Below are 230,533 nucleotides of genomic sequence, written 5' to 3' on the forward strand. Positions count from 1 at the left end.
TAATCTCTGGATTGCTGCCTGTGCCATGCACCAGTGAGGGTAAGAATAGGTTGATTTGGCAGATGAATGTGTGGCTGAGGAGTTGGTGCAGGGGGCAGGGTTTCAGATTTGTTGATTATTGGGATCTCTTCTGGGGAAGGTATGACCTGTACAAAAGGGACGGGTTACACCTGAACTGGAGGGAGACCAATATTCTTGCGGGCAGGTTTGCTAGAACTGTTGGGGAGAGTTTAAACTAGTTTGGCAGGGGGATGGAAACCAGAGTGATAGGTCAGAGGTTGGTGCATTTAGTGTACAAGTAGATGCAGAGTGTAGAAAGACTGAGAAAGGATAGGCATTTGAAAGGTCAAAACTACAGTCAGTTGGATGGGCTGAAGTGTGTCTAATGCGAGAAGTATCAGGAACAAGGCTGGTGAACTTAGAGGGTGGGTAAGTACATGGAATCTTGATGTGGCCATTACAGAGACTTGGCTGTCACAAGGGCAGGAATGGCTGCTGGATATTCTGGGGTTTAGATGTTTCAAAAGGCGCAGGGATGGAGGTAAAAGAGGTGGGGGAGTATCTTTGCTGATCAGGGACAGTGTCACAGCTGTAGAAAGGGAGGACGTCCTGGAGGGAACATCTACTGAGTCAGTGTGGGTGGAAGTCAGAAACAGGAAGGGAGCGATCACTCTATTGGGAATATTCTACAGACCCCCCCCCCCCCAATAGCAGCAGAGACACTGAGGAGCAGATTGGGAGGCAGATTTTGTGCAAAAATAACAGGGTTATTGTCATGGGTGATTTCAACTTCCCCAATATTGATTAGTAAAGGGGCTAGATGGGGCAGAGTTTGTTAGGTGTGTCCAGGAAGGATTCTTGACACAGTATGTGGACAGGCCGACTAGAGGAGAGGCCATTCTGGACCTGGTACTAGGCAATGAGTCTGATCAGGTTTCAGATCTCTCAGTGGGAGAGCATTTTGGGAGCAGTGACCTTGACCTTTACCATAGTCTTGGAGAGGGATAGGAACAGATGATATGGGAAAGTATTTAATTGGGGGAGGGGGATTTATGATGCCATTAGGCAGGAACTTGGAAGCGTAAATTGGGAACAGATGTTCTTGGGGAAGTGCACAACAGAAATGTGGAGATTGTTTAGGGAGTACTTGAATGGGGTTCTGGATAGGTTTGTCCCATTGAGGTAAGGTAAGGATGGTAGAGTGAAGGAACAGTGGTTGACAAGAGATGTAGAACATCTTGTCAAGAGAAAGAAAGAAGCTTACCTAAGGTTTAGAAAGCAAGGATCAGACAGGGCCCTGGAGAGTTACAAGGTAGCCAGGAGTGAGCTTAAGAATGGACTTGGGAGAGCTAGAAGGGGGCATGAGAAGGCCATGATGAGTAGGATTAAGGAAAACCCCAAGGCATTCTACACATATGTGAAGTGTAGGGGGATGACAAGTGAGGGTAGGACCAATCAGGAATAAAAGAGGAAACATATGCCTGGAGTTGGAAGAGGTAGTGGAGGTCCTTAATGAATACTCTGCTTCAGTATTCACCAGTGAGAGAGACCTTGACGTTTGTGAGGACGGCGTACAACAGGCTGATATGCTAGGGCATGTTGATGTGAAGAAAGGGGATGTGCTAGAACTTTTGAAAACCATTCGGATAGGTAAGTCACCAGGGCCAGACGGGATATATCCAAGGTTCTTACAAGAAGCGAGGGAAGAGATTGCTGCGTCTTTGGTGATGATCTTTGCATCCTCACTGGCCACAGGAGTAGTGCCAGATGTTTGGAGAGTGGCAAATGTTGTTCCTTTGTTCAAGAAAGGTGGTAGGGACAACTCTGGGAATTACAGGCCAGTGAGTCTTACTTCAGTGGTGGGCAAATTACTGGAGAAGATTCTTAGAGACAGGATTTATGGGCATTTAGAGAAGCACAGGCTGATTAGGGACAGTCAGCATAGCTTCGTGAGGGGCAGGTTGTGCCTCACGAGCCTGACTGAATTCTTTGAGGGTGTGACAAAGCACATTGATGAAGGTAGAGCAGTGGATGTAGTGTACATGGATTTTAGTAAGGTGTTTGATAAGGTTCCTTAGGGAAAGCTCATTTAGAAAGTCAGGAGGCATGGGATCCAGGGAAACTTGGCTGTGTGGATTCAGAATTGTCTTGCCCATAGAGTGTGGAGGTAGATGGAGCATATTCTGCCTGGAGGTAGGTGACCAGTGGTGTTCTGCAGGGATCTGTTCTGGGACCCCTGCTCTCTGTGATTTTTATAAATGACTTGGAGGAGGATGTGGAAGGGTGGGTTAGTAAGTTTGCAGTTGACACGAAGGTTGGTGGTGGTGTGGATAGTGTAGAAGGTTGCTGTAGATTACAACAGGATATTGATAGGATGCAGAGCTGGGCTGAGAAGTGGCAGATGGAGTTCAACCTGGAAAAGTGGGAAGTGATACACTTTGGAAGATCAAATTTGACTGCAGAACACAAGGTTAATGGCAGGACTCTTAGCAGTGTGGAGGAACAGAGGGATCTTGAGGTCCATGTCCATAGATTCCTCAAGGTTGCCACACAGGTTGATAGGGTTGTTAAGAAGGCATATTGGCCTTCATTAGTTGGGGTATTGAGTTCAAGAGCTGCCAGGTAATGTTGCAGCTCTATAAAACTCTGATTAGACCACACTTTGGAGTATTGTGTTCAGTTCTGGTCACCTCATTATAGGAAGGATGTGGAAGCTTTAGAGAGGGTGCAGGGGAGATTTACCAGGATGCTGCCTGGATTGGAGAGCATGTCTTATGAGGATAGTTAGAGCAACCTAGGGCTTTTCTCGTTGGAGTGAAGGAGGATGAGAGGTGACTTGCTAGAGGTGTACAAGATGATAAAAGGCATAGATTGAGTGGACAGTCAGAGACTTTTTCCCTGGGCGAAAGTGGCTCACAGGAGGGGGTATAATTTTAAGGTGATTGGAGGAAGGTATAAGGGGGATGACAGGGGTAAGTTTGTTTTACACAGAGTGGTGGGTGCGTGGAATACACTGCCAGCAGAGGTGGTGGAGGCAGATACATTAGGGATATTTAAGAGACTCTTAGATAGCCACATGAATGATAGAGAAATGGAGGGCTACGTGGGAGGGAAGGGTTAGATAGATTTCAGAGCAGGATAAAATGTTGGCACAACATCGTGAGCCGAAGGGTCTGTACTGTGCTGTAATGTTCTATGTTCTTAAAAACAAATTTTACCATTCTTTCATCTAGCCTTTCATTATGTAAAAATGAAGAGTGAGAGGGGCAAACAAATTGGAAGAGGAAATGCAAGGGTGACGGAAAGGTAGAAAATGAGTGGACAGAAGAGGCTAAGCACACCACATGGCATAAAAGCACTTTCTGTTCTGATCAAAGAGAATAAGGCATATGCACAAAATGTCATTTGGGCCCCAAACTCGCTCCACCATTCAATACGATTGTGGCTGATCCAACCTTCCTCGTCCACCTTCCAATGACATCTTTATAACTCTTAGTTTCCTTTCTGATTTAAAATCTCAGACCAGAAAGGCTAAGACACTTTATCTGCATATGCTACCTGACCTGCCGAGTATTTCCAGTATTTTTTTTGTATTTATTTCAGATTTCCAATTTCTGTACTACTTAATTCTAGAAGAACCTCATTCTCGCAGATTGGTAACATTTTACATTACATGCACTTTCAGTTTTGTTCATTTGGTATTTGTTGAATTGAGCAAAACTGAAATATCTTTATTTGTTCGCGAAACGTTGCTATATTTTGAAATTTAAACTGAGCGCAATTTCAGTTTTGTGACGGGTAAGTTTGACCTGAATGGAGTTCCGTCCTTCTCGGGGGACCCGGCGCCTACACCGTTGCTGAGGTAGCGAGCGGGAGCCGGCGACACACAAGTGGGGGGGGGGTTGGCGGCCGATTAATGATCCGGAATGGAAATAGGAACTGAAATCAGCCGCAAGATCAGGGTAAGTGCCGCCTGAGCCGGGCTGCGGGCGGGGAGAATAGGGCTTGTATTTGGCGACCGTAGGCCCAGGTCTCGCTTGTGTCAATGGTGCCTCTGTCGGGAGGCTGGTGACCGGAGCGGCCCCGAGGCCCGTCCGGACCCCGCTCTCGCCGTGCCGAGCGGTGCGTTAGGTTAGGTGGCGGCGGCTTCGTTCGCAGCCAGGAGCTAACGCGGTCGCCATTGCCTCCTGCGAGAAAGTTTTTACACTGGCTGGGGGGCTTGCTGTCAATTCCGGGGTCATCTTCGCGACGGGCTGGGCAGCTTCAGCCACTGATGGGTCTCTAATCGCCCAGATATAATAGTATTGGGGGTGGGTGGGGTGGGGATACGGCGGAAGGCCTTTTCCAATTTAACCCTAAATAGTTCGTTACTAAAATTGTTCTGCACAAGTAATGTCTTGTTTCTGCTGAGAGTTTCAAAGATTATGGGTTTTTTTTGTTTACACCTTTTCAGTCTGCCACTGTTTCCATGATTTGGTGTGGGGAGCAGATCACCGGCAACAGCACTGTGGCAAATGCCAGGATTTATACATTGGCCGAGGAGCTTGGTTTGTGAGCCTGCTATGCAAAAATAAAAGAAACTCATCTTAGTCACATTTGAGCACTTTCCAACAAACTTTTCACTCAAATTTCACTTTTATTCTATCGCCCCCACCCAAAAAAAACATTTCAGCTGAATTCAGCATTGTATTTATATAGGGATTGTAACAAGGCAAATTTTCCCAAGGTATGATGAAAATTATCAAGTGTGACTGGGGGTAAAATAACATAGAAATTAACCAACTGGACAAGCAACTGCAGTTCAGGATCATTGTTCCAGTGGCATGAGTTCAACCATGGGAAGCAAGTAACTAAATCGTGAATTAAGAAAAAAATAACTCTAGTTCATGAGTAGAAAGCTCTCTATTAAAAGATTTCATTTTGCAATTTTCATCTGTTTTTCCTATCCCATTAACCCAATTTGTTTTCATAATTCTATGCCATTATACTTGAGGCTTAGATTTCCCCATCTATTTTATTGATCTTTTTTCATCATTGTGCCTTCCTTCCATCTTCTGGTTTGCGTAGCTCCCTGTTGATTTATTTGTACTTTGTAAACTGCTGCTTGACTTCTACAAATATTAGTTTATGGTGTTTGCTTCTTCCAAGATCAGTACTACTACTTATTCTTTACAGTAACAGCTGAATGAAGAAATTAGTTGCATAAGCTATAATTTTAATGACTTGATTAGTAAATGTAAAGGTATTGTGGTAACTTGGGGGTGTAGTTAAAAGGAGCAGAATTAGTGAAAACAGACATTCCTCTGACTAGAGTAAAGAATGGAGTGAGCTGCCCTGGAGTTCTGTTATTTTTGTTGACTATAGGTGGTACTGTTTTGATTTTGTAAATGAGACATTTAGCAAAATAGTAATTGAGCAGGATAGTAACTGACATCAGGAAAGCATACACACAAATGGACAGACATGTGGAAGATGCAATTTAATGTAGATAAGTGTGGCAGCATTGAACTTTGAGAGAAGTAATGTGAATAATCTAAATGGCAATCCCAGTGGTTCGAGATCCAGCTCACTAGATGATGTTTGCCACACTCACTTCCGACTCACTGGGGCTCTGGTTCCCACAGCCCCTTATGACTCATTAGGGCTCTAATTCCCGCACACCCAGTTAACACGTTCACTGGAAAATTAATTATAATAGTGTTAAAAAAAATGAATAAGTATATTTCGTATCGAATGAAAAACATCCTTAAAAAAATGAATAAGAAGTATATTTCGTATCAAATGAAAAACATCCAGTAGTCAACGAAAATCTAGTCTGACATGCACGTACAGGATTACGGATTTTTACTGTACTTGTCTTTGTGGTCATTGAACACAGAAACAAGAAAGTCATACCAAACCACAAATTGTTGCTTAGACTTCAATTAGACAATAGTTTACAGTAATAGACACTACAATTTAGGAAGGATGTCAAGGTCTTAGCGAATGAACAACAGAAGTTTTCCAAATGATACCAGGTGTAAGGAAGTTTAGTTATGTTGAAAGAATGGAGAAGTTGGGATTGTTCTCCTTGGAGCAGAGGCATTTAAGATTAAACATTTTCATAATTTTGAATACATCTTATGATAAGCCAAGTATGAATACATCTTATGATATTGAGAAACTGTTTCTCTGGCAGGTCAGTTGGTAACCATGGATCATAGTTTAAAAATAAATATGTTAATAATTGGAAAAAGGGAGAAATTATTTAGAGCATTGTTATGATCTGGGACATACTTCCTGAAACCTTGGTGGAATCGGATTCTATAGGCACCTTCAAGTGACGGTTGGATGTGCATTTGAACAGACTAATTTCCAGGGTTAACAGTGGGGATGGGAGGAGTGGAGGAGATCAGAATCAGGTTTGTTATCACTGACTTATATGTATGAAATTTGTTGTTTTGTAGCAACAGTACAGTGCAAAGACATAAAATTACTATAAATTACAAAATAAATAAATAGTGCAAAAAAAAGAATAACGAGGTAGTGTTCATGGGTTCAGGGACCATTCAGAAATCTGATGGCGGAGGGGAAGAAGCTGTTCCTAAAACACTAAGTGTGGGTCTTCAGGCTCCTGTACCTCCTCCTCAATGGTAGTAACGAGCAGAGGGTGTGTCCCAAATGGTGAGGGTCCTTAGTGATAGATGCTGTCTTCTTGAGGCACTGCCTCTTGAAGATGTCCTTGATGTTGGGGAGGGTTGTGCCTGTGATGGAGCTGGCTGAGTCTACCACCCTCTGCAGCCTCTTGCAATCCTGTGCATTGAAGCCTCCATACCAGGCTGTGATGCAATCAGTCAAGATGCTCTCCATATATCTATAGAAATTTGCAAGAGTCTTTGGTGACATACCAAACCACCTCAAACTCTTAACAAAGTAGAGGTGCTGGCATGCCTTCTTCAATGTGTTGGGCCCAGGATAGATCCTCTGAGATGTTGATGCCCTGGAACTTGAAGCTGCTCGCCCTTTCCACTGCTGACCACTCACTGGGTACTGGTGTGTGTTCTCCTGACTTCCCCTTCCTGAAGTCCACAATCAATTCCTTGGTCTTGCTGATGTTGCTAAGTGGGAAGCAATGGTATTGGGACATAGACGGGTAATTCCTTCAAAGAGTCAGTGTGGGTTGTATAATCTGATTGATAATATTTTTCAGGAAGTGATATAAAAATGGACCTTGCTTCTTTCTGAGCTGTACAGTTCTGTCATCTCCTAAGTAGATGTACCGTGTCAGTAAAGGAAGCATCCTTCTTCCCCTTATCAAAGTGAAAATGTTTGCTACCCATCCACAGGTTAGAAATGATGAGAGTTGAGGAATGAGACATTTTAAGTAACATGTTATTACATTTTGTTTTCTGTGCGGTATCTCATCCACCAACAAAACTACTATATTAGGAAAGATTCAAATATCTTTACTATGTTTGAATTTGAGATCTATCTGCAAATTAATTGCTGAGTACTACTCTGTTTAACAGCAAAAATGTTTAGGGTAACAAACAATCTGCTGGAAAAACTCAGTGGGTCAAGCAGCATCTGTGGGGAGAGGAATTGTCAATGTTTCGGTTCAAAACCCTGCATCAGGACTGAGAGTGGATAGGGAAGAGTATAAAGAGTAGGGGGAGGGATGAAACAGGGGCCAGGAGGAGATTGGTGGACCGAGGAGGAGTGAAGGATGATGGACAGATGGAGCCAGGTGGGGGAGAGACAGGCAGGTGGATGATAGGTGGAAGCAGACCAAAAGAAAAAAAGAGGGCAGATGGAGCCAGTAGGAGGTGGGGAGGGTGAAGGTGGAGACAGCTCGGAGTGTGATAAGTGGGAACACAAAGGCTACTAGTGCTGGGATCTGATAAGGAAGTTGATAATGGGAACCATTTGGGGAAAGTTGGAACCAGATAGAGGAGGGGATTCAGTGGGTGAAACGTGAGGGTAGTACATGGATGGAACAAGGAGGGAGACAAAAATGGGTGATGGGGGGGCTGAAGTGGGGGTATGGGAAAGGGGACAAAAATGGGAGTACTGGAGGGGATCGGAAGGAGAGGGGGGAGGGAAACATAGGAGCTAAGGCTTACCTGAAATTGGAAAATTCAGTATTCATGCCATTGGGTTGTAGATGACCCAGGCAGAATATGAGGGGTTGTTCCTCTGGTTTGCTTTGCATCTCACCCTGCCAGTGGAGAAGGCTGAGGGTGGGCAGGTTGGCGTGGGAGTACAAAGGACCCATCTTAGATATGGAAAAAATCAAATTGGTTTTATTAAGAAGAATTGATTTCAAACATTATTAAAATACATTTTAAGGAAAGAAAACTGTTTCCTCCTAATCTCTTGTTTGAGAATCCCTATACATTCGGATGGAAATACCTTGCAGCAGCTCAGCCTGGAGTAGGAACACAGTGTTTGATTCCTTCATGCAACTTCCAGTGATGAAACAGTGTAACAGATATGCCAGTTTCTGCCATTTACTTCATCCTGGACACATGGATCTGTTTAAATTCTGGATATTTTACTTCAGATTGGCTGAATGTCAGTTGTTCTCCACCAAGCCATTAAGCTACAGCCAATGCAATTTGGTTCAATCGTAAGTGTTGTACTGGACCAGCAGAGATGAATCTGCAATGTGCTGCTCACTTTCAAGAATGTAATAAAGATCCATTAGACTTGCATCAATCTCATGTAAAATAATGGAATTAATTGTTAGGAATAAACAGCTGCCAATAAGAACAAAGTAAGCAGCACTGAACATGAGTTGTGCCTGGTCAGCCTCTGATTTCTGTGAACAAAAGCCCCATCACTGAACTTTAGACATATTGTATTATATCTAGAATTCCATATTTAGCAATTCCATTCAGAAGCCTATCACTCAACACAGAACTGTAAGGATACTGGGTAGGAATGTGTAGAAAACTGCCTGAGATAAGTGATATGTACCTGCTGAAGAATTTTTATTGGAGCAAGGCATGATATGAAGCTACGTGTTCTACACTCCAACTAAAATAATGTCTTCTCCTATTCAGCGTATCAAAATCCTCAATTAAAAAAAAATAAACTTGGGTCACCTCCTCTAAATGGATTCACAAGCATACTGTAAAGAAATAAGGAAAGTTGGCTTCTGTGGATCCTAATGAGGAATGGGAAGGCTTGTCTAGGGACATTTATACTTCCATTCAGAAAGGGCAGTAAGGGGATTAAAGAAAAAAAAAACGCTGTTGCAGAATTTACAGAAGACATAACTTTTGGTACTTCACCGTTAATGCTTAGCCAGGGAGGGTGTGGAAATTATAGATGGCAATAGAGGATCAGTGCAAGATTATAAATATTGTGCAGTTATTCATTTCTCCATATACACGGGTAAGTTTCAGTTTTAGTTATCTATTCAGCCAGATCCAAAATTTTACCTACCTAGAAAAAACTAATTCCATTAACTTGTCAATTTTTACTCATTCATAGCCATGGCAATAACTGCAATTACTAATATAAAAGAGTACACCTTGATTGAATTATGAATACACCGTTGAACAAATATTATACACATACAACTGATTGAGTAGCTACCCTGTTTAGAATTTGCCTCCCTTGGGCCCAAAGGATTCTAGCACAAAATTTGGAAAGGGTGTAATTTGATTAGCAAATATGAAGGCATGCACTTCATCTGTCCTAACTTTCATGATTTCTTACTAACTTTATTGAGTTTTTTGAGGAAGTGACGAAGGTGATTGATCAAGGTAGAGCTGCGGATGTTGTCCATGTGGAATTTATTGAGGTGTTTGACGAGGTCCTTCATGGGAGGCTCATCCAGAAGATTAAGGTGCATGTGATCCATGGTGAATTGGCTGTTTGGATTCAGAATTGGCTTACCTATAGAAGACAGAGGGTAGTGGTCGATGGGACTTATTCTGGATGGAGGTCTGTGACTAGTGGTGTTCCACAGGGATCTGCACTGGGACCTCTGCTGTTTGTGATATATATAAATGACCTGGATGAAAGCATAGATGGGTGGGCTAGTAAGTTTGCAGACGATATGAAGATTGATGTTGGTGTGGATGGTGTAGAAGACTGCCAAAGAATACAGCGGGTTTAAGCTCCATTGCAGATGTGGGCAGAGAAATGGCAGATGGAGTTTAACCCAGCCAAATGTGAGGTGTTGCACTTTGGGAGATCAAATGTAAAGGGACAGTACACTTTTAATGGCAAGACCTTAACAGTGTTGATGTGCAGCGGGATCTTGGGGTCCAAGTCCATAATTGCCTGAAAGTGGCTACACAGGTTGATAAGGTGGTAAGCAAGTTGTATGGCATGCTTGCCTTTATTAGTTGAGGAGTTGAGTTCAAGAGTTGGGAAGTTATGTTGCAGCTTTATAAAACTCTGGCTAGGCTGCCTTTGGAGTATTGCATTTAGCTCTGGTCACCCCATTACAGGATGGATGTGGAGGCTTTGGAGAGGGTGCAGAAGTTGTTACCAGGATACTGCCTGGATTAGAGGGCATGTGCTATAAGGAGAGGTTGAACAAACTTGATTTGTTTTCTCTGGAGTGGCAGAGGCTGAAGGGAGGTTTCTAAGATGAGAGGCATAGAGAGACAGCCGGAATAGTTTGAATAATGGTTCATTGGATATTCTTGGAACACTTGGTTACTGAGGTTTCTTTGTGCTTTTTCTGTCTAGTACAAAATTTGGACAACTATGACAAAATTCCTATTTAAATGCTATAACTAAATTTCTGGTGATGATTGTGCTGAAGGAGTACATATATTTTTTTTGTTTCAGAACTAGCTTGGCTTCTTATCCAAATCCTATCCTGTGAAAAGCCACTGCTAACATGGTAGTAGAATTTTTAAAGCCAGTGTTATCTAATGAAAATTAATGAAACTGCAGATGCTGGAAATCTGAAATATATGACAGGCAACTAGAAGCTTTGGGTTGCTCCTGTGGATAGAATGCAGCTGCTCTGCAAAGTAGTCATCTAGTCTTTGTTTAGTTTCTTTGATGTAGGGGAAACCACGTTGTGAGCAAATGAGTTCCACCTAGAAGGACTCTTCGGTCACAAGATGGTGGGAGGGGATAATGAAAGAGCAGATGTTGCACATCCTACAATTGCACAAGAGCAGCATTTAATCTCCTGGGTGATTGACAGTATATATAAGAAATTGAGTTATTGAGGCCAGAAAAGATGTTCAGGAGTAATCCAGCATTTTCTGGATTTCCATGCGTAACTGCACATGTGCAGATGTCAGGGGTTGCTGTTAGTTTTATGGTGTAATGACAGTGAACACACTTAGGTTCCATGTCATAATCTCAAATTCTGGGCCAATGTTGTAGATCCAGTTCAATATAACATCAAAAGTTTTAATTTATTTTTAAAATTTGCATGTTCTCTTGCTTTATTTTGGTTCTACAAACTTGATACATACAAATTATTGCAAAACTTGACATATGTTTGTTGGATTTGAAGCTACTGCAGTATATATGGAAATGGAAGCATTAATCCACAAAATTTTGAAAAGTTGATGGACAGTTTTGTTAAAATTGCTGGCTTTTCAAAGATGTTCATCGGGTAAATAGCTCTAAGTGTTTCAAGGTTTCACTTTTTGTTGGGGGGAGGGTCACATTTGATGTCACTTTGTTTTTTGTTCTGTTCTCTAGGAGTTGAAATCCTATAGAGTTGTTTGTTTATGGGTAGTTTTCTATTATATGGCAGCACAATGGAGTCAAATAAAAACAGAATGCTGGAAATATACAGCAGATCAGGCAGCATGTGTGGACAGAGAAATAGAGTTAACACTTCAGGTCAGTGACCCTTCAACAGGTCAGCTCTGATGAAAGGTTGTGGACCGGGTACATTAAATCGGTTTCTCTCTTCACAGATCTGCCTGATCTGCTGCATATTTCCAGCATTTTCTGTTTTTACATAGAACATAGATCAGTACAGCACAGTACAGGCCTTTCAGCCCACGATGTTGTGCCGACTTACAGAAACCTACTCCATGATCAATCTAATCCTTCCCTCTTACACAGCACATAACTGTCCATTTTTCTTACATCCATGTGTCTATCTAAGAGTCTCTTAAATGTCCCTATTGTATCAGCCTCTACCACCACCCCCAGCAGTGCGTTCCAGGCACCCACCACTCCCTGTGTAAACAAAAAACCTACCTCTGACATCTCCCCTAAACTTTCCTTCTCTGACAAACTGATGTCCTCTGGTATTGGCCATTGCTGCCCTGGGGGAAAAAGTACTGACTGTCCACTCCATCTCTCCCCCTCATAATCTAATACACCTCTATCAAGTCGCCTCTCATCCTGTGTCACTCCAAAGAGAAAAGCCCTAGCTCGCTCAACCTTTCCCCATAGACATGTTCTCTAATCCAGGCAGCATCCTGTTAAATCTCCTCTGCACCCTATCTAAAGCTTCCAAGTACTGAACAGAATACTTACACTTAGTGGTCCAACCAGCGTTTTATAGAGCTGTAACATTACCTTGCAGCTCTGAACTCAATCCCCCTAATGAAGGCCAGCACACCATATGCCTTCTTAACAACCCTATCAACTTGTTGCAGCAACTTTGAGGGATCTATGACTTCAAGATCCCTCTGTTCCTCTGCACTGCTAAGAATCCTGCCATTAACCTTGTACTACGCCTTCAAGTTTGTTCTTCCAAAGTGTATCACTTCACACTTTTCTGGATTGAACTCTGCCACTCCTCCGCCCGACTCTCTATCCTGTCTATATCCCATTGTAAGCTACGACGACCTTCTACACTATCCACAACACCTCCAACCTTCGTGTCATCTGCAAACCCATACTAACCCATCTCTCTGCTTCCTCATCCAAGTCATTTATAAAAATCACAAAGAGCAAGGGTCCCAGAACAGATCCCTGGAGAACACCACTAGTCACTGACCTCCAGGCAGAATACTCTCCATCTACTACAACCCTCTGCCTTCTGTGGGCAAGCCAATTCTGAATCCATGCAGCCAAGTCTCCATTGATCCCGTGCCTCATGACATTCTGGATGAGCTTACCATAGGGAACTTTGTCAAATGCCTGACTAAAGTCTATAAAAACCACATCCACCGCTCTACCTTCATCAATTTGTTTTGTCACCTCCTCGAAAAAACTCAATTAGCCTCATGAGGTACAACCTGCCCCTCACAAAGCCATGCTAACTATCCCTAATAAGATTATGCTTCTCCAAATGCTCATAAATCCTCTCTCTAAGAATCCTCTCCAGTAGCTTGTCCACTACTGACATAAGACTCACCGGTCTATAATTCCCAGGATTATCCCTATTACAAATTTTATTTCCAGCAGCTTCATTTTTATTGTTACTTTTTGATTACTATTGAGCAATAACTTTTCATGGTAGGTCTTGCAGTTACACGGTATTATTTCTTTTTCCTTTAACTACTTTACAAAATTGTAGTTTTTGCATGAATGAATTTGGGTATTATTATGACAAATAAATAGTTTCTATGGGAGATTAATACAGTCATAAAACAGGCCATTTGGCCCAACTGGTACATGCCAACCAAGGTGCCTATCCAACCGTCCTATTATTATAGTTATTGTTATAGCTGGTTGTTATTGTACCTTCCTCAACCACTTCCTCTGGCAGCTCATTCCATATACAGTATGTACCACCCTCTGTGTGTATAAAAAAAAATCCCCTCTCACATTAAGCCTATGTCCTCTAGTTCTTGATTCCCCAAGCCTTGGAAAAAGACTGCATTCACCCTATCTATGCCCCTCATGATTTTATCTCTTTCTAGAAATGATGCATTAAGTACTGGCTGTCTAGGATTAATTTTCAACAACTTGCTTTTAAATAACACTTTAATTAAGAAGCTCCACCAAGCATTTAATTGAGAAGGTGAATATCCAGGTGAGAGAGATGGGTTTTATGAGATTTTTTGTAAGAAGGGAGTTAAGTGGCGAAGCAAATGGGAAGCGGGTGTTTGATCAGAAGACCAAAATGGTGAAGGCATAGTTACCAACTTGGGATCATTCTGTTGGCATGGCTTAATGCTAAGCTTCAAAGGTTGTGTCTTCACATTTTCTTGCAACTTTTTGCTTCCTATTGTTGACAGTGGTCCTCCTCTAAATCCCAAAAATGCATACATTTGTCACTTAACACTTCAAAGACTTTCCCAAAACTCATCTCTTCAGCTATTGGAGTGCTGTTTTTAAACTTAAGTTGAAGCAGCAGAATGCTTGAATGAGTGTCAATGTTTTAAGTTGGCCTAAAACTTTGTTGTATTTCTGCAGGCCATGCAGGAATTTCTTAAGAAATTAAATTCTCAAGAAATTAATTTCTCCAAGAGTTTGGATTTTACATAGTACGAGATCCTTGGCAAAGGGAGGTCAGCGTAAAATTGTAAGAGTGTTCCAGAATAGAGCATATATTACACACAGTTTCAATTGCCTGAATTTCTAAAAACAGAAGTTCTTAAAAACTATGTGTGAAATTTTGACACAGTTTTCTAAAAAAAATTCTAAGTTTTCCTGAATGATGTCCATAAGAACGTAGACAAAAGTAATCATTTATTTGCCACTTTTCCTGGATATGTTTGTTCCAATTCCCTCACCCAGCACTTAACTCTGCATGACAGACTGAGTCCTTGAAGGTACTGCATAAGTACAAGATGTATACTTTAAAATCTGATTAATAGATACAATGTTTTGTTTGTAATGTTATGTAAACTTCTGGTATTTGATCTGCTTAAATATATTTAACTTATATTTTCAGACTGCTATTAAGGGAAAACTGCAAGAGCTTGGGGCTTATGCAGGTAAGCTTTTAATTATAGTTCATATCGTAACTATTAGTTTCAATGCACGTTCTCTGAAAAGGTAGGACTCTGCACAGTTTTGGAGAAAAACTCCAATTGGACATGAAAAGTTCCATATTTTTCTGAATTTACAATTCAGTTCCCTGACTATGATCATATGTTGCTGATGGAAAGGATGGAATATTTTAACTGGAAATTTGCACTGTGGAATACTTTGGCCTGTGACTCCTTAGAATATTTTGATGCTAGAATATTTGACATGTTTCTGTGAAGCTGCAGATTAAGAGAGAAAAATCGGGATTAACCTTTTATTGGTCAATGTAGACACAGTGGGCCAAATGATGTTTATGCTGTACTGAAAATTCTGTGATTCTGCTGAATTTGGTGCCAGAACAGGAATATCACTGAATCCCTACAGCACTTTGTGAGGGCAGGGTGAACTGCTGGAAGTTGTGTTTTACACAGATACCAGTGAAGGAGGGAATTTGTGTGTCACTGGCAAGGCCAGCATTTATTGCCCATCCCTGATTGCCCTTGAGAAGGTGGTAATGAGCCTCTTTCAACTATGCAGTTCATCAGGCGAAGATACTTCTGCAATATTACTAACATTAATTCAGCTGGGAACTGATGATGTTCGAGAGCGACATAGATTTTAGTTTTATTCATCTGATAGTTAATCCAATATTCTTTCCATCCCTTGACACTTCCAGGTAATGTGAAGGCCAAAACCCTCTTGAGATGGCTCCCGCTGTTTATCATTTTTAATAAATGTTTATTTATAGGAAGTGGGCCCTAAAATTTTCTATTATCATGATGGTCTTCAAGGAGGTAGTGGTAAACTCCCAACTTGAACTAGTTGGTGTCGTAAAGATTTTTCCATTGTCGTAGTAAATAGAAAGTTCCATAATTTAGACCCAAAGGCAATATAGAAATGGTGATGTATTTCTAAGTCGGGATTTGAAGGAGAACTCACAGGATTTGGTGATGGTACCTGCTGCGCCTGTCCTTGTTGGTAGAAGTTGTGGTTCATGACAAGTTGTAGGAGCAGCCACAGCAAGTATCTAGAGTACTTTTGTGAACAGTACATAAAGAAACCACAGTTTCAGTGTTCCAGTGAAAGGAATGGATTTTTAGGGCAGTGGATGGAATGGAAATAAAATAGGCCGCTTTATCCCATATAGTGTTAAGCTTCTTGAATACTATTGGAGCTGTACTTATCCAGGCAAGTGGAGAGTATTCTATCAAACTCCTGACTTAAGCAATGCAGATGGTGGAAAGGTATTTGGATATCCTCTTGATGAACTGATTAGTTACTTGCCAAACCAGTGCTCATTATCTGAAGCCAGAGTATTAATATGGCTGGTCAATTTGAGTTTCAGATAAATATTAACCCCTGCAGGATGCTGATGGTGTAGGGCTTAGTGACTGTAATGCCATTGAGTGTTAAGGGTAAGTGGTTAGGCTTTCTCTTGTTGGAGATGGTCATTGCCGAGCGCTTTGATGGCACAAATGTTAATTTCCACTAATTGGGTCATGATTGAACATTGTCAAGGTAATGCTGAATGCGGGAGTAGACTCCTTCATTTTCTGAAGAGCTCTAAATGGAATGGAATTAATCATTGCATTATCATAAGCAACCATCCTCGCTTTCTTCCTTAAGATGGAAGGAAAGTCATTGATGGAGATGATATTTGGGTGTCAGAGGCTGCGGAACTCGGTGATGTCCTTGGGTTCAGATCACTGACCATAACTATCTTCCTTTGTGTGAGAAATGGCTGCATCCATTGGAGTGCTTATGATGCCCATTCACCAAAGCTCCTTGATGATTATGGGCATTCTCCTTACGGATCAATTATAATCACTCTCATCTTGGCTATAGATTTCTGCTCTTGGGGCCTTGATGGACTGAGGCTATGAGTGGTTCTGGCAAAACCCAAACTGGGCATCGGTGAGCAGATTAGTGATGAACTGGTGTTGTTTGATAGCCGTGTCGATAAGACCTTTCATCACTTTGCTGATTGAGAATAGACTGATTGATTGGACAGTAATTGGCTGGGTTGGATTTATCCTGCTTTTTGTGAGCAGGGCTCTCCTGGGCAATTTTCAAATTGTCAAATAGATGCCAGTGTTATAACTACTGAAAAGTTTGGCTGGTAGTTAAGCTAGATCTGAAGTGCAGATCTGAAGTGCTACATTTGGGCTGTTGTCTGGTCCTGTGGTTTTTACTCTGTTTGGTGCTGTCAGCTGTTGATATCATGTGGAGTGAATCAAATAGTTTGCAAGCTAAAATTGGGGGATCTCTGGGGGAAGTCTAGATGGATAACCCATTCTGGCTAAATATGGTTGAGAATGTTTTAGCCTTGTCTCTCTCACTTGTGCTGGATCCCACCATTGTTAAGATTGGGAATATTCTTCGAGATGCCTCTTCATCCTTTAACTGTGTAGTGGCTTTCCCAGGTTGGTACATTCATTTTAGGTAATCCTGGTGCTGTTGCAAGCTGGCCTTTGTGCTTTCCTTGTTGAACTAGGGTTGATCAGCTGACTAAATTGTAATGGTAGAGTGAGGGATATGCTGGACATTGAGCAAACTGATACTGTTACACTGCCATTGGGCCATGTTTTCAGTTGCCAGATCCGTTTTGACTCTGTTTTTAGCACCTTGGTAGTTCCACACAACAGGATGTGACCGTGCACAGGAACATGTAGAATGGAATTTCTTTGAGTGTATGAATACAGTTTTGTCTGTACAATTTTTCTTTAACTTTGTGATTCTAATGTGCAGACTGTTTCTCTTCCCATCTGTAGATGAAGAGCTCCCAGATTACATCATGGTTATGGTAGCCAATAAAAAGAGTCAAGAGCAAATGGCAGAAGATCTTGCTCTCTTTCTGGGAAGCAATACTCTCAAATTTACTGTATGGTAAGTTTTCCTTTAATGTTATAATTAAACTTTAGTTTCTTTTCTGTTCCGTTAGATTTGTTTTATATATTTTAATGCTTGTGCTTTAAAATACAGGCAACCCCAACATTATGGCTGTTCAGATAACAGAAGTTTGTCCTTACAGAATTCATAAATCACTACTCAAAAATTGAGATATGAAATAAATTTACAGAATTCCTGTGGAAAAATTTTTTTAAAACTTTACTATTTTTTTCAACTTGCATTTCTTGATGCATGCGCAGATGATGAGGCTTCGCATTATGGATAATTGGGATAGGACCATTTTCGAGGAATGCAACCCCTCCATAACACTGGGGTCACTTTATAGAACATGCATAAGCAGTACTATTAGCAGTCAGTGTTTAAAACTTTAAAGCGTAGAACTTATTTTAATCACTTTCTGGTTAAATATTCAGGGTTCCAAGGATGGATCTAGGATATCTCAAAGGCATGTTCTTTTGAAAACCCAACCAATTTTTCATTTTAAAATGTAATCTGTAGCAAGTCTGTCTCCAGTTTGGGGTCTTCACAGCACAAAACATGATAATTTAATAGATTAGATCTATGATGCAAGCTGTTCTTCTGTTACCTTATTCTGGACCACTTGGAATTACTTTTCCCCATCAATCCTGACTTTCCATTGAACATTCTATTCTGCTATAACCATTTACACACATCCTCTGGATCTCAGTATTTTTCCTAATTTTTCTCATTGCTCTCCTTAGTCTTGCCCCATCATGCTTCTGTCATTTCCTGTCTTATCCGAGCGAAAAGACAACTTTTTATTTTACCCTGACCCTTTTCCCTGTCACTGTTACATGTTTTGATTCTCATAAAAGTTCAATGACCTGAAATCATAACCCTACCATTTATCGCATGCATCTTTGGAAACTGATCTGTTAGATGATTATGTCATTTTATTGAGATTTGCAGCAAATGCAAAAGTTTGCTTTTCTTTTCCCTGAATGAATTAGTTCATTTTCTGTAAAGTCTGTGATTTGAGACGATCAATTGATTGGGATGGCAGGAATCTTGAATCAGATTTATTATCACTGACGTGATGTGAAATTTGTTGTTTTGCAGCAGCAGTATAGTGCAAAGACATAAAAATCTATAAGTTACAAAAATAAGTAACTAGTGCAAAAAAGGAATAATGAGGTAATGTTCATGGGTTCAAGGAACATTCAGAAATCTGATGACAGAGAGGAAGAAGCTGTTCCTGAATTGTTGAGTATGGGTCTTCAGGTTCCATCCGGGACATACCCGCTTCTCATTACTACCTCCTCGCTGATGGTAGTAATGAGAAGAGGCCATGTCCCGGAAGGTGAGGGTCCTGAATGATGGATGCTGTCTTCTTAAGGCACCGCCTCTTGAAGAAGTCCTCGATGGTGGGGAGGTTTGTGCCCATGATGGAGCTGGCTGACTCTATAAACCCTCTGCAGCCTCTTGCGATCCTTGCAATGGAGCCTCCATACCAGGCTGTGATGCAACCAGTCAGAATGCTCTCCACTGTACATCTAGAGTGAAAATAAGAGCAGGAGTACATCATTCAACCCAGAGCTCATTTCACCATGTAGTTTGATTACAGCAGAACTCTGTCAATTTCCCTGTGCAGTAAAACTATGCAGATAAAATGTGCACAATATAAATTTTAATGTGATCTGAAGATGGGTGCGAGGTGATAAAGTTTGGCTGGAATATAATTGTAATTTGTAAAGTAAGGAAAGAAGAGGTAAGTTTTTTTTGCACAGGGTAGTTGATATCTGGAACATGCTGCTAGAAGAGATGGTGAAATCAGACACAAGTGCTATGTTTAAGAGATATTTAGACAGACACTTAAATAGGCAAGGCATAGAAGGATGCTGCCCTGATGCAGACAAATGGGATTAGTGTAGATGGGCAAGGAGGTCAGCATGGATGTGCTTGGCCAAAGGGCCTGTTTTCTGTGCTATACAACTCTATGAATCCAAAAACTTTCATTGTTGGAGACATATTTTGCAAAACACCACGGATGCTTGTCATATTGTGATTATGCAAGATCCCTAAGTCCTTGAAGAATTTGATGCTTGTGCATTATGTAGACATCTTACTTTTACTCAAAGTATGTAAAATGAAATGCATGTTTAAACTTAAAGCCTTGCAGTATTCCAGGAACTTAATGTACTGCTTTTACTTAGGCTGCATGGTGTCCTTGACAAGCTACGCTCTGTAACAGTTGGTAAGTATATCCAGATCACTTTTACTCAAAACTTAAATTCTGCACATTGATTTCAACACAAATGCCACTGTTTTCAAATTAAAATTAAATGTTAAAACAACCAGAAATTACTGGAAATCATATTTATATGTTGCATCATCAGAAATGATTTTATTTTTTATGAGTTGCAGAACCCACCACTGTAAAGCAACAGCCAAACCACACAGATTGTAATCTATTTCCTTCAGAGAAGAGTCGAGCAGCTGTCAGTGGAAGCACTGATCAAAGTAGTGAAGATGTTCGTATTCTAGCTGTGTCCAGCACGCATTCTGAAAAAAATGATTCTCGAGTTACTACCAGCTCACTGCAAGAGCAGACAATACCCAGTATCAGGTAAGAGTGCCATTTAAAATTCTGTGGTGAATATATAGCTCACAGATGACGAGATAATAGTAGGAAAAATTGAATGGGCTGATATCACTTGAAAATGTACTCAAAAAAAAAAGGACTCTGGTAAAGGCTTGCTCAGCTAAATCCTCTGCAAGCACTGCGCTCAATTTATAGCGTGGCTGATGTGTTACATATTCAAAAGTACTGTAGCTATACTCCGTAAATCTAACTGACTTAAAATTCCAATTTGTTTCATCGGTTTCCTTAAGTGTGGTAATCTCACCCTTTTTTTGGATCTGATATCCTGCAATAGTTGAAAAGAAATGGATTAGTTATGATCCCTCAAAATTCCCATAGATTCTGGAATAGTTCCAGCAGATAGGAAGCTAGTAAACGTAACAATGGTATTTCAGATAACCAGTCAGCCTGATATCATTGTTGGAAAATTGCTGAAAACCATCATTAAGGACGTGGTAGCAGGGTACTTAAGCCTTAATAAAGCATGATTTTATGAAGGGAGAACCATGATTCAGGTTTTCTGAGGATGTAATTAGAAAGGTAGATAAGTGGAAACCAATAGATGTTATATATCTGGATTATCAAAAGGCATTTGATAACCCACCACATGGAAAATTGTTCCAGAAAATAAGAGCCTATAGTGTTAGGATGATATATTAACATGGTACAGGACCTAAACAAGCAGTTAGAAAAGCAAATATTGGCCTTTATTGCAAAGTTAAGGAAAAGTAAAGAAATTTGCTGAGATTGTTAGAGGGCTTTGATGAGACTACATTCAGAATTTTCTGTGCAATTTTGGTTTCTGTACCTGAGGGAAGTTATACAGGTTCTGCAGTCTGCAATACAAAGATTTACAGATTGAGTCCTGGGATGAAGGAGCTGATCTATGAAGAGTGTTTGAGGAAAATGGAGTTTTAAAAAATGAGGTGCTCAGTGAAACGTGCAAGACTTTGAGAATTATTGAAAGAGTAAATGATGAAAGTTTAGTCTCTGGAGAGTTTAGACCTAGAGTGCATAGTCTAAGGTTAAAGGCTACTTTGGACTGAGTTGAGAAGAAATTTCTTGAAGAATTGAAATGTGGATGCTCAATTGTTGAGTCTGTTCAAAGCTCGGATTGATTGATTACTGGATGCTAGGAGAATGAGAGGGAATGTGATCTGGAAATAAAATGGCCTTGAGGAATAGCGTCAGTATTATTGAATGGCTAATGCCTGTTATTTCTTCTGTTCTTGTGATCTTATTTGTCAGTAACTATCAAAAGGTAATTCAGATGTTTCCCAAGAAGTGAAACCTTGTATTAATCTGAAATTGTGATGGTGACTTGAGAAGATAGTTCATGATAGATGTCGATTTTCACCTAGCTAATCCTGAGAGTGAGTGTTTGACAGTTTAAAGGTGAATTATCTGGACTGCGTTCTCTAATAAATGGAACCAAAATGTTAGTGTTTTTCAATTTCACAAGCAATATCATAATTTCCGTTGTCAGAATTATTTTCTGAAAGGTCAACTTGTATTGGTTAATTTTGTACTCCATGCAAGTCACCACCCCATAATCAGCAAGATTTCATTTGTTTTGATTGCTGCTCTTGTCTTTTCCCAAATAGTATAGTTGAATTTTTCAGTTTTTTTTCCTGGTTTCTCCAATCCTGGATCCAAAGTTTAATACTGTAATGCCTTGAAAATAGAAAAAAAAGTTTAATTATACAATTTTAAGAATTCTGACTTCAAAGATGAGTTAATAAAACTACCTCAATGTTCAGCCAGATGAATTAAGTTTTTCTTTGTTGTGTAACGCAGATTTAATTAAGAAGCTTGTACATAAAATTCTGTAAGAGTGCCTCTGATGCTTTCCTCAACCACTTTTACCTTATTTACATACAGAACAACTTTGGAGAGGAGTTCATCTCAGTTAACGTCAGCAGTGAAGCCTATGACAGAACCAGTCTCCTCTGAAGCAGTAATAGACATTAAACCTGAACCAGATGATCTTATAGATGGGGACCTTAACATTTTGCAGGAACTTCCATCATCTTCTAAGAAGAAGCCTGTGGTGACAGTTTCGTATAATGTATCTTGTCCTTCATTTGATACCTTTGGGCCAGAAGAAAATGTTTCACAAGTGTACAAGGCAACTGAAACTAGCACTCAGCCTGTAAGGATGGCTCAGAATAATGTGCAGCCATGTAATTTAGGAGAAGGCACCTTGCATGGCTACAGACTATTAGAAAATACTGGCAATGTTTACAGATCATATGAAAGCACCTTGCAAGCTTACAACAGATTATCGGAAAGTGGAATACAGGTTTACAGGTCATCAAAGTCTAACTCTGAGCGATCAAGTAGAGATGTGAGTAGAAATTAATAACCATGAATGCTTGAATAGATTTAGTTTGTTGAAACCTCTGCACATATTTTCTACAATAATGTTGCCTGTCTCATGCAAATCCACTTTATTTATTATCCCTAGGACTCCATGTCGCTTTGCAATTATTTTCAGCCTAGTAGTAACTTTACTAAAATTGCACCTTTGACTGGATCTCTTTTCCATTTGTTCACTATATATTGTCAGCATCTTCAGTATGGTATGTCTTTTGCTGTCCATCCATTTCTTCCTTTATGCATTTTCTATGGATGGGTTTTCTCCCCCATCAGCTGTATAAACTGCTTCTTATCTTTGAATATCCCATTTTTAATACTAACTTCTCCTAATAGTGTAGCGGTTAGCATAACGCTATTACAACATCAGCGACCTGGGTTTGATTCCGGGCAGTGTCTGTAAGGAGTTTGTACGTTCTCCCCGTGTCTGCATGGGTTTCCTTTGGATGCTCCGGTTTCCTCCCACATTCCAAAGATGTATGGGTTAGGAAGCTGGGCATGCTATGTTGGCGCCGGAAGCGTGGCGACACTTGTGGGCTGCGTCCAGAACACTCTATGCAAAAAAGATGCATTTCACTGTGTGTTTTGATGTACACGTGACTAATAAAGATGTCTTGTCTTATACTCCAACTTATAACATTAATTCTTTCTTAGAAACCCAAATTCTTATAGTCGCATGCTTCCGTCCAGTCTAAGTACTTTCAAACCTAATCAACCATTTAGTTTCTCCTCATTGTTACTATTCATCTGAAATACTGGGTCCCCCTCCAACTTCTTAGTATTTCTGCATCCACAAATTTTCCTCCACATTTTCTTCCTCCACTTTACCAATTCTGCATTCCCTCCTAATTCCTTAAAATCCAATCAATATATTTTGTAGCTTGAACAATGCAATAAAATATTAAATGTTATATTATTCCATCCTTCATGAACATCTTTCATTGATATTGTCTGTTTCTAGTTGCTTTGGAGATGTATATTTGCACAATTCATATTAATCGTGAAATTCCATTTCTAACCAGATACCTGACAGGATAAGAAAGTTGCAGATTTTACTGCTATTGTACAAGAACATTGTTTTCAGTGATAAATTATTAAAAGGCCCCACTGAAGTAATGAAAGCTATTTAGGTTGATTACATACAGACTGAAGAGTTATATACTGGACAAGGATTTTTGCTTTTTTGTGTGTCATAGGATGAAAGTTCCAAGAAGAGAAAGACGTCAATCATTAGTTCAGTCATTAAGGTAAACAAGACCAGTGATGGCGAAGATGACGATGATGACTTTGGCACAAGAACAGGAAGTCTTTCCAGTAGTATTTCTGTTCCAGCAAAACCTGAAAGAAGGTACGGAAAGCATAAAAAATTATATGCATGCATTCGAACTTTCAGGATTTCCTTTGCAATATGCAGATGGCATTTTTTTTCCATTTGAAATTGTTATAGTTTGTGCAATTGAAGTTGCAGCATCTGTAATTTATTTTCCTTTTCTGATGTGATTACTACCTGTAATTTTGATTTCGTGTACACTAAAAAAAAGTTCATTTTTAACTACAGTGCTACAGTTTTTTGAACATTATTTTCTTGTGCTGCAGAGCAACTTTATATTTTTGAAACTGGGGAAGCTTGATCTTCATTCCACAGTACATTCTGAATAGGGATTCATTCTGGTTTGGAAGTAATAACTGGGCTATGTAGTTACTTTGCAATTCTAGTTATTAAATTGAGAGAACACAAGGTAAAGTCCAATAAGATGTTGAAAATATGAATACAAAAAATAATTCTGGAAGCATTCAGCAAGCCAAACAGTACCTGTAGAGAAAGTAAGATAATTAATGGCCCTGAATTCATTAGTCAGTACTGTAAGATAAAATTTACTTGAGTTCAAAATCTACAAGAAGTGAGTCAGGAGTGTGAAGGAATATGCTCTACTTGCTATTCCAACAACACAGAAGATGCTTGACCATCCAGAATAAAGCTTCCCACTTGATTTACACCACGTATATTACTCTAAATTTTCACTGTGGCTGCAGTCTGAGCCATGTAGAAATAGCACCACCCACACCCATGACCTATATCTTTACCTTTTAAGGATGTGATTGCACTGGAGTTGGTGCAGAGGAGATTCACCAGAATATTGCCTGTGATGAAGCATCTCAATTATAAAGAGAGACCGGATAGACTGAGTTTGTTTCCCTTGGGGCGGAGTCAGCTGAGTGGGTACCTGATAGAGGTATACAAAATTATGTGGGCACAGATAAGGTGGATAGGAGGAAACCTTTCCCCATAGCAGAGGAATCTAAAACTAGAGGGCATAGCTTTAGGGAAAGGGGTAAGAGGTTTAGAGCGGATCTGGGAAAGAAATTTTACACCCAAAGGGTGATTGGAAACTCGAGCTCTGCATGAGAGGGTGATGGACGTAGAGATTCTCACAACACTTAAGAAGTATCTAGATGAGCAGTTGAATTGCCAGGTCGTAGAAGGCTAAGGACCAAGTGCTGGAAAATGGGATTAGAATAGATATTGCTTGACGGTTGGTTTGGACATGGTGAGCTGAAGGGCCTGTTTCAGTGTTGTATGACTCTGTCTTTGAGAAGGACAAAGACAACAGCTGCAGGTTTCTTCAGGTGATCTAGAACTATGCTGTGCCCAATTTTTTGTGAAAAATTGAAGCATGTGTATTGCTGATGTTTTGCACAGTGGTAGTGAAGTTCTGTTTAAAAAAAAAAATCCGAAAAGTGGTCCATATTAATAATAGCAGTGTGTTCTGATGTAGAATTAACATAAATTAGTTGTGTTTAAGTTTTCTTGTAAACAAAAATGGTTCTGAAGTTCCAAAAAATTCCAGGGCTTTTAAGATGTAACCCTATAGCACAACTGGAAGACATACAACTGAGTACTGCTTAAAAAGGAACAGAACATGAGGGAGGAGGATTGAGAGAATAATGAAGACAAAAATAAATAGAATGACTTTACAGAATGTCAGGCAATTTCCCGTCATAATCATATTTCCAGAAAATAATCAGCTTTTCATACAATTTTTTTAAGCCTGTAGCATGTTAGAAAATCTATATTAGGTCTTAAGGTTTTTCCCAAAGCTACTTCCCATGAGGCATAAATGATTGTTATTTTCTTTCATGTTACCAGAATTCATGAAAATAGCTTGTATGTTATTCATGTTATTTTGTAGAACTGCTTAAAGATCACATTGCATTTCCAACTTTTAAGGGCTCTGTCTGCCATCTCATGTTGACCTGGTATAGTTTCTGTACCCCTGGGAAACAGATTTTTTAACAGGCTATGCTTTTTAGCATGTTATCAACACATATATAATAAAAATAAGAGAAATGTATTCAGAGCCAGTTTGTTTTTCAGGCCTACTTTGCCACCTTCTAAACAGGCCAATAAGAATCTAATACTAAAAGCAATCACAGAGGCCCAGAAATCTGTAAGCAAGACCACAAGTTACCCTGCAGGTAAAGTGTTGTTTAATGAATGTATGTAATCAGGCTGATTTTTGATTTTGTGCTGTTTGACATGGTTATAGTAAACATCTATAATTGATAAATATTAGCACTGGGAATTTGGGATTTGTTGTTGGTTTTTAATTGGTCTTAAAAATCCTCTCCAGGCACCTTTTCTTTAAGGTTTTCCAAAAGCATTTGTTGATTTCACTTTTACTTATGCATTCCTTATCAGGCACCAAAATTAAGGCCCACTTCCAGATTTCCAATATTTTAAAAGCAAGACTTGGTAACACCCGAGTGGCTGATTCCTGATTTAATCTGTATTTACTTTGACAACCTAGTGCTCTAATGGTTTGGCCGCTCATATGGGCAGCACAGTGCTGGAGTAGTTGGTGCTGCTGCCTCTCAGCTCCAGGTACCTGGATTTGATCCTGACTTTTGAATGCATGGAGTTTGCTGTTCTCCCCTTGACCTTGTAGGATTCCACCAGCTGGTTAAGTTTATTCCCATATCCCAAAGATATTCTGATAGGTTAATTAGCTGCTGTAAATGAGCTATTAATACAGATAAGTGGCAAAATAAAGCAGAATTAATGGGTATCCAAGAGAGAGAAACTTTCAGAGATACATGGAAATAAGGAGGGAGGTTTTTTTCTGTATGTACCTGGCAGGTGGTATTGGCAGCGTCCTGTGTTGTAATCAATAAGTAGCTATTATTTTTTTAAAGGAATGGAACAAACTTGTCTAAATGAATTTATATTGTTATGTTTGAATTTTTTTGTTCCAATCTAGATACTTTGCATTAAAAGCCAAGTGTTTCATCAAAACAAAACATTCTATTTTAGTTTCATTTCCATTTTCAACACTTTGTTAATTATTGCTTGTTTTTATTGTAAAACTGAAGAAATGTAACTTGAAACTTCATTCATGTTTTCTGCCTGGCTTCTCAGGGAGTTAAACTAAAATTGTACGGAAGTATGGATGAAGTTATTTGAAGAGTAAAAAAAAAATTAATTGCAAGTTTTCCTTTTGTACAGTTGTTTCACAGAAACAGACGGTACCTGTGGCTCCTAGAACTCGGGCTGTACGTGAAAGCAGTGAAATTGAAGTGATTAATCCGGTGGACAAATCACAACAACATGGCTTACAATTACAGATCAATGCAGCTGAACAACCAGTACAGAAGTATTACTGTAAGGACCAAAATTACCTTAATGAAAACAAATCAACATCAAAGGAATACTATAATAATGACCTTTACTGGAAGTTGATCTATATTTTTTGGGAGGGTAAAGTTGTGATTAAGGTTTTCTGTTCTTCATTTTGTCTTTTAAAACATACATTTTCTTTTATGTTAATTTCTTATTTTCTTGCATCACACCTCCCCCCAGCTTCCTCTCAGTGTACTGTTCATTACAGCATTATAGTTTCTTAGGATCCTGCATCCCTCTCAGTCTAATAACAATCTTCACTCTTTGCCCATACAGGCCATTTACATTGATAATAGGTTACACCCTATCTTTAGCAGCGGGATTACTCTTGCTTTATAGAGCCCTATCCCAAAATTAATTTTCCTCACTTCCACTTATCCAAAACTTTTCATTTTAAATTTAATCTGTAAATCCTTCCCTTTTTCCTTCTCTTACTGAATTCACTATTTTTCTTTTGGGAGGGAACTTGCAGGAGGTGGCATATTTCCATGTGTGCTCTGCCCTTGTCTGATTTGCCAATAGATGTTGCAGGTTTGGGAGGTACTGTTAAACTTAACCTAGACAAGTAATTACAGTGTATTTTTGTAGATGGCATACATTGTTTCAATGGTGTGCAATGGTGCATGGTGTAGATGGGGTACCAATCAAGTGCACTACTTGGTTCTGAGTGGTATTGGGCTTCTTGAGTATTGTTTGAGCTGCACTCATCCAGGAAAGTGAAGAGTATTCCAGTATTCACTCCTGACCTATGCCTTGTGAATGGTATAAAGGCTTAGGGGTGTTGGGAAGTGAGTCATTCGCAGCAGGATACCAACCTGTCAATTTAGTCTTGTTGTATTTTTGCATCTACTCTTGTTTTTATGTGGCTGGTCCAGTTAACTTTCTGATCATTGGTAACCTGTAGGATAGTGATTGTGGAGCACTTGGTGATGGTTATGCCATTGAATGCTTTGGGTATGTGGTTAGATTCCCTCGTGTTGGATCTGATTATTACTTGCCACCTACCAGCCCGTGCCCAAATGTTGCCTTGGTCAACATGCATGCAGACACAGACTGCTTCATTTTCTGAGAAGTTGGAAAGGGAATTGAACATTGTAATTATCAGTGATTGTTCTTGTTTTTCTCAGGATGGTAGGATATCATTGATGAAGCAAATGGTGATTGTTGCCTTATTGATGCTGCCTTAGAGAGCTCCTGAAACAATGCCCTGGGGCTGGGTGATTGACCTTCATTCCAAGCATTTTCCATCCATTGGGATGTTTTCTCCTTGATACCCATTGATACCACAGTCGGTTAAATGCTGCCTTGTTGTCGAGAGAAGTGACTTTTGGAATTCAGCTCTTTGGTCCTTGTTTGGATCAATGCTGGACCAATGAGGTCCAGAGATGAGTGGTTATAGAGTCATAGAGCAATACAGCACAGATACAGGCCCTTTGGCCCAATGAGTCCATGCCGACCATGGTGCCCACCCGCCTAATCCCAATTTCCTGTGTTTGGCCTATATCTTTCTAAACCCCACCCCTTCATGTACCTATCCAAGTGCTTCTTAAATGATACTATTGTACTTGCCTCAACCATTTCCTCTGGCAGCTCATTCCATATACTCACCACCCTCTGCGTAGAAAAAGTTGCCTCTCAAGTCCCTTTTAAATCTCGCCCCTTTCACCCTAAATCTATGCCCCCTAGTTTTGGACTCCCCTACCCTGGGGAAAAGACTGCTACAATTCACCTTATCTATGCCCCTCATGATTTTATAAAACTCTAAAGGTCACCCCTCCTTCTCCTACGCTCAGAGGAATAAAGACCTAGCCAGGCCAACCTCTCCCCATAACTCAGGCCCTCTACTCCTGGCAACATCCTTGTAAATCTTTTCTGGAGTGGTTCTGGAGAAACCCAAAGAGAGCTCATTGAAAGGGTTATTAGTGAGTCAGAACCATTGATAGCAGTGTTGAGGATACCTTCCATCACTTCATTGATTGAGAATAGACTGGTTGGTAACTAGATTTGTCCTCCTTTCTTAGTACACCTGGGCAACTTTCCACAATGTTAGGTAGATAACTTCGCACTTGTGGCAGAACATGCTTATGCTGAATCACTTCTGTAGTCAAGTTTAGTGTAATTTTTGTTTTTAAAAACGTTGCATCCTTTTAACCCTGGATCACGTAAAAATAAGCCTCAAATAATTGCATCGTATCATCATATTAGCAGTTTTCAGTCATTGCGCATTTGTTTGAGGGCATGAGTACCTTTTGCCCCATTGGTTCATTTACAGCCAACCGGACAAGAATATTTGAAGCCTGTTTTTGCATAAAGCATTAAATCTTAAAGTTGGGGTGGAGAATGCATCCTATAAATGTTACTCATAGGTGCTGCAGTGTATTGCTTCACCTCGTGTTCTGCAGTGCCTCCCAAATGGATGATTTTATGTTAACCATTGTAAAATATAACCTTTTATGGTTTCTTTAGTGCAACCAATAGAAGCAAAACCCGGTGGTGATACAAGATCATTTATCTTAAAGAAGCCTGTATTGGAAGGAGTGGAATCCCAGCTTCAAGGAAAAGCTGCAGTTTACGTGGAAGCTTTGTCAGCAGAACAAGATCGTACAGTGCAGACCAAGTGAGTAGCTCCTTCATGCAGTAGAAGATTTAATACTTTCTCTGTGAGATTGCATGTTAATTGTGTTTATTTAGTTATTTGATTACATTCCATAATTGTAGTACTCCTTATGTGTTCTATGACTTAAATGTTTATCTGTAGAATCTGATCAAGGTAGTATCCTAGGCTATTGCTCCCTGCTTTTCCTACATCACTTTGCATTTGAAGTCTCTGCTTTCTGACCCAGCTGTCAGACCAGAACCAGCCAAAGTTCAAGATTACTATTCCATTTTTTGATATGGCACAAGGGTGGAAGGGATGGATGAAAGGGAAATTCCAAGCCTGCACAGGATTGCTCTTACTTTTGTGATCTCATTAATATCTTAATCACAATTTACACCTTTACTTAATTAAGATTATTTTAACCTAACTTCCAGCAGTAACAGAATTATAGAATGCTGCGCTTCAGCAACAAGGAATTCTATCAACAGAAAATTGTCAGTGGCTCAGCTAAGTTAATTTTAAATATAAATCTTGACTATTATTTCTACCCATTGTTAAGCATTCAACAGTTTGGGTCATAATGTTCCCAGCAAAATAAAGGCAACAAGCACTTGGGGACACAACCACTTGCAAGTTCCCTTCTAAGATGCACACTAAGCTAACTTGGATGTACTTTCATCATTCCTTTATGCTCTTCTCCATATAGATTTCATTGTTTAAACAAGGTGTTTTGCTTTCATCTCCCAAGGGCATTTGGGGAAGCGCAATAAAGCATATAAAGTGGCTACTTTCCGTAAGTCTAAAGTCACTGAGCAGCGACTTGGGTAGCTATTAAAATATCTTTACAGTAATTTCTGGGTTTTTGGAAAATATAGTTGGATTCTTTAAACCTTTTATTGTTCTGCTTATATTGAGTAATGCTTATCCTGTTCTCACATTGCTTGCAGAATGTAAAATTAAAAGAGGCTTAATATTATTAATTACTGTTTTTATATTTCCCTAACAGAGATCAAATTGACTCTGAGGAATCGAGTCCTAAATTTATTGTGACACTGGATGGCATTCCAAGTCCTCCTGGATCTATTTCAGAACAAGATGAGGAGACTGAGCCAGTAGAGCAAGGGGGTCTTTTACAAGAGGCTGGAAGGAAATACAGATTATCAATACAGTCTGTTGCACAGACATTGATTGAATCTGATGGTAATTGTCTAAGTTGGTATTTTTAGAGTTGATAATTGCACATGAAAAAATCCAGATTTAAGGAAAAATTATTCAGCTAATGAAGCACATTTTGTGAATTCCCTGTTTATACTGATTTATTTTTCTTCCCTTTACATCCTTGGGGGAAATAAACAGTGCTGTTTGTGTTTCTATCTTTTCAGTTGTTATTCTTCACTAAACTAATCCTGGGGTAGAGGGTTTGCTGAACACGGAGGATGTTTCCCTTGGCTGAGCGATCTATAACCAAGGTTCATAGTCTCAGAATAAGAGCTAGTTTATTTTGGACAGAGATGAGAAGAAATATCTTCACAGAGAGGGCAGTGAATCTTTGGAATTCTCCCCATGGAGGTCTGTGGAGTTGTTATTCAAAACAGATTGATGGTTCCTGGATGTGAAAGAAATGGAGGATTATGGGGATAGTGCAGAAAAATGCATTGAGATAGCAGATCATTCATGATCTTAATGAAGATTTGAAGGGCGAAATGGCCTACTGGTCCTTCTATTTCTGTTCTTATGATCTTGTTCCTTGTTGTAAGTTGATGCTGATCTTCAGAGAGAATTTGATCTATGCAAAAAGATGCAAGCAAATAAGTGAGAAGCAAAATTGTGAATGAGATTGAATTTGTGGTGGAGGGGAGGAGGCCAGCCGAGAAAACATATGTTTAATTGAATCTTGTGATGGTAAAGCATGGACATGGGTTTCAGCAGCAGAGGTCAAAGTAAACAATGTTCTGAATGGATTAGAAATGTGATATGGCTGTATTATTTTATTTGAGAGAACTCAAAGTCGAGTTTATCGTCATATGCACAAGTACATGTATGCACAGGTGCAATGAAAAACTTACTTGCAGCAGCATCATATAAGCAGTATTCACAAGAAAAACATGAACATAAATTATACACAATTTTTACAAGAAAACACAATTAGAACAAAAAATCAAGTCCATTTTAGTGCAAATTGGCTTTAGTATTGCTAAACTGTAATAATTAGGGTTTTGCTGGTTGGTTCAAGAACCGAATGGTTGAAGGGAAGTAGCTGTTCTTGAACCTGGTGGTGTGGGACTTAAGGCTTCTGTACCTCCTGCCCGATGGTAGCTTCGAAAAGATGGCATGACGCAGATGGTGGGGTTTTGATAATAGATGTTGCCTTCTTAAGGCAGTGCCTCCTGTAGATACTACCAGTGGTGGGGAGGGATGTGCCATGATGTATTGGGCAGAGTCCACTACTCTCTGCAGCTTCTTGCGTTCCTGCACATTCATATTGCTGTACCAGACCGTGATGCAACCAGTTAGGATACTTTCAACAGTACATCTGTGGAAGTTTGTCAGTGTTCGATGACAAGCTGAACCTCCTTAACCTCCTAAGAAAGTAAGATGCTAGCACGCTTTCCTTATAATTGTATCTACGTGCTGGGCCCAGACAGGTCATTCGATATGTTAACACCCAGGAATTTAAAGCTGCTGACTCTCTCCACTGCTGATCCTCCTCCCCCCACCCCAAATGTAGATTGGAGCATGTTCGCCCTCCTTCCCCTTCCTGAAGTCAACAATCAGTTCTTTCAAAATTTCCTAGATTCTGGAAAAGATTGAAAGGTAGCAGATGCAACACCACTATACAAGAAAAGAGGAAGAGAAAAAATATTGAATTACTATTGCTTGTTGATAAAATGCTGGATCCATTATCCACGAAGTGTAATAAGACATTTAGAAAATCAAAATGTGATTGAGCATAATAGTTTTTTTTTGGTATAATCAGCAGGATAGATGAGGAAACCAGTGAATGTAATGTATTCATATGCAGCCTCATATGCAACCCGAGAGTAACGTGCAGTTTTGGTCCATGCCTAAGTAAGAGTATATATTCCCTAGAGTTGGTGTGCGTATATTCACTAGATTGATTTCCTGAGATAACAGGAATGTTCCCTGAGATGCAGCTGAGTAGAATTGATGTCTCCTTGTTGGAGTATAGAAGATTGGGACACTATCTTTTTGATAGACAATTCTTTCTAATGATTCACAGGTTAATGCTGAAAGGCCATTTCCTCTGGAGAGTCTTGAACTAGAATCAGGATAATGGGCCTAATGTGAAATTTGTTTACTCAGAAGATTGTAAATATTTGGAATTATATATCCCAGAGGGCATGATTGTTCAATAATTGATTATATTCAAGTGAATTTTAGGGCATAATGGGAAACAAGAGAAGGGACTTTGGCAAGAAAGTGAATGGAGTAGATGATTTCATTGAATGGAGGAGTAGTCTCAAGGGATTCTGATACAAGAACATAAGAAATGGAAGTAGTAGGCCAAATTTGTTATGCTCTTATATCAAAATCCCATCTGCAGTTAAATTGGATTCTGGTTTAGTTCAGTTCAAGACAGTGGTGAGAAACTCAGATGGAAGTGACACAGTTAAGGAGTTTGTGCTGGACATTGAAGGTGATGTATTCTGTCTTCCCAATATTTAGTTATAGACTTACCTGGGGGTGGATTTTGGAAAGGTATACTAACTGGATGGAGATAATAGAGAGAGAGGGCTGGGCTTTGTCAGTACATTAGAAGAGTCTGACCACATAAAGTTGCAGATGTGGGTGATAGAAGAAGCATTGCTGGCGATGTTTTGTCGCTGATTAGCAAAGTAATAGTGGAATTGAGTGAAGGGCATCCCACTTCTACCTAATGGAGTTAATAGTTCTAGGAGAGTGGTGTGGTTATCCTTTTTAAATGCTGCAGAGATGAAGGAGGATATAATTCATCTGTGAATTGTTGTTAGGCCTACTTATGGTCCTGTGGTACGGACCATGTAGATGGAGTAATTTATGCAAGGAGTTGCGACAAAATTTGATATGGATGTCAGATGATGTGTTCAAAATCCTTCTGAAGAAAGAGAAGCTGGAGAGGGCATAATCATTTACAAGAAATCAACTATTGACTGTGCATGGTCTTGGAGTGGTGCTGTGGTTACTGAGAATGAGATCTGGCCTACCAGATTGAGTTTGGTGAGAGCATGAAGGGCAAGGTATCAGTGAGTGTGAGTTGTTGATTCAGTGCTAAAACAACTAGGATTTAGGGTTATATTATGGAGAAGTAGCTTAGATTTTAATTGTGAGATTCTTGCACTTTTTGGAGTAAACAAAGAGCCAGAGTTTATTTTTGCACTTGCTGGTTTGTTGGTTGTTTTGGCAGAAGGTGTAAGGTGTTGTAGTCTGATTGGATCTGGTGTTGGATGGCCCTACTTGTTACATGCCAGAGTTGTTCATTCTAGTCCAGAGGTAACATCCAAGATGAAAGACAAGTTGTGTTAACTTTTTAAATATTGAATTTAGTTTGGATCATTAAAATATATTTATGCTAATTTGTTTATTTAATGACCTTTTTTAAATGTTTAGCTAAGAAATTAATGAATGTAAATTGACAGAATTTAAACCATTTTTAATTTTAAAAAAACTAGCATTGGATCACCTAGCCATTTAACTTAGAACATATATCAAATCTTTTTCCAATATTAGAAGAAGAGATTGATGATGGCAGCTTTCAAGCAAAACGACAGAAACTTCTAGAGAGATGCAAGTACTGGCCTGCCTGTAAAAATGGCGATGATTGTATGTATCATCATCCTGTAGCTTCGTGCAAGTGAGTACCTTTAAGAAGTCCAAAGTATTTATCATTGATATTTGGTGGCAGCCATGATAGCTCTCTTGAACAATACAATGCATTTTCATAACCTTTGCACATGTATTAAATATAAGTTAAAAATCAACATTGCATTAGTGATAACCTACATTTATGTTTACTGAGAACTATAAATTTTAAAGGGCAAATCTAATGCTTCACGGGTTTCATTTTGGTTTGGTTAACAGAACAATTTTCAAAACATCCTTTAACTAAAAGGTCCAGATAAATAGCAGTATATTTAACTGTATAAATAATGCTTAAATATGGTGCAGTTCATAGTTATATACTATAGGCTAATCTGGAAAATAAAAATTGGAATGAAGAGGAATTCTTGGGGACAATTTGATGTGGACTTAAATTTAACATTACTAGAGTGTTGCTTACTCAGAAATCTGCAAGATTCTTGGGCTGAGAAAGTAAATATCTCAAATTAGGCAACTGATTGGAATCTACTGTATTATTTGTTAAGACAGTAGTGGTGGCTAAATAATGTAAAATAGTCACAGCCACCTACTTCTAAGAGAAGCTGTTCATCAGAAAAGTAATTCACTATGACATAATATGACTCTGATCATTTGTGTGGGCACCCAAAGCTGTTGTAGTAATTGAAGTTAGTTAACTGTTGCATCATTCATATGAATTGTTTTTCTATGTGACAAATTTTACATTCTTATAGAAGCAGTGGAGCAACCAAGTTACCCCATATATATGTTGATAATATTATGGTGATATATGTAATCGTGATAAATTAATTAGTGTATGTCCAATTATAGATGGAAAAGTTCAACACACCCAAATGTAACTAGTTATCAAGGAAAATGTTTGGCGAGTTTTAATTATAGTAGGTACAATCTTTGCACATAGCCTTTATAAACACATCTTTAGAGATATTGATAACCTCACCAATTATAGCAGTCATCCTATTTAAAGCTATAACATCTCTACAGTAAATCCAAGTGTTAGGAAATTTTCAGAACTCAGCAAAGTGACCACAACATTGATAAGGAAAGTGGAATGTGAAAGTAATCTAAAAACAAAAATGGATTATAAAAATTTCTGCAAATTCTGAAAAATAAAAGATTACCAAAATTTAAGGTCGGTCTTCAACAGATTGAGACAGGAGAAATTATAATGAAAAACAAGGAAATGTTTTTTCTGATTTCATGGAAGAAGACAAAAAATCTTCTGAAAATAGTGGAGAACAATGGATCCAGAGTGAACAGGGAACTGAGGAAAAAAATCAGCATTCAAATGTATTAGAAAGATTACTGAAAACTGCCAGAGGTCAGCCATTTAGGACTGAAATGAGAAGAAAGTTTTTCACTTTAAGGGTAGTGAATTTTTGGAATGCTCTATCCAAGAGGACTCGGGAAACCCAGTCATTTTGGTATATTCACTTAAGGAGTATGGGGTTAGGACAAGGAAGGGGCACTGAGATGAAAGATTTTATTGAATGGCAGAGTAGGTGTGAGGGGATGAATGGCCTCCTTTTATTTCTTAGGAGGAAGGCATGGATTTTTTTCCTTCAGCACCAGAAAAAATGGTGCAGATAGGAGTAGAGGCCAACCCTACTTATTCTCTAGTAGATTGGTTTATTATTGCCACATGTACCAAGGTATAGCGAAAAACTTGTCTTGTATACCATTCATACAGATCAATTCATTACAACAGTACATTGAGGTAGTACAAGATAAAACAATACAGAGTGCAGAATAAAGTGCTACAGTTACAGAGAAAGCGCAGTTCAATAAGGTGCAAGATAGATTGTGAGGACGACTGAAAAGGGAAGACTGGCTGAGTGCAGTTCTGTCCAGATGAATGATACTGGCCTGTTATTGGAGGTGGATGGCATGGCTAACTATGTAAGTGGAAGGTCTTGTTGCAATTATACTGGGCCTGGGGGAGATTAGATCTGGAATATTGTGTGTAGTTTTGATCTCTTCACTCAAATAAGAATGTACTCTTGGAGGTGGAGTAATGTAAATTCATAAGATTAATTGAGGGGTTTGTCCTTTGAGAATAATTAAGAGAAAGGATAAATCTACTCTTTCTAGAGTTTATAAAATGAGAGCTGATTTCATTGAAATGAAAGGTTCTGAGTAGTGTTGACTAGATAGATGCTGAGAAGATAATGCCTCTAGAACTTTGGTGGGGGATGGGGTGGTGTATAGTTTCAGGATAAATGGTCGGCTGGGTCAAAACTGAGACATTTCTTCACCTAGAGATTATGTTAAACTTTGGGATTTTTCTCCCTCTAATTGTGGTGTTTTGGGTTAATGACCTTTCTTCTGAACCTTCAGAAAGTTGACAAAGTCTGAAGTGTAATCATTTTTCTCCACAGATGCTACCTAATCTGCTGTGTATTTCTAGCATTTCATACCCTATTTCAAATTCCAAAAACCATGAGCTGATTTCTCTTGCATCATTTAGTAATTCTGATTCCTCTATCCCAGCAGAGAATTTGTAACCTGCCAAAACTTTGTGTATGCAAATCAAATTGAGTAGTGTAATTACAAAGAACTAGCTTTTTGGATGCCAGTCTCCTTGGTTCCAAATGTAATGATCACAGTTTTAAAAATATAAGCAATGTATTTGTATGAATGTTGGCATTTTTGTTTATATTGTAAAACTTCGTTAAATTCCCATTTTGAGTTTTTTCCCCCAAGAATGTAAACTTTGCGATTTGTGTGGAAGTTCATTATGATATTTCTGTATTAAAGTTCTCTATCTTTGCCTTAGAACCTTTCCAAAGTGTAAATACGGGGACAAGTGCCTATTTATCCATCCAAATTGCAAATATGATTCCAAGTGTACTAGACCAGATTGTCCATACACACATGCAAGCAGACGAACTGCTGTAGTGCCAAAACAGCCAGGTTTGTATAGTACAATGCTGATTCATGAATGTAAAATTAATTATGAATACTTGAGTTTGTTACCAACAGGTAATTTTTCAGGGAAGAAGTGTTGAAAATATTTTCTGTACTATAACTGCTGAAATCAAAAAGATTCATAATGAGAAGTTAAATTACCAAACTAGTACTGTAGAACCTTGAATTGGAAAAATATAAAACAGTACAAATCACACCAGAGAATTTAAATTCTGTTAGTAATCTGAAATTTGATTTTAAAAAACTGTGACCATGAAACTGCTAGATTGTCATGAATACCTATTTGGTGCAGTTATAAGTCACCTTGAGTATTTTTAATCTGCATTGATTGGCGTGCACCAAAAGTGTTGTCCACAGTCAGATGCAGAGTGCAACTGTATCTGTACCACCCCACAGAGTGGTAAATCTTATTGCTTTCTGTAACAGCATTTCCTCCTTACATGGTGCTGAATATTGGATGGTTGTGCTGTTAACCAGCATACTTCTCATGCTCCCTTCTCGCTCTCCTAAGTCCATTCTTAAACTCCCTTCTGGCTCCCTTATAACTCTCCGGAGCCCTGTCTGATGTATGCTTTCTAAACTTTGGGTAGCTTCTTTCTTCCTCTTGACAAGATATTCTACATCTCTTGTCAACCACAGTTCCTTCACTCCACCATCCTTGCCCTGCTTCAATGGGACAAACCTATCCACAACCCCATGCAAGTACTCCCTAAACAACCTTCACATTTCCATTGTGCACTTCCCCAAGAACATCTGTTCCCAATTTATGCTCCCAAGTTCCTGCCTAATAGTATCATAATTCCCCCTTCCCCAGTTAAATACTTTCCCATATCGTCTGCTCCTATCCCTCTCCAAGGCTATGGTAAAGGTCAAGGAGTTATGGTCAGTATCTCCAAAATGCTCTCCTACTGAGAGATCTGAAACCTGATCAGGCTCATTGCTTAGTACCAAGTCCAGAATGGCCTCTCCTTGAGTCGGTCTGTCCACATTACTGTGTCAGGAATCCTTCCTAGACACATCTAACAAACTCTGCCCCATCCATCCCCTTTACACTAAGCAGGTGCCAATCAAAACCTCTCCAGTAATTTGCCCATCACTTTGCCCCATAGACATTTAAAGGACTTGTATCTGACCGATCTTTTGCACTTTTGTGCCTTCTAATAAACAAGGGGCAAATCTATAAGGTATGTGATACCTCCCACTACTTACTATGGCTGTCCACACTATGAAGAAACTTTTTGGTTTCACAAAATATTTGAAAGGAAGAGTTTGGTAACTTGAAGTTTAAGGACTGCTGTAAAGGTTGCTCTACAGCTGATACCAAATGATGGAACATGCCTGATGCATGTCTTGGCCATTCAGTACCTCAAAATTAGATCAGGCTATTCGGCACCTTGTCCCACTTTCTAAAATTAGTCCCTTCTGTGACTAGACCCCAATTAGCATATCAGGAGTAGGCTCTAATCGGAAATTGGCATCTCCCCTGGGCTAGTGACCAGCAGACTCTAGTGTTTGAGAACTATGGAGTACGTTTTTGGAACAGCCTGCCCAAATCCCTTCGAGGAAATTGTTGGTCTGCAAGTGTAGTTATACCAGTATTGTGATGGTAACTGGACAGTTGCGTGTCTCCCCACTTGCTGCCCACCGCCCCCTGTGGGCTGGGGGAATGTAATGCTGTTAATGCTGCTTTACATAGATAGTCTGCATTCTAGTTTTGGCTAGGGTTACGGAATTTGTAAAGGGAAGACTTGGTGCAGCAGCATAAGACATTGTCCAGGGCAGGTGTACTGGGGAAAATCACTTGCTTTGGTATTAACTCATTTTTGTAAAAAACATCAATTGATCTTAAATCTTAAACTTATTTCATAGCTCCTGTGACAAGCCCAGGAAGTTCTTTATGTCGATTCTTTCCAGACTGCAAAAAAGTGGAGTGCCCTTTTATCCATCCAAAGGTATACAGTATCATTTGAAAGAATCAGTTTATTGAAATTAGTGTATTTTGTCCAAGCGATGACTTTCCCCTCTGTTTTTCTCAGCCATGTCGATTCAGTACACACTGTAAGAGAGCTGATTGCACATTCTACCATCCTACAATTACATTACCTCCACGCCATGCTCTAAAATGGACCAGATCTCAACAAAATAGGTAATATAGCATTACAAAATAAGAACTTTATTAATCATTTGAAATCTCAAAAGTGGTTAAATTGTAAATATTAAAGGCTAATCTTCTCCCATTGTCTATGTTTAATCACAATGTAAATAATTCAGTTTTGTAAGATTATAAGCTACTAATCATTATATCTGAGACACCTTTACTTTCTTTTTCAGCGAATGATCAGTTTGGATCGTGCAGAATCCCATATTGTGGATGAGGTTGCAACTATTTAATGTAGCATTTTACAAATTTGTATTGTCCCTCTTCCAATATTCTTTAACACTGAATATCAAACATTTTAAAAGTAATTTTCTCCAAACATGAACGGACTAGAATTTTTTTGTGCATAATTTGGATACAGACATGGCATTTCTCAACAATTGGTTTTGTAAGGTGCATTGTGTAACTTGTATTTTGTGCTCTTAGAGACAGTATTTTAAATTCAGTGGAAAATTAAAGAAAATCACTTTGATGTAAGGTCATTTTTGTTGAGAATAAGTTTACAGTAAAGAGAAGTTTGTTTAATGAATCAGTTACTTGTTTTGGTTTTTGCACTGGCTGTCCTTCAGATCATTTTCTCATGACCACAATTTTTTTTGCTGTTTACTATATTTTTGTTTGTATTTTATGTGTTATGTCCATTTTAAGATCATGATTTTACAATGAGTATATATTTCTATTACCATTCTGCTGTAATGCACAATAGGGCACAGCATAGCCCTAGGAGTTGTAGTTTATTGTGGGGAAATTCAAAAAAAAGTTGTGTTAAAGGTATTCCTCTCCTGGTTTGTCCCATGAGAATTTGCTGGGGAACTTCTGGAAAATACTAAAACAAAGGTAATTGAGAAAATGTAATACTTGATGTTTTACTTTCATTGGATTTTCAATCCCTTTTCTAAAAATGTTCAACTTTGGAATTACTTGGTGCTTCAAAAACTAATAGTAAATTCAGTAGCAAACTTAAATGTTTTGCAAGTTTAAGTTTTAAATCAGAAGAAACCTTATGGTGTGGAAATATTGGCATGTTTTATTGTGAATAAACGCACATTGGTTTGTCTTTTAGGATACCACTTGGAATCTTGATTATCAGTATGAATTATTTTGTGGTTATTGTTGGTGTAAATCATTCTCAACAGGGGTTGTATAGTTTATTTAAAAGCTATCTTCCTGTAAACTACAAAATTTAGGAGATAGAATTTATTATTTGTATTAATGAGTTTGTCACCTAACAGAATACTGGTCAAAGATTAAATTTATCTTGTCAGTAACTCCTTAAATGGTTTAAAAAAAAGCACATCCCAATAATATTATCTGTAAGTATCTATTTGGTACATATATCTGAAGTATAACATAATGTAATAAGTGATGTGTTACCATATCTTGTTAGTTTTACTAAGCATAATCCATTTTGAATCAGTACCAATTAATAGACATTCCCTAGGAAAGGATTTTTCACACTCGGCCTTGCAACACAGTAATCCATGCTGAGGAAGTTGATAGATTTTTTTTTTATGTAGGAGTTTAACACACTTTACCAGAATTCCATTAATCTGAATCCTTTTTTTCCCAAAACAAAATCATAAATAGCAGTTTCTTTAGATTTTAAGTAACTGAATTTATCAGGAATGTTGGATAAGTAGAAAAGCTATAACAGAAATTGAGAAATACTGCTGTTTATAGACTATACAGTGCAAAGTATTCAAGTTACAATAATGCAGCTTGGTGGATTAGTATGTTCTGCATATTTTGTAGTAAATTGTGATTAGCACCAGTGTAAGCACTGGAACAAAGATGATTCATTTTGGTAGAATTGCTATCATTTGACAATCCACTTAAAAATCCTTTTGTATGGACTTAAATCATGACTAAATAAACTATTTGGAGTTAAATTAATTACATGTATTTAATTTTGTTTAAGGGTGTAATTTACATGAAGTTATCATTCACAGAAATTGTTTGACTGAAGTAAAATTAAAGAAAAATCAGTATTTAGTGATTCTATTTGAAAAACAGAAGTACACTGTATATCAACCCAGGTTGTAAGTCAAAGCATTACACATTTACTATATCTCAAAAAGCTACATTTTATTTTTATATACATCAATGGAAAAATTATAATCTGCAGAATCACAAATTTGACACCTGAAAAGTCAAAGATACAAGTTAAAAATTAAACTTATTACACTGAACCAAGTGTATTGTTCAGGTAGCCACAGTGATTGGTACAATAGTGCATAGTATGCTTTGGCATGCTTGCTTCAGCTTTTTTTCCCCCCAATTCAACTTTTACATTCAAGATGAAGCCCATCAGATACTATATAGTTTTATTGAGAACACTCACCAGCATTGAAAATTTTTTAAAAGCATAGATTTACTATAAATGTCCTAAGGCTGCTTACCAAATCAGCTACAGCACAAGATTGAAGATATTAAGTCTGTGTTACATTTAGCAGTGTACTTGCAATATTCACTTTTAGTGTATTGATAGAACTCAATTAACCATTTTCATGGCATTGCCACATGATTGTTTAGAAATTCTGTCCTTGACAACAGGACCATAGATGTAAAATGGTCAAAGTAATTTGTAAGTCAGCATTAAAGTTAGAATACAAGCTATGCCTAAAATTCAAGATGTGATTTGAACACTGTGCAGTAGAAAATCTGATAAAATGCCTTAAAACAAAAATAGCTTAAAATCATTTACCAAACTGCCGTCCTAATTTAGCTTGCAGATAAGTGTTAGCTGCCTTTTTTTTAGATATAACCTTGAGCTCTTCATGGTATGTTTCCATTGAACTGAATTTCTCAACTCTTCGCTCGTAATCCAGGCTCTGCTTCATGGCCATTTGTGTAGTTTTGATTAATCACTATTTTCATAGACACTTCCAGACAAACACACTTGAATCAGAGGGGAGAGAAAAGAAAGTGTTATTTATTGAATTGTAAATCCTGGAAATGAAATTTTGCTGCTTAAACAAGTGGAAATAAATTTTTTTGTTTATTGCCAACATATACCAATATAGAATAAAGAACTTAGTAGTCATAAAATTTGGAATCATACCTGCAATCCTGTCCTCCAGCACTGACAATGTATCTGTCTCCACTTGTGAACTTTATGTTGGTGATCTGGGTAGAGTGACCCAGATACTTTTTGTGTTTTGCCTGAGTGTGTAAAAAAAAAGGTCTGTAATAAATGTAATCATGAATTGAATAGGCAAGTCTGAAGGTGCTCAAGAGAAGCAGGCAAGTTGAGTCAGATGATTTTTTGATGGAAAGGCTAATGTATGAGAAGTTTGGGGCTTATATAAAATCCTAAGATTGTGAAAGATAATGCATTTGTGGCTGCATATATGGAGTCTGTGGTGGATACAAAATGATTTTCTAATCCCATCCCACCACCATGATTGCTAAAGCAGGTTTTTAAGGTTAATGTGTTTAATGTGTAGCAAGTTTAAGTTTCTAATTGTAGGAAACCTGGTGGTGTGGTAATAACTTTTTTTAATTGTTGAAAGAATACTTTTTGTAATGGAAATATCCTCAGTAGGGGTTGCATATAGAGTAGGGAGCCAAGGATATACATTGAAGGTAACGATACAGTGGTCGAAAGAACCCAGTGCTATGGATCCTTCTGTGGAATTAAATAGGGAGACTATGCAAAGGAAATGCCTATGCTGGATGTTAGAAAAGGCTTTGTAATTGGGTGATATGGTTGACTACAGGAAAAGCTGTAGAGAATATTATTGAATTAGGACAGTTATGCTCACATTGAAGTGCATGGAAACTTGATTGGTATGTTCAAATACAGTTGTGGAGAGGATGAATATACATTTATGTTATACATTTGGAGAAAAATTAAATTTGAAAATGGGCATGGTTTCAAAGCAAAAGAAATGGTAAATTGGTTTATTATTGTCACATGTACTGAGGTACAGTGAAAAACTTGTTTTGCATACTGTTCATATAGATCAATTCATTATGACAGTGCATTGCGGTAGTATAAGGTAAAACAATATAGAATGCAGAATAAAGTGTTATAGTTACAGAGAAAGTGCAGTGCAGGTAGACAATAAGGTGCAAGGTCATAATGAGGTAGATTGCGAGGTCAAGAGTCCATCTTATTGTACTAGGGAACCGTTCAATAGTCTTATAACAGCAAGATAGAAGCTGTCTCTGAGCCTGCTGGTACATGCTTTCAGGCATTTGTATAGGAACTGATGTGTTTCTCAGTAAAGCCCATTACAACCAATGAACTACTTTGACTGTGATGCAGGGAACATAGCAGGTACTTATACAAAGATCTTAAATTTTTTTTTACTGATGTTGATTGAGAGATTAATTATCCCTTATGTCCTAGCCAATACTTTAAGGAAAACATTCATAAAATGTACACTGAGTTATCAGATATAGTATCTAACTGTTTGAGACATAACTCTGCCAATATGCTTACACTTGTCTTGGTGTGATACCTAGACAGGAACCAAATTTATGGATAACTGGAGCTTTAATAAAAACAGTCATGGTTGAACTACGATGCAAACATCATGGAAAAAAGATTTTTTTTAATGCCAATAAACCACAAAAATTATGGGACAAAGCAATTTAAATTCAGTGTCCCATTCTTCAAGAATGAGTTCAAAATGAACATGTGGAAAATTTTCTAAGTGTTATCTCCCACAAATTTGTACTGATCAGAAATGATAATTTTTAGCCATTATAAGTGATATGGATTCTGGATTTTCATGTTGCAATTCCTATTTAAACTTTATTTTCATCATTTGTTAATACCTACATGTCCATTTAAATTCTTATACACCTATTAAACTATTTGGTTCATGTCAATGTCAGTTATTAAACGAAACAACTAATAATGTTCCACTTGTAGGTTCACCAGTTTACAAAAGTAGGAATGTGCACAAGTATTGCATTTCAATTGGTTGGACCTAGTTTCTTGAAAATACCATATGGCACACGAACTTACACTTCCTATTCAATTTCTGAAGCAATCAGCTGCCACTGTCTCTTTTTTTGTCCATTGTTGCTTTATAGAATAGTTAATCTAATTACCCCTCACCCCTACTAATCTTGAAATCCTGGTCACTTTTTGTAGAACTTATGATTTTTGCATTTAGATAAGACAATTAACACAGAATTAATTAAGTTTAGGTGGGGGAAAATCTGCAACTAGAAAATATTTTCAAGATTAACTCTCTTGATCAGGTAGGAAGTGACTTACAAATTTCTCTGTGCAGGGAAAGTCAAAGAGTTTCACCATTCCAAAATCATCTCCTGTTACAATGTTGAGTCCAGAGTGAGAGACACAGGCACAATTGACATCAGCTTTATCGAGGTTTCGAGACCAAATTCCAATGACTTCATCACCTAGGATACTACAGGAATGAAAACTTGTAAATTGCAAATAAATCTCCACTTGGTGCTCATTGAGCTTTAATATTTCTTGCCATATTGGTTCTAAATTTGAATCAGTCATTGGATTTCTCATACTGCTGGAAGCATTAGACATGTAAATTGCATAGATTAACAATGTCAGATAGGAAAAGGACAACAAATTCTAAGTGAAAAGTCCATGGGAATTATCAGGAAAGATAAGGAATGTCGTGGTAACAAGGAACTTGCATAGCTCAAGTCTACAATGTAACAGGAGCATGGTTGAGATAGTTATTAAATAGTACAGATTTCAGAAACACTTATGCATAAGAAATGTACAGATTATTTCTTGAAAGTGCAACTAGAAAGTGGAATTGGAGATCACTTTTGGAAGGTACATTGAAAAATAATCAAGGATTTTATTCAGAGTATCTGGGCAGCATTAGGGTAACAGAAATATTGTTTAAAATACAGTTGATTGATGTGATGGAGGAGTTGGGCTACTAAGATTGGAACTTCAGTAGCAAATGGACTTCTCTCAGTGACTTTATTATTTGAAACTGATAACGTATAAAGGCTCATTTCACCCACAATGTGGATGTAGGAGCTGAAATGGGCTTTGTCAAATTTTCTTAAATCTTAAGCCACAAATGTACTGCTGCTCTCAAATAAATGTTACTTTGAACTCTAATGAATTAAGGTTCAAACTGAAGGGAAAAAAAAAGTTCACCTGGTCCAAGTAGCCCAAGTTATTCTGTCAATCCGAGATTGTTCTGTAACTTGTTTTCCTAAAGGCACCTCATACACCAGTCTTTTATAAGATCCAGTAGAAACCTGGAAAATTAATAATTGTCCTTGATACCCAGCACATAGCTGCATAAATACATCAACTTATATAATTGAATTCTTAATAACAGCAAGCTTCTTTGATTGGTTAACTATTACAAAATTACTCAGTACATACTCTATAGAATAAGGATAATCCAGTTTACATAAATATCACTATTATTAAGGGAAACACCATTATTGGGATTTATAACAGGTTTTTAATTTTTAAAAAAGCATTAATATAATCCAGGATAACGTGTAATTAAAGTGCTTTAAAAGAAGTTTTCAATTCTGCTGAATATATTGGTTTACAGGATTTCAGCATGTTATAATATGCTATGGTCAAGATATACAGTTTATAATCAGTACCTGGATATAATTGCTGTCTGCTGAGAAGTCAATCTGGATAACAAAGCTGCCAATGTCTTTGCAATAGCTGATTCGATTTAATGCTGGTCCTAATCTTAGGTCATAAAAGTCTATGACATTTTCACATGTCCCCACAGCCAAATATTGAGAGCTTGGGCTGAACCTAAACAAGAGATATTAGTAATCAAAATAAATTCATGAAGATATAGTGCAGATAAACTTTTTTTCCAAATGTCTAAGATGACTCATTTTAAATATTTATTCAAATCTTTGAAACCATTAGCAGGTTTATGGTTGACCAGTTCACTGATCTGCCACTTATGGAGAGATGTTTGCATCTTCATCCATATACATTTCTAAAAGATAGATGTGTGGCACGTTATTGCAACATTTCTTATATGTGATTACACACTCTCATGATATCAATATTTTATAAATATATACAGAGACCATCTTCTACAAACCATTAATGCATAATTTTCATAAAATTCAGATGCATAAAAACTAGTTAATGTATTTCCAGGATGTAGTAAAACTCTGATAATCTGGTATTCAACTGTCCAGAAATTCCAATAGTTTGGCATGTGGTTCATCAGGTTCTGTTCCAACACTTTTTTAAACTCGGCAAGTCCCCACTCCCTCACTCACTCTAAAACACATTGGAACCCCATTTCCTGTGTTACTGGAAGAATTATTATACTACTGTGTAATAGCTGAAAAATGAAAAGTGTATTGATGTATTAATAGAAGTAATATCCAATAGTTGAGAAAATCTTCCAGTCTGTCACCAAAGTCCCGAGGGTGTCAGATGATCAGAGTTGTACTGTATAGCATTAAATCCTTTCTAATATTACAACAATGCTTAGGAATGTCCAGAACTCATGAAAGGCATTGCACAAATACAATTTTCTTAATGAAGTTTTAACTTTAATATTTCAACTTGTAGTGATCAATATTCTTTAGTGTATCTATTTGCTTACTTGATATCTTGAATGGCAGATCTTCTGTCTCGTTTCTTGCCCCAGATTGTTAGTGATGTTACCACAAGAATAATGAACTCGCCATTTTTCATACCAATTGCTACCATTTCTCCCTCTGGACTGTAGGCAACTGTTTGAGCAGGATGACCCAAGTTTACTTTATTCAGCATCTTCTGTTACATAATTAAAAATGAGGACAACTTAGGGTTTAAAATGCATGTTAGAACGTTAATTATTTACTACTGGTGTTATGTATTACAATACAAACCTTTTCACTGGAGAGGGAGAGTAATTTTCTTTTAGAGCCAAGTAATTATTAAATAACAAAGCCAGTTTGCACGAAAGGGATGGTTTTAGTTTGCTAATCCCTTAGAATATCTCATCCCGTTCAATTTGACACTGTCTAGATTCTTTGTTGTTGCCTTTTGGATTTTTTGACTGGAAGTTGTACTTTCAATGGAAAGTAAACCAAATTCAAACAACTTTTAGTCAGAACGTTATAGTGTGACCAAGGTCCCTGGTTTTAAATCTTTTTTTTCAAGGTAAAGCTAGAAAATGATATCCTGACTTGTGGTTGAAGTTTCGGGTGAGCGAACACCTCATTGATTTCTGACTCCTGCAATAAATAATTTGTAGGGTGATGATTTGGTGAAGCAAGATTACAGAATTCCGCACAACTAAATAATTGACAAAATCACTTTTAAAACCCCTCATTTGCTGTTGCATTTTAATTATTCACTTGCCTTTTCAGTAATGTCCCATAATCTAACAGTCCCATCTTCAGCTGCAGACAGAAAGATATCTTTAATAGGGTGAGTTGAAAGACCCCAGATTGGTCCATCCATGTGATTGTTAATTAAAATGTTGCATGCAGCATTCTTCTCACCAACCTCGATGATCTCTGCATTTCTCGTTCCAACCAGAATTTTTCCCTGTTAATAAAATAAGCTTTAAAAAAATTTCACCACTCATCTCTGAACTGATTTATTACTGGATACTGAAGAAACATCTCAGTACTAATCTTTATATATATTTGAACATTGGATAATAATAACATTAAAATATTGAAGATTTCAAAAAATAAATCCAAAGTTGTTAATTTTTCTTCAATGTAAAGGTGCTGCTTTCTTATGTAAGAAAATTAGAATAAAATCCATCTTACTTTGCAGCCATTGTAGCCAAGAACCTCAATACTGCTAATGCTGGCAAGACTAAAGTGATCAACTATTTCAAGCTATCCTTAGATGGGGCTTGTGAATACTGTAATCTTTGTGATGAGAATTCCCCTTGGGAAATTCAGGACGACGATCCAGTGAAGGAGAAGGAATAATGGTATGCCCAAGCCAAGGTAGCATGCAACTCGTAGCCTGTCTGGACCTGATTGCATCAGCTCCTCACTTAACTCTATTCGGGATGTGTTAGTACATAGGTTTTATTCTCTTCATCAGTAGCATTGGTTTGGTGGTGATTTGGAAGGGTTTAATTTTATACCTTAGCAGACCACTATTGTGATTTGGAGTTTATGACATTCCCACAACATCGCCACTCTCACCTTTTCTGGCAGTAGAGTTTATACGGTTAGGTAGGAACACATATTCCTTCAGCATTGGTCTAGATGACCCCCATGTTACTTATGTGAAGTTCAAAACCACCTACAATATCCATCCTCCCAAACCAAAGACAAACCTGATGTTCACTCCTTATTAAAAGGATGACTTCAGGTCTCCTCTTCCTCTTGAAGAGGAAACTTGGGCTTTCATTCTATTCAGTTGAAGTTATCCTTCCCTAGACCTCCACCAAGACCAACCTTGGCTTGCCCCTTTCTCATCTTCACATCCAATTTGTAGACATCATCTCAATTAAGAATAAAGTTGGGACTAATTATTCCTACTTCCTGTGAGCAGTTACACACCTCATCCACTAAGAGGCAAATCCCCCACACTCTGCTCAACTGCTGAAAATTAATGAACCTGAGTGGCATTAAAATTAAGAACCCACTGAACACCCAGCTAGAAACCCTTCTGCCCTTCCCATCAGCATCGAAAAGAAAAGCACTCTCACAGAAGGGGAATTGGCCCCTGGCTGGAAAGCAGATGTTAATCTCACTGAGGGGAAATTAGGCTGTTGCTCAGTCCAACCCAACTCCTCCTGACACACTCCTGCACTCTATTCTTCCTCAACAAAAGTAATACTTTAGTGGGCAACTGTGAATCTTAATTAAGCATGCGGACATCACCAACAAGCTAGTGTTTATCATTGGTCCTGAATTGCTCCCAAGCTGAGTGGCCGCCCAAGTAATTTTAAGGAGCAGCGAAGAATGAAATCACAGACTCTGGAATCACATAGATCAGGCTGGGTAACGATGCTTGTTTAAGGACATTACTGAGCCTAATGAATTTTTACAACAGTTTCATAGTCACCATTTACTGGTACTAGCATTTTAATTTCAAATCAAATTTCTTTAAATTACCAGCAACCGTACTGGGAATTGAATTCAACTCTGTGGATGAACAGTCCAGGCCTTTGTTAGTCCAGTAACTGTATCACACTTGTACCACATGTAGTTAATTGGACCTTTACCTGAACCTCACAGCAGAATTGGTTTTGCCCTGTGACATGCTGGAATGATGAGTCTGTAATGTTGTGCTGAGGGTTTCAGGGCATCCAGGACCCTAGTGAAGGATGGGATTGGATCAAGAATATCTCCATAACCAATAAAATTTAAAGATTAACAAAGAAACAGGACCAATGGAAAAGGGCAGGATAAGAACCATTTCGGTACTGAAAGATAATTCAAAAAGGAAATCCACTTGATTTAAGAAAAAAGGGAAAAGCAAGAAAACAAATACCGAAATTAACACAAGGCATTTTAAATTTTATAAAACTAAAAGCACCAATGCTCAAATTTTTCACCTGTGCCCTAAGGCATAGTACTTGCCTTTTACTCAGTGCCTCCCTCTCACCGTGTAGTTGCACATGTGTCCTTCCAGTTTTCTCAAGCTAATTAATGCTAACGTGAAAGATATTTTTTGGCAGCTGGATGTACCTTGCATCTGCAGACTGAACGCACAATGTCCATCGTCTGGCCGGTTTCCAGTCTGAAAGCACGGCATCGCTTCAATTCTTGATCCCACAGCTTCACTGCTCCACCTTCCTTAGAGCTGATAAAACAAAATCACTGTCTGCAAATCATGAAGATCAGCCTTTTCTGACTATGGTTTAGGGGTTAGGCAATAACATTGTCTTCCTTTGGTGATTTTAATGGAAGAATGGAAATGTTTAATGTCACTGGAAGTACAAAACAAAGCTATTATTCCTCACTCTTAGACTAAAGAGCAGCAGTGTATTGCAAATGTACATTTTTACTCACGGTCTTTCTTTGCCTCCTGTTACTATCAGGCCATCTCGTAATGTTGTATACATTGTAAACACAGGTCCATTATGTGCCTTGGCTACAATTCGGATTAAAAGATGTTCCCTCCAAACATAAACATCTCCGCTGATGGTACCTGTAAATGTCAAGTTATTCTGCAAAAAGAAAATCCGAGTTTAAAGTGGTCACTAAAAGAAATGCATCTTTTTAACAACAAAGCATTTTCAATCAGGGTTTTAGCACCTTGTAAGCAATTAATCATTATGCAAAGGTTTATTTTTGGTATACCTTGTCCTTTTAAATTGGTAGAAAAATTGGTTATGCAAGGGGGGACTGAATTTTGATAGGGAATAATTTAATTAAATTCTCCATATATGGACCTCTTTTAATGTATGTAATGCAGAATTGTGTGGATTATAATGAAGGCAGTACAGAATGTGTATAAAAACTGGCCTTTTTTAATGTTTCAAGCTCTGAAATGAAGAGAATAATGGTTATAGTACTCACCAAGTTGGGCACATCTGTGGAGAATTAAACTTAACTTTAGGTCAATCACCTTTTGTCATTTTTAAAGTAAACAGAAGCAAAGAAAGGGAGAGATAAGGGAAAATTTGTGATGGGGTGGGAGGCTGGCATTCAATGATGCCAAATGACAAAAAGGAATGGTAGTGCGACAAGCAGTGAAAGATGAGCCTTGAAGAGATGCATCTGGGACAAGAGTAGAAATTGTTTAACTCAGAGCTGAATCTCAGAGATTGTACTGTGCCCAGCCAACCAACGAGGAGCTGGTCCTCAAGTTTATATTCAGCTATAATTCATATTGTAGGAGTTCAGGGACATAGAGGTCAGGGTGAGAGTAGATTGAACACCCCTCTTCTTTCCTCCTGTTCTTCCATTGTCTGTTTTATGTCTAACTTACTTAACTGTTTATCTCTCCGCTGATGTTACCGGACCTGCTTAGTACTTTCAGCATCTTGTTTTTATTTCAGATTTCCACCATATGCAGTTTTTTGCTTTTGAGCTTAAAACGGGTTTGAGTTCTTCAAGTGCAACAGCAGGTTCAGCATTGTGTGTTCAGGTGCACTTATATTGTACTTAAAATACGTGACACTTTTATTTAAACATCTAGAAATGCACTGATTTAAGAAGGAACATAATTAAAAGCTTCTCATTTAATAACAGCATGTCCGTGTGAAATACACAAAATTGCTCCAGATTTCCAACATCTTGTGTCTTCAGTGTGAAATACCCATGCTAAAGAAATCAATTTGCTTCCCCCCCCCCCCCGCATTAGAAACATAGGCAACACACAAGTTCCAAACGAGTCAAGATAACTATGACATATAGACAAAAATGTTCTGATTATATTGCTCAATAGTTATTTTAAGAAACAAAATTTACTCTTTCAACCTACCACAAAAGCATGAGCAGATCTCAAAACTTTTGTATATTTGGTTTGAATCAACTTAAAAAGCAGCAAAATAATTTCTAATAATTATCCACAAACCATGCAATTCAACATTTTATTGAAAGGTACTTACAGCTCCAAAAGCTACAGCAAGCATTGTTTGCATTCTGGCATCTTCAATTGAATTTAAGTTGCCTTTTTTGCTCAGTAAAGCTTTACCAGCAATGGTCCAAAACCGAACATGCTTCACACCCACTGACACAAACTGGGTGTCTGAATCTGGCCTGAATTCTGCAACAAAAATTCTCTTGGTGTGACCACTTCTACTGGCAACTTTGGTACCTTGTGGAGCAAAAACAGGTTAAGAAATTTTTATCCTATCATGTTTATGTAACCTTAGAAATATTTCTTGTAGCATAACTTCTGTAAGTTCAAACAAAGTTACTAGGAAATGCATTGCCAGTGGGTAACATTAAATGCGGTATGTACTCAAGTTTAATTACTGATCCATTAAACATGTTTTTCATCTCACCTTCTTGCCATCTCCAGACGGTGATGGTATATTGAGAGTCCAGTCCAACTGAGAGGAGGAGTTTGCCTGTGGCACTAAAACTGACACAGCAAACACCTTTTGAATGGTAACAGCGCAGCACGGAGAATGTTTGTTTGGTTGTGGCATCCCAGACATGAATCAATGGGGCAGTACCTGTGGAAAGAATGCTATAATTAGCTATAAAATCAACAAGATGAAGTTATTATTACTAACATTAGGCCCGCATCATAGTAAGACACCCTTAAGAGTACAATTATTAAACAATCCTAACTTCCACATGTTGGATGTTGAACCGTGCAATAGTGGAGTGAAACCCCCAGGTAGATTTGGCAGAGTGAAAATAATCTGCTATTTCAGCAACATTTAATCACTACTGCATTTAATAAGAACCAGCATACCCTTAAAATCAACAAAAATTTACAGCAATTTTCCTAAAATAAAGATGATGACCTTTAAAATTTTGATTTTTTTTTAACATTCCTTATGATGTCAAATTAGATGCTTGGACATTTATCTATATTGAATACTACTAAAATGGTTCAACATGTGTAATCATGAAGGGAACTTGCCCGAACAATAGCCACACAATATATGCTTCCCTTTTTCTCATGGTTTTATCCTCAAATATTTATGCATTCTGTTAAATCTAAAATCTTAAACTACTGCTCCTGTACTTGTGTATTAGGGCTCCAATATTTGCATTATTTCTAAGTGACAAATCTTCCCCCCTCCCACCCCACCTCCCTGCACCCCGGTCACGATATAGTGCTTAGAAGTGAAGCTGACATAGGAGTATTCTACTACTTCTGTTTCTGAATTATCAATTTAACTAGAAGAACCACATCTGCTGAAATCCAGTGACTGTTAAATCCATGTGTCTCAGAAAACAGGAATAATGTGTAAATTTTATGTTTGATGTAAAACAAAACTCCAGGTGGAGGCTAGAGGAATAGCAGGAAAGAGGGGATCCCAGCCTTCAACATCAGTAGCTTCATTACAACTTGCAAAAACAGGACAATCTACTTTTCAATAAAAACAAAATGCCAGAAACACTCAGCAGGCCAAACACATAGAAAGTGTTTTAAATCAGAACTGGCCAGTTCTGCTGTACGTCATCCATCTGTAATCTTGGCTCAGTTTCTCTCTCTCCATCAACAAGGCCTGACCTTCTGAGCATTACCTACAATTCAGCATTTTGCAGGTTTTACACTCCTTTTCTTCGTGGTCTCTCCCTCTCTCTCTAAATGTTCTTGTTAACCTATCAACCTGATGACTTCTACAGCTTATGCCCATTCTATCAGAGATAGTCCCTTTGTCCTATCCGTCCCATCCTCACCCTCTCTCCAACTTAAAACCAACTTGTTCTCTCTTTCCCAGTTCTGTAGGGTTTTTAGACTGAAGCATTAACTGTTTCTCTTTCCAATAGATGTCACTTGATCTGCTGAGTGTTTCCAGCATTTTCTGTTTTTATTTCAGATTTCCAGCATCCACAGATTTTTGATTTTAATTAACCTACTCTTAAAGGCATTGCAAATAATTATTTGCTTCACATGGTAACAACTTCTCTGCACTTGGTTCAGCAACATTCCCTTCAACATCACACCCCATTACCTTTACCAGCTGGAAGGACAAGCATGGGAACACCACCATTTAGAAGTTGCCCTTCAAGCTGCACACCATCCTGACTTGGAAATATATCGCTGTTCCTTCACTGTCACTGGGTCAAAATCCTGGAACTCTCTTACTAATGGCATTGTGGGTATACGCACACCTCAAGGACTGCAGCGGTTCATGAAGGCAGTTCATCGCCACCTTCTCAAGGGCAACTAGGGATGGGCAATTAAATGCTGGCTCAGCCCACATTCCTTGAATGAATACAAATTTTGCCCCACCCCAACCCTACCTCCGAGTTTTCTGGCTCAGTTGATCTCCCCGATTCAGAGCAGATTGAAATATAATGTCACATAAAACAGATAAAACAGTATTACACAAGGGTTCCATTATAAAACTTCTTCCATGTGTCTACTTTTTGTTATTTTGTCAATATAAGCATTTACTGGTAGTTTTGGAATGTAATAAATTAATTCCAGACATCAGATGGAACAAATTGCATTTATATCGCACATTTAATGTATGAAGTCATCCTAAGTATTTTGCTAAAGGTAACAATGTTTTTAAGTTTGATTCAGTTCTGCTTTCTTGTTATACTGCTTTTAATAGACACTTAACTGACAAATCAGCATGGCATTCTAGTGACTGATATCATACTTCCCATTTATTCAACTACTTAATGTAATTATATTGTTTTGTTTTGGTATCAGTTTGATACCCATGATTCAGCTAAATTGCAATGATATAAAAATATTTTATAATGTTTTTATTTTTGCAAATGTGGATTATTTTTACTCTTGTAACTGTTCCTCAATATAAACTGTAAAGTAGCTGAAGTTTACATTCAATAAGAAAAACATCAGTCCCAAAGATGCTAATGAAATTGTGATTAGCCTTGAGAGTGAGGTGTAACACTCAGAGAATGAAGTTGTTTTTGAAATGCAACGTGAAACTCAACTGCAATTTCTAATCGATTAATCATAGTGTGCTTGTAGCCTTTAGCTTTGGGCAACCTTCAACTTTAGACATTGGGGAACAATTTTTAAGCTGGCAATCTGTTATTTCGTTCAAGGGAAAGGAAGCGTGTAGGCCAAATATTTTAGATTTCTTACCTGCTTTGTCAGCAGAATCACCTTTTAGTTATATCACAGCCAAAGCCAGAAACAAAATGCAATACAAAAACAAAACAAACATCACAATAATACAATGGGCATAAGTACTGGTAAATATACAACAGCATACTTTTACTGCTGCATCTGGTGAAATGTAATATTTAGTGTTGCTATTTCTGGATATATATCAGTACTTACAAGTCGATTAAATAAAACCAAGAATAAAGACAGTGAAATGTTTACAATCTACAGCTGTCAATTCCACACACATGCAGTGAATAAATGCTTCTTCTTGCTGGACATGCCAACATATTCATCTTTATTTGATATGTTAATAACAAACAATTTCTAAGGTGAGCATTTACAAAATGGCTTAACATTTTGAAATGAAGAGTGTATTGGAAATAGGTCATTAGGGAGTACAGCAGAGGTAGGGGAGGGAAATTAAACAAATATTTTAAATCCATATCCCAGTGGAACATTTCTATCCAGGCTTTGTATTTGACTGTGTTATACAATTGAAAGTTTCATTGCCAACTCTACTAAATGGATGATATTGTTACACATTTCAGCAAATAACTAGCCATTTACTTATATAATAGGCAAACATGCAGTTAATTTTACTGTGAAATGAATAAAACAGAAGGCTTTATAGCCAATTAATAAATATTCAGAAAACATATGTATGATCTGGCACTAGAGGCTCCTGCTGAACAATCTTTTCATCTTTTCCACCCAAAGCTGCGGGCATTCAATGCCTAAAGACCAGGCTAATTCTGCTTTGTCTTCTCTGAAAAGCTTAAAGGAATCTTGTTATAATTTAGGACCAAGTTGATGCAATAAATGGGAATGTAGGAATGTAGTTTGATTCAATTGGCTGATTTTAGAGATGTTATTGCAAATGAAGCTTGAAGGAAGAAATAAAAGTCAAAATTGTATTTGAGCTTGGGGTAAAATTTTCTCCATTTACTAGTTGAAATGAAATCAAAATCCTTCAAAAATAAGTTTAAAAGTTTGGTACAAATGAATCAACCTGGACTTATATTATTCTTGCTCAATGATTTTAAATAAAATAGTTAAAAAGAGATGGGAATTCCATCCTTCTCAATAAATCCTCGGTCTGGAGAAGCATGTTAAAGCTAGATTATTTTTTTTGCAAGGCCTGCCATAGCAAAGTTCTATTTTACAGAAGGCTCAAGGCATTCATTGCAATGGACAGGGTTGCGCATTGAATAGGTCCATTCCTCCACAACCCCTGCCAATGCTCCACAAGGATCGGTGCTGGGACCCTTGCTATTTGTAATATATGTAAATGATTTGGATGGAGAAGTGGGTGACATGATCAGCAAGTTCACAGATGACATTAAGTTTGGTGGAATTGTTGACAACTAGTCTCTAGTCCTAGGCTACAGGGGTCCATGTCTTGGTGAAATGAGGTAAGAAATGGCAGAGGGAGTTTAATACTGATAAATGTTGGGTGATGCATTTTGGGAGCACTAATTAGGCTAGGACATACATCATATATGATAGGGTCCTAGGGAGTATTGTGGAACAGAGGGACCTTGGTGTGCAAGTCCAAAGATCTTTGAAGATGGCAGCACAAGTAGACGTGGTTAAGAAAGCATATGGGATGCTGGCCTTCATTAGGTCATCGAATACAAGAGCAGGGATGTTATGCTCCAACTTTATAAAGCATTGGTCAGACCTCAGCTGGAGTACTCTCCCCAGTTCTGGTCACCACTATTTTATACTAACATCAATCCCCTTGAACAATACCACAAACATAGATTGGATTAATGTGAGTATAAAACCCTCCCAATTGCTCCTCTTCAAATCATGGCATAAGATATTCTCCACTCACCTGAGCAAAATGCTTGTTTTATTATCTCAAAAGAGAGATGTCATTTGCTTCAGTAATGCAATAAAATATTAGATTAAATGATGATTGAAACCATGAACTTCTAGCTTACTGGGTTTACTGGAAAATTTATTGTAACATCTTTAAAAAAAAAGTGAATTAAAAGTGTGTTGGCGTATTTACAGGAATAACCTACAGGAGTCTGGAAAATCTGCCAGTCCAAAATCACTAAAGTCCTGAGCATGCTGGACTATCAGACCTTTAACGTATATCTCCTATTGCAAAATCCAAATATCCTCAATGCAGCTTGCCCTTTTACCTATTCATGTTATCAGCAAACCTGGATACCTTACACTCTGCCCTCTCCTCCAAGATCATTGATATAATTGAGGGGCAAGAACTGACCCTTGGGGCACTTCATTAGATAAGACATTTCCGGGCAGAAAAAGATCCATCATTAATACAGTTCCCCCAATAGTGGGAGCTCTTGCACACCAGCCTTTTATGTGATACCTTGTCAGATCCTTTCTAAAAATTCATAAACACGATACCTACAGATTCCCCTTTACTGACTCTGCTTGCAATATTCTCAAATAACGTTAACGAATTTGCCAAATACAATTTTCCTTCCATAAAACCACGTTGACTTGGTTTGATTCCAACAACAAATGCTAAGCTAAATGGTCCATTTGTTACTCAGTTACAGATTTTTTGTCTCCCTCCCTTCTTGAACAAGGGCATTACATTTGCGGTTTTCCAACTGCTGGTACCCTCCCAGAACTTGATGCATTTTGAAAAACTTCAACTAATGGCTCTATTATTACTGTAGCCACTTCCTTCAGAACCCAAGGGTACAAGCCAAGTTTATGTAAACTGTTATCATACTGTGATACCCTTGTTAAGGAAGGGAGGGAGACAACAAATTGGTAACTGTAGGCCATTTAGTCTATAATCGAGGAAGAGCAGCTAGTCATTTAGAGAAGCCTAATGCAATCAAACCAGGTCAATGTCATTTTCTGGAAGGAAAATCATATTTAATAGATGTCATTTCCAAGGATAATATCCTTCTTAATTTTTAATGAATTATTTTGTGCACTGCTAGTAAAACAAAGTTTAGTACTGCACTCTTATGCAAAATGTGCCATGTTCTGTGAAATGTTTTCTTTCGAAAAAATATTACTATTTTGGATGCTGATTAATAAAATGAGAACAGAATCTAATGTTTTGGCAAATATCATTGCACCCAGCAAAACAAGCCATGGGAAGAGATAGGTACTGATAAATTTATTCTATTACTTTAGTACATACCTACTTGTCCTGTTGCAATTATCTTTTGAAATTTGGGATGCTGGTTAACAGTTAGGCACAGGATGTCATCCGTATGTTCAAGATAGAAAGACTGAATACCTAAAGTAAATTTCAAGTAAAAGAATTCATAGTTAATTAAAATATTTCTCAAAATGCAAAACAAAATAGAGAAAAACTTCAACTCAAACGTTTTTTGTACGATTTTGGTCAAGCTCGCATTCCAAAGTAAAGCCTCTCCACTATTGCCTTTCCATCCACCACCAAATTACTGGAGCCGAACAGCAACAAAGCTGTAAACAGTTTTGTGACAACATTTTGAGAGGTAAAAAGATGTCAAGTTTTAAGTTGCTGAGATATCAATGTGGTATTCCTGCCTTGATACCTGAACTTGCTGTAAGCAAACCTGCCCTTGATACCCTTCATCTCCACTTCATGCTGACTTCAAAACTGGCACTCTGTATCGAGGATTCTTTGTAGTGACTGACACCATGAAACATAACTGGGCTGTTGCCAGTTGTTACAAGATTTACTAAAGCTGTACCACAGCTACCTCTGTGCACTCATTCTGATGTCTCTTCCCTGCAAAGAGAAACAACCATTCCCCACTTCAGCTCAATGTTTTTGAACAATATTTTCAGCACCATGGTCCCACTGCCCTAGGAAGTCCACGGCAGTGGCCTTTGGGACACTTCTTCATTCATGCTGGGTTTAGGGTACATGCCTTCATTAACACACCATTAGGATTTTGAGGAGATTTGGTATGTCGCCAAAGAATCTTGCAAGTTTCTACGGTGGAGAGCATTCTGACTGGTTGCATCACCGCCTGGTATGGAGGCTCCAATGTGCAGGATCGAAAGAGGCTGCAGAGGGTTGTAGACTCAGCCAGCTCCATCACAGGCACAACCCTCCCCGCCATCGAGGACATCTTCAAGAGGCGGTGACTCAAGAAGGCAGCATCCATCATTAATGACCCTCACCACCAGGGACATGACCTCTTAATGTTACTACCATCAGGGAGGTGGTACAGGAACCTGAAGACCCACACTCAATGATTCAAGAACAGCTTCTTCCCCTCTGCCATCAGATTTCTGAATGGTCCATTATTCCTCTTTTGCACTATTTATCTTTGTAACTTATAGTAATTTTTATGTCTTGCACTGTACTGCTGCCACAAAACCACAAATTTCACAACATATGTCAGTGATAATAATAAACCTGACCTGACATCAGTTCTAGGTTACTCAGGTTTCTATGGGTCCATCTGGGACATCCACTTTGCCCACCAAGATTGAACCATGGGGCAGACCATGAGCCTGGAATTACCAGCTGCCTGCTCTTGGATCACGCTGTTCTTCCAGTGTGTTCCAGGTGCAGTGTTCTGCTGGGAGGAGGCCAACTCCCAGTTTCTCATTAAGGCCAAGATAAATCAGCTTTATTTCATTGAACAGTGGAGCAGACTTGTGGGGCCACCTGGCCTATTCCTCTGTTTTCCTAGAATGTCCTTTACAGCTGGTGAGACCCTACTCCCAACCAGATCCACTGTCTTTGACATTACAAATGTTCAAAAACACCCTGGGAAGCATCAGAAAATTAAAAAAAAAATTAATATTAATACACTACAAAGCATAGACTTAAAAGCAATTAAACAATTAAACTAACTAACCAAATTAAAAGATCTATTTATTGTTCTTGTGACAGACTTTTCTCCCTATTGGTTTCAGTGGGGCTGCTTATCCAGGCTCAGTGGGCAGATTTCCCAAGACAAGAGGTGGGAAATATTTGGAAGTCTGCACTATCCAACTGGATTCCACAGGGAGCTTACCACCACAGTGGCTCCTATAGCACAGGTAGAAGATAGCACTGCAGGCTGAAGCCAGCAAAAGATCTGGACTTCAAGATTTCTACGAAGAATGATGTGGAGGCAGAAGATTCTCGCCCCACCCCATCCATGGAGTGCATGTCAGGAACTCCTCAGCATGGACATTAAATGTTGCTGAAGGACACAGAAATACACTGGACAATTCCCACTGCTTAGAGCGGGCACCTTGGTTTAATGCGTTTTGTCCGTACTATTCTGTATTGTGGCAAAATGGGACCCATGTGCTTCAGACTCTGGCAATATTTACAACCCACCAGACAGTCAGTATAAGATTGACAAAACTCAGGTAATAAATCCCAAACACTGAGCAGCTTTCCTGAGAAGTTAACCAAAGAGTAAAGGAGCAATTATTGCATAGTGTTGATTTTCAAACAGTCATTAGACATTTGAGACTTAATGACAGGCAATCACGACTGAATGAGATACAGATAGCTGCTAAACTGCCTAAAATGTCCAATGCACTTAATATAATTTATATCAGACCTCTGTGATGGCCATCTATGACAACAACACTTGCTATCTGTGACAACTATGTTGTCTTCACTGGTGCCAAGGATATTTTAGGTCATTATCTCTGTGGAATGAAATTTTCCTATAGTGTGCTGGAAATCCTCTGATTAAAATGGTAGCACAACATTTCTTAAAAGACTAATCCCAAGTTATAACCCCCAATCAAATTCAATTTATATGAATTATTGATAATCTTCTAATAAATGATTCATCCTTTTAAAAATGCCAAATGTAACTGCTCAATATTTTTGTTTAAAAATTAAACAACAAAAATGTATTTCAAGAAGAAAATTATTCTACCTGTGGCAATGTTGTGGACAATTCCAACTGATGCCGTGTGATAAATGATATCAATACCATCATTTAAATAATGCACATTGTTTCTGCAATCATTACCACGATATCCAAATGCCAACACCAGTGTGAGGTCCTGCCAAATAGAAAAAAGTTACCAGAAAACGCTACCTGGATAAATTAAGGAAAGAAATTCAGAAACTTTGTACGTCTCAGTGTCTCATCAACACTTTTCTGAGAAGCTGAGCATCAACAGATACACAGACAGAGTTGGTCAAGTAATACTAAATGATGCAGGTTAGCTCCACACACATTGTCTGGATGTCCTACTAACAGTTGCCTTAATTTGTGGATGGGAATGGGAAAGGGAAACCACATTTAATTCCCAAGAAAAAAGCAAAAAATTGCAGATACTGAAAATCTGAAAGCTAGCAACACTCAGCAGTTCAGGCAGCATCTATTGAGTGAGAACCAGAGTTAATATTTCAGGTAAATAAACTTTCCTTCAAACTGGGAAAAAATGGAAAACATGTATGTTCTAAATGGTGGTGGGGGGGGGGGGGGGCGACCCCCTCCCACAGGCATTATGCACTTTACTTGCTTTCGTTTTGCTATTAAAAAGGTCAAATTATCAATTGACCTGTTCTCTCATTTAAAACATGGTATTAAGGGCCAATTTAATTAGCTTAAAAAATAACAAACACATCTCACTGCATAGATAAAGATAATGGATTTTCTTTGATGGTAAATCAAGAACAACATGGTGGGAATCGTCTTAAGCTTTAGGACCAAAATCAGGACAATCCTGCTCCCATTCACCCACCTCCACTCCTGACCCCCCCCCCCCCCTCTCTCATGTTCATGTACACATTCACACTCACTCTTACTGAATTTGCCCTTTTGCATCTGATGGCATTTTTCTGGTGGTGCATTTCTATGATTGGGGTGGTCATATCGGCACTCCCTGCCCAGGCCCCTCCTGATGACTGCTTTTCTTGTAGTACTTTGCCCCTCTGCCTTATCTCAACACAGAGTCAGATGTGTTCTCCCCAGATTCTCGCAATTCTCCAACCTCTTCAATGCAAACTTTATTTTTGTCTGAACAGATCCCAGTCACCAGCAACATCACTTGTTTCTCCTCCAAATCTCCTATAATTTATACCATCTAACCATGTTCAGAACATTGGAAGAACATGAATAATGTTTCTCCAAAATTCTCAGGATTTAGGAGGTGTAAAAATACAGATTAACTATTCACTTAAAAAAAATTCAGTCACATACCTCGATGGGTTTCTTTCTCTTCCCAACATTGTTTGTTTGTAGTTTCTCAGGCTGAGGCAGAGCCCTACTAACAGGTGGTCTGAAACAAAGAACTGTGAATAAGAAAAGCCCATCTGTCACCCATTCCAGACTTAAAAAAAATTTAACCTGTATACCAGCAACCAAATGCACTTAACTTTTTCTTCAATTGTAGATAACTGAAGGCTTGAGTTTTCATTGCAAAATTAAAATTGCACTGGAGATATGGAAACATAATTTTGTGATATGCACATTTAAAAACCTTCTGATCTTATTTTTAGATCTACAAGTTAAGTCTTTCTGTAATGGAATTGTCGTCATCCAAGAGAAATCACGAAAACGTAAGAACGTTACAGGTTCAAGGCTTTCCCTTTAAGCACTCCACATCCACATGGACACAATAAAGTTACACTGAGAAGGCCAAATAGAAATTATCTTCATTTTGTTAATAAAGTTGTAACTTACTATTTTTTCTTACTCAAGAGTGAAACTACATCACTCACTTCCTCAAGCACCTAATTTACTATATTTAGTTTTTTATTCAATCAAAGAAATGCAGCACCGGAGAGGGTGCAGAGGAGATTTGCCAGGATGTTGCCTGGGATGGAGCATTTTAGTTATGAGGAGACTGGAGAGGCCAGGTATGTTTCCCTGGAGCAGAGGAGGTTAAGAGGGGACGTGATTGAGGTATATAAAATTATGTGTAGTGTACACTTCAGGAATCTTTTCCCCTTATTGGAGGTGAATAAAACTGGAGAGGATAGATTTAGGCTAACGGGTAAGAGATTTAGAGGGGATCTGAGAGGAGCCTTCTTCACCCAGAGAGTGGCGAGTACCTGGAATGCACTGTCAGACAGAATGGTGGAAGCAGAGTCACTGACAGCATTTAAGAGGTGTCTAGATGAGCATTTGAATCACCTAGGCATAGAAGGCTACAGGGCAGGTGCTAGAATCTGAGATTAATATGAATGGCTGCCCACTGGTCAGTGTGGACATGGTGGGCTGAATGGTCTGCATCCATGTTGTATGGCTCTATGATAATCTATGCTCTATTCACAAAGTAGAGTTGAACAAAAAGGGAAAAACCTGAAACGAGTTTTGCAAGGAGATATTTGAGTATAGCCTAACATAATGCAAACCATGTAACTTTTGTTTTAATTACAGCAAGCCACTTATTGGTTAAGAAAATCATTCTGATGCTGGAATCAATATGAATAATATCATCTGCAAGAATATTTTCCTAATTTGAAGGAATTACAAAAACACAAAGGAATCAAACTTCGCATTACTTTCCCCGGAATTGCAATGTAGACAAATTCAGCTGGAAGAACTATTCCAATCTTCTTCAGCTATTGCAATGTAAATCTATCAATCAGTGCAATTAATTTAGTTAAGATGTACGCCTTCAGATGGTACTTCAGGCAATGTTACAGTTATGTACTGTTAATTGATTTCTGCAAACTCTTAAAAAAATAGTTTACTCCCATCTTGGTACTCACCCATTCATTCATGTCATGACCAATATGGAAAATGGTCAAATGAAAATTCAGGTAGTTAAAATCGATTATCCAATGTGTACAGGAAATGATATTATTGAATGCACAACATGCTTTTTAAAAAAATATCTTGTGCAATTTATCCCTTTGGATGCCTTGAGTACATAGACTGCTGCCAGGCCACTCTCTCAATTACTAATTAAACCATCCCACAAAATAATTACAGAAACTTGCATAGCAAAGCTGCAACTTTACAGTGCTAATGTTTAATTGTCCTGAATCGGAGCTCAACTTTGAACAAAATGCTAAAAAAATAGCGTACTGCAACTACTTTCAGAAACATTTAGCAGGAGGGACTTCATTAAGTTGCATGTTAATAATGCGGGATCCTAGGCGCTTGCTAAGAACTTACAAACATAGTTTGGGCTAGCCTAATGTACTCCCCAGCATGAACTTGTAGCCCACAGCCATCTCCTTTCTTCATGGATAGCCCTGTGCGTAGACAGGCCCTGTGTGTTTGTTGGGGATGGGTGGAATACAAGCCTCACCCACAAAAAACTGGAAAAAATTGGCTTGTTTCATTTCAACTGTTCCCTGCTGTTGAAATCAATAACAAAGTAGCCCATGTGCCAGATCCAATGTAGTGCTGCATGTTTGTGCAGTTTCCCCACTGTAAGGGGTGGGGAACTGCTGTAATTTTAGGCTCCTTTGCTGGACCCTATGAAGAACCTTTGGAAGTGGTGAACCATTGCCTACAACTTCAGGACTGCTGTTCATGTGGAAATTCCAAAGCTTTTAAGTAGGGAAATGTTGATAGATACATGGATAATCACTGGTATTTCCCCAAAATATACTGGCCAATGTGTTTGGTTTACGATTTAAACTGATGTGATGAGTTTTGCTTAAAATAATATGACTAGGAATGCAAAGCTGTTAGTTTGCCTAATAAAGACTCCCCAGCATGAACGTGTTGCCCACAGCCAGCTCCTTTCTAGTCAAATACAATCCCAGATTTCATGCCATTAATTAGTAGAGAATTATTTAAATGATGTACATTGGGCATGTCTGAATTATTTAAATTTTTAATATTTTCATTATGTCTTTCATTAAATTAAACTAAAATGCAAATCATATTTGTCATTTATAAAGCTAGATATCAAAGTAAATACACAAAACAAATAATGAATAAAATATGTAATTACCTTGAACCCCTTGACAGCACAGCAGCAGCCAAAAATAAATGCAATATATTATTAAATGATGTCATCAAAATGTAATTAGAAATTCCTATTTAGAGCTGCCATAACAGATAGAAATCTACCGATTCAGGAACAAACCGTTTAGCTTTAAATGTGAAACTAAAGAGTTTTTGCCACTGTCCTGAGAATTCACTGACAGCCACTGAAAGTGGCGGCAGTGACTGGAGGGTTTTCCCTTTGGAATCTTTGGGATTGGAGTCAACAGAAATTAAATAGTGCAGCACAAGGTCACAATTATATGTAAATCAGGTATCGAACGCCAAGAGAATATACCCATCTTAAAATTTCTGAACATATGCAAGCCGAGTTAAAATTAATATTAGATCTATAATAACAAGTGTTAAAAGAAAGGTAAAAAATGGACAGGCCATAACTTCAGTACTTCATAAAGAACATCCCTGGGAGTAGTTAGACAAATATTTTTAAGTTTTCAGTTTTCTCCTCAAGGCATAGTCACTTCCCACTGATTTCACAAACAGTGGTAATTCTCTAACCCCTGCTCAAGGGAGTCCATTGACAAATAGAAATCTATTTGATCATGGAAGAAATCGGGCCCCTGCTCAAGCTTATTTTCCACTGACATCTGGCAAAATTTACTTTTCAGAAAGAGGTGCATTAAATGTGGATACAGTTGCTTTTTCTCCTCATGTCTGATGGCCACACAACTAATTAAAGTTGTCCAATTTATAACTAATATGTTTATAGTGATTCCTACAGAGAATATTAGGTTTCCAGCACATCTCCTTTCGTAAATAAAAATATTGTATTAATAAGTTAATAGGGAATGGGTGAAACATGCAGCAAATTATATTTGCTTACAACAGCTTTTAATGATAAAAGATCACAAAAATCAAATATATATTATAGTCAAATTTAAGGGAAATTGATTGTAGACTGTCATTTAATAGTAGGAATAAGTGTCCAAATTCAGTTTGGATTGCTAGAAAGAAAGTTTCAAAAATTGCAGGTGCAGATATTTTCAATAAAGCTAGGCTTGAGTCATGCTTTGATACTTCAGTGATGCACTTAAATACTTCATGGGCTGGTCAGTATACAAGAATAGTGGTTGGAACAGCGTCAGATTGATAATTGCTTTGGAGCCAGGTTTATTTTGCAGTCATGCAAGAGCTTTCCATTGAAATGGTTCTTGCCTGAAAGCCTTCTGGAGCTAATTCTGCCTATTTTTCCACAGCCACTATTTCAATGGAAAAATATATTTAATCAGTTGATTTGAGAAGCCTCAGCAATGAAAACATGAAATCCACATCCTGTTGATATGGATTTAATGGTTCAAGTACAGTTGTTTAATAAAACTATTTAATTTTAAAGCAAATAAAAATAAACTGGCGATTGTGCCCTGCTTTAGGAATGCTTACCTGACTATTCCCTGCCTTCAGAGAAAGCAAGACACACAGAAAAAGGGAATGAGCAAGAATTAGCAGAAAAGTTTGAAAATAGACTATGTGGAATTTTCAGCTTTTGTTATGAGATGAGGAACATAAATACTTTGTGGGCATAATAAATATATTTGCATTTATGTAAAGCGTTTCATATCAAAATGTCTCAAAGTGCTTTACACAAATTATTTTCTCCTACTGAATATGTAATACAATTTTGTAGTACAAAGAAAACCATTCTAGAAAAGGTTGCATTTTTATTGCTGTATTCAGATAGGTTAATTAAGAATATTTATTTTGCCAGATCTTGTGTTTTCTAAACCCAGTACAAAGTTACATATACTGTATAACAAAATCATGGAGCAGCCTACTCTCCAAAATAGAACAGTGAACCAATTTTGCTGGCTTTACAGTAACAGTTTTCAAAGTCCCAAAAGTCCAAGGGATACTACAGCATTATTAAAAACATTCAGTGCAACAAAAGATACTGTTTCTGAACTCAAACTTTATTTACAAAACAAAAATCAAGGTGACCATTTCTGCTTTGGGCACAGTCAGCAAACTAGGCACAAATTGGGCCCCAAAAAGCACAAACTTTAAAAAGAAAAATTTTCCTTTAAGTCTCAATTGTATATTGTCAAACAAAGTCTGATGCGACTTCTCTCTCGATTGAAACTCATTTATAAATCAGTGGAGTTGGGCAGTGTTATAAAACTTAAGTACATTAAAAACATTCCTTGATATACTTAACAGGGGCAAACTGTATAGTTTTATGAACAACACTAAAAATGCTCATCACAAAACAGTCAGCATTTTCAATGTATCCAGTCCATCACTTGTGAGTAACCCAAATGTAAATAATAGAAGGTGGCTCCAAAAAACTATACAGTACCATTTGCTAGGATGTTATTGTATTAAGAACAGGGGATAAAACAAGTAGCCATACAATTGTGACAAGAAAAGATCATGCTCAAAACAACCTGTGCCTTGCATCACTTTCCACTGGAACTCCATAGCTGCATGAACCTTTTGGAACTAGACAGCTCCAAATGGTCTGGAGGCATTGCTTCTGTGGCAAATCACAAAGGACAGGGTCTTGAGCAACAACTAGTCCTCAAGTAGTGGATGCTGTGGTTGTGCCCCTGGATTTTACTGATAACGTGCTGCTAAAAGGCTTTTTCCTTGCTTTCTAAATGTTTCCATTGATTGGAGGATTTAGAAACAGTTTACTTATAGTTCAAAGAAATTAAATAATTGATTTTTAGAATACTTTTTAAAAACTTTTACCTCATAAAAGTATAAATATTAATTGAAAGGAAAAACAAACAAACTGCTTAGTCTCATTTACAGTTTTAATGAAGATCAGTGAGCCTATTCAAATGAATTGGGTCATGCTTGATGTGCCAAGCTACGGGTATTGTGAAACTGAGGGGCCAGATACAAAGCGTATCTGGTCCCACAGCTAAATACAATCAGAAGCTGCCAATGGGCTGAGTCAAGTTCAGGAGAAGAGTGAGAGAAGAGATGCAAAAGACCAAAACAAGGTGATATGTGTTCTGCAGCTAGATGGTGGTTCTCTATAGAACCATTGGCTAAAAATCGGATTATAGATTAAAGTATGTGAAGGATGGGAAGGAAATTGTATACCAACTCATTATTGGTACGTTGCAATAATATCTTGCAGAAAAGGTTTGTAATGTGAGCTGGACCAGTTTCTTGACATTAAGGAAGGAGAGATGAATGTTATGGGCAAGTAAAGTAGTTTTGCTGTTTTGGACAGCATTGCTGCTGGTTCAAGATTTGTATTCAACAATGTATGGAGATAACATCTTGACCAGCAACTGTATGGTAATGCAAGGTGAGGCAAGATAGTAAAAAATGAAATTGCAACTGTTGACAATTTGACAGCATTGATTGAACTGGTAAAGCAATTATTTAAACAAAAATAAAACATACAACAAAATAATTTAAAATTGCCGAGTTTCTAGGGTGAAACTAACTTGTGGAAGAAATATATTTGGTTTATTGAGCATAGGGAAATAGACTGATCTCTGGATCTTAAGGGCAACAAGGGATAAAGGGATAGTGCAGGAAAATGGTGTTGAGGTAGAATATTGATGATGATTTTAATGAAGAGCTCAAAGGGCTAGGTGGACAACTCCAGCTCCTAATCCTTGAGTTAATTTCTGAAATGATGGGTGGAAATTGGTTTCATTTAGTCACAGATGAAATGGAGAATGAATCAGATAATGACTGGGCAAAAACGTAAAAGGAGGCATGTAGAAATAAAGTGGCAAGTATATTTTAAACTCTGCACACTTAATATATGGCAATGAAGTTAGTCATGTTATGAGAAGCAATTGCAATGTTAATTGCAACATCCTAATTTGTAAAGCACCTTTAAGGTAATAACATAACTTGATGCTTCAAAGAAACATTAGAAGACAGCATTTGACACCAGGTCTCATAGGGAGATTTTAGGGCAGATTACCACAAGCATTTTCAAATAAGTACTTTTAATAAGCCTCAGAGTAGGATAAAGGTGGTGAGCTTTATGGAGGGAATTCCAGAGTTGGTAGCTGAGGGCGTGACCATCACTGAGTCTCAGTTGCAGCTGAGGGCACAGCCACCAATGGAATAACCAATTAGAAGAATGATGTGAAAAGAAAAGAACTCCCCTCAAACTAGAGGTATTTCCTTTAAATGTGAGAGACTAATAGTTAATTACAGATGTATGTTTTAGGAAATACCATTATATCATCCAAATCTTACTAAAACCAAGGCGGCTCAGGTGAACCCACTCAAGAAAGCTGAATTGTGTATAGAAACTTGAAATAAGAATGGAAAACAACATTCCATGGTACACATTAGCCCGAGATAAATATATAACCATAAAGCTACATTGAATCAGATTCTCTTGGTCAAAGGAAAATCTGTATGCAATGTCTTGTGTAATCCTTTTTTCTCTGAATAAAAGAAAATTACAGTTTTAGTTAGGCTAACAGAAATCTTCTCCTGAAGTTTGAATGAAAATTTATTGGTATCTTGCAAAAATGCACTGCACTAGAGTCTTCCAAAAGCATAAACAAACTAACTAGAAAAACTAGGATTTATTCAGATAATGCAGCAACTCAATTTTCTATTAGACGTGAGGTACCTTTCTTCTAGGGAAGGCTCTTTCTGTTGTAGATGAGGCTTGATTCCAGACATTGGTCGAAGACTTGTTGCAAAGGCCCTAATGGTGTAATTAATTTCATTTTCCCGGGCAACATCACTATCATAACCTACGAGGATAACATAGACAGAGACTGTACATTAATTATTATGACAACCCATATGTAATATTAAAGGAATTTAAGCTGGGGGAAAAAGTTCATTAGAAAATGTTAACTTGCCAAGAAAAATGTTATTTTATCATTGGATGAATCACTGACTGTAATGATGTATAATAACTAGTATATTTAATCTTTTCTGACATTGAAAAACTCTAGAATTTGAAAAAAAAGATTCACCATTTTAACATTTCAGAATCTGGGTCTTCTGATCCAGTTTAAGCCTTGAAAAGCATCATAATACATTTCACAGAGGGTGGGTCGGGGATAGTTATTCTAAGCACATCCAAAAAAGACCATATATAGTGGGTCAAGGGCACTTTGTGTACCTTAGTACTATTGAGCTCCATAACCTGATCGGTACGTGTTCCTTACATCCCTGCACACTAATCCTGTACATACTGAAGCACAAACATTGAAGGTGACACCAATTGAAATGATAGCAAGTGGTTGTTTATTGTTGACCCATATTTCATAATCAAATCATGGAACATAATAGGAGAAACTGAAACAGAATCCCAGTGACTTAATTGGGTAGTGGTTAAATGCATCAAATATGATGAAAAATTTTCATACATATTGAAATATTTGAAAGCTATCGTTTATAACTATTAGTTTAAGCAGCATTAGAACAGGAATTTTGAGAGTCTCAGACAGACGTAGTAAGCAGTCTCCTCGGTTTTAAGTGCACATTTAATTTCAGGCAATAAATTGTACTTTGGTTACCTGCAGTAAAATGCATCAAACATCAGTGCCATGAGGAGAAATATAAATTAATTTTGTTTCAAGATTTCACTAATTGGGTCTCCAATATGACTCCATGATATGTGACATGCAATTGGATCAGATGATAACAAGCATGGATTTTAAATTCAGTGGATTGTAGGAAGACTAAGAAAAGTCAGGTGATCCACCAGCTTCAACATTTGTTGATGGTGCAGAGAACAGAGGAGAGAGAGCAGAAACCATGAGTCCTGATCACTCGCAATATATTTTAAAAATGTGAACAAGCATCAGCACCCGCACTGGTCATGCATAATGATGCTTCATTAAACGACTCCTAAGTAATAAGCAAAAATAAACCTATTTTAATTGATTCAAAAAATCTTTAAAAGAAAAGATAAGGAAGACATCTTGAGCATTGAGCTGACTTCTAATATGGTAATATATTTGGTAGGAAAATCTCAGTACAACAATTTCACTAAATGCAGCATTAAAGTAAATAATTTGGTGAAATATAATCAAAAAATAAATTTGATTGCCTACTTATGCCAAAACTGCTATTCACCAATCATTTCAGCATTGGACTTTTGCAGGGAAAATACATTTTACTTTCCTTAGTACACCACTACAATAGAATAGATTTAATTACCTTAGACTATATTTAATAAAGAAAATTATGACTGATCAACTACTTATACCTAATTCATGTACAGAATTCACATTATTTAATTGCACTTTTAGAAAGAGTAAATCTGATTCATTTAATGTACTGAATGCCTGCATGGTACAAACTGTACTTACCTCCATCTTCATCAGAGTCAAAGTCAGACTCCTCACTTTCGTACTGTCTGGTCTGTTTGTGTCCATCCATCTCATGTGTCCAGATCATCACTGATGTATCTGCTCCCCCAACCGTAATGAGCAAACTGTCATTATGTGCCCAACGTACATTCGTTACGTGTGTGCTGTGAGCAACATATCTTTTGAACTTCCCATATTTTGCCTTAATTCAATGAGGAATCAATGATAAATACTTTAAGTTATAGTTATAAAAAAAGACTTCTGCACATATTATATAAAATGTCTCAATCTTCATAAATTATTTAAAATAATTGTTAGTAGGCAATATTTCTGATTAGTTGTTGCTTGATTTAAGAAAAAGCGAAGAACGCTATTCCATTATTAATCTAAAACAGTTTATTTCTCATAATATTACTAAAATATGGGTAAAACTAATTAGTGCTTTGCCAGGCAAAGAAAAAAATAATTTTTTTTACATTAATTTGTATCTTTTTTCTATTTTTGGCTCTTGAAATACAATTTACAAAGTGAAATGCATTTACCAGAAAGATGAGACAATTACATCAACAACAAAGCAAAAATAGAAGTATGATTACCTTCACTGGGTATCGGAACAACTTCACAAATCCAAAGTCATCCCCTGTGGCAAGTACTTTTTTGTTACCAGTAAGACAGGATGCAGTTACATCGGTGACATCGCTTACCATAGGCCAGATACCTTCACATGAAGGACCCAAAACACAAGTCCAAGATGTCCAGTCTATTTTCTCAACCTGGAAAATTATTAATCCCTATAACAAAACCTATTAATTTATATCACTATTGTTCTATTAATGTAAAAACTGTACTCTATTGTGTATTATTCCTGATAAAACTATTCTTTTTTCCCTGCTCCTGGAAAATCTGTGGCTTACCTCTGCCTTATTTATTATCTGGGGCTTTCCACGAGGAGCTTCAAAGAACAATTGTTCCTTAGCACCAGTATTGACTTGTAAAAGTTTACCTGTAGGAAACCAAAATGCATTGATCAACATCAATAACGACTCCTTCCACTGCCAACTTAAATAAGCTGTACTGATGAAAAGAACACAACTACTGTATTTTAAGCCCACAATTTAGAATGCAATAAAAAATAAATAAAATGCTGTTGAATATTTGACACTAATTTTCAGCAATCAATTGAAAAATAAATAAATTGCAGATGCTGGAATCTGAAACGAAAACAGAAATGCTTGAAGAACTCAGCATCTGTGGAAAGAGAAACCAATAACTGCTTGGCAGGCAGAGTTCTTCCAGCATTTCTATTTATGCTTCAGCATTTGATTGTTTAGTTCATTAACTTAAATATCATTTTACACTGTTTATCCCCAGTCCATGTTTTTTGCTTTATTGAATTAATTGTCAGCATTGAATGTTATATTATTCTCCATATACATGAGTTTGGAGCTTGTCTATCAAAAAGTAGTATCTTGCAATGTCATTTGGGGAATGGAACTGAACTAAAAGTCTAGAGATCGTGACAGCCTTGAGGTGTGCCTTCCTCAATGAGTTGAACTCTGTCCCCTTACCTCCTCCACTGAGCATGATTCCCTCTGCTCACTGAATTGATTCTCTCACATTAAGCACCATTGTAGCACATTTACCCCACATGATTAAATTTGGTAATTTTCCCACATTCACCACACCCAGCAGCCATTCACTGAAATACATTGGGGTTTCAATGTAGAAAAAGACAATTTGATCAAACCTTTGGGTGATTAACTTTGACACAGATATTTCCAATCACATTTACAGTATTTCCCTTCAATCTCTTCTCTTCATCTGATTGTGAAAATGAAGGTTTAAAGGACATAGCAAATCACTGACCTCAAATATATTAAAACTGTATCAAACCCATTCCTCAGAACTGAAACCACCTATTGCACATTTGATTTCATATTCAGCCTCTGCAATACATGAACAAGATCACAAGATCACAAGATAAGGGAGCAGAAGCAGGCCATTCGGCCCATCGAGTCTGCTCCAAGGAAAAGGGAAAAAGAAATGGGGTGGGAAAAAAAGAGAGAGAAAAAAAAAAAACTATTCTAATCCCATTTGCCAGCCTTATCCCCATATCCCTTGATACCCTGACTATTTAGATATCTGTCTATCTCCTCCTTGAACACCCCCACTGATCTGGCCTCCACTGCTGTGCGTGGCAAGGAGTTCCACAATTTCACCACCCTCTGGGTAAAGAAACTTCTCCTCATCTCTGTCTTGAAACTGTACCCTCTAATTCTAAGATTGTGCCCTCTGGTCCTGGACACGCCCACCAAGGGAAACAGCCTAGCCACATCTACTCTATCCTTACCTGTCAACATTTTAAATGTCGCTACGAGGTCCCCTCTCATCCTTCTGTACTCCAGCGAGTACAGTCCAAGAGCCGACAAACGCTCATCGTACTTAAGCCCTTTCATTCCTGGAATCATTCTCGTAAATCTCCTCTGAACCCTCTCCAACGTCAGCACATCCTTCCTAAGATGCGGGGCCCAAAACTGCGCACAGTATTCCAAATGAGGCCTCACTAGCGCCCCGTAGAGCCTCATCAACACTTCCTTACAAGGAGCAGGAATAGACGACTTGTCCCTTCAAGCCTGCTCCACCATTGAATAAAACCATGGCTGATCTGATAGTAACCTCAGCTTTGCATTCCCATCTACTCATCTTAACTTTTCATTTCTTAGCTCTTCAAAAATCCATCTACCACTGTATTGAAAGTCTACTTCCACCACTACTTCCAGGGAGCATCTGAGAGGACTGGAAAATTGCAAATGTGACACCTGTTTCAGAAGGGAGGCAGGCAAAATACAGGAAATTATAGACCAGTTAGCCTGACCTCAGTGGTCGGTAAGATTTTAGAGTCCATTATTAAGGATAACATTTTGGAGTACCTGGAAGTACATGATAAAATAGGGTGAAGTCAGCACGGTTTCATTAAGGGGAGACAAATATGTTACAATTCTTTGAGGTTACAAGCAGGTTAGACAAAAAAGAGTCAATGGACGTTATTTATTCGGATTTTCAGAAGGCATTTGCCAAGGTGCTGCACACCAGGCTGCTAAACAAGAGCCCACGGTTTTACAGGCAAGGTACTAGCATGAATAGAAGGTTGGCTGACTGGCAGAACTCAGAGACTGGGGATCAAGGGGTCCTCTTCAGGATGGTTGCCAGTTACTAGTGGAGTTCTGCAGGGGTCAATGTTGGGACCATAACTTTTCACTTTACACATCAATAATCTGGATGCAGGAACTGATGGCATTGTGGCGAAGTTTGCAGAAGATACAAAGATAGGTGGAGGGACCTCATGGTAGGCTTCTTCGGAAGGTCAGAGGCCGAGGGATCCAAGGAAGCTTGGCTGTGTGGATTAGGAATTGGCTTGCATGTAGAAAGCAGAGGGTTGTGGTGGAAGGAGTGCCCTCGGATTGGAAGGCAGTGACTAGTGGTGTCCCGCAGGGATCGGTTCTGGGACCTCTACTTTTTGTGATATTTATAGATGACTTAGATGAGGGGGTGGAGGGCTGGGTTAGTAAGTTTGCGGACGACACTAAGATAGGCAGTGTTGTGGATAGTGTGGAGGACTGTCAGAGCTTACAGAGGGATATTGATAGGATGCAGAGCTGGGCTGACAAGTGGCAGATGGAGTTCAATCCGGAGAAGTGTGAGGTGGTACACTTTGGAAGGACAAACTCCAAGGCAGAGTACAGGGTAAACGGCAAGGTACTTGGCAGTGTGGAGGAGCAGAGGGATCTGGGGGTTCATATTCACAGTTCATTGAAAGTTGCCTCACAGGTGGAAAGAGCAGTTAAGAAGGCCAATGGGATGTTGGCTTTCATAAGTCGTGGGATTGAGTTTAAGAGCCGCGAGGTTATGATGCAGCTTTACAAAACTCTAGTTAGGCCACACTTAGAGTACTGTGTTCAGTTCTGGTCGCCTCATTATAGGAAGGATGTGGAGGTGTTGGAGAGGGTGCAGAGGAGATTTACCAGGATGCTGCCTGGATTGGAGAGTATTGAATATGAGGAGAGGCTTAAGGTGCTAGGGCTTTATTCACTGGAAAGGAGGAGGATGAGAGGAGACATGATAGAGATATATAAAATATTGAGAGGAATAGATAGAGTAGACAGTCAGCGCCTCCTTCCCAGGGCACCAATGCTCAAGACGAGAGGTCATGGCTTTAAGGTTATGGGTGGGAGGTTCAGGGGAGATGTCAGAGGGAGGTTTTTCACCCAAAGAGTGGTTGGTGCATGGGATGCACTGCCTGGGGTGGTGGTGGAGGCAGATACATTGAACAGGTTCAAGAGCTTGTTGGATAGGCATATGGAGGAACGTGAGATAGAGGGATATGCGGGAGGAAGGGGTTAGGTAGTGTGAGGGTGGTCTGATGGACAGCATGACACGGTGGGCCGAAGGGCCTGTTTTGTGCTGTATGGTTCTATGGTTCTATGACAAGCTAGTGTTGCAGAGGCAGGGAGTCTGCAGAAGGGCTTGGACAAGTTGGGAGAGTGGGCAAAGATATGGCAGATGGAATACAACATAGGGAAGTGTGGGGTTATGCACTTTGGTGGAAAGAATAAAGGTGTAGACTATTTTCTAAATGGGGAGAGAATTCAAAAATCAGAGATGCAAAGGGACTTGAGAGTCCATTTGATATTTGCAGATTAGAAATTTTTTAAAAGCTACTATACCCTCTTTTCCGACACCTTACAAAACTGAAATTACGGAAAAAAATTTAGGTCTTAATCCTTGTCAGAAGGGCTTGATAACAATAATCTATGATTTAATTATGAAAATACGTCCAGAATCACTTGACAAAATTAAGAATGAATGGGAAAGCGAACTCCAGACATCTTTACCTATAGAGACTTGGAAGTAAATTCTTCATTTAGTTAATACATCTTCAATGTGTGCCAGACACTCTTTGATACAGTTTAAGGTAGTTCACAGGACTCATATGTCAAAAGATAAGCTAGCCTGTTTTTATCACCATATAAATCCTATATGTGACAGATGTAAATCGAATGTGGCTTCTCTGACACATACGTTTTGGTCCTGTCCTCTTTTGGAAAAGTATTGGAAAGACATTTTTAACATTATCTCAAATGTATTGAATATTGATTTACAACCTCACCATATCACTGCAATTTTTGGATTACCAAGGATAGAGTCTGGCCATTTATCTGCTTCCGCTAACCGTATGATTGCCTTTGTTACGTTAATGGCCAAACGATCCATTTTGCTTAAATGGAAGGATCCAATATCCCCTACTACTTTTCAATGGTTTTCTCAAACTATATCATGTTTAAACTTGGAAAAAATTAGGAGTGGTACTGTTGATCCTTCGCTTAAATTTGAAGATATTTGGAGTCTATTTATTCAATACTTTCATATGATATAGATCCCTTTTCAATAACTTTCCAATTTAGAGGAACGGAGTTGACGACATAATATTGCTCTGTTTCTACTGAGAAATTTCAGTCCAGTTTTTTTTTCTTTTTTTGTCTTTTTTTTGAAATTTTCTTTTTAGTTTGGTTTGATATATTGTTTATAATTTTTTTTTATTGATTTGGGGATTTTTTTTCTTTTATATACACAATAAATCTTTCTCTTTCCTTTCTTTTATATTATATTCATTTACTAAGAAATCATGAGATCTACAGTTTTTTTTATATTTTATTATTCTTTATGATTATCTATGCCATGATTGTTCTCTAAATCTCTTTGTATTACATGTACAAACATCGATGTTATATATTAATCTGTATTAATTTGGAAACTAATAAAAAGATTGAAGAGAGTCCTAGTTCAGGATTCCCTCAAGGTTAACTTGCATTTTGAGTCCGTCGTAAGGAAGGCAAATGCAATGTTAGCATTCATTTCGAGAGGACTAAAACATAAAAGCAAGGATGTACTGCTGAAGCTTTATAAGGCATTAGTCAGACCACATTTGGAATACAGTGAGCAATTTTGAGCCCCATATCGAAGGAAAGATGTGCTGGTACTGGAGAGGGTCCAGAGGTGGTGTACAAGAATGATCCCAGGAATGAAAGGGTTAATGTATGAGGAGCACCTGGGCCTGTACTTGGAGTTCAGAAGGATGAGGGGGGAATCTCATTGAAACCTACTGGATACTGAAAGTCCTGGAGGTGGTAAGAATGTTTCCATTAGTTGGAGAGTCTAGGATCCGAGGGCACAGCTCACAATAAAAGGGATATCCCTTTAAAACTGAGATGAGGAGGAATTTCTTCAGCCAGAGGACGGAGAATCTGTGGAATATGTTGCCACAGGGGGCTGTGGAAGCCAATCCATTGGGTGTATTTAAGGCAGAGATTGATGTTCTTGATTGGTAAGGGGGCTAAGGGTTATGGGGAGAATGGGTTTGAAAAAAAAATCAGTCATGATTGAATGGTGGAGCAGACTTGATGGGCTGAATGGCCTAATTCTGCTCCTATATCTTATGGCTGCATTTTAAGGAAGAGAGTTTCAAAAACTCACAAAACACTTAGAAAAAAAATTCTAACCAACCCCCCCCCCCACCACGTCTGTATCACACTCCCCCACTTGGTTCCATCTGTCTATCACCGACACACCTATCCACCGAGGTTTCTTCTCCCTTGACCTTCCTTTCTGATCCCCTCCCCCACCTGGATCCATTTGCCCATCATCCTTTCCTTATCTGTTTCCACCTATCACCCACCAGCCTGTCTCTAAACTATCCCCCTCCTTTCCCATTTCCATCCGCCCATCATCCCCGACCTAACCTGATTCCACCTATTACTTACCAGCCCATCTCCACCTCACTCTCTCCTCCTTATACTGGCCATTTTCCCTCTACACCTTCAGGCCCGATGCAAGGTTTTGCCCCAAAATGTTGACCATCCCTTTGCGTTCACAGATGCTGCTTGATTCATTGATCAGATTGATTTTTTGCTTCAGCATAACTTTCTTGGTTTTATATTGTGCCTCTATCGATTAAGCCCAGAATTCTGTATCCCTTATTAACTGTATCACCTCACCATTTCTCCATGTTAAACCTCATACGTCATGCATTTGCCCATTTCATTTGCCTGTTTATATCCTGCTACAATCATATCACTGTCTTCTCCATGGGTCACAATACTGCCAAGTTTTGTTTCAACTGCAAAATCTGCCCTACTGACATCCTGGTCTCAGTTATACTTAGCAATTAATAAGAATAAAGGGTCATAATTTCCTCAGAGCTGCTCCTCCTCTATCAGTTCACAGGAATTGTAACCAAAATCTCATTTGTTTCAACAGAAGGATGCACAAGAGCAGACCAGGAGCATCTGAGAAAAAAATTCTGCAATATCACACCTATTTATATTTTCTTTGAAAGATGAGGGTAACAGACATAGAAATACCTCTTTTATCCCAGTCCAAATGTGTTATATAGCTAGAAGCTCCTCTGCAAATTCCAACTCGTTTGCTGCTCATTATATTGTAGATGTCTACAAAGTTATCATGAGATGCTACAGCCAAGTACTTCCCAGGACCTGAAATTTTTAAATTGCGTTATTACTTTTTGGAAGCAACAGAAAAGAAACCATGTAATTGGGTAAATTACAAGACGGTTGGCATGAATCGACAATTGTCACACTGGTTCCAATATGCTTCTCTGAGGTTTGACATAAAGCATAACAAGGAACTTTATCTTACACACTATTAGACTTCACTGTGGATAGTGTGGAGGACTGTTGAAGATTGCAGAGGGATATTGATAGGATGCAGAGCTGGGCTGACAAGTGGCAGATGGAGTTCAATCCGGAGAAGTGTGAGGAGGTACACTTTGGAATGAAAAGCTCCAAGGCGGAGTACAAGGTTAATGGCAGGATTCTGGGTAGTGTGGAGGAGCAGAGGGATCTGGGGGTTCATATCCACAGATCACTGAAAGTCACCTCACAGGTGGATAGGGTAGTTAAGAAGGCTTATGGGATGTTAGCTTTCATAAGTCGTGGGATTGAGTTTCAGAGCCGCGAGGTAATGATGCAGCTTTACAAAACTCTGGTTAGACTACACTTAGAGTACTGTGTCCAGTTCTGGTCGCCTCATTATAGGAAGGATGTGGAAGCGTTGGAAAGGGTGCAGAGGAGATTTACCGGGATGCTGCCTGGTTTGGGGAGTATGCATTATGAGGAGAGACTAAGGGAGCTAGGGCTTTACTCTTTGGAGAGGAGGGGGATGAGGGGAGACATGATAGAGGTATACAAAATATTAAGAGGAATAGATAGAGTGCACAGCCAGCACTTTCTCAGGGCACCAATGCTCAATACAAGAGGGCATGGCTTTAAAGTGATGGGTGGGAAGTTCAAGGGAAATATCAGAGGGAGGTTTTTTTACCCAGAGAGTGGTTGGTGCATGGAGTGCGCTGCCTGGGGTGGTGGTGGAGGCAGGTACATTGGTCAAATTCAAGAGATTGTTAGATAAGCATATGGAGGAATTTAAAATAGGGGGATATGTGGGGGGAAGGGGTTAGATAGTCTTTGGTGAGGTATAAAGGTTGGCACAACATGGTGGGCCGAAGGGCCTGGATTGTGCTGTATTGTTCTATGGTTCTATTCTATATAACAATTTGTTTTTGAAAGAAGTGATTTGTTAATGCACAAGGAGATCATTTGCTAGGGTGATCCATTCCTGTTTGTTCCTGTGAAGGTGATTTCTTGAACCACTTCTGTCTGTTGGGTGGGATTCTTGGATTTGACCTTAAGATAATGGCGATATCTTCATGATTCAATGTGGCATGCAACCTTGTGGTATTATTACCATGCATGCATCTACTGCCCTTGTCCTGGGCTTGGGAGGTACAATCCAACTTGCAGATGATTAAAATGCAAAAATGTGGCATGAATGAGGTTTCAAGGGATGTGGGATAAAAGATCAGACATGATTTTATTGGATGGCAGAAGTAGCGTGAGAGTTTGAACAGTTAACTGTGCTGTGCTCTTTTAATTCTATAATCAGATTCCTATTGCCAGTAAATAGACAAACTGAATAAAGAAAGCATTGCAATATTTTGTTTACTGGTAAGATCAAACATCACCCTCTTCATCAACATTCTTCATCTGTAACACCTCATAAAAACAATGAAGGTCCTTAAATATTTAAAACTTACAACAGCATATCTAATGCTTTAAGTAAATGACTACATTTTAGTTTTGTTCTCTCTATTAACAAAAACATTTTCGATATGCAGACATTTTGGCCTAGGTTTTTCCAGAAGATGATAAAGTCCTTATAACTTTCAACTTCTGGTAATTTCTTTATTGGATATATTCCTGTATTGATCAAAACTGATCAACTTTCAAACAAGGACAAGAACTGATATTTGTCTCAGCCTGGATACCTGGTGAAAACCTAATATCCGAAATGTGCTCTTTTCTATGGTGGAATGATACAAGATCTTCAAGCGTATCCGGATTCACAATCAGAAAACTTCCATCATTCAGGCCAACAGCAAGAGATTTTCCATCGGGAGAGAAACAGCAACACCTGCCACCTGTAATTAAGACAGCAAAGACTCTGCCTTAATACTAAAGTGCTAATTGCTGCTATATGCAACCAAAAGATTTCTACAATCCAATTTGAAATGGATTCTCCTCATAACTTGGAAAAGCTCAAAAAAATCAATTAAAACATTTATGCAAATTATTCCAGTAATATCCTTTCACCAGTAAACATAGCCCTCGTGTGGTGTTGCTCATGCATTGTCCAAGACACGGAGTAAGGTTTCATATTTGTTTGGTCTTCCCTCCTCCAGCACTGTAATACAGTAAATTTACTGAAGCAAAAAAAAAAAATCACATGGCTAATGAAGCAACATAGTATCATGAATTCTGAATTAAAGGATAAAAACTCAACAGATATATTACTTCCCTGTTACTTCACAGAACTTACTTATGATGTAAGTAACTTTGTTCCTCACTCCCAAAACCTGTTACTTCCAATTACTTACATCACTTTCTTGTTCTGCTGGCTATGGATTTGCAGTGTTTGTAAAAGGTACAAGTACTCATCTCTGAATTTATTCCTTTATTTCCAAATGTTTTCATTCTAGTTAGTTGCATGATTACAGTTAGTTACTTTTGATGCTGAATTTGTAATTTTGCTTGAAACCATCATGGGCAAAACTTACAGAACGGTCCACACCAGTCTGGTAAATTTAGCTTACATAAGGGTCCACACCGGTCTGCTAAATTAACAGTTAGCTTATACTAAATTTCTCACACACACAAAAAAATTAGCACAGCAAAGATGATCTGGATGAAATGTAGTATCAATGCTTGGAACTGCTCCTTCCACATGCCATGCAAGACAGCATCAGTCTCTGTGTACACATAGAGCTCTCTAATCTTGTGTGCTCTGACAAGGGCTAGAAAGAACATTGAATATTTCCCTCATCCAAAGGAGTTTCAAAGACACCAGCAGGAATTTGTCTTGAGCACAATTCTAACCTCACAAAGGGTAACCAAGTCAAAGCTGTAAGAGTTCTTATGCAATTCTTTCCTCACAGATGCAGTCTGACAAGCTGAGTACTTGCAGCATTTTCTGTATTTATTTCTAGTGAATGCTGGGTACATCATAAACTTTTTATAAACCAAGGCGGCAAAATTAAATCTTCAATTGCCAACACCACCAGATTACAAATAACATGAACTTGCATAGAAATTACATTTTATATTCACAGACAAGTTGTAGGTGCTGCTGGCTACACTTGCATTTACTGCCCACCCTTGTTAGACCTTGAGAACAAGGAAAGAATCAGAGAGAAGCCTACATTTTGGTCCTCTCCAATGGATGCTTATAATTCAAAGTAAGAACTTTCATGGCTTGGAAAGAGAGCGCACACTTTTAGCAAGCTTTGATTTGTGCCAGGCCTATAAAATGTTTCTCCTCAAAATCTTGTGTTTTACTGATTCTTTCAATAAGACTGTATAGTGGACTCTCTAAGGATTTCAAATCAGCTAACAATTAAAGGCTTCATTCAGTGGATGGCTAGATGCAAGATGCAATCAGTCTTAGTGGAGATAACTGAGGCATATTTTTAAGTATTCAATAACTGGAACATCTGCTGAAAACTAACATTTATAAACATTTCCAACTTACCTTTTCTTAGTTTACGCACAGCCAGCATACAGTGGCTTGGGGAGAGATCCCAAATTCTCAGAGTTTTATCATCACTAACAGTAGCACAGATAGGTAAATGGGGATGAACGGCCAATCCCCACACTTCACCCTCCATGTGACCCTGCCAAACACATGTTAAGGTTTATTTTATTGGTCATGTTGATCTTTAAGGGATCATGAAAATAATTAGTGCCAACCATGAAGCCAAGGATCAACAATTAAATATGATTTCATGAAAATAATTTCACAATATTATTTATCACAGTAATAAACAAAATTAGTTTCTTCAGCTTGATAACTGCACTTTTTCAACTATCACCACTGATTTCTACACCTGAAGTACTTTAAAATACCAGACTAAGATTCCATTCAGCAATCTATATCTTCTGTATAATTACATTTTCCACACAATACTTGCCAACATCATAACTGCACTTGATGCCACCACAGTCAGGAAGTTAGGTCTAGCTGTGGTTGACCTGATCATCTCTCTAAAGCCAATCTAAGTGGTGGTTACTGAAAACTCCACCTAGCGATGTTGAAGTTTACGTGCTATTCACCCTTTTCACTTATACCCTCAAGAATACTTTTTTTTAAAAATCCCCCAGCAGAAATAAACAGCGGTCACATCCATCCAGATTTTCTTTTAAATAACAGCAATGCAGTATTAGCCACTCTTCAGTCCTTTGAGAATTATGGTCAGTGCATTCAATATCTCTTCCCCACCTCCTACTCCCACAATCTCCTTCACTATTTGAGAATGTGTACTCTTTCAGATTGGGTGTGCTTTCTACTTTCAGTTCCACTGATTTAAATACTGAACATTAGTCTCCAGAACTAGCTCGTGCTTACTGTCGATGGACACTCCTTTGGCCCTACATTTACCTTTCTCTGCAGGAAAATTAAAAATACTTGTGTGTCTCTATTTTAGTAAAAGGCATCTCCCTTCATCTCCAAGTGGACATATCCCTTTTACTTCAGAAGTGCCAGTTCAGAAAAACAACTTTACATTTGGATTTCTTTCCAGTCATTTAATTTCTTTTACAGTTTCAATATCCATTTCATTTCAGTATTCATTTCCCTATTTTTCTAATGTTAATCCAATTATACTTACCACATGGCTCATTTCCCAAATACAATCCTTTTCTACTCAAGAACTCTCTTGCCTATTCCTTTCACTATATAGAAGGAATGGGTAAACTCTGTTATATTACAACAGTTCCCAGAGCCAGCCTGCTGGGTGATCTCCACTCTTTCCAAGTAATTAATTAGTGATGGTCACCTTTATTCTACTGAACGACTGGAGTGGGCATTGAGTACAGGAGTTGGGACGTCATGTTATAGCTGAACAAGATGTTGGTGACAATGCACTAGAAGTATAGCGTGGAGTTTTGGTCGTTATACTACAGGAAGGATTAGATTAAGCTCAAGAGAGTACAGAATTCACAAGGATGTTGCTGGGACCAGAGGCATTGACTTATAAGGAGAGATTGGACAGGCTGGGATGTTACCCCTGAGTGAAGGAGGCCTAGGGTAAACTCACAGAGGTTTATAAAATCATGAGGGGCATAGATAAGGTGGATGATCACTGTCTTTTTCCCAGAATAGGGGTCTCTAAAACTAAAGGGCCTAAGTTTGAGGTGAGAGGGGAAAGAAACAAAGGGGACCTGAGGGTCAAGTTTTTCCCACACAGAGGGTGGTGAGTGTATGAAATGAGTTGTCAGAGGAAGTGATAGAGGCAGGTACAATTATAACGTTTAAAAGACATTTGGATAAGTTCATGGATAGGAAAGGTTTAAAGGGATATGGGCCACATACAGGCAAATGGGACTAGCTCAGGAAGGCAACTTGGTCAGCATGGATTTGGGCTGAAGGGCCTGTTTCCATGCTGTATAGCTCTATCATTTCTTGGGTTAAGGACATCACCCTATGAAATGCTCTGCAGTTGAGACAATTGGCCTTGAACATCACAACCATCTACCTCTGAGATAGATACAAATCAGTGAAGTGTTTTCCCCTTGATTCACATCAACTTCAATAGCCTTTCTATAAAATGGAAGCAAGTAGTATACCTGGTACTCCAAGAATAGTCTAAACAAGATTCTATGCTGTTTAACGCAATTTCACTGCAATTCAATTTTATCCCTCTGAAGATGAACCTAGGTCCTATATTTGTTTCTATTTACGTTCTTGTTAACACGTGATACTACTTTTAGTTACTTGTGTGTCTGTTCTCACATTGGTGTGAGCCGTGTGGCAGAACTGCATTCCGAAATAGAGGTGGTCCTGGAAGTACAATATATCCGGTCAACTGAAGAAAGGTCACAACAGGATTCTGTTTGTTTACTGGAATCAAACAAGTCTTTGGTCTTATTAATAAACAGTCTTTAAATTAATTGCTCAACAGTTTGAACTACCTGAACTAGTAAGGTTATGGGACCACTTTTCTCAATTTCTAATATTTCTCCATTCTTTGTACCCACGAGTACATGGCCATGGCCCAAGGTTATGGCTCGAATAGAAGGGTTATCTTCTATTAACAGACCTATAAAATATAAACAGTTATCAGTGATTCAAAGGCATAATTTAACACTAATGTGAGCAAAATAAAAATATATTAGGTATTTATTACATCGTAACCTTTATCAACACTGGGAAAAATTACCATAAAGAAAATAAAATAATTACCAAAGAAAATAATTTGATATTTCTTCCCCAGATTGAACAACAATCAAATAAATCCCCAGAGAAATTCTTAGTTCGAACATCAGTTAAGACCAGAATCAGAGATAGTCAATAGTCTACTCAGCAATACAATTACGGAAGACATTTTTAAAATGGAAATTCAGTTAATCAATTAATAACATTATACTTAAAACGAAATGTGCTGACAATCTGCTGCCAAGGTATTTTGTTTTCCCAAGTCCATACATCAGATTGTAATGTCTACATATATCTTGGTTTGGGGGGAAATTGTTCATTTCTCACCTACAGAAAATTCAGTTTACGGACAAGGAACCCTCACATAACCTGGGTACTACCTGTACTGGTATAGTTATTGTAACTATTTGCTTCCAAAATACTTCAACAGTAACAATTTCAGACAAATTTGTCTTAATGTTTTCCACCTTCTTGCCTGAAAGCACACTGACACTGCAACACTCATGCTGAACAGATATTTCCTTTCCTTTGTTGAGCCCTTTTATGTCATTGTTCCAACCTTCTCTCTCTCTCTCTCTGTGGTCTCCAGTGCATTCAACTCAGCCACCACAGTTCCCAGCTTTTCTTGCTGGACTTTGAGTGTAGTGAGATCTGTATCTCCACCATACACTAGATTACAACCACTTAAAGACTGGCCATCGCTCCAGGACTTCTCACCCTGATCTGCGTTTCTCTCTCTCTAGATGCTGTGCTCCGCAACATCTCTTCTGCTTTGTGGTGGCCTTCACAGTAGCTTCCACCAATGGTACTGCAGTATTTGCTGTCCTACAATGAAGGAAATGCATGCAGCTTTTGTGGGCATATAGGAACAGTTAATACTGCAAATCCCAATTTTTGATAAATACTGTCATCATTCCTCATTTAATACAACACATATTCCTCAATAATGTTCCTAACCTGCACCACACCTGGGAGTATCATCTTTTTATGTATTATCCTGTGCTTGCTTTCCTGTGTGCATGCATTGACCAAATGTTCAACATTCTACTCATTCATTTCTGTTGCAAGGTAACAAAAACCACACCCTCTCGGATGGGTTTGATGTCCTTCTGTAATACAATAATCCAGAAGGCTCAAACTAACACACTGTATAGGTTATGTGTCACATCTATAATCCATGTTCTACTCTATGCATATGCAATTCCAGATCCCATAAGATGGAGTCAGTTGTCTGTCTACCAGTGACTTCGGATCCTTTTCCACTTGATTTGCAATATTTATTGTTCCCCAATCTCATCATTTTGCATTTATCATCAATTTTAATTTATTATTTTATAGTCTATTCAACTCAAGTTAAATCCCTTTGCACCTAATCAACCTGTTCTGGAACTGCTCTACTTACACTAGTGTCATTAATAAATATTGATGGTTTTAATTTTGAGAGATTAATATCATTTTAAAAATCAGGCTCATAAATGTATTATCTTAAATAAATGTACCTTTAGAACCAGGGGCGAGTGCAGAACGTTTGACACAATACGTTTTCAGATATCTGTCAAAAGTATCATCCCAGAGTACGACGACACCATCTTTTCCACCAGTAACAAACCCCTGAAGGGGAAAGCACAAGCTAGCATAAACAAACAAATAATCAAAACACTTTCCTAGCATGGTTAATACAAAACCATGCTAAAGAGCTTATGCCTTCCACAGTACTTTTCTATCAGTACAGAGGTTTCCTCACTTTAGTGACAAAGTAGAAAGGTGGTGCTTAAAATTACAACCCTCTGATTCAAGGCCAAAGTGCTAGCACTGAGCTGCAGCTAACACTTATTGACCTGCTGGCTCTCCCTCAAGCCACATCCAGCAAAGTAGCAGGTTAACAACAATGAAAAATACTGACTCCAGCTCAGGAAGAATTACTTCAGAAGGGCTGACTAAAAGCTTTGTGAGGTCCATGGTTTAAATGCTTCTTTCAAAGAGAAGTGGAAGTGGACAGAAAGAACTCCCAAGTTTCTACCTAGACACCAATATTGGACAGGATGGCACTGGGGAGTGGTGGAAGGAAGTTCAAGATGCAGGCAGCCCAATGTCAGAGCCACACTAAGTTCTCAGAGGGTTGAAGGATGCAGTAAAGTACAGAGGTAAGATGAAACTATTTGATGAGTATTCTCATTTGAAGCACAGGGTGGGGGTGATGGCAAGAGAAAGAAGACATCATTGTAAGTTAGTAAGTGAAGATGTGCTGTGGGTCAGAACATGCAGAGTATTGAATTAAGAATAAACATAGAAAATTGTACAGCAAGTCAGAATGAAAGTGTTCAAATAAAGTGAAATCATACATATCTTTCACGTAGTGATCTTATTCAATTGTGACTAGTAGATTGATGAAGATAAATGATTGTGTCCAAAATTTCAACAGGGAGGTTTTATTAAGGAAAAAAAAATCGGATCCTGCATTATACAAGATGGATACTTTGAAAAATATCCAAAACCGGACAATGCTCATTAAAATATAATTTAAAAGCCCTGTTTCAATCAATTATAGTTTCATAACTTATTTCTCACTTTTTCTAGTGCTTGCATGCTGAATACTGGTCCATCATGGGCTTTTACTCGCTTAATAATGAACATATCTTTCCATATACAGATATCACCGGCAGAAGTACCCGAAAAAAACCATTTCATCTGTCCAGCCGTATACCACACACATTATGGTTTCAGTCTTCCGTAGACTTCCAAAACAGCCTTTTCTTCCTGTCAGTCCACCTCCTTAGAATAAAGTAATAAATAACATTAAACTCTTTAAAAGCAGCTGCTCTATAACTGAGCCTGATGCACAATGAGAACACCGAGGATACTTGCAGGCTTGAATGTCTTTTGTGAAGCACCACCTTACATGTTGAGGAATGTGTGCAGATAACACACACCAAGGGGGAGAGATCCTCTAAAATAAATAACTGTGCAGATAAGCTGAAAACATCATAAGTTCCACTTGGAAGCCCTTCAAGTTTATATCAAAACCAATTGGTTTTTCTAGCAGTTGATAATCAAGAATGACAGTAATTCAGCTTTCACATAGGTTTACCTCTAAATATACAGAACATCTGACATATTATGCTTTCAATGCATTTACATAAATGAGTTCTCCAATTATACATTGTGAAAAGTAAGTTCATTTTATGTGTCATGCATTTAATAGAAGTATGATTCAATACACTACCTTTTTCTTAATGACTTTGTGTAAAACATTCACAGAAAACCATTTTTCAATCATTTAGCTAAATTGGAACAAAAGCTGAATAGGAATTTTTACATGAATATGCCATGAGCTTGGTAAAGCTAATAAATGCACTGATTTTCTAGGAATAAATCATTTCTATTTGAACTTAAATGTCCCTAATAACATGAGCAGAAAATATATCCCGACAAACTTGAGATTCATAAAACCTGTCATCCTCCTAATATTTAAGATTCATTGAAACTCTGTCATAGAGGAAAACAAATAGTATACAAAACAGCAACAGGAAAAGAGTATTAGAGGCATAAAAATGGTAGCAATTACTGTACTACCTGCTCGCTGCCAGAACTTGATGTGTTTTATTCCAGCTGTCACCAACTTGTCTGGTATATAGGGATTCAACTTGACAACAAAAATCTTCTCTGCACTTCCTCTAAGAAAAAAAACAGTTGAGACTTTTACTTTTGTTTCCTTTCATAAACTTGTGTCTTAAAAATTGATCAATAGTTTCAATTGAAAATTTCGTATCACACAAAAAAGAGAAGATAAGAAATGCAAGCAGGCCATTCAGTTCCTTATGCCTGATCCATCGTTCAATGAAATTATTGCTGATATTTTATCACAGTGTCACTTTCTTGCACCAGCCTGTGATTCCCTTAATATCCAAAAATTATTGTCCTAAATATTCATTAACTGGGTAGTGATTTCCAAAGATTCATTATCCCTGGTTGAAGAAATCTCAGTCCTTTAAGGCCAATTTCTTATTTTGTTTCCAGGCCCCTCGGTGAAGGGAAACATCATCCTTACATTTATCCTTTCAAGGTCTGCAAGAACTGTGCATCACCTTTCATTTTTTCTAAACTCAAGGGGGTATGGGTCCATCTGCTTAATCTCTCCTCATAGGGCTAACCAGTCATCCCAGAAAACAATCTGATAAACCTTCCTTCCACTCTTGCTATTGCAATTACATTATTTCTTATGATGGGGAACATATCTAAACAATATCCCAGGTGCTGTCTTACCAGGGCTCTATATAACTGCAATTGAGCTTCTTCACTCTTGTACTCAAATCCTTTGCAATAAAGGCCAACAAACCATTTGCTACCCTTCTATGTTCACTGATTTATGAACAAGGGTACCAGTATCATTCTAAATACTAATACTTTGCAACCTCTCACCATTCATAAGATACTCTCTTGCTAGCTTTCTTGCAAAGTGAATGACTGCACATTATTTTGCATCTGTCACATCCTTACCCATACACACAGTTCATCTAAATCCCCCTAAAACCCTTTTTCTATATCCTCTTCACATCCCACACTGCCACCCAGCTTAAAAGCAAACTTGAATATATTATACAGGGTCCCATCATCCAAATCATTGACATTGATTCTGAACACCTGAGCCCCCACTACCAGTCCCTGTGAATTCCATTTGTCACAGGCTCGCAAATCAAAAACACCTCATATGTTCATACCTTATGTCTTTTAATCAATCCATGCCAGTATGTTACCTCAAATCATATGCTCCAACTTGTTTAATAACCTCTCATCTTATTGAAGGCCTTCGGAAAGTTCAATTACACCACATCAACTTGTTGCCTGTTATCTTTCTTCCTAATTATAACATCAAAAAACTAATAGATCTGTCTATTTGCCTTTCATGAATCCCAATCTACAAAATCCTATTTCTAAGTGCCTTGTTGCCACCTCCTTAGTAATAGATTCCAGTATTTTCCCTGATTCCTGATGTAAGACTAGGTAGTCTGTTCCCTGCTTTTCCTCTCGCCCCCTTTCTTACACTACCTTTACAGCAACTTCCGTCAAAGCCCAAGGTTACAGGTCACCAGAACCTGAGGATTTGTCACCTATCTGTCCCATTAATTTCTGTGGTACCAATGCCAATTTCTTTCAGTTACTCATTCACTCTAGACTTGTTATTCTCCACTAATTCTCAAAGATTTTCTATTCCATTTTTTTCCCTCATCAGGGCAGGCACAAAATAATTATTTAAGTTCTTTGCCATTCCCTTATAGAACATAGAGAACACTACAGCACAGTACAGGCCCTTCGGCCCACAATGTTGTGCCAACATTCTATCCTGCTCTAAGATCTATCTAACCCTTCCCTCCCACATAGCCCCCTATTTTTCTCTCATTCATGTGTCTATCTAAGAGTCTCTTAAATGTCTAATATAATCTCTCTTGTCTTGGTTCATTAGGGATGCATTAACTTTAGCTAATCTTTTCCTTTTTACATATCTATAGAAGCTCTTACAGTCTGTTTTTGTTTCTCACTCGGTTTCTCTTGTATTCTTCTTTCCCTTTCCATTTCAAGTTTTTGGTCATCCTTTGCAGAATTCTGAAATTTTCCCAGTCCTCCAGCTTACTGCTCTTTTGGCGACAAAAGCCTTTTCCTCTGACCAAAGCTATCTTTAACTTCTCTTGTCAGCCAAGGCTGGATCATTTTCTTGGGTTTTTGTGCCTTAAAAAGGGATATATGTTTATTGTAAATTATGTATTAATTCCTTAAATGTTAGCCATTATTTGTTTATGGTTATAACTGGAATTTATCACAGCCAACCTTCAGAGATTGATCTGTTTAGATTTCAGACCTCGGTTTCAGATTTAACTAAATCACTTTCAGTCTTTATATAAAAAAATTCTAACATACTATGACCACTTAATTCCAAAGCCCCTTAACTACCAGATTATTAGCTAACTCTTTATCATTGCGCAAAAGGACATCCTGATCTAGAAAATCATCTATCACACACACCGTGAAGTCATCCTCCACTCTTTTAAATGGGCATTAATCTACTCAATGACTGGCAAACCTAAAATCCCCCACAATTCTTGTATTAGCATTACAACATGCTTCTCCAATCTTCTGCCCGAGACTCTAGTTATTATTACCCATTCTGCATCATCACCTTGTCCTTTTTAATTTAGTAAATTTCCCCTCACCAGAACCTCCATCCCAGCATTTACGTTAGAGACTAATTTATGGCCTAGTTAGTTGATTCATTAAGGCATGAATCCTAGCCTGATTCAACTCAAGCTGCTCCACTAGAACAGTTTTCCCTGCCCCCAGCACTGACACCAGTACCCCATAAATCAAAACCCATTTCCTCCAAACTTATTAAGTTAATTTTCACAGTAGCAGAGCATATTGTATCCATATTGCACCTGTATAAATATGCCACATCTGTAAGTGAAAATTTGTATGATAAACTACAGCAAGAAGTCAACACTAAAAATGCATTGTAAGAGCAAACTGCACTCCACTTTACTCCTTTTTGAAGCTTTGTTAGATTTGAAACAAATGCAAAGGCAAAATGGATATAATTCTCACAATGGATATGATTTCTCACAAAACGATTGTGAGAAAATTCAATTTTTGAGAATTTAACCCATTCATGAAAAGTAGTGAAACAATGAATCATGAAACATACAAAAAACCCTGAATTTTCAAACAGATATTTGAATTGGAAGAAAGAATAATTAAAGACGACCCTGGAAAACAACATAACAAATTAACATGTGAGAAAACTTCATGTACCATTTGATAAAATGCGTGGATTATATAAACTGAGTTAAATGAGGTGGTGAACTTTTATAGTGCAAATACCATTAAATTTATCTCCATGCTTGATTCAAGGTTATATCTGGTATGAGCCCAACAATTGCCTGAAGGAGATTCTGCATTAACAGATTTAAATGCCTACCTTACTGAAGACAGTTTTTCTCCTTTCTTCCAATCCCAGAGAACTATTGTGTGATTTTCATCCAGCCCTACTGATGCCAGACGTTTTCCATCCGCTGGAATATGTACAATGCAGTTTTTAAAAAAATCACCATATTGTGTGCTGGATTCTACACCAGACAAAATATTTGTACAAGTTAATCCCACAGAACCTAAAATTGCTAGTTCATAACATTCTAGAAAGCACAAAGACTTACCCTTTTGAAATCCCCTGGCCCTACTAGGGTGCAAAAGATGGATTACTAGTATAGAACAAAGACTTGGAAGCTATTGGCAAAATATCAAACTAATGAATAAAAAGGGGAAGGAGATTAACAGAAGAAATTAAAAATGTCATATGATAATTGTAGTTCCTGAATATTTAAGGTGTTTGCCATTTCTCTGATGGGGCAACAATGTACTTTTATAATAGCTGCAGTATTGATCTTGCTTTCAAATTTGGGACCAGTTGCATGGTTCACAGGTAATTCCCTCATCTCATTGTGCTATAATGCCCGATTGTTTTACCGGGGATCAATGTCATTAGAAGAACTTGAACCCTGTAAGAAGATAATTGTTTCAAATTCTAGCAGAAGTCACATTGACCCATTCCTCAACTAACAACTCTGTCTAGGTTGAAATTTAACTTCATGTCATTGAATTATTTCAATCATCTGTGGTGATATCAGACAGGATAAGTTGTATGAAGGTTGCTGTCAATTATTTACACAAGTCTTATGGCGTTCCTCAAGGTACATAGCATTTACTGCACATAATAGTTTCCAGTTAATCTTATGCCCTACAAGTGTCTGGAAGAATCAAAGAGCTGTATAAGGAAAGTCATAATATTTTACAAAATATATCATGTGCATAAAAATCTGGAAAAGTCTGGAAAATCTACCAGTCCAACACCAAAGTCCTGAGCATGCCATGCCAGATTGATGGAGTTTTACAGCACTTTATTCTGTTAATGATGATCATGGGACGACTGCTTGTTTGGACCTTAGAGAAATTTTTTGATGATTAAAATTCACAGGAACATGAGGTCTGAATCTCATTTTAATGTTTCATCTAAATACATTGGCTTTACATTGGTGTCAGTCTTCACTGAATTATTTAGAATTTATCATCTGGAAATAAGCCATTTAGTTCATTGACTTGTAACAACATTTATTGACCATGTGATCCCCAGTCCTAATTCGATGTGTTTACTCTTTCCCCCATATCCCCTATCTACCTTTCCACCAACCATCCTTTTCTTAAACACTGACAAAATATCCACTCATTCAATACACAGTATGTCTATATGTAAAATAAATCTACTCTAGATCCCTTAAGTTTAAACTTACCTCTGTCTCTTTATGGCACTCTTACTCTCAAGAAACTATTGGTGTCTAACTTCTGTCTGTTTCATTCCCCTAATTTCAAACATCTCTGTCAAATGATTACATTAAAAATGCATCTCCGAACCCACAAACTGTGAAAAGTACTAACAGCTGGTCAAAAATATCACATGGTCTGTACAATGTAACAAGGCTATATTACATGTCAATGCATAATTTCAAAAATTAACACAACACCATCTTCAACTAATTGTCCTTGCCAGCAATAAATGACAGATTATAAACTAGGTATTCTACCATGGGGCTAACTATCCTTTTGGAAGATTTTGACAGAAACAACCAAGCATTCAACAAATCTACAGTATTTTAAGCAGCATTGAAGTGCCTTGATTGGTTGAGGCACCTACACCTAACCCTTGAAGGCTAGGGAATTGGAAAACAGGTGTAGGGGATAGGAAGGTGTACAAGTTTGAAACCAGAAAAGCAATAATTATGCACACACAGCTGTGTGAGGGCGACAGCAGTTACCAAAATTAACAGCAAGTGTTCAGGAGGAGCAGGAGTTCACAGTTAGCATAAATGGAACCGAAATACAGCAGGTCTCTAATCCTCTAGATTTGCAATTTAAAGCTGGAAAGAGACCTACCTACTTCTACTTCCATAATCTGGATGCAAATGACTCTAGTCTCCTAATACCCAAAGCCTTTCCATCGTCTCAACTCCATCAAGGTACTCCATTCCTATCCACAGACCTTACTGCTTATGATGTAGTTCAATGAAATGGTTGAGGGAAATGCATGTAATTTTTTGAAATTTGCCGATGATATGAAACTGGTTGGGACTGTGAGTGGTAAGGAGAACACAGAGAGACTTCAAAGTGATTTAGGCAAGTTGCACGAGTGGGAGTCGAACAAGTGGGATGTGACAGATGCAGTATAAATGCAAAGTTATCCACTTCAGTAGCAAAAAGCAGAAAGGCAGAGTATTAGAGTATTATTTAAATGGTGAGTGTTTGGGAAATGTTGTATAAGTGGTCTGGGTGTCCTTGTACACCAGCCACTGAAAGCAAACATGCAGGTGCAGTGAGCATTTAAGAAACCTCATGGTATGTTGGCCTTTATTGAAAGAGGTTTTGAGCATAGGAGCATCTAAATAACTTGGCATACCTAGAATATTGTGTGCAATTTTATTCTCCTTTATTTGAGAAAGGTTATACTTACTATAGAGGGAATGTAGTAAAGCTGGAATGTAGAAGAATTTAAACATACAAAATTCAGACTGGGCTAGACAGAGTAAATGCACGAGGTTATTTTCCCCGAGTTGGATGTAAAGAATGAGAGGGCACTGTCTCAGGATGCAGGCAGGAATTTCAGAACTAGGATGACAAAACATTTCCTGACTGTGGCATTCCCCACCACAGAAGGTGATGCAGACTAAGTCACTGAATATACTTAAGGAGGAGATTTTTAGACACAGGGGTATCAAGGATTATGGGAAATGAACAAGAGATAGGGAATCAGCCATGAACGTATTTTGAATGGCACAGTTGATATAAAAGGGTGAATGGGCTACTCCTGTTCCTGTTTGTTTCTACACATGGGAGCACTACTACTTGCAGGTTCTTTTCCAAGCTTCACACCATGCTGACCAGGAAACATATCACCAGTCCTTCATTGTCATTGGGTCCAAATCCTGCATCTCCTTCCCGAACAGCACCTATATCACAATTTTCACTCGTTGACTTTTGCACACCATTCTTCTCTGACAAGTTCCTTCAACCTAGCCCTTTGGCAAAGCTTTTGGTCACCTCCTACTATCTCTTTGGCTTTATGTCAAATATTGTCTGTTAAAGCTCCTGTGAAGCACACTGGGATCTTAGCTACATTCAAGTGATTCAATAAATACAAGTTGTTGTCCAAATTTTAATCCATCTTAAACAAACAGGAAAGAGGAGAGTTTAAATAGAAAGGTGAGTATTTCAAGTTAAATGGTCAAGTTTTAAAAGCAGCAGAGTGTTCAGCAACAAAATATTTATCATGTTACATAGGAAAGTTCACGAATCTCAAAACAAAATATATCAATTAGAACCATACATTTCATTTGTACAGCAGTACAAAAGAGGTAAAAGGATAGAAAGAATTAATCAGAACACACTAAATGGTTGTTGGCAATACATTGAATGAATTTGCCTTCCACATGAAGCACAGGTACAGCAATACCATTAGCCTTACCTGAAAAATCAACTGCACAAACTCCAAACTGGTGATGTCCTTTTAGAATTGACAGTGGCTTCAATACCTCCACATCCCAGATATGAATTGCAGAATCACGGCTCACCTAAGCAGACAAAAGAAATAATTTACCATATTATTTTCAAATAAGCAGAGGCTTATTTTGGGATAAATTTAAATTTTTACTGTTAGCCTTGAAAACAACATTGCTTAGTTAACTAAACTGAGCACAAAGGTTACACATTGGGTCAGTTGTTTATTCAAATGAAATATTGCATAAGGTTATTCTTGATCTGTATAAAGATAGCAGTGGGAATTACAAGTATAAAGGAACATTATCTTGCCCATCTCCCCTCAAAGTACAACTCTTGCTGGACAAAATATTGTTTAGTCTCCTCATTTGACAACTACACTTTGTATATAATCTTAGAATCTTAAAGTTAGCTCCTTATTCAAACATAGAATGCATCACAGACCAACACGTGCCCTCCCAGCTTGGTCATATTTATACACTTCAGAGGTCATAGCAGAAACTCCACTTCCCCATTCTTTATTATAAACAAAGACTAAACATGCTCAGTTCAGGTAATTCAGTACAAACTGAAAACTGAATTTGGAATTATCAGACACGTATAATTTAATACTACACAGACACCTTATTCACTAGGATATTGTTACATTTATCTTTAATCACCGGAAAACCTAATACGAATTAAAATGTGATCTCAGAGGAATCAGTCATTGAAAAGGTGTTAAAATGTGCAATTACAAACAGAATTTACAGTGTAAAGCAAACTGGGATTTATTTCACAACTGTGTACAAATTATTTACAGAAGTTTGGCAACAGTGAAAATGAAAGATTACTTTGTCTGACAACATGTACAATAACAGGAATGTATATGAAATTGAAGAATAATTAGTTTGATGATTTTATAGCAGAAGTCATAAATAACTTTATCGGAGCAGTAACCCATAAAGGAATATTTCTATTTCAGGTGCAATCTTTCTGCTTAATTTGTCATTAAGAAATGCAAATTTGATGGGCTACAAAATCAGAATTAGGAAAATTGCAGCTCCAGATTTAGATTCCCATTAGTTGGAAAGAACCTACCAGATTCACATTTTGCATTTGAGATGTTAACTTTAAAAGTTTTGATAGCAAAAATCATTATGGTGTGGAATAAAGACCTCGCTTGATAGAGCAGATTTAATGTAACAGGTATGGTGAGATGATAGAAAAAATAACTTAGACAAGGAGAGGAAGATTGACTTGACTGCCAGGAGGTGATAGTGTGATAAAGTATGCATAACCTTAAAAACTGCAAATAGACTGGTATCCTTGTCAGTCAAAGAACATATTTCATGGGGATAAAAGGCAAAATACAACAGATAATGGAAAAACTAGAATACAAGCAGAAAATTTTGGATGTACTCAGCAAATCACCTGCCTTAAGAACTTTATGTTGCGTTGAAAATGGTGTAATTTTTTTTGACTAGGATTGCTTATTTACCAATCAGAGATGCAAACCCGGGGGAAAAACCAGGACTGACCAAATACTAAACCATTCAACCCTTTCTGTATTTAACATTGCCTCAAAATTATCCATACTCTTCCAAATAATCTCAAAAGAACAAAACCACAATGGTCCTGTAAATGTTAACGTTGCAGCAATTCCAATACGAGACCAAGTAGAATACAGTAATAAACTGAATAGTTTCTATTGAAAAGCAATTCATTACAATATTTTGGTACAATATAGCTGGGAGAAATAATTCATATTGAAGCACCTCCACCGTGCTGTCCTCTTGTGTTGACAGATAATCAAATAAACATACCCTACCTGGCCTGTTGATATATAATCCTTTAAAGGATGAATTGCTAGACAGACAATATCATCATCATGGCCAAGGTAGAACCGTTGCATATTCTGCTGACGATTGTACACTATTCCAACAGCTGCAACGTGGTACACAATCTCTCCATTTTGAGTGTAAAATAGATTATTCCTGCAATCATAGCCCCTGTAACTGAAGAGGTAAAACACAAGTTATAGAGCAGTCAGATCAGTTTTTATCCTGGACAGTTTTCTCCAGCCCGATGACAACCTTTCATACGAGTGAGGCCCCTCTGCTTCAATTTAATTGGGCAGCAAGCAAACAATTATAGCCACACAAATCTGCCAACTGTCAATCTTTCTGGCATGTTAAATGAAAAACCTTACCACATGTATTTTCTCAATAAAATGATTTTAAAAAATCTTTCCAAAAAGACATCGTACCCATGAACAAAATGTAAGCGCAAACTGCTGTCAGGAGCTTTTTCTCGTTTCTTTGCAGTTGCTGCTTGACGCTTTTCTTTACATTTCTCCTTAAGCTGAGGTAGGTCTTCTTTGTAAATCTATTGCAGGAGGAAAGGATTCATAACATCAAAAAAAAAGGAACATCTACAGATTAAAGTGGTGGAATTAGAAAAGAGAGCTGATGTTTAGAGTTCAGTTTTTTTTAGTCTGGAGTAATCACAGAAAATGCTGACATACTTCCAGGATTTCTCCTGTTCTTTTGTTAGGGAATCTGATGTACCACACATTAATAGTTAATGAAACTGGTAAAGAAATGTTCTGACTCATGATTGTATTAAAGTTTGATACATAGATATTTAATTCTGTCAGTGCGGATAGAGGCAGCAATTTTTTTTTACAGAATAGAGCATTGATTTTAAATCTGTACCTCTGAGCATCTGGTAAAGGAATCAGCAAGGATAATTAGAATTATACTGCACCTGAGGGCTGTAAAATTACAAAGAAAGACTTAAAAATTAGGGTTACAAAACCCAAATGAGCCTGCAGAATTGTAGCAGGCATGAATTGTCTATCAACACACAAGACAATGACCGCTTCAGCATCAGTTACTTCACTGAACAATTCCAAAAAAACTAAGTAAGAAATTCTTGGAATTTGAATGAGGTTGCGGCAGGCCGAAAAAAAAGTCTATAATAAATCAAAAATGGAATAGTAGCTGTGTGAGAGGGGAAAAGGTGACATCAAAAGCAAAAAGAAAATGGAAACCATAAGTAGAACAATAGCTCCAGTTAAAAAGCTAGCTTCAATGCAAAGAACAGAATGGTCTCATTCTTTAAGATTTCTGCAATTCTATGAGAAACCATAAATAAAATATACACACACATGTAAACACATGAAATGCAAAATTCTATTACTTTAATCATGATTATAATGTCAATTGACAAGATGAACAGTATAAAATACAGTTAGCTGCTGCATTTACACAATTTATAGATACCTGCCGATGATAATTGATCTGTAATTCTTGCTCAATCTCAGAATCAAGTTCTGGTACATCAGACTGATCAGAATCAGAAAGGTCACTATTGGAGTCTGCAAAACTTTCTGTAAGAGAGACAGTTAAACTCAGTTTGAAATTAAAACAAAATAGATTATTTTCCCATCTCTGAAGTAGGAAACACCATAGGTATCATGCCTTTAATTTCAAACCCTAGCCTCTGAAATTTCTTCTCCGTCTCTTTTCCTTTAAAATGCATCTTGTAACACTAGAGTAAGGAAGATGTCTTTCTTAGATAGTGCTGAATGTTAGGTGTCAAATTAAATATTAGGACCTTAAAGGTTATAATCTTCTCATTATCATCCCAGACTATGCAAATTGGTGAAGATAAGGGAAGTAAATGCAGCAAGAGTGGTTGGGGAAAAGGGTTTCCATTTAATGGTTCAATGAGACTGAAAGGAACTGTTCCATTGGGATAGGCACTACCTGAACCCATTTGGGATGGGGACCTGGCAGGAAGGATAAACAGAACAGCTAATAGGAATTTAAACTAGTAAATAGGGGAGGGCTCATGGGAAATGTTTCTGATACTCATGAAAGGGAAATAAACTAGAGTAATAGTTAGAGATTGTGTGTCAGGCATTAAAGTTAATGTAGTTAATCAGGGAAAGAGAAATAAAAATCTGAATACAGCAGTAGAGCCCATAAAGGCACAAAAAGACACAAAAAGGCACATATTATTCCAATAGGTATACGACTTGGAGGTGCAAATTCAATTTAAAGGCATAACATGGTGGCTATTACAGAGAGATAACTGCTAAATGTTTCGGACTGCAAAGTAACAATCCCAGATTATAAGACTTTTTAGAAAGAGGCAGAGTAGTTTCCTTAGTAATCAAGGATAGAGTCATAGAGCAATACAGCACAGATACAGGCCCTTCAGCTCAATCAGTCCATGCCGATCACAGCGCCCACTGAGTTAATCCTAATTTCCTGTATTCAGCCCATATCTCTCCAAGCTCCACCTCTCCATGTACCTATCCAAGTGCTTCTTAAATAATATTATTGTACCTGATCAATCACTTCCTCTGGCAGCTCATTCCATATACTCACCATCCTCTGCGTGAAAACGTTGCCCCTCAGGTTCCTTTTAAATCTTTCCCCTCTCACCCTATATCCATGCCCCCTAGTTTTGGACTCCCCTACTCTGGGGAAAAGACTGTTACCTTCTATCTTATCTTTGCCTCTTATTATTTTTAGACACTTCTATAAGGTCGTCCCACATTCTCCTTTACTCTCTAAAGAATAAAGATCTAGCCTGGCCAACCTCTCCCTGTAACTCAGGCCCTATAGTCCTGGCAACATGCTCATAATTCTTGTAAGGATGAAGTAACTTGAATGATACGAGAAGAAACGATAGCAGATGTTCAGTGAATAATCTGGACTACCATGAAAGCCACTTGATTGTCATTAAATGCCAATAATGCCCTTCAGAGCATGAAACCTATCACCCTGGTCCAATTTGACACATCTGTGACTCCAGACCCTACCCACGTGGTTGATTTTAAAATATCCTTTGAAGTAGCCTCGCAAGCCATTTAGCTGTATTGTTACGGTTATGTTTAAACAGAGAAAGAATAAAACTAGACAAACCACCTGGTATTGACCTTGGCACCAAAATCAGACACGGCAAAGGTACTTCCAGCTCAGTCGACCTTGAGAGATCCTTGTCATAAACAGCTGGGGGCTGATTTCTACATTGGGAGAGCTGTCGCACAATCTAGTTAAGCAACACCTTTACGTGGTCATATTCACAGAATCGTACCTTGTAGATGACATGTGAGACTCCCCCCATCGTAATCCCCAGATCTGTCCTGTATGACTTTCAGGACAGTTGTAACTAACAACAGCTGGCGGCACAGTGGTTTACAGGCAGGCTGCAGACATGGTGGTGTAGCGGTTAGCCTAACACTATTACAGCGCCAGCGACCCGGTTTCAATTCTGGCCACTGTCTGTAAGGAGTTTGTAGGTTCTCCCCACGTCTGCATGGGTTTCCTCTGGGTGCTCCGGTTTCCTCCCACATTCCAAAGATGTATGGGTTAGGAAGTTGTGGGCATGCTATGTTGGCGCTGGAATGGTGGTGATACTTGCAGGCAGCCCCCAGAACACTCGACGCAAAAGATGCATTTCACTGTGTGTTTCAATGTACACATGACTAATAAAGATATCTTATCTTATCTCTTTGGAGTCCTCAACATGAAGTCTCAGAGAGGACTGATGGAGAAGCACCAATTTACATTGAACAACATTTGGAAGAAGCACTGAAAGTAGCAAGGGCACAGAATGTACTCTGGTTGGGTGAGTTCAATGTCCATCAATGACAGTGGCTTGGAAATACCAGCATTGACAGAGCTGGCTGAGTTCCAAGGAAATAGCTGCCAGAGTATATCTGTGGCAAGGATTGAAGGAACCAACATATGAGGTAAAACTACTTGATCAACTCCTCACCAATCTACCTTTGGAAAATGTATCTATCCATGATAGTATTGGTAGAAATGAACACACCACACCCCTTTTGGAGACCAAATCCTGTCTTCACACTAAGGACTTCCTCCATAGTGATGCGAGGCACTCTAATGATCTGAAATGGGACTGACCCAGAGCAGGTCTAGCAGCTCAAAACTTGGCGTTCATGAGAATGACATGGACTATCAGCAGGTTCAGAAGGGTACACCATCAATATATTCCTCACTCTACCACTTCTATCAAGTGAGGGGACCAACCCTGGTTCAATGAAGAGTGAAGAGACACATGCTGGGATCAGCACCTGACTATGATGAAGTACCAACCTAATGATGCTGCAATACAAGACTTCTTGCATGCCAGGCAACAAATACAGCAGGCAATTTCACAACCGACAGATCAGTTCTGAGATCCCACACCTAGTCATGAATAGTGGTGTACAACTAAACAGCTAACGGCAGGAGGGAACATCCTCCATTCCAGCATGTGAGTGCCAAAAGCTGAAGCATTCACTACCATGTTCAACCAGAAGTGCTGAAAAAATAATCCATCGTGGCTTCTTCCAGAAATCCCCACCATCACAGAAGCCAGTCTCCAGCCAATTCAATTCATTCCACGTGATATCAAGAAACAGCTGGGGCCAGATAGTATCCCAGAATGAGACGAACAAAATTTGGTGGAGACTTCCATAAAGGCAGCAAAGTTTTGGTTGACCTTAAGGTGGAGTGTAGAACAAGGGAGATGGGCCATTGCAATAGCCAAGTCTAGGAGGTAAACATTGGCACAGATGCACATTTGAGCAGATTGCTAAGTCCAGAAAAGTCTGCTGACATTGCAAAGAAGGAAACAGTTGATCTTGGTCGTGGTTGCTCACTTGATAGTCAAAAAGGAAACTAAAGTTGCAAGCAATCTGGTTCAATCCAAGAGCAATGCCAAGTAAGGGAATGGAGACCATGACTAGGAAATGGTGAGAAATGAAGGCAATAACTTTGGTCTTCCCATTACTTAATTGGAGAATATTTCTGCTCATCCACCAGTGAACACCAGACCAATAATTTGACAATTCAGAGACAGCGAAGAGGTCAAGAGAGAGATGATAGTTGGGCAAAGTGTTGTCAGCATAAATAGAGAAAGTGATACTGTTTCCAGATGATATCATCCAAGAGCTACACACCAATGAGAAATGGGAGGGGCCAGGTAATACACTCTTTGTGGATAAAGGAAGTAATGGTGTAGAAACATGGAACATTCATTGCAGATGATTTGCCTATTATTATAGGATAAACAAAATAACAGATCTGGATGATGATAAAGAAACACAGGAGAAAGAAAGTATGGTAAATCATCTCAAAGGCTACAAGCATGTCAGGAAGGTCATGAAGGGACAGTTAACCCTAAAAACACATTAGAGCTATCAGTCACAGAACCAGATACACATATTTTAACTTTCGCACTGAAAAGCATATTAACATTTTGAAGAAAATTCCAAGCCAAAGAAAGGGACATTAGGAATGATCACCAAAAGGTTGGCCAAACAGCTGGGTAATTAAGTGGGCTGTGGAGGATTTTAGGCAAGAAATTTTAGAGCACTTGGCCAAAGTGGATGAAAGTGCAGTTACCAAAATCAGAGGGCATGGATAGGATGTGGATATACAAGAGGCTAAAGTCAGACGAATAGAAAATTGAGGAGTGGGGAGATTTTAAACAGTGGAGGAGTTAAGGGATAAGGAAGTATCACCATCTCTATTGCTACATTTCTTCTGAAATGTGAAAGGCGAATTAAGACACTTTGCGTAGTACAGCACAGATGACGGCTATTTGATCCTTCATGACTGTCATATCTTTTTCAAGTAACAACCTGGTTAGTTCCATTCTCTTGCACTTCTGTCTATTTTGCTCCACAGAGAACCTGTTTCCATCTCTTCGCTTCCCACCCCTCCCCCTACACTCACCGTGTAGTAAGCTGGCTAAATAGACCATCAATCGCTCTTTTTTTGCTATTTATGATCATGTCCAATGGAAAATAAATGTGGGAGTATAAAATATATAGCCAATTCAGTGCCTTCAGTTTTCTACTTGGTAGGTTAAAATTAATGTCAAATTTGTAAAGTGCAGTGAAATAAAAATACAGTCTAGAATATACATTTAAAATGCTTTCTTACCTTGAATGACAATTTGAAGAAATTCTTTAGACTTTCTTTCAGGTATAAATTGCCACTGGAAAACTGAATGATCTGCTCCGCCAATAGAAATAACCCATTGGTAATCATAAGACCAACGCACATTGGTCACATGTGCTGAATGACCCATGTATTTCTTAAACTTTGCTCCTGAGAAGTAAATCACATTTTTGTCTGAACAAATGTGCCATAAGGGTTTCAAAAATGAAAAACATTAAACTGCTCATTCATACCAATGTACTCCTGCCAATTTCAACACAATTCTTAAAGGGTAACTGTGGAAAAATTCCTTTGGAGTTGGAGCTGCTGATTTGTTCTCAGGTACTCTCAAATGGTTAGAGTACAATATTTTTTTTAAAATGGGAATTGTCTTGTATTTTCTTGTACATATATACAAAGCCAAACTCAGAAGCATTAGTTTCCTGTATGATTTAACAGGACATTTGGGCTTCATTCTTTTCACAGGTAAAGGATGTCACCACTTGGCAAGGCTGGATGCAAAATAAAAAACTTTACTTCACTTCATAGAGTATAAGAGAACAAATTCAAAAGCAGCAACATATCTTTGCAAGTAACGAACATGCTGTACTTTCCCCACAATTGTCTGTCTTGATTTAAATGTGATAATTCTGTTTATTCTATCTTTTATGAAAACCTTAGAGCCTTTGCTGTTTGACTGGTTCACATCAACACTGTCTCACAAAACTTCTTAATGGCTCTTGTCTATATGTTTTATGATTAGGTAGAAAAGTGATTGAAGCCTGTAAAATTCAGTAAACTGGAACTAGTCCAATTGCTGTGACAGATTAGCAAAGTTGCTTATTATGTATCGACCATGGGAAATATCAACACTTGTTCCTTTGCATCAGTCTCTTTTCTATGACCTTGCAAAATTCACAATGATTTCAAAATGAGCTAATTAAAATGAACTCTTTCAGAGAATTTGTGAAAGACTAATTTTCCAGACCTCTATTATAGCACAGTACTATTATTTATAAAAGATAAAAAGATCAACCAATTACAGACTATTCAACCCAGAGAGTTCAATACAGACTATTCGGGAGGGGGAGGGGGGATATTCATCAACTGAAAAATGTAACTCTTGTTCCTCCCTTTGCAAATATTACTGGACCCTAATATTTGCAGTATTTCTGCACTTGTGTCAGGGAAAGCTCAAGATTGTGTAAGGCATTCAGTCATTAGGGGTCATCCTCATTTCCTCTTAGTGAAACTTGGCTAAATTTTCATAATGCTGTCAACTTTTCAATATTACAGATAATAACCATAATGGTATAAATACCTTACTGAAAAATCTGTAAATAAGAGTCTTTAGGCAAAAGATTTTACAACACAAGGTACCTGTCAAAAATGTAGATTCAAAACAAATTTTACTTCTCAACAACATTCTTTGTCTCATTTTCCATTTCTGATTTCTGAAATTATATATAGGTTTCCACCCATCACTCCTTCTTACGTGATTTACTCCTTCTGATGACACTCATCGTTATTTAAAGGAGAAATTTTGTGGAATTTTGTCAGTAGTTCTCTTGATTGATACAAAAACTAGCAAGCAACTTTGATTTGTCAATATTGACCTGGGTAGAGCTATATGATTGCAAGTAAAATGCACGGGTTACAAATAAAAGTAAAAACCATAACATGCATAATTCTTCAAGTGTTTTTAAAAATCATACCTTTTTTAAAACTAGGATATCGAAAAAGTTTTACTAATCCATAGTCATCTGCAGTAACTAGAACTTGATCATTGAAATTTGCATCCACTGAATTAATATCATTAACATCTAAATATTTGGGCCATATTCCATTCACCTCTGGACCCAATACACATGTCCAAGTTGCCCATTGAACATCCTTCATTTCTTCTTTATTTGTAATTTCTTTACCATCTGAAATAGTATTAGACACAGCAAAATAAATTCAGAAATTTATCTAGCTGTAGTAATTCAAAGTTAAATATTTAATACAATAATTGCAATGAAATTCAAACGGCACAGATGTAAAATAAGGAATTCTAGCTATAGGTGTTGAAAGGAGGTTTCTGAAAAATAAACTGTCCGGGCAATTACATTGTGGGTAAATTGCATACTTTTTACTCCATCGTTTGGTATCTGCTTTATAATGACAGTATGTTGAAAGGAGAAAAAAATGCTCAAACTCTGAAACATATAGTAAACATGTCAGAAGGTGAAAGAAGCATTTTGGTAGCATTTGCTAATCAGAACTGAAACATCACACATTAGAAATGTCCTGCAGCAAACTGACCACAGGGGTACAACACTGCTGTTGTGATGGGGCAGGGGTCAATTGCTTTCAAAATAAATTTGCAGTTAAAAGATAGAGAAATGTAAACAAAGAAATGATGTAAAAAGCCAATTATTAGACTGTGAAAAGAAGAAAAAAATACAGAAAGGCAAGTGAAACTTTAGGCTGTCCTCTGTAATGAATGGATCCTGTTTTTACAAACGTCCATAAGTCGATTTTGTCAGTCAGTTGGAAAACACACAAAAATCACTCAATATGGTAACCATACCCCCAAAGTATTGTAATGAATGGCATCAAAAGAACACAAGACTGACAAGAAAGAACAATTACTAAAAGCTGAGAGAGAGGGGAAACTAGTTCTTAGAAACAAATATGTGCATGTATGTCAGACTTTTGAATTTAATAATATTATGGGAGCTTGTTCGAATGTAGGGGGTGTACATAAGTTGGGCATTCATAACTCGGGGACAGCTTGTATTCAAAAATGAAATGGAATGTGAATAAGAGAAACCATCATCAAATACAAAGGAAGGCAATTAGATCAGAAGATGATTCAGTACACCAGTATTTTCTTACCATCTCATTTTGGTCAGTTTTGTAATATGGCTTGCATTGATCTTCCCCAGTTCTAACAAAGAATCTTGTTAAATTAATTCCCCTCGGAGGACACTAATGGACTTGCACCTATTAAGCAGTTATAGTAAATAAATATATACCATGAGAGTGCAGATGGTTGCTCAGTATGTCAGGCAGCATCAATGGAGAGAGAAATGAAATTAGCATTTCAGGTCAATAACCCTGCATCAGAAGTTCTGCCTCACCTGCTGAATATTTCCAGCACTGTTTTTATTTCAGATTTCCAGCAACTGCAGTTATTTTCTCTATTTTCAAGCAATTGAAATTCTCCCACTGGTAAATGTGATACAAAACAGAACTTTCTTTTCATGTGCCATACCAAGCATTCAGATAACAATCCCGAGTAATCACATCAACCAACTACACTCTCATGCGGCAACTCTCTTTTACCCAGTGGATGGAGTTCAAAAACCTTACTAAGTTTTGTATCCGCTTACAAGTTCACTTTATTCTGGGGCAGAAAAGATGGTGGAAACAATGTCCCTAAATACATTTTCCAAGCTGTTATCTCAACTTTGCTTTAACCATTCCTCCCACCTCCCACCTCCCCCCAACCTTCAGCTGCAAATCCTCTAGTCATGTTACCAGAGTTTGCAGTTTGCTTTCCTTCATGACCTTTTTTTTCCCCACTTCCCACAATATCCCCTAATCCTGTTTAATGGCAGAGCTGCCATATTATTTATTTCTCCTTTGAGTTAGTAGTGAGCTGGCTTCTTGAACTCCAATCTAGCAGTCTGATTCAACTGAATGTTTTGATAGGCCACTTCTGATGTTAGTTAAAAATTAACCACATTGGTATGGAATTGGACTCGTATATGTGAGCCCTCTGGATTGTGGTCATTCTTACAGTGTTATTTATTCTTTAGAGTGACTTAAATTTTTAAACTATTATGGTGACACCTGAATCCATGCAATCAATACATTATTAGCTCAGAGATCTAGATCAGTAATATAACTATTATTTCACCAGCCCAAATGCCTACAAATTTTTGCACCTTCTTTGGTGTGCAAAATATGTACGCATTTGACTCAATGGACACAGTAGAGTTATGAGAACACCAGGTTTGGAGAAGGCAGTGCATATAGAAAGCAAAATAACATGAGATAGAGAGCACGTAGAGAATGGCAACAGATGGAACAGTGGAAGGCAGGCTGGTGAGAAGCACAAAGTGGGTGGGAGGAGGATGGAGGGGAAGGGTCATCATAAAAACTGGAATGGAAAAGTAATAAAAGTTTAAAACAGAAAATGGAAAATATAATCTTGCTTTGTTTTTACTTAGGATCATTAGTCACATCTTAAGTTCATCTGATTTTGGAATGTATTGCAATGATAATATGGTGTCTGCTACTCTCTCATGCATGAGAGAGAGTAGCAGACACCATATTATCAATGCAAGGGTCAAGTGTAACCAATGGTACAGGGACGTGATCTATAGAAATGTTAAAACTTTAAAATTTTCAAACCCAACCACACTCATCATCTTCTGGTTTAAATTGGGGAACCATGGGTGGATTAGGGGAATAACTTGCTCCCAGAAGGGAGGTTGATCCTATAAATCTTGCTGTTTTAAAAGTGCTCCTTGTGGTGAAATTTTCTGGAGGTGCTTCACAGAAGTGCTATAAAAAAAACTGCCAACAAAAGTGGTAAATCCAGGTTTTAAGAGTCTACAGAATGGTGGAAGTAATAAAATCGGGGATTTGGGAATATATTGGCAGAACACAGGATCTAGGGAAAGGAAGAGAAATGGACCAAACTCTGCAGGCAAGAAAGTTTCAGGGAAATTAATGGAGCTACATCATGTGTTGTCACAGAGATAGATGTGGGCAGTTTTAGCATTAGTGTAGATCCGTAGTTGGAAGTTCATATCAGAGTCAAGGTTGCAATCCTTCCTGTAGGACAGACCATTGCCAGGGATTGTTGTGGAACCTGTGGCAAAAGCATGGTTTGTGACAGGGTTGCAAACAATGGATTCAGTTTTAGAAGGAACAGGAATGCTTCCTCCCAAACCATTAAGCTAGCCTCTTCCTGTCATGAGCACAGACCTCTCACTGCACCACAATCTGACCTACTGGGATCAGAAATCAATTCCTCACGTATTAAATCAGATCCTTGTATTCCCTCACCCCTCCAGAATCCGACTGCAGTCTCCCTCTGAAATATTTTCCTTCTGATAGGGAGCTAATTAAGCCGACTTCTGGGTAGGTAAACTGCTCAAAATAAAAGATGCAATACAAATTGAAATTGAAACAAAATTCCTCACCCTCCACTCCATGTACTTGTATATATTTTTGTTATTTCCTTACAGTATAAGGGGCCATTTCAACGCCATTGAGTCGGCCAGCTTTCATTCTCCCATGAATTTTCCTTGTAACCTATTCTCCACAATTCCCATCAACTTCCATTTGTTCCCACCCCACTTCCATACCCTATAACTCACCTACACGTACAGGCAATTTATTGTGGCCAATTAACCTGCTAATCGCAAATGCCTTTGGAGGAAACCCACATATTCACAGGGAGAACATGCAAATTACACACAAACACCAGTGGAGGTCAGGATTGAACCTGAATCACTGGAGCTGTGAGGCAGCAGTACTACCAGCTGCATCACTGCGCCACCACTCAGAACTCTACAGACTCTTGGAAGGTGGGGTTTGGAAGAAGTGCTTTGCAAATAAACCAGTATTGCTTAGGATCAATAAAACATTGCACAAACAGACAAATTAAGTAAAAGTAAACATGCAATTAGATGTATATATTCTCTTATCAAGATGATACCCTTACATGGCATGTTGTAAAACAGTCTTTTCCCAGAACCGTCATTGGTTTGTAAGTATTTACTATCAGTTGACCAATCCATGTGTGTGATGAAGTTCAAAGATCCAACACACTCGCCAACTTTTTTATATCGCTGCAGAACTCCATAGATATCAATGGAGTTATCATTTGATCCCACTGCCAAATACGCTCCATCAGGAGAATATTTTAACTCATGAATTGCTTCTTTCCTATCTTTTATGTGAACGACTTCAGTCATATCTCTGTAATAGGAAAAACAATTTACTATGAAACAGGTATTAAATATACCCCAAATAATTATTTGGATCTTCACTATTTGCAGCTTTTCAACATTTAGAATGAGTTCTGTTCTTTTTGTCCAGAGACGATGGCTTCACACATTTACCTGTACTGTGATCCAGCTGATATACTTTTGCCTACTCACAATCAAACATCTCTTTCTTTTGTTTTAAAGCAAAATGACTCACTTGTTAACTTCACAGTAGGTAAGGTAGGCAGTGCCCAATTTACAAAAAGGAACATTTTACTTTATTACTTAATGATTTATATTTTACAATACACATTGTGTGTAATGCAAATGAGCTGAATTCATTTCCAATGTGCATGTACATTTTTTTCTCAGTAAAGGGAGAATTGAGAACAAGCTGTCACTGCCTTTCCTCTTTCATTCAACTGCAATCAGCTCCCATGATGTGAATTTACTGAGAAAGCATTGGATGGAAATATGCACGCACATTTGTGCAGAAAGAACCCATGGGAAAGTGATGTTCACTGCTGCTGCTTCTGAGAACACCACAGCTTCTGTATTTCCCTCCAAGCTGCAAACTATGTTGATGGGAAATACATTGCCATTCCTTCATTGTTGTTGGATCCAAATCCTGGAACTCCCTCCTAGCACTACTGTGGGAGTAGTTTCACCAGCAGAGTTTATGAGGTGGTGCACCACCACCTTCAAGGGCAATTAGGGATGATCGATGGATACTGGCCTTGCTAGAAATGCCCAGATCCCAGAAATGAATAAAAATAAAATAAATGCTTTAGCTTGTTTGGACTAAGTGCCACCTTGTCACTTTACTTGATGCGTATCACTAATCCTTTGATTCCCCTAATATCTAAAAACCTATCAACCTCTCTTTTGAATATTCTTCCACACCTTCTTAGGTAGTGAATTCTAAAGATTGACCATGGTGAAGAAATTTATATTCATCCCTGTCCTCAGTGGCAAACTCCTTATTTTGAGATTGTGACCACTACAATGTCTACGTAACCTAACCAGTGGAAACATCAACTACACATGTATCCTGTCAAACCCGTGAAGAATTATGTACATATAAATGAGATCACCTCTTACTCTTCTCAGTTCAAGAGAGAACAGGCTTAGCTTGCTGCATCTCTCCTCGTACAACGAGCCCATCAACTCAGAAATAAATCTGGTGAGTCTTCACTGCGTTCTCACTATTGCAAATGTATTTTTTTCATAAGTAGGTGGACAAGACCTGTGCACATTATTCCAGATGCTGTAGTCTCATTATACTTGCAGCAAGATGTCCCTACTTTTGTACTCAAATCCTCTTTCAATTAAGTCCAGCATACCACTTGCCTTCCTAATTGCATGCTGAACCCGTATGGTAACATACAATGATCCATGCACAGTATAAAAAATACCTGGGTCCCTCTGAACATCAACGCCATTCAATCTATCATCATTTCAAAATTACTCTACGTTTTTATTTTTTTCTACCGAAGTGGATGACCTCACGTTTTAGAGCATAACATTTGATCTGCCATGTCCTTGCCCATTCATTTAGCCTGACTATACCCTCTTGAAAGCCCTCTACATCTTCACAACCCATACTGCCACCTAGTTTTATATCATCAGCAAGTTTGGCTAGATCTCACTTGATCTCCTCATTAATGGTGATGTTCCTGAAATCCTCATTTACTCTTGACCTGTAGTTCTCCATTATTTCTGGGAAAACACATGAAATATTTGCAAAGACAGGCAAAATATTTATTTAATTTCTGTCATTTCCTTATTCCCCATACGATTTCTTCCATCTCAGTCTGCAAGATACCCATGTTAACTTTTGATGATCGTTTCATTTTTATGTTTTGATGAAAGTTCACACCATCTGTTTTTACGTTTCTCACCTACTGACTCTCATAGTCTACTTTCCCTTTCTTTATAAATGCCTTGGATCTTCCTCTCTGAAAACTGATATTTTCCTAATACTCAGATTTACTCCTTTTCTTCTCCCTGACAATGATGAAAGCCTTTTCCTTTGATCCAATACTATCATTAATTTCTTTTGATAACTATGACTGAAGGATTTTTCCTGTTTTTTGTTCAAACTTAGAATATAGAACAGTACAGGAATAGGCAGTTCAGCCCACGATGTCTATGTTGACCATGATGATAATTTTAACTAATTCCATCTGCCTGCACGTGGTTTGTATCCCTCCATCCCTGGCCTGTTTATGTGCGCGTCTAAATGCCTCTTTAATACCACTATCATATCTGCTTCCATCACCTTCCCTGGCAGTGCATTCCAGGCACACGTCATTCTACGTGTAAAAACCAAACTTGCTTCGTAAATCTCCTTTAAATTCTCCCCTTCTCACTTAAACCTATGTCCTCTAGTATTTGACATTTACACCCTGGAAAAAGACCTGGACTGTCCATCCTATCTATGCTTCTCATAATTTTATATACTTCTATCAGGTCGCCCCTCAGCCTCTGACACTCCAGAGAAAACAATCCAAGTTTGTCCAACCTCTCCTTATAGCTGACACTCTCTAATCCAGGCAATATCCTGCAGAACCTCTCCTATACCCTCTCCAAAGCTTCCACATCCTTCCTGTAATGTGGCAACCAGAACAGCACACTATGCTCAAAAAGAGGCTTAACCAAAGTTTTATACTGCTGCAACAAGACTTCCCAACTTATATGTTAAGGCAGGTATACTACATGCCTTCATTACCACCCTATCTAATTGTGTTGCCACTTCCAAGGAGCTATGAACTTGTACCGCAAGGTCCCTCTATGCATCAATGCTCTAAGTGTGCTCCCATTTACTGTATACTTTCCTCTTACATTTGACCTCCCAAAGTGCAACACCTCACATTTGTCCGGATTAAACCCCATCTGCCATTTTTCCACCCATATTTCCAACTGATCTATATCCTGCTGTATCCTTTGACAACCTTCCTCACTATCCACAACTCTGCCAATTTTTGTATCATCTCCAAACTTACTAAGCCACCTACCTTAAGGAAAATATATTTCTTGTAAATTACATATTAATTCTTCAAAATTTAGCTATTGTTGGTTTACTGTCATATCCTTTAATATAGTTTCCTAATCCACAATAGCTAACTCATGATTTGGTAGTTTCCTTTGTTCAGATTTAAGACCCTTTCATAGAGTCAAACTCATACAACAGGCCAGCCCACCACATTCATGGTGACCATGAAGCACACATCTATACTAATCCCATTACGTGCACTTGCTCTATAGCTTCTATGCTTGGTGATACAAGTGCTTGTCTAAATATTTTTTCTAAATGTCGTTCAGATTGAACGAAATCATCTCCCATCTGTATACAGAATTCTATCAAATTAGGATGACTGTTCCCTAAAGGCACTTAACTGCCAGGTGATCAGTTAATCCTTTCCTGTTACACAAGATCTCACACTTCACCTGTTAATAGGTATTGCAGCTTCAGATTTACTTTCTTTGTTCTGTGAATGACTTTGTTCACAAAATACGTGATGGAAGTTGTGAACTCTGGTGCTTAGTTTCTGAAATCCAGTTTGCACCCAACATATGAAATGCATTTTACAGCTCTGAACAGCCACATAAGGAAGGGTGCCCCTAATGGTGTCAAAATTTGGAACTTGGGAGAGCAACAGTGATCATCGGTAGGAGCTTCAGTAATACCTGCAACTTAGCCCTCTCATAGCTCAGAGAGATGCATAGTTATCACCCAGACTGTACTGTGTATAAGCTTGTATGACAAATATCTCAGAAGGCTCACGATCTTGCATTAGATGGTGGCAGATATTTGCAACCCGTTGGAGCAAGGCTTGGTGTCTGCTGCTTGCCCTCTCCCAAAGCCTCATTCTTTCCCCCAACAATGTGCCCTTCAGCCAAAATGATTCCCTCAGCTAAATACTGAATTTTGAAATGAATTGTATTATGTAAAAAATTAATACTCATCACATTTCATATTCTACCTTAAAGCTCATGAATGCTCTAATCTTTATTTAGTACCTTAAGCAGGTGTGCTTTTTCTTGTTTGGTCCACACAGTTATTCATATGACTGGCTGCTCAGTCAGCTTAATGACAAAAGGAAAAGGAGTAACCTCTTTGGGCTGCTCTGCCATTCATAAAGATCATGGCTGATCTTCTACTGCAGCTCCATTTTCCTGCACTATTCCCATATCCCTTGATTCCCTTATTATCTAAAAATCTATCAGTGTCTATTAGGAATGATAACGTCTCCACAGCACTCCAGGCTATTGAATTCCAAAAAGTCACTACCCTTAGAGTGAAGAAATTTCTCATTTTATTCCTAAATTGCCTACCTTATTCTCAGACTGTGACCCAAATTTCTAGACTCCCCAGCAAGCGGAAATATCCTCCTTGTATCCAGCCAATCATATTCCAAGATTTTTCTAAGTTTCGATGAGATCTCTCACAATAGAGAATGCAAGTCTAGTTTACTTAATCTCTTCTCATTCTACAAACCTGACCAGTGTAGTGAATCTTGATGTCAAGTACATCTTTCAAAACTATAGACTATTCCAGATACAGCCTCATCAAGCCCCAACATAAGTCTAGCAAGACATTTACCTCCTGGTCACCAGGGGCTTGCTTGACAATATAAGATGTTGGAAAAGAGGAATTCTCATAGACATCACTTGATTTTTGCCAGAGGTCAGCAGATGACTGCAAAATCTGGGTTGATGTCCCCAGCTTCCCTCTCTGGTCTCATCCCATCTGGGGGGTGGGGGGGGGGGGGAAGGGGGTGAGTGAATAAAGACACCCCAGATAAAAGAGTTAAATCACACAATCCTAAAATAAAGCCAATAGTACAAATATCAAAGAGAGAGAAAGAATAACAAAAAAGGCAAATTACTGAAGAACACATTAAGTCCATAATATTGATATTACCCTGCCTTAAAAAGAAATAATGAGACTATTATAAAACTATAACCCCTCCACACCAGGATGGCAGGTAACATGTTGTATAATGACCATGTCAAAGCATGAGAAAACAATTTACATAAACTTTTCCTTTCCTTTAAAAAGCAGTCAATAACACAAATAGCAAACCCAACATAGAGTATACAAAATTTTGCTGTGGGATCTCCATACTTAATGTAGCAGAACTGGTCCTGCAGCAGCTAACTGGAAGTGCATGGCCATGGTCCAGGCTGCACTCAGAGAACCCAAGGGAAGATGCTTGTTTGCTGAAGGCAAAAGCAGATTAGAATCGGCTCAATTTATCCTTCAACATTAGTGAGCATGAGTGAGTAAAAGTCAGCAGTGGTTGAGCCAGTCCTAAAGATGACCTCCAGGAAGTCAGCAAGTATACAGTAGGATATAACAAGCTTTGTGAATGAGGGGCAAGAGGATAGCAAACTAATAAGCTAATAACAAACAGCCTGTTTGCCAAACTTAAAGAGAAATTATGAATCATACATTTAATATTTTAAAGATTTCAAACTGAAGTAATATGCATGTAAAATCAAAATCTGAAGACTTTTCTTGAAGAAAGATCTTTAGTTTACCTATTGCCTAATCAGGTCCTCCAGCAGTCTCAAAGCATGCTGCATCTAAGGAATTAGGGTATGCAGCAAAACACAATGATAAGCCTTTCACAAAACACTGCCCTACAAATATAAAATTAGTTATCAAAACTCTGCCAGAAATGGGCTAAGTACTGCTTAAAGGTTGATGAAATTTTTTTTGATGTCCATCTGAAATGGCATACAGCCATTTCATTAAATATCTCTTTTAAAGAAAGTACATCCAACATTTCTTCAGGACTGCATTAATGTCTCAGTTAAGTGGTTAAGTTTTCAAGGGAAGCTTGGAACCAAAACCAATAGTGATGGAATGCTACCAGATGAACCATCCAAAAGTTGGAACTCACAGCAACACAGCAAATTGGTTCTTGCATATTGCATCGAGCAATCAAAGCCTTAGAGGAGGCCACCTCTGCGATGGAGAAGCCAAACGCATATTGGGCAATCATGTTGAGGGGCATCTGCACTCAGTCCACAGTAATGACCCTGGGACTACCGAGGATTGACATTTTATAAAACATTGCAATTTTTCCCAAATATTAACAATGGTTATAGGATAATATGGAAGGCAAACATTACTCAATATATCACATGCAGCTTTTAAAGTGACAAAAACACATAATGTAGTTCTCTCTTACACATACCTGATCCGTAGTACAGTGAAAGAACCGTCCTTCATACCTAAAGCAAGATGAATGCCATCGGAACTCACAGCAACGCAGCGAATTGGTTCTTGCATATTGCATCGAGCAATCAGAGCATGATCAATTAGACTCCATATCCTGCAAATATATTTAGTGTATCATAAGATGATGAAATGAACAATTAAGTTGTTTAGAGGCCATCTCTATATTGGAGAAAGCAAATGCAAATTGGATGATCGCTCTTTGGAGTATCTGCACTTTGTCCACAGGAATGATCCCCAGTTGCTTGCAACTTTAATTCACCATCCCACTTTGACCTCTCTGTCTGGGACCTTCTGCAGTATTACAACGAGCTCAAGCTGCAAGCTCAAGGAACGGCACTTTATGTTCCATTGGGGCACGTTGCAGCTTACAGGACTCAATAATGAATTCTCCAATCTTAGATAACTTGCAATTTCTTTCTCTTTCTTTGAGAACTGGCCATATTTTGCCTACTATTCTTTCTTTTCTCCTTTTTAGTATAGTCAGACTACACAGCATGACACAGACAACAATGTTGCACATTACACAGACAATGAATCTTAATCTGATTTTAACAGCTTTCCCTCTATCAGAGAAATTCCCTTTGTTACATCCTTTACTGCTACATAGACTGTCAGTATTCCATGGAGTTTAGGAGAATTAGGAGTAATCTTTTTCAAACATACAAGATCCTAAAGGGGCTGGACAGGGTAGATGCTGAGATGTGTTCACGAGTGGGAGAGTCACAAACAATAGCACATAGCTACAAAATAAGGTGCCAACACACACAAAGTGCTAGTCATTTAAAACTGAGTGGGGAGAAATTTCTTCTCTTAGAGGGTAGTGAACCTCTGGAATTCTCTTCCCCCGAAGATGGTGGAGGCCAGATCATTAAATATACTTAAGGTGGAGATAGATAAATATTTGAAGGATCGAGGAATTGAGGGTAATGTGGAACTGGCACAGGAGAGGAGTTGAGACCAGCATAAATCAGCAATGATCATAATGAATGGCATAGCAGGCTTAATGGGCCGAGTGGCCTACTCCTGCTATTTTCTTGTGTTCTTCTTAACTAAATTGTTTCTCTCTTTCTCATTCTGATGAAGGGTCTCAGACCTGTAATATGAAATGTTGCTTTCCACAAATGCTGTCTTGATCTGCTGAGTTTATTTAATATATTGTTTTAAATTTCAGATTTCTAGCATCAACTGTTGTTATTTTATTTTCAAGCTATTTAATAATACTGGCCTGGAATTTCTGCTCAATGTCACTGATTTTCCTGTTGCAATTTCACGCAAATTTACTGCATCTCAAATTCCTGCATTATTCTCTACCAATTATAAAAACCATGCTGAAACGTGGCCCCAGCCACACAGAAATTAATTTTGTTCGCATGCAGGTCTATAATGTTTTAAAAATTAAATGTGTGTGCAGGAATAGTAAAAGTTGAGCTTTAAATACTTACTTTAGTTTCCTAGCGAACACAGTACAATCTCTCAAGATAGCTGAATAATTGCTTTACATTCTTAAAAAGCGAATTCCAGACATTGATTATTATGCTTACATCTTGTAATAAACCAATATTTTCAATATTTTAATCAAATTCCAATTCTACAAAATATTTTTTTTGGTAAATTTACATTTTACAGACTCTATCCAACTATGGGGTTTCAGAGGAATTTTTTTTGTTTAACAATATAGCAATGAGATAGAGGGTAAAATAAAACTAATTCCAAAACAGGCATAACTTGCACTGATTTCACTGACTGTGCTCAAAACAAACTCTTACCCTACTTGTTCTTTCCTTTTGATCCCAAATAGTACTTTGCAATTTGTTGGTCATTTAACAAATCTATTAGATTTGGAAATTTAATATCTTGCCCAGAATGAAAAGGAAAAAAAAATTAGGAAACTGAACTGGAGTTCAATTAAATGTTGGCATTTCGAAATATTACCCTATAATGTTCCAGGTTTGAGCACCTGTTACATTAGAATTAAATAATTGCATATAGTTCATTACTAGACTACAATTTCATTACTTTCCTCCCTCCTGTACATTAGCCTCAGACCATCAACTAGTTATAAATATTGAACTTGTTCATTTTTAATGCCTGAATTAACATATCATGGAAAGTGCTTGGTATTTATTAGGAACTACAACTTTGCACGATTCTTTCCCTTCATAGACTACTGAGGATTGACAAGTATGGTGGTGGTACAAATATAAATGCCAGTTAGTCCAAGCAGATTGACAGATATCAAAGACCAAATCATCCCTTATTCATGACTGATATTTATATGATGTGGAAAATTTAACAGGTTTGAAGAGAAAATAACAAAATTATTGTACTGCCAGATTGCACCTTAACCTGCTTTGTCACTAACAATTTTAATTTACATACCATAATTTGAGAATTCAAGAACAAATGTGGTTGGCTTCTAACTAACTTTTGAAATGGCCTATCAAGGAACTTAGACTGGGGGCTTTTGGGAAGGGGCAATAAATGCTGTCCTGGTCAACAACATCCACTTCCTATTAATGACAAAATAATAAATTTGGAAATGTAGCATTTAAAGTGACATCTGGATGAAGCAAAATGCATTCCTGAATGGCTGCTTGAACTTTCTGACCATAGGTTCATGTGAAATCTTCTGGATTTTATTCATTCATTCACAGAATATAGCTATTGCCTGAAAAGGCAGCATTTATTGGTTATCGCTAGTAACCTTCAAGGTGGTTACAGTAGACTTAAAATGCCGCAACCTGTGCACTAAAGGTATTCCCATAAAATAGCAAGTGGAACGGCAAAGGAATTACTTAGCACATCTTAATCCGTCCAGCCAGAAAGATCTGAAAGTTTTGTTTAGTCAACAAACCAGGTTTTTTATCTCTATTATTTTACCATGACGTCTAAAGATCGATCAATCTTTTGTACAGAACCAGTGAACATCAGTTTCAATTTTCACTGTTACAAGTTTGAAGCTCCATTGCCCTACTCCCTCTAAAATAATTTACCTTAAGGAACTTGCATCGACTTTAGTGTATTCAAGAAAGAATAAATGTTCTAAACTCACAAAAGTGTAAATGCTGGGAGAGTTGGTAGCAAATAGTTTTTTTCTGGAAGGGCTTTTTCAGCATGCCTGAAAATCATTTTCTATCAAGTTATAACATGTGGCAAAATGTTAACAAAAAAGTAAAGCAGAGAGGTGGAAATTTAGGGAACCGGCTGCAGCCACAAATGGAGCAAGGACATTAAATGTGCAAGAACAACATTTTGCAGGAATGCAGAATTCTTAGAAGGTTGCATGACTTGAGAAGACAAGAGAGACAAGTGTGATTATGATAAGAACATGAAGATGAGAATTTTAAATTGGTGGCATTGGAAACTAGGAGCTAAGGAACTCCCGTGGGAGCAAAATTTGATACAGAGTGGGAAACAAGTAGCAAACATATGGATAAACATGGCAGGCATGGTAGTGTAGCAGTCAGCGCAACACTATTACAGCGCCAGTGACCCGGGTTCAATTCCAGCCACTGTCTGTAAGGAGTTTGTAAGTTCTTCCCGTGTCTGCGTGGGTTTCCTCTTGGTGCTCCGGTTTCGTCCCACATTCCAAAGACGTGTGGGTTAGGAAGTTGTGGGCATGCCAAGTTGGCACTGGAACCGTGGTGACACTTGCAGGCTGCCCCCAGGACACTCTACGCAAAAGGTGCATTTCACTGTGTGTTTCGATATACATGTGACCAATAAAGATATCTTATCCCTTAATTATCTTTTATGTTTCTACAATAGTATCTCTCAAATGCCATCTTACCAAATATTAGGTTTTCTCGGCATTTACTCAGGCACTTCAATGTCACCCTTGTGGTTTAGTGAACTGAAGTATATACAGCATTTAAGATGCATTCTGCAGAATGCACCAAATAGATTGGTCACAATTCTTTCACTCCCTTGACTGCAGAGTTAACTATTCTATTGGCTTTATTTATTGATCTTCAGGATTGTTCAGGTATCCTTGAGGGCTAAGTTTAAGACCTTGTGTTATCTGAAAATGAAAACCTCAGAACATACTCCAAGTCCATGTCTAAAAAATATATCCTCTGCATTACAGAAAACCTCCCTGGAGCAATGCTATGCAAAACCTATTTGTAGAGTATGCCCGATTATTGGCCATTATAGCAATCTGTGATAAGAAAATGGAGCATGTTTAAAAACAAGTTAAAATGAGCTACATTTGAAAGCACAATGAATAAATTATACCAACCAAGATCATGCTTACGTCATCTTATCATCTGATAGCACAGGATAATTACCTGAAGTAATGATACAAACCTAACAGATCGATCATCACTCCCAGTTATTGCCAACGGCTTTGTTGGATGTGCTGCCAAAGCCCAGAGTTCTCCTTCACAGTGACCTTGCATAATTAGGAAAGGCTTGTTCCGTTCATGAACTACGATTTCAAAGATTTCACTATCTTGTGTGCCAACTAAAATATGATCTCCTTGCCAACATACACTCCTCACTGAGAGACCTTGTAAAGAAAATAAATGCATTGAAAAATTGCAAAGTTTCAAGATTTTAAACCATTATAAACCTGTGTTCTTAAACAAAAGATTAAAACACAATACATTAATACATACAAAAATGCAGACTGCGGGTGTAGGGGTAGCCCGCAAAACACATCAAATTGATTAGCACTTTCCATATTGTGTAATGTTTTCTGTCAATGTCCATCAGTAATGGGGAACATGTCAAAAGAGGCAAACATTCTAAAATGTAACTGCTCATGGTGCAAGCTTCGATACAAGTGTAACAATCATTAAAGAAAGGTAACAAATCCATTGCTAATTCTATTTATGTTTGGCAAATTAACACGTTTACAAAAATATTCACATGCACATCACTCTCCCACCCCCACCACACAAACTCATGTCCCTGACAGACATGAATGACCCTTTCCTGGTCAGCTCCCAGTTTTCCCAAATCCACCAAGTGTCTAGCAGGACTTATTGACATAGATTGTGGTGATGACAGCAAAACCATCAGTGTTTGATGGTTCTGAATACAATTTAGGGATTTTCATGTTTGTGTGGTTTAATCCAGAAATACTGAAGTTGCTGCCATTGATTTCACATGGTGAGGCTGAAATCACTAAACTACAATCAATGTAGGATCTTTACAAACTAATTCCAGAAAACCCAGCACAGCCCATGGACTTCTATAATACTAACTGAATGTGATATAAAAAAAGTGCAATCTTGCAATTCCAAATGATCTGTTCCCTATGGAACAAAGAGGAAGTTACTAAATTTGACCATGTTGGCTTCTTCAATACCTTGATATCAACATGGAGTTGATAATATATGGAACTGATAAGCATGACATTTTGGAGATATTTTTGGACTTTAGGAATGAAAATGGGAGTAAACACTTTGCTAAACAATTCTGAAGAGTGTAGATGAACAGACTCCTAGCAGCACACATTTAAAATTCCCTGCAATTGACACCGCATAATTTTGTGAAAGTGTGAAAGGTAGAAAATGCTATTAGCATTTAAGGTTTTATAAACAGTGTACAGATGTATTGTCACCTCATCAAAGGCTTCGATACATCATGGATAGAGTGCTATGTCCAATTTTATGTCCAGTTATGGAAAGACCATTAAAGTCATAGGGAACCTGCAAAGTAGAGCCACCAGGGAAGGAAACCAAAAGTAATGAGAACTACAAGAACACAAAATCATCAAAGCAAAACAGAGAAGAAAGCAATTTAGACTGTTATGCCTGCACTGGTTCTTCAACAGAACAATTGTGTTTGATTGCACATTCTAATTTTTTGTCCATAATCGTGCAAGTACCTGTCCAACTCCCTTTTAAAAATTATTTATGGAATCAGCTTCCATTGACTTTTCCTATAAAGTCAACCAAGATCTGATAAATGGCACTGACTAACAGTCATATTTCCCCTCTAGACTCTTTACTAATAATTTTAGATTTATATTAGCTGGTTGGTTCTGTGATTGACCCTTTTGGTGGGCAGCAGAGATCGAAGCCCCTCATCTCAAAAATGTCTATTAGATTTCCTCTCTATTTTCTCTGTTGCAAAGAGAATGGTCCTAACTTTTCCAAGCTTTCTTTACCCCTACATGCATCCTAGCAACTCTCCTCTGTTCTAACGTCTTTACATCTTTCCTGAGCTGTGGTAGCTGAATTGCCCACAATAATCCAGTTGAAGCCTAGCTAATGATTTATGAATTTCTGACATTATGTCTTTGTCTTTACATTTTATACATCAATTTATAAACCAATATGCTTTAAATAAAATAAATCCACAAACTGCTCTGCCTCTTTACAGGGTGTGTATGGACACCAGTTCTCTTTGCTCACCTTCATTTCTTTCTATAAAATACATTTTCCACATTGGTACCCCCATTTTTTCCTGCATTAAACTACCTTCGCATCTACCCATTGCATCACCAAGTCAGTTATCGTTTGAATATCTAACCACCAGGTTACCAAGTTTTGTACAATCTAAAAACTTGAAAATGGGAAATTTTCCTCAGGACAAGTGAAGCTCATAAATAGTTATCTTACCCTCACGATTGACAGATTCTTGTTAACAGGTGAGAGTTAGGGTTATTAAAAATGAACCAAACCTTGTCAAGACTTTGTGCCACTTGTCAGTATTAAATATTGAAAATACCTACATAAACATTTGATATGGAAAAACAGTTAAGATTAAGCATTGTTAACTTTATTGTGATGTCGTTGCACACTCCATTATACAGCAGCAACAACCAAGGTTCACATTTTACTCTTCGTACTAAAATGTCCCAATATCGTTTCAAGACACTGAGGGGAAAATGATATTTTGTACTTAAGCACACTATGACTACTTGTAACTTTTATTGAATACAACTTATGTGTTTTCCTCCTGTACAAGTTTTCCTCTCTATTGATACTTAGAAGTTAGCTACTTGCAAATCTATCCAAATTAGTCTGTTGGATGCTTTTCCACTCACGCCACCTATTTTTGCTCCCTCGTCTCATCAAGTGAAACCTGCAAACTGTTTCTACTTCTGTTGCTACTTAATCTGCCCAACTCCATTTCCCAGCCCACCCAGGTGATTTGCCTCAGCAGCCCCTTCCACCACCAACCTTGTTTTAAGAATGAAACCATTTTGTTCCATACCAATTTTCCTTCCTGCATTTAATTATTTCTTTTTTCTGTACCTCAAATTCACCCTCTTCAATGAAATTATTGAGCAGATTATATTGAACCTTTATTAAACACTGTTAGGCCTCAACTGGCACATTTCATCCATTTCTGGTCAGCAACCTTTAGAAGCCACAGAAAAGATTTCCTAGAATGGTTCCAGAGATATAAGATTTTAGCTGCAAGACCAGAATGGAAAAGCTCCCTGGGGCAGAGAAGGTTGACGGGAGATTTAATAGAGGGCTGCAAGATGATGACCGGTTTTGACAGGGTAAATAGAGGGAAACTTTGCTCATTAGATGGCAGTCCAAGAGCAAGGGAAGAACAAATCAATACAATTGGCCAAGGATACAGTGGAGATGAGGGGTAAAACTTCACAAAGATCAGCAACCCATTTCCTTTAGACATGCTGGCAACACAGTCAGAGCTTTCAAATGGGAATTGGATAGATATTTGAGGGAAAATAATTTGCAGAGCTATGGGGAACGGGACCAAGGTCAGGGCTCCATTAGCAGCTAGCACAGGCTCAATGGGCTGAAGGACCAGCTTTTGTGCATGGTGATTCTATTTTTTCTTTTTAATTTGCACTCTTTTCCATACCACAATGAACAGATTTCAGAATTTCATCAATTTTCCCAATCTGCTGTTGGCAGTCAAATAGTTTGCTTCCTCTGCGTTACAAATTACTTTATCTGATTTCCAACCTTCATTCATCAGTGTCAATTCCTGTGTCAAAATCTGAGACAAGCAATTAGAAAATGCCTTGGTGCCTACACTCATCAGTGTCATAAAGTAATTTGTTCCACAGACCACTAACAAATCTACTTATTACATTTTCAGGCAGAGTTATAAGTCAACAGACAACCCTCCACATTACATTCACTAGATCATAAGGTACTTAAAAGGTGAAGAAGGCCCTCCAGCTCAAATTATTCCAAGACTTTCACCTTTACCAGATGGCCCAAAAGCCATTCTCTGCACAAGAATCTTTCAGTCCTAACATTCTGTTGACCCAAAATCACTGCCTTCCTGTCCACAGACCACACTGCTTCCTCCAGTGCTGCCACTTCACAGTAGCAAGGACCCCTGTTCAATCCTGACATCTGTGTGGGATATGCACATTCTCCCTATGATTGCATGGGTTTCTATTGGGTGCTGCATTTTGCTTCCACATTGCAAGGATGTTCAGGTAGGCCAACTGACTACAGTATATTATTCTTAAGTATAAATAAGGGGCAAGAGAATTAGAAAAGAGAATTTATGGGCATATGAAAAGGAGTAAGTTAAGGATATAGAAAAATAAGAAGTGGAATCAGACTAAAGTTGCTCTATTGAGAGTCAACATGGACCAGCTGGATTAAAGGGTATTCTTTTGTGTTGCAGTCACTCAGTTCCCAGATGCCATCTTATCATAGAATCATAGAACAGTACAGCCCAATACAGGCCCTTTGGCCCACAATGTTGTGCTGACCTTTAAACCTCACCTAAAAACTATCTAAACCCTTCCCCCCACATATCCCTCCATTTTAACTTCCTCCATATGCTTATCTAGCAATCTCTTGAATTTGACCCAATGTACCTGCCTCCATTACTACCCCAGGCAGCGCATTCCATGCCCCAACCACTCTCTGGGTAAAAACCTTCCTCTGATATCCCCCTTGAACTTTCCCCCCATTACTTTAAAGCTATGCCCTCTTGTATTGAGCATTGGTGCCCTGGGAAAGAGGTGCTGGCTGTCTACTCTATCTATGCCTCTTAATATTTTGTATACCTCTATCATGTATCCTCTCATCCTCCTTCTCTCCAAAGAGTAAAGCCCTAGGTCCCTTAGTCTCTCCTCATAATGCATACTCTCTAAACCAGGCAGCATCCTGGTAAATCTCCTCTGCACCCTTTCCAACGCTTCCACACCCTTCCTATAATCTTCCACTGGGAGGCTGGCTCCAGTGGATTGGCTTGATACCAGCTGCACCAGCAAACTGGTTTTAATAGCCAACAAGGCCCTCTGTAACTGCTTAAAAATTAAACAAATTTAAGATTTAAGTAAATTAAATACAAAAACCATTTCGCCTTTCTTCTTTGAGTCAATTTCTTCCACTTTAATGGCAGCCCTGGTTGATCTCCCCACAGACAGTTGGGAAATCTACAGAAGTTGCTACTGCCCTGTTGAACCATCAGGAGTTCACCAGTGTAATGCAGGTACCCTGGGAGGTCTTCTCTGCTAAGCAGAAGGCTATGCTTCAGTTTTTACCTGTGAATTATAGCTTGTCTGCTGGCAGATCCAGGAGGATACCAGTGGAAAATCTGCCACATTCCCATGTACATTTTAAACTAGTGCTCCAGGTGATACTTTTCCATATGATTTATTATTTAATACACATCTGCAAGATGACCTTACCGATGTCTGTTTTAATGATCAAAACCTCCAGACTTTTCTTAGATACCTAAATCAGAGAAGGCTTTTTGTACTACCTGCAGTTTGTGAATATCTCTCTGGATACTCAGAGAACTGAACAACACAATGCTCAAACTGAAGTGTTATCAAAACATCATACAAGTTGATTACATTTACCTTGGATTTACATTGTACTGATTCAGAGTTATATTGGCTTTGTTGATTACAACTCTTGAGTTATAATCTTTCCACATTACTACCCTGGAAACTTCTCAATTGTTGTCGAGGAGAACGAAGGCTCTTACCTGGCTTCATTCTCAGCTTTTAATACACAAGTCAGCTATTTTACCTTCCCCATCGTAATAATTATGAAAACTATTCTTGAATGATTGTTTAACACACTCACACATTTTATCATTATGATATTTATGCTTCTCTTCGTTCCACTATTCAGAAGAGTTTAGCATCATGTATCAACGTTTGTGTTGTTTCTCAGTAAAAGTCTTTGCTGATCCTAAGGAGTGCAACTCAGTTCTTAATGCCTCTAATCTGTTGTATCCACCCTTTAGCCAATCTTTATCAATATAGAGATTTTATCCAGAAGCATCACAATTTTGAGCTTGAAGTTCTGCATAGAAGATTATTAGTTATCAATGTCTTGAAAATGTCTACGGAAGCTACTTTGCTAAGATTTTCCCCGTGAATCCATAAAAGGCACCAGATAGTGTACCTGGCTGAGTACTAAAGACCTGTGCGGACCAACTGGCTGGAGTACTTACGGACATATTCAACCTCTCGCATCTACATTGAGGATTCCACCTGCTTCAAAAAGGCATCTATTGTACCAGTGTTCAGGAAGTGTGGTGACCTGCCTCAATGACTAGCATCCAGTAGCGCTTACATCAACTGTAATGAAGTGCTTTGAGAGGTTGGTTATGGCGCAAATCAACTTCTGCCTCAGACATGACCTGGATCCGCTTCAATTTGCCTACCGCCACAACAGGTCAACAGCAGATGCTATTTCTCTGGCTCTTCACTCTGCTTTTGATCATTTGGACAACAGGAACACATCTGTCAGACTGCAGTTCATCGACTGCAGCCTGGTGTTCAACAGAATCATCCCATCCAAACTCATCACCAAGCTTCGAGACCCAGGCTTCTGTACCTCCCTCAACAACTGGATACTCAACTTCCTCATCGGCAGACCTTAGTCAGTGAGGATTAGTAACAGCATCTCCTCCTCGTTGCTTATCAACACAGGTACACCTCAAGGCTGTGTGCTTAGCCCCCACTCTACTCTCTATACACTTGACTGTGTAGCTAAGCATAGCTCCAACACCATATACAAATTTGCTGACAACGCTACTATTGTTGGATGAATCACAGGTGGTGATGAGTCAGCGAACCAGAGCAAGATAGATATCCAGTTGAGTGGTACTGCAACAGCCAACTTTCATTCAACATTAGTAAAACTAAGGAGCTGATTGTTGACTTCAGGAAGGGGAAGGAGGGTGAACATGTGCCAGTCTATATCGGGGGATCAGCAGTAGAGAGAGTCAGCAGCTTTAAATTCCTGGGCATCAAATATCTGATGATCTATCCTGGGCCTAGCACATAGATGCAACCGCAAGGAAGGCATGCCAGCATCTTTACTTTCTTAGGAGGTTAAGGAGATTCAGCTTGTCACCAAACACTGACAAACTTCCACATATGTACTGTTGAAAGCATCCTGACTGGTTGCATCATGGTCTGGTACATCAATTCAAATGCATAGGAATGCAAGAAGCTACAGAGAGTAGCGGACTCAGCCCAATACATCACGGCACATCCCTCCCCACCATCGAAAGTATCTACAAGAGGCGCTGCCTCAAGAAGGCAACATCCAAAATTCCCCACCATCTGGGCCACGCCGCCTTCTTACAGCCACCATCAGGCAGGAGGTACAGAAGCCTGAAGTCCCACACCACCAGGTTCAAGAACGGCTACTTCCCTTCAACCATTTGGTTCTTGAATCAACCGTCACAACCTAATCAGTAGAGTTTAGCAACACTATGACCATATTGATCACTTTGCACTAAAATGTTTTATTTTGTTTTAATTGCGTTCTTTCTTGTAAAAATTGTACATAATCTATGCTTAATTTATATTTTCTTGTGAATGCTGCTTATATGATGCTATATTCCTGTGATGCTGCTGCAAATAAGTTTTTCATTGAACCTGTTCATACATGTACTCGTGCATATGACAATAAACTCAGCTTTGACTTTGATGAAAGCAAGAAGCTGGTCAAACAGGAATCCCCATCTAAATCTATAAAGAATCATCTCTAGGTGACAAAATGATGCTTTTTCCTGATAATCTATTCCATCTTTTACTCTGCTTTTGGTCATCCTTTTTGAACACACATACTACATTAGCTCAAGGGAGGAGAAAGCTTGGGCCCTTACAGATATTTGCATCTTCATTAGCCACAGGTGAGGTACCAGAAGACTGGAGAAGAGCTAATGTCATTCCTTTATTTAAAAAGGCAGTGGCAGAGAAATTATTGGAGAGAATTCTAAGTGATAGCATTTATGTACATTTGGAAAGGCAGGGGCTGATCAGGGATAGTTAACGTGGTTTTGTGCAGGGAAATTTTGCCTTGCTAATTTGATTAAGTTTTTTTTGAGGAGGTAACTAAGAAGATCAATGACATCAGGGTGGTAGATGCTGTTTACATGGACTTAAGTAAGGCACTTGACAAGGTTCCACATGGTAGGCTGGTACAAAAAGTTTAAGACACATGGGACCCAAGGCACACTGGCTAACTAGAAACAAAATTGGCTTGGTGATAGAAGGCAGAGGGTAGTGGTGGAAGGGTACTTCTCTGATTGGAAGTCTGGGACCAGTAGTGTATTACAGCAGTCAGTACTGGGGCCTTTGAAGTTCATGATACAGTATATATATTAACAACTTGGATGTGAATGTAAAAGGTATGATTTGTAAGCTTGCAGATGACACACAGATTCATGGTGTGGATGGTGAGGAAGGGTGTCCAAAGTTACAGCAGGATATAGATGAGTTGGGATTTTGGGTGGAGCATTGGCAGATGGAATTTAATCCTGACGAGAGTGAGGTGATGCATTTTGGAAAGTCAAATAGGAGTATAACAAGTATAGTAAATAGGACCAGGAGTCAGCCACCTTGCCCCTCAAGACTTCCCTGCCATTTAATATGATCATTACTGATCGATGTGAGCCTCAACTCTTCTGAGCCAGTTCCCCATAACCCTCCATTTATCAATCCTTCAAATATTTATCTACTTTCACCTTAAATATATCTAATGATCTGGCCTCTGTCATCCCCGAGCCAGAGAATTCTCGAGATTAACTACACCGAGAGAAGAAATTTTTCTTCACTCAGTTTTAAATGCCCCCTTGTGTACGACTCTCCCATGAGTAAACATAGGGCACTAAGGAATGTTGAGGAACAGATAGATTTTGGGACTCAAGTCCCTAGTTCCCTGAAAGTGGCAACACGAGTAGATAGGGTGTTGAAGAAGGCCTATGGCATGCTTGCATTCATAGGTCTGCGTATAAAATATAAAAGTTGAAATGTTATGTTGCAACTTTACAAAACATTGGTTAAGCTGCACTTGGAATATTGTGTGGAGTTCTAGTTGCCAAACCATAGTAAGGACATGACTGCACTGGAGAGAGTGCACAGGAGATTCACCAGGATCCTGCCACGACTGGAAGACTTCAGTTATGAAGAGAGATTGGACAGGCTGGGTTTATTTTCCCCTGATAGAGGCATATAAACTTAGAGATAGGGTAAATAGTCAGAATTGTTTCCCTTAGGGTCAGGGTACCAAAAACAAGACCATAGCTTTAAAGGCAAGAGGAAGGAGTTTTAAAGAGATCCAAGAGATTGATGTCCAGTGGTTGATGTCTGAAACTTGCTAACAGAGGTGGTGGTGGAATCAGATACAATCATTAAGTTTAAGAGATATTTAGACAGGCAAGGCATTGAAAGATACAGACGTAATGCAGACAAATGGTATTATTGTAGATGGACAAAATGGTTTCATGGATCTGGTGGACCAAAGAGCCTGTTTCTGTGCTGTACAACTCTCTGACAAGGACATTTTGTACACAAACATCTACTAGTCTCTATTTAATACTGTTTTTATTCTTCTTACTAAATTGCACAGTATCATAGTTTCCCTGCATGTGTCCTGATGCAGGGTTTTGTCCCGAAATGTTGACAATTCCTTTCCTCCCACAGTTCCTCCAGCAGATTGTTTGTTGCTACAGTTTCCCTTGTTTTATCTGCCACCTTCTTGACAATTAAGTTAATGCATCTAAATCTGTAGCCAGACTCCCTGTATCCCCATCACAACTCCTTTGTTTTGGATCAGTAGCAAAGTTCGATACATTTTGTCTTTTCAAAGTCATTAATGTAAATTGTTAATAGCTGAAAGCTTAGGATTGCTTCATGTGATAACCATTTACTCCTTGTGTTTTCTTTGACCTTAAAGACTGGTTTGGCTTTAATACATGTTCATATACTACCCCAATATATTAATTTATGTAACTGTGGAAAAATATCAATTGACTTTTGAAAATCCAGATCCAAGTTAGTTACATTCTCAAAAATATGTTATTAGGATTGGTCAAATGTGAATTTCCCTTCATATAACTATGCTGTTTGCCTGACACATTATTAACTAAGTACCCTGTTATCACACCTTAATGATGGATTCCTGCATTTTGCTAACAGATGCAAAGACTAGTTCCATATTTTTGCTCTCCCTCTGTTACCCAACAGCATTATTACATTTGCTACCTTCCAAAGAGCTGGATCTGTTTCAGAAGCCAGAGGATTCTGTAAGATCATTAAACCAATCATTCTCCCCACATCTATCCCTTTTAAAGACCTGGATATAGCTTTTCTGGTCCGGAGTTTTTGCCTCATTTTAAGCATCCCAATTTCTCCAGTACTTAAGTGATATCAATTACTTTCAGGGCTTCATTGTCACAAAGACTCCATGTTTTATTTTTCTTCACTCCCTTTCCTCTGCTGTGAAGACAGATAAAAATAAAATCTTATATCTGTAACTTCCTTAGTTCCCATTCTAATCTTCCCTAACATTTTTTCAATGGGAACACATTTATTATTTGGGGTGGGTTGGTGGGAGTTTGGGGGTTGGCTGGAGATCAAAGTCTGGAGGCAAGGCAGGTGTTTGGCCAGAGACTGGTGAGAGTAGGATTTGTAAGATCAGGACTCACTCAAATTTCTGAAATGGCTCAATTCAATCCAGAAATGGTCTTATTTGTGTTCCACTCAGGAAAGAAGCAATTTTCAAATGCATAGATCACTGAAAATAAATACAGCAGTTTATCTAAATTCCTCGGCTAATGCAAGTAATTTGTGAATAATATTTCATAAAGTACCAACTAAATCAATCTAGATGATGATTGTAAATGACCAAGATTTCTCAACCTAATGTCAAAAGTAAATTATTTCCCTCAAGAAGAAATTAGTGGCTAAATCAACTATTATGAAAAGATTATACAGATATGCAAATTCAAGCAAGCTCCATGAAAAGCTCATATTGCAATATAATTGTCTGGCAGAGCAACAAAACACAAGTATTCTGAGATTTCCAAAGATTTTCATACATCCTTCAGAATTCTGTTGCGAAACCAAAGACGTACATTATAAGATCACGTCAAGGCCCCAAAACAGATAACCTTGTATGTTAAATGGTATTAATTCATAAGAACCATCGATTTTATCCAGTGTAAACATTTTGGATATATTATACAAATCATTTTCATAATTGCTACAGGTAACTACATTTCACAAAAGGAATATGGAAGACAACATTAAAAACTCAACACTGCAAGCACCACTGTTACTCATAGGGGGAACAAAACTAACATGCTGAACTCAGTCCTATTGACTATAAAATTTACTCATTACAGAACCATTAATTCAACAGTCTAAGGAGAAACAATTGCAATCAGTACAACTCTATAAAAGCAAAACCAAAATTCTTTTTCTGAAGTAGATCCTCTGGATTGAAGAAAACTTGCTTCCAGTTCTGAGGTGACTGACGAGGCCAACGTGGGATCCATAGATTATGCGCTACAGGTGGGTGGGTGGTAATTGGTGAAGCAGGTGGGCAGGTAACTTGGCACCTTCTGCCATTTCTGCTGAGCTTCTGCACTCTTGATGTATGAAATTCAGGCCCTCAGTGCCACATCAAATGCTCCTTCTCCACTTTGAGTGCTCATGAGCTAGAGATTCCCAAGAGCTTAAGAGGATGTTGCTAAGACAGTTTTGACAATGTCTTTGAATCTTTTCCTCAGCCCATCAGGTAAGCTCTATTCTGAACTCTGTCATGGGAAAAGTGGCCTTCTGTGGGGTCTGGTGTTGAGCACATGAATTTGGTGGCCTACTCAACAAGACCCCTCAAATGCAATTAGGGCTGGGAGAGAGGACGTTAATATTGCCAGTGGATTGGAGAATTTTCTGGAGACAACATTGATGGCACGCCTACACTGTTTTGAGGTGCCTGCTGCAAATAATCCAAGTCTCAAGCACACAGGTTGCCACAATTGCCTGGTAGACAATAATATTTATTTCAGTTTTGAAGTCCTGATCTTCAAACTCCCTTTTACTCTGACAGTAATCCATTTCTGGATTGAATTGGGCCATTTCAGAAATTTGAGGGAGTCCTGATCTAACATTAGTGCTGTGCTAACACACCAAGGCACTAATGAATTACATCACTGCCTACCCTCACTGAGGGGCTCTCAAGATACAGAAAGTGGTACATGTTTTCCATGGTCTTGATAAGGACTTCCATTGTCAGAGGGAGGTGTTGTACAGCAGGTTGGTAGATGTTAATTGCTAGGCCCATCTTCTCATATGCTTTGCTGAATGAGTCGACATTGACTTGGAGGTCAGCTTCCAATTACATTTTGCAGCTTGAATATGGACATTGGGGTGGGCCTGGGCTCTGGAGTAGAGGTGACATAAGTTGAACAGTTTCTACTTAGTTCTGTAGATTAGTTCCATTCCTGTGGGAAGCTCAGTGGAAGTGAGGTGCAGCACTGTGGTGAAAAGGACTGCAAAATCATCAAGCTGATGCTTGACATCAGTCTGCAATGAGACTGAATCTGTTGACCTGCTGATTCAGAGCATGATTGCACGTCACCATGAACTAAACACAAGATGGAGATGAAATTTTCAGAAGATGCTCCAGAATCCCACTCAATTTAGGGAATTAAAGGTTTTAGGGAGGTGGAAAAAGGCCATGAACAGTGGTTGGCATTGCTTCTTAGATTTCACTCCACGCAATCGTGTGATGTAGATCACGTCCATCTAATCTCTACGGAAAGCAGCTCTTCAGCCACTGGGAGGAGACAATTGAGAAAGACCCAATCAATGACTTTCTCTGTGGCAGACATCAGGGAGACTCCTCTGTAGTTACCACAATTGCTTTTGTCTCTTTCCTTGAAGGTGGTCATGATTACAGCATCTCAGAGAACCTCTAGCATATTCTCCTCTTCCAGATGTGGAAATGAGGTTATGAATTTTGACTTGCCTCCCTCACTGCCAAATTTTAGAACTTCATTGAGGGCATTGTCTGTTCCCAGGGCCTTATTTTGTCATTGTCATGTGGTCTTTTCAATTTCTCGTTGGTCAAGGACAGTGGCAAGAGTGGACCAGATAGTTTGCTGAGGGAGATCTTCAAGGGGTTCCTTTCGGTGAGTGCTGACTGCATCTCTGTCCCTGACAAGTTTACCCCTGTGCTCACTTCTCAGGAAGGTAGGGCTGCAGGTGACCTCAACAGTATCAAAGAACCTGTACATCATGGTTTTGGTGACTTGCTGGACCTCTTGTGCTCCTTTCACCCATCATCTGTTCTTTAGTTCTTAGGTTTTCTGTTCAGCATTCATTCATACGTAGAGATGTTAATTTTCCCTCAAAGTGTGCTGGAGTTTTCAATCTCTGGGAATACTTTGGATCTGAGGTTAACCAGCTCCTGCATCTCTTTATCATTCCCATTAAACTTGTACTAGGTGTTAATTACTGTGGTCTTGAAAATTGAAATTAACTCCACTGGTAACATGTTAGTCTTCGTCTACTTGGAGTACTTGGTTATATAACATTTTGACACCAAAAATGGATTAACAATACACAGTCTGGAGTTCACTTTGATGGAGATAAAGAAAGAACACACACTTTTGATGCTATTCCTCAGTTATCTTACTCTCCTGAATAAAACTCTAGGGAAGGGAAATCATCTCATCTTATTACCCCTTCCTTGTTAACTTGCTATGTACTTGCAAAAAAGTAAATTAAGTGAAAGAATATAAGTTTTTAAGCATGCAGAAAGATCCACCAGAATGATTACCATTTCTCTAACTACAGGCTGGGGCCAATCATTTGAACTGCAACTGAAGGATAATGAGGGTGATGGAAGAGGGGACGGGAGTTTAATTCTAACTCCTTTCTTCTAAAAAGTTTTAAGATTTTAAAAGGAGGAATTACTCATTAACAAAATCTGCCAAAATTATGGTAAGATCTTTTGGAAAAATGATTTAATGCATTCATTTTAAAATGCAAGAGGCACATACAGCAAATACTTTTTTAAAAATCACTCATTGCCCTGGTAGGACATGCACTCAGATAATCCAAGGGCAGTCTCAGTCAATAACCTTTGCTATTGTGGAATAAAAGTATTAAACAAAAACAGGTTATTCTTACCTCTATATCCTTGATCAGTTTCCCTGAGATCAATTAAAGTGATGGGTTGGAAACTTAAATCCCAAAGGCGAACACAACCATCACGGCCCCCTGTGGCAAATCCCTCTTCACAGGCATTCATACTGAAGATTCCTGACTGAATGAATTTGTAAATAAAATGTTAATTTGTTACATTTATGAATTTTAACATAAACAACATTGTCTTTATTTGCAGAATTTCAAAGAGGGCACTTTGACATATGAATGCTACCACATTTTATTAATGTGCATTTGCAAATACAATGAACAGCAACACTCATTTATTACTATTGGTGGGGTGTTAATACTTAGAGTCGGGAACCATCAGTGCAAAGAACAGCTAATTTAATAATGGCAAGGCTTATTATTTAGCTGATTAGACTAGAACTATGCAAACTGCACATATAAATTTTTTTATCTTTTTACATGAGGCTGGAGACAGAATACAGACATAGAGGAAGAGATAGAGTGAAATAAAAAAATATTTTTGAATGTAGTCACTGAAGCATTGCAGATGAGTGCTCGCAGTATGGCCTCACAAACTATACACAAGATAAAGGGGCTCCAATCTGCAACCTACACCCAGCAGGTGACTTGGTCATTTAAATATTGTGAGGTTGCATGCTTCATTTTATCGGTCTTCCAGGTTTAACCTTGACCAAATGGACTTGCAGGCTTACAAAGTCTACATAGCTGAAGTGTTTCAAATTCTGCAGTATGAAGGAGATTAATGACCAGCTCTGGATGTGAGCCGTGAGAAAGAAAAGTATGTCCTCTTAGGCCCCCAAGTCACATTTCTCCCTCACTTCTCCTCCATGCCTCCCTTGCCCCACAATCTCTGCAACCTCCACCCCCTTAGAGTTTTACCATCCCAGCAGCAGGTTTGCTACCTGTAACCATGTTGTGTTTGCCTCTGGAGTATTTCCTGCACTACAGAGCCAAACCTGTCCTTCAGGCTGAACCTCTGGGTAGGAACGTACCAGAATTAATTAGACACTGTCAAATTAAAACTCTGCAGGGCTTGGGTAGACCCAACCATAGGTCCTCCTTCACCTCCCACCATTCCCCACCTCAGATGCCCAGCTTGGGACTGCTGCTTTTAAGCATGATGAATACTACGAGGTCATAATCAATACCAATTCCACTTTATTACTAAACTGAACTCCAAAACATAAAAGGAGGTGTAAATACTACAAACTAAAAATACTCCAAATATATAGAAAGCCCATTAGCCTCTGTCACAGAGAGGAAAAAAAATTGCATTTCATTGTTTGAATCTTCATCAGAATATCATCACATAAGCAAAACTTTAACGTGTTTTTAGGTACTTTTGGACCCTTTGTGTATCTTCCAGTTTCATTACTGAAATCTTGTACATGAAAGCTGCACGCACAGTGGAATAAATTTCTATAAAGTAAATGGGATTTTGTCGTTCAAAACATTAGTACAAAATATCAGTCACTTTCATATATTGGAATGACATGTTCCAAAAAGAAGCCACAAAGTTAAATAGGAAAAGTAGTTAACAAATATCATGGTTTAGCACATTTCTACTTCAGAGCAATACAATTCCAATCACGCATACTTACTCCATGTGCATTGTGAACAGTTCGCACAAGATTAATCCCTTTCCACACATAAATGTCACCATTTAATGCTCCTGAATAAGTAATCTCATCTCGTGCACAAGCAAGGCATAAAATAGTCTGGAGCTCTCCAGTTTTGCCAAATACACCCCGCTTCGCTGTTAAGGTATTCCCACATAAACTCCAAAACTGAAAAAGGAAAGGAAAAGTAACTCCAACTTTCAATTACAAAACGCATACAAATTGTTATTTCCAGATTGCTTTTGTTGTAATATTCAATGTTAAATTATTTTAAATAAAGGCACGCTTAATGGCAGATTGCAGAATTTGAGACGACAAATAAACTTATGTATTTATGATATTTCAGCTTCTAACTTAAGTTAATGCTTCTATTTCAATTTTCTTTTAGACTGTAAAGTATTCTTGGTTTGCTGTGCCAGTATTTTTTTTAAATGAGATTTGGTGCCCAGCCAACTTAGAAGCAATGTGAAATGAGAATTCCGTTTGCACCACTGAATGACAACATTGCCCATCAGAAAAGGGGATGTTCACAGCATACAGATCGATAGAAAGGTGCCCATAGGTCTACAAGTTCACCACCGACTGCAAAATCGAGGAGATTGTTGTTAATGTTTGTTACGACCAAATGTCTATTTTTAGTGCATTGCCTAATCTCGACTTTGATTTTAAAAGTTGAAAATTAATTTGAGCCAGAGTGATCTCTTGGACAAAAATCAGGGAACCAGAGGAATTTTCTAGATTTATGGACGCATGCGATTTTTCTGACTTCTCAACATGCATTGTTATCATTGCACGCCTGCCAGGGAATGAGTAATCTTCAAGTGGTAGTGTTTGAGAATTCAACAAAGATAACCAAGAAAATAGGAGAGTAAAGTAACAAAGAATATACCAGCTGAAGAAAATTCTTCATTTAGTTAATACATCTTCACTGTGTGCCAGACACTTTGATACAGTTTAAGGTAGTTCACAGGACTCATATGTCAAAAGATAAGCTAGCTTGTTTTTAATCACCATATAAATCCTATATGTGACAGATGTAAATCGAATGTGGCTTCTTTAACACGTTTTGGTCCTGTCCTCGTTTGGAAAAATATTGGAAAAACATTTTTAACATTATTTCAAATGTGTTGAAGATTGATTTACAACCTCACCCTATCACTGCCATTTTTGGATTACCAAGGATAGAGTCTGGCCATTTATCTGCTTCCGCTAACCATATGATTGCCTTTGTTACATTAATGGCCAAATGATCCATTTTGCTTAAATGGAAGGATCCAATACCCCTTCCTACTTTTCAATGGTTCTCTCAAACTATATCATGTTTAAACTTGGAAAAAATTAGGAGTGGTACTGTTGATCCTTCGCTTAAATTTGAAGATATTTGGAGTCCATTTATTCAATATTTTCACATGATATAGATCCCCTTTCAATAATTTTCCAACTTAGAGGAACGGAGTTGACAACATAATATTGTTCTGTTTCTACTGAGAAATTTCAGTCCAGTCTTTTTCTTTTCTTTTTTTTAAAATGTTTCTGTTTAGTTTGGTTTGATATATTGTTTATAATTTTTCTTATTGATTTGGGTTTTTTTTCTTTTCTTTTATATGTATAATCTTTTTCTTTCCTTTCTTTTATATTATATTCATTTACTAAGAGATCGTTAGATCTACAGATTTTTTTATATTGTATTGTTCTTTATGATTATCTATGCCATAATTGTTCTCCTGATCTCTTTGTATTACATGTACAAACATGGATGTTATATATTAATCTGTATTAATTTGAAAACTAATAAAAAGATTGAAAAAGAAAAAGAATATACCAGCTGGTTAAAATAGCTTCTATAGCAATGTGAAATAAAACTAGTGAAAGCAAATGTGGATTCTTTATAAAGATAGAATAATGGAGAGCAAGGAAATGACAGAGGAATTAAACAAATACTTGTGCCTTTCTTCATGAAAGAGACAACAAACCTCCCAAAAACAATGGAGTAGCCAGAATGAAAAACACAATGATGCTGGAGGAACTCGGCAGGCCAGGCAGCATCCATGGAGAAAAGCAGGCGGTCAACATTGAGTCAGGACCCTTCTTCAGGGCTGAAGATAGGAAAAGGGGAAGGCCAAAATATAGGAGGGAAAAGCAGAGCAGTGATAGGTGGACAAAAGAGGGGAGGCAGCGTGGGCACAAGGTGGTGATAGGTAGATGCAGGTAAGAGATAGTGATAGGTAGGTATGGGGGAGGAGGGGAGAGCAGATCCACTGGGGATGGGTCAAAGGTAAGAAGAGAAAGGGAAATAAAGGTAGATAAAAAAGAGGCTAGGAAAGAGAAGAAGAGAAGCAGCATGGAGGGGGGGGGGTGAGGGTTGTGGGGAAGGGGGTGGGGGGGGGGGTGGTGGGGATTACCTAAAGTGGGAGAATTCAATGCTCATGCCAGGATACAGTGCAAACAAGAAAGCCAGAGAAAATGGTATGAATAAAGAATCAGTATTAGTGAAGTTAATGACCCTTAAAACAGATAAATCCCAAGGTCTCAAAGATCTCCATCCCAGAGTTTTGCAGTGGAAACGGGGAAAACTCTGGTTATCATCTTTCAAAATTCCATGGGTTCTAGAATGATTCCTGCAGATTGAAAGGTAGCAAATGAGACCCCAATATTCAAGAAAGGAGAGAGAAAGTAAACAAGGAACCACTGATCTGTTAGCCTGACGTCAGAAGAAGGGAAAATGGTGGAATCTGTAATAAGGAATGTGATATCAAGGTTAAATTAATATTTCTAAATTTGCCAATGACCCAAAACAAAGTGGGAATATGAGTCATGATGAGTATATAAAGAAGTTTCAAGAGGACACAGACAAGCTGAGCAATTGGGCAACAACATGGCTCATGGAGCACAATGTGGAAAAGGTTTTTTTCAAAAAGAACAATGCAGTAATATTGATTTTTTTAAAAATTAGTGAGAGGTTGGTCAGTGTTGATGTCCAAAGGAAACTGGGTGCCCTTGTACACAAGTCACAGAAAGCTAACATGTAAATACAGCAATTAGAACAGAAAATAGTTTGTTGGCCTTCATTGCTAAAGGATTTGAGTAAAGATGTCTTACTCCAATTATGTAGAGAGCTGGTGAGTATTGCATACAATTTTGGTTTCTCATCTAAGGATATTTGCTGTAGAGGGAGTATAGCGAAGATTCGCCAGATTAATCCCTGGGTGACAGGTTGGCTACAGGAGAAACAGTTGAGTAGGCTAGGTTTCTATTCTTTAGAGTTTGAAAGAATGAGTGGTGACCTCATTGAAACTCATGAACCCAACAATGTGGAAGCAGGGAGGATTTTTCCATTGGCTGAGTCATCCAGTACTACGGGGTCAGTCTCAAAACCAGGGGGTAGGCGATTTAGGAGTGATTTGAGGAGACATTCCTTCATTCAGAGCATGGTGAATCTTCAGAATTCTCTATCCCAGAGGGCTGTTTTACATTCAAAACTTAGATTGATAGATTTTTGGATATCACAGTAATATGGAGATTGGGCAGGAAAATGATGCTCAAGAGGAAGATCAGCCATGTTTTTGTTGAACTGAAGAAGGAGCCGAATGGCCTACTCCTCAATTCTTCAAACAAAAACGGCAACTTAAAAAAAAATTCAACAGGTATTGTCCTAAACAAAGACTAAATTCTGGGAAGGAAGTTTCTTTCGACAAGAGATTCTACACAATAACGAATGGCAGAAGCTTTACATTTTGATACTGACCAGTATGGTTTATTCATTTCAATGCTGTAGACCCAGACTCGCCAGTCATTTCAGCAAAGTAAATGGAACCTTTCAAGTACTCCTGCCACAAAGTGAAAAAAACAAACTACTGGTGGAACTCAGAGTCAGGCAGCAATCGTGGAGGTAAAGGGAGAGTTGACATCTTGGGTCAAGACCCTGCATCAGTCCTGAAATGTTGACTATCCCTCTACCTCCACGGATGCCGTTTGACCCATTGAGTTGCTCCAGATTTTAGCACGTGCAGTCTGTGTCTCCCTAATTAAGTTTTCTATGATGAAAAATAATCTGCCACTGCTTGTTTTATTCAAGACAGGAAGACAAAGCTCTGTTAACTGCTTTTCACGATTAATCTTCATTCATTTTGTAACTGAGTCAGGTTTATCTAGGTTTATAAAATATTGAAGTGCGAGGAAGTACTGTATAGTTTTAATTCATATCAACCTGATCATAATTCTGTTTAAATCTGTGTTAAAAAACCTTGGATCTAATTAAGATTACTTAGAAATAATTTGGTGCATTATTTAAATACGCTAAATCACTCAGTATTAGGAATATAACAGGCAGCTCAGATTTCAGCACACATGAATTAGGAGTTGGCAACTTGGCTCCTTTAACCTGCTCATGGTTGATCTAACTTGTAACCTCAACTCTAGGTGAGGTAGATAAAGACCCTACTTCAACTGCCCCTTGAGGAAGAGCTCATGACCCTGAGAGCAAAATAAAAATCACTTAAATTTCTTCTTAAATAGGCAACACCTTACTTTAAAAGAGTAATCCCAAATTCTGGATTCTCCCTCAAGAGGAAATAATCTCTCTACATCCACCCTCTCAAGTCCCTCAGCATCTTATATGATTCAATCAAGTTCTCTTTTACTCTTCTAAACTCCAGTGGATAAAGCCTGGACTGTCCAACCTCTTCTCTTCCAAGAATCAACTCCTGCCCCCTGCCATTCCAGGTATCAGCCAAGTAAAATTTCTCTGAATTACTTCCAATTCATTAACATCCTTCCTTAAATAATGCGACCAATAGTAAAACAGTACTCCTGATGTGATTACACTATAAATGAAGCTTAATCTCCTTACTTTTGCACTCAATTCTCCTAGCAGTTAATGCTAACATTGTTATCATTCCTAATTATCTGCAGTACCTGTATACCAGCCTTCAGCAAATCATGCACTTGGGTACTCAGAGCCTACTGCATCTCAGAGCTCTGCACTCTCACCGTTTTGATAACGCACTTTATATTCTTCCTGTCAAAATTTCACATTTTTCTACATTACACTCCATTTGCCATATCTTTACCCACTTGAGTAATCTTTATTTGTTTACCTGCATTGCACACTCTCTGCAGCTGCAACACTATATCCTATATTCTGATTTTTTTTTACTACCTCGATATACTTATCTGAATCGCACGCAAACCAAAGTTTTTCACTGCATCTCTGTACACATGATAATAATAAACCAATATCTCTAAATTGCTTTGTAATCTCCTTATGACCTCTTTACAACTTATTTCCTAGCTAACTTTGTGTCATAATCAAACTTAGCAATCCTACCTACACTGTAAAAAGCTGAGGCCCTTTTGGCGATCCATGTGGCACATCACTCTCTACATCTTGCCAGCCAGATAAAGTCAACTATGCCTGCACTCTGTTTCATGTCAGACAGTCTTCTATCCATGCCAATGTTACCACCTACACTATGAACTTTTATTTTTTTTCCCCTACAGCTTTTGATGTTTGTCAAATGCCTTCTGGAAATCTTAATTTAATCACAGCATGTATTACTTCAACAAAGACCAATAAATTGGTAAAACTAGAGTTTTGTCTTTACAAAATCCCATTGGCTTTGCCTGATTACTTTTGATTTTCCTAAGTGTCCTGCTTTACTGAGTTTAGCGTTAGTTTAATAATAGCTTCTAATATTTTTCCTATGACAGATATTAATCTACATGGCCTATAACGAAATGCTTTTTGCTGCCCTCACTTGTTGAATAAAGCAATGAACAGGTAATGCATCTGCTTGATAAACCTTTACTCAAATAGTATTTTGATGTGGAGTGCCCAGATATTTATTCTAGGCCAGAGGAATGAAGAAACAAGAAAATACACCGATTTCTTCATTTGTACCTTGATGTGTTTTACACCACAGCTGATCATTTTGTTTGGCTGGTGCAAGTCCCAAGAAACATCAAATATCTGTAAGGAAAACAAGAAAAATACAACCAAATTTATAAAGAAATTGCACCACTTGCAGGAAATAAATTTCATCTACCAGCAATTTGTCCAATTAGTTTACCTTCTTCAACAACTGTAATATTGAACATTTGAATCAAGATTCTCTACCTAAATGGTTAACAGAGGTTAGAAATTGCAAGTATTCCTATAATGAACTAAATGCACACATGACACCTACTCATTAATAACTGATCTTACTCAAGGCGTACCCTATCCAGCTCCATATACTGCACCAACCCGACCAGTATTCCTAGACCTCCAGTCTGATAATCAACCATGCAACTCAGGCTCTGACTCCAATCTCCATCACTGTACCAACTTGCACCTCCCCTCCCTCACCACCACCCAAACTTTGCCAGACTCTGGATCTTCTTCCCCCAAACCATGGCCACAGGGCAGGTCTAACAGCGCTTGTGGCTGCTGGCCATCTCAAACCTGATCACACCAGGCAACACATTTTTGATGCCAACGTCTATTGCACTACAGGGCCAGCACTCCACTGCTACACTCATCAGGTGCAGGAGTATTTCTACTAACCTGGCCATGCACTCTAAGATTTTCTCTGATGCTATGTTCATTTGTTATGCACATCTAGACATCACTTTGAAATGCATCTAGTCTCCTGCAATCTTTCAAATAGATGCTCTTTCCTAATATTTCCCTAGAATTACAATACACAAATAATATGGTGCAACACCTAGTACTGCTGCTTCAGGGCTCTAGGGACCCAGATTCGATCCATAACCACGCGAGGTTTTCCCTAAATCTCAAAATGGCACTGCAAATTACCCCTTACTGTAGGTTAATGGCAAAAAGAATCAAAGTGGAATGGATGGGCAGAAATGAGAGAGAATACATTGCTGACATAAAAGAGATACAAGGACATTGGGTACTGGACTAATTGGACTAAATTGGCTTGCTCGATGGACTCGATGAGCTGAATAGAACACAGAGCAGTACAGCACAGGAACAGGCCCTTTGGCCCTTGATGCCTATTCAAATTAATCCCATCTGTCTGCACTTAGTGCATATCCCACCATCCTGTCTGTTCATATGCTTCTCTAAATGCCTCTTAAACATTGCTATTGTATATGCTTCCGCCATCTCCCCTGGCAGCACATTCCAGGGACCTACCACTGTGTGGAAAAAAATCGTCTCAAAGCTCCTCTAAACTTTCCCCCTCTCACTTAAACCGATGCACTCAAGTATCTAACATTGCCACCCTCTCATAATTTTTTTTTATATACCTCTATTGTCACCCCTCAGCCTCCAATGCTCCAGAGTAAACAATCCAAGTTTGTCCAACCTCTCTCTTTGGCTACTACTCTCTAACCCGGTGAACCTCTTCTGCACTCTCTCAAATGCCTCCGCATCCTTTCAGTAATGCAGCAAAAAAGAACTGCACACAAATGTGGCTTAACCGAAGTTTTATATGGCTGCAACATGACTTTCCAATTTGGATTTGCACCCCAAAACCCCTCTGTTCAGTGCTCTTAAGGGTTCTGTCAATAACTGTACACTTTCCTCTTGCACTGGACTGCCCCCCCCCACAAAGGGCAACACCTCACACTTGTCCAGATTTAACTGCACCTGCCATTTCTCCACCCATATTTCCAACTGATCTATATCCTGCTGTATCCTTTGATAACCTTCCTCACTATCCACAACTCTGCCAATTTGTGTGTTGTCTGCAAACTTACCAAGCAACTCATCTACATTTTCATCTAAATCATATATATATATATATATATATATATATATATATATATATCTATCTATAAATAAATAAAAATAAATATATATACCACAAACAACAGGGGTTCCAGTACGGATCCCTTCAGAACACCAGTCATAGAGCTCCACTCAGAATAACACCCTTCCACCAATACCCTGTCTTCTACGGCCAAGCCAATTTTGAAGCCTATCTACTAAGTCTCCGTGGATCCCATGTGCCATAATATTCTGGATCAGGCTTCTAAAGTCCACATATACAACATCCACCGTCCTACCTCCATCACCACCTCAAAAACTCAAGTTTGTAAGGCATGACCTGCCCCACACAAAGTATGCTGACTATCCCCAACAAGTCCATGCTCTTCCAGATGCGAGTAAATCCTATCCTTAAGTATCTTCTCCAATAATTTCCCTACCATTGATGCAAGGTCCACCAGCCCTAATTTGTCCCCATTGTCCTTCTTAACCGAAGGAACAACATTGGCTACTCTCCAGTCCTCTGGGACCTTGCTTGTGGCTAACGAGGATACAAAGATCTCTGTCAAGGCCTCTCTCAATAACCTGGGATGGATCTCATCAGGCCCTGGAGACTTGTTCATTTTAATGTTCTGGGATGGCTGCCTCCTGGGTCCAGTAAGATCCAGTAAATTACAATTTAGATTTTTAATAAAAATTAAATTTACTGCTGGTGGTATTTTTATCATGTGAATCTGAAGTTGTTCTTCAACTAAGTTAATAAGCAAGCTCTGGGCCTAATTTATACTTCCTATTTTCATAACTATTTAATCATCCCTTTTACCACGCTACCATTTTGTCAAAAGCCCTGACGCTGCTTTAGCATTGTGGATTAGAAATTTCCAGGAGGTACTTTCTTTTCCCTACTTGGTAGGTCCATTGTTTTCACTCCTGATACAGAACTTCTTTTCATATTTATTTTATTCTTTACTCCATATTGCAATCCTCCATCTACTGTGGTCCTATGACTTAACTGTAATTCTGTAACAACAGCATGTGCACAGAATTAGCATGAACTCATGGGCAAAACATCTGGATTACAAAAAAAACTGCATTTAGTTTTGGGTATAACAAGGAGATCCATTCCTAGCAGATCACAAAAGCAACCATCTTCCCCGATTCAGTGATTTCAAAAATAAAGATGTTTGTGTTTTATGTTATATACTACTATACACATGCACACACACATGTAAAAAAAACAGGAGACACAAAATACTGCATCTCTTGGATTACAAAAAGATGAAAAACTCTATGATGCTGGAGGAACTCAGCAGGCCAAGCAGCATCCATGGAGAAAAGCAGGCGGTCAACGTTTCGGGTCAGGACCCTTCTTCAGAACTGAAGATAGGAAAAGGGGAAGCCCAATATATAGGAGGAAAAAGCAGAGCAGTGATAGGTGGACAAAAAAGGGGAGGTGGAGTGGGCACAAAGTGGTGATAGGTAGATACAGGTAAGAGATAGTGATAGGCAGGTGCGGGGGAGGAGGAGAGAGCAGATCCACCAGGGGATGGGTCAAAGGTAAGGAGAGAAAGGGAAAAAAGGGTAGAAAAAACAAGAGATAGGCTAGGAAAGGGAAGAAGAGAAGCATGGTGGGGGGGGGGGGCGTGGTGTTGTCGGGAAGGGGTGTGGGGATTACTTAAAGTGGGAGAATTCCAAATCATCTTCGGTAAGGAGTCCTCTCCCCCCTTCTAATGACCTGTTCTCCCACCTCCAGCCCTCTTCTTCCACCTGGACTCCCCCACCAGGCCTGTTACCTTCCCTGGACCTATTCATAGCCAACTGTCGGTGCGGCATTGGTTGTCTTGACTTTTCTGCCCCCCCCTCACCTACTCCAACTTTACCCTTCCAAATGCTCTGCCCTCCACACCAACCCTGATATTGTCATCAAACCAGCTGACAAAGGTGGTGCACTGCTAGTCTGGCGTACTGACCTCGACCTTGCAGAGGACAGATGCCAACTCTTAGACACTTCCTCCTACCTACCCCTGAACCATGACCCTACCAAGGACCACCAGGACATTATCTCCAGCAACATCACTAACCTCATCACCTTGGGAGATCTTCTCCCCCCCCCCTACTGCTATCAACATGATAGTCCCACAACTTAGGACTGCCCACTTCCACCTCCTGCCCAAAATCCACAAGAAGGACTGTCTCGGCAGACCTATCATCTCCACATGCTCTTGCCCCATGGAGCTCGTATCCTTGTACCTGGACACTATCCTGACCCCCGGTCCAATCCCTTCCCACCTACATCTGTGACACATCACATGCTCTCCAACTCTTCCATAGCTTTAAGTTCTCCGGCACACACAATCTCATCTTCACCATGGACATCCAGTCTCTATACACCTCCATTCCCCATCATGACAGCCTCACCGCCCTCTGCTTCTTTCTTGACCAGAGACAGAACCAGTCCCCTTCCACTAACACTCTCCTCTACCTGGCTGAACTTGTCCTCACCAACTTCACTTTAGATTCCTCTCACTTTCTACAGACCAAGGGCGTAGCTATGGGCACTCACATGCGCCCCAGCTATGCCTGCCTCTTCGTTGGCTCCATTGAACAGTCTCTGTTCCAAGCCTACTCTGGCCTCATTCCTCAACTCTTTCTCTGCTACATCGATGACTGCATTGATGCTACCTCAAATTTCACAATTAATTTTCACCCTGTTTTCCAATTCACTTGGACACTGACACCTCTCTCTCCTTTCTTGATCTTTGTCTCCATCTCAGGAGATTCCTTATCCACTGACATCTTCTACAAACCCACTGACACCCACAGCTACCTCAATTACAGCTCTTCCCACCCTGCATCTTGCAAGGATGCTATCCCTTTTTCTCAATTTCTCCGCCTCCGCCCCCATGATGAGGCTTTCCAGGCCAGGACATCCGAGATGTCCGACTTCTTTTCTAACCGTGGCTTCCCCGACTGTGGTCGAGAGTGCTCGCACCTGAATCTTTGCCATTTCCCGCACCTCCGCTCTCACCCCCACCCTTCCCAAACCCAACAGGGATAGGGTCCCCCATGTCCTTGCATTTCATCCCACCAGCCTACATATCCAACACCTCATTCTCCACCACTTCCGCTATCTCCAACGGGACCCTACTACCAAGCACATCTTCAAGTCCCCACCCCTTTCTGCCTTTCGCAGTGACCGCTCTCTCTGTGAATCCCTAGTTCACTCCCCACCCCGCCACCCCAACTTTCCACTGCCCCCCATACAGGTGCAACACCTGCCCCTACACTACCTCCATTGCCTCCATCCAGGAACCCAAACAGTCCTTTCAGGTGAGACAGGGATTCACCTGCACCTCCCTTAATATCATTTACTTGATTCAGTGTTCCAAGTGTGGCCTCCTCTACATTGGTGAGACCAAATGCAGACGAGGTGACTGTTTCACAGAACACCTGCGCTCTGTCCGTAACCATGATCTGCATCTCCCTGTTGCCAGTCACTTCAACTCCCCCTCCCACACCATCACATATGTCAGTCCTTGGCCTCCTCCACTGCCAGGAGAATTCCAAGAGCAAACTGGAGGAACAGCACCTCATTTTTCATCTTGGAACCTTGCAGCCTAACTTCATGAACATTGAATTCTCCCATAAAGTAATCCCCACCCCCAACAACCCCCCAGCACGCTTCTCTTCTTCCCTCTCCTAGCCCCTCTCTCTTTCCTCTACCTTTTTTTCCCCTTTTCTCTCCTTACCTTTGACCCATCCCCCAGTGGATCTGCTCTCCCCTCCTCCCCCGCACCTGCCTATCACTATCTCTTACCTGCATCTACCTATCACCACCTTGTGCCACCCCGCCTCCCCTCTTTTTTCCACCTATCACTGCTCTGCTTTTCTCCCCTTTATATTGGACTTCCCCTTTTCCCATCTTCAGTCCTGAAGAAGGGTCCTGACACAAAATGTTGACCGCCTGCTTTTCTCCACGGATGCTGCCTGGCCTGCTGAGTTCCTCCAGCATCATAGAGTTTTTCCATCTAGATTCCAGCATCTGCAGTCCTTTGTTTATCTTGGGTTACAAAAACATGATGATTGCAGCAGCTCCAATTTTCTACATGTTTGCATTAATATAGGACTAAGTATTTCATGGCAACGTACAGAGACTGCCAATCAAAGCTCTATTCTTGGCAGAAAATATACAATAATTGTTGTCTAGAATTGTTGAAAAATATTTGAGACCCTAATGGCACAATTCTTAGACTGATGAAATGTCAGTAGCACTATTGTAATACTTGAACATAAATATACAAACTATATTTCCACAGCAGCGAACGAAAAACTTTGTTGAAGCAGTAAAGAAAAATCAGACCTGGGATCAGTGCAAGGTACATTGGAAAATAATGACAAGAATTTAAAAGACTTCTGAGAGACAGTGTAATATTCCTAAGGGCTCTAATGAACAATCTCATTAAAATAAATGTGGTCTATTAGGGGTAGAATTTATAGCAAGTGTCCAGTCTAGGTGTTACACTGGTAAACCTCATCTGAAAGGTTTCCAGTAAATGAATATCCTTTGATAAAGTAGACCAATACTAAATACAGTACCCTAGATGTGGTCTCACCACTTTCCTATACGAGTGAAGCAAAACCTCCCCTCTATGTGTGTTCCATTTGCTGGCAATAAACAAGAACATTGTTAGTTTTTCTAACTACTTGCGTACCTTCATACCAATCTTTTGCAAGTAATGTACAAGGATACAAGGATACTATGATCCTTCTGCATCTCAGTTCCGCAATTTCTCACCATGTAATTATGCTTCTTTATTTTCCCTGATAAAATGGACAATTCCACATTGTTCTACATTATTCCCCATTTGTCAGATTTATGCCCACTAGCTTAGGATCCATATGTCCTCTTCAATTTGTTTTCCCACCTTTGTGACATCAGCAAAGTGAGCAACCACACCTTCAGTAACTTCAACAGTTAGTTAGAAAAGTGTATAAAGTTGAAGCACAACACCAATCCCTGCAGCCCTGTACTACTCATTATATCTTGCCAATAAGAAAAAGACTCATTTATGCTAAAACTGTTTCTTGTTAGCCAACCAGTCTTTTATACATGCCAAAATGTTACCTCCTACACCAATCCATTTTGGTTCTAAGAAAATATAAAGACAGGTTATTATATGAATGATAATGGATAGGGAAAAACGAAGCTACCATAAGATCTGAGTACCTTTCTATACCAGTTGATGTAAGCAGGCATCCAGGTGCAGCACATAGTTAGGAAGGCAAATGATATGTCAGTCATTATTGTAAGATGATTAGGATACAGGAGTAGGGATGTCATTGCAGCTATACAAGGCATTGGTGAGTCCTGATTTGGAGCTTGTGTGCTGCTTTTGTTTCTTTATTCGAGGAAGGATCTGGAGGGAATGCAACTAAGGTTTATGACACTGATGTTCACTATTCCAGGACTATTCACTAGAGTTCAGAAGGCTGAGGGATTATCTCATAGAAACCTATAAAATTCTAACATGGCAAGACAGACTGGATACAAGGAAGATGTTCCCAATGGGTGGAGTGTCTGGAACCAAGGGTTTCAGCCTCAGGATATAGAGTATTCCATTAAATCCCGAGATCAGGAAATATTTCTTCACCCAGAGGATGGTGAAACTGTGGAATCCTCTCCCGTAGAAGGGAATAGAGGTTTAGTCATTGAATATCTACAAGAAAGAAACAGATATTTCTTAATACTAAAGGGATCAAGGGAAATGGGCAAAAAGCGGGAACAGGGTACTGAAGTGGATGATCAGCCACAATAACATTGAATGTCAGAACAGGACCATGGGTTATTTTACTATTTTCTATTTTTCTCCTAACTTTTATTCTTGGCACAGCTGATGATGCAGCATCTTATCAAATACCATCTGGAAACGTAGGAACATCCATCAAATTCACCTTTATCCACATCATATATTACTTCTTCAAAAGGTGTCCAAATGATCGACCTTCCTTTCCTTTCACAAAACCATGTTGACCTTGCCCGATTACCTGCAATTTTTCTGAGTGAGCTGTTGTAAAGTATGTAACGAAAGCTTCTAACAAGCTCCTCATGACAAGTGTTACATTAATTGACCTGCAGCTTCCTGCTTTCAGTCACTCTTCATTTTTGAATTAAGGCATCACATTTGCTATTATCCAATCTAATGGAATCTTCCCAAATTGGGAAAATTAAAACAAACACGTCAACTATCTCACTAGCCACTTTAAGACCCCAGGATGAAGTCCACGAGAACCCAAGGACTTGTCACTCAGTGGCTCCAACTATTTATATAGTACCATTTCCCAGGTGACTGTAACTTTCCCCAGAGTTCTTCCTTCCCTTCCAATTCCTTACTTACACCTATTTTTGAGGTGTTAACTGTATCCTTAAAGAAGATTGATATAAAATAACTGTTTAATTCATCTGCCATCTCCTTATTGTCTATTACGAATTCTCCATACTCACCTGCCATGCAACCAATACTTTAACTCATTTTTAAAATATCTACAGAAACTCTTACTATTTTATATTCCTGACTAGCTGTATAAAACATTGTTTCAGTCACACCTGGAATACTGTCCCCCATTCTGGGTGCCATACTTTAAGATGTGCAAGCTTCAAGAGAGGATGCAGAAGAGATTAATTAAAATGATTCTAAGGAACAGGAACCTTAGTTACATGGATAGATTAAAGAAGATGGGGTTCTTCTCCTTGAAGGTACATGTTGTCTCATGTTAACAACTTTACATCTGTCATATGCTCTTTTCTTCTGTTGTCAACCAAGTGGCAGATTTCCCTACCGCTCTCCCTCATGGATCGTACATAGTCTATAAATGTCTCCATTTCAAAGGCCTCCCCTCGTTCAGTTACATATTTGCTCACCAAGCTTTGATTCCTATTTACCCAGGCCAGATGTATTCAGGTCCTATTGAAACTGATCCTTCTCCAAATAGCAATCCCAGTGATGAAAGTAGTCATTCCATGGATGTTCCCTGTTGACATTTGCTCCATTTCATCTGGCTTACTTCCTACATCTAAATCCAGCCATGCTGCTTTCCTCATTGAACCAGAAACATGCTGATCAAAAAACTTCTGAACACACTTCAGAAACTCCTTTCCTTCTTTACCCCTTATATTATTAATATCCTAATCAATATTTGGATAGTTAAGACCCCCATAAACACTCCTTTTGCACACTTCTGTAATTATTTCCAACAAATTTAATCCTTAGTACCATTCCCAAAGGTGGCAGCAATAGAATATTCTCAGTAATTGCACCTACATAGTTGCTTAAACAGGTAGATTATACTCCTGGTCACTGCAGGAAACTCTCTCCCCAAAACAACATTATTCCTAATCAATACTGCCACACTCCCTCCTTTGGTCTCTTTCTTGAATAGCTTGTATGCAGAAATATTCAGAACATATTCTTGCGTTATAAAAAAAGATGTATTTGCTTTAAAAAAAAATCCCATATGGTTAGTTGTGTGCTGTGACTCACTAGCCTTGTTTAATAAGCTTCTTGAATTTACATACATGCACACATACTCAGACCTTGTATTCACTCTTTGCCCAGTTCTATCTAAAAACATATTTCTTATTCTGATGCAATTCATCTCTCCCATTCCCTTTTTGCACCTATCCCTCCCCAACACCCAACATCCCCCCACCTAACCCCTTGTCAACGCTATTTTCCTGTACCCAGGAAGGGCAAAAAAAAACATCTGGGGTAAAATGAATCCTGTTCACTAATGTCCTTCAGGGGAGGAAATCTGACATCCTTACCCAAGCTACATACAACTCCAGATATACAAATGTGGTTGATTCTAAAATGGGGATCAAATAATTGAATTCATGGAACATAGAACAGTACAGCACAGAACAGGCCGTTCGGACCACAATGTTGTGCCAACATAGCTAATCCCTCCTACCTACAGAATGCCCATATCTCTATTTTCCTCTCATTCATGTACCCATCCAAGCCCCTCTTAAAAGCCCCAATGAATTTGCCTCCACCACCCTATCAGGCTACGCATTCCAGGCATTCACCACTATGAGTAAAAAAAAACATCCCTCACATCTCTTCTGAACCTACTCCCTCTCACCTTAAGTGCATGCCCTCTGGTATTGGATCGCTCAATAATGGGAAAAAGATATTGCTTGTCCACCCTATCTATGCCCCTCATAATTTTATACACTTCCAACAGATCACCCCTCAGACTCTGCCGCTCCAGAGAAAAGAGCCCAAGCTTATCTAGCCTCTCCTGATAGCACATGCCTTCTAATCCAGGCAGCATCCTAGCAAACCTCCTCTGCACCCTCTCTAAAGCCTCAAGATCCTTCCTATAGTGAGGTGACCAGAATTGCATGCAATACTCTAAATGTGGCCTAACCAGACTTCTATAGAGATGCATCATAACTTCTTGACTCCTGTATTCAGTACCTCGATTAATGAAAGCAAGCATTCCATAAGCCTTCTTAACCACCCCATCTACCTGTGTAGCCACTTTCAATGAGCCATGGACTTGCATCCCAAGGTCTCTCTGCTCTACAACAGTTAAGGGTCCAGAGGTGAGATGCGAGAGGCAGCACCTGACCAAATGTGACATCAAGTAGCTCTGATGAAACTGAAGTCAATGGTTCAGCACAAAGAAGGACACCAATAGTTATTGGTGACCAATTTCCTGGTCTCAGAATGTTGTAGTTCTTCAGAACAGTGCCCTGGGCCTAACCATCTTCAGCTGTTTCAATGACCTTCCATCCAATATAATGGAATGATCAATTATGATTGCACTGCATTCAATGCCATTCATAACTCCTCAGATAAGTGAAGTAGTGTATCCTTTCATGCAGCAAGACCTAGACAACTTTCAGGTATGGGCTGACAAGCATATTCACACCATAAAACTGCCAGAAAATCAACATTACCAACAACAGAATATCTAACTGTCTATGCTTGACATCACCACAGCCCTACCAGATTCCTCCACCAACACCATCCAAACCCGTGACACCAACTGAGGACAAGGACTTCAGATGCATGAGCGCACTACCACATTGCATGGTCCACTCCAACTTGTATATCATTCACACATGGAAATATGTTGGCATACCTTCATCAATTGCTGGGTCTTTCAGCATGTTCCAGGTATCAACCACACACTGGGTAAAAATACTCACCCCTTAAATCCGCTTTAAAACTTCTTCCTCTTACCTCAAACCCATGTCCTCTAGTTTCTGATATCCCCACTATGGGAAAAAGAGTCTATCTACGCTATTTGCCCCTCTCATAATTTTATACACCTCTATCCAGGTCACTCCTCAGCCTCTTCGCTCCAGGGAAAACAAGCCCAGCATATTCAATCTCTCCCTATATCTAAAGTCATCCAATCCAGGTTCAGATTAGTTTATTGTCATATATACCACAGTGCAGTAAAACTCCTTGCTTGCAGAAGCTCAGAGTAAACAGTGTACATGGTAATAATAAATACAATGAACACAAAACAGCAGAATGGTCCTAAAATTGCAGTGCAGCATCATAGCAAATCTAATCTCAGATTTTAATATTTATGTGGGCAAATAAAATCTGTAAATTTGAATTAGCATCACCCAGCCTCAATACAACTCTATAGCAAATGATGCAGAAACTTCACCCTGTTAGAAAGCACGAGGGGCAATACCCTTGAATTGCCTTCCTCACCTGCAGTTAGTCTATGGTAGTCCAGAGGTCACCTAACATCCCAAGATTTAGTGAGTTTCAGAACAATTATTGGAAGAAATTAAAACACACTGCAAAACAGCTCAAGGCCACATTTAGAACATAGAACATTTCAGCACAGGAACAAGCCCTTCAGCACATGATGTCTGTTCTGCCCATAATGCTAATTTAAACTAATCCTATCTGGCTGTGCATGGTCCATATCCCTACCTTTTCACGTGCCTGTCTAAATACCTCTGAAACAGCTATCATATCTGCTTCCACCACTTTCCATGGCAGGACATTCCAGGCACCTACCACTCTGTGTATAAAAAGAACTTACCTCATAACATTCCTTTAAACTTTCCCCCTCTCACCTTAAAGCTATGCCTGCTCATATTTGACATTTCCACCCTGGGAAAAAGGCTCTGGCTATCTACCCTATTTATGCCTCTGATAATTTTATATACTTCTATCAGGTCGCCCCCTCAGCCTCTGACATTCCAGATAAAACAATCCAAGTTTGTCCAACTACTTCTCATAGCTAATACTCTCTAATCCAGACAACATCCTGACGAACCTTCTCTGCACCCTCTCCAAAGCATCCACATCCTTCCTGTAATGCCGTGACCAGAAATGCACAGATGTGGCCTAACCAAAGGGTTTTACACAGCTGCAATATGACTTCCCAACTTTTATATTCAAGACCCTTCCCAATGAAGGCTAGTATGCTGTATACCTTTACCATCCCAAAGTTGGTGGTGTAGTAGACAGTGAAAGTGGTCTGAAATTACAACAGGATCTAGTAGAATTGACAAAGTGGGCCAAGAAATGGCAGATGGAAGTTAATGTGGATGAGTGTGAGGTGTTGCATTTTGGCAAGTTAAATCAGGGCAGGACTTACACAGCAAATAGTAGAAACCTGGAGAGTGTTGTAGAACAGAGTCTTAGGGGTAGAACAAAGTCTTAGGAGTCATGGCTCCCTGAAAGTTGTGACATAAGTAGACATTGTGGTGAAGGCGGCTTCTATGTCTTCATCAATCAGGGCATCAAGTACAAGAGCTGGGACGTCATATTACCACTGTACAAGACATTGGTGAGATCACACTTGGAGTATTGTGTGCAGCTCTGGTTACCCAGCTATAGGAAGGACGTGATTAAGCTGGAAAGGGTGCAGAAATGATTCACAAGGATATCACCAGGACAGGAAGGCTTGAGTTATAAGGAGAGGCTGGATAGGCTGGGGCTTTTTTCCCCTGGGGTACAGGAGGCTGAGGGGTCACCTTATAGAAGTATATAAAATTATGAGGGGTGAATGGTCACAGTCTTTATCACAAGGTAGGGGAGTCTAAAAATAGAGGGCATAGATTTAAGTGAGGGGGAAAAGATTTAAAATGGACATGAGGGTGCAACTTCTCACACAGAAGGTGGCAAGTACATGGAATGAACTGCCAGAGGAGGCTGTAGAGGTAGGTACAATATAATGTTTAACAGATATTTGGACTGGTACATGGATAGAAAAGGTTTAGAGGGATAAGGGCCAAAAACTGGCAAATGGGATTTCTCTGCCCACATTTCTAACTGATATCAGACTGTATTCTTTGACCTTCGTCACTATCCACAACTCTGTGAATTTTTGTGTTGCCTGCAAACTTACTAAGCAGTCCACTTACATTTTCATAGAACACTACAACACAGTACAGGCCCTTCCCCTGCCCTGGGGAAAAGACTGCTACCATCCACCTTATCTATGTCCCTCATGATTTTATAAACCTCTATAAGATCACCCCTCATTCTCCAACGCTCAAAGGAATAAAGACCTAGCCTGGCCAACCTCTCCCTATAATTCAGTCCCTCTAGTTCTGGCAACATCCTCATAAATCTTTCATGCACTCTTTCCAGTTTAACCTTGTCTTTCCTATAGCAGGGTGACCAAAAATGTACACAGTACTCCAAGTGCAGCCTCACTAACGACTTATACAACTGCAATGTAATGTCCCATCTCCAATACTCAATGCCCTAACTGATGAAGCCCAGCATGCTAATCACCTTTTTCACCACCCTGTCTACCTGCGACGTCACTTTCAATGAACTATGTACTTGTACTCCTAGGTCCCTCTGTACCATTACACTCCCTAGTGCCCTACCATTCATAGTGTAAATCCTACGTTGGTTTGCCTTTCCAAAATGCATCACCTCACATTTATCTGTATTGAAATCCATTTGACACTCCTTGGCCCACTTCCCTAACTGATCAAGATCCCCCTGTAACCTACAATAACCTTTTTCATTATCAGCTACACCTCCTAATTTCGTGTCATCCGCAAACTTACTGATCAAGCTTTGTGCATTATCCAAATCATTTATATACAGTAATTAACAAATTACAAGGGTCCCAACACCGACCCTTGTGGCACACCACTACTCACTGTCTTCCAATCCGAGAAGCAACCTTCAACCACCACCCTCTGCTTCCTACCTCCAAGCCAATTTTGAATCCACCTAACTAGTTTTCCCTGGATTCCATGGGACCTCACCTTCCAGACCAGACTAACATGAGGGACCTTGTCCGAGGCTTTGCTGAAGTCCAAATAGACAATGTCCACTGCCCTACCCTCATCTACCTTTTTGGTTATCTCTCCAAAAAGAATTCTAAATGGTTCATCCAGGTTGGTCAGGCCCTGGGGATTTATCCACCTTAATGTGCTGCAAGGCTGCAAATACCTCCTCGCTGGTAATATGAATGTCCCCCAAAACCTCCAGTCAGAATAACATCCTACACCACTACCCTCTGTCTTCTATGGCCAAACCAAATTTGAATCCAATCAATTAAGTTTCTGTGGCTCTCATGTGCTTTATCTTTTGGATCAGCCCACCATGAGAGGTGTTATCGAATGCTACACTGTAGTTCATGTATACAACGTCTACTGTACCACTCACAATGATCATCTTCAAAAAACTCAATCCTTTGTAAGGCACGACCTCCCCCACAGAAATCTATGCTGACTATTGTCAATAGGTCCCTGCTTTTCCAGATGAGAGTACATTCTATTCCTAAGAATCTTCTCCAATAATTTTCCTACCACTGATGGAAGGCTCATCAGACTATACTTTGCTGGATTATCTTAATTGCCCTACTTAAGCAAAAGGAACAAGATTGGCTTTTCTCCAGTCCTTTAGGACACTGCCTGTGGCTAATGAAGATACAAAGTTCCCTATCAACACCCAGCAATCTCCTCCCTTGCCTCCCTCAATAACCTGGGATAGATCTCATCAGGCCTTATCCACCATCCAGGAAATAGAGCAGCTGGTCACTTTCCAAGAAATATTGCTGCAGTGAAACATTCCAATAAAGCTAGCCAACTTAATTCCTCAGCCCACCTTCAGGAATCCAACAAAATTCATTTTTGGAAAGCTCTTCATTCATCAAAAATGAATTGCAAGAACAATTCATTTTTGTCCTCTGTAAGTTAATGTTAATTTAGGAGTGAAGTCTATGGTCACTAGAGCACATTAACATGCTTCAGATTGCTTAAAAGTCAGATACATAATGGCTCAGTAGTTTCTATACAGATGAAGTTGAAAATTACGTGGAAGTTCACTAAAACTATTACCCACTTTCAACACACACTAGAGAAAAGAGACAGCAATAACAAATGCTGTCCTGATGCAGGGTCTCAACCCAAAATGTCCATCTTCTCTTTGCCTCCACTGCATGGCTTACTGAGTTCTTCCAGCAGTTTATTTTTTTGCTCCGGATTCCAGCATCTGCAGTCTGTCTCCCCAATAATATTTTTTATTGTGCCACCCTGTCTCCGAATAAAAAGTTAAAGTAGCAACCCTTCTCATGACTTGAACTCATGATCTAAGCTGACATTTTAGTGCATAACTGTGGCAGTTCTGCACTGTCAGAGCGGTCTTGAGAATGAGACATTAAAATTAGGCTGCTGCTGTCTATCAACTGGATTTAAGAGCCCACTGCAACCTTCCTAGAAGCAGATGAAGTTCTTCTGGTGCTGATTCTTCAGCCAAAACCATGGAAAATAGTCTACTCAGCTGCCTCTGTTCTTGTGGGACAGCACAATACATAAAATGGTTGCTGCACCTGATTAGATTACAACACTTGAAAGTATTTCATTGGCTGTGAAGTTCACTTAGATGCCCTGAAAAACTTGTATAAATACAAGCTCTTTGGTACTTTTTCATGTTTGAATGAGGATCAATTCATTGATGGCATAAAAGGTATCTGGACTTTCCCTTTTAATGTATACTTAATAAGAAAACATTCCCAATTAAAATTTATGAATTTGATTTAAAAAACAAAATTGCAGATCAAAACTAAAAATGCAAACAGACTAATTATTAAAAACAACATCAAATTGTACTGCTAAAGGGCAGAAATCTCAATTTCCCACTTCTCCAACAGAGCAATTTTTAATATAATGAACATCTCTTTAGAGTTTCATATCAAATTTCTCTTTCAGAAACCACAGAATGATGCAGCAAGGCAAGGGCTCATTTTATCGACTGCTTTTAATCCACCCTCCCCTGCTCTTTCCTCATAACCTTGATAGTGTTTTCCATTTCCCTCTCAAAGTTACTTAATGGTCAGTCTTAGTATTTAACATCCTTGCTAAAGGTAGTGTGCCCAGAAGTAGCCACAATGTTCCAGTTGAGGCCTAACCAGTGTCTTAGAAAAAGACATACTTTTTTTATCCTTTGGGCTTTATCTTTTAGGCTCTTTCAACTGTCTTCACGTTCTTCCTGAAACTCTTTTACAATTGCACCACTTAAGTTGTCCCTTTTCATAGCACATAGATCACTACAGCACAGTACAGGCCCTTCGGCCCACCATGTTGTGCCGACGTTTTATCCTGCTCTACGATCTATCTAACCCTTCCTTCCCACATATCCCCCTATTTTTCTATCTAACATTCTTCCTAGTAAAATACATTACATCATACTTCTATTTATAACAGTCCAGAACTTGTTACCAATGGCACTGAAGTACACAATTAACCATGCACTTGCTTCTTGCACATCAAGTGTCAACAAGCTGGTAATTGCTGACCAGATCCTAAATGGCAAGGTTTTTCAACAGCTGGACTTTGTGCAGCAGAACAAGTCCTTTCTGAGAAAACTTTGGCAGCCCTCTCTACCTTTCAACATATTAAATACTTCAAAAAAATTGTAAGCTATTCAAAGACAATGAACCAATTAGCATTAAAAATATGAAAACAAAATCCATTAAAACTCTTAAATTCAAAAAATAAAATTAATTCTACTAAGACAAATGGACTTGATGCTGGATCAGCAGGCAGATTCCCAACTACAGCAAGTTTGTGCTCACCTGTTACATACAGCAAACTCGATAGAGTAGATGCTGAGAAATGTTGGCAGTTTGGAGAGGTGCTGGCATTTCCAAGCAAGCTCTGGCCCATTGCTCGACTTAAATGACAGTGCAATTCACATTTTTAAGCACAAACTTTTGAATTATCAAGAGCAGAATGCTAAAATTAATTCACCCATTTACAAAACTTCCCTTTGGTTATTGCTCCAGAAATCTGCAATGTCTTAAACTAAAGATGTCCTTAATCTACTAAAAGTAGTACAAGAGTAGGCCAGAATCACTTTTAATTTCCTCCTTCCTTTGATAAAGAATTTCATTCTGTTCCTAAATTATTTCTTTAAAAAAAGTATTTATATAGGTTACCAAGCAACTATAATAGCACCCTGAATTTTCTAACGTTGTATTTATTAAGGAAAGACTGTCAGTTACCCTGTCTGTGTGTCCTGGTGCAGTTGCTAGAACTCTTCCTTTTTTCCAATCCCAGACGCAAATAGTATTTTTGGAATCCAGACCAATAGATACCAAACGCTGTAGAGTGGGGAAAAAGAAACAGAAATTAGAAGAGGCTCTTTAAACTAAGTTTAAATATAAAGGTCTCCTCCCATTATAATTCCGTACAAAGGAACTATAACAACACAAACCACCTCTATTGCCAATCAAAAAGCACCAGATGACTTTTTTTCCATCACTACAGGATTATTTTAGAACTCAAACGTACTCCAAAATTCATGCTTAACAATGTTTGAATGTTAGGCATCAACATAAAACTTCTCTTAATATTCAAATCAGCATTATATTAAAATATTTCAATAGTCTACAAAAAAAAAGTTCTATAGCCATTCCCATAGAGATAAATTTTCTCCATAGTTCCAATTTCACACATATCATGTACGCAGAGTATACCTTTTGAACAGTTAATAAACTGAGAATTAATAACTATTATTTTAAATCATTAATGTCCAAACAATATATTGCTCAGTTTATTAATGAGTTCATTTTGTATGCATGTATACTTATTATTCATGATGAAACTGGGCCACTTCTGGTGCAAGTTTACCCTGTTGAATTAACACCACAATGTATGAAAAAATGAATGCATGTTCAGTATCATGAATCATCTATAAAACTGTTAATAATTATAACTTGAAGACCTACATGTCTGTTTTTCCACAAAGAAATAGAGCAGGAGTTTCCGAACTAAGTTCATGAGCCAAATTTAATGTTTGGCTGCTCTTGGATTGGTCTGGTGAAGGGTCTCTGATATTCTATCATGCATGAGCTCCAAGATGCATCATCAGTAAAATGGGCCTCTTGGTAAAATGATCTAGAACGGGGGTGGGGGGGGAGGAAGGCGTGTGGTGTCAGATTCACGCAAATGATGGGAGTTGGGGATAAAAAAATATAGTCGAGTGGAGTAACAGGAGAAAGGAGGATCCCTCAGACTCTTAAGCAGCAGCCCACGCAAAGGCTTTACCTGATGCCAAAGTATGCCGCTACCTTCCAGTTAAGACCCGAATGAATCTTGTTCAAAACTCAGAATTTTGCATGTGATGTTAAATGAAGATTGCATGTCCAGCAGCCTCACAGAGGGATGTGGTACATCACACAATGGAAATGCCACAAAAAATTTCTGCCTGCCTTGCTCCAAATCAGAGAAGGACTCTTCAAGCCCATTTTGGCTACTATGGAATGGAGGTTTTTCCCCAAAGGAAACCATACTGTAGGATCCCCTTTGGAAAACATACATGCCCTTTGGCCCACTGTACCCATGTTGACTAAGATGTGGAGTTAAGTAAAACCTAGTGAGAAAAGGCCTAGAGTTCATTTTTACAAAGTGCCTATCCTCTCACAGAATGGAATAGAAATGATTTCATTGTCATTAATCCCATCTGTGCAAGTATGTTTTGCTTCCTATTAATGTGATCTATCTTTTTGAGGATAGAAAAAAAAAGTCACATTTGAAGAGCGAGTAGGTCTCAAATGAGACGGTTAGTGCAGGAAAGTGGCACCAAGGCAAGTGATCAGTCATGGTCTTAATAAATGGTGATGCAGGCACAAGGGGCTTAATTGTCTACTCCTCTTTCTAAAAAAAAGAGAAAAAAAACACTAAGAGAAGCAGCATTTCAAGGTATGATTTGATGCAGTTTTTCCACTTATTATTTCATATTAAACTTCCTCGATGTAGGCCTTTTTCACCTAATATATTGAAACCTTTTCCTTATATCCACAATTCAACAAAAGCATTGACCAATTCTGATGAATGTTTGTCACTGTAAAATGCTAACTCCTCTTAATGCATTCACAAACATTTCTTCACTTGCTGAATATTTCCAGTATTTTCTATTTTATTGCATCACTGAAAGCTGCAAATGGAAAGTAGCTTCATTTACATCAAAGAAAAAAAAACGATTCAGGCAGAGGCAGTGATAAATTGTATTTATAGGAGTGGAAAGACAGGAGGAAATACATAAAGACTTCAGATTTTCCAAAAGGACAAATCATCAAGAGTACGTCACGGTGGTTGTTTCCTTGGAAATGGTGGGGGCTGGTAGTGGAAGGAAAGTAACGTTGAAGCATCCCAAGGACACAGAGGAAGCATTTGTCTTCTGGATGGAAAAATCAAGACCGAACTTAAAGCATAAAGCATGCTAATGGAGCAAGAATCCTACTGGTGCTTATCAGGTGTATGCATCATTTACCTTTGTCACACGTGGTGCAGAAAAATCAGGTTTTGATGGAATTTCAGACACTGGAGTCACAAATAAAGGTGTGCCTGAATTGCAGTTACATTACTATTTCTAATATTATAGCTTTTCCTCAATTAAGTTGGATTTTTGAAATGGATGGGATTGGCCCAATTAATCCACTAGTACAACTGAGAGAAGCTGATTTGTTTGTCCTTTACGTAATTTTGAAATTTTAAACATTTGTGCACTCATGGACATCACAGCAATTTTTCAGAGGATGGAAGATTTCCTTTCCCAAAAGACATTAGTGAATCAGATTGTTATTTAAACAATAAATGTTTGTTATTCCAGATTTACTTAATTAACAAAATTTTAAATTCTCTAGTTGCTTTGGTGAGATTTTCACTTGTATCTCCACATGATCAATCCAGGATTCTATGGTTTGGCCAGCAACTTAATCACTATGCTAACATATCCTTAAGTACTAGTAAAATAAGGAATTAATTTACTCACCTGGCCATCGTGATCAAAGGCCAAACAGGCTATTCCATGTGTGTGAACATCTTTCAAAATGGATATTGTCTGTACGTTATAGGTATCCCATACACATATATGTGGCTCCTTTCCTACTTGCCCCGTTGCAACTAAAGTTCGTTCTGGATGGAGCGCTAAACTGTGGATTGAACAAAAAGTTAATTAAAAGAAAAAATTCATCCAGCAATTGTCACATCCATGGGTAGTAGTGTAGCTGCTGAACCATTCCAGCAACATTCATTCAAATTAGGCTCCAAAAGAGATGGTGTCTAACTGAGGGAGTCTCAGTAACTTTCCCAACAATGACAGTATCAAATATAATACCATACTAATCTCAGAGGCACAATTGTGTAAAGAGAAACAGTGCCATGTAGATGCATCTCTACTAAACTAGTATGCCAAGAAGAAAATAACTGCATAGTTTAGGTAACATCTATTTTACAGTCTTTTTAATCTTAATTGCCTCTTTCTTCTTAAAATCATTATTTTCTCTTTTTCTTACAGGGTGCTATTTCAAGTAAATTTGCCACTATTTGGATTTCAATATGGCTTACTGGTCCATTAACCCCAATTGGAGTAATGTTGATATAAATGTTGATATACAGGATGATTGTTAAGGTAGATGGAAATGTAGATTACAATGCAAATTGAGAGATGAATTGCTTAGATCGACTAAACTTGCTCAAAAAGAACTTAAAATGTAGGATCACACTTTTGATTGTAATGACAGGTCCATCAGATAATAGAAAATTCTGACAAAAAAAATTACAAATGACTGGCCAACCATACAAGACCATATCCATAAGGAAATGATGCTGTTTATTACTCATTTCCCTTTTTCCCTTCTATTTTTATAGAAATATTCACTTTCTTAGAGGATCAAATGTGTGAGCAACTGCAAAATCAACGTGCAAAAACAGGTTTTTTTTATGGAATCAAATATTCACTATAAATTTCTTCAATTTAGGACTTTCAGTAATTCAAAATTCTTCTCACCTTTAAAATCCATGATAAGATTAACTTCAGTCTACAAGACTAAAAATAGCATAACTAAATTATTTCAATGTTTCAGTTTGACTGCTTGTACTTCTGGCTCAGACTGAGGACTAAACTCAAGCCTCATTCCATATACTGCACAGCTCGATCTATATTGATAGTTTGTCTATGACCACAAAAGTTGAGCGTGCCATACTTCAGATATGTTTATCTGCTGCCTCACGTGGAGGTCAAGTAACCCAAGGCATTTTCCAACGAAAAGCAGGCAAGTTCACCTCCTCCTTCAGTCAAAGTTCACCTTTCTCTCAAAGATGTTACATGGTTACTTCTGTGCTATTTATAGAAGTTTGCTTTGGTTGCCACACCTCAAAGTAATTCATTGCAATGAAATGCTGGCTGGTTGACTGGTGTCACAACAACAACCTCGCACTCAACATCAGCAAGACCAAGGAACTGATTGTGGACTTCAGGAAGGGAAGTTGGGAGAACGCACACCAGTCCTCATTGAAGGGGTCAGTGGAGTAAAGGGTGAGCAGCTTCAAGTTCCTGGGAATCAACATCTCAGAGGATTTATCCTGGGCCCAATGCATTGATGCGATCACGAAGGTGGTATGCCAACAGCACTACTTGGTTAGGAGTTTGAGGAGATTTGGTATGTCACCAGAGATTAACAAATTTCTATAGATGTATGGTGGACAGCATTCTGACTGGATGCATCACAGCCTGGTATGGAGCCTCCAATGCACAGGATCACAAGATGGTTATAGACTCAGCCAGCTCCATCACGGGCACAACCCTCCTTACCATCCAGGACATCTTCAAGAGGTGTGCCTCAAGGCGGTGGCATCCATCACTAAGGACCCTCACCATCCGGGACATGCCGTCTTCTCATTACTACCATTAGAGAGGTGGTACAGGAGACTGAAGACCCAAACTCAATGATTCAGGAACAGTTTGTTCCCCTCCACCATCTGATTTCTGAATGATCCAAGAACCTCATCTCATTATTCCTTTTTTTGCATTATTTATTTTTGTAATTTATAGATTTTTATGTCTTTGCACTATATTGCTGCTGTAAAACAAATTTCATGTCATATCTCAGTGACAATTAATCTGATTCTGAACAGGGGTCCGCAACATATAGCCCATCCACTAACTGCAACCGAATAAATTTTCTGACCACCCCGACAAATGCTTTTTCGAAAATTGATTGCACAGATCAATTTAATAATCATTAAAGTACAGTCTGTGGAAAAGGGCACATAATCTGACAATGCACTGCAGAAAAACAATGCAAGGTCATGATGATTTGATGTCTCACAACAGTGCCAACTATAAAGGTAAATACAAATAACAAATAGGTCTATTAAAAAGAATGTATGGAACAGTTCTCTCTCCACATCAGACTTCAAGATTTTTGTTGTTGTCCTTTTCATGTACTACATTATTAAGCCATGTCAATGTAACAGAAGATTGATACAAAATGTTCCAGATGTAATGAAAAGTGCTGACGTATATTGTGATGTCCCTCACATCAATAAAACCATTTGCTTGATTTGCCAAGAAACCATTTTTGTTTACAAGAAATATAACATTAGAAAGCATTACAAGACAAAACCATGACAGAGTCTCTGAAAATGAGTTTAGGAGGGAAAAATTGAAAATAAAACTGTTGCAGGCCAGCAAAAACTCTTCGAAAGAAAATTAGAGGAAAACCTTGCCAGCTACCAAGCATCTCAGCTAATAGCTTCATGCAGCAAGCCATTTACAGAGAGAGCATCTACCAGCGGTGCATACTACAAGTGGTCAAAGAAATATGCCCAGTAAACAGAAGAGGACTTGAGTGATGACCTATTGACACAATTACAAGGTTTTGCCCAGAATTCTGAAGCATTTTCTATTGCTTTGGACAAGAGTAATGACATTGTTGACACAGCTCAGTTGCTCAGGTTCATTTGCAGATTTGACGAATTGTTCAACATCACCAAGGAACTGGTAGGGCTGCAAAGAAAGATACTATTGCCGGGACAGACATTTTTAGAGATCGGAAAAATCACCCAAGCACTTCTGGATTTAAAGTGGGAAAATCTGAAGTCTGTTACCACTGATGTGACAAAGAATGTGAGGGGGGAAAAATGCTAGGTTAATGGGTAGAATCCATGGACATAATAAACCAGATTACACCGGATTATCCATCAACAGTGGCTTTGTGGAAAGGTACTAGACTTCCAAGGCTATGAAAGCCATAGTGTCAACAGTAAATTTCACCTATTTCCGTGCATACAGCTGCAGACAATTCTAAAGTTTTTTGGAAAAATATTGATCCACGGTACACAGTGACATGCAATAGCTCAGTTACAGCAGAGCACTCAGAAGATTTTTGGAGCTGAACACTGCAGGCTGGTGAAAGAATGTTCTGATAGCCCATGGCAATGGAATCTAACTTTCTTAACCAATCTGACTCAGCATATGAATGACCTCAACAGTAAATTGCATGGCAATTTGCAATTTATAAAGCCATGTGAAAGAGTTCAAGATAAAAGTGCAGCTGTTTAGTAAGCAGTTAGCAGGGCAATAAATCGATTATTTTTCAGCTTGTTGAACTGTCAGAGCCAAGTTCTACAAATGAAATTTCCAACAGTGCAAAAAGTTGCACTGGTGCAAGAAAAGTTTCCAATATTTCCACCAACATTAATGTTACCTGGATTAGAGAGTATTAGCTACAAGGAGAGGTTGGACAAACTTCGATTGTTTTCTCTGGAGAGTTGGAGGCTGAGGGGCAACTTGACAGAAATATATAAAATTATCAGAGGCATAGATAGGACAGATAGTCATAATTTACTAGAGGGCATAGCTTTAAGGTGAGGGGGGAAAGCTTAAAGGTGATTTGCGAGGCAATTTTTTTTAAAAACACGAAGAGTGGTAGGTGCCTGGAACATGCTGCTAGGGAAGGTGGTGAAAGCAGATATAATAGCAACATTTAAGAAGCATTTAGATAGGCACATGAACAGGCAAGGGATGGAGGGATTATAGATCAGGTAGATGGGATTACTTTAAAATGGCACCATGGTCGGACAGACATTGTGGGTTGAAGGGTCCATTTCTGTGTTCTGCGAAGCTGACATACAGCTTTTTGAAAACCTGTTTACTGTCAGTATGGATTCTGCACCAGAATCTCTACAAATTGAGCTCATTGATCTCCAGACAAGATGTTTTGAAGGACAAGTACAATGACGGTAATTTGATTGCATTCTACAAGCATCTCCAAAGTAGTAATTTGTCATGTCTTAAAATTGTGTGGAGCTTCTTTATTATGCTTGGCAGCACATAGGCTTCTGAGCAAATATGTCATGGGCCAGTATTGCCAAATCAAGGTTTAGATCAAGACTATCCGATGATCATCTGCACTTTGCTGCCTCCAATATAACTCCATACTTTGACTGCTTGTCAATGAGAACACACCAAGAATTTCAGAGAACAATTCCTCAACAAGCCTAGGAGGGGAAAATACATTTTTGTTAATAACCCTTTGGTAAAAAGGTTTGGGGACCCCTGCTTTAGAATGCCCAGTGGTGTCAAAACATGTAACATAATTTTAAATTTGTATTCTTCTCCTTTGAGGGTCTATTGATGTATTTCTTTTTCTGCAGATTAACAGTACAAATACATTGTTGTCCATGGCCTATGCTTTTGCTGCATAGAATGCTTAAAAACATTAAAGGCATAATTAAATGTAACCTTTGTGTTCCTCTATTCTTCTCAAATTGACTTATTTGTTCATCGTTATGGTTTTTCTCTTTATCTTGTACTATTTCTTCAATGCTTCAACTTGCCACAGTTTCAGTTGAAATCAAATCTCTTAACCCTTGGAAGGTTAGGTCATCCCAAAGAACTTCATTATTTTATGTAAACTACTATTGTGCTCATTTAATATTTCTGTTCTGGTCCATGTGACCTCCATCAATTCCAGCATTGGTCTCTTCCTGCTTTTATTATTCCAAAATCTTCAGGCTTTGTATTTTGACATGTCTCAAGTGAGTTCTTAACTACAGACAGTTTCAAGTGCATCCTTATTAACCCTAATTAGTAACATGCCAAAAACAAAACCATAAATTTGTGTAAAAATGCTTCATATACCAAATCGCTCACATCTCCTACTTATTGACCATAGCTCCACCTTCAATACTACAATTCCAAACAGACACATCTCCAAACTCCTATTCATAGGACACTGCACACCCCTCTGAAACTGGATCCTTGACTTCCTGACCAACAAACCTCAATCAGTATGGATAGGCAACACCAACACCCCACAAGGCAGTGTCCTCTGCCTCTTGCCATGAATGCATGGCCAAATTCTGCTCCATTTACAAGTTTGCAGATGACACCATCATAGAGGGCTACATCTCAAACAATGATGAGACAGAGCACAGGAAGGAGATAGAGAGCCTAATGGCATGATGTCGAGAGAATAACCTTTCCCTCAATGTCAGCAAAACAAAGGAGCTGGTCACTGACTCAGGAAATGGGGTGGAGTGCTCACCCTGCATCAGGTGGAGCTGTTTGAGAGTTTCAAGTTCCTAGATCTAAATATCATCAGCAATGTGTCTTGTTCCAACCACATGGATGTTATGGCCAAGAAAGCACACCAACATTTCTACTTTTACAGAAGGCTAAAGAAATTTGGTACGTCCCCAATGACTCTTACCAATTTTTACAGATGCGCCATAGAAAGCACAGCTTGGTATGGCAACTGCTCTGCCCAAAACTGCAGACAGTTGGGAACACAGCCCAGTCCATCATGCAAACCAGTCTCCCCTCCATTGACTCCGTCTACACTTCATGTTGCCTTGGGAAATCAAGGACCCCTCCCACCCAGATCATTCTCTCTTCTCCCCTCTCTCATCAGGCAGAAGACAGAAAAACTTGAGAGCATCTACCACCAGGCTTAAGGACAGCTCCTATCCCACTGTTATCAGACTCTTGAATGAACCTCTCATATGCTAAAAGATAAACTCTTGATCTCATAGTGGCCCTTGCACATTGGTCCAGTCACGTGGACATTATGGCCAAGAAAGCCCACCAACACCTTCACTTCCTTAAAAGGCTAAAGAAATTTGGCGTGTCCCCAATGACTCACACCAATCTACATCATCATGGCCCTTGCACCTTGTCTACCTGCACCGCGCATTCTCTGTAACTGTAAGACTATATTCTGTTTTCCTCTTTACTACCCTGATGTACTTATGTATGGAATGATCTGTCTGGATTGCATGCAAACAAAAGCTTTTCACTGTATCTTGGTGCATGTGACAATAATAAACCAATTTTGAAGTTTTTAAAGTAATTTTTAAGTAAACCAATCCAGTTTTTTGAACAAATGATGAAATATTAATTGCATTAATACTTAAAAGGACTAGCATGATCAATTCCTTGACTGAAAACAAATGGCCTCAATCTATTCACCAAGTATTTATTTTGTAAGCAAAATTTAATAGAAAGATTTGGATTTATTTAGTGCCTCTTGTGACATCAAGATTACACCACAAACACTTTACAACCAATATGTCCAAGGACAAGTTAGCCCGTTTTTATCATCATATAAATCCTATATGTGACAGATGTAATTCGAAGGTGGCTTTCCTGACATGTTTTGGTCCTGTCCCCTTTTGGAAAAATATTGGAAAGATATTTTTAACATTATTTCATCTGTATTGAATATTGATTTACAACTTCATCCTATTACTGCAATTTTGGGTTACCAATGATGGAATCTCGCCATTTATCTGCTTCTGCTCGTCGTATGATCGCCTTTGTCACATTAATGGCCAAGCGATCCATTTTGTTCAAATGGAAGGATCCAATACCTCCCACCACTTTTCAGTGGTTTTCTCAAACTATAGCATGTTTAAACTTAGAAAAAATTAGGAGTGGTACTGTTGATCCTTCGCTTAAATTTGAGGAAGTTTGGAGTCCATTTATTCGATATTTCCATATGATATAAGCTGACCTTTTTCAGATCCCTTTCAATAACCCTTGAATGCAGAGGAGAGGAGTTGACAACATAGTAATGTTTTTTTTCCTTTGAATTGAAGAAATATCAGTCCAGTTTTTTTTTTGAAGCTTTTGGTTTTTTTTTGGTTTATTATCAATATTATATTTTTTTGATTGGGGGTTCTTCTTTCATATAATTAAATTCCATTTCTTTTCAATCTTTCCTTTTGTATTTGTTCACTTAATAAGAGAACGGGAGGTCTAGATTACTTTTTTTTAAACCTCTTGTGATTACATATATTAACTGTTATGATCGCTATCCTGATCTCTTTGCACCACATGTAGAATTACTAATGTTATATGTTATTTTGTACTAATTTGAAAATTAATAAAAAGATTGAAAAAGAAAAGAAATAACCAATGTGAGGTAATATAAGAAGCACAATTTGCACATTAACAATTCTCCCAACCATCAACGTGTTGATAGCCAAATTAGTTTTTAGATGGTGTTTTGTCAGTTAGGACACCAGGAATAACTCACATTCCCTAAAATTATGCTACAGAACATATCACATTCATGTTTTGAAAATAGAAGGGGCCTTGGTTTAACAACTCAAAAAGACACTTGCCTAAAAATTATAGCATGATACTAAATGGACCTTGCATATTTGTGCAAATGAAGGCTGGGTGGGGGTGGAAGAAGAATGGCAGGGGTCCTATGGAACGGTGTGGGACAGAAAGGGCAAGGCAAAAATCACATGGGCTGGAGTGGAGAGTATAGTGCTGGAGGGAAGATGGGAAGATCAGAGGTCTCAGGGAAGAGAGACAGAGAGAGACCACTGGGCTGACTGAATCTCCAACTCTCCAGAGTACTGAGGACAAGATCAGTGCTCCAACTTCCAGGAATGTAACTTAATGCACACTCTGCACTGATATTGAATTAGATGTGCAAGGGCTACTCATGCTGGAAGTGCCTAGTTAAAGTTTCTAGAACAATGCAGAACGATGTGGAAATAGTCAATGTTAGAATTCATTCCACGTGAAGTTTAATTTGAGTAGCATCAAAATAAACAGAAGTTTACTTCCAATTATGCAGCACTCCGTGTTGCTCTAGAATGGCAGCACTGATTTTGTACAACTTGAACTAAACTACTAAATTCAAATGTAACTTATCAACTACACACATAACAAGAGCAGATATGTGGTGTAACCGACATTCCAATGGTACAAAATCACCATCAGAAAATATGCCACTCTACAGTCATCCTTGTCCATCATCTCCTTTTGTTGACCCATAATGTCTGCTTAAATCCTGATGTATTGAACAAATCTTTGCCTTCCTTCATTGCTCTCTATAATCTCCACCATCTCGCCACCACATTCATACTGGCGTATTTTTTGTTGTTTCTCTTCCTATCTATTCCTGCTATGGATGGCAAAATGTTCAGCTACCTCAGCCGTCCTCTTAGGAACATCAATTTCCAGTCAAGACTTGGGACTAAACTGTCATCCATCTTCCAAATTATTCCCTTTCAGTGGTTCATTTTCCTTATCCTTATATACAAAATGCTTTGAGGTACACCTTTATCCAAGAGCCACTACGTAACTTCAGAATGTTTTGATTCGATTTTACTTCTCCATTAACCTTCAGAGGCAATCAACCAACTTGGATAAATGTGGCTTTACAATTCTGATGGCATTTAATGCTTCTTTACAATACATGTTGATTTGAGGACAACACAAGGTTAATAAGAATGTCATATTTTTGTCACACCTTTAAAGGATTAAATGTCCTTGGCCTTTCAAAATTACTTCAAAAACTTCAAAATTAGTTTATTATTGTCACATGCACCAAGATATAGTGAAAAGCTTTTGTTTGGCCTTTAAAGGATTAAATGTCACAACTAACACGATTATACGAGTCAACATATAAAGAGTAAACATCCAGTTTTCATCCAACCCAAATCTTTTGTTTTGAATTCTGGTATTTATACAAATCATTTTTACATCAAAACTTTCTGAAAAATTTTAGAAAACAAAATACTTGGAATGCCGTAGCATTTACCCAGGCAAGCATGGCAGCTATTTTACACTTAAAAAAAATTATGAGGTTTAAGACTATTCAATCTTCATTGATGATACTCACCCAGGGCCCAGGATACCAGAAGTTGCATTGGGCTTTGAAAGATGCTATGGGATATTCAATGGGTTTCTAAATCGGCAAAGGCAACAGAGTTTATTATGTCACCTGATATTTAACACCTTCAACAATGCAGAATGCAGTTCCGCTGCAGTCAGATATCATTACAACCTGATACAAGGAACAACCTTGCAATCTTCTTGTGCATTTCTATATACCAATTTGTATTAAACCGGTTTTTAATCCAGCTACCAAATTTGACAGTTCCATATATTCACCTCTGGAATTAAATAACTTCAGAATAAATCTGTGAAGTTGAAACATCTACTGATGAAACTAACTCTATTTAAAACAAACATGGCTGATGAACTAGAATTTAAGTCAATTAATGTTACACAGGATTTGAGTTTCATGCAGTAGATTTTGAATGATTTTTCAAGAGCCATCCCAAAATATCTACCTGCTAACCACTTCTGCAGAATTGACTCTTTTGTAATAATTGTGATGTCAAACATAGGGAAGGAAAGATGATGCTTTATCAACATTGGTACAACTCATCAATGGGGCGTGGTTCCAGATTATGTCAATTTTTATTATCACCTCACTTCCAAGGCCTGCTCATGAACCATTATCTGGTGCCGATGTATAAAAATAGCTACAAAAGTCCTAAAATGCTGAACATATTGTAGTTCCTGGAGGTTGATTATAGGCCCTCTGGATCTAAAATGCAACTGGGTTAGGTTTGCTATAACATGCATATACATTCTTTTCATGTTGGGCATACGAGGGGAAGGTACAAAACAATATTAAAGCATAATTTGAAACAGAAATCCTACTTTGGATAACAGAGATTAGTGAAATTCAGGGAGTTAAGAAATCACAGAAATAGAAAAATATATGAAAGTCTTGAAAACATGTCAAGTATGGACAATGTTCACATCAGAACTGGAGTAATCTGGTTTCTATGAAACAGGAGACTTAAGATTCAATGCAGGTCAAGCAAGTCATAAACCTTTGTTTTAGTATGTGAACTATTCAAGCTTAGAATATTCTGATCCCAAGGGCTTCATGTTAGTTCCCAGGATAGTTCTTCCTTTAACAAGTGTGAAGATGTATTACTTGTGAAAGCTACACGACAATAGTTAAAGCATTGTTGTAGCTCATGCCTGTCTGCAACCCATAACGACATAGAAAGACATTCATACAATTCAAAGAGGGAAGAAGGCATTTTAATTAACATCAGATTAACTGCACTATGCTACATAGCCAGGTGACCAATTTAACAGATATTTACAGAGAATAAATATAACACTGCCAATACGTTCAGAAAAGATTTTTAAAATCAATAAATAGAAGGAACTGTACATGTATTTTAAACAGTGTAGCTAAAACAAATCATACCTCAAGTTTATAAATTTATTAAGCCTATAGGTAACATTACTTTTCAATTAGTATTATTAGTATATTAGTATGTGGAAAGAGTGAGCAGCTTCAAGTTCCTGGGCGTCAGCATCTCAAAGGATCAGTCCTGGGCCTAACAAATTGATGCAATCACGAAGAAGGCACACCAGCAGTGCTACTTCATTAGGAGTTTGAGGAGATTTGTATGTCACTAAAGACGCTTGCAAATTCCCATAGATGTACAGTGGAGAGCATTCTGACTGGTTGCATTACAGCCTAATATGGAGGCTCCAAGGCACAGGATCGCAGGAGGCTGCAGAGGGTGTAGACTCAGCCAGCTCCATCATGGGCACAACCCTCCCCACCATCGAGGACATCTTCAAGAGGCAGTGCCTCAAGATGGCGGCATCCATCTTTAAGGATCCTCACCAACTGGGACATGATCTCTTATTACTACCATCAGGGAGGAGGTACAGGAGCCTGAAGACCCACACTCAACAATTCAGGAGCAGCTTCTTCCCCTCTGTCATCAGATTTCTAAACGGTCCATGAACACTACCTCATTAGTCTTTTTTTTTTGCAGTATTTATTATATAATTTAGAGCTTTTTATGTCTGCACTGTACTGCTGCCGCAAAACAACAAATTTCACATCATGTAAAACAATGATAATAAACCTGATTCTAAACTATCCACAAGTAGTTAGCCAGCATTTGCATAGCGCTGCTAATGCACCGTTTTAGAAATGATGGATGCTTTCTGGATTAATATTCTCAGCCCCTACAATCTTCAAAATGTTCTTGCTCCATAGATTCAGCCTATAGTAATTCTTCATTACTAACCAATGAAAAAGGCATCCATTAATATAATCTTTTCGACGTTCAGCACATTTTCAATAGTACTCATCTTTACTCCAGTGTGATATAAAAGTGCAAACTCAATTTATAAAAAATTGAAAGTATACTAATGATTATTTTAAAATGACCCTGTGATTGATGGCTTTACTGTGGTTATTGGAATATTTATGAAAAATTAGTTATAGCTTCCATATAGACTTTGGGAATGGGCCATTATAGTTTTAATACACCTTGTGGCTTTCAGATTACTCAACCTCCATTAACGAAGTACTTTGGAAAAGTATTTGAATTTTAATCATTGAAAAGATGCATTGCATTATTGCAGTTTTGTCAAAGTGACAACCTTACATTGCAAGCAGGAGACAAGAAATTCTGCAGATGCTAGAATCTGGAGCAATACACAAAAAGTGCTGGAGGAACTCAGCAGGTCAGGCAGCATCTGTGGAAGGAAATAAACAGTCAACGTTTCAGGCTGAGACCCTTCATCAGGACTGTAAAGGAAAAGGGCAGAAGCCAGAATAAGGTGGTGGCGAGAGGGGGAGGAGCACACGCAGGCAGGCAATAGGCGAGTGCAGGTGATAGGGGGAAAGTAGGTGGGTTGGGGGGGGCGGGAGAAGATGTAATAAGCTGAGAGGTGATAGGTAGAAGAGACAAAGGGCTGAAGGGGGGGCGGAATCTGGTAGGAGAGGGTAGTGGACCATGGAATAAGGAATGGAGGAGGGGAGGAGAAGAGATGGGTGGGTCATCAAGGCAGGGGAAGGGAGCCACAGGAATAAAGGAAGGCAAAGATGGGGGGGGGGGGGGGGGTCTACCAGAAGTTAGAGAAATTGATGTTGAGGCCATCAAGTCGGAGACTCCCAAGGTGGAATACAAGGTGTTGTTCCTCCAACCTATGTCTGGCTTCAACATGGCAGTAGAGGTGGCCATGGATACACATGTCAGTATGGGATGGGATGTGGAATTGAAGTGGGTGGCCAGAGGTTCTAGCTGTTGCGACAGATGGAGCAAAGGTGCTCGACAAAGTGGTCACCCAATCTGCGTCACATTGCAAGCAAATTGCATTAACTCATATTACATTAAATACTGGAGAGCTGACCTAACTATTTTTCTAAGGTTCTAGCATGACCTCCATACTCTCATTTTAAGAAGGGCAAGCATAAAGTGTGCCTTCTTGACAACCAGTGGGCTGTCTTTCTACCTTCAGGAAATATTGTACTGTACCAATGCACTTTCTTATATCGCAGCCTTATTTTTTAGTCCCCAAATGGATTACCTCACATTTCTTTATATGGAATTCCATTTGGAACTTTTTTGTCCATTTGACCATTCCATTTATATCTTCCTGCAGCCTATAATTTTCTTCTTCACTACTAATTTTGGTATCATCAGCATTCTTAATTATGGCTCCAACATTTAAATCCAATTCTTAGTATCAAAAACCACCAAGACCACCATGGGACTTAACAGTGAACCTTGTAGAAAGCCCACCAACTGAAGCCTTCCAGTTTCTAAAACTCATGTCAACATTATCCTTTGCTTTCTGCAGGTAGGTATTTTGGGTCCAAGTTGCCACTTTCTCTTCCATTATCAAGCACATTATATCTCAAAGATCAGCCTGCATTTAGAGGAATTAGTGGGAGATTAAGAACAATCTGTGATAACAACTTGGATGTTTTAGACTTAACTGTTTACAAGTTAGGAATCAGCCAGTTTGAGTGACTCTGTGAAGAACATAGAGTTGTGCTTTGTCCCAAAATATGCCATAAATCAAGTCTTAGTTGAGTTCTGCATTGACAAAGCCATATTTGCTCTTCTCCTACTCATTGTTTTAATTCCTTGGGGTCTTTGCAAGTCCTCTCTCCTTTTGTTGTTTTATTGTAAAGCATAAACTACTTTTATCTTACACCCTGCATTTCCCTAGCCCTAACTTTATTTTACTTTCAACCAGTCTTTCCATACCAAGGCCTAGACCGGTAACATGAAAACACAAGTTCAAATCCCAACCCAACAGCTGGGGGAATTTCAATTAAGTTCATCAAATAAACTGGAACTTAAAAATGCTTGAAATGGCAACCATAAAATTACTCATCCACCTCATAGACATCCTTCAGGGACTTTGAATATTCACAGATTCAAACCTTGTAGCCTTTGTCCGAATACTCATGAATGTCTGGCAACCTTAATTTGTAATCTTTGGTGTGCAGAGCCAGCAGTTCAACCTTGGTTCAGAAAGGCAAGCCTGCTCTGATATGTGTTAGAGCTTTTTAGTTGGTACCAGGTGTACCTAAAAATGAAGTGCCAACTAGAAAGCTGCAACACATGTCTGAGCTAAGCATCAAAAACAGCATGTGCTAGACAGAACTAAGCGACTCCAAAATCAAACACCTGCCATCTTGTCTCAATAATGAACTGTGCTGGAAAATTAAACAGCTAATTCAAGAAGTTAGTTCCAAGAACCTAGCCATCTTCAACAAGACAAATGCCAACTCTTGATTGACAAAGGTTGAAGCACCTCTGACCATTTTTGGTGTCTTCCCAAGTTCCCTGCCATCACAGAGGCCAGTCTTTAGCCAATTTTATTAATTGCGTGAGATATCAAGAAACAGCTGGGACCAGACATCTCGGTTATAGAGACATGCACTCCAGAACCAGCCATGGCTGTGGCCAAGGTGTTCCAGTCAAGTTACAACAGAGGCATCTACCAAACAATGCTGAAAATTGCGCAGGTATACCCTGCCACAAAAAGCAGGGTAAAAAATCATTTTAGTTAATTTCCATCCAAACTATTATCAAACAACAAAAATGTAAACAGCACTTACTAGTAACTTGCTCACCAATGTTCAGTTTGAATTTCACTCGGTTCCAGACCATGTGGTTCAAACATGAATAAAAGAGCTGAATTACTGACTACCCTCGATCTCAAGATGGCATTTGGCCAAGTGCAAAATCAAGAAATCCTTGTAAAACCAAATTTAAATGGGAATTCTGGGGAAGCTATTCACTAGTAGACATAACCGCTCACGGAAAGGAAGATACTTCAATTGGAGCTTAATCATCTCATCCCCCGACCATAGCTACCCAAGTTCTTCAGGGCTCTGTCCTAGACCCAACTATTTTGAATTTTTTTTAATGATATTTCTTTCATATGTTCAGAAGTGGGGACGTTTAAGGATTATAACATAATGGTCAATCCATTTTGCAAATCTTCAGAAAATGAAGCAACCTATGCCTGCACACAGCAAGGCCTAGCCAACATTCAGGTGTGGACTAATTTGTGGTATGCAGCCTTTGTGTCGCATAGGTGCCAGGCAATGACCACCTCTAAGAAAAAGCCTAACCACTTACCCTCAACACTCAATTACAATCAGCTGATTGTCACACCATTAAGATTTTGGGCCATTGCTGACCAACCACATAAATACTGTGGCTATAAGAAAACACCAGGGATTGGAAGTTCTGCAGCAAGTGGTTAACCTCCTGATTCTCCAAAGTATTTCTGTCAAACACAAAGCGTACGACAGTACTCCACACCTAATTGAAAGAGTCCAACTCCAACACTCAAGAAACTATCTCCTATACAAAGCAACCCACTTGATATTCTCTCCTTTCACCACTGGCACACCATGACTGCAATACGCACTATTTACAAAATACATTGAAGTTACTCATTAAAGATTACATGCACAGTATCTCCAAAACCCATGAATTCTACTGCCAAGGACAAGAGCACTAGGTGCATGAGAATGCCACCAATTGCAGATTCCCTTCCAAATCATACATCATCTTGAAAGCTGCAAATGCAAACAGATGGGACTAATTTACTGGGCAACACAGTCAGCATGGATGAGTTGGGCTGAAGGGCATTTCCATGTTGGATGAATCTATGACTCTCAATTATTTGCCATTCTCTAGATGGTGGAAAGGGATGCAGTGAAAGGACAGTTGTTGCACAGTGGCAGAGCCCTTGACTGCCTCTCGTATATTTCACACACCTCTTATCACTCCTTGGCCTCCTGGGCAGAGAAAGAATAGAGTTCCCCTGGTCTTACCTTCCACCTATCTGCCTCTGCATTCAACACATCATCCTTCGCAATTTCTGCTAGCTCCACCAAGATTAAAGCAGCAGGCACTTATTCCCCCTCCCTCCCTTTCAACATTTCCAAAGGGATGGTGCAATTTGCTACTTTCTGGTCTGATCTGATCTTCCATTGCTGCTGACAACTTCCCATCATTTGGCACTTTCCCCACACAAACACAGGAGGTGTAACACTCGTACTTTCACCTTTTCATTTTCTGCCATCCAGGGACTCTGTCTTTCCCAGTGAAAGAGTGATTCACCTGCAATTCTTCCAATCTGTTGTACTGCATTCTGTATTCACAATATGATCTCTTCCACGGAGAAACCAAACGCAAATTGGGGGATCACTTTACGGAGTCTGCAGGAGCGACAGATTAATCTGATCTCAACTGTTCCTTAACTACATTATTTCATGCTGGCAGAGAAATTCCTCTTGTTCCACCCATTGCCCTCTTCCACCTTCTCTGTTACCAAAACAGACTTAGAATATAGAACAGTACAGCACAGGAACAGGCCCTTCGGCCCACAATGTTGTGCCAAATTAAACTTGTAATTAAACGCCTATCTAAACTAATCCCTTCTGTCTACACAGTGGCCATATCCCTCCATTCTCTGCACATCCGTGCGCTTATCTAATAGCCTTTTAAACACCTCTATCATATTTAATACCCCTGGCAGTGCAGTCCAGGCACCCACCACTGTGTAAAAAAACTTGGCCCGCACATCTCCTTTGAACTTGTCCCCTCTCACCCTCTAGTGTTAGAGCATTTCAACCCTGGGAAAAAGATACCAGCTCTCTACTCTATCTATGCCTCTCATAATCTTAGACATTTCTATCAGGTCTCCCCTCAGCCTCTGACGCTCCAGAGAATACAACCCAAGTTTGTCCAATCTTTCCCTATAGAACATGCCCTCTAATCCAGGCAGCATCCTGGTAAACCTCTTCTGCACCTTCTCCAAAGCCTCCACATCCTTCCTATAACGGGGCAGCCAGAATTGAATGCAATACTCCACATACAACCTAACCAGAGTTTTATAAAATTGCATCATAACTTCCTGACTCTTGAACTCAATGCCTCAACTAATAAAGGCAAGCATGCCATATGCCTTCTTTACCACCCCATCAACCTGTACAGCTACTTTTAGGGAGCTATGGACTTGGACCCCAAAATCCCTCTGTACGTCAATACTGTTAAGGGTCCTGCCATTAACTGTATACTGTCCCTTCACATTTGATCTCCCAAAGTGCAATACCTCACACTTGGCTGGATTAAACTGCGTCTGCCATTTCTCTGCCCATATCTGCAACTGAGCTATATCCAGCAATATTCTATGGCAATCTTCTACACTCGCCAGAACACCAATTTTTGTATTGTCTGTGGACTTACTAATCCACGCATCCACATTTTTATCCAAGTCATTTATACATATTACAAGCAGCAGAGGTCCCAGTACGGATCCCTGTGGAACACCACTGGTCACGGAACTCCAGCCAGAATAAATCCCATTGACCACTGCCCTCTATGGGCAAGCCAATTACAAATCCAAACAGCTAAGTCACTGTGGATCCCATTCATCTTAATCTTCTGGATGAGCCTCCCATGAGGAACCTTGTCAAAAACCTTGCTAAAATCCATGTAGATGACATCCACAGCTTTACCTCCATCGATCACCTTTATCACCGACTTGAAAAAATTCAATCAAATCAGTAAGATGTAACTTGCCCCACACAAAGCCATGCTGACTGTTCCTGAAACCTTAACTGCTTCCCTTCCACAGCTGCTGCCTGACCTGCTGAGCTTTTCCAGCATTTTCTATTTTTATCCAATAGGTTAAATATACCCAGTGTCAATGCTAGAAAATCTCAGCAAAATACCACTCCACCATTAAACTTGACATGGGGTCCAACAATGGAGCAAACAGATTTAGTGCTCCTAATCTGTCAGCAAGTCAGGGACTTCTATGTTTGTAAACACACGCATGGAAGTCCTGGACTTGCTGTCATTTATGATTCACAAGAGACTTCAGATGTTGGGTAGTCAATGTTCTGGGTCAAGACCCTTCATCTGGACAGAGTCTCAACCCAAAACAGTGACTGCCAATTTCCCTCCACAGATGCTTCCTGACCTGCTGAGTTCCTCCAGCATCTTGATTGTTGCTTACTGTCATTTAAATGGCTAAACATTAGCAGTTCCATTTGGAATCACTGGCAATAGCTAATGAGTTCCAGCCTAATGCATTATACTACAGATTGATTTCAAAATCACCAGGTGTCTTGTTTATATAATATATTCTAGAAATTGATCCCATACTGGCCAAAATGCTCACTACCAACAGCATTTTTAATATGGATATTGAAATGGCTCAAAATGACACAGAAGATGGTTTGTGAACTTCTTTATAATGGTTTATTATAAATATACCAAATAAAATTTGGAGTTATACAAACCCTACCTTCTGGAGCTATTCAGCCCAACTATTTATATCTTCTAATTTTGGATTCTCCCGATAGAAACATTTTCTCTGTGCCTACCTTATCAAATCCTTACCTTACTTAACTCATGCCATTAAGGTTACAAATGGTTTGACATACATTTACAGGGAAGGGAGCAATAATAGGTGTAGAAAGTTCAATACAAAAATAAATATGTTTCTAAGTAAATGTCAGAACCAAGTTCAAGGTAGGTAGGTCAGTATCAGGGGTCATCTGGTGATTTCATCCTCTTCAAGCTTCAATTACATAATTCAGGATGGCATTTATATCCTTTGGATAAAATTACACCCTTGTAATTTACCCTTGTTTACCCTCCTCGTACATACCCACATCAGCTGTCTCTTACACCCACAAATTAATTTAATGTTAAAGCCAGAATGTAATAATATTTAGACAATAGTTTGACTGGAAGTTCATATTTTTACACAATACAGCGCAATAATAAAAAAAATAGGTTTTAAATGACATTCATCGTTAAAAATCAGCCCATCAAAACATCAACAAAGCATTATTCATTATCTATCCAAATTTCTATCCAGAAAACGATTTGAACGGATAAATCCTTCACTTCACATCCTGACCCAGAGAAGAGTAAATGGCAGTCCATCTGTTGTGTATATGATTCAAACCTTTGTAATTGGGATTCCAAACCAACCTTTCACACAAAGCGATCCATGCACCACGGAATTTAAAAACCATCCGATAAATTATACATGTCGTAAATTTTCTGACTAACCATGCTACAGCTTCAAAAGGAAATGCAGTACACTCATTTATTAAACAAAGGTCTGGGTTCCGCGGTTCGGGTTCTGAAACACTCCCGTAATACAAACCATCCGCATGTATAAAACAGCAATCACCTGACGTTCAACTAATAGCTTGCGTTAAAACAAGGTTTTTCTTTACTATTGGTTACAGTTCCAGTGAAGGTTTTTTTAAGTTAATGATTTCGAATTCAATTCCGCATGTACACAATGCCAGCAGCTGGATGTTTAAAAGAGACTGTCGTTGCTCATGTGCATGAAAGATGTTATAAAATACACACATGCCAGAGCTCAAAATATTATATTATATTTCTAATTACTTGAAACACCAAGCAATCACAAGTTTTAATATTTTATAGGCCTTACGATAATTCCAATTTGCAATATGGACCAAACTATTCAATCGATTGTGATGTTTTCATTTTATTTCAATAATTACAGCAAATAATCCCAAAACAATGACCTTTTAATTAGAATAACTTATTTCAAATTAGTTGCGTTTATGCGGAGTACGGGAAACACAAATAAGAAAGAAAAATTTAGCAGACATCAAAATATATCGCGCCTTTATGAACGATTTCTTTCCGATCATTCTCGGACCAGCACTCGACAAGGTGATGAATGAAGTGGGGGGGGGGGGGGAGAGAGAAGGGGGAAGAAGGATATTAAAAATCTCTTTGATTTCAAAAAAATCAGTAAACTTGGATTTTGAGCGTACATGAAGCAGTTAATTTATGGCAGAAAGTAACTTGCCAGATTTACAGACTCGGGGACACATTTTGCCTACCAACACATGCAACCAAATAACAGGAACCGGGACTAACAAGCGCGCATAATAGAGATAAACGGCATTCATTTAATAAGAGATTGAGCTCGGTGTTTGACGGTAGTTTAAAAATAAAAGTAAAATACCTGATTACATCATCGTTATGACCCAGAAAGAATTTTTGCTTATGTTCCCGTGTGTTATAAACCACCCCAACACCTGCAACGAAATAAACGATTTCCTTGGAAGCAGTATAGTAGAGGTTGTTTCGGCATTGGTGTCCCCGGTAGCCATAAACCCACTCCAGCCGTAGATGACAATTGGGTGCCGCTCCATCAGCCATATCAGCACCTCCCACTCCCAAAGCACAGCGCCGTCCTCAACTGGGCACGCGTTATCTCCTCTTCCCAACCTTGTCCGTCCTCCCTGCCTGTGCCGAGCTGAGTGCAGGGATGTTCAACAGCTGTCATGCATTGCCTTTCCGCTCCCACAAACACCGAGAGCAGCGTGCCACCAACCCTCCTTTCAAAACAACTACCAGCCCCCGCGGTCCACAGGTGAGCGGACCGCTTTAACACCTCCGCCCTCCGCGCGTGCGCACTCGCACGGCCCAGCCGAGGGAAAGCTCGGCGCCCGGCCGATGGACAGCGCATATAACCAATGGGGAGCCGAACGCACACGTCAATCAGCCACGATGTCCCGTCTTCTGCTGCGCGAATCTCTTAAACCCGCTTGTCATTCGTAAAGCAAAGCGGGAGGTGGTAGGAAATAAGAGTTGACTATTAGCGTAGCGATTAACTAATGACTTGACAATCATGATGGAGCTTGAAATATGAAGCTAAATAAGAAAATACTGAAATTCAAAAGTAGTAGGTTGGACCACAATATCTGGGGGGGGGGGGGGGGAGAAGGTCAACTTTTGAGGCTTAATAGCCTAGTTCAGCGAAGGGTTATTCAGGTTAAGACCCTACGTTATTTTCTCAGCAATCAATACCCGATTTCTTGAATGTTTTTTCCATTTCAGATTTCCAGCTTGACTTTGCTATTTTTACCTTTTGTTGTCATTTGCTATTGAAGAATCTGCTTTACATTTTAAAAACTTGCAATTTTCGTTCACGGATTTAAACCCAGAAGAAATATTTCAGTATCCATAATTTCATTTCCTAGTTGATGAGACAATATATTAACCTGAAATAACTCAAAATATATTGGAAAAGAACACCGTGATACTGAAAAATAGCTCCTCTGGTTATTATATAATCACGGCTATTTATGAAACGTAACATAACATTAGTGCTTCAAAGTAGTATCACTTGAAAATGGTGCTAATTATCAATAAAATATTACATTTTATTCATTGATATTTATACATCACGCCAATGGATACAGCTTTGGTTGATGACTGTTCATTGACAGGATGATTGGCAGCAAAGAAAGCAGTTGAAGGTCGTAGGTGCGACCATGTTTCTGTTTTTGCCGCCGAATGAAATAGGATTATGAATCAAAAATGGGTAAGTTGCTGCGTGATACATCACGGTGACCATGTTTTTCCCATTAATATCGTTGATTATTTAATTGTACTTACACTCGGCATTTGCTTGTTTATCAGGCGGTTGTGGAGACAGCATGCAACTGTGAAGGGCCCCAGGGTGCGTTGCTGGGAGTGACGGTGGGGACGCTCCGGCCGCCATTCGACCCCGTTGCGGGTTGAGATGGTGATTTTGTTGGATTAAAATGGGTTTGGACATGGATCCCATGTTCTTGGCCTGGAGTTATTTCAGGAGGCGCAAGTTCCAGTCTTGCGCCGATATCTGCACGCAGCTCCTGGAGGAGAACGCTTATGACCAGGTAGAGAAACCGCCGTGCGGCTGTGATTCAGGATCCCGTTAACATTCCTCCTTAATTCGCAGCAAAGAACATTTTCTGTTTCTGGAATTGATATTTCGAAGATTGCGTGCGTACAGGTGATCGATTAACATTCGGGCGTTTCAAATGTTCCCGGCTTGGGAGATGTATTCTGGTAAACTAAGTGAAATACAATACGTAGTTTCATACAGCAATCTCGGAACATTTTAGGAGACGTATCCTTTCCAATGGACGATTACATTACAAGCTCCCCTGTCTTTCATTCGCCTTCAAGGCAGTGTACGCACAGACATTTGTTATTTTATTAACTAATATCGTCGCTTATGTAACAGTCATGTTCATGCTCCTCCTTGCTAGGATTTAGGCTAATAAGTAATGATTATTGCAATAACATATACTGAAATTAACAATTATATAATTTAAACAGTTTGGGTTAGTTACTAATTTAAACATTTTATTTTGTACGTATTATTGTTTTGTTAAAAGTCAGTTGCTGAAATTTTAGAACTTTTTATAAATCATTATGATTTCTCCAACTTATTCCATTACATTTGTCTATCTTTGATTCTCACGTACTACATAGTTGTATTTCAGAAGTTATTAAAAGTGCTTTTCTTTATAAATAATTTCCTTAATGTAAGTGTATGGTAATTTTGTGGCAATTGGTTAGGATAGTGAAATGCTTGCATTTTATTTCTCGCTTGAACTTGGCACAATCATGAAATTAAAGTATCATTCCTAAGGTTAAATATTGTCAATCCAATGCCTAATTGTGAATAATGGGGAAATCTTGAAAAGGTGCAAATTATTTTTAAATGTATTCATTCACATGCTGTTGGCATTTCTGGCAAGGTCAAGCCAATTAGAAATTGCTATTTCTAATTGCCGTGAACTGAGTAATTTGCCATGCCTTTTCAGAGGACAGCTAACGATATTGATTATGAACTCTGGAAGCACAGTTTTCAGGTTCAGGTTGTGTTATTTTTAAAATGTTTAGTCTATAGACAAGAGCAACTTTAAAAAGTCAAACCATAATTTGATTTGTTAAAGTAGTTTGTAAGTTAGGTAATTTCATATAGCATTGCTCAAGGACAGGATTTGGTTTGTAATTAAAGCATGTATTTATATAAAAAACAAAACTGCAGATCCTGAAAAACTGAAACAAGAGCAGAAAATGTCTATAACGCTTACCAGAAATGTGGAGAGAGACGTGATCGATGTTATGATGAAAGGTCATTGACTTGAAGTATTGAAATGCTGCTTGATTTGTAGTGTTCCTGGTATTTTCAGTGTAGATTTGGTGGGGTAAATTCTGGAATAATGTGGGACCAAGTTTTGGATACCTTGATAAGTTTGCTTTTTACTTTTACAGCACTGTTCTAAACAACATTACTCAAGAAATGAGGAGATTGAAGAAAATATAATAAAATAATTGCAAGATATTTGAATTTTTATGCAGACTGGGCAAATTAAGTTGGCATAAGAATTCTAGAAAATCATTTGGTGTATTGTGTTCAGGAGAATTTCCTGGTAATGTATCCCAAAACCAAATAGGAAAGTTGGGCTATTTTAAGTTGTTAGGCTGTTTTCTGAGATTTTGATGTAGTGAGACAGGCTTAGTTCATAATTACGTAGTTGGGGATCCTTTGGAATGGGGATGATGGAGAAGTAATTGTAGTGTTATGGAATGTTACAGTGAGCTGTAGAGTAACACACAAGTTGGAAATTGGAGTTCTGAATTCAAAGATTTCAGAGGTATGAGGAATAAATTTAGCTAAAGTAGACTGGGGAAATTAGATTAAAGCATTCAACATTGAAAACTTTCAATGAATTGTTTTCTTTTTAGGGAAAGAAAACTCATGGCATCTTTTGTAACAGGATACCCAAATAGGGTTCAAGGAATTGTTAGGGAACAACTTTGACACAACTTACACAGGGAGGTATCTGGCCAGGATGTTCAGGAAGCCGGAAGCTTGATCAGCAGGGGTGGGTTTTGCCATAGAGAAGGATAGATAAATGAAGTTAAAGGAATTCTAGAGCTTGGGGACTTGGTAGCAGAAGGCACAACCACCAGTGTTGAAGTGACTCATGTCAGGGATAATCACATGCCAGAAGTGCAGGCATCTTGGCAGAGAGGCAGTTACCTGGAGAGAAATCGTAGAAGGTTGTTACAGAGATGGGAAGTGGTGAGGACCAGCAGGTTTAGGAAAAGATGAGAATTTTTAAACTGAGATATGGTTTAACTGAGCCTGTTTAGGCCAGTGATCACAGTGTTAATGGATGAACAGAATTTGGTGTGAACTTCCGTAATTCCTTGTGATGTAAAGGGAAGCTACTTGGTCTATTGAATCTTTACCAATTGACTGAGCAATCCCACTCTCTCATTAATTTTTCCTATAAGCTAGTTTTCCCACATTCCCATCAATTTTGCTGTCAACCTACACTGGGGGCAATTTGCGATAGCTAATTGACCTACCAAGGCATGTAACCTAGAATGTGCAATGCAGTTTTGAATGATCATAAATTTGTCAAGTGCAGGATGAGGAAGGCCAGTAAACTAGAAATAACAACGTTGGGGTTTCAGCAGCATATGCAGTGAAGCAAAGATGAATTCTGACCAAGTGATACAGATAGAAGCAGGCAATTTTATTGATGGTGCTTTGTGGTCAAAAGTTTGTCTCATAGTCAAAAATGACTGCATAGGTACAAATAATCTGGTTTAGTTTGAACATTTGCTGTGGTAGGAGTTGATGGCTGGGGTATGAAGAGACTAGAGTCAATATTTCTGTCTGCCTAACAATCAGCTTGTTAACTTGGAGATTTGAGAAAAGTCAAATTAAGTGGTGGTGAGGTGGAGCCAGATACAGGCCATACCTGGATTAAGAACAATTGAGTTATGGGTACTCCTACATAAGAATGAGCTCCCACAATATTAAATTAAATAATCCGATGTACATATGTATTCATTCCTATGAATAGCAGAACTAGTTTCCTCTTTCTCTCCACTTTTAGTAATTTGTTATTTTTCTTATCATTCTTATGTGCTTTTGATGCCATTCATTACAATACTGTGCAGATATGGTTACAATATAGTGTGTTTTTTGTGTGTGTATCTTCTGACTTATGGACATAATTGACTAATAGATATCTGTAAAAATGGATCCTGTTCATTATCCAGGGGCGGCTCATATATTTCATGTAGGTGAGGAATCTGATGGTGTTTTTTCAGATGGTGTTGCTGAAGGGTAGCATGCTGATGAGAAATGGGAGGGGATTATAGGTAAATCCCTAGTAAGATAAGATATCTTTATTAGTCACATGTACATCGAAACACACAGTGAAATGCGTCTTTTGCGTAATGTTCTGGGGGCCGCCCGCAAGTGTCACCACTCTTCTGGCACCAACATAGCATGCCCACAACTTCCTAACCCGTATGTCTCTGGAATGTGGGAGGAAACTGGAGCACCCAGAGGAAACCCACACAGACACAGGGAGAACGTACAAATTCCTTACAGACAGTAGCTGGAATTGAACCTGGGTTGCTGGTGCTGTAAGGCGTTATGCTAACCACTACACTACTGTGCCTGAAGTATCAGTGTGAAAATTGGAAGAGATGCACGGGAATTATGGAGTTACTTTTGATAAGTGGTGAATGGAACAAACAAACGATTGCTGAGAGGAAAGAACACAAAATGCTGGAGGAACTCAGCACATCAGGCAGCCATCTATGGAGGGAAATGAACAGTTGACATTTTGGGCCGAGACCCTTCATTTGAACTCTTCGACAGAAGCCAGAATAAAAGGGTCTGGGGAAGGGGAGGAGCACGAGCTGGCAGGTGATGGGTGAGTCCAGGTGAGAGAGGGAAGGTAGAGGGTGAGGGTGGGTGGGGGAGGGGGGTGAAAGGGAGTGATGTGAGAAGCTGGGAGGTGATGGGTGGAAGAGGCAGGGCTGAAGAAGAAGGAATCTGATAAAAGAGGATAACAGGCCATGGAATAAAGGGAATGAGGTGGGCAGGTCGAGAGGGTGGGGGAGGGGTGAAGGGGTCACAGGAATGAGGGAAAACAAAAGGTGGGGGGGGGGAGGAAAAAAGAGGGGAGTGGTTACTGGAAGTTGGAAATCAATGTTGATGCTGTCAGGTTGGAAACTACCAAGACGGGATATGAGGTATTGCTCCTCCAACCTGCACGTGGCCTCAACGTGGGAGTAGAGGAGGCTGTGGATAGACATGTTAATGTGAGAATGAGAAGTGGAATTAAAATGGCTGGCCACCGGAAGATCTTGGCTGTTGTGGGGGATGGAGCAAGGTGCTCAATGAAGAGGCCCCCCAATCTGTGTCAGGTCTCACCGACGTAGAAGAGGCCACACTGGGAACACTGGATGCAAAAGTGACCCTGATGGGTTCACATGTGAAGTGCTGCCTCACCTGGAAGGACTGTCTAGGGCCCTGAATGGTGGTGAGAGGGGAGGTGTAGGGGCAGGTGTAGCACTTAGCACAGTTGCGGGGATAAGTGCTTGGAGGTTGATCGGTGGGGAGGGACGAGTGGATAAGGGAGTCACAGAGAGAACAATCCCTGCAGAGAGGGGAGGGGGGAAGATGTGCCTGGTGGTGGGATCTCATTGGAGATGGCAGAAGTTGTGGAGAATGATGTGTTGATGCGTAGGGTGGTAGATGAGGACAACGGGAACACTATCCCCATTATGTTGTGGGGTGGGGTGAGCGCAGATGTGTGAGGAATGGAGGAGGTGCGGGTGAGGGCTGCATTGATAGTAGCGGAAGAGAACCCCCGTTTACGGGGGGAGAAAAAAGGACATCTCTGATGTCCTGGAATGCAAAAGCCTCATCACAAGAACAGATGAGGCAGAGGAACCGAGAGAAGGGAATAGCATCCATGCAAGTGATCGAGTAGGAAGAGGTGCAGTCGAAGTAACTGCAGGAGTCAGTGGGTTTGTAAAAGATGTCTGTAGATAATCTGTCTCTAGAGATGGAGAGATTAAGAAAAGGGAAAGGTGTTGGAGATGGACCAAGTGAATTTGAAGGCAGGATGGAAGTTGGAGGCAATGTTGATGACATTCTATTTGTTGATGAAGTCCTACTGTCCTCCCCTATCGGATTCCTCCTCCTTCAGCTGTTTGCCTCTTCCACCTATCACCTCCCAGCTTCTCACATCATTCCCTTTCACCCCCTCCCTCCCCCATCTACTACCTCCCCCCCCCCACCCCCCCCCCCCCCCCCCCCCCCCCCCCCCAATCACCTGGACTCGCCAATCATCTGCCAGCTCATGCACCTCCCCCTCCCCCTGGCTTCTGCCCTTTTCCTTTCTAGTCCTGATGAAGGGTCTCGGCCCATGCACTTCCCTCCATAGATGCTGCCCGACCTGCTGAGTTCCTCCAGCATTCTGTGTTCATTACTCCAGATTTCCAGCATCTGTAGCCTCTCTTGTGTCTCCAGATTGTTTAGAGGAATTGGAACTTTAAGAGGGTACGGAAAAAAGGTCTGGGTTTCCACCCTCAAAAGGAACTGTTTAGGAGTTGTCTTTGGAAAATGTTAGGTAGTAAAAGGAAATCTGGGATACTACTTGAAATTAGGTATTGGGAATATAGCAGTTGTAAAGCTTCTATCTAATAAAAGATGAAGTTAGGGCTGATATTAGGTAGTTTGACTTAAATGATCAGCTGGGTTTTCGCCTCCACTACTATAATTTAAGAAACAGTTGCAGTGGGAAATTGTATTTACATTCTAATGAATTGGGATGTATAAATGTCCATTGATGTGCACATATTGTTCCCAATATGTAGATGTTAGTGAATATAAAATTGTACATTTTTGTAAATTATTTTGATATATTTCAACTAACAGTATTAACTAATTGTCATGAGAATAAATGTATTTGTTTTTTAACATAGTTAATAATTTTAGAGCTAGTTTAATATTTTTTTCTGTTTTCTTGCAGCAGACTTCCTATAAAATGCCAGAGTCGTAGAATCATGAAATGGGGCCCTTTGGTCCACCATGTCCATACAGACCTTTTTGGGCAAATGACATTAGTGTAGATGGGCACTCTTGTTTTTGAGATTTGTAACAATGCTGGGACTTCAATCTTTCTCACACATGTATACACATTTGGGACTCCTTGGTCAAAACCAGAATGTACTGCAGCTCTTGGTTGGCGAAAGTGTGAGGCTTTGGCCATGTGGTCAGTTTAGTTATATACCTTGTGCATAAAAGAGATTTTTACATGAAACAATGTCACCCATAGGGGAGATTGTCTTGCTTAGTAGATGATTGCATATCCTGTGTCACAAAAGATATAGCAATTTTATTGTGTTTTTATAAAAATATATTTTTAGGAAATACATTGACTGCCTTAAGGCAGCATTCTGCTCACTTGTCACTTTAATATTAAGCTAATTAGAACAATGCCAAATATATTTATAGTGTCTCCCCATCCATATATTGCAACAGATGATTGTTGTAATATGAACAAATGACAGTCCTGAAATGGTCAGCTGGTCTATTGACCCTATTCAGATGATCAGGATTCAACATAAAACAGCACAGGACAGGCCTTTCGGCCCATGATGTTGTGCCAAATCAATTAAATCAATGACTCCTAATTAATCTAATCCCTCTTCCCTGCATATTGACCATATCCCTCCCTTCTCTGCATATTCCTATCAAGAATCTCTTAAACACTCCTATGCTGTCTGTCTCTAACACCACCCCTGGCAGTGCATTCCAGGTCCCCGCCACTGTGTTTTTAAAAAAAATCTTGCCTTGCACATCTCCTTTTTACCTTCATACACTCACAAATGCATGCCCTCTCGTACTAGATGTTCTAATCCTGGGAAAAAGCTACTGGCTGTCTACTCTATCTATGCCTCTATAAACTTCTGTCAAATCTCCCATCGGTCTCCACAGCTCTAGAGAAAACAGCCCCAGCTTGTCCAACCTCTCCTCATAGCACATGTCCTCCAAACCAGGCAGCATCCTGGTAAACGTCCTCGGCACCCTCTCCAAAGCAGCCACATCCTTCCTTTAGTGAGGCAACCAAAATTGAACGCAGTATCCTAAATTTGGCCTAACCAGAGTTTTATAAAGCTGTAACATAACTTCCTGGCTCTTGTACACAATGACTTGATGAATGAAGGAAAGCATGCCATATACTGCCTTTACCATCCTATCAGCCTGTGCAGCCACTTTTAGGGATCCATGTACCTGTACCCCAAGATCCCTCTCTTCATCAGCAGTGTTAAATATCCTTCCATTAACCTAACTCCCTTTGAATTAGATCTCAAAGTGTTGCACCTCACAGTTGCCTGGATTAAACTCCATCTGCCACTTCTCTGCCCATATCTGCAACTGATCTACAGTGGCATGCAAAAGTTTGGGCACCCCAGTCATAATTTCTGTTACTGTGAATAGCTAAGTGAGTAAAAGATGACATTTCTTTAATAGTTCAAGCAAGATTACTTTTTTATTTTCATCTTTTACAGTTTCAAAATAACAAAAAAGGAAAAGGGCCCGAAGCAAAAGTTTGGGCACCCTGCATGGTCAGTACTTAGTAACACCCCCTTTGGCAAGTATCACAGCTCGTAAACGCTTTCTGTAGCCAGCTAAGAGTCTTTCAATTCTTGTTTGGGGGATTTTTGCCCATTCTTCCTTGCAAAAGACTTCTAGTTCTGTGAAATTCTTGGGCCGTCTTGCATGCACTGCTCTTTTGAGGTCTATCCACAGATTTTCGATGATGTTTAGGTCAGGGGACTGTGAGGGCCATGGCAAAACCTTCAGCTTGTGCCTCTTGAGGTAGTCCATTGTGGATTTTGAGGTGTGTTTAGGATCATTATCCTGTTGTAGAAGCAATCCTCTTTTCATCTTCAGCTTTTTTACAGACGGTGTGATGTTTGCTTCCAGAATTTGGTGGTATTTAATTGAATTCATTCTTCCCTCTACCAGTGAAATGTTCCCCATGCCACTGGCTGCAACACAAGCTCAAAACATGATCGATCCACCCCCGTGCTTAACAGTTGAAGAGGTGTTCTTTTCATGAAATCCTGCACCCTTTTTTCTCCAAACATACCTTTGCTCATTGCGGCCAAAAAGTTCTATTTTAACTTCAGTCCGCGGGACTTGTTCCCAAAATGCATCAGGCTTGTTTAGATGTTCCTTTGCAAATTTCTGATGCTGAATTTTGTGGTGAGGATGCAGGAAAGTTGGGAGAAAAAAGGGTGCAGAATTTCATGAAAAGAACACCTCTCCAACTGTTAAGCACCGGGGTGGATTGATCATGCTTTGGGCTTGTGTTGCAGCCAGTGGCACAGGGAACATTTCACTGGTCGAGGGAAGAATGAATTCAATTAAATACCACCAAATTCTGGAAGCAAACATCACACCGTCTGTTTTTTTAAAAAAAAGCTGAAGATGAAAAGATGGCTTCTACAACAGGATAACAATCCTAAGCACACCTCAAAATCCACAATGGACTACCTCGAGGCACAAGCTGAAGGTTTTGCCATGGCCCTCACAGTCCCTCGGCCTAAACATCATTGAAAATCTGTGGATAGACCTCAAGAGCGGTGCATGCAAGACAGCCCAAGAATCTCTCAGAACTAGAAGCCTTTTGCAAGGAAGAATGGGTGAAAATCCTCCAAACAAGAATTGAAAGACTCTTAGCTGGCTACAGAAAGCATTTACGAGCTGTTATACTTGCCAAAAGGGGTGTTACTAAGTACTGACCATGCAGGGTGCCCAAACTTTTGCTTCGGGCCCTTTTCCTTTTTTGTTGTTTTGAAACTAAAAGATGGAAATAAAAAAAGTAATCTTGCTTAAAATATTAAAGAAATGTGTCATCTTTAACTTTATGCCTTTTGGAAATCAGGTCATCTTTTACTTGCTTAGCTATTCACAGCAACAGAAATTTTGACCAGGGGTGCCCAAACTTTTGCATACCACTGTATCTCCTGCTGTATCCTTCAGCAATCTTCTATGCAATCCACAGTGTCACCAATCTTTGTCATCTGCAAACTTACTCACCCACCCTGCCACATTTTCATCCTGCGGAACACCACTAATCACAGACCTCCATCCAGAATGAGACTCATCCACCACTGCCCTCTTATCTTCTATGGGCAAGATTCCAAGAGTATCTTGCAACAATCATAACATGCTAATAGGTGCAATATCTACTGGGGGAAGGCAAGAAAACTAGGTAGTGGTTTGCAGTTTCTTATAAAGAAAAGAGATTGAATTTTCATCTCCAAAATGATAAATAGTTGTGCTATGTTTTAACAGTTCTACTTGATATTTAAAGTGATATTTGTTGATTTTTTTTCTTTTTCATGCTTGCCAAGGAAAGTGAAATTAAAACCATTGTAACTGAGGTAAAAAAAAAACCCACAAAACTAGATTCCCTCATTCCTTCCCACATGTTTCTTTCATTCTGTAGCAGTGCAATCCTTACAAAATAAATCTTTTGGAAATAAGCGATTCTCAAAGTCATTTTAGTAAACATTTGATGAATAATAGTGGATAAGCTACAAGAAGGTTTTTAAAAATAATAATACTCTGATTTTAGGTTTTGTTCTGAAAAGGTTTTGTGCTGCATCCAGCTTATTTCTTGGCTTTTTCCAACCCTGTTTTTGTGCCATTCTTTAATTTGTTTTTTCCCTTAACCAGAAATTACCTTGGCTGCTATATTGGTATCATAGGAAATAAGTGAAGAGTATTATTGCCAGTTTTATTTTGCAAATATGTTGCCAGTTTGAAAGCTTCTTAAAGGAGGCTTTCAAACTGGCCTTCTCGTTCCACTGGAGAAAGGACCACCATTCCCCTAATTGCACTTTGCTATGCAACGGCAGGAAATGCCACAGCTGTCCTTTCGCCTCTTCCTTCCCACCATCCAGGGACACAAACAGTTATTCAAGTGAAACAGCTATTTAATTGGACTTGTTCCAATTTACTGTAGTGTATATAGTGTTCACAAAGTGATCTCCCCTACATTCGAGAAACTAAACGTGGATTGTGTGTTGAGTCTGGAAGGCTACAACTTGCCCAAACAGTAAATAAAGTGTTTTTCCCCAAAATTATTTTGGGTCTCATTATAACAGTGAGGGAGCCACAGACAGATAGATCAGAGGTGGGATTGTAAATTAAAACAACATTCAACAGAGACCAAGTTATCCCTGTGGACTGAATGTAGGACTGAATTTTTATGTTCCTTTGTTTGTATACGTGCTTTCTAACAACCCTCATCTCATAATTTTTGTTTTCAGTTTTTCTCTCTCTCACTTTCTTTAACTACCCCTGTTGACCAGATGACCTCCAGCACTCTTGGCGACTCTGACCTTGCCCAAGTATTCTGGTTTCTGTTTTGTCCACCAGTGTATTTAATTCCATATTTTTCCAAATTCTATTCCATCTACTGTGTTGTCATCCATTCATGTAGCTTGTCTACATCGCCTTGAAGCTACTTTATATCCTCGCTACTCTCAATCAGTTTTTTTTATCAAAAGCAAAATTGGAAATTGAACAATTAGCCCCTCAGCCAAATTGTTGATACAAACTGAATAGCTGGGTCCTAAGCAACAACTTCTACAGTACTCCACTAATCACAGCCTGTCAACCTGAAAAAGACCTGTTTGCTCCTGCTTTGTTTTCTCTCCAATAATCAATTTGCAATTCATGTCAGAACATTGTCCCTAATTCTGTGTGTGCCTAACCACGTTGTGTCCTTAAAATCCTTCTGAAGATCCAAATATACAACTTCCACTGCTTTTCCCTTATCTATTCTACTAGTTCATCTTCAAAGAATATATATATACAGCAGTGAAAATTCTTCAGTAACACCTGTGTTTAATGTCCAAAAAAGTGAATTAGTATCTTATTAGTGAAATCAGATATTTAAAAGATAGCCTTTCATGCTGGTGCACCTAACTTGGTTTAAGTTCCTTTTATTCTGGAGAATGAAATACAGCATAGTAATTAGTAAAATAAACAGAACCTCCTTGTTTCTGCTATGCAAAAGCATCAAATCTTGCCTGTTCTCTCAGGGGTGTGAGAAATGGTGAGGCTGGCAGTGCATACTTATGTTGGAGGAAATCTGGCAGCAGCTTTTGGAATACAGGTGTAAACATGGAAAGTTGTGAAATGTCTGAAAATATTCACTGTTCCTTTACAGGGTGTGGATTATTGTCATCTTCAAATCGGTGAATTATCAAATGTGTTTGAAAATATTCTGGAAGATTTGTTTTTACAATGTTTCTGTTTTTTTAATTAATGTACATATTCTAGTCTTTGTTTGGCTTACTAGCTATAAAATGTTCTACAAGTTGTATATTAGAAGAAAAAGAAGTGTGTTTACTTCCTGGTCTGCTGTCTGTATTTTTTAATTTGATTGGTTACTTGGGCAATTTGGTGACATGACAGTGGTTGCGTGTCACTCATCCTTGCAGAAGGGATCGGAAAGGTTTCTTCTATTGTCAGAGGCAAGCCATTCTTTTGCTGCTGATTGGAAAGTCTGGTCCCTTTATCTGCTTGCCTATCCTATACAAGCTTTGTTGCTCAAATTATATTTGATGTTAATTTGTAATCATAAAACTCTTGATATGGATATTTATTCTGTAGGCTGCATGGAGCTTGAAAACACGAGCCTTGACAGAGATGGTGTACGTGGATGAAGTAGATGTAGATCACGAAGGAATAGCTGAAGTAATGCTGGATGACAGTGCTATTGCACAGATTGCCCGTAAGTACTTTAGTAACCAGTTTAGCTGGTAACTTGGGTCTTAGTACTGAAACTTACAGATGGCAATATATAGGATATTTGATAAACAGTGAAACAGACTAAAAGACATTTGGTGGAAAAACAACAGGTTAGTGAAATGTGTAATCAATTTATGTGACATGTAAGATGGTGCTTTTGAGAAGAATTGAAACGGCAGAGTACACACAATGGAGAAAGTGGAAAAGAAAGGATATGGAGGAACCGAACCCAACTGTAGATTTCTTTGAAAGTTCAAATACAGGTGAACCAATCCACTTTTACATACATATATAAAAAAAATACAAAATCACTTTGGGTTTTGCTCGACACAGATTGTCATGCAGAAATGTACTCAATTTTGAATGCCCATTATATGGTAGAAGCAACATAAGATGTCAAAGGACTGATTCAGAAGTCTGATACCAGAGGTAAGCAGCCACTGTTTTGAAAAGATTTAGGATTCTCCTGGAGCAATACCTGTTTCTAAAAACAAAAGCAAGTGAATATGAGAATTTTCTTTTGTTTGAAAGTTATTGATGAGGAGGTTACCAATTTAAAGTTGTCATTGAAAATGAGAGAGAAATGCTTTGGATGAAGTTGCTAGACATAGAATTATTTGTTAAAGGCAGTGTTTGTTGTAGAGCCAATGCCATTCATCTATAAGGGGAAAAATTAGTAAATATTTAGCACAAGAAGTTGTGGAGAAAGTATAACTAAAGAATTGGTGTTGGATTGATCTAGCAAAATAGTGAAACAGACAAAGAAGGAAAATGGCGTCATCCTGTTATATAAAGTGCTATGTTTTATGTTTTAAAAAAAAATCAATTGTATCTATTGCTTGACCATTTCATCTGGAGGGCATCATACTCAGACGTACTAGCTTAGAATAGGTAGTCAAATGTCTCAAATGGGATTTGAAACTGCTCGGTGGTACAAGTTGAGTCAAGAATATTCAACTTTCAAAGTTTATCCTTCACTTCCTTTAACGTATTTGGATCTGTTTTAATGTATTAGTGATCAGAAATTTATAAAAATCTTAGGTTTTTTCATTTTGTCAAAACATACGAAGGTGCAATTTGCCTACAACGACTGGTGAAACGGTATTGGGATTTTGAATTGATACTTCTGAAGATTTTTGTTTTATTTTCAGGACCTGGAACCTCTTTAAAACTCCCAGGAGTCAATCAAGGAGGAGGTCCAAGCCTGGCCGTCAGGTATTGTGGTTGAACTATGGATTCCCTTGATGACTTGTTATCACAACATGTAGCGCATTTATCAAATAGCGCGTACCAGGAAGCACTCTACTTTGATTTTGTGTGTGCGATACATTGGCTGATCTCAACTAGAGTAAAATTTCAAATAGCTTCCAGAAACATTTAGTCTAAGAGAAAGATTACCCTGGGCTTTGCATCCTGCTAGAAGGAAGAAAAGAATAACTTGTTTATATAAAACTATTAACAACGTTGACTCCTACAAAGAACTACAATTTAAAAAAAACTTGAAGTGTAGTCACTGTAGTAATATAAGAACATAATATTTAAATGTAATTATGCTTGGTCCTTGTTTCGTTTTGTCAGCTTGATGTCTGATCCGTACAAGGGCCTATCAGGATGCTTGAGAATTCAAAGCTATACTAATGGAAAATCCAAACTGTAAAATTTCTTTTTACCCAAATATGGAATGTATATAATCTGTTACCATTTTAATATGCTTTCTTAACCAAGTCCAAAACTTTTTTTTTATTAACTGGCAATAACGTAACATTGCCTAGATTTCTTCAGGGACCAGGCTTTAAAATAAAAGCCATCAGAAAAGACCACATTTATGCATCCAGCCAGTTAAGCTACAGATGGTAGGGTTCCCCAAAAGTGAATTGTAAGAATCTTGGACGGTTTTAGCTCCCTGACCTCCATGCCATTACTTTTGTGTGTTTCTGTTCAAACTGTTTATCTCTTCTCGCAGACCCATGTCTCAGTCTGGAAGACCCATCACTGGGTTTGTAAGACCAGGCACCCAATCTGGCAGGCCTGGCACTATGGAGCAAGCAATCAAGACTCCAAGAACTGCCTATACAGCCCAACCAGTGACAAGTGCTTCGGGTAGATATGTTAGGCTGGGAACGGTAATTTTTTTTTCTAGAAGAATATTTTCTTTTATACTTAAGGTATTTTCAGTTTTATGAACACTTTAGAACTACAACTAAAAAATATTTCTTCAATCTTTCTATAGGCTTCCATGCTTACTAACCCTGATGGACCCTTTATTAATATATCCAGACTAAATCTAGCCAAATATGCTGGGAAGCCAAATTTAGCCAAGGTTTGTGCCAAATTTTAAATGCATAGGCCCAGAGTTTTCCCTTGGTTGCAAGGCCAAAGTCTGCCAAACCAGTTTGGGGGAGGGGAGAAATCAAGACGTTTTGATGCATACATTATGTATAGTACAAATTCAGTTTTTGCTATGTTGTGAACATGTTCTTATATTGAGTGATCCAATACCAGAGTGCATGCATTTAAGGTGAGAGTGGGTAGGTTCAAAACAGATGTGAGGCATATGTTTTTTACTCAGAGTGGTGGATGCCTGGAATTTGTTGCCTGATAGGGTGGTGGAGGCAAATTCTTTGGGGGCTTTTAAGAGGGGCTTGGATGGGTGCATAAATGAGAGGAAAATAGAGAGATATGGGCATCCTGTAGGTAGGAGGTATTAGCTATATCGGCACAACATTGGGAGCCGAGTGGCCTGTTCTGTGTAGACCATTTGGCCTCTTGTGCTTGATCACAAGATCACAGCTGATCTTCTACTTCTGTAATCTCTAGTTCTTGTATAAACTCCATATCATATGAATCCTTTACTTTTAAAAATGTATTCAAGACAGGGATCCGATACACTTGGTGACTGTGCATCATAACCTTCTAGTGTCAAGAATGCCAAAGATTCATAACCCTTAGTGAAGAAATTTCTGTTCTCTGTCCTGAATGGGTGACCATTATTTTGAGATTGTGACCTCTGGTTTGAGACATCCAAGTTTAGGGGAAATCTTATCCATCCTGTCACGCCCCTTAAGAATTTTGTATGTTTCAGTGAGATTACCTCTCACTTGTGTAAACTCAAGAGGATATTGGCATAGTCTGCTTAACCTCTCCTTTCATAGTTCAAACCTACCACCTACGGAGTCAATATGGTAAATCTTTGTTACATTCTTGCAAGCATGTATTTACTACAATAAGGAGACCACACCTATGTATTGTACTCCAGATGCATATTCACCAGGCCCCCATATAAATGCAATAAGACATCTTTAGAGTCTGAGTTCTAGAGTCTCTTGAGAGTCGAGGATCTGAGGGCACAGCATCAGAATAAAGGGACACCTCTTTAAAACTGAGATGAGGAGGAATTTCTTCAGCCAGAAGGTGGTGAATCTGTGGAATTTGTTGCCACAAGGTTGTGGAGGACAAATCATTGGGTGTATTTAAGCCAGAAATTGATAGGTTCTTGATTGGTAAGGGGGTTAAAGGTTATGAGGAGAAGGCAGGACAATGGAGTTGGGGAAAAAATCAACTATGATTGAATGGTGGAGCAGACTCAATGGGCTGAATGACCTGACTCTGCTCCAACATCTTATGGTCTTGTGACGTGCAAATCTTCTTGCAATAAGGGCCTGTATACTGTCTGCATTCCAAATTGTTTGATGTACCTGCATGCTAATTTCCAGTAGCTCTTTAAGGACCCTGAACTCCCCCTGAACACCATCACCTTTCCATATTTCAGCCTATTTTATAAAAGAAATGCTCTTCTTTTCTGCAAATGACCTTTTTAACATTCTGTTCTATCTCTTCTATCTTTGCTTTTTCATTTAGCCTATCTATATGCCCGTCAAGTCCCTGTATATCCACACTGGTACCTAGTTTGTATCATTAGCAAGCATGGATTTATTAAACATGCTCCCCTCAATGATATTGATTATAACAGTGTCCTAATCAGTAAAAGCCTCCCAGTCCAAAAAAGACATGTTCACTGTTCACACTGACTCTCTTAAATGTTAACCAATTGTTCATCCAGGCAAGTATTATATCCAATATCTCATGCTTTAATCTGGTTTAATATCTTGTCTGGTACCTTGATGAAGTCAAGATCACAAGACAAGGGAGCAGAAGGAGGCCATTCGGCCCATCGAGTCTGCTCCAAGGAAAAGGGGGGAAAAGAAATGAGAAATGGGGGGGGGGGGGGGGGGGAAGGAAAAAACAACTATTCTAATCCCAATTTCCGGCCTTATCCCCATATCCCTTGATACCCCAACTATTTAGATCTCTTCCTTAAACACCCCCAATGATCTGGCCTCCACTGCTGTACCTGGCAAGGAATTCCACAACTTAACCACCCTCTGGCTAAAGAGCATGAAAGGGCTAAAGTCCATGAAAATCCAGATATACCATATCCATTGATTTCCCTTTATCCATTGTTGTAGTTCAAATCTTGAGGAAAACTGACAGATTTGTCAGATTTCCTCTTCATAAATCCATATGCTCATTCCTATAGATATTTTATAAGTTGCCTTCGACTACTTCCTTAACAGTTTCTAGCAATTTCCTACTTCTTTTGTTGGGCTAACTGATCTGTAGTTCCTTGTTTTCTCTCTCCTTCCTCCTTTCTTAAATAGTGGGCTTACATTTGCTACTTTTGAATCTGTGGAGATCATTCTAGAATCTATGGAATTTTGAAAGATGATAAGCAATGCACCTCCATCACTGTCTCTTTCATAACTTTGAAGCAGGCCATTAGGTCCTAGGGGTTTATCAGCTTTCACTCCCATAATTTTTTCCAATGCTCTTACTAATGCTAACTTCTTTGAGCTCCTCATCATGCAAGGTCTGTATTCTTTTGACTGTTTTCTGGGATGATTTTGGTGTCATCCTCTGTGACGTTTCACACAAAATATTTGTTTAATTTCAATGCCATTTTCATTTTCCCAACTTCAAGAAGCAAAAATGGTATACTTTTAATTTGGAACTCCACATTGGAACCACTAAATAGCTCTTTGAGACTTCTTAACATTTTCATTTATTCTAAATAGAGTTCTAGGAATTGGAATAGATGTTCACATTAAAGTTATTTTCTTAAGCCTATTTTCAACTCTATTGATAAAGCTATGCCAGGTTACCACTTACATTTTTAATACAAAGTTTTTATTTTAAAAGAATTGCATTCTGTTGTCATTTTCATGGAAAACTTTGTTTGGCTAAATGCAAATAATTTGAGCAGAAACGTGAACAAAAAAAACCTTGCAAAACTGGTGCAATTTCTAACATAATTTGGATTTCTGATTGTACCCAAGATGGAAACTCTAGGCCATAATCTTGATTGTTGTCTTTATTGTAAGATTTTTAAGAAGTTTAATTAGAATAATTGCTTAAGGAATATTGTATTAATGCTACTTTTTGTAGTTGAGATTTGAAACCTGTATTTTGATATTGTTTTAAATTTTATTTCTACTCAAGCAGTTGCTTTTGCAGAGCTGGGACTCCCACCCAGCACCACGTAAATGTCTGGGTTTTGGGAGACGTCAGACATACTTGCCACTGACTGGTGAGATTCTCAAAAGTGAAAAAGAATAGGTTCTGTGATGCAAGTCACTAATATAATTTTAACTATGTTGTGCAAGTGTAAATCACCTTAGAACTATCTGTGTAACATGTTATCAAACTACAAAGGACCAAACTTGGTCCAGCAATTTTTTTTTAACAGTTTCGTTTCCTAATGGTTTCTTCATAAGCCTTGGGAAAATCTTGCCTTTACCCATTCTTTCCCCTCCTTTAACCATGATTATATGCAGACCATATCTTAATTATTTTGACACTGTTCTAATATGCATCTTATAAGTTGAAATTTAGCTCTTCTCTGGAGGCCATTAATCCATGAGTGAGATGATGCAGTCTCCATGTAGTTGGAAATGGACCTTTTTTAAAAAATGAATCTAGATTTCAAAGAGATTCTTGTAATTGTTTCTGCTTGCTCGTGCCCTGTTGAACTCTTGTCCTCGTATCTTGACTCCATTTTGTCCCCCCCTTGGTCCAGTCCCTTCCCACCTAGGTCCGTGACACTTCACATGCCCTCCATCACTTCAACAACTTTCAGTTCCCCAGCCCTGACCGCCTCATTTGCACTATGGACATCAAGTCCCTGTACACTTCCATCCCCTATCAGGAAGGCCTTAAGGCCCTCTGCTTCTTTCCTGACAACAGATCCAACCAGTTCCCCTCCACTGCCACCCTCCTCCATCTGGCAGAACTGGTACTCGCCCTCAACAACTTCTCTTTCAGCTCCTCCCACTTTCTCCAAACCAAAGGTATAGCCATGGGCACTCACATGGGGCCCCAGCTATGCCTACCTTTTCATACGTGGAACAGTCCATGTTCCAAGCCTACACCAGTGACGCTCCCCAACTCTTCCTCCACTACATTGTTGACTGCATTGGGGCCACTTCCTGCACCCATGCTGAGCTCGTAAATTTCATCAACTTTGCCTTCAACTTCCACCCTGCCCTCAAATTTACTTGGTCCATCTCCGACACCTCTCTTCTTTCTGGATCTCTCTGTCTCCATCTCTGGAGAGAGATTAACCACAGACATCTCTTACAAATACACTGACTCCCATGGTTACCTTGACTACACCTCTTCCCACCCTGTCACTTACAAGGATGTTATCCCCTTCTCCTAGTTCCTCTGTCTCTGCCACATCTGTTCCCATGAGGAGGCTTTCCATTCCAGGACACCTGAGATTGTCTTTTTTCCAGTAAAGGGGGTTTCCCTTCCACCACCATCAATGCAGCCCTCATCTGCATCTCCTCCATTTCCCGCATGTCTAGCGATCTTCTCTACCACCACCCCCCCCCCCCCCAGGGCATAATAGGGATTCCCCTTGTCCTCACCTATCACCCTACGAGCCTCTGCATCCAACACATCATTCTCTGCAATTTCCGCCACCTCCAATGGGATCCCACCACCAAGCACATCTTCCCCCCCCCCCCCCCCCCCCCCCCCCCAGCTTTCCGCAGGGATTGCTCTCTCCGTGAACCCCCTTGTCCACTCATCCCTCCCCACTGATGGACCCCACCCAGCACTTAACCCTGCAACCATACAGAGTGTTACACCTGTCCCTACACCACCTCCCTCACCACTACTCAGGGCCCCAGACAGTCCTTCCAGGTGAGGCAGCACTTCACCTGTGAATCTGTGGCTGTCATTTATTGCATCTGGTGCTCCTGGTGTGGCCTCCTCTACGTCGATGAGACCTGACACAGATTGGGTGATCACTTCGAGCACCTTGGCTCCATCTGCCGCAAAGACAAGGATCTCCCAGTGGCCAGCCACTTCAATTTCAAATCCCACTCCCACACTGACATGTCTATCCACGGCCTCCTCTACTGCCACGTTGAGGCCGGACGCAGGTTGGAGGAACAACACCTCATATTCTGCCTTGGTAGTCTCCAACCTGATGGCCTCAACTTTGATTTTCTCTAATTTCCAGTAACCCCTCCCCTCTTTTCTCTCTCCCCCCACTTTTCTTTTGTCTTCCCTCATTCCTGTGGCCCCTCAGCCCTTCTTTCCCCTCCCCTGCAACCTGCCCATCTATTCCCCACCTCCTTCCCTTTATTCCATACTCTACTGCCCTCTCCTACCAGATTCCTCCTCCTCCTCCAGCCCTTTGCCTCTTCTACCTATCACTTCTTGCGTCATTCCCTTTCATCCCCCCCTCTCCCCCACCTAGACTCGCCTATCACCTGCCAGCCCTGTACTCCTTCCCCCTCCCCTGACCTCATTCTGGTTTCTGCTCCCTTCCTTTCTAGTCCTGATGAAGGGTCTCTGCCCAAAATGTTGACTGTTTATTTCCCTCCATAGATGCTGCCTGACCTGCTGAGTTCCTCCAGCATTTTGTGTGTGTTGCTCCAGATTCCAGCGTCTGCAGAATTTCTTGTCTCTTATAATTGCCACATGACTTGTGCAAATTGAGCACACAATTCAATTTTACTCTGAAAGTACAAAAAAGTCATTATATTATTAATGTATTTACCACATACGTAATCCACAAATGAAAACTGGTAGTTGCATTTGGAAAAACCATTGGCAGCAAAAACTCCACCTTGGATTTCTCCTTATTCAAGACAAATGAGTCAAGTGGAAGCTTTTTTTTTTAAATTATTGTTGGGTGTGTTAATTTTTTTGTTAAAATAGTGTATCAATCCTGAGTTTGTAAAGGTTAACTAAAGTGAATTTGTTTGTGTATTTTATTTTTCAGGCACTATTTGAATATATATTTCATCATGAAAATGATGTCAAAACTGTAAGTTATCAATAAATCCCCAATGTTTCTGTTGCATACAGCAAACCATGCAAAAGATGGATATAAGGAATCTTGATGCCAGATAATTTTTTAATGTATATATGAAAGGATAGACTTTCTGATTTACCTTTCTTAACATGGACCTTGAGTCATCAGAATACATGTCAGAAATACCAGCATGGAGTAAGTGTACTTGCTGGTGCAAATTTGAAAAATGTACAAAATGCCTGAAGCCACTTATAGAATTCTTTTTATAAAAACATTCTTTATGAAATCAAAGAAAGATCTTAATATTATGTATATAATTGATTTGCAAGTATTATGGGACAATTTTGATGGTATTGCAATTTTTATTGTTCGGTGTCTTTGGAAACTTGGGATAACAACATGGACCAGTTGGGCCAAAGGGCCTGTTTCTGTGCTGTATGACTCTCTGAAATCTATGAAAAACAAACACTAATTAATAATTGTAATTGTTCCAACATAATTAAACATCCCAGGTATGTAACAGCCTTTATTGACCTTGCCTGTCAACCTTGGATATCAATTAATTAAAACTAGGTTTTGTTATTTTGTACAAGGAGGATTAAAAATTCCTGGGTGTGATTAAAAAGAAAGCAGGCTTTTGCTAATAATAAAATTAAAGCCCATATTTTGCTAGGTTTTGCACCATTTTGGGGCAATTCTACATGGAAATGCCAATATTTATTCTTAAAGCAACACATACAGGATGCTGGAGGAACTCAATGGGTCATGCAGCATCTATGGAGGGAAATGAACAGTCAATGTTTTGGACCAAGACCCTTCATCAGGAATGGAGGCTATTGAAGGGTCCTGATGAAGGGTCTCAGCCTGAAATGTCAACTGTTCATTTCCCTCCATAGACATTCCCTGACCTGAGTTCCTCTAGCATTTTGTGTGTGTTGCTCCAGATTCCAGCATATGCAGTTTCTTTTGTGTCTCCATTTATTCTTATGCTGGCAAGTTTGGGATTTGTAAGCAACTGGCAAAGATCTACCATAGAACTCTCTGGGAGCTTGCTAACATTTCCTTGCATTTATGTTAGAGAATCTGTTCTTGGTTCCTGCATCAGGATCCACGAGCCCACTTATTATCTGTCAATGGTTTTCTTCATGGCTTTGCAGGTGGGGCTTGTTCTTCTCCACTGTCACCCCTCCCTACCTCCCCAACACCATGTGACCTGATGCACATCCCAAAATCCTGACACCTTGTCAGTTGGGCCCAGGATGCTCTTTGCCAGTAACTTGAGGGATACACAAGAAAAGTTCAGGAGAAATGCATACCTTAGTCAGGTGGCAGGCCCCACTCAACAAAATCCATGCTGTTAACTCCCTAATAGTCCATAAGGTATTAAAACTGTTTTGACTGCTCTTAAGTAACTTGACTATATCAAAACAATTTCTGCTAGTTTCTATTCAAAGTTTTTAATGTGGAGTCATTGAATCATGCAGCACAGGAACAAGCCCTTCAACCCACCATGTCCGTACCAATCATCAAGCACCCATCTATACCAATCACATTTACCAGTGCTTTGACTTTAACCTTCTATTGCTTGGTGGTTCAAGTACCCATCTGGGTATTTAAATGCCATGAAAATACCTGCTTCCATCAGCCCCTTGGGCAGTACACTCCAGATTTCAACCACCTTCTAGGTGGGGGAAAAAATTCTTCCTCTGATTCCCTCTAAACTTTCCACCCCTTATCCTAAATCTATGCTTTCAAGTTTTAAACACCTCTGCAATTGAGAGAAGTTTCCTGCTACCTATGCAAATAATATCACTCACAATTTTGCATACATCCAGCAGGTACCTTGTTTGGTCCAAGGAAAGTAAATCCAGTCTCTCCTCATAACTGAAATGCTTCTTCCCAGGCAACAATGTGGTGAAGCTCCTTTGCACCCTCTCCAGTGCAGTCACATCCATTATATAGTGTGGTGATCAGAACTACACACAGTACTCCTTGCTCTTAGTGCCCTGGTAATGAAGGCAAGTACAATCACCATTACCTACCTGTGCTGCCATCATCCGGGATACTTGGACTTGTATACCAAGGTGCCTCTGTTCCTCAACACTTCTCAGGGCCCTACCACTCATTATACATGTCACACTAACCTCACACTTCAACCTCTGCCTGCTTCAATCTGAGTTTCCCACCCATTTTAAGAAGACCACTGTCATCCCGGTACCTAAGAAAAACAAGGTAACGTGCCTTAATGACTACCGACCGGTGGCTCTGACATCCATCATCATGAAGTGCTTCGAGAGGCTGGTCATGGCACGCATTAATTCCTGCCTCCCGGAAAACCCTGACCTACTGGAATTCACCTACTGCCGAAACAGATCTACAGTGGACGCCATCTCCCTGGCCCTACGCTCATCTTGAGCATCTGGACAGTAAAGACACCTACGTTAGACTATTGTTTATTGACAACAGCTCTGCCTTCAATACTATAATTCCAAGAAAATTCATCACCAAACTCCAAGACCTGGGATTCAACACCTCCCTCTGCAACTAGATCCTTGACTTTCTGATCAAAAGACCGCAATCAGTGAGGATAAGCAGCAACACCGCCAGCACGGTTATTCTCAACACTGGTGCCCCACAAGGCTGCGTCCTCAGCCCTCTACTCTACTCCCTATATACTCCTGACTGTGTGGCCAGATTCTGCTCTAACTCCATCTACAAGTTTGCAGACGATACCACTGTAGTGGGTCATATCTCAAGTAATGATGAGTTGGAGTACAGGAAGCAGATGGAGAGCTTAGTGACATGGTGTCGTGAGAACAACCTTTCCTCAGTGTCAGCAAACAAAAGAGCTGGTCATTGACTTCAGGAAGGGGGGTGGTGTACATGCACCTTTCTACGTCAATGGTGCTGAGGTCAACAGGGTTGAGAGCTTCAAGTTCCTAGGAGTGAATATCACCAATAGCCTGTCCTGGTCCAACCATGTAGACGCCGCGGCCAAGAAAGCTCAGCGCCTCTACTTAGGAGGCTAAAGAAATTTGGCATGTCCCCTTTGACACTCACCAACTTTTATCAATCCACCATAGAAAGCATTCTATCGGGATGCATCACGGCTTGGTATGGCAACTGCTTTGCCCGGGACTGCAAGAAACTGCAGAGAGTTGTGGACATGGCTCAGCACATCATGGAAACCAACCTCCCCTCCATGGACTCTCTATACCTCTCGCTGCCTTGGTAAAGCAGCCAGCGTAATCAAAGACCCCACCCACCCAGGTCATTCTCTCTTTCTTCCGTCAGGTAGAAGATACGGGAACCTGAGGGCACATACCCCCAGGCTCAAGGACAGCTTCTATTCCACTGTTATAAGACCATTGAACGGTTCCCTTATATGATGAGATGGACTCTTGACCTCTCGATCTACTTATTATGACCTTGCACCTTATTGTCTACCTGCACTGCACTTCCTCTGTAGCTGTGACACTTTACTCTGAGGTAAAAGCAATAACAGAATACAATGCACTGTGTAATGAATTGATCTGTATGAATGGTATGCAAGACAAGTTTTTCACTGTACCTTGGTACAAGTGACTATAATAAACCAATGCCACTTACCAGGATTAAATTTCATCTGCCATTGCTCTGTCCATCCTACCAGCTGATCTACATAACTGTCACTTTTCATCTTGTTTGTTAACTTGCTAATGATATCACCACATCCATATTGTTAGTGTATATATAACAAACAGCAATGGTCCCAGCATTGATTCTTGTGGAACACCTTGGTCATGGGCTTCCAGTCACAGAAACAACGCTTCACCATCACCATATGCTGCTTGTTACCAAGCCAATTTTGAATCCAGTTTACCAACTTGCCTTGGATCCGACGAGTTCTAAACTTTTGGGCTAGTCTCTCATGTAGGAACTTATCAAAGGTCTTACTGAGTTCCAAGTAGATTACTTCATTCGCACAGCTCTTGCTGGTACCTCATCAAAAATATCATTCAAATTGGTCAGACAGGATCACTCTCTAACAATGCCATGCTAACTATCTTGATTAATCCCTGCCTTTCCAAGTATAGATTAATCCTATTCTTTAGAATCCTTTCTAGCAACTTCCTTACCACTGATGTTAGACTCACTGGCCTGTAATTATGTTGTTTATCCCTGCTGCCCTTGAATAAAGGTACTAAATTGTCATTGGAAACCAGGCATTTGTATCCATGAAATCCTTGGTCCACATTTAGAATGGGAACTGCAATGTTAAATGTCTATGTTATACTTAGATCATTTTCTATTTATATGAAAAGTTTGACCACAAATGTTCATAGATGTATTGTGACATATTTGTAATATCAATAGATAGTAAATAAGTTGACAAAATATGTGGCTTCAAAAAATACCTTTTTATTCACTAGTTCAATTATTTTCTGCCATTTAACCCTACACTACTTGGTCCTAACTTCCTCTGTCAAATGCCAATTGAAATTAACTATTTTAAGAAAAAGAATTGACAAATAATAATTTGGTATAAGTTTTCAATAATAATTGAATATTTTTATTTCTATCAGGCTTTAGATTTGGCAGCACTTGCAACTGAGCAGTCTCAGTTTAAGGATTGGTGGTGGAAGGTACAAATTGGAAAATGTTATTACAGGTAAAGAGCTAGATTTGCATTAGCTTTAATTAAAGATTTTTTTATTGATGGTGTAAATCACTGATTCATTCTTACGTTGCTTCATTCAATATTTTCAGATTAATAATTACAGAAAACATTAGCCCAGAAGTATTAGTTTATTATTGTCACTTGTACCGAGGTACAGTGAAACGCTTTTCTTACAAACCAATCGTACAGGTCAATTCATTACACAGTGCAGTTACATTGAGTTAGTACAAAGTGCATTGGTGTAGTACGGGTAAAAACAGTAACAGTACAGAGTAAAGTGTCACAGCTACAGAGAGGGTGCAGTGCAATAAGGTGCAAGGTCAATTAGCCCAGTAGTAGAAATGATGAAAGTAACAGAGCAACCTCTGACATCTGTTCAATCACAGTTAGAGATCCTGTTATGATGAACCACTTGTGCGCATTGAGAACACAATTCAATTTGGTACTAAAAGTATAAAAGTACATCCAGCAATTGTTGTCAGTGCTGCCATGATCCTTGCTGCATGTACTTTTGTCATCTTTGTGGATAGAATTCTTTAAAAATCTCTGATTTATCAAGCATGTCAGTTATGTGCAGACTATTCTCTGTGAAGAGAGCTGTGATATTATTGTACTATCTGACTTTTTTAAAAACAGCATAGTATGTCATTGATACTGCCTAGTAGACTCTGGCCTTCAAAAACATTGTGCAGTAGTGGAATCTCATTTCCTCAGAGGGACAGAACTTGCTACTAGTAGTGAGCCACCCGGGCTTGCCATTTGCATACGGGGGTTGGGGGAGGGGGAAGCGGAAATGTGGATATGTGTTTTATGCATCCCATGTTATCAACTTGCTGGTTCATTATGTCCTGATCATAAATGGAAAGATCTTGCACGATGGAAGATGGGTAGGCCAGAACAATCATTGCCCACAGTTATTCAAAAACTAAAAAAAATTAAACAGTTGCAAAAATGTTTAATTTTTTTAAAACCAAAAACACAAGCATATTTAAACAATTAAAGCAAACTCCAAGTACTTTAAAAGTAAAGTCTAAATTATCATGTCATAGCTATTCTCCATTGCAGCTATTTCTCTCCATTCAAAGGCCTGACTTGATGCAGGTTCAGAAAGCAGATTCTTTGATCTAATTGCTGGAGAATTCCCCAAGTTTGTATTTCGCTTCTAGACTATCAGGATTCAGCCAGAAAATTGTCTATGGGACAGTGCCAGCAAGTTCAGTACTCCTCTGTTTGCAAAAATTCTTATACTGGCATTTGCCCCTGCAAGTAGCTCCATGTGGGCCAGCTGGTATTTCCCAGCACATTAAGCTATTTTAAAAACCTTATTAAAGCCTATAAATTTTGTTCTGATATTTGCATTGTTCATTTAACCCCTTGTGCATGTTTCACTTATAATATAAAGATTTAATTACAATTGATTTTTTTTTTATTCCTTTGCTGTATTTGGGAATTCTTCAGTTGGGTTGGTCAACCTGCTTACTGCACACTCTGTTGCTGAGCACCATTCAATCCATGAGTAAGGCACTAAATTGAAACAGACCACTAAATCTTGTTGATCAGTGGTGAGCACCATTATTTTGCCACTGTATGCAAATTTTGAGCCAGTGCCCTAAAAGAATGGTATACTGATGCATACTTTCAATCCTTTCTACATTTTGCAAACTATTTTCCAATTTTGTTTCTAAAGATTAGGTTTGTATCGTGAAGCAGAGAAACAATTTAAATCTGCATTAAAACAACAAGAAATGGTTGACACAATACTTTATCTGGCAAAGGTAAGCAGCCAATGTACATGTAAATCACTACCTTTCAACATGTAACCACCACTTTGCAATAGATGATTTGCAATGGATAGTATTTGCTGTGAGGCATCCTGTACTTTTTCAGCTCACGAAATGCTTGGTTATAGAGTTACTGAAAGTGTGAGCGGTGAAGGAAATGGGGTGCCTAGGACCTGAGTGAACAAGGCCACCATTGAGAAATCTCCCTTGAGGATTAGGAAACCATAAAAAGGCCTGAGAAAGGACAAAATCAAAGTCAAACCACTTGCACAAAGAGAAATGGTGTAGGGAAAGAAACATTGAAATAAGAGAGGGTAAGAGAAAAAGAGGAATAAAGGAAAGGTGGGAAAATTACATTTTACACCTTTTCAGCTTCTGGAGAATTCATAATGTGAACAAGTGAAATCCCACATTTTTAATTATTGATAATTAGAGTCAGAGATGTTGATTGGCAGGCATTAACCAAGCACACTTCCACTACTAATTACAAGCCCTAAATAACTATGGTGTGTTAAGTTTGTATTTATCATGCAAATACAGCAGTATAACAGAATTCCAGCTTTGCCTGTGGTGAATAGATAATGAAATATTGTCTTCCTGAATGGTGAAAATCAGACAGCAAATATTAGATATTCCTCATTTAACTATACCCCTTGCATGTAAATAACAGTAACTACTGTTGGTCATGGTACTACATATACAGCAAATTGAGATTCCATATGGTATTAAGAATTGCTATCACTTTTGTTCAATCAATTCTGGAGTGAAATGAATATAAGAAATTGTATTCAAATTTTTTTACCTGCTTAAATATTTTTCAATTTATTTGAATAGGTCTACATTCGTTTAGACCAGCCATTGACAGCTTTAGGCCTTTTCAAGCAAGGGTTGGACCGTTTCCCAGGGGAAGTTACACTGCTTACAGGAATAGCTCGTATACATGATGTATGTAATGCAGATAAAGTATCTTTGAGAATTTAGAAAATCTTTTCAATGTAAACCAGCTTGTACTTTTTCCTGATTTTACTACTTTATAACAAATTTGTGTTGTTCTTGAATTTAACAGGAAATGAACAATATAGTATCAGCCACTGAATATTACAAAGAAGTTTTAAAACAAGATAATACTAATGTTGAAGCCATTGCCTGCATAGGGAGTAATCATTTTTATTCTGACCAACCCGAGATTGCACTGCGATTCTATAGGTGAGATCAGAATGCGTGTAAATAACTAAAATTGATTCCAGGTTGTAATGCTAAACAGTTTTAATAAGCAGATGATTGGCTGATGCAGTGTTGTCATTAATGAGTTGAAGATGGAGTCTCACAGCAAAAATAATATTGTTCAGTAAACCAAGTTGATCGACTCGGTTAATCTGTTGAAAGAGTAAAAGAAATGCAAATTAAATCAACTTTCAACAAAAATGGGGTAATTTCTCCAGAAAAATGCACTGAATAGGAGGTAGGCACAAATTCTGTGCATAAAATTGATTTCACTCAAATGTCATTGATGGGGAAATTATTCAAATCATTGCCCTGACTGGCCATTGTGTTGTCACTATATGTAGCCTTTAATAAATATAGTTACTGACAAATTTAAGAAATTGGTCAGATTTCTAACATCATCTTTGTGATTTCTGGCTGGGAGCTGGTTGATGGCTAATATGGACTTAGACTTGGTTCGGGTGGTACCAACAATTTAATAGCCCATAATTATTTGCTCTTCAGGGACAAATAATGGCCATTGGGTCAGTTACCAGACCGGCAACCGAAAGGCACATCTGATTTCAGAAACATGTGGGATGCAGGAGTATATCAAAGTGAGCATTCTAGTCACCTGAAAACACAAAAAACTTGGATGATGTTAATTGCTAGGCCTCATGAACATGATCTTGAACTCTTGCTGACCAAGCTACTTGATGAAACTGATTTCTTCTCGAGTTTGTTTATTTGTGTGCTGTCTTGCCCTGGCACCTGATTCCTGCAGGTTTGGCTTGGTAAGAAAGCAACTACTGCTTCCCACTTGGGCTACAGGTTAGATTTGGTAGTCTGAAGGCATTTACCCACGCAGGGAAAAAGGCAATCACGAAAAGGAAATGGCAGCTGTCATTGGGATGATATTAAAATAGAAATGCATGAAAATAAAAACAGAATATTTGAATATGCAACCTATTATCATTAATTCTTAACAAATTCAAATCAAAGAAACATGGCAGCACTTGTATTTCAGCTTATTGTTGTTGAAATATAATCCACTAAATGAAATACCAAAACAAAAATATTGGGCTTGTTGCAAGTTTTATTGGATGAAGACATTTTCAAGTTACACTTTGGATCAAGTATTATTTTGAAATTATGTTAATAAAGATCTTGCTCTCTACAGGCGACTCCTCCAAATGGGTGTTTATAATTGTCAGCTCTTCAACAATCTAGGACTCTGCTGCTTTTATGCACAACAGTATGACATGACTCTGAGTTCATTTGAAAGAGCACTGTCCCTGGCTGTGAATGATGAAGAAGTTGCAGATGTATGGTATAACCTTGGCCATGTAGCAGTGGTATGTAGTGTCTCATTATATCAAATTTGTTTTTGCTCTTGTTAAACAGCTGTTGTGATCTACAGTAATTCCTAAAAATGAGATCCTCCGTGTAAAGTAAAAGGAAAAGAAATTGGATTGATATCAAAAAGATAATGGTGATGTGGATATTGCCACAACATTTAAGAAATGTAATTAAGGATATTTTGAAATGATGAATAGTAAGAGAAGAGAAACAAAGGACTGCAGATGCTGGAATCTAGATGAAAAACACGATGATGCTGGAGGAACTCAGCGGGCCAGGTAGCATCTGTGGAGAAAAGCAGGCGGTCAGCGTTTCGGGTCAGGACCCTTCTTCAAGGACTGAGGATAGGAAAAGAGGAAGCTCAATATATAGGAGCATATAGAATAGTAAGATAATATTTTAACAGGTTAATCATTATTTTTAATCAGTATCAGTAAAATATAAAATGCTTATTAATTTATTTACAGCAGAACTTGAGTCATTGCTACTGAAGAACAGAAGATTATGGTGTATACCTATGTCATTGAAGACCTGAATTGCAAATTTTCTTTTAACCTGCTCAAATGCACTTAAAATCTTGACCTGCAATTTAATTGTTTTTTGTTGAGGATATTATGAAGTCATTTTACAAGTACCATTAAATTGTGATGTTCAAAATGAATCAGCACTGGCCAGATGGTCTAAGGGTGGAGGTTGGTGAGAGATTAGCCCCTTAGCTTTGCTAAAGTTGCAACCGACAATTCTAACTCTTGGGCATTATATCAATATAATGTTTGTTAACTGCCTTCCTGATCACCTCAAACTGTCATCCCATGTTTGAGGCCTGTGAAAACAAAACATTTTTAAAGTGATATTACATTCTCAATGTTCAGATTTTGTTGAGATACTGCTGAAAGGTGGGGATTCTCTGAAATGAATTGCAAGGTGGTCTCTCCCTGGAGGTTGTATGTATATACAGAGGGGGTTCAAAAGGTAGCAAACTTTGGCAGGACCTAGGTTCAGTGTAGAAATAGATTCAACAGCCGTGTGCATCAATGGAAATACTTTTTTTTAAATTATTGGCAAAACTAGCGCATATTCATCTAATTGCTCTTGAAGTGGTGAACCACTGTAGTCCTGTTGGTTGGGAGTACCAGAATTTTGACCCAGTAATGATTATGGAGCAGTGCGACATTTCCAAGTTAAGATGATATATGATTTGGCGGGGGACTTGCATGTGGTTGTCACTTTATGCTTTTGCTGCCCACATCTTCTAAACCTTCTAAATCTCTGCCTTCTAGGAGGTTGTGTTTTCCATCTGGAACCTGAGCTAAACACCAAAAAAGAATGTGTTACCAAATATTTTAAACACAAAAATAGACACCTACAATTTTTTTAAAATCGTATTATGACTTGTGTAAAGTGCTAAAGTATTTTCAGTTCTAAAAATGTCTACATGATGAAAGGAAAGTGTGCATTTTTGTTCATGTTTTCATTTGAAGTGATTTAACCTCAGTTTATGTATGTTATTTGTAATTCGACATTGTTGTATTTTAGGGAACAGGAGATATGAATTTGGCCCATCAGTGTTTTAAACTGGCACTGGCCAACAACAATAATCATGCTGAAGCTTATAACAATTTAGCAGTCTTGGAGATGCGCAAAGGGCACCATGAACAGGTGAGCAGCTTGAATTGTCATATAATGTACAAGAACATATAATTTTATCTTGGAAACTAAGCATTATTTCCAAGTATCTAATTCTTGATTTGTATCTTAAGGCTCGGGGATTTCTGCAGACAGCTGCAGCACTGGCTCCTCACATGTATGAACCACATTATAATTTTGCTGCACTTTCAGATAAGGTAATGAATACAATAATGTTGATATTTAATAGGTAATTGTACAGTATTTTGTGGCCACCAGGAGTGCATATTTCTATATTTTGGGTAGGTATTATACAAATATTTCAGCTTTTCTGACAACTTCTGAAATTGAAGATTCATATATACAGAACTGATTAGCAGACATTCTGGTATTTTGAAATTAGTTATGCAACTCCATTCTCAATTTAGTTGCTTATATATTTGTTTTGTCCTTGGTCAGTTACCTAATCTGAATGGGTTTGTATAATGGCCACTGCAGATGGCCACAACACCTTACGTTGCAGAGAAAATAAATTGCCCAGAGATTCTCACTAGCTGAAGCAAATGTGGAGACACTTTGAGGTTTATTTCAAGCTTGCTGATAAATTTGTAATCTTCTTTTTCTCTGTCTCTGAACAGCAATTTGGGCAAATTACTAGCAGCATGCCATATATGATAACCAAGCAAGAATTGGCACATACCACCTGGGGAGAACAATCAAGAAAATCAAAAAATTCAGTCCATTGATAGAATACAAAGCTAGCGACAAAAATGTTAACTAAAGGAATGATTACGCGAGGCAAAATGACAAGCAAAGAAACAAAAGTTGCATCCATTGGTAACATGGTTAGGAATGGCATGGTCATTATTTGATCTAAAAACAGATTATTTGATCTTTAAGCAGGTTTGAGATGTTTAGCAAAACAGTCAGCCAGTCTGGGTTTGTTTTCTGCAACAGGGAATTGATTTTCCATGATGAGTACCTAAATCTGGTTACTTTAGAAAATCTTAAAGTGTAATTTTAACCCTTCTGAGCCACTAAATAAAATACAAAATAAAAGCAGAAGTTTGCACTGTAGTTCCTTTTTGATGGATAATTACAAAACATCAACATCTGTTTATTTTCTCCAGGTTGGAGACCTTCAGAGCAGTTATGTAGCTGCGCAGAAATCAGCAACTGCATTTCCAGAACATGTTGACACTCAACAATTAATCAAACAACTGCAGCAGCACTTTGCCATGCTTTAACTGTAACCAATCCTTAATAACCTATATTGTTAAGAAAGCTACATAATTTAGTTTTTGTATTTGTTTGCAGTAAATGTATTTACTGTATGATTTTGTTTTTACTTTGGATATACTGAGACCTGGTATCATCCTGTGCATATTAAAGACAATTTGAGGCTAGATTAATGAGGAACAAGCTAGTTCATTGCACATGTGTATGATTTTTCTTTGTGCAACCATCTGTAAGTTCAAAGGAGCAAAAAAACTGCTGGAGGAGCTCAGTGGATCAGGTAGCATTTGTAAAGGGAAATGGACAGTCTTGAAATGCCAACTGTGCATTTCCCTCTACAAATGACACACTAAGTTCCTCCATCAGTTTGTTTTTTTGTTCCAGATTCCAGCATCTACAGTCTCTCGTCTCTTGTAATTTCAATGGGTTATAATGTACAAAAATTTCAAACATTATCCCTCTCTCGGGTATACTGGGGGGGAAAAATCTATGTAGTTAAGCTTCATAACACAACTGCCTTGGGGAAAAATAGCTTGCAGGCTCTGGTAGTGAGGCTAGCTGGCGTTAAGAGTTTAACTCAAAGTAGATTTAAAAAAAAATTAAGAGTCTGGATGAAAACTCATGAAATGCAATGATAATAAGGTTAAAATTTGCATACAATGCTATATTCTAGAGGAACTATTTAGCTTTTTATATATTCAAATCGCATTTCATGAATTATTTATTGTTTAAAAGGTTTTTAAAGTGATATTTGAACCTAATCTGTAGAGGAAATTCTACAATAACAACCAAAATGAAGTCTACTTGTATCCATTGCTTTCACTGTGTCATCAATGATATTTAGGTGTGTTTACTGCAGTTTGGTGTGTGTGTGTGATTATATTAGAAAAAAATTGCATTTGTCAACTGTTAATCATATTTTACTGTCTACCCCACAACTTGTGTCCAGTTTTAAATTTTGATTTGAATTTATCTCCACTATTTTACTATTATTATTTCAAATTGTTAGCTGTACCGTTCTTTGTACTCTGGTCAGCCAGTAGAATCTCCAATATCCAGCATTTTCTATTTTTCTTTCCACTGAGTTGGACTACATATTTGAGAAGCTTTTGTTTTAGTCAAAGCATTAACTCTTTGTGGTACTGGCATGAATAAATATACATGGCATCATTCCCAGACTTTCTACTACTACTGAACCATGTGTTTTGTAATTTAAACATGTCAGTTAGTTTATGCAAAGCAAAATCCAGTTGCTGTTGGTTGAGTGATAATGCTGACAAGAAATTGCACCCCTCAAACATTACTAAAGAATTATTTTATAATCACTAGTAAGGGATTAGTATAAATGGGTGCTTGATGGTCATCATGGTCTTGAGCAGCTGAAGGTTGCATTTCGGTGCCATCTAAGAATTATTCTTGACAATATTATAAGCCATTACTCTATTATTTTAAACCATTTATTTTAAATGAGGTGCCACCTCTGAAATGGCAGATGGTGCTTCCGGCATTTTGTTTTTATTTTGTATTTCTAGCATTTGCAGTTTTTTTGTTGTTTTTATCACTTCATTTCCTCACTTGGTCTAATGTAGCCTCCAAAGGAGACAAGGGATTGATATGCACTTTAATTTGTGTTCATTAATTCCATGTTGGCAGAATGCCAATTTTTTGTTGTTGTTGTTCTGCTAATTTCAGTGACTTGAGTACCCAGCCAGCCTTTACCCTGTGGTTAGTTAACTGGACACAGGGAACCAATACTGTGTGTGGCTGGCTCCAGTTGAAGCTAACCTGCACTGTTAAAGCTGGTTGTACCTCCTTGAATGTATGCAGTAGAAACTGGTACTGGCAGTGAATCTGCCGAGGGGAAACCGATAGGAAAGAGCCACTCCTAATATTTTTCTTGAAGGTGGCATTGGTGAAGTTGGATATTTGCTGGTGAACAGAAAAATTTCCAGACACCCTCTGAAGGTAATGGGAGCAGTTATCTATAGTGGGTAATGGCAGATAAGTAGTCCTGAGGATGTGTATAATGCTGCATGATGACCTCATTTGAGGGGTCATTTTCAAATGTTACATTCTGCCTCAAGCTTCACCTGCCAACCCTGAGCCTCGCTTCTACAAATAACCAATACCATTTACAATTTATACCTAACATTTAGTCCCTTTACCTTACCCCCACACCCATGCTGTTGCAACCTTCCACATGTATATCGAAACTATTTGATCACAACAGATTATAGTAAATTTAATCTAAACAAGTTAAATGTCAAAATTTACTATTATCTTCATCTTGAATGACATGCAAAATCTTAATTTCATATTAGGCATTTTAACTTTAACATGCAATTTTTTTATGGAATAGTGCTTGGCAGTCTGTTTTGTATTTCTAGTGTTGACCAGCTGGTGCTGGTTGTATGCCTGATTGCATTTTGTTTATCCAGACTACTGTAATTGGATTGTACACAGGGAGACTTGCATGCAAGAGTAACAAAAGACATGTAGTTGCTCTGCCCTCCACCAGCTGCTGCTTGATGGTGAAGTCTTCTGGGATCAGTGGCTAGCCTGCTTATGATGAGTGATTTTTAAATAGATTACAGAAGTAGGGTTGAAAAGAATTTAAAACAAAGGGGGGTGGGGGAAAGAAGAAACAATACATTCACCATTTATTCAGTAAGGTCAAGTGCCTATACAAGTTGGACAGTTGATTCTGCATCCACTTGTCATTTACTTACGTGAAAGAAAAATATTTACTTTTGAAATTAAAAATTTGTTGACTCATTCAACCATAAACTCTGCTCATACATTAATTTCTGAAATTCCTTGGAGCTGTTCTTTTATGGGTCTAATTATCTTCAACTTGGAGTTTGAAGGAAAAAGATTCCGAGATTAATATTCAGTGTGACAGTGTGTATTGATGTGGTGAAGTGAAATATCAATGCTACAACAACTCTATTCCCTAATAATGAAATAACAAGTTTTGAAAGATCACAAGTCTGATGAGGCTGTTCAGCTAGGAAAAATAGGGCAGAGTATTATTCAAATGAGAAGAGATTTGGAAATGTTTGATGTTTAAAAGGATTTGAGTGTCCTTGAATTGGTCACTGATAGCAAAGCTGCAAATGCAGCAAGCAGTTAAGGCAATTGGTACATTGACCTTCATTGTAAGAGGCTTTGAGTACAGGAACAAGGATGACTTACTACAATTACACAGGGCCTTGGTGGGAACACAGCTGGAGAACTGCTTGCAACTTAGTTTCCACCTGAGCAAAGAAGGAGCACAAGATAATTAAATAGATTGATTAAGTTGGATGGTAGGGCTGATGTGGGAGGAAAGATTGACTCGAGAGAGTAGAAAAATGAGAGGAGATTTTATCAAAATACACAAAATTCCAATGGGACTTGACAGGCTCAATTCAGAGATGATGTTGCCCCTGGCTGGGGGACTGTGTGTGGTAATGAGTGTTATCAAATACAAGGGGTCAAAATATGGTGTTTGCCATTTAGAACTGAGATGAGAAATTTTTTCACGCAGAGAGTGATGAACCTGGGAAATCTCTATCACAAAATGCTACAGAGGCCTAAATATTGAATATATATAAAAAGGAGATGCATTTCTAGACATAAAATGTATCAAGAGGTATGGGGAAGAGAGCAGGAATATGGTATTGAGCAGGATCATAAACCATGTTTGTATTGAATGGTGCAGCAGGCTCAAAGGTCTGAATGGCCCACACTTGCTATTTTTCTGTGTTTTTATTTTGTCATCCATCCTAAACACCCCCCACCCCCCCCCCCCAAATGCTTCACCCTCATTGTGCATCTACTTATGCCAAATATTCACCACTCCATGAAGAACTTCATGACCTATGTCTTGAAATTATTCAATTTGGATTTAGACCAGGTAGCTTCAAAAGACAGAGGCTGGGAATGCTGGAAATATTCTGCACAGCAGGTAGCATTTTTGGTGAGAAAAACAGAGCCAAAGTTTCAGGTTAGTGACCTTCCATCAGAACATCAAGGCAGTAAGTACATTTTCTAGATGAAATCCTTTCTTGCTTGCCACTGGCCTCTCCCTTTTTCACTCTGGATATAAATATTGATGTATTTCGAGTCTCAAATTCTACCTACTTGTGAAGGTATGGGAGCTGCCTGCCCAAAACATGCTGGTTCTTCTGGAAAGTAGTTGGGGGTGGATAGGTGATGCAAGAGTGCTTCCAGCAGTTTGAGAAGATTCCTGGACCAAAATACTTGTTCCCATTATTACATATCTCATTGGGACACAACCATTCCTGGCCATAGTTGTGTCCATGCTACTGTAAATGGCCAAGATTGACTTTAAACACCTAGTTTGTAACTATCCTGTATTTGCTGCACTTTTCTGGAGAATTTGCTTTTGTTTGGATATGTTGCTGTACTTTCTGTCATAAGTTCTATTCCTTCCACTCTTTATTTTGTTTTCCCTTGAGTAAATTGACCTTTTCTGATATAAGCCTCTTATCTATCTACCTGTACATTGAGTTACACATTATTGTCACCGGACACACTGGTTATTTAAATGGCTCTTTCCTTGAATTGTAGGATGGGGGTCATTCTGGATACAGGTCCATGAATTTTATTACAGCATCACAGTAATTACATTCATGAACTTGTATTCAGAATCACTGATGATTCACAGACTTCAGTTTGAATCCCACTTTGGCAGCTGGGGAATTTTAATTCAATTAATTAAATAAGTATGCAATAAAAGAATCACTGGTAAACTACTGTGAAAATACCAAATTGTTGTAAAAGTAAATTATTTAGAAAAGGAGATCTATCCTTACCCAGGATGATCTAAAATAGATATCTTTATTAGTCACATGTACATTGAAACACAGAGTGAAATGTATCTTTTGCATAGAATGTTCTGGGGACAGCCCACAAGTGTTGCCATGCTTCCAGTACCAACATAGCATACCCACAACTTCCTAACCCATGTCTTTAGAATGTGGGAGGAAACTGGAGCACCCAGAGGAAACACACAGGGACGCGGGGAAAACGTACAAACTCCTTACAGATAGCAGCTGGAATTGAACCTGGGTTGCCGATGTTGTAAAAGCGTTACGCTAACTGCTACATGACTATGCTAGCCATTCATGGCCAAGATTCACAGATCTGAGATACAAGCTTCAGAAAAGGGGGAAAAAAATTGCCTTGTCTTGCCATTTGCACCCATGTCCTGCACTAAATAAAGAAAACAATGAAAGTAATGAGGGTAATTTCCGATTTCTAACATTTCTGTTGACCATGGGATTTTTCAGCCTCCTGTCAGTAGCTCAGGGAAATACAATGAGAAAATAAAATGTGAATAGTTCATTTGGCCCATTGAACCCACAAGAGAACGGGCACTATATGGAATATTATGGGTTCTCCATGGTTCACCAATGTTGCTGAGGAAGCTTTCAATCAGCAGTAATCCTAAAGTTCTTTCAGCTCCAAAAGGTAGTTAATCTCAGCAGGGTTAGGCAAGCAGGGACAGTGTCTTACCCAAATTTCAAACAAAAAATACACCATCCCTCTCCCCATCCCCATAAATATTAAAGGTACTTGCCCTTGCCCTTCCAAAGGTTAGATTTAAACTCCTGCTGTTCCCCTGTCTCCCAGATTTTTCTCTCAGTCAAACTGATTATACCACACACACACACAAAATTTCCAAATTAGCATTTTTTTCAAAGAACATTCGAACGTTAAGAGTTTGTACTTGTTACATGCTGGGGAAGAATTTGACTCCACTTGCCATGTTCTACAGCAGTGGAGATAATTCTGTATCTGGGAAATCAGAGGGATAAGTCAAGTATTCCAACATTTCACACACTGTTCTCCTAGCAGGATGTTCTGCAGCATCACATATGCATTTGCTCCAGGAGGAGAGCCTGATCAGGAGTTTAGCCAACTCATTTTTAATAGCTTCCATTTTTAAAATAACACAAGTATATTTTGTAATGTCTGTCAGATCAATACTGAAATGTAATGTTAAATTAGGGTGTTAGCCTAGGATAAATATCATCAGCCATTACATCAGTGCTCAACTTCAAGATTATAAAGTTTAGCATTTAATTTGAATGCATTCGTGATTGTGAAATAATCTTCCTTTATTACTAGACACACTACATGGTAGTGCTAGGGTGTGGAACTCCACCTCCAAAGTTCCTTCTGCCAAAGTCAATGCAATGGATTTTGGAGGCAAAGTATGCCATCTGATGTATCTATACAGGGCAGGGATGAATTCCTTGGTAGTCCTGCTTTATGATGTATGAGGACACAGCATCCCCCTGTGGCTGGATAAGAGAACTAAATCCCATCCCATCTCATTTTACACATCCTTAAATAGAAATAAATATACAAAATATAACAATATTTTGCCAAAGTGACAATGGGATGGAAGTTGATTGTGGCCAGTTTTTGGTTCCAAGTCAACTAAAAGTCCAAAGGCCAGGTTGTGTTTTAACCTTAAGCCTTATCAGCACTAGGTAGCACCTGTGGAGAGAGAAAAATGAAGTTAATATTACAGGTTGATGACTTTTCATCCAACCTGCTAGTTTAGGCATAAACTGGAAAGGCTGGTTATCTGAAATTGTTGAATTCAACCTGTAATATTAACTTAGTTTTTCTTTCTTTACAGCTGCTGCCTGACATGCTGTATATTTCCAGTATTTTTTTACTTCTGATTTCCAGCAACTGCAGTCTTTTGTGTCTCAGACCTCTAATGATTTTCTTTGTCCTCATCTCCCTTCTCTTTGTATCCCCTCTAAATTGAGGATTAGCTAAATTAACAAGCCTTCACCATTCTATCACGGCCAGCACCACCATTATTTGCCCCATTCAGTCTCTCTTGGTCTCTGCTCTATCAAATTCTCTTTTTGATCTCTCATTCCCCTTTTCTGAAACTGATTATTTGCTTTCCTAATTTTCCTTGTTCTGATGAAGGATCACCAACTTACATTAATTTCCTCCCTTTCTCTACAGATGCTCCCTCACCATCCAAGTATGTTCAATATTTTTTTATTTATTTACTTTTTGATTACATTGCACCCTCTATGGACTGCAAAGCAGGAGCTCCAAGCAGTGGAACAGGAGCTTACTAAAACAGCAGAGAAAGTTATGCTCTATTAGGTTAGCTGCTTTTAACATCTCATTAGTCTGTATTCCAAGTTTAGTAGTGGCCACAATTTAATTATTATCCCCTATCTTCATTGCTTTGGTTCCCCTACGTGCAAGTCTAATGCAGCGATTAGTTATTATAAAGAAACAAGTGAAATGTGATTATGTTCTCACTTTTGTAACAATTGAATCAATTATTAAGAAAATAGGACAATTAGAAAATCTTAATACAAACAAGCAGAGTTAACATGGTTTCATGAAAAGGAAATAATGTTTGAGACAACACCATTCATAACACACTTTCAATACATTTAAGAAGCATCTAGCCAAGTATTTGAATTACCAAAGCACAGAAGGAGACCGACCAAATGGATCTAGTGGCGATGGGGTAGACATACTGTATATATGGAGGGCCAAAAGGACTGTTCCTGTGCTGTACGACTCTATGACTTTCTGAGATCTATTGGATTTCTCGGTAAAAAGCAGGGTGGATAAAGAAGAATCAGTAGTTTGTAGTATAGTTAGATTACTGGGAGATCTATAGCTAATGTGCTATAACAAAGATTGTTGCAAAAGGTATTGGGGTAATATACTAGCATGTATAAAGGACTAACAACAGTGAATAGAGAGGATAAGTGGGTGAATTTTAGGTTGGCAAGCAGTAACCATTGGGGTGCTGGGTTATTTACAATCTATATTAATGACTTGGATGAAGGGACTAAGTGGTTTGTAACCAAATCTCTTGATACAAAGATAGGGGAAAAGTAAATTGTGGGGAGGATGCAAAGAATCTATGAAGTTAGGTTACACACCTGGAGCACTGTGTACAGTTTTAGTCTGCTTGTAAAAGGAGGGATCTACTTGTATTGGAGGAAATTCAGACAAGGTTCACTAGAATGATTACTGAACTGAAAGGTTTATCTTATGTGGAAAAGTCAAGTATGGTTGAGCCTACACTTATTTGAGTTTAGAAAGATGAGAGGTGATCTTATTGAAATTTATAAAGTTCCATAGGAGCTTGACAGATTGGGTACAGAGAGAATGGGTTCTTTTGTGGGGAATCTAGAACAAGGGCCATGACTTCAGAATAAGCAGACATCCATTTATAATGGTGATTAGGAGAAATTTGTTTCCTCAGAAGACTTTGAATTCTCAACCTCAGAGAGCTGTGGAGGCTGATTCCAAGGCAGTGGTAGACAGGTTTTTTGGTCTACGCCAGAGTTGAGGTTGATTGGGACAGAAAAGGAAGTGGCGCTCTTCTTTCATGTGAGCAGGCCACCTCCAAATTCAATCCAATAATGTCACAATATGACAGACTTTAGACGTTGGTATGTGCCTTGTGATTATTTTGGTCCTTAACAAATGAGTTTGTTGGGTGCTTTTGATGAAGATGCATGATTTATATAGAACCTTTCTCTACATTAGGATGTCCCAAAGTATCTTGTAGTCAGTGAAGTACTATTGAAGAGTAGTTTTTGTTGAGATACAGGATATATGGCAGTTAACATGCATAACAAGCTCCCACAAAAATCAAAAGACTGGATAATCTGCCTTAATGACGTTAATTGTGGGATAAATACCCATTGTGATTTAAAGAACATCCCTGCTCTACCTTGAAATGGTGCCACCAAATATTTTTAGGTTCAATTGGGAAAGCATTCCCTGTAACATCACACTACCAACAGTACAACACTCCCTCCAGATTGACGGAAGTATCAGTCCAGATTTTTGTGCTCCAGTCCCTAGAGTGGAACTGGAACCTACAAACTTCTGACTCAGAAAAGAGTAGGACCAACTGAGCTAAGGTTGACACTAATTAAAGATCAAACTCCCCTCTATCTACTCTTTTAACTCATAAATAATGTACCTCAATATTCACTACTACTTAATTGATTTTGTTTACAGGATATTGCAGTTGAGATTATCTTGATATAAAAAGAAAAATCAACTTTTAGTTATTCATAGAAATGTTGACACAAAATTAAGTTAAGCTCTAGAATCTAGGGAGAAAATTAAATTGAACACCAAGATTGAATGACTATTGAATTATTCAGTCAGTAGGATAAAGCAAAGCTTGTCAATTTGCAGTAATAATTCCCATATTTATAAAGATTTTTTCCTTTAATAAATGATTTATTTTTGTTTTGAAGATTTCATCATTATGCCTATTCAGCATCTCTGTATTTTCATCACGATCATATTTTCTAACATTTTGTTATTGGTTTCACAATTATCAATTTTTATCAATTGCATTAAATATTTAATAACCAATGGCCCAGAAACTTCTCAGGTGAGAATCCATGCAGTCATACCAGTGACATGACACCACCTCCCCTCTCCCCCAACATCCAGCATAGGCGCAGTGAATTTTTATTCATCTGTATATTGGCAGCACATGCACTACAACAAATGTTGGTCTAGAGAGGGAGCCACATCTCTAAAACCCAATGGCATTATTATCATTAAATTCCCCCTCATGTGGGGGTCACCACTGACCAGAAATTTAACTGGACCAGCCACATAAACTCTGATCTCATTGAGAGTATTTAAGTACTTTGTGGTAAGTGACTGAACTCCTGACTCCTCAAAGCCTTTCCATCATTTTTTCAAGGCAGAAGTCAGGAGTACAGTGGAATACTGGTCCAATAACATTCAGGAAACTCAATACTATCAGGAACAATCAGCATATCATCCACCACCTTAAACATTCACTCCTTCCACTGGAGCACTGATTGTGTTATTTACAAGGTATGCTAGAACCATTCAACAAGGCAAATCTTTGACTGTCACCACCATTAGAACCATGAACATGCTATGTGAACCTGATTTATTGCTGAAAAACACTATGATGCTGGAGGAACTCAGCAGGCCAGGCAGCATCCATGGAGAAAAGCAGGCGGTCAACATTTCAGGTCAGGACCCTTCTTCAGGACTGAAGATAGGAAAAGGGGAAGCCCAATATATAGGAGAGCAGTAATAGGTGGACAAAAGAGGGGAGGCAGGGTGGGCACAAGGTGGTGATAGGTAGATGCAGGTAAGAGATGGTGATAGGCAGGTGCAGGGGGGGGGGAGAAGGGGAGAGCAGATCCACCGGGGAATGGGTCAAAGGTAAGGAGAGAAAAGAAAAAAAAGTAGAAAAAAAGAGATAGGCTAGGAAAGGAAGAAGAGAAGCATAGTTGGGGAGAGGGGAAAGAGGCGGTGTGGGGAAGGGGAGTGGGGATTACCTAAAGTGGGTGAATTCAATGTTCATGCAGTTAGGCTACAAGGTTCCAAGACAGAAAATGAGGTGCTGTTCCTCCAGTTTGCACTTGGAATTCTCCTGGCACTGGAGGAGGCCAAGAACTGACATATCAGTGATAGTGTGGGAGGGGGAGTTGAAGTGACTGGCAATGGGGAGATGCAGATTGCAGTTACGGACGGAGCGCAGGTGTTCTGCAAAATGGTCACCTAGTCTGCATTTGGTCTCGCCAATATAGAGGAGGCCACACTTGGAGCACCGAATGCAGTAGATGATATTAAGGGAGGTGCAGGTGAATCTCTGTCTCACCTGAAAGGACTGTTTGAGTCCCTAGGTGCAGGTGATGGAGGTGGTGTAGGGGCAGATGTTGATTCCAGAAGAATTCCAGTCAGTCAGTCCTCGGCCTCCTCCACTGCCAGGAGAATTCCAAGCGCAAACTGGAGGAACAGCACCTCATTTTCCGTCTTGGAACGTTGCAGCCTAATGGTATGAACATTGAATTCTCCCACTTTAAGTAATCCCCACACCCCTTCCCTGCACCATGCTTCTTTTCTTCTTCCCTTTCCTAGCCTATCTCATTTTTCTACCTTTTTTCCCTTTCTCTCCTTACTCATCCCCCAGTGGATCTGCTCTCCCCTCCTCCCCCGCACCTGCCTATCACTATCTCTTACCTGCATCTATCACCACCTTGTGCCCACCCCGCCTCCCATCTTTTGTCCACCTATCTCTGCTTTTCCCTCCTATATATTGGGCTTCCCCTTTTCCTATCTTCAGTCCTGAAGAAGGGTCCTGACCCAAAACGTTGACCGCCTGCTTTTCTCCACGGATGCTGCTTGGCCTGCTGAGTTCCTCCAGCATCATCGTGTTTTTCATCTAGATTCCAGCATCGGCAGAGCTTTGTTTCTCTGACTTATTGCTGTTCCTCCATCATCACCTGGCACTCCCTACCCAACAGTACCTTCACTAGAAGGTCTGCAGCAGTTTGAAAAGGCAGCTCATCACCACCTTTTGAAGAGCAATTAGGAATAGATAATAAACGCTGGCCTTCCTAGCTTTCTTAAATCATATTACTTATTCCTACAACCAACACTGCCCCTTTTTGTTCCTTTTTATCTGTCCATGACCATGCACTAACTTTTTCCCCAGATGACTTCCCCAAATCCTGGTGAACCAATACTAAACCAACACTATCTAAAAATTAACTCAAAATTCTATCCCGCATCTATGAAGAACAATTGAACATTTTTAAAGAAACTTTTGAAACAAACTGTAAGCTGTAAACCTGCAAAAGGAACCATTCATACACAACCAAGGATACAATTGACTAATCTGCTTTCTCCACAGAGCTTCTGATGCACTTCTATCTACAGAGTTTCCACATTAACAGATAAATGTTTGCTCGAGGTGCTTATAAACTCAGTTCTTCCCCCTCAAAACAGCTTAAATGACGACAGAAACTAATTAAATAAAGCCATTCATGGACAGAAGTAGAACTACTGAGAGGAAGGCAGTGATGTCAGTCAGTTGTCACAGGGTGTTGAAAGGGGTATTTGGGAGCGACGTCTTCATAACCTGCAGGGGTGATCAGGACTGATCACTGTACAAATGGAAATGTACCGTGAACGCTAGGGTAAGTTGCGGTCAGAGTCAGGAGTTAGGTGATTTGAAGTTGCACTTACAATTAAGAGTTAAAGCCATGTAATGTCATTAAAGTACAAAGGCTATATCAGTGCATAGTATTGTAATGTAAATATACTATAGATGAAGTTTGTAGTCTTTGATGTCATATTTTCTTGTAATGGTTTCAGCTATATCATTTGTGGTGCTTTATTTGTATTTGTTGTAGTATTTACATTGTTTGAATAAGCATTTTGTGCTGTGCTATTAAGCACTAGTGAGTATTACCACGTCAGGATACAGGTTCAGGCCAAATTCAGAGAACAGGTATAAAGGAGAACTACCTCCTGTAATTCAACAATGTATAGACTCACCAATTTCAGTTAGCAGCCCAACATCTAATATTTTCATTCATTTCATCATATACGAACCCCAAGGTGATCCAATAATATGAGTCATAGAGTCAGAGTCATACAGCACAAAAACTGGCCCTGCGGCTGACTGTGTCCATGCTGACTATCAGCTACTTGTCTCTGCTAATCCCATTTTCCAGCACTAAGCCCGTAGCCTTCTATGCCAAAGCGTTTTTAGTGTACATCTAAATGGTGTATAAAAAAAGAATATATTGAAAAAAAAATCATAGTATATTATTTACAAATTCATCTGCAAAAAGGAAACAATAGTGCTCTATGACTGAAACTAGATCAAATGACAGAAAATATTGAACAATCAGATCACCAAAAAATGATTTACAGCTTTCAGCACCAATACAGACTCAGATAAATCAGGGCTCTTCTTATGTAATTTGTGTGAACTTGCTTGAAATATTGATAATGAAATTATCGGCTTATTAAGGGACAGAAATGAATGTCAAGAAGACAGATAAAAAACATCAATTCTTAAATCAGATGTGAAATATTATATGGTCTTATCAAATGCATCTTAGAAAAAGCAACTGTGGTCAGCTCTCAACTCCACAACCAGATGAAATAGCAGACATCCTGTGCCATAGCAAGCTCTCATCTCTCTCAAGATCAGCTTCTCATAAATACATTTACAGCTTTTGTCTGATCATAATTTTTCTGATCTTCTCTTGTAGCAATGTTTTTTGGTGCTTGACAAATCAGGAGGACTTTTTTGTGTCACTTTTTAACTATTTATCAGTCATATTCATAACTTAAACCCAATATTTAAACCTTCAATTTTCAAGCATTTTTCAAGCTTTTCTATATATAAAATATTTTCATGTGTATACTCTCAAGACAGAATAACTGGAAACAAAATTGAATTGAAGAAAAAGAATGCATGGTGTAGGTGTCATTTTGTATCAATGCTGCATTCCTTATTCTGAAATTTAAGTGTACCATTATTAAATTTACAAATAAATTTTACTGCATGGTCAATCTGGAAACCATATACTACTTCATAAAATCAAGCCTATCTTACCCTCCCTTAAAGTACTAACTGTTCTGCAGTCTGGTTCCACAGGTGCAGCAGCCCTTGGTAAAGGGAATGTGACAGATGGGTCTTGGAAGGCATAATCCAGTTTTAGCAAAAAAAATTAAAGAGCCACAAGATCTTTTATTCAAGGAGTCAAAAGGAGCAGATGGAATTGTTCTGGTGTGACATTTTCAGAGAAACGTCACACAATTACAAACTATGGGAGATTTTAACTACTGGATAAACCCATGTGTAGTTCTTTTTAATTAAATGGAAATTAAATACGGGTCTTTAGAGTTTTCTTGGTACGTTTATTTTAAATTCATTTTCTAGGGAAAGCATGTATTGTAAGACAGATCTTCTACATTCTCACCAGCCTTCAACATCAATCGAAGCATGTTAGGTGCAGATGTGCTGAAAATAGAGCAAAAATCTCACCCTTTATACACAACACTGGTCACTCCTAATTAGATCGGACATCCTTGGGGCAATAACTAAAATTAATGGCTGTTTACGAACAAGGAGTTCAAATCATTTAGACTCATTGGGGTGAATTGACTGACCGCCAGTAATTCTGTTGAAAAATGTTGGCTGTCAGCTGTTGCCAGCTTGTCTTGTCTTGGATTTCCACACACGCTTGGCCAAATTCGTTAGTCTGAAGCAGGATGCCGGCACAACAGACCTCCTGCTCTACTGCTGAACTCACCATTGCACCCAGCAGCACAGCTCTGATGTTCTGAGAGGGATCAGTTGCAAAGTGCTCAGGGATGGCTGGCATATGATTAGCTGAACCTATGCAGGGAAATCAGGGCTAGGGTTAGTTAATCTTTAGATTTTTTACTCTGTTTTAGTATTTAAGGTTTTCTTAATTTTTTTCGATTAGTTAGATCTGTTTGAATAGGTTTAAATGTCCATGTCAGATATCCACCATTTGAGACCTAGTTGCTACTTGAAGCCTGCTTCACTTGCTGGACACTTGACAGGAGCTTGTCTGGCCTTCCAAACCCATCTCTTCTTTCTTCAGCTGCAGTAGTTCCAGATCTCTGGAAAACCATGCTGGAAATCTACAGATATGTTAACATTTGAGGCACTTTGTTAGCAGCTTTAAGTAAATGGCTAATCTCCCAAGAGGTTGTGCATCCTAACACTGCCACTGTTAAAACTAGAAGTGTGCATACTTGAGAGGTCTTTGATTTTTTTTTTACATTTTAACTTTCGTAGCCAAGCAGAATCTGCCATGGTAGCAAAGACTTAACTCAGACAGGATAACCATTTATGAAATCCACCTTTGATAATCTTCCCTCCAAAAATCTGAATATAATAAGAACCGAGAGAAAATACATACTTCACTGAATCATGCCTATCAGTGCGTCTTTCTCAGTGTTTCAATGATGTTTGAAAACATATGCCCAAAAATTCAATTGCAAACTGCTGCTTTTTTTCACC

General features: G+C 38.8%; 3 protein-coding genes across 6 annotated transcripts; 2 read left to right on the top strand and 1 right to left on the bottom strand.

Annotated features, from left to right (window-relative positions):
• Positions 1-3,793: 3,793 nt before the first annotated feature.
• zc3h14 (zinc finger CCCH-type containing 14) lies at positions 3,794-41,842 on the top strand. 2 transcript variants are annotated; one of them, XM_052015265.1, is made up of 16 exons: positions 3,794-3,962; positions 14,771-14,813; positions 17,619-17,733; positions 19,932-19,972; positions 20,143-20,344; positions 22,241-22,706; positions 23,932-24,083; positions 26,112-26,212; positions 27,240-27,395; positions 29,880-30,030; positions 31,019-31,212; positions 34,741-34,864; positions 37,646-37,782; positions 39,667-39,749; positions 39,834-39,943; positions 40,129-41,842. In XM_052015265.1, exons 1-16 carry the CDS (start codon positions 3,927-3,929, stop codon positions 40,133-40,135), a joined length of 2,118 nt encoding a protein of 705 aa, XP_051871225.1. In that variant the 5' UTR covers positions 3,794-3,926; the 3' UTR covers positions 40,136-41,842. The 2 variants fall into 2 exon arrangements, with proteins under 2 accessions (XP_051871225.1, XP_051871216.1); XM_052015256.1 differs by having other exon boundaries at positions 3,832-3,962; positions 20,137-20,344.
• An 11-nt stretch (positions 41,843-41,853) lies between these two features.
• On the bottom strand, positions 41,854-182,467 carry LOC127570043 (echinoderm microtubule-associated protein-like 5). Its single transcript, XM_052015279.1, is given in 42 exon segments — positions 41,854-42,853; positions 43,017-43,117; positions 45,189-45,342; positions 46,071-46,174; positions 46,538-46,700; positions 47,518-47,690; positions 48,261-48,449; positions 50,564-50,678; positions 50,888-51,045; positions 52,432-52,640; positions 52,831-53,004; positions 58,741-58,839; positions 61,430-61,559; positions 62,705-62,783; positions 70,032-70,158; positions 71,731-71,932; positions 72,327-72,503; positions 72,645-72,733; positions 79,149-79,280; positions 81,128-81,280; positions 82,888-83,029; positions 85,326-85,453; positions 87,069-87,180; positions 88,138-88,245; positions 88,247-88,341; positions 89,143-89,243; positions 92,537-92,630; positions 96,128-96,228; positions 97,965-98,156; positions 98,408-98,526; positions 99,426-99,532; positions 104,112-104,279; positions 105,824-106,036; positions 109,834-110,090; positions 116,308-116,445; positions 120,660-120,861; positions 134,704-134,839; positions 136,311-136,496; positions 142,228-142,296; positions 159,559-159,657; positions 162,330-162,489; positions 181,986-182,467. Coding segments are annotated over 42 exon segments (5,877 nt in total). The 5' UTR covers positions 182,183-182,467; the 3' UTR covers positions 41,854-42,828.
• A 761-nt stretch (positions 182,468-183,228) lies between these two features.
• ttc8 (tetratricopeptide repeat domain 8) lies at positions 183,229-216,458 on the top strand. 3 transcript variants are annotated; one of them, XM_052026733.1, is made up of 15 exons: positions 183,229-183,350; positions 183,449-183,687; positions 195,327-195,447; positions 196,616-196,679; positions 197,428-197,587; positions 197,695-197,784; positions 203,758-203,802; positions 208,356-208,441; positions 210,138-210,225; positions 211,066-211,176; positions 211,298-211,437; positions 212,615-212,789; positions 214,330-214,452; positions 214,554-214,637; positions 215,550-216,458. In XM_052026733.1, exons 2-15 carry the CDS (start codon positions 183,574-183,576, stop codon positions 215,664-215,666), a joined length of 1,518 nt encoding a protein of 505 aa, XP_051882693.1. In that variant the 5' UTR covers positions 183,229-183,350; positions 183,449-183,573; the 3' UTR covers positions 215,667-216,458. The 3 variants fall into 3 exon arrangements, with proteins under 3 accessions (XP_051882693.1, XP_051882701.1, XP_051882710.1); XM_052026741.1 differs by lacking the exons at positions 183,229-183,350; positions 183,449-183,687; positions 197,428-197,587 and having other exon boundaries at positions 195,378-195,447; XM_052026750.1 differs by lacking the exons at positions 183,229-183,350; positions 183,449-183,687; positions 195,327-195,447; positions 196,616-196,679 and having other exon boundaries at positions 197,453-197,564.
• Positions 216,459-230,533: the final 14,075 nt, after the last annotated feature.

Source organism: Pristis pectinata, chromosome 1 (assembly GCF_009764475.1).
Source record: "Pristis pectinata isolate sPriPec2 chromosome 1, sPriPec2.1.pri, whole genome shotgun sequence".
Taxonomy (NCBI): Eukaryota; Metazoa; Chordata; class Chondrichthyes; order Rhinopristiformes; family Pristidae; genus Pristis; species Pristis pectinata.

Excerpts from the sequence above, each read along its gene's own strand:
- zc3h14 (XM_052015256.1), top strand. The coding sequence starts at position 3,927 with ATGGAAATAGGAACTGAAATCAGCCGCAAGATCAGG. Across the intron at positions 19,973-20,136 it reads GCTACGCTCTGTAACAGTTG|TTGCAGAACCCACCACTGTA; the intron begins GTAAGTATATCC and ends ATTTTTTATGAG. Across the intron at positions 37,783-39,666 it reads TGTAGTGCCAAAACAGCCAG|CTCCTGTGACAAGCCCAGGA; the intron begins GTTTGTATAGTA and ends CTTATTTCATAG.
- ttc8 (XM_052026733.1), top strand. The coding sequence starts at position 183,574 with ATGGGTTTGGACATGGATCCCATGTTCTTGGCCTGGAGTTATTTCAGG. Across the intron at positions 197,588-197,694 it reads GATATGTTAGGCTGGGAACG|GCTTCCATGCTTACTAACCC; the intron begins GTAATTTTTTTT and ends ATCTTTCTATAG. Across the intron at positions 210,226-211,065 it reads CAATACTTTATCTGGCAAAG|GTCTACATTCGTTTAGACCA; the intron begins GTAAGCAGCCAA and ends TTATTTGAATAG.